At 41.6% G+C, this 288358-nt stretch overlaps 4 protein-coding genes across 15 annotated transcripts in view; 1 reads left to right on the forward strand and 3 right to left on the reverse strand.

Moving 5' to 3' along the window:
• Positions 1-9077: 9077 nt before the first annotated feature.
• LOC137322774 (inositol polyphosphate-4-phosphatase type I A) lies at positions 9078-188123 on the reverse strand. 10 transcript variants are annotated; one of them, XM_067985816.1, is made up of 27 exons: positions 183515-183790; positions 96777-96863; positions 93525-93696; positions 89774-89959; positions 87613-87793; positions 84167-84211; positions 78590-78708; positions 76811-76927; positions 73388-73467; positions 72657-72768; positions 71619-71709; positions 68602-68749; positions 66760-66890; positions 66106-66210; positions 64438-64546; positions 58429-58612; positions 55942-56157; positions 49991-50231; positions 45293-45325; positions 42699-42871; positions 40014-40137; positions 39030-39156; positions 33903-34043; positions 30226-30323; positions 24589-24701; positions 22051-22205; positions 9078-11764 (listed from the first exon to the last, which is right to left on the reverse strand). In XM_067985816.1, exons 5-27 carry the CDS (start codon positions 87716-87718, stop codon positions 11632-11634), a joined length of 2901 nt encoding a protein of 966 aa, XP_067841917.1. In that variant the 5' UTR covers positions 87719-87793; positions 89774-89959; positions 93525-93696; positions 96777-96863; positions 183515-183790; the 3' UTR covers positions 9078-11631. The 10 variants fall into 10 exon arrangements, with proteins under 10 accessions (XP_067841917.1, XP_067841920.1, XP_067841913.1 ...); XM_067985812.1 differs by lacking the exons at positions 9078-11764; positions 183515-183790 and adding exons at positions 13063-13764; positions 187835-188123; XM_067985809.1 differs by lacking the exon at positions 9078-11764 and adding an exon at positions 13063-13764 and having other exon boundaries at positions 183515-183796.
• A 3254-nt stretch (positions 188124-191377) lies between these two features.
• Positions 191378-204280, reverse strand: coa5 (cytochrome C oxidase assembly factor 5). The gene is made up of 3 exons (XM_067985820.1): positions 203958-204280; positions 198744-198827; positions 191378-192145 (listed from the first exon to the last, which is right to left on the reverse strand). Exons 1-3 carry the CDS (start codon positions 204057-204059, stop codon positions 192104-192106), a joined length of 228 nt encoding a protein of 75 aa, XP_067841921.1. The 5' UTR covers positions 204060-204280; the 3' UTR covers positions 191378-192103.
• A 150-nt stretch (positions 204281-204430) lies between these two features.
• On the forward strand, positions 204431-213705 carry unc50 (unc-50 homolog (C. elegans)). Of its 2 annotated transcripts, none has more exons than XM_067985821.1 (6): positions 204431-204590; positions 206740-207024; positions 208794-208914; positions 209948-210087; positions 211972-212073; positions 212722-213705. In XM_067985821.1, exons 2-6 carry the CDS (start codon positions 206745-206747, stop codon positions 212856-212858), a joined length of 780 nt encoding a protein of 259 aa, XP_067841922.1. In that variant the 5' UTR covers positions 204431-204590; positions 206740-206744; the 3' UTR covers positions 212859-213705. The 2 variants fall into 2 exon arrangements, with proteins under 2 accessions (XP_067841922.1, XP_067841923.1); XM_067985822.1 differs by lacking the exon at positions 204431-204590 and adding an exon at positions 204612-204823.
• A 4612-nt stretch (positions 213706-218317) lies between these two features.
• Positions 218318-288358, reverse strand: part of mgat4a (alpha-1,3-mannosyl-glycoprotein 4-beta-N-acetylglucosaminyltransferase A) — a 187264-nt gene continuing 117223 nt past the window's right edge. For both annotated transcript variants that reach the window (XM_067985825.1, XM_067985824.1), the window contains 12 exons: positions 279353-279486; positions 272048-272094; positions 271010-271123; positions 264706-264781; positions 258410-258524; positions 253331-253461; positions 248077-248184; positions 244466-244659; positions 231191-231269; positions 224631-224706; positions 222997-223109; positions 218318-221905 (listed from right to left, as the gene is read on the reverse strand). In XM_067985825.1, the coding sequence (XP_067841926.1) occupies positions 221879-221905; positions 222997-223109; positions 224631-224706; positions 231191-231269; positions 244466-244659; positions 248077-248184; positions 253331-253461; positions 258410-258524; positions 264706-264781; positions 271010-271123; positions 272048-272094; positions 279353-279486 (1214 nt within the window). In that variant the 3' untranslated portion in view covers positions 218318-221878. The remainder of the gene's footprint in view (positions 221906-222996; positions 223110-224630; positions 224707-231190; positions 231270-244465; positions 244660-248076; positions 248185-253330; positions 253462-258409; positions 258525-264705; positions 264782-271009; positions 271124-272047; positions 272095-279352; positions 279487-288358) is intronic.

A 288358-nucleotide genomic window follows, 5' to 3' on the forward strand; every position in this document is an offset into this window, starting at 1 on the left:
TCTATTTGGGGATTGGCCATCTCTAAGTTGGATAGACCCATTACATACAGATTCAGGAAATATGGAGGATCTGGGTGAATATATAGTTGCATACTCGGCCCGACATGGTGGGACATCTTTAAAGGTTGGTGATCTGTAGGGAAAGACAGATCCTTTGAGTCAATTAGCCCAGATCCTTCAAACTGACCATCTGCAGATCCTGAAGGAGGGCAAAACCGAAGCTACGGTACAAGGATTGTTCTTAGTGGCTGAGGTTGTATCCGAGGGTGTTCAGGATCTCAGAAAGGAGTGTAAAAGATTGAAGGAATTAAATAAACAGCAACAAGAGTTAAACGAAAAAGAAAACAAATGAGAAATTGATGCAGAAACAGTTAGAGATGGAAGCACAGGAGAATGAAATCCAGGACCTTAAAAGTAAGATTGTTGGAGCAGTAACTTGCTGTGAGACATTATGTAGTTTTAATGGTACAAATTAAACCGAGGGGTGTAACCTCAGGAATGTTTGCTAAATTTACAGCAGAAATTTAAGGTGCAGAAATTTTACTGCATCTCTTACTTATACCCGAGAGAAAAAGAGGCAGAGATAGGGCCACACTATAAAGTGCTAATTATTCAGCTGGCTTTAAAAACTGTACATACGAAAGCACTTTATCTGCCTGTACTTTCCAAAAAATATTCTGCAAATTGCATGCTTCCTTTGACTTTGTGACTCCGACCTTTGACATCCACCTATGTATATCTGTAACATCACCTGCCCAATGTTTTTCATTGCTCACTAGTCGATCTCTCATGGCGCTGCACGTGGTAAATCAAGACCTGTACAGTTTTAATATAATCGGCCCAGAATTTTCTGGTGCAGGGCATCTCGTGACAAGGGCCGTGAATTCGATTTTTTTTTCCTCATCCCTCTGGTCGCATTATTTTTGCGTGCAAATTGCTGGAAATGCAAATTGATAATTCGCGAGGTCAGCGGAGCATCTGGGACCTCCTGAACGTAGGGTCCAATGATCTATTTCCTTAACCAATGAAATTCAAGGATAGAGAAACAGAGGGAATGACAGAGAAGGAAATGGGATGAATTCGAGTCAAATTAGCTACAGAAAGAGAAAAGAGGGAAAGATTAGATTGAGAGAAAGCAAGAGAAAAAAAAGTACAAAAAAATTAAAAATTAAAAACTCTGTAGGAACAATGTACTACCTACAGGAATGAGACTCCAGAGTTTCAATTGTTCCGTTTCTGAGCCTCCAAGTTTGAGTTTCATGTCAGGACCATAAATCAAGTCATTAACAGGGTCCTTACGACATGAAATACCAGCCCTAGACGTCTGCGGCGAGATTCATTCATATTTACGGCAAAAATCCAGCCATTTCTTGACAGTCACAAGGAGGGAGACGGCGAGGTCCTGTTTGAGAGGCTAACGGTGGAGTGGTACAAATCGTCCAACAATTTGTGGCAATTCGCGACTCACGGCGTATCTCTTCCTCGCCACAAATTGCTATTTTTTTTTAACACACTAATAATACTGTGAACTTGCCATTATTTTTCCAGCAATTTCTGGTCCCTTCTCTTAATGTTCTTTTAGAATATGATGACATCACATGTTAAAGCAGTGGATGAAAGAAGCAAGACAGATTCAAAAAAGTAACAGAATAAATTGCAGAGATTTAAGTACAATAAAACGTGTTACTGTTTTTATTTGATTCTTTACAATCTCAGCAGGAAAACTCAACCCAGCCAAATCACCATTAACCAAGTGCAGCACCACTCACTCACCGATAAACGTTTGATCACAGTATTTCATACCAGAGAACACCAACATACAACTCCTCTCGCACCTAAAAGAACCGTTCCACAATAATACCCTATTCAAAAACTGTCAGCATGGTTCAGTGGTAGCACTCGCACCTCCAAGACAGATGATCAGGAGTTCAAGTCCCATTTTAGGCTGACATTTCATTGCAGTATGGAGGGAAAGCTGCATTGTCAGAGGTGCCTTCTTTCAGATGGGATGTTAAACGAGACCTTGTCTGCTTGTCGAAGTGGATGCAATAGATCCTGTGGCACTCTTTCAAAGAAGAATAGAGTTCTCCTGGTGCCCTGCCCAACATCATCAAAACAGGCAGAGTGTTGAACTGACAATGACAAGAGCTCAGAGGAAAACAAACTGATTGTCAAGACAGGGGAAGTAAAGCATAGAAACAGTAGTAATAGGGGATTCTATATTCAGGGAATAGACAGAGGCTTTTGTAGTCACAACCAAGAGTCCTGATGGTGTGTTGCCTTCCCAGTGTCAAGGCAAAAAATATTATGGAGTGGTTGCAACAGATTTTAGTGAGGGATGGGGAAGGGCATGCTGGAAAGGTTGACCAAATTCGAAAAGTGTTACGCAGACTGTCCGGAAGGCTACTGATAAGGAGGCCTTGAGAGACTCTGAGAAACCATCATGAAGACCAGTGCTGTTTGGTAGCATTATGCTGTGTAACCATGGGAGAGAGATAATGGAAAGTTACTGAAAAGTTTGTATTTTTTCAGCAAGAATGGTATAAGAACAGCCATTCTAAAGTGAAAAAGGGAGGCAGTCCAAGCAACCGACCGGAAACATAGTCCACGGGACAGACTAAAAGAACGCAGGATGTCGATGGATTATTAATATCTCAGTTTCCTGAAGCAGAGTTTTGAGGTGTACTACTGACTTACAGGTTGTATGAATCTCTATCTGTAAAACTTGTATTTTAATGTTAATAAAACCAAATGGTTAGAAAAGTTTAAAGTCTTGAATGATCTCACCTCTGATTACCCTAAACAGTAAAGAGTTAAAATATAACCCTACAGTACTGCAAACATAACCAACACCGAAAGTTGCTTTATCTGGCAGTACCACAGCTAAGAGTCTTCATAAAAATCCTGAATAACTTCTGGGAGTTAACATCTTATGAACCAAGTTTAAGTTCATTGCAACATAATGTACATTAGCCCCCGAATTCCTTCCAGGCCAAACTGTTAAAATCTTGAAACATGAAAGGAAAAGAGGAAAGCTAAAATATTCAGGGGGGAATAGAGTAGAAAAATGAAGGAGGGGTGATATAGACACCAGAAACAGGACAAAAAAAAACAAACACCAGGAGCAAGACTGGAAAAAACAAATAGAACAGGTATAGGATTTAAAAGTAGGTTTAGTACAGTCACAAAAAGTAGGTTGCATTAGCAACAATTTCTTCAACTGTTGTATTTACATTTGTTTATTTAAATAGATCAGCTGCTCAATATCAGAAACATGGAACAAAAATTGAAAAATCAAATCAGTGGGCACAGGTTATTACCTAATGCCAGGCGCACACTGACGTATTTCTTACCAGACACATTTCTTTTCATAAATTTTCCAATTGAGAGGGATGAAAAGACTACAGCTCACATTTGGCAAAGTCCAAAATGAGAAGAGGGTAGCATAGGAGAAGGACAGGGAATAAGATTATGGCTTGAGTTCTGATGTTTGCTTTGTTGCTGCTGAAAATTGAAAGACATTGTAACCTTGGTTACCAATTCTATCATGACCAAGTTACCATGGAATTTGATTTGCTTTTTCTACAGAAAAGGATGCTGCCCAGTAACTGTATCTTAGTTTTGTCAGGTTGCCAGATTTGACTGAGTCATTGTTCACAGCTTAAACTAATTGTAGATGAAGGGAGGTTGAGGCCAAGAAATTAGTTTGCCTACATCAGTGTTGTCCAGTAGGGATTGTGGATGCTTTGGTAATAATTTTCCAAAATTCTCTGGACTCGGCAAAGGTCCCGGCAGATTGGAAAGCTGCTAATGTAACACCCTTATTTAAAAAGGGTAGTAGGCAGAAGGCTGGAAATTATAGACCAGTTAGCCTAACATCTGTGGTGGGTAAAATCTTGGAGTCTATTATTAAGGAGACAGTAGCAGAACATTTGGATAAACATAATTTAATAGGACAAAGTCAGCATGGCTTTATGAAGGGGAAGTCATGTCTGACAAATTTGCTTGAGTTCTTTGAGGACATAACGTACAGGGTGGATAAAGGGGAACCAGTGGACGTAGTGTATTTAGACTTCCAGAAGGCATGCGACAAAGTGCCACATAAAAGATAATTGCTCAAGATAAAGAATCACTGGATTGGGGGTAATATTCTGGCATGGGTGGAGGATTGGTTATCTAACAGGAAGCAGAGAGTTGGGATAAATGGTTCATTCTCGGACTGGCAACCAGTAGCCAGTGGTGTTCCGCAGGGGTCGGTGCTGGGTCCCCAACTCTTTACAATCTATATTAACGATTTGGAGGAGGGGACCGAGTGTAACATATCAAAGTTTGCAGATGATACAAAGATGGGAGGGAAAGTAGAGAGTAAGGAGGACATAAAAAACCTACAAGGGGGTATAGACAGGCTGGGTGAGTGGGCGGAGATTTGGCAGATGCAATACAATATTGGAAAATGTGAGGTTATGCACTTTGGCAGGAAAAATCAGACAGCAAGTTATCATCTTAATGGCGAGAAACTGGAAAGTACTGCAGTACAAAGGGATCTGGGGGTCCTAGTGCAAGAAAATCAAAAAGTTAGTATGCAGGTGTAACAGGTGATCAAGAAGGCCAATGGAATGTTGGCTTTTATTGCTAGGGGGATAGAATATAAAAACAGGGAGATATTGCTGCAGTTATATAAGGTATTGGTGAGACCGCACCTGGAATACTGCATACAGTTTTGGTCTCCATACTTAAGAAAAGACATACTTGCTCTCGAGGCAGTACAAAGAAGGTTCACTCGGTTAATCCCGGGGATGAGGGGGCGGACATATGAGGAGAGGTTGAGTAGATTGGGACTCTACTCATTGGAGTTCAGAAGAATGAGAGGCGATCTTATTGAAACATATAAGATTGTGAAGGGGCTTGATCGGGTGGATGCGGTAAGGATGTTCCCAAGGATAGGTGAAACTAGAACTAGGGGGCATAATCTTAGAATAAGGGGCTGCTCTTTCAAAACTGAGATGAGAAACTTCTTCACTCAGAGGGTAGTAGGTCTGTGGAATTTGCTGCCCCAGGAAGCTGTGAAAGCTACATCATTAAATAAATTTAAAACAGAAATCGACAGTTTCCTAGAAGTAAAGGGAATTAGGGGTTACGGGGAGCGGGCAGGAAATTGGACATGAATTTAGATTTGAGGTTAGGATCAGATCAGCCATGATCTTATTGAATGGCGGAGCAGGCTCGAGGGGCCGATTGGCCTAATCCTGCTCCTATTTCTTATGTTCTTAAATCGCTGACTAGCTACAGGTGCAGCTACAGCGACACTGTTTTAGCCAGACAATAACAGAAAACGCCCAACACACAATACAGGTAAATGCATGTCACATGTATATTTAATTAACAATCATCCATCACTATTCAGTGTGAAACCTTGCAGTCTGTCTCTTTCACCAAACTTTGGAATTGCGGCACCAATTTATCAAATACAGCTCGCCTTAGTGCAGCTTCTAGGTTTCTGTCCAACATTTGCAAGCGATACTTTGATTTTATCAGAGAGCTGAGAACATTAACTCTCTCAATGCCAGACCCGCCCCTGCTTTCCATCTACAACACACTTGGATGCTGCTTGCCCTTTGCCATTGCGTGGCCTGTTGGAGCTGCTTGTTATTGGTTAGGCTTGCTTTCTTCTGCTGGCCTGGAGCAATTATTCTAATTGGTCATGTTGACGGCTCTCCTCTCCACGTTGCTGGTGTTTCCCATGTTGCTGAAGTCTGCTGTTTTCAGTGGTGTTACCGTTTTAGCAGATAACCAATAAGCAGTAGCCAAGTAAAGCGCACACAACGATCAAGAAACACTGCATACTGCATTTTGTCTTACCATTTTACCAACACACACACAAAAAGGTTAAAGTACAGATACATATGTCCTGTAAATATGAGTGTTGCGATCACATGCCCAACAAGTGTCTATTACTCATCTTTTACACAATTAGCCTATATAACTGCAACTACACTATAATAATTCAGTTTCTGTGAAGTGCTTTCAGACATCCTGAGGACATGAAAGGCACTATACAAATGCAAGTTCTTTCTTTTATGACAATTAAGTGCTGCAGTGGGCAGACAAAATCAAATGGGATTAAAAAGCCTTCTTCATCCATATCTCTCTTAAATTATGTGGGCTTCTGGAGTAACAGGACATAAATAATTTTGTACACTTAACTGATCCATCGAGGAGAGATTTAAAACTAAATGAGATCTGGACCCCATGATGAGGGCCTCATCACAAAGGACTACCGTAACCTCCTGTCGAGTCCCTGGATATTTTCACTCCCAGTGTTCCACCTTTTGCAATTTGTCGCTTGTTCTAGGAACACAGTAACAGGAGTAGGCCATTCAGCCCCTCGTGCCTGCTCCGCCATTTGATAAGATCATGGCTGATCTGTGATCTAGCTCCATATACCTGCCTTTGGCCCATATCCCTTAATACCTTTGGTTGCCAAAAAGCTATCTATCTCACATTTAAATTTAGCAATTGAGCTAGTATCAATTGCCATTTGCAGAAGAGAGCTCCAAACTTCTACCACCCTTTGTGTGTAGAAATGTTTTCTAATCTCACTCCTGAAAGGTCTGGCTCTAATTTTTAGACTGTGCCCCCTACTCCTAGAAGTCCGGGTATCATTCTAGTAAACCTACGCTGCACTCCCTCCAAGGCCAATACGTCCTTCCGAAGGTGCGGTGCCCAGAACTGCCTTTTGCAATTTGTCGCTTGTTCTTTGTTACATATTTTCATTTCTGTGGTTGCTTGCCACACACTTATTTCACTTCATTGTCATCATGTTCTTTTCTCTGAATCAGCTATCAGATGTGTTATTTTAAAAACAGTAAATTAGGGCCATTCCTGCTTAACCAGTCATAAGTGTACAAATGAGTTGTGGATGCATGTGTTGAGATTGGGAAGATTGGCAGACTTTCCAAATGGGGAAAAAAAATTGTAAAGCTGGGTTGGATTTTGCTATTTTAAACTATGAATGATGAAAGAAAATATACACAAGTAAAAATCAAGACTCTAAAATTATAGTGTAAGATGAAAGCGTTTGGCTTAACACACAAATTATTTTAGAGGATGTTTCACCTCTTTTAAATTAGATGTCTAAAATCACAGAGGGGAATTTTAGATGAACATGCTAACCAATTGCATGCTATCTCGTACTACAATTTTAGGGCCTAAGGATTTATTTTGGGCTCGGTAACAGCCTCAATGTAACTTGATGAGGTAGGCCAGATGCAATGCAGGTCTTTCCAAGGATAATCTTGCTGGTTGTCATATCGATTGGTAAATTAGAACAGAAACATCCTGTTGTAGCAGTATATTGGGAAGATAGCTAATGGAAAACACTATGCAGTGATGGGAAATATGCAACATTCCCTAGCAGATCAACATTTCCTAGAAACCACGTGATTCAAACGGCATTTACTGGAACCCAAATAAAGATGTTATTCAGGTCTTTGAGACTGGGCACGAAGCAATCGAACAATAAGGGAAACCTCAAGCAGATTCTGCGACACAATGTCTGGCTTGTACATAGCAACTCCCTACCTAACAGCACTGTGGGAGAACCTTCACCACATGGATTGCAATGGTTCAAGGCAGCGGCTCATCACCACCTTCTCAACAAGTGCAATTAGGGATGGGCAATAAATGCTGGCCTTGCTAGCGACACCCACATGCCGTGAACAAATAAAATAACTTTGCAACCAGACACGTCAATCAATTGATGCCTGCTTGCATCAGAAAGATATGAGAAGACCTTTACCCAGACTCTCGGGACTGCAGTCGGTCAGGAAGATAGAAGACCCCTCTTGGAGGACGTCCAAGACCTCAAGCACCACAGAGCTGATCACTCCACTGCCTTGACGCAGAACTCTCAAAGAAGCAGGTTGTATGTTTTGTTTGTGAAATAAAAACACTAGTTTAGTTTACCAATCTGTTGTATTGTATTGTTTGGCTCTCTATTGCTTGGGTCCATAAATCCTGGTGGAATAGTATTCTTACAGTAGTTTGTTTTGTATTAAGATAACTGCTTAACTCGCAAGTGACAAAGCCCCAAATGATTTGTAATGGATCATAAAAGCCACTTCATAAACATTCTGGCACATAAAGCAAGTAAAAAGTTATTTTTAAACATTTGGCAAAACTGATGGAAATTAAATTGATGATGCCAAAGGACAGCTTTCCCAGTGGCGGCACAAGTTTATCCAGTTAGCAGCTGAGTTATATAGACCAGGATGCACAAAGTTGATAGGGTCGCTACCACTGGCTTCAGCGCTCCTAGGTTAGGGAGGGAAGAAATGAAAGGTTTCTGTTTAGATTGCTGTCCAATGTCACCTGCTCACAAATACGCATTTGGTGTACGTCGGATAAGGACAGGGTTTGGCTAGGCTGTGACATCCCTCTCTGGAAAATAGTCAAACAACACTTAATGTTAAGGCTCACACACAAGTAATGCTTATATGGTGAGGTATCAGAGAATGCCCACTTCTCCTGGAATCATACTCCAGCAAGGAATCAAACCTTGAGGGAAAGAAAATTGGCAAAGGATACTGCAGTACCTGATTCTCAAATTTTGCAAGCCCTATTCTGGAATGCTTTCTATAAAGCCAGGAAGACTTCACTTAACATACAGCTACTCGTATGTGCAGACATAATGAGCCAATGCCATGGCTGTCTGAGCTGTTCCAATGTTGCTATTTCCTATGGAGCCATTCTGGGACAGGATGAGAGTCTTGCCTGTGTAGGTAACAAGACCAAACCCAATAATATTCTCAAAACCCAGTAATACTTTCAGACATGCACTTTCCATCAGGAGTCACTGGAGTGGGAACTTTGGCTGATTTTAGGCAGAAGCCAATTGCAGTACCTCATCTGTTGCCCCGACTGAGATCGGATAACTAGGCACAGACTCTGAATTGAACCCAGGGCTTCCTGTTTGGTTTAATTTACAGAAGATCAGAGTAGAACAAGTTTATCTGCAAATATTTTCAACTTATTATTGTACAGAACAAAGACTTACAGCACAATTGAACACAAGCAACTTCTTGTCAGTTTCCTTTTTAATATTTCATACCATAGGTGAGCACTTGGAGAAGCACATTATACAGCTTACTTGAATCTAACGTGATCAGAGGAAACAAAAATAATCCCACTGGTAAAAAGCTTACAACAGTTTGAATACTGCAAAACATAAATAAATAAAATTTGTAAAAAGATTACATGAAACGTGAACGGTTTCGGACCGAATTATATTTTCATATACATTATATACATTAAAAAATGTACGACTTAAACCATAACTGCATCCCTAAGTCAACATGGTTAAGATATGCATTACACATCTGTTAATTTACAGAATTGACAGGCTTTACCAGTATGATACAACATAATCGAAGGTGTACAAGTACAACAATTTTTTTTCTTCTATATTAATATTCTCAAGTATGGCCCTTTTAGTTTTGCAAGCAGACCATTTTCTACTCGAGTACAAACTTTTGATACATGCTTTTGAATTGAGACAAGACTCTAATGTTGCACAAATTTCCTTACTGAAAAAGATGCAAACTAAATAAAAAATGAGAATACTTATCCTTCAGAGCTATCTACATCTCCATTCCAACTGCATCGTCTTCTAGCGATGTTAGTGGTGGGTTTGGGTTTCTTAATCTTATATCCAGTATGGTATATGGAGAATCTTAATATGTAATGCAAGCAACACTTGGGCAGCAGAGTTAACAGAAAAAAAGTTTTACAATATCCTTCTGCAGTTTTTTTTAAAAATTACTTTGTGCCAACTTTCTCTTGCATCTTTTAATGCATCAATGAATACATTCCACATAAAAGGTTAAAAACTTTGTAAACCTTATACATAAAACTCGTGTAATTTCCTTAACAAAATTAAGTGAAATAAAAATGTATTTTACTGATTTATTTGGGACTTTATGTATAATAGCCCGTTATTTTTTTTTAGAGCAGTGCTTTGATGTAAGTATGTGCCTTTACATGTAAAAATCCATACATCTTTAATTCCTATTTTTGTCCAATTGCATATAACTGCACAGAAGCACTTGGAATGTGTACAATTGTTAGCAGCCTGGCAGATATGTACTGCATTCTGGGTGCCATAGATCAAACTGTATCTTTTTCAAACTGTACTTTAACAATTATACAATGCTCCTCAACAATCCATGTGAGCTGCATTTAGACAATCCCACATCCCTCTTTAAAGCAGTCAAGTATTTCAGAACTTCTTTTATACGAGGAAACAAAAAATGCTGTGCAATAACTACGCACGTTTGGTTAAAAAAAAAATCAAGCTGCATGGAAGTACAAATGGTCCGACCAAAATGATATGTTTAATCAATAGCTACTGATAGGTTCAGGCTGCATTCTTTTCTTGGCAGTTGCGATAAAATGATAGCTAAGCTCACAGTCATGAGAATACAATGTCATTACGAAGCAAAAAAAAAAGTCTTATTTAAAAAAGGCATACAAAATAAAAAAAAAGGACAAGAGATAAGGGGATTTATTATTGCAATATTAGGCAACACGGATTGTTGTATGATTATGAGTAACAGATAATTACTGAGCAGCAAGTATAAAGGGATCTGGTTGAAGAACTGGAATGGTAACAAAAATATTTGAAGCAAATCTGTATGTGCCTTAGGTGGGGCAAGCTGAGCTGGGGCAAAGGGATGAGCTTCAATGGGTCACATGGCTATTTTCCATCCTTGACTTTTATATTCTTAATGTATTCAAGATTCTACATCATCAGGGCAAACTCGTAAATAAAAAAACAACTTTCCTTTTCTCTTTCTGGAATCACAATGTTGTTTCTTGTATAAAGCCACTGCCCTTGGGACAAAACTCAGATCTAACAGTGACTAAACAGCACACATTTCCTACAAAACATGATCAGCCTGTGCTTTTACTGCTTTGAATAGGAAAGCAGGTAATTAGTAGATATTCTGTAAAGCAGGAGCTATTGTTACTGGCTTGGACTGTCTAATTGCGAATGCCACACATTTCGGTTTGTCTATATTGGTGGCTGTAAAAATGGGAATTTCAAGCAAATGTTTCTCTGCTGCCCGCAAAAGCAGCAAAGTAGTACATCTTCAGAACCTGTACAACCTGTTCTTTATAAACTACAAAGCCAAGTCTCTAATAAGCCATCTGAAATGTGCATGCAGTTGGAACCAATTACCCGTAACTCTACACAATGCCAACTGTCACTGTCTAGCTATAGTATACTGTTTTCTGAGTATTTGAGGGACCTCCCTTTCCCGTGTGCTTCTAATGTTTTTATGCAATTGTTTTTAAATGGTAACCCCACAATCTACTCTATCATGTACTATATTACATATTGACAAACTAGTCAAAAAGAGCATGCTCTACATATATAGAGGAAAAAGACCAAATTGTGTGAATCCGTGGAACATTTACATCTTCAAGAAACATTTAACTGTTCAAGCTACTTTTTTTTTGGTTGACAGCTATCTTCACTATACACGTTTCATTGTAAAAGCCCCACAACTATCACTACAAACGAGTAGTTATTCACAGAAGTCACATTTGGTTACGGTCTTTTTCCTATTTTTAAGTGTCAATTTTTCCAAAGGTTCCTTCTGGTGGCCTGTAATGCTTTGGAAAAGCCTTCAATTGTAGAGTGTTAAATGCGTACTTGCGACATCCAACATTCTTCATCGTGTTTTCTCGGCGACATCCCTCGCTGGGGAAGAAACAAGTACAGAGAATGATAGCAGCGAAGAAAAAAAATGATATTAAAAAAAAACACTCTTAAGACAATGACAAGATGAGTATTTGGTTAATATAAAAGGCAACTGAATGGTGAGCAGTGATTACATAATAACACGTGCTTCACAGACTTGGATTAGATTGCGGAGTTTGTACAGCCATGTAAAAAGACCAGCTTTAAGTCATATTTGAATCCAATTATAACACACCCAAAATCATTTCTGATTAGACCGTTCTACTCAGTCACATCTGTGGCCTTGATTGGCATCAAATGCTTGTGCCCACTGCACAACTTGCAGATTGGCAGTTAAAATATATAAAAATTATAAATACTACCAGTTTGCTGATTTGTGAATGTCACTGGAAATACTGGCAGCCCAACGCAAATACAATTGGAGCTGCCAGAAGAGAACAAGAGTTAACTTTCATGCAAGTAGTAGTTGATTGCGAAGATAAGTGCACTTTATGCTGAATGGGTAAATGTACTGACCAGTGTGGAAATGAACCACAGTCCAGGAGGGCTGCTGGGTTGATCTTCAGTTTGTGCTGAAATAAATATCAACCAGGGCAGCATTTGGGGGTGCTTAAAAATGGTCTTGGTGCCCAAAGGCTAGGAAGTGGAAAATCAGCAGGGTTCCTGCTCCTGATCACTATCCAGCAACCCCTGCTAGAAATACAGTTACATGGGGAACACGCGAGGGCAGGATTGACTCCACAGTCAAATATCTATCAACACTCCCTGTCTACATTAAGAATGGGCATGCAGGTGAGGTCTTGAAGGCTGCAGACATTTTTGTAACCATGAATCACTGCCTTCAGGAGAGGAGAGGATAAACGGGAAGAATACTAGAGAAAAGAGATTTTAATAAAGTACAAGTCACTGCACTGGGGCACTTGGTAATAATCATAGAATCATACAGCACAGGAGGTGGTTATTCGGCCCATCGTGCCAGCTCTTTGAAAGAGCTATCCACCTAGTCCCACTCCCCTGCTCCTTTCTTATAGTCCTGCATCAGATCTAAACCAAACTGAAAAAGTTAGTGATTTACTCACTTAAACAGACCAAATGGGTGTGCTATAAGGAAGACAGAAGCAGAATGCAGTACAATAGATGCATTTGTCTTTGCACAAGCAAGTTAGTTGTCATGTGATATCTGCCCAGCTGTCTGAACAGATCTTTCTTTACTAGCAAAGCATTTCGTATGATGCAAGAAGCAAGTTATCCCAAAAAGGCCAACGTACATTTTAAAAGGTTATTGTAATATTTCAAAATAATTTTAAATACAATTTTATTTTGTTAAATACAGACAAGCAGTTTTGAAGAGGATTTACCACTTATGCGGTTGCTTCCAAGAAAGTGCTGTGGTTTCAGAACTCAACACAAAAAGAACATTACAATAGAACAGTCACACAACAGCTAACAGAAAAGTTATGACTGCACTAGAATGTGTAGAAAGGGTTCAAATAAAATTCTTGAAAATACAGTATATGCGCTGTCCTTTTATTTTAGATATATTTCAAGAAACTCTGAGGTACTGGTCATATGTTTCTATTACAAGAGTTTTAATGTATACAGTAGATAGAATCTTTCATACATCCTCTATTTTAAGCTTTGATAAAATATATACATAAAGTACAGTATAAATTTCTGACATTTGTAAGGCATATTTTATGGTGGACAATTCTATTGCACATCCTTCCATTCAGTGGCTTCTGAGCAACAAGTAGTTAAGCTCGTTATTTTATTATTTTTTAAAACTTTTTTTTTTAAAGAATGGCTTTTAATCTTCTCTTCATTGGCATCGAAATCTGGCCAGCAGATACGCCAGACTCAGAAAGACCCATACAACCATTAAATTGGGGCTAAGAGCAAGTAAAGGGATGGAATAGAGAAGGCTCGGGTCGAGCCTGCAATCGCGGATGGGCACCAGGCCACTCAAGTTCTTCTGTGTGACTACCTCCCGTGTTCCAATGCTGTGAAAAGGGAAAATATAGGAAATGGCAGGGAGGGGGTGGGGGTGGGGAAGAAAGCAAAACAAGCATGCAGCAAACACAGCATAAAAAGAATAGGCAAGAATATTTAAAACAGGGGATGGGGAAGGGGGAAGGTGGAGTTGTGTTTTTTTTTAAAAAGTACAAAGATACAAAATACAAGAGAAATTACAAAGGAAAGCACCAAAACCAGCAAATGAAAAGAAGAGTGGCAAAATAACACATTAGAAAGAGAAAGAGTGAAAAAAGAGAAAAAAAGAGAAAAGTTGAAAATTCAGAAAGAATGACAATGGTTTCTCATGTTCAGTCTGTATGCGTCAAGTACATGCTGCACTACCATGCCTCACCATGCTTCAAACTGTACAAGCAAACTGAACGTGAAGAACCATCCTCGTATTTAACCCTTTCTCACCTTCGAAAGGCAAATAAATCATTATATAAATTTCCCACAGAAACAAAGCTGTTGTTTTAGTGCATCTAGGATTTCCTCTACAGGTCACAACATGGTGAACAGGTTTCTTTGGATTGTTATTTCTAGGATGCCATTTAAGATTTCATAGTGAATGTGGAAAATCTTCCCACGATGTTTACAATGGCACTAATGTAAACATCAGAGGAAATCTGTGAAGATTGGAGTCAAATTATAAATCTTAGCTTTATATAGAATTATGATGTTAAGAATGTTTCTTTAAACATTTTAGTTATCTAAATAAAGGGCAATCATTTGGATAGGGAAATTTAAATCACCAGCTAAAACCACCTCTGAAATATTTGGGTGAGACAGGGTTAAATAACAGGTAAACACAGAAAGGATAAGAAAACTACAAAAAACTTTGAGACAACGTACACAATAAAATTAACTTTAAAACTTTAGTGAGTGCAAACAGGGTTCGACCATGTTAGTGTAGGATCATTTACTGTGTCTTAAATTCTTATCCTTTCTTAGAGATGTACAGCAAATTAAGAACATGTCCTCAATTAGTGCTGAAACTTTTTCAATATTTGAGAGCGATTTAAAGGACTTCATGTTTATGACATTTGCAAAACATATAAAACAAAATATATGAACGATGCATAAATGAGGACTATAAAACAAAGAAAAACTCAGACAATTCCTTAATTTTAGTCACATTCATATAGTTCTGACGGACAAATAAGAAGCAACTTTACTGCTGCTGTGAACTGAGCGGTGGGAACCAGAGCAAACTGCAGAAGAGTTTCTTTGTACAGACTATGCCAGATAAATGAAGACTACATCTGAGCATTGCATTCCAGTTTACCAAACTACTTCCCATTGAGTTCAACCATACTGAGTTCCTAATCCAATTTAAATGCAAGATGCTCATAAAATAGCACGCTTCCCAGTTAGAATTTTAAAAGTTACTCCTCTGCCTTTCTACAGTAATTGAATTACTTTCTCGTTTAAGACACAGGATTTCTCTATTTTATCTCTTTTTCTTCCTGTAGTAGTTTCCCTGGACCGTGCGTACAGTGAGGGTGCAGAGTGGGTAATGTGAAGGCATGGCCTTTGTCAAGGTCTTTCTCGAGTCAGCCACCAGTAGGGCTGGGATAGAGGCCAAATGATTCTACCTTCCTATGGTGCTTCCCCAGAGTCAAAGCTGAGACTGGGAACCCAGCAGTGATTTTGTGGGAAAGAACCAAATGGAGAAAAGTGTTGGTTGACACCCCTCTATCTCTCTGCCACCATGCAGTGGTGCTTCCGATATGTGCTGCTGCACCACCCACATTCTCTTCCTTTCCATTCCTCTGCCATGACCTTACTAATTCCCTGTCAAGACAGCAGCCAGGCCATCCAATCCCAGACGTCTGGAAATATCCAACCTGATGATCACTCCTTTCCATGGGCACATGACTGATCTCTGATCCAAACCACCAACATATATCCTACCTAAGATTGTAAATTCACTCTATGGCAACTGTAGCTGGCCTAGCACTGCTCTGAATCAGGGGGCCTTTCAGTTGTTCAATTGAATCTTTTAGCTGTTTAATTGCTAATGGTATGTACTAATTCTGCAAAATAGAATCATATATCACAGAAGGCGGCCATTCAGCCCATCGTGCCTGCTCTTTGAAAGAGCTATTCAATTAGTCCCACTCCTTTGCTCTTTCCCTGTAGCCCTACAATTTGAAGTATAAAAATATGATCACATATTTACTGAATGCCCATTTTTTTTCCCCTTGCCTCTCAAAGGTTAGCATTCAGATGCATTTTTTCTGAGGTTAATTCCCACCTTCTTTAGATCAGTGGCATTCATAACTCTGCCTACTTCCACTTCACAGGGGCCTTTGGCAGACATGTAGCTTCATGAATCTGAGCTGCCAATGACCACCTCATGGCTGTGGGATGCTGACAAAACTGAGAATCAGGACTGGGACCTCTGCTTTTCTTGCTATCAGTGAGAAAAAAAAGGAATGATATTAGGAGGCTGGGTTCTCCTAGAATCCATAGATTAAGTGAAAAGGCTCTATTCAAATTGTAAATTTAAGAGAACAACCACCATCAGACCTTCTATTCCTATGGGGAAATGCCTGGCCTCCAGTAGGCAAATGGGTAAATGGCACATTTGAAATCAAAAGCATATGGTGAGTAATGTTTCAGTATCTTGCTGCATCTTTTGGCTTCTGTGTATTATTTAACCTGCAAATAAATCTGACCAAGTAGTTTTGCCTATGAATGTGTTATTTTCTACCTTTTGAAATGGATAAGAGAATATGGTGAACTTCCCATGCATTCTTCGGAGATCAATTTATCCTGATTAGAGTTCATTATTAAACCTGGGCACACTAACCCATACAAGTTATGAACAAAGGCAAAGATTCTGGCTCATAGGAGAATAGGTCTACCTATGGAAACTGCTTTCCAACCATGGATGCAAGACAAATGTGCAGGGAAAGAGCCAGCACTCTAACAGTCAATCCACAGCACTCTCAAACATCTCTCATCTCCTAGCAACCAATTACAGAGCAACATGTGTGGAGCATGGCTATTTTCTACAGGCACTTATGGGAATGGGTGGGGCAAAGTTAACGAGTAAACTGAATATGAACAGAAGGGAAAAGTACATCAATATTGAAACCAAAATGAACGTCTTCCTGAATGTTTGCAATCAATGTAACGTAAAACCAACTAAAATGGCTCATTACCTTACTGGCTTCCAAGCACTGGTTTGACTGCTTCTGAATGTATAACAATAGCCTTGTTATATAATTATTATTGCTTAAAATAAAGACACATGATAAATCTTTTAAAAGAAAAATGTCAAGAGATCATTTCACTTTTAAGAGCAACTGCGTCACAGTTTCCTTCCAGTTTGTAAGGCTGATCCCTAGCGTCACAGAATTGAGTTATAAGGAAGGACCAGAGAAAGATGTGCTCTGTAGCTGGATAGGTGGAGGCTGTGGGAGGAACTGGGTTTTTGTTTCTTGGATGAATGAGCTCAGACCTATCTTCTGATTTATATTCAGCAATAAGAGATAATGATATGTACAGCTCGTCAGTTCTTAGACAAGGACACTCAAGTCTTGGCTTCTTGCCAGGTTTTTGGTGGAGTTTGGTTGTTTACGTACAATATGTGCCTGGTCTGCAATTGAAACAGATTAAAAACAAAATACTGCAGGTTTTTGATCCGTAGAAATAAAGGTTTTGCTGAGCTGCCATTGTCAAAAAATGGAGTCAATTTTAAGTATATTAAAGTTATTACTTTTACAAAGAAATCACAACCTTAAAAGACAACCTAAATGATCAAAATGGGGTCACACTATTCTCCTGCAAACCAGTTAAAACTAAGGAAATATGTAGCAATTTCAGGCTATTCTTCAGGGCTGGCTGGAGAAAGCACCCAATGTGCACAATGGCTGCCACACATTGGGCCTGATTTTAGCAGGCCTGCGGGTTTCCGGCGGGTTGGGTTTCGGGAGCGTGGTCAACGCGCCCGGTGAAATTAGTGGGTTGCCCGCGCGATCGTAGCAGGCAATCCACTAATTGGAATCACTTACCTGCTCCTCCGGGCTCCGCGCTGCTGGTCTGCGCGTCGGGCGGGCTGTGCATGCGCAGTACGATCTGTCAGCTGGAGGCTCTCTAGTTAAAGGGGCAGTCCTCCACTGACAGATGCTGCAACCAATGGAACAAATTACAGCATGGAGCAGCCCAGGGGGAAGGCTGCTCCCAGTTTAATGATGCCTCACCCCAAGTATCATCAGATGGGGTGAGGAGGAGGGGGAGGACACAGATCTTCCACCCGGCGGGCGGGAGGAAGCGGCCTGCCTCTGCCACCAAGAAGGCCTGGCTCGAGGTGGCAGAGGGGGTCACCTGCACCACCAACATATCGCCCACCTGCATACATTGCAGGAGGCGCTCCAATGACATCAGTAGGCCAGCCACAATGAGAAAACGTAGTCTTTCCCCTACACTCCGTCTGCCACAACACTGCCCCCACCCCACATCTCCTTCGGCACCGCCAACACTACTCTGTCACATCACCCCTCATACCCACTCAAACCCCATCCTCATCTTACCTGCACCTACTCACCTCGCCAGTACTCACCCGCCACTAACACGCAACCCAATCCTCATATAATCTCATGGCTCTATCCCATACTCACCCTCTCGTGCATCTCTCTCACGGCCAGGCTCACTCAACCTGCCACCACCTGTGCTGCAGCCACAGGGCATGCATCACATATGTGCAGTAGGCAGCGTACGGCAAACGTGTCGTGAGCATGAAGGGGATGCACAAGGGTGTCTGAGGGTTTGCCATGGGTGTTACCTATATTGAATTTCAGAGCAACAAATATCACACATTATATTGGCACCACCACTGCCATGTCTCCGCGAATCCTGTCTGTTGTGTCCAATAATGCCCGCTCCTGGGTATCACTATGAGGACCCACCACTGATGGCACCCAGTGTGTTACTGCAGAGTAGGTGCAGGTGTATTTGCAGGGCTCGTCCGCGCAGACGACTGAGAGACATCGGCGGTGTACCCGGCTGCACCCTGGAAGGATGCGGAGGAGAAGTTGTGGAGGGCAGTGGTGACTTTGGCAGCGACAGGTAAGCAGATGGTGCTGGGGCCAGCCAGGAGCAGCTCGGCATGAAAGAGCCTGCAGATCTCCACGACTACATGTCGAGTGAATCTGTGCCTCCGTGTGCACTGCTGCTCGGAGAGGTCCGGGGAGCTGCGCCTCGGTCTGTGGACCCTGTGCGGAGGGTAGTGCCCTCTGCGACGCGTCTCTCTCTGCGGTAGCCCTCCCTCCTGCTGTACAGGTGGATGTGTCACAGCACTCTGTTGTGGAGCTCCACGTGTCAGAGGTGGACGGCGTGGACTGCGAGGCTGCTGGGGCTGGTCATGCTGTTCGTCCTCCGAGGATGTCAACGCACCACCCATCTGGCAGGTGTTGGTCTGAGGGGTTGTGCAGGGTAGGTAGGTGGTTCCTCGCACTGGGGCTGCGGTTTCACGTCGGTCTGTCCTCTGGCTTGGCGGGGGGTGGTGGAGGGCAGGGGTTGCCCTACGTGACGCGGTGGCCTCCTGCGTGGGTGAGGGCTCTCCCACCCGCTGTGGAGTGCACCTTGGCAGCTGCCACAGGCTGCTGGCTGGAACACGACCGGTTGAAGGGAGACTGTTTCCCCCAGTGTGTGAAACTCACTGCCTTGAAGCTAAAATCCCACACTTCCTGTTTTGACAGCTGCTTCAGCTCATTTAATGACCTCAACATGCAAGGTAAGTACACTCAAGTGGAACCCCGCTGGCTTTAATTGCCTGCGGGATTCCCACCAGCGGGGCCTGCGCACGCAGCCCCGCACGTCAGCGCGGCACCCGGAAGTGGCCGGGATCTCGGCGCGATCCGGTCACGTGACTGGATATCGGGATTTTCGGGGCCCCCCCGCTGGAAACCAGACGCTAAAATCGAGCTCATTATGTGGGTATACCCACATACTTTGCCAGTAGCATACTTTTCTGAGATCGGGCATGTACAGATCAGCTCCTGGGTTGCTGTGAAGTTGCTGTGCTGATGACGACGACAGGAACTGCTCCAGGACACAAATGGTTTCGCCCTGTCAGCTGTGTCACTGCAGCAGCAAGAAGGTTCTTCACTATTGTAGGAACATAGCAACAGGAGTATGCCATTCAGCCCCTCGAGCCTGTTCCGCCATTCAACGAGATCATAGCTGATCTGTACCTCATCTCCATTTACCCGTCGTTGCTCCATATTGTTTAAATACCCTTACCTAACAAAAATCTATATCTCAGTTCTGAAGTTTTCAACAGCTTTTTGAGGGACAGCGTTTCAGATTTCGACTACCTTTTGTGCCAAGTGCTTCCTGACATCATGAAATTTGATGTTTTTAAAAAATACACTCTTCAATTTTAATTTGCTTCTAGTCTCTTTATCCCCACAGCATTCTGAAACTTGAAACAGTTTTTTTTGTTTATAAAAAAGGTATATATTTATTTTGCAACTTTGCAATCTCCTTTTAGAAAAATATCCCATTGTTGATTTACAGTCCTACAGCTCGCTCACTCCTCATCTTTTAAAAAGATCTTACACAAGATAAAGGCTCATGGGGTTGGGGTAATATATTAGCATGGATAGAGGATTGGTTAACAGACAGAAAAAAAGAGCAGGAATAAACTGGTCATTTTCAGGTTGGCAGTCTGTAAATAGTGGGGTGCCGCAAGGATCAGTGCTTGGGCTTCAGCTATTTACGATCTAAATTAATGACTTAGATGATGGGATCGAGCGTAACGTATCCAAGTTTGCTGATGATACAAAGCTAGGTGGAAAAGTAAGCTGTGAGGAGGACAAAGAGTCTGCAAAGAGATATAGATAGGTTAAGTGAGTGGGCAAGAAGGTGGCAGATGGAGTATAGTGTGGGGAAATGTGAGGTTATTCACTTTGGTAGGAAGAATAGAAAAACAGAATATTTTTTAAAAAGGTAAGAAACTATTAAGTGTTGGTGTTCAGAGAGATTTGGATGTCCTTGTCCATGAAACACAAAGTTAGCAAGCAATTAGGAAGGCAAATGGTATGTTGGCCTTTATTGCAAGGGGGTTGGAGTACAAGAGTATGGAAGTCTTGCTACAATTGTACAGGACTTTGGTGAGACCACACCTTGAGTATTGTGTAGAGATTTGGTCTCCTTATCTAAGGAAGGGTATACTTGCCTTAGAGACGGTGCAACAAAGGTTCACCAAATTGACTCCTGGGATGAGGGGGTTGTCCTATGAGAAGAGGTTGAGAAGAATGGGCCTAAACGCTCTGGAGTTGAGAAGAATGAGAGGTGATCTTATTGAAACATATAAAATTCTTAGAGGGCTTGACAGGGTAGATGGAGAGGCTGGTTCCCCTGGCAGGAGAGTCTAGAACTAGGGGACATAGTCTCAGGATAAGGGGTGGGCGATTTAGGACTGAGATGAGAAGGAATTTCTTCACTCAGAGGGTTGTGAATCTTTGGAATTCTCTACACCAGAGGGCTGTGAATGCTCAGCTGTTGAGTTCATTCAAGACTGAGATTGATAGATTTTTGGACTCTAGGGAATCAAAGGATATGGGGGTCAGGCGGGCAAAGTGCAGTTGAGATTGAAGGTCAGCCATGGTATTATTAAATGGCAGAATAGGCTCAAGGGGATGTATGGCCTACTCCTGCTCCTATTCCTTATGTTCTTAAATCTGCCCTAGGCGGCAGGGGAGGGGGTGTAGGGAGAGGAGTGCGAAAAGTTCACCAAGGTGAGGTGGGTGGTCACATCCCAACAAGTCCTGAAGCAGGCAGTGTTTGATGAGGGACTGTGGGGGGAGGGGGGTGGGGAAGCGAAGGAAGACTGACAAGACGAGCAAAGGGGGAGGCACAAAAAACCTTTGGAAATTGATGCTTAGTCGGGGCCACCATTATATGAGGCAAGCAGGACAGTTAGTGAGGGAAGGTTAATACTCTAGTTGGAGGGGCAGATGAGCAGCAAACCTTTCCAAAGCAGAGTGTTGGTTCTATCCTCCCTTTCTTCTAACCTGTATAGTCTGTTGCACGAAGTTCCTTCTGAGATATGTTTTTTGCGGCCCCAGCACTGGATTAATTCATCTTACTGTGATAAACGTAATTGACAACATTTTGCTATATCCCATTCCCCGCTGGAATTCACTGGATCCCGATTTACAAATCGTTGCGTTACCGAAGTGTTACTTTTCTGCAGTTTGCATCTTTCCGCAATCAATGTGTGCAGTTTTGAATGACTTGCCAACAGATGAAAAGCTTACCTCCTCATGCAGTCCAGGGCCTGTGTGAAGACCTGAGGAGCCATGCCATGCTCATGCTGCAGGATCAGGCACTGTTCCAGAGTGATTGACATGGCTGTCCGGTCCTTGGCACTTTTACAGCTTGTAAATCTAACACCATTTAGTCTACGACAAATCTGAGAACATAAAATGAAAAGAAAAATCATATTAGATTAAAATTGATTTAATACTTCAGAATACCTAAATTTAGAAATGAAGTACAATTCTGAATGAAAATAAAGAGTGTAACAAGGTTACAGAAATGTATAAATGGATATAAGTGAAGGATAATGTTGCAGTCAATTGAGAGATTCTGATAGCTTTGCGATTGCCAAAAGAGCTTCAATTGTGGTAAAAGAAAACAAAAATTCTATCTAAAAAAATTTGTATCGCACCTTATCACGTCCCAAAAATGTCCCAAGGCGCTTCACACATCATTAATTACTTTGAAGTGCAGTGATTTATGTCATTAAATATAGTAGTCATTTTGTGCACAAGATCCCATACACAGAAATGAGCACTTGGTGGTATTGATTGAGAGAGAAATGTTAGCTATGGTACCAGGAGAATTCTGCACTCTTTTTGACTAGTGCCATTGGATCTTTAACTACCTAAACCAGTGGTACAGCCAACAGGACCTTAATGTAACATCTCATTCGAAGGACATCTTTGACAATGCAGCACTCCCTCTACTGCACTGGAATGTCACTTTAGAGTTCATGCTCAATTCCTGGAGTGGGACTTGAATCCATAACCTCCAGCAATGTAACTAATTGAGCAAGCTGACACTACTATAGCTTTAAGCTCACTTATGTATATACAGCCATCATGCAAAGCATTAAAAAGATACCTCGTAATTATATGGCATGTATACTAAATGTAGTTACTAAGTGGGGACACAGGTAATAAAATTAATTGTGATATTCAACCATAAAAGATTCCTGTAGTGTTGAGGCTCTATCAGTTACTGTTTATTAGGAGCATTTGCTATATACAAGTATGAAACATCCAGTAATATAATTATCAAACTGCTTTCACAAATGAAAAATCCAGTACATGTGCCTGATTATGCATATTTCCACTTTAAAAAAACACAAATTTTAAGCTTTTTTCATTTATGTAACTCGAATGTTCACAGTTATGATAACAAGGCTAAAGAATCTCTTCCTTTCAGGTGAGTCTTCATCCTTGTGCTCTGACGTAACTGTACTAGGCTTTATTAAGGGAGTTATTTACAGCTACCAATTCATAGAGTCACACAACACAAAAAGAGGCCATTTGGCTCATTGTGCCTGCTCTCTGAAAGAGCTACAAATTAGTCCCACTCCCCAGCTCTTTCCCATAGTCCTGCTAATTTTTCCATTTTAAGTATATACCCAATTCTCTTTTGAAAGTTACTATTGAATCTGCTTCCACCACTCTTTCATGCAGTGCATTCCAGATCATAACAACTCGCCGAGTAAAAAATGTTCTCATCTCCCCTTTGAATTTTTTGCCAATTATCTTAAATTTGTGTCCGCTGATACCTGGCAGTCGAACTTCAGATCTAACTAGCAACATGCTATGCCATTGTTTGCAGATAAAAAGTAAAATCTGCTATTCAGTTTACTATTGGCAGCAATAGATTCAATACAACTGATTTTGATGTACAGTATTGCAGCTGATTGTTGCTAATAATTGTTTTCTTAAATGGGTTTCCTCAATAAAATCTAACTTTCTCTTGGCTCCTGAGAATAGTTATATTAAAGGAGAGCTGTTGTAACAACACAAAGGGAACATGGGAATATATTGGACCAATCCCAAAGTCCAAGAAATGTCATGCACTGTTCTATATTTGATACCCATCGGTAACTTTCTGTTAAATATCTATCTAGTTCCTTTTTGAATTTGCTGGCAATAGGAAAAAATCTTCATGTATAATTTATTTAACAAGATGTTTCAGTTATGGATTTACTTAAAACTTATTACCACAGAAAATGAACAGTTGCCTAGCATTAGACTTCTTTAGTTGTATCAATGTACAGAGAAAGGGCCATATATTCTTCTCATACATATAGCAAGCTATGTTGACATGCATATTCAAGAAAATGGATTAGACAATATAATTCATATTGATATTTACATCTGCTGCCCAAAACAGAACTGATAGTAAAAATGACTTGCTAGAAAAACAACTAATTTTAAAACATTTCATGCTCTCCCCAAAACTACATTGCAACAATGCAGTCTTAACTAATGACCTGCCTTGCTAATTAGATGGATGCTGCCATATGAATACAGGCGCATGTGCGTACGCACAATCAGGTGACTAATTGGCCAACAATTAGAGCTGAGATAATAAAAACCATAAATACTGGAAATCCAGTTCTGATGAAGGCTCTCATCTGTAACGTTAGCCACTGTTGTTTCTTTCAAATGTTGATCGACTGTATGAGCAATTCCAGCATTTTTTGTTGTAACTACTTCCTGGAACCATAAAAATCATAGTATTTAAACTACTGCAAATAAGACTTTGTTTACCTCAGCAGCTTGCCAAAGGATATCTACATTCTTATTTTTCCTTGCATGGACATTTTGGCCAAGAAATCTCAACAGTTCAGGCAGACATGTCTGACTCCGGGATCGAGGTAGACCTAAAGAAATCAAACATTTTAAAGATATAAACAAAATGAAAGCAGGGCATCAATAACAATTGTATTTGTGGAATTTGTTTAACACTGCAGGTAGCTCATATTGTAGATTTACATCCATTGAACTAGTTATCACTTGAAAAGTTTGTGACCTAGGTATCAAGTGATACAAATAGCACATATTTCTATTACATCAGCCTTTTAGTGATATGCTATCTCTTCTTCTATATGTAGCATACATACAGAAGAAGAGATGGACTTGGTTCTATGGAATGAGGTGGGCTTGGTTCTATGGAATGAGGTGGGCCAGTGGAACAAGTGTCAGTGGTGGAGCAGCGATCATAGTATCATAAGGTTTAGAATAGCTATGGAAAAGGACATGGATAATGCTAAAGTAAAAATACTCAATTGGAGGGCCAATTTCAATGGGATGAGAACAGATCTGGCCTGGGTAAATTGGAATCAAAGATTGGCAAAACTGCAATTGAAGTGGGCGGCCTTTGAGGAGATGTTCAGGTACAGTCTAGGCACATTCCCACGAGGCAGAAAGGTAGGGCAACTAAAGCCAGAGCTCCCTGGATGACAAAAGAGATAGTGAAAAGATGAAATGGAAAAAAGGTTGATAACACAAGTGAGAACCAGGCAGAATATAGAAAGTTCAGAGGGGAAGTGAAAAAGGAAATAAGAAGGGCAAAGAGTATGAGATAGACTGGCGGCCAACATAAAAGGGAATCCAAAAGACTTCTACAGGCATGTAAACAGTAAACAGATAGTAAGAGGAGAGGTGGGGCTGATTAGAGGCCATGAAGGAGATCTACTCATGGAGGCAGAGGGGATGGCAGAAGTACTAAATGAGTACTTTGCATCTGTCTTTACCAAGGAAGATGCTGCTGCCAGAGTCTCAGTAAAGGAAGATATAATTGAGATTTGGATGGGCTAAAAATTGATAGAGGTACTTGAAAGGCTAGCTGTACTTAAAGTAGATAAGTTACCCGGTCGCGATGGGATGCATCCTAGGTTGCTGAGGGAAGTAAGGGTGGAAATTGAGGAGGTACTGGCCATAATCTTCCAAACATCCGTAGATACAGGGGTGGCGCCAGAGGACTGGCAAATAATATACCCTTATTCAAAAAAGGGTGTAAGGGTAAACCCAGCAACTATAGGCCAGTGAGTTTAACCTCAGTGGTGGGGAAACTTTTAGAAAAGTTAATTCTGTCCCGGATTATCGGTCACTTGGACGAGAGTGGATTGATTAGGGAAAGCGAGCACGGATTTGTTAAAGGCAAATAGTGTTTAACTAACTTGATTGAGTTTTTTGATGAGCTAACAGAGAGGGTAGATGAGGGCAATGCAGTTGATGTGGTGTATATGGACTTTCAAAAGGCATTTGATAAAGTGCTGCATGGTAGGCTTGTTATCAAGATTGCAGCCCATGGAATAAAGGAGGCAGTAGTAACATGGATACAGAATTGGATACGTGACAGTAGTGGTGAATGGTTGTTTTTCGGACTGGAGGGAGGAGCATGGTGGTGTTCCCCAGGGGTCGGTGCTGGGACCACTGCTTTTCTTGATGACTTGGACTTGGGTGTACAGAGCACAATTTCAAAATCTGCAGTTGACACAAAACTTGGAAGGGTAGTAAACAGTGAGGAGGATAGTGATAGACTTCAAGAGGATATAGACAGGCAGGTAACATGGGCAGACACGTGGCAGATGAAGTTTAACGCAGAAAAAAGTGAAGTGTTACTTTTCGGTAGGAAGAATGAGGAGAGGCAATATGAACTAGAGGGCACAATTCTAAAAGGGTTACAGGAACAGAGAGATCCGAGGGTACATGTGCACAAATCGTTGAAGGTGGCATGGCAGGATGAGAAAGCGGTTAAAAAAGCGTACGGGATCCTGGTCTTTATAAATAGAGGCATAGAGTACAAAAGTATGGAAGTCATGATGAACCTTTATAAAACACTGGTTCGCCACAACTAGAGCAGTGTGTCCAGTTCTGGGCACCGCACTTCAGGAAAGATGTGAAGGCCTTAGAGAGGGTGCAGAAGAGATTTACTAGAATGATTCTAGGGATGAGGGACTTTAGTTACATGGATAACGTATCCACGTTAGACTGGAGAAGCTGGGTTTGTTCTCCTTGGAACAGAGGCGGTTGCGAGGAGATTTGATAGAAGTATTCAAAATCATGAAGGGTCTAGACAGAGTAGATAGAAACTGTTCCCATTGGCGGAAGGGTCAGGAACCAGAGGACATAGATTTAAGGTGACTGGCAAAAGAACCAAAGGTGACATGAGGAAAATTTTTTAATTTTTTTTCTTACACAGCAACTGGTTAGGATCTGGAATGCACTGCCCGAGGGGGTGGTGGAGGCAGATTCAATCATGGCCTTCGAAAAGGGAACTGAATAAGTACTTGAAAGAAACAAATTTGCAGGGCTATGGGGTAAGGGCGGGGGAGTGGGACTAGCTGGATTGCTCTTGCATAGAGCTGGCGTGGACTCGATGGGCCGAATAGCCTCCTTCCATGCTGTAACCTTTATTATTCTATAACAAATTGAAAGAAAGTAAATCTTGCATTTATATAGCGCTTTTCAAAACCTCAGGATGTCCCAAAACACTTTACAGCCAATGAAGTTTTTTTTTGAAGTGTTACCACTGTTGTAATGTAGGAAACGCGGCAGTCAATTTGCACACAGCAAGCTCCCACAAACAGCAGTGTGATAATGACGAGATAATCTGTTTTTGGTAATGTTGGCTGAGGGATAAATATTGGCCAGGACACTGGGGATAGTTCCTCTGCTCCTCTTCAAAATAGTGCCATTGGATTTTTTACATCCATCTTAAAGGGCAAATGGGATCTTGGTTTAACGTCTCATCCGAGAGATTGCACCTCCAACAATGCAGCACTCCCTCAGTACTGTGCTGGAGTGTCACCCTAGATTTTGCGCTCAAGTCTCTGGAGTGGGACTTGAATCCACGACCTTCTGACTTAGAGGCAAGTGTGCTACCAACTGAGCCACAGCTGACACGCTACTTTAAATAACCACTAGTTTCAGTTTTTGTAGAACAATTATTATCTACTATCAATAATCGCCGCTTGGACAAAGTGCTAGAGAGCAACCATCACCCATGGAACCACAACTCTGAAGTAATCAGTGTACTTCCAAAAATGTAAATCAATGACATTAGATTTAACCCTCAGGTTTTGTGTGATGTAGCAGGTTTTATAAATCTACAGGATGCATTATACCACCATTAAATGCACAGTGAGAAAGAGTAAAGTTACAGGATTACATACAAATAACAGCACAGAAACAGGTCATTTGGCCCAACTGGTCCATGTCGGTGTTTATACTCCACACGAGCCTCCTCCCTTCTCCCTACTTCATCTCACACCAACAGCATATCCTTCTTTTCCTTTCTCCCTCATGTACTTATTTAGCTTCCCCTTAAATGCATCTATGCTATTCGCCTCAACTACTCCATGTGGTAGCAAGTTCCACATTCTTACCACTCTTTGGGTGAAGAAGTTTCTCCCGAATTCCTTATTGGATTTATTAGTGACTCCCTTATATTTCTGATCCCTGGTTTTGGACTCCCCCACAAGTGGAAACATTTTCTCTACATCTACCCTATCAAAGCCCTTCAAAATTTGGAAGACCTCTATTAGCTCATCGCTCAGCCTTCTCTTTTCTAGTAAAAAGAGCCCCAGCCTGTTCAGCCTTTCCTGATAAGTATATCCTCTCAGTTCTGGTATCATACATGTAAATCTTTTTTGCACCTTTTCCAGTGCCTCTATATCCTTTTTGTAATATGGAGACCAGAGCTGTGCACTGTACTCCAAGTGTGGCCTAACCAAGGTTCTATATAAGTTTAACATAACTTCTGTGCTTTTCAATTCTATCCCTCAAGAAATGAACCCCAGAACTTTGCATTTTTTACGGCTAATGGATAATGTCTTGTTTTATGCAGACGAGATCGGAAATTTAAATCAACTGGAACATTTCAAATCATTGCACTGCTTCTTGAAATTCACTTGCGTACAGCAAGCCTGAAAGTATGGGAATAGGACGGGGGAGTGGGACTAGCTGGAATGCTCTTGCAGAGAGCCGTTACAGACTTGATGGGCCGAATGGCCTCCTTCCGTGCTGCAACCATTCTACGGTTCTTACTGCTGTTGTGGTGACTGACTCCATCAAGCTTTCCCCCCCCACCCCAGCCCCCCAGATTTGCTCTGCTAAGAGAGTAATTAACCTTTTACTTCTATTCTCCCAAGTCATTAAAATGATAGCATTAATGAATTAATGCTATCATCATTTTAAAAAAAAACAAAATTGACAGGAATGTTGTAAGAAAAGCACTATACAAGCTTTCTTCATTATTGTAAACCTCGTGTTAAAGTAAAATATGTTAGTTTAGCTGTGAACAAAGGGGCTTGCTACATGTCCAAGACAAGCTTTTTACAACCATGTGAAAGAAAAGGCCTGAGTAATGAGCACCTGATACCATCCGCATGGCCTTTTGTGTCAGCTAGAGAAGGGGAGTTGTCTCTGGTTGTATTATGTTTCGCTTGAAGGTAAGAGTTAGTGGCATCTCGGAGGCAACTAATCATGAGGGAGCTAGTACGGCCAAATGTGGATGTAAGGGAGGAGGACTGACAATGATCCCAGCTGCAGCGAGAATATAAAGTTAACTGTCTCTAAAACAATAAAGTTGGATGCTTTTCGTTACTGATTAGAATATCCTCGGAGCAAGGCTGGACTGCTCAACTAATCAGGACCTTCGAAAGTGCACTTCGAAGTCTTGGACAGTGATCAACTTTGTATCAGGTTGTATTCATCTTGTATTATGTTAGATTGTACTTTTGTATCTTAACATCTTTGTTACTTATTATAACTTCTCAATAAAGCCATTATACTTTGGAACAAACCACCTTGCGACCTTTTGATTAAGGACTCGAACAGTAATAGTATATTACTTACAAATGTAAAGGTTTTTTTTTGTAAAAATGGAAATCAAATTAAGTAAAAATAAAAACCAGCAAAATGCAAAGCAACATGATGAGCTCTGATAGCATTGCATCAAGCACTCACAAAAAGAGTTCAAAATAAGTGTAGCATAAGCATAGAATACCAAATAAAACTTTAACCAACATATGTAAAGGTCATTTGTGACAGCAAATTCATGTACAGCTTATCTCATTTCAAATGCAAAGTAAAACAGACCCGTCTCAATATTCCACAACTGCTATTAGCTACAAACTCTGCAATTCATTTTCTTCAGAAACAAGAGAGAAACAAGTTGCATTCAAACTCATACACATGAATTAAACCAGACTCATTTCATTTCAAGTGTCAGCAACCTTTGAACCTCAAGCATTAAGGCAAGGCATTTTTAGATAATCATTCAGCTAAATAATTGCTAACTGCAGTGTTGCAGATGCAGCTCGACATACTGCGTTCACTTAATCAGAGGAAGGAACAATGTAGAAAAGAACAGTGCAGTTCATACCTACATATACTTACAATCATCAGGCAAAACCTCCTTGAACTGTTCATAGTAGGAATTCAGGCGGCCCAAACTTTCTGCATTAATTACTTCTTGTAAGGATGTGTCTCCAAACCTAACCCAGATAAAACATGAACATGAATATTCACTGCATGGCAATAAATCAATATGCTTATCAAAATTGGACTTTAAAAAAATATATATAGTTCAGCGTAAAGCTATCTGTGTTCTTATCATTACCCAGGCCACCCACTAACTGCGGACAAAAGGGCAACTTGCTTGTAAACCTCGTCGCTAATGCCACTCTCAAACGGCTCCTGGGGAATATGCGACAGTGGCTCAGAGATGGATCTCTCCCAGGTTTCCTCTCCTTTCCAGTTGCTTACACTTGTCCGCAGTGATGCAGCTGGAATTGGTAACTCAGGAGTGAGGGATCGAACCCACATCTCCCTACTCGATAATGCCTGAAAGTTGCCATTAAAACTGTGCTTGAAGCTGCAGATTTTTATCTTAATTCTAAGATAGTCATCAAGAGTAAGGGTTGTGAAAGAGGCTCAATAATTGTTAATCACAATAGTTTTACTGTGAGAATCACAGCAATTCCTCATTTTTCATACATACAGAATAACGAATGGCGGGCATAGAATTTTACTAGCAATACCATGCAGACAATACTCAAGTGTGACTTTGCTGTTACCCATTACAGAACAAGTCTGGAATTGTTGGTGCTGTACGGATGTTTAAGACAGCATCTAAAATACTGTAGTACTGAGAGAAGTGGTTCACCTCCCCCTTCCACTGGGCATGCCTTGAGTGTTCTCTTTCCTCACTTCATGACTGTGCCTCTGATCAACATTACTTCAAGTGCCAGTGAAGGAGTGTTAAAGGTAAGCTAAAAGAGATGGGCGACTAAATTGGGCCGCGTAGCACTCGTTGTGTAGGCGCTTTGGGGACGCTTAAGCACTGAAAATGGTGTCCGAGATGCGCGCGCATACTTCTGGCGTGATGTGCGCAGGATGCCATACTGGTAAAGGCGTTTGTGGACATGCACTTAACGAAAGCTGGCAGCATGTAAAGTAGTGAGATTATGCGGTAATCAGTGTGCAACGCTGATTTAAAGGGACAGATGCAATTTTGGAACTCCACGCTCCAGCCAACGCACTCTCTAAACCTCGCACAGCTGAATAGGTCTTAAATGGCCTGGAGGCCCCCCCCCCCACCAGCCCTATTTAAAGGGAGCATGCAGGAGTTAAAGGTTCGTTGCTGGATTATTGCTTCTGGCTGTTGATGCATTTGTACCTGTTTTTGGAGATCTCTTATACTTGAATACTAGGTCGAGGGGACATAGCCTAAAAATTAGAGCCAGTACTTTCAGGAGTGAAGTTAGGAAATGCTTCTACAAGTAAAGGATGGTAGAAGTTTGGAACGCTCTTCCGCAAATGGCAGGTGATGCTAGCTCAACTGTTAATTTTAAATCTGAGATTGATAGATTTTTGTTAATCAAAGGTATCAAGGGATATGGGACTAAGGTGGGTAGGTCACAGATCAGCCATGATCTCAATGGATGGCAGAACAGGTTTGAGGGGCTAAATGACCTATTCCTGTTCCTAAAATAAAGTTTCAATACACTACATGGAGTGGGCTGGCTAGCTGACAGGCAACAACAAGGGCACTGGTGGAGTGGCAGGGGTGGGACAGGAATGCTGTCATCTTGAGAGAGGACAGCAGGTTCATATTCCATGCAGCCACTGTCACTTGATGCCTCCTGTTATGTGCCACCTTCTCCTGCAAGAAAGCGGGACGTGTGTCGGTAAGCATCCTGCAAGATGTTTGGGGATGTGGCTGTTATGGTTGAATAGCTGCCAACGTGTGTGATCTGTAAGTTGTGGGTGTGCGGATTGCTACAGTGGTAATGTGTGAGGGTGAGATGAAGCATCTGATTGGAAAAGTTGAGTACTGATTGAAAGAGTGTATTGGTATGTGGGTGATGGGGGGTGTGTAGTGCATGGAGCAGTGGATGAGGCCAGTGGTGTAGTTGGTAGGATATGCCACTTGACAGTTGAACTCGCGCACCTTGACCACTCATGTCAAATCATTGCACTTCTTCCTGCGCTGCATCCATGCTCGTGGTGCTACGCTCCTGGCATTGACCTCGTCCCCTACTGCCTCGGGAGCATATGTCTGGAGGGCCTCTTGCCCTCCTGCGGATATGGAATGACCCTTCTTCTGTCCACCTCTTGCACCAAGGCCTCTAGTGCATCATCAGAGAATTTTGGTGCACGCTCTCTCACGGGCCTAGTACAAACTCAGCTCGACAGATTGGTGGGGTCTGGCATGCAGATTGGAGGATGTGGGATGTAGTTATGAGCAACCTTTATTCAATATTTTGAAAGAACTCAACAGTTTGTAAACATAAGGACGGGATCTGCATCTGTATTAAGTTTGTGATTCCTGATCTCCGTTCAGACCGTATCTTATATTTTGAAAATATAAGAGTCCCGCAAAGTTTGAGCAGCCAAGTTCTTGCTCATTAAAAATTCCAGAGTTCCAATCATCACCATACTTCAGAATACTGCATCATTGACTTCCACCACTTCCTGCAGGCACAATGTACCTTCCCTTTAAGTGGTGCTAGCCACTCCCGATATCTAGGCCCCCTGCTGATAAGCAGCCACTCAACAGGTTGGCCTGGCAGCTTGCAGCAATCATGTAAAACATCAGGCAGTGCGAATGTTACGTGCTGCCTGCATTTCAATGACTGGGGGGCGGGTTAATCATGCACCACGATCCCAGCACCTGTTTTTTGGGGGGTTAACCATTTAACCCCTGTAGAATTTTACCACCGCCCAAACTAGCTTTACTAAATTAAGGTAAAGCGAAGCAGGTAATCTATTAAAATGAGTAATTACACAAAAAATAAAATCAGTGTTGATGATTATTTTAGTTTTTAAGGAGGCCATGGACAGAGGGTTAGTGATTTCTTTGAAACCTTTGGCTAAGAACTTTTTTCTACTGAAGTAAACTCCCAGGCATTTTCATTTTGTAGGATTGATTGATTCAGGTTAAGTATATATTTTGCAGGATAAATCAATGAGATACAGAGAGTATAAAAGTATAAACAAATAATTAAATGCCTACAAATAAAATAGAAAATATTGCAAAAGCTGAGATGGTCCATCAGCATCTGAAAAGTTTAAAGACAGATTAATGTTTTGGGGTATTGATCCTGTGTCAGACACAGTTGATGCAAGGGTGTACATCCAAAATATTTTAAACAATTTTACAACACCAAGTTATAGTCCAGCAATTTTATTTGAAATTCACAAGCTTTCGGAGGCTTCCTCCTTCCTCAGGTGAATGTTGTGGAAATGACAACAACATTCACCTGAGGAAGGAGGAAGCCTCCGAAAGCTTGTGAATTTCAAATAAAATTGCTGGACTATAACTTGGTGTTGTAAAATTGTTTAAAATTGTTTAAAATTGTCAACCCCAGTCCATCACCGGCATCTCCACATCATCCAAAATATTAACCTACCTTTGAAGTGCTGATGGTCCTGCTGAATATTTCCAGCATTTTCTGCTTTTATTTCAGATTTCCAGTACTTGGGAGTTCTCTCCCTTCATATCATCTCTATTCTTGAAGATCTGTGATCACTGTGTAAAGTTGCTTAGATTGTTTGATGGTAGTACTTACTTTTCAGCGAGTGTTTGCTGCTCATTGATCCCCACATTAAATAGCACTGGTTGTACTCGAAGTAACATTCCACTCTGTATTTCCCTAGGTAAGGCATCGAACATAGCACTTGGCAGTGGGATTCGCACATTAAACCCATCTCTGTAAAGATGAATGCAGGTTAGGGTTTTTGCAAGCAAATTAAACCCCTGTGTACTTAAGAACTTTGGCATTCTTTCAGCACACAAATACAGCCTAGAAATGACCAATGACAGATGAACACTAAAATAAATGGATTAATGCCAGTAGTAAAATAGTGGGTAGAGGAATGTGATATGAATTTTAAGCTTTTATCTGTTAATAACAGCAATATGAACACTTGTTTTTATTAACTATACATCTGCAAAAGTGATAGCTTGCAAATAGAGTAGTGTTAAATGTGGGTGAGCACTTTGAGCGTATTGCCCGCCACAAACGCTATTCCCCAGTCAGGAATTGCATCCCCTCCTTGACCACGATCTCAGGCTGAACCAGACTGTTTGCAACCTCGGTGTCCCATTCGACGCTGAGCTGAGCTTCCGACCAGATATCCTCTCTATCACCAAGATTTCGCTACTTCTACCTTTGTAATATTACGTGTCTCAGTCCCTGCCTCAAACCATCTGCTGCTGAAATGCTCATCCATGCTTTGGTTATCTTCGGACTTGACTACTCCAACGATATCCTGGCCGGCCTCCCATCTTCTACCCTCCATAAACTTGAGCTCATCCAAAACTCTGCTGTCCCCATCCGAACTTGCACCAAGTCCTGTTCATCTGTCACCCCTGTGCTCGCTGACCTACAATAGCTTCCAGTCCACCAATGCCTCGAATTTAAAATTCTCATCCTTGTGTTCAAATCCCTCCATGGCCTCATCGCTCCCTATCTCTGAAACCTCCTCCAGCCCTACAATCCTCCAAGAACTCTGTGTTCCTCCAACTCTGGCCTCTTGTACATCCCTGACTTCCTTGGTCCCACCACTGGCGGCTGTGCCTTCAGCCATCTAGGCCCCAAGCTCTGGAATTCCCTCCCTAAACCCCTTTACCTCTTTTTCCTTCTTTAAGGCACTCCTTAAAACCTACCTCTTTGACCAAGCTTACAGTCATCTGTCCTAATATCTCCTTCTTTTGCTCAGTGTCAATTTTTGTCCGATTACGCTTTTGTGAAGCGCCTTGGGACATTTTACAATGTTAAAGGCACTATATAAATACAAGTTGTTGTTGCTGTTGTAAGGTCCAAACAGAAAAGGGAAGTTAGTACAAGAACAAGGGCACCAGATTGGGATAGGCCAGATGTTAGAAAGGTGAGTGAGCTAGCTGAGATGAGGTGGAAACACAAATTGGCACACTGGACTGCAAATCAATAATGGGTTATTTTTTCAAAAGGAGATTGCAAAGTTTCAGCATAAATATACACCTTTAAAACAGACTACTTTAAGTTTCAGATTGCTGTGATTAAACAAACTTGTTAGAAACAAATTAAACTTGAAGAAAGGGGCATATGGGGCCTATAGATAATAAAAATAACTGAGAAAATAAGCAAAGAGGTTAAGAAAAGGACAAGTAAAGCAAAGAGGAACTAAGGAGAGAATCTCAAAAAATATTAACAGTAAATGCGAAATGGAATCTCAATCTCCATTGCATCATAATTCAAGTTTAGTGACTACCTTAAGTTCCCAGTTTGTAATAGATTTTCTATAGAACACTGCAGTACAGAGACACACAAAAAAAACTTAGGATGAATGCTAACCATACAAGAAATATTTGCGCCAGACAAGTGCCAGGCAATGACCATCTCCAACAAGAGAATGTCCGTGCCTGCATGCAGCAAAACCTGGACAACATCCAGGCTTGGGCTGATAAGTGGAAAATAATATTTGCGCCAGACAATGACCATCTCCAACAAGAGAGCGTCTAACCACCTCCTCTTGACATTCAACAGCATTACCATCGCCGAATCCCCCACCATCAACATCCTGGGGGTCACCATTGACCAGAAACTTAACTAGACCAGCCACATAAATACTGTGGCTACAAGGGCAGGTCAGAGGCTGGGTATTCTGCAGCGAGTGACTCACCTCCTGACTCCACAAAGCCTTTCCACCATCTACAAGGCACAAGTCAGGAGTGTGATGGAATACTCTCCACTTGCCTGGATGAGTGCGGCTCCAACAACACTCAAGAAGCTTGACACCATCCAGGACAAAGCAGCCCGCTTGATTGGCACCCCATCCACCACCCTAAACGTTCATTCCCTTCACCACCGGCACACCATGGCTGCAGTGTGTACTATCTACAGGATGCACTGCAGCAATTCGCCAAGGCTTCTTCGACAGCACCTCCCAAACCCGCGACCTCTACCACTTAGAAGGACAGGGGCAGCAGGCACATTGGAACAGCACCACCTGCAAGTCAGGAAGTCACACACCATCCTGACTTGGAAATATATCACCGTTCCTTCATTGTCGCTGGGTCAAAATCCTGGAACTCCCTACCTAACAGCAGTGTGGGAGAACCTTCACCACACGGACTGCAGTAGTTCAAGAAGGCAGCTCACCACCACCTTCTCAAGGGCAATTAGGGATGGGCAATAAATGCTGGCCTTGCCAGTGACGCCTGCATCCCATGAACGAATAAAAAAAACCTTCTCTTGGTTGACTGAAGTGCCACTTGGTGATGACTAATTTTTTTTAAGACAGTAAATTCAATCCCATACTTCCTAACTATCCAGTTTATCTATCTATATCTATCTATCTATAAGATGAAATTTAATGCAGAGAAGTGCAAAGTGATGCATTTTGGTAGGAAGAATGAGAAAAGGTAATATAAACTAAATGGTGCAATTTTAAAGGAGGTGCAAGGAACAGAGAGACCTGAGGATACACATGCACAAATCTTCAAAGGTGGCAGGACAAGTTGAGAAGGCTGTTAAAAAAGCAGATGGGATCCTGGGCTATATTAATAGAGGCAAAGAGTACAATGGTAAACCTTTATAAAACATTAGTTAGGCCTCAGCTGGAGTATTGTGTTCAATTCTGGGCAACACACTTTAGGAAGGATGCCATGACCTTAGAGAGGGTGCAGAAGAGATTGACTAGAATGGTGCCAGGGATGCGGGACTTCAGTTATGTGGAGAGACTGGAGAAGCTGTGATTGTTCTCCTTAGAACAGAGAAGGTTAAGAGGAGATTCAATAAAGGTTTCCAAAATCATGAACGGTTTTGACAGAGTAAACAAGGAGAAACTGTTTCCAGTGGCAGAAGGGTCAGTAACCAGAGGACGCAGATTTAAGGTGATTGGCAAAAGAGCCACAAGCGACATGAGGAAATAGAAACATAGAAACTAGGAGCAGGAGTAGGCCATTCGAGCCTGTTCCGCCATTCAATATGATCATGGCTGATCCTCTATCTCAATACCATATTCCTGCTCTCTCCCCATATCCCTTGATGCCTTCTATGTCCAGAAATCTATTTAGCTCCTTCTTAAATATAGTCAGTGATTTGGCCTCCACAGCCTTCTGTGGTAGAGAATTCCACAGGTTCACCACCCTCTAGGTGAAGAAATTTCTCCTCATCTTAATCCTAAATGTCCTACCCGTATCCTGAGACTGTGACCCCTCATTCTGGACACCCCAGCTAGGGGGAACATCCTCCCTGCATCCAGTCTGTCTGGCAGTCAGGATTTTATACGTTTCAATGAGATATTTCTTTACGCAGCGAGTTGTAATGATCTGGAATGCACTGCAACTTTCAAAAGGGAATTGGATAAATACTTGAAGGGAAAAATTTACAAGGCTATGGGGAAAGAGCAAGGGAATGGGACTAATTGGATAGCTCTTTCAAAGAGCCGGCACAGGCATGTTGGGCCGAATGGCCTCTTCCTGTGCTGTAGCCACTATGAAGATATTGCTTGATATTTATGCACTGGATGATTTGGTATTATCCAACTTTCTCTCATGAAATATGTGATCAAAATGTCAACATTTTTAGATTTTTCCAGAACTTTTGACAGAAGCAGGATATAATCAGATAAATCACTGTGGTGTGGGTGGAGTCTCAAGGCATTTGAAGAAGTCACTGCAAACTAGTTGCACAAACTAAAGCAGAGCTGCCCTGTTTTAGATATGATGTGGAGATGCCGGTGATGGACTGGGGTTGACAATTGTAAACAATTTTACAACACCAAGTTATAGTCCAACAATTTTTATTTGAAATCTACAAGCTTTCGGAGGCTTCCTCCTTCCTCAGGTAAATGTTTACCTGAGGAAGGAGAAAGCCTCCGAAAGCTTGTAGATTTCAAATAAAAATTGTTGGACTATAACTTGGTGTTGTAAAATTGTTTACAACTGTTTTAGATAGATCAACATAAACGTCACCTATATTTCCCTTCTGTCGATGCAGTAGTCTAAGCAAACCTGCATGTAGTGATTGTGCTGACATAATGCACTAATCGCATTTTCCAACACACTAATATTTCTTTTGTGTATTTTTTATTGGTTGTACTAATCAGTACAAGTTGGCTGCACTGATCAATTTTATGCCAGAATCTCCATTCTTTTCACCTCATGACTACCTTGTATTGCTTTCTAACTTCTGACAGTGCCAATGAGCAGCGTTAGAGCAAGTTCGCGGCATTGAACAGCTGCTCTGCACCATTTGGCACTTTGAACAGCTGGGCCATTCCACTTAGACTGCTAGTGAGAGAATGAATGAATGCAATAAAAAGTTGCAATACTAACAGCTGATATTAAAGTGCTGATATTAAAAGGAGAAGCTGGGTAGCTGTTTAATGCTGGTCGGTGATGAGCAATAACAAACATGTGAAATCACCTGTAGTGATCAGTTATAGTAATCATTTGGGCAACTGATCAAATAACTAGATTCTACTCAAAATGATGGAGAAAAACCTCAATGTCCAATAATTCTGGGGCAGGATGTGAGTTACTGACCAATATATTTGCATATTTCAAGGAATTAACTGTAATGGCCTGCACGAATTTTAGTTTTTCGTGCCCATGTATGTGTGTTTACTTTTCACCTACCATTACTAAAAACATCTATGCATAATTTATCCAAAAGAAATACAACAATCCTTCACCGATCGCTACTTACCGATTTCCAGTAATGACTGGCAGCATGTCAATTGATGAAGTAGATGTAGCCTGGATTACTTTAAAAGTCACATTCCGTAAATCCATAATTCCTGTACTCATATCTTCAAGCATCGCAAGTTCCTCCCCTACACAAAGTACACGTTTATTAGTCGTGGCTTCCACATCATTTTTTGTTAACCTTTTACTTACCAAGGGAAGGATATCACTGCTGGCAAAGATACATTTTTCCACTTTTAGAACCATCACTAAATACTTCTAGCTTAGGTGAAAGACAGCCAGATTCAATTATAAAACTCCATTTACTTAGTCATAAAGATGTGCCTTAGCCCTAACCTCACAAATTCTTACTTGAAGAACAGTAAGTTCTCAAATTGTTTGTGCACGGAGAAAGATTAGTGCCATGAAAATGGAACCAGAGCCCATTATGGGAGGAGGGGAACAGTACAGAAGCTTTTTGCTAAGGCAGAAAACAGTAAGACAAAACTGACAGTACACTTGATTGAGGACAATAACAGTGCCAAGGAGTGAGAAAGTGAGTAACTGACTAGATACAAATTTGCCATTAGGTGAATTTTTGGAAAAGGCTTATTTCAGTTATGGTCAACTTTTTTAAGCAACTGTACATTAAACAAAAACTATTATTGAGATCAGGAGAAAGACTAAGGAACTGTCCGAAAGGTTGGGTTATACAAGATGTGGAAAGACAATGGATCACTTGATTTATGCAATGATGTTAAAATCTCTTACAGGGATAAAGTCCTCATGATTATGTATCAAAACAAGGTAGGCAATTTCTGCTGGTATATTTGACTTCTAACCCCCTGTTACAAAAGAAAACAGCTAATATCACAAAACATTATGGACAAGAATTCTTCATTTTAGTCATCAGCCTTTCCTAGGATATTTAGAATGTAACAAACATGGAAGGTAGAGTTGCTACAACAGAAATCTAATTACGCAAATAAACTTATGAATGTCTTACCATAAGTGCTTAAAAGACCTTCAAATTGTGCCAACAAGCCAATGGTATAAAGCTGGCGCAAATATCCATCATCACGAAGGCAGTTTCTTAGTTTGATAATGAAACCACAGATCAGGGCTGTCAGCTATATCGAAGACAAAGAATATAAAGCATATGATATTCAATAAAAAACATGAACATCATCAGAGGTTATTTTGCGACATTTAGGATTGTCATTTTGCCTTTTGTACATTATTTGCTTTTTTCAGGGCATTTCACTTAGGTTCTTTTTTGAACTACTCTGCAGTGAAAGCAAAGTAACAAGCAGTACTGACCAAAGCATCATGTAAAAAGCACAAGGTATCTTTAAATTCATTCATGGGATGTGGGCGTTGCTGGCAAGGCCAGCATTTATTGCTCATCCCTAATGGCCCTCGAGAAGGTGGTGGTGAGCCGCCTTCTTGAATCGTTGCAGTCCGTGTGGTGAAGGTTCTCCCACAGTGCTGTTAGGTGGGGAATTCCAGGATTTTGACCCAGCGACAATGAAGGAATGGCGATATATTTCAAGTCAGGATGGTGTGCGACTTGGAGGGGAACGTGCAGATGACGTGTTCCCATGTGCCTGCTGCCCTTGTCCTTCTAGGTGGTAGAGGTTTCGGGTTTGGGAGGTGCTGACGAAGAAGCCTTGTAGATGGTATACACTGCAGCCATGGTGCGCCGGTGGTGAAGGGAGTGAATGTTTAAGGTGGTAGATGGAGCGCCAATCAAGCGGGCTGCTTTGTCCTGGCTGGTGTTGAGCTTCTTGAGTGTTGTTGGAGCTGCACTCATCCAGGCAAATGGAGAGTATTCCATCACACTCCTGACTTGTGCCTTGTAGATGGTGGAATGGGAAATTTTCAGCAATAAAGACACAAAAAACATTCCACCTGTTAAGTTGCATAAAGGAAACAGAACAATATTTTTCTTATGAATGCTGACAAGTCATTCGTACAGAAGCACAATGGTGAAATGTTGCCACACGATACATAAAGCTCCTCAACCAGTGGGAAGATTTGTGCCACTGCCCATCAGGGGACTGACACAATTGCTCGCTGGGAAAGCTGCAGAAATGCTCTCTTGACTGGAGTTTTACAATATAGGTAAGAGGTTAATTAAGAAGATAAACCTTAAATGTTCAGAGTACAAATTAGAGCATAAAATATTCAAAATATTTGTACAGAAACCAACGGTCCCACAATGTGATAGGGTGAATTAAATGTCCATGAAACGGGGGTTGGTGAGAGGGGGGGGGGGGGGGGAGGGGAGGGGGAGAAAAGAAAAGAATTCCTCTGGTCACTGTGTACACTGAAATGCATTTGTGATGATGATTAGTAATTAATTGGCTGTGAAGTGCTTGGGGTTATCCTGAAACACAAAAAATTGGATAAATGCAAGTCCTTTCTTCATTAGAAATACCAATGCACTTGTGATCTTGCTACATGTAACAACTAGAGGAATTCTTCAAGGTTTTGACAATTGTCAAAAGATTCTTCTGATGTTCTGCTAACTTAACCAGTAGACGATTAGTTTATTTGTATTTTGATATGATGAATAAGCGACAGAGTCACGTGTGCGTTGAGGGGGTCACGTGCGTCAAAAGAGTCTGCTCAATAAATAAATATCATTACACTATGACAGATATATATTTAAAATTTTTTTTTACAGTAATTGTTTTTAAGTTGTGTTTTAGGTACCTGCTGCAGAGTGTGTAAGCATTTTTGTGTTTATGGTTTGGGCACCCTTTGGTCTATGCAAATGAGATGCTACACATCATCAATGAGATAGGTGGAAGTAGTTCATGTAACAGAGGATGAAATGACACACGAACTTCATTACACTATTCAGGGTATTTAAATTAATCTTGCAGTTGCACACCACATACTGAATTAAGACCGTATATAGTGCCTTTCACATTCTCAGGACGTCCCAAAGCTTTTAACAGCCAATTATGTACTTTTGAAATGTACTCAGTTGTAGGGAACCCGACAGCCAGGTCAGCAAGGTCCCACTAACTGCAATGAGATAAAGGACTAGATCATTCTGGCAACTGAAGGATAAATGTTGACCAGGACACCAGAAGAACTCCCTTGCTCTTCTTCGAATAGTGCCATGGGATTTTTTGCATCCATCTGAGACGGTTAATTGGTTTAATGTCTCATTTGAAAGACACCACCTCTGACAGTGCAGCACACCCTCAGTACTGCACTTGTAGCTCTAGAGACTGCAGCCAGGGCGTGAATGCCTTTATCAGGATATATTGTTGTGCATCAACATATGGAAATGTCTTCTGAAATTACTTCAGCCGTACTGTTCAAAATATTTTAGCAATAGAAACAGAAAATAATTTGAAGTTTTGTTTGAAAACTTTTTACCTCTTTTCTGATTCCCTGGAGCTAAATTTCTTTACTCTTGGGGGTACCAGAAAGCGGCTGCAATAACTATGAGTTTTCTGGTCTAAGTGGCAACAATTCAGGCAAGCTGAGGCCAAGTCAGACTGGGCCTCCAGAATCTGGTTATATAACAGCATTGGAGGAGGCCTCTTGAGCTTGGCTAGGCAATGTGCACGGTAGGAGAAATTTCAGAAAAGAGAAAGAGCAGAGAAAAGAAAAAAAATTATTGGCCTAATCTCAAAAGATAACAATAGCTGCATTTGCACACTAAACTTACAGTCTGACAAAAGACCACGTCTCTGCGGTACTGGATAATCAAGTCCATTGCTATAGTAGGAGCACTATCTTGCATTAGTAGAAAGACCATAGCTTTCTTTGCTTTGTCACTCATCATGGCTACACAGTCAGTGAGTGTGGTCAGCAGAGGATAAAGTGCTTCACTCCACTCACCTGTCAAACAGCAAAGGAATAATTACTTTCAATTCCAGGGTCTGAGGAAACAAAGAACTGTCACACAGGAGCAACAGGATCTAGTGACTGACACTTTTGACTCCCCACTGATAACATTGTCAGAATCCAGAAATGTGTAAAACCAAATTTAAAAAGTGGGAAAAAAAACTTTCAAATTAACAGTACAATTTTACATTTATGCAGGTCATCACAGGTCAGGTGTGGTTTCCAGTGCTACCTGTATTGTATGAAATGGTTTCCCAGTGCAACACTGTAAAATGTGGTACATTTTAGTATTTAGAAAAAAGTGACAAGTCATGCGAGATCCTGCATTTTACACTCAACTTATTTTCAATATAGTGGTATGATTAGTATATTTATTACAAACTACAGTCAGCATGCATTTTCATTCTTTAAGTTGGAACAGTGCTATATTTAATTTCAGATATTAAATCCAGTATTCTGTTGGTGCTTCAGCTAAAGAGTTAAAAGTTACTTCAGCTATGGCTAAAAAACAATTCAAAAGGTACTTCATAAGTTAGCTAGCCATATTCTCAGATCGTCTTCTCCTTAGTTCAATTTCCTTGTACTGTAGTTACATTATTTCCATTTAAGCTTTCTCCCTCCTGAACGGACAACAGCGTGAACAAGTTAACAAACAATTTTAAGCAATTAATTAATACTTTTAAATTTAAGCTATGACAAAATAAAAATCAGTGTCCTCTTAATAATGCCAACAATAGCAATGTTTTTAAAAAAGCATTTACTAAAACATTGTTATAGTAGCATAATTTGTGGGCATGAGTTGTTTTTAAGTACCAGTGTGAACATCATGCCATTTTATAAGGAATTTTACATATGCTCAAACAATAACATTTCCAGGCATCTTAAAAAGCATACTTATTTTCTGTTAATTTTGTAGCATCGGTACTGTCATAATTTAATCACATTTTTTTGTTTCAAGGTGTTATAAAGCAAATGTTGTTTAAAATTAGCCATTATAATTCAGTTCAGAGTGGAGGGGCCTACACATCGCTGGCTTTGTTTCTGACAGTACAACTGTTATGAAGCCTGCCTTTCTTTCCTATTTCCTTTGACAGTTGTTCTAAAAAGTGAGTCATTTTCACAAAAAGAATTGAAGATAGTCTCTTAGGTTTACTCTGCAGTTCTGGGCACGAATGCGAAAAAGTGAGTTTGAATCTCAGCCTTAACCGATGCTCACCTGTAGAACTCCAGCATGAGGGGTTTCAGCTAAGTCACTGGGGAAGAAGGGAAACTAGTGCAGAGAGACCTTTCTGAACTGCTTGCATGAACCTCAACAATCAACTGAGAAATACTGTTAATTACATTCTGATATTATGGACTGGCCAAATTTGGACAGCGGGATGCAAGAGAATAAACAAGCTACAACTGTCTTAAGGTTTTATGTAATTTGCTTTTTCAGAATTTTCAGGATTGTAAATTTACACAAGAATTCCAACAGATGCAGTGCAAAATAACAGACATTTGTATTCTGAAATAATAAAGGTCTTTTCAGCGCTTAAAAATGTCTTCATTCTTCTGTGAAAGATTATCAACTTCTTCTGACTCAATCACTATCAAGATGTGATATTCGTATTACTGTGCACATGTACATAAACATGTAGATGAACTGCTTCAAGCCCCAACAATTTTATCATCTTTCAATGTTTTTTTTTAAAAACTTGTTCTAGGGATGTAGGTGGCACTAGCAAGGCAGCATTTATTGCCCATCATAGTTGCCCTGAGGGCATTAAGAGTCAACCACATCGTGTGCGACTAGTCATGTGCAGGCCAGATCAAGTAGAGGTGGCAAGTTCCTTTCCCCGAACCAGTTTGGGTTTTTAAACAACAAAATGAGAGCAAGGTCATTTTTTTCTGGTGCGAGCCCTCAAATTTCAGGATTTATTGAATTAAATTTCACAACTTACTATGATGGGATTTCAACCTCTAGGTTGCCAGTTCATTAACATAGGCTACTGTACCTCTCAATGACACTTCCTCCCAAAAGGGACTGAAGGCCTTCCTCCCCCCACTCCATAGTATTTAACATTACAAAGAAAATCTGAGCCCTTTCTTCACCCTGCCCTATTATTCTGACTTTCAGAGATTTGCAGACAAGTGGAAAGAAAATCAATGAAGTCCATTACAAAACAGAATTAAAAAGGTAATTTTAAACAAAATTTGCTTCATAACACGGGACAGAAATTGTAATCAAATGTTAGTTGTGATGTTCCAAAAATAACATGTACAAACCAATATACTTTAAATAGGTCAGTTTTCCCATTGTAAAACGTACTAGCTGAAGCATCTATGTGCAAAAACATGATGCTTTATTGCAACCCAGGTCAGGTATGAAAAAGCAGAAACTGGCTGGTGAAAGGGCCTGGAAAACACACATACCTTCTGTAGGCTCCTCTGCAGTGGAGTGGCAATCTGCACAGAAATGGAGGTGCACATGCATGATTAGGAAGCAGCACTTTTTCTACTGACAAGCAGATCTACTTGCTTTTTTTTGAAGGATTTTACAATGAGGTACTTCGCACTCAGCTCTGTCAAAGCAGCAAGCAAAACTTAATTGAAGAGCAAGAGCATTTCAGTGCAACAATGACTACACCTGGGCATTTTGCAAACAAAACAGGTTTTAGGTTGTCTCTTTGAAGTGAAACCAACCTCCAAAATGTGCTAGATAGCATCAAAAGTCCTGTTACATCAGTACTCACAAATATTTTAAACAAAGGAATGGATGTTTTTTTTGGAACAGGTAGTTTTGATATTAGAAAACCATAATCACCCTGATTAAATATATTAAACCTCCTTTACATTACAATCAATAGTCTGAAATAGGACATTAAGATGTAACACGTTGTTACTTGACTGAAATACTGTACAGGTTTTATATTACTGCACCCAATCATGTAACTATATTATAAAAGAAATAATATCAATGGGTGTTGTCATCGCCACCATAAATTAACTTGACTAGGATTCCATTCCATATTCCTCCCAGGTTTGAAAATGTCAAAAACTAGGCATAAATTTGGACAGAAATTCCCTTGATCTGTATCTACAGGCAAATTTCTGATTTTCTAAACAGTACAGGTGGTCAAAATATCCAAATTTAATGAAAAAAATATTTTCTACTTTCCCCTGAAATCTACTCACATCTCCCAACTTCCCTAGCTGGGGGAACTGATCGGAGATCTGCTCCCAAGCCTCTGCCAGTGACTATCTTCAACCGGCTGTTAGGAGATGCAATAGAGCAGCATGCAATGAAGGGCCTTTCAATTCCCCTCCCTCTCTCTCTCTCCCCCAGAGGAATCCCTGGCTCTGCTGTTTACCCTATCACAAAATACAAACCAGGATTCCACTACTCTCTGAAGCAGTCCTACAGCTGGCCACAGGAAAGAGGTGTTTGCATTAAAGTGCCATAGAGGAAAAAGCAACCCCAAGGGTACACTTTTATATTATTTCTCAGCTAGAACCTGCAATTGTTGTTCTGCATCAATTGCTGAAACCAAAAACAAGTTTTGCATAAAAAAAAGAAATTACTGATAACAAGAAAATTAGAAATACTTCACAATTATCCACAACAAAAAAGTCAAAGTGGATAGTTATCCCCCAAAGATAATAAAATAATTGCAAGTTATGCATGGAGCTGAACATATAACTTGTAATTTAAGATAACTGCACAGACTACACTGTCCACTGGGGCACCAGTATACAGTGCCACGGATAGGAGGGATGCAGGCTTGATCACTCTTTCCGCACCATGTTTATGGAGAGATGCTGAGTGGACCCCAAAGACTTTCCCACAGCGTGAGGGAAAATTGGAGGTGTGTAGTTACTCCAGTCCTCTAGTGACTGGTTGACAAATGAACAGGCCAGCCATAGAAGGCTCATGCCCAAGCAAGACCTGCAGAAGAGAAAAAAGGAAGACAACAAGAGGGTTTTCATGACCTCAAAGCAACAAAAAAAGTGTATAATTGTGCGCTAATCATTTTAAACATCAGTAATTATTAATATATTTAGAGAATTGGTTTAGCCAGCCATGAAAAATAATATGGGGACAGAACTGGGACACAATAGCTTAAATTATATATTTAAAAAAATCTTCAAACAAAAACAGTCATCACTGTAGTGTTTTCGTAACTGAATAAAAATCCTGTCATTTCTTCCTAAAAATTTTTTTTTTTTAAATGCCCAGATGTGAGAGCAAATACCTAGAGTTCTTTAAGGCAGCAGCTCATCGCACAGCATGCAGTAGTCAATGCAACAGGACAGAAGTTGGACTTTAAAGCTGCTTTTCATATCAAGTGATAATGCTTGCTTTTGTGGTCATTTTTAAAGCCATTTAAACAGACAATAATGGACAGTGAGATTTCATAGAGAACATGATTTTTGATTTTAAATTAGGCTCAGCACTCCAGATTAAATTAACGTAGAATACAGGAATATTTACTTTTCACGTGAATTCAGACTTGCATAATAAACCCTGAACATAACACAAAACCAGGGTGGAAAGATAATGGTGTCACAAGGCATCAGTTATCAACAAAGTGCGTGCATTTGATTTATTTTGCATTTAATTAAGCAGGGTTACAACATCAACCCGTACAACATATTCGACTTGAGGTACTATTAATACTAATCAATAACTTTAACTATGCTGCAATCCCAATTTATTTTGAATGGATTTGTCTGTTACATTAATTTAAACAAGACAGAGTTTGCTGGTGACTGCCTGAGCTGGATACACTAATATACTGGTTTATTATTTTCTTATTGTATATTGTTATAATCTCAGTATCCACAAGTTCCAGGACTACCGTAGCATCAGCAAAACATATCAGTCCACCCTGTAAACAAACGTAAGCTATTGGCGCATACAAGTATCAGAAGCAAGCACACAGGCACACACACACAGGTAATGGGCATGAGACAGTAAGAAAGTCATGTTTTTAAGAATGGATTTAAAATAAAGCACAAGGACTGCTTGTAAAAATTGTTAGCAAGATTCTGTAAAACAGAACTTTTTTTTGTTGAAATTTAAATAGTTTGAAACCAGCACAGTCTTCAAGAAAAATGTGTTTTTTGAGGCAGGAGAAGAACCAGAAAAGTTGTGCATCATTTCAGGTACAACTTTACGCACACGTAACAAAATGATGCATAAGGGAATGATTGATGTTACATTATATGTTTATAAAAAGATTTTGTGAACAAAAAAAAAATCAAAACTAGTACTTCATCAAGTTGGTTATTCCTGGGTTTGTGCTTATCAATGTTGAAAGAAAATGCAAAGCACAAACTATGTGTAAGTCAATTCTGGAGCTGTTTGGGAAGTGGGGGGTGGTGGGAGCAGGATGAGGAAGGGTTGACATCCAGATTTCACATTTCAATTTTAGAGCTGGTATTTGACATGCACATTTCTACTTTAGAAGGGGATAGAAAAGGGGAAACAGGCCATCACATTTCTGAACAAACGGCAGAAGAAGAGCCTTCAGATTCACCTCATGTACAGAGGATTTTCTCTGGGTTGAGTAGTGAAACTAATTTGAGATCTGACCTCATACAATATTGTTACACGAGTCTCTGTACAGTACATTCAAGTTGTCTACCCTGTTGTCTGATGACTATGTGCATACGGTTCAATTTCTAGGGCAGTCTAAGGAGGCTCACTTTTTCCTCATCAGCCAACATCCCTCACAATGATTATCAGAATTCACATTTGGATCAAATTCCAGGAGTTGTGAGTGGATGTGTGAATTTGAAACAAGTGCTCATCCCTCATTTCTTCAAGTCATTTCTCCATCCAAGCCTGGCATGAGCACAGCATAATGGAAAAACATGGTGCGTTTCCAGGACTGGAGTCCAAAAACAAACTTTAACCTTTAAGATTTTTTTTTAAGTAAGCTGCAGTTGTCCATTAAACTACAGTAAAAGCAAAGACAGGTAGCAGAATGGGAAAGATCAAGCAAAGACAAAAGCGGACAGCGTGATGAACTAACTATTAAAAATGCCAAAATATGAAATTAAGAAAAAATGAAATGAAAACTAACCCTTGGTAAGCTCACTAAGAGGCCAAACTATTTGGAACATTTAGAAGACACAAAATATTACAATTAGATCCAGAGTTTTGTTTAAAACAATGATGGGCATTATCCCCAAAGTATTAGGATTGGCACTTCTTTATCAATGATTATATTGTGTCATGCACCAGGTAAATACAAGTTACAAAACTCTTGCTAGTATGCTATTTTAAATTGCTAATTTTCCTATCTGCTGTTTCAAAAAATTCCCACTGATCTCAATCAAACTAGAAAAATTAGCTTTATATGTTCAACAAGTGCTTTGATGCATTGCCCATTCAAGGAAGAGTTAAAAAAGCTATAACTCTCGTTAAAAACATGACTTTTATAAAGTCACCATTTAAGGATGGCCAGGAACAGTAGTAGGAGTCCTTGCCTCTTTATTCAGAGATCTTAGTTCAAGGCCATCTGGTAGCAGCACTTTGTGCGAGCAGGCCATGCCATCTTAGCCAGGGGTTGGGGGGCGGTGGGGAAAGAGGAGGAGGAAGGGCGGGATTGCAACAAGCATGTCTATTGTTGGTCATCTGGAATGGTTTTGGGTAACTCATCAGGCTAGGCAGTCTTAGCCCAGAAGCAGAAGCATGGACGGATGAGTGCCCATCTCTGGGAATCTCCCTAATTCGTATTTTTCCTTCCCACCCTATTGACCTTTCAACCAACCAAGGTGGCAGGCAGGTGACTTCTTCCAGATCTTTGTCAACGTTGCTATATAATTAGCAGCTAGAAAGAAAAGCAAGAATCCAAGTTGATTTACTTTCCAATTTCCCCACTCTGCCTCCTGAACTCAGCAGACATCAGAAATTTCATTGGTGAAGCAGGATAAAGTTACATCCTACTGTCTGTCAACAGATCACCTCGTGTCAATATTTAATTTGTTTCGTTTAACATAAAGTGAACATTTACAATAAATCTGGGTGCCTCCTCTGGGTGTTTTTTTTTTAACTCCCAAGAAAACTGTTTTACTTAACATACCAAGGGTTAGAAAGGATAGCAAATGGTAATGTTCACTCACACGCAGCTCTCTTATTGGAAGAACGACATGATGATGGAGATTGAGAATATTTCTCATCTATGGCTCCTGGATTTATCCAGTATGCGCGATGTTCTTGGTTACCTTTCTTGCTGGCAGAGGTAGCGTCACATTGAAAAACATCCTCACAGCTATCACTGCGTAACCGCTCCTTCTGGAGAAGTTTGTCTACTCTCTGAATAATACAGTCCAAACTTTTATCAACATTAAGCCACACTTTCTCCTAAAGGAGGAAAAAATGACAATGGTGAGAAAATAGATCATTTAATTCATGGTTTGCAGTAGAAAACAATCTTAATTCATTGATTATTATTTGAGGATAGGTATTTTTCTTGTTAATCTCCCTGGGCTATGTACCAACTGTGGCGGAGAAGGCAGCCTGTCAGTCTAATGACCGGCTCCTCTTCTTGGCCTGAAGAGCAACAATAGCAGGTCCTGGGAGCAGTCTTTTGACACTCCTATTTATTAAATGCAATGGTCTTGGCACAGGTCAACAGGCTAGACACCCTGATTGAGAGACAGGCTGGTTGTCAGGTGGGAAGGCCTGCAGCACCAGGCTGCAGCTGGGGAGTGGAGAGCATCAGGGGGAGGGAGCTGGAGAGGGCATCGCGGGCCAGGGGAGATCGGGGTGGGGGTGTCTGATCGCGGGGAGGGAAGCAAGTCAGCTTAGGGGGCCAGGGGAGTACTCCTGCTCCCCCTGGCCCACAAGCAGTGCTGGAAAGGCACTTACCTGCTGGATCCGGCAGTACTCGTCTCCCTTCAGCTGCCGGGTTTCCCGAGCCCTGGGAAACCTGGGCCGCAGCCGATAAACTTTAAAGCTGTCCTAAAATTTGAGGCACGCAGCCTCATTAAAATATTTAAATGACGAGACCGCCTCTGGAAAGGTTAGTCGCCCGCCCCTCAACCCACCTCCATTGAAACCGGAAGTGGGCGCGTTGGAGGCGGATTCTCCATTTTTAAATCCCCCCCCCCTCACTTCTTGGAGGGTTAAAATTCCCTCCAATGCTCTCCTGATCGGCCATCCATCCTCCACAACCATTAGCTCACACTACTTTGTGTATCCTATCCCACACCAAATTCCACTCGCTCATCACCCCCGTCCTTGCTACCTACATTGGAACATAGGTACTCAGGAACAGGAGTAGGCCATTCAGCCCCTCAAGCCTAATCTGCTAGTCATACTAGATTATGGCTGATCTTTGGCTTCAACTCCACTTTCCCGCCCGTAGTGTATTTGGATTTTCAAAAGGCATTCAATAAGATGCCACACAAAAGGTTGTTACACAAAATTAGAATTCATGGGGTTGGGGGTAATATATTAGCATGGATACAGAATTGGTTAACTGACAGAAAACAGAGAGTTGGAATAAACGGGTCATTTTCAGGTTGGCAGGCTGTAACTAGTAGGGTGCCGCAAGGATCAGTGCTGGTTTCTCAATTATTTACAATCTATATTAATGACTTAGATGAAGGGATCGAGTGTTGTTAAAACTGGACAGCTATGTGGTGTAGGAAAGAAAACTGGAGCCTGGTCTTTAGTTGCTGCCAAGCCTTCATTCACAGAGTCTCCTCTTGCACAACCCACACCCTTGCTAAGCTCTCCTATAAAAAAGATCCAAGTCCCCAATCGATACCCACCACCTAAATAAAATTAACCCTAATTGATACAAATCATACAATTAACAAGTGTAATGTATCCAAGTTTTCTGATGATACAAAGCTAGGTGGGAAAGTAAGCTGTGAGAAGGACACAAAGTCTGCAAAGGGATATAGACAGGTTATGTGAGTGGGCAAGAAGGTGGCAGAAGGAGTATAATGTGGGGAAATGTAAGGTAGGAAGAGTAGAAAAACAAAATATTTTTTAAAATGGTGAGAGACTATTAGCTGTTGGTGTTGAGGGATTTGGGTGTCCTTGTACATGAAACATAAAGTTAACACGCAGGTACAGCAAGCAATTAGGAAAGCAAATGGTATGTTGGCCTTTCTTGCAAGGGGGTTGATGTACAAGAGTAAGGAGGTCTTGCTGCAATTGTACAGGGCTTTGGTGAGACCACACCTAGAGTACTGTGTACAGTTTTGGGCTCCTTACCTAAGGAAGGATATACTTGCCGTAGAGGTGGTACAACAAAGGTTCGCTAGATTGATTCCTGGGATGAGAGGGTTGTCCTATGAGGAGAGATTGAGTAGAATGGGCCTATACTCTCTGGAGTTTAGAAGAATGAGAGGTGATCTCATTGAAACATATGAGATTCTGATCTGGCTTGACAGGGTAGATGTTGAGAGGCTGTTTCCCCTGGCTGGAGAGTCTAGAACTAGGGGGCATAGTCTCAGGATAAGGGGTCGGCCATTTAGAACTGATATGAGGAGAAACTTCTTCATTCAGAGGGTTGTGAATCTTTGGAATTCTCTACCCCAGAGGGCTGTGGATGCTCAGTTGTTGAATATATTCAAGGCTGAGACTGAAAGATTTTTGGACTCTAGGGGAATCAAGGGATATGGGGATCGGGCAGGAAAGTACAGTTGAGGCCAAAGATCAGCCATGATCTTAATGAATGGCAGAGCAGGCTTGAGGGCCTACTCCTGCTCCCATTTCTTATGTTCTTAATTACGTATAGTCGCCTTTTTGCTGTCCTCATTCATTTCTAGAAGCTAGTTTAAACTTTCAGAAGTAATTTTCTCCATAGTTCCAGGGTACAAATTGCCTAGTAATTTTGCCTCCTGTAAATTTGAATTATGACAGCAAGACGCATTAATGTCAGATCATAACACAGCTCTTTGCCTCCATACATGAAAATTTAGAATGAATTGCCAAATTCACCAGCTGACATACAAAGAACCCATTTTCTGTGAAATTGGAGGTCAATAATTTTACTAAAAATGGTGGTGTGAATACAAACCAGGTGATCTCATTTCGCACACACACCATTAACATTATCAGCAGGAATTTCACCCCTGTTCTCACAAAAAAAGTCCCAAAGGGATTGGCAATAGAAATACAGAAAACAAACGCATGGAGAAGGTGAGATCACTGTATGCAGGAGGGAAAATCCTGTCAGTCACTGCTTTGTTTCTTGTATTATTTCAATGTTACCTATTGAAAAACATTTAAAATATGATTGTGCAGTTTATTCTTTGAATTGAGGGACCATGACTTAGGTTGTGCATTGGTGACATCACTTTTTAAAAATTATTTTGTATCGAAATTACTGCCCTTTTATTGATGTAATTTAGAGAGTGATTGATAATAATGTAAAGAATGAAATTAACTCAGTTTGACGGAAGGTAAACAGTAGGTACATTGTAATTTAAAGCTTTGCTCAGTCACTTACTTCTGTGCTTTGCTTCTAATTGTGAAAGGCAAGCTTGCATTAAGTGCTCTTATAAAGTATGACAATATTTGAGCTTTGGGATCCTCAAAATAGACATGGTGTATTCTAGCATTCTGAGTAAGAACTTCAGCCCCAGAAATTACCAGAGTCACTGAATGGATCCTATTAAGATCAGGGCTGCAACACGATCCTGGATGGGATGGTGCTCCTGCATTCATTTCATCCCTCTCAGGCCATCTGCCGAAGCAGCAATGCACAACCACCGTGGACCGTACACAAGCGCAAACCGTGAATGTGAAGTACTTGTCTCCCGGGTTGCTAGCAGCAGTACCAGGGAGATCAATCCTCCAATCCAAGAGACTCCCAGACAAACAGAGAGGGTTGAAAACCCTAAACCACCTCCAAAGGCCACTATATTCTTTCCATGAGGTGCAGTGCCCAAAAACTGAATGCAGTACTCCAGAAGGGGTCTGACCAAGGCTCTGTACAACTGAAGCATCACTTTTGACTACTTTTTATACCTGCGCGCTAGCTTTTCATGATTTGTGTACATGGACACCCAAATCCCTATGCTCCTCCACAGTTCCTAATCTATTAAGAAAATAATCTTTCTCGGATCCAAACTGTTGACCTTGCACTTCACCACAATGAACTCCAACTACCAACATTTTGCCCACATAATCTGTCTATGTCCCTTTTTAACTTCCTGCTCCCATCTACACAACTTACTGTGCCTCCTAACTTACTTGCAACCTGCAAACTTGGTCCTCCAATTTAAAATTCCAATCTTTGTGTTTAAATCTCACCATGGCCTTGCCCCTCCCAATCTGTTACCTCCTCCAGACCTAAAACCCCCTCTTCCCCCAACTCTCCACTCCTCTAACTCCAGCTTCTTGTCCACGCCCACCTCCTTTTGCTCCACTGTTGGCTGTGCTTTCAGTCAACCTAAGCCCTACATTTCAATAACTTCCTTAAATCCTCCATTCAAAAAGGACCAACATAAATACAAGTTGTTGCTTACAGCAATAAGAATACTGGTTGTTTTTTTTCCTCCTTAATCTATGGCCACAATTTTAGTAATTTAAGAATTTTTTCCATCCAAAATACTGTAACATCGAGTTAAAACCAGCTGACTAGCTCCCAGTTATCACTTCACCTTCCAATACAGGTATCTCCATTGGAAGATTGAAGAAATAATGATCTAATCAGTCATAGAACTATGGTTGAGTGCCAAATATAGTAATGTCTTGCATTGAAATATCAAGATTTATTAAGACTGTTCCCCTCAAACTTATTCCGTCAACTATATCAACTGTAGCCACGGGCAGGTTGGCAACCTACTTGGAGGCTTCCATCAACGCAACTCATATTCAGCTGCTAGATGGTGCACGAGAGCAATCCAGCAACAACTTGTGCACTTCTTATTCCTTTCCATTGTGGGAGATGCTTGGCTTTCATCCAGACGCATTCACTACACAATGCATTGAAGACACAGCAATCATCAGAGTGGGGATTTAAAGCTATGTTTCTCCACCCCATAGTGCTGTGTGTTGGTGCTTGAATGCATAGTACCATCATGTTATCTCAATTCATTTGAAATCGAAGGTCAATTACCAAAAGCACAGAAGTGTAAGAAATTTAACATATCCTTGAAGTAGGGTATGGTACCATAGTGGTTATGGTATTAGACTAGCAACCTAGAGGCCAAGAGTTCAAATCCCATCATGGCAAATTGTGAATTCAATTGGTGTTAATTTGTGGGCACCAGAAAAAGACCATGCTGCCTTTTTCTTGTAAAGGCCAGCTGATTCACTTATGTTCTTCAGGGAAGGGAACCTGCCTATCCTACCCAATCTGGCTGAAATGTGCCTCCAGTCCCACAATATATGGTTGACTCTAAAATGCCCTCTGAAATGGCCCTCACATTTTCTCAGTCTTGCCAGTACAGCGCACATCCTGAGAATAAATAAAAAAATTAAAAAGCTCAGTCTTGGAAAAGCTTGAATTCTCAAAGCACTATGAGGAACTAGCAGCTCACTGGTTCATGTATTTCAATTGTCCCCATCAACTGGTATTGTCCCAACTAAACAGAAAATAACAAATGTTGCACCTATCCACAACCAGGGATCAAATTCTAACAGCACCAGAACAGCCAATTCTGTCCAAGTTCACGGGAACCAGAGTGAAATAGAAGCTTTTCTAAAATGTCAACTATAATCCCCAATTTGGCTTCAGAGCACATGAGCTGGATTGAGATACTTTCCAATTTAGGGGCCAGAAACACTGATTGTCAAGCTGAGGTCGAAGTCTTGAAAATTTCCTGTCTTAAGTAATTGCAATATGTGCATTATACACGCTGTTATTCAAAATGGCTGTTAAAAGAGAATCATTGTTTTTGACTTTAAAATAAAAATGATCTACCACCGAAAATAAACTATTACATTTTAGTACACATGGATACTTACCCATATAATTATCTTCCTCACTAAAAACTCTTACAGGGAAGCGGCTTCAGATGCTGTGTGAGGTACCGCAACTCCAACTGTGGTACAACCAATATCAAATGGACCTTAAACTCATTAGCAACCTTTTCGATAGACTTACCCATTCTTCCTCATGCCAACTAATGTGCAGGGAGGAGCGGCTGTTCCTGCCTGTCCACTTGGCCATGAGTGTATCCTGGTCATTCCTGAGCATCACTTGGTCTGTTTCTCCTGACGGGGATGATTTGGAGGCGATATAATTGGGTCTGGCAGCATTAAGGGCTTCAACTGCATTCGCCAGTAACTTACAGTCACAAACGGTAACAAGTTGCCTTGTCTATGTGAAGAAACAGGATGTCAAGTGAAAAAAAAACTCTCTGGAAAGTTAATATTTTTATACCTGAAGAACATGGTTAGAATTTGGATTGCTTTATTTTGTGCACTCTAATAATGTGTTATTTATATTTGCATTAGAATTTTTGAGATATTCATTGGCTATACATCGACAAACTACATCCTAGGTTTAAAATGAAAAAACACAAGCTTATATTTTGATTAATTATCTCCTATGAAGAAGATTGTAAGCGTCAATGATTAAATTGTACCATCATGCCTTTTATTTTAAAACATCAAGAGTATTCTGTGGTTACGTTTTCTTCCTTTTTTTCTTCTTCATTCTGATGTTTTCTGTTCAAGTAACCAGGTGCACAGCCTGCTCTAAGGCTGTAAACAAAACTCCCTGTAACGAGTCATTAGGATGCGTTGGGTATCACTAAGGTATGGCACTTCCATCCAATTTTCCCCGCTGAGAGACGTCATTGTCTCTCCTATGCTTCCCCCCTTGATCGACAGAGCTCTGCTCAGATCCGAGAAAAACAGGGCTTGGATCTTCATATATGGCACTGTTCATTGGCACAGCTCTACTGTGCCACATTTCACCATTGACCATGACTTTCTTCAGTGATCCAGAACTACAGACAATACCCAGAAATATCTGATTTTATGTACAATGATTATAACAAATTAAATATGAAATCAACTCAACTGCGTAGCTTCTAGATCTCCTAATGCACTGTAACATGTCCATGAGTGCCGACTCATCTGGGGGTACACAGGCAGCAGAGGTGAGGTAGAAATGAAGGTCTAATTGATTGTAATCAACAGGGGGAATCACTTATGGGTAGAACCAAAAACAGGAAGGGATCCAACACATTGGGGTACTTTATTGGTCTCCTGTCTGCGGTGACTTAACAGAGGATTGTATGTATATGCAGATCAGGGAGACCTGTAGAAAAATGTGATATGATGTTGCAGAGTACTTGATGATTAGTCTACATGGATCCCTATAACCTCCATTTTGTTCCCAGATATTGATCCAATGCCTTTTTGAAGAAGTTAATTGACTTAGCGTCAACTACTTCTGCTGGGAAATATTCAAGCCTCTCTCTTTATTGGGCAATGAAGCAGAACGGGGCTTAAAAATGGAGGGAAAATAACTGAGGCAACAAAAATTAAAATTAGAAAGTTTATCTGGGTCTAGAATTTAAGTCTCATCTAAAACAGTAAAATTTTTGTTTGTGTTTCTCTTTCCATAATGAAACCCCAAAACTTATATTTTTGAAAGCCCCTTTACTATACCATGTTTAACATCCTTCTGAAAGTTAAACATGGCATTGTAAAAGGACGTTTTTATTTTTATGGTTACCTTAACTACCAGTAAGGAGAATGGCAATGTCTTAGGTGACAGTGTTGGCTGCTTTGCCAAGGAACTCCTGTGGTAACAGGGGCTGCACTTAGACTATGTAGCTCATCAAGTGGTACTGCAGATGAAGCACCCTTTTCCCATCTCCTGTGGTCGAATAGTTGGTCAACGTTTTCTATCTAGGCTCACAAGTGAAGAATAGCCACTTGAGCAAGGTACCAGATAGTAACCAGCATTTGTGGCAGCATCGGTGGTGGGGGGCAGAGAAAGGAGAAAATAAGATATACTGTGCAATTATCACCAGATATTTGGTGGAAGAACTACCCAGCATTGTAAACACTCAGCAAAGCAGCACAATAATTAAGTTAATAAAGACTAGTGCAAAACATATGACATTACTTAGAGTGTCTGAGAATATCCTGGTTTCTAAATGTGGGGCTGTTAAACCTCGACAGCAACCTGCCTTTCTGTTCGTAGTAGAGCCAGAGATGCTCACCTGTGACCAGGTTTCTCATCCAAGACCCCTGTCGTGCTCAGCAGGTGAGTTTCTCTCGCTGTCTGTCCTGCCACTCAACTGTCTTTTCCAAAGCACTCAACTAGATTATTTCTCTCCTCACCCTTCCCACTGGGTTTATCTTCTTCACAACCCCCTGTTGAACACTCTCTTTTTCTCCCCTTGCTCCCCACCCCAAGCAGGCCATCTCTCCTTCTCTTTGTTCCCTCTTCAACTGGGTTGCAAAAAAAAAGGTTTATCTCTATACTCTAAGGAAGGAAGGAAGATTGATCAATCATTCAGAAGTTTGCCCATTAGAAATGGTTCTGGGATGTAATTGATTGCAGGGACTCTGCAATATTACAGCACCATCACACAGGTATAAAACTTATAATATAGAAAGCTTTATTTACCTTGTCTGCCAAAATTGCAAGTGTTCTTTCAAGGCCATTTGCAGATCTCTCCTTGGCTGCTCTTGATAGTCGTTCTGCATAGTAACTGACTTGTGTTTTAAGGGTATTAATGCTTGCTATAATCTCTTTAGCTCTTATTATGTCTTGTGGTATGTATATTATAGACTGGGAACTAGATGATGAACTGTAAGAAAGAAGATGAATACTGTTTAGGAAATTATCATTTAAATGTCAGGTATAAATGGTTATTCAGATGCACTTTCCTCCTCCCTGTATCCTCAGTGTGTTGAAATCAACGGTCATCACAAGTCTCCTAATCTAACTTATTCCTTCCCAGGACCACAAAATTGTGGAACTCTATGTCCCTCCCTTCCCCAACTCTACAAGCTTTTAATTTTGCGAGTCTTTTTCCACTCCTGCTGCATACCAGGAGCAACCTGGCGGCCAAGTGACCAATGCTAAACTTGGAGCGTAAATTGGGTATCAATGCTTGAACTAAATCCATAGCGAAGCAGAGAGAAACTCTTTTCCAAACACTCTCGCTCCTCTTTGCTCTGGTGTTAGGTCAAGCCTGACTTTGGATTCAGGCTATATTTATGCCATAAAACATAAGAGTTGGTGTGAAGCGAAACCGCCTTGCACTGATGCTACAGTTGTGCAACTGCACACGGACTGGCAGCAAAAGATGTGTCACACAAGCTGCTGCGTCCTTCTATCACCACAAGTTGCACTTCAAATATAAAAAGCAAAAAATAATTATCCAGAAATTCAAATTAATCGACTGAATTAAGGAAAGTAGACTGTACTCAAAGATATTTTGGTGGCTTTGTGGTTGGTAGAACAGTCAAACGTGAGTACAATTCAGCTCCAATATTAGAATATTTATGTCACTTGTCTAAATATAGTGTGAAAGCCCTAATATAACAAGGTTATTACTGCATTGAAAACCATTTATAAACCTTACAGCGAACTTGCATCTCTTGATCCTGGATTCAATACAGTCCAGAGCCATGAGGACCTGTAGACTTGATGAGGATAGTCTACACCATGACGCAGCGGCCATCTACAATCATGACTGGTGAACAGTTATTTGTATTGTAGCCAGACTTATGTCAGGAATACAAGAGCTGTTGCAATCCGACCTCAACATTCTGCATCACTCTAAAAATCCATACAGAGCACCACAACAACACTTGACACACTGCTTTATGTGAAACTCTCACCCTAACCCAAACACTCATCACCTGAAATTGGATCTCTTGTAACAGAATTAATCTCGAGTTACCTAAGTTAGTATGGTTGTTGAAGCAAGCACAATTTGTCCTAGTCTTGCTGTATCCACAATCACCTTCAGGGTCAAACTTAGGAGGTATCTATTTTTTGATTCCAATGCATTGTCTCCAGTATATCCTCTTTATGTCACGTAAAGGAAACCTCCCTTAAACATGTCATAGTACGGATCCCAAACAGTGTAACCAGTTGTGAAAATTATTGATGAGAGAGACTTATCAACAGTAACCACTTGAAATCAATCCAGACAATAAGCTAATCTCTCACATGCGAGGGCAACATTGGAGCCCCCACATTGAATCTGCATTCCACTGCTACACTCCTCCACTGCATTGAGTGCTCAAACTCATCCATGTGGTGCAGGGAGGCATTAGATTGAGACCAGGGGCCCGATTTTACCAGGCCTGCGGGTTTCCGGCGGGTTGGGTTTCGGGAGCGTGGTCAACATGCTCGGTGAAATTAGTGGGTTGCCCGCACGATCGTAGCAGGCAACACACTAATGGGATCCAATTACCTGCTCCTCCGGGCTCTGCGCTGCTGGTCTGCACGTCGGGCAGGCTGCGCATGCGCAGTACTATCTGTCAGCTGGAGGCTCTCAAGTTAAAGGGGCAGTCCTCCACTGACAGATGCTGCAACCAATAGAACACATTACAGCATGGAGCAGCCCAGGGGGAAGGCTGCTCCCAGTTTAATGATGCCTCACCCCAGGTATCATCAGATGGGGTGAGGAGGAGGGGGAGGACAGAGATCTTCCTCCCGGCGGGCGGGAGAAAGCGGCCTGCCTCTGCCACCAAGAAGGCCTGGCTCGAGGTGGCAGAGGAGGTCACCTGCACCACCAACATATCGTCCACCTGCATACAGTGCAGGAGGCGCTCCAATGACCGCAGTAGGTCAGCCACAGTGAGAACACATAGTCTTTCCCCTACACTCCGTCTGCCACAACACTGCCCCCACCCCACATCTCCTTCGGCACCGCCAACACCACTCTGTCACATCACCCCTCATACCCACTCAAACCCCATCCTCATCTTACCTGCACCTACTCACCTCGCCAGTACTCACCCGCCACTAACACGTAACCCAATCCTCATATAATCTCATGGCTCTATCCCATACGCACCCTCTCGTGCATCTCCCTCACGGCCAGCCTCACTCAACCTGCCACCACCTGTGCTGCAGCCACAGGGCATGCATCACATATGTGCAGTAGGCAGCGTAAGGCAAACGTGTCGTGAGCATGAAGGGGATGCACAAGGGTGTTTGAGGGTTTGTCATGGGTGTTACCTATATTGAATTTCAGAACAACTCACATCACACATTATATTGGCACCACCACTGCCATGTCTCCGTGAATCCTGTCTGTTTTGTGCAATAATGCCCGCTCCTGGGTATCACTATGAGGACCCACCACTGATGCCACCCATTGTGTCACTGCAGAGTAGGTGCAGGTGTATTTGCAGGGCTCTTCCGTGCAGACGACTGAGACATCGGCGGTGTACCCGGCTGCACCCTGGAAGGATGCGGAGGAGAAGTTGTGGAGGGCAGTGGTGACTTTGGCAGCGACAGGTAAGCAGATGGTGCTGGGGCCAGCCAGGAGCAGCTCGGCATGAAAGAGGCTGCAGATCTCCACGACTACATGTGCACTGCCTCCGTGTGCACTGCTGCTCGGAGGGGTCCGGGGAGCTGCGCCTCGGTCTGTGGACCCTGTGGCGAGGGTAGTGCCCTCTGCGACGCGTCTCTCTCTGTGGTTGCCCTCCCTCCTGCTGTACAGGTGGATGTGTCACAGCACTCTGTTGCGGAGCTCCACGTGTCAGAGGTGGACGGCGTGGATGGCGAGGCTGGTGATGCTGTTCGCCCTCCGAGGGGGTCATGACTGCAGCTACGGCGGCCCCCATCCGCAATATGTACATCTGAGGGGGTCCGCAAGGTAGGCACATGTCTCCGGACCCTGGGGTGAGTGTGCAGGTTGGTGACTTTGACCGTCAGGAGGAGGGTGGTGGAGGCCACACTTTGTCCCAAGTGACAGAGCGGCCTCCTGCAATGGGTGAGGGTCTCCCCCCCCCCCCCCCCTCAACCTGTTAAATGGACCTTTGCAGCTGCCACAGGCTGACGGCTGCAACACGTCCAGTTCAACTCGGACTGTTTCCCCCAGTGTGTGAAACAGTCCCATGTTTCTCCAAAATCACACACAGTCCCATAATCAGGTCAGTTAATGACCTGAACAAGCAAAATAAATACACTCAAGTGGCATCCCGCTGGCTTTAATTGCCTGCGGGATTCCCACCAGCGGTGGCTACGCACGCACCCCCGCACGTCACCGGGGAACCCGGAAGTGGGCGGGATCGTGGCGCGATCCGGTCACGTGCCTGGATATCGGGATTTTCGGGGCCCCCCCGCTGGAAACGCACACGAAACCCGCCGGTAAAATTGAGCCTCAGGAGTTTCTATCGCAGGAGGGGGATAAACCCAGAAAGAATATCTCGACTGGCTGCTGTTCCTTCTGGTAGCTGATTAAAAGCACAGGTGCAGGAACCGACGGAGACCTGACTGGGGAAGAAATTAACAAAAAAAGTTGAAAGTCTATTAAGAGACCACTTGCGGCAAGTCCTGCAAGTTACTTATGAGGTTACACACAGTTTTTTTTGGTATAACCCAATAAAGTCAATACCTCTTGATGCATGCATGATGGCTGGGTTCAAGCTTTTTTTTTTGAGTTAGGGGATGCAGCTATTTTGGACACGGTATGCTACAATACAATACTGAGACACACAGGTATTTTTGATTACATAGCAACATTATGTAACTCTTTGGTATTTTGAAAAAAAACATGATTCACAAATCTCTTTTTTTGGAAAATGGTTAAATGTGGAGTTCCAGACAAACCATGGTTAGTGCCCGAGTGAGGGGGTTATGGTATTTTCAATGAGGACACACATTTTGGTTTGGAAAGTAAATGAAACAGGAGGTAAAATGAATGTGGAAACCAAACAAATAATCTTAGCTGTCAACAGCTAGGAACTCACCAACCCTCCTCATAAACGCTGAGGGGAAAAAATAAAACAAACAGAACAAAAACAATTGCAGAAGAGTGTTACAAGCATTGTTGCTCAACATCAACAAATAATTAGCAAAGAAATAAAACAAACCGTACTTTTAAATTCAGGACAAGCAAAAACAATTTATTCACTTTCGGAAAATTTATGCAATAGTAATTTTTGCCCAAAACCAAATTAGCATTTAGGTTTCAGGTTTCAAAATGATCTGCGATCTTTATAAGGTGTAAGTAATTATTCATATTAGTTGACAAAAGTGAAGAGATGTTAGAATACAAAGACAGCAGGTTCATTGAGAGGTCAACAGCTAAACAATTTGAATATAGGTACACAAACTAAATTTTATCCTTTTTTGTAATGATGGCAATTTAAAATGTGTGTGTGATTGTGAATGGCAATATTCTATTTAAAACAAATTTTTCGTTCAACTCCAATTTCAACAAAATATTTGTTTTTCCTCTCAATTTTCTCCCCTCCTCTCCTGAAAGCAGACATCTCGCTGGGTTATAGTTCCACTGGTGAGGGTTGTCCTCTAAGTAGCTCAAGTGGCCATTATTCATGCATGAGCCACAATAGCCGGTGCCAGCAGGCTACCGCACATGCACATTTCCAGCAGGGGTCACTGAATAGCAATCAAGAGCAGGAACCCTGGTCAAATTTCCCTTTTCCAATAAAGGGGCCATGAAGCCAATTGTAGCCTACCACTGTCCCAACTAACTCACAGACCAGGGATCGAAACGGGAAGATTTATGGTCTGTATGGATCAGCTGTGCACCAAATAACATTTCCAATCCACCAGGGGGAGCTAATAATTGTAATTTTGTGTAGATTTATCACTGCAGTATTAGTGGTTTTACAGCATCACGATGGGCAAGTGGAAATCTTTCAGAACTGTTAAGGTGAGAGATGCAGAAGTTTCCCTGAATCTGGTACGAAGTGGCAAACAGGAGATGAATCAGCAAAATAAATGAATGGTTCAGCTCCTATTTATGTCGATGTGTGAATTTAGACCATTAACAAAACAAACTCCCAATAGTATAAAGACCAACTTGCTTCAGAGGTGCTTTAGCAGGTGGTGAGGATTCACAACTGGCACATACAACTGTCCTGCTGTCTTTTTTTAAAAAAATAATTTAAACCGGATGTACCCACAATCAAGTTCCTGTGCTCAGCACAGTAAAATGGAGATCAATGAACAGGGAAAAAAAAAGTTCTCTCTTCTGTTTAAAAGATACGGTTTTTAAAATGTTTTTCACCATTTCTAAACTGCAGTTTACTACAAGAGTAAAACTGCAATTGAACGTATGTCCCATTTAAACTGTTAAAAGGGAGATCAGTACAGCAGTGAAAGACAGGAAGGCTGTCAGTAGGTCTGATTTTCTCCCAGCCATACTACAGCCGAGGTGGTTTCACCAGGAGTCAAGGCTTTTCAGTGCCTAGAGCCACATACCAGCTGCAGCCTCTAAAAATAAACAAGGTATAAGAATAGATTGGATTCTTAAAGATAGATATTCCCTCCTTAATTTTGCTGAATTAAAAAAATGAAGCAAGGAACAGAAAAGCATCAACTAGTGAGCAACTGCATGCTACAACTCCTGATTCTCCAGGGGGAAATGCAAGACAAACTTTTCAAACAATTTGGATTTTTAAATTCTCCTGAACTTACTTTTTCTTGGCTTCCACAAATTTGACCAGAAGTTTCCGTAAGCCACCAGTTTTGAAAGCCTGGCAGTGCGCTGCCGGTGCTCCGATAGTAATAATGTCATAGGTCTGATCTGTGGCATAAAGAACATATAGAACTACCGGGTTAGTGAACGGATGCAGCCTAACAGGAACACCACTTGGATTTATAACAATTAAAATAAATGGCTCAAAATGGTCTACATTTCCCCACACATCAAATTTCTCATTTCAACTGTTCCACGATGAGTACGCTACCAAGGCAAGGTCAGACATTTCCATGCAGGGAAAGAAAAAGGTCGTGTCAGAGCCACCCGAGATGATTCACTCAGGTAACAACTGCCCAAAAAGACAGTATAGACCAGTGAACAGGTTATCTACTTATTTAAAGGAAATGTGTTTCAAAGCTGATGAACAGAAAGTTAAGGAATTTGATGAAAAAGTTGAAAAATCGACAAAGAGGAGGAAAATGAAAAAAAGAGGGCACCTTTGAATGAATTTTAAATTCTAAAAATATTACTTACTAATGGAAACATACGGTCTTGTCCAAGCTTTACATTCTGAAGCTCTGTCACTGGAAGACTTAGATGATTGTCAGTTGGTGGAAACATTCCACAACAGAGTAAGATGTTAGGATGGAGTATCCGCTAGACAGCTTTGGTTTTATCAGCGCAATCCACCCGCACCAGCGTAAAAGTTCATTGAAAATCAAGCGCAATTTACGTCCAGCGTAAATCAAGTTTCTGCGATCTTTTGCGCAGGTTCAAAAATCATCGTGCCCGAAGCCAGCCCTGCCCACGCTCCCAGACTGAAAAAACTATGATGGCGCGTTTGCGCCGATTTCTCCCGTTCGAGGAGGGTCTTCAAATTACCCTCGTTTTCTTAGGCGCACAGGCACTAGTAGGCACATTTTAACATATTAAAAAATATTTAACTTACTAAGAGACTGACTAGTGTACACCAATAAAAGTAGGAAATGGTTCAGTCCAGTTTTTTTTTTAAAAGTCATTTTCATTGATTTAAAATCAGGTTACTCACAGGGGGGAGGATTAGACATTTGTTAAAAATGCTTATTTTTTGTGATAAACCCATTTTCAGCTGTATTAATAAGAGTGCTAACCTGGTGCAGTTTTAAGTACATCAATGATTTTTTTTATTGCAAAAAAAATAAACGATTACGCTCTGTTAAGCTGCTGGATTGCACTGGTTCATGGAAAATTTTACTTTTGTGATTATGCAAATGCATTTTAGTGGAAATTTGAACCGTAACCTAACCAGCGCAATTTTTGGGCACAATTTCCACTCAATCACCGATTGCGCCCAAAGCGGAAACTCTACCCCGTTGTTTTCAACCAAAGAACAAACTCTCTAGTGTGAAAATAGATACATCAATTCCTAAAACTTTCCTGATTGCAAAAAACATAAAAAATAAACTTTCATGCTTCAATGATGGATCTGTCTTGAAGTATATGGAGGACCAACTAACAAGGAAGGAGGCTATTTCCTAAAACATAAAACTCATCAGGAAAAATAAAGTATAGGGAAGTAAAAATTGAAGTAAATATGCACTAAAGGTAGCAATAACTTTTTTAACTTCAAAATACAGTTGGTGACGATCAATAGTAAAATTGAAGTAACCTATCAAAGCAATTACCTGTCCCAGAGTCATCTTGAACCCGCATCCGCTGTATATGCAAGTTAGTGGGTACAAATTCTAATTTCTTCTCAGCTTTTAAACTGCTTGCTTTGAAAGATGGACCTACGGTGGACAATTTTAAACTAGTTAGATGGAGCTCTCAATTAAAACACAAAAGAAACCACCATAGTCATACATCGGTTAGATGCTATGCTTTTAAAGCTCTAATTATACACTCGCAACAGTTGGTTGTTTTGTGAAATGAACTTTAACAGCCTTCAGCAACAGCCCAGCATGAGTGGATAATTCATTTCCCAGTAGGTAGCTCTAATGGAAAATTAACACCCAAGCTAACATCAATTTTGCTCATAGAATGTCCGAGGAAGGAATTTGTAGAAAACAGAACTGTTATGCTGATATGAAAGGGATATGCTTCAGAGACTAGGCTGAGGCAATTTGTTGCAGCAATGTAGATGACCTTTGCATTGCATCCGCTCTATGCAATGGCCACAACCAGCCTTCCTGGGTGAGGCACCGACTGCAAACTGGACAATATTTCTTGTTCCTGAACACCCCACCTTGATGAGCACAAATAAGAATGAAAAGATTTACAAATATTATCTGGCACTAATCAGTCATTATTAAGATAAAGTTTCATAAGTTTAGGCCGACCTTTATACTGATGCAGTTCAGTTAAATTCTCCTGGTAATTTATTATGAGTGTTTGGTACTGAGTAACAATTTGTCGTCGAAGATTCTCCCAGCAGGGCGATAGCTCACCTAGATCATCCAGCTCACATATCCTGCAAAAGAGCCAAGAACAATTAGAAGCCCAAGAACCCATGTTGTTGACAATAAAGTGCTCATTAAACTCCAATTTCTTGATGCTAAGCACACAGAAATCTTCCGGATTGACCAACAGAATCATTAGACCTTTTAAAATATTTTCTAGCTTTGACAAATAGAAATCTTCCCAATTTACTGAAAGGTCACTTCAGTCAAGTTTGAAAATAAGATAATCCTGATTAAAATATTAAGCAGCCATCCAAATACTTCCTAGTTTTAGCAAAGTTTGGACCATTTTAAAAGGACTGGTTGGCCCAGTCAGTGCCCTTTTATCTCTGGGATCTAACAATCGATTTTAGCACTGCCTGCCCGACAGGAACAATGTGGATGGAAGGTTAAGATGGCGGGTGGAGTGATCACTCCACGTTCCTACTCCTCATCATCTTAACTCATCTCAGAACTGGCAAGGGAGAGCCACCTGCCGCAATACCATTTTAAGTGAAAAATTTGGGAGGCCTGCACAGAGACAAATCACTCATCGGCAGTCAGCAGAAAGGCCAAGGTAAATAGACACCTGGCCCTGCAAGGAGTCCATAGGCATCCCCAGCCCCAACCTTGCCTCTTCGGCCAAGCATCGACATTAGCTGTGGAAACCTTCCCCCTCTCCATGCACTAACCACGCCAGGGACCATTCCCTTGGATCCTTCGCATCCTCGGGCTCTGGTCCCAACGTCTGCTCCCAACTGCCAGCCCCGGTGTCACTCCTGCTAGTTCTGGGTGGGAGACAGTGCTGCAGTATTTAAATAAGGCCCAGGAGTTAAAACAGCCTGGGCCTCAGGCCAAAGTCTCTGCAGGGGATTCCCTCCCATCTGGGGTTTCCAACCTACCCTGCCTGCATCCAGAGTTAAAAATCGACCCTCTAGATTCAAATCAGCTATGACTGATGGGATGAAAGCTTCTCCTCTTTGATGGCTATAAGTATCCTATACAAAATGAATTTGATAGTCTCATTCATGTCAGTTATGGACGTTAAACTACAACACAAATCATGGGCCATAATTTAACATTAAATGTGCTAATATCATTGAGTATCCACAAGAATAGTTGATATGAGAAATGTAAAAATTCGCAATGGTACAGAGAGTTCTTCTGAATCACAGCAGGTGCGGCAGTTAAACGTATTGCCATGATATCAGTTAAAAACTTGGAGGAAGTAATTCCCAAATGAAAAGGTAAATGACCTTTGCCGGAAGGGGGAACTCTGTTCTTTACATAAAATGCAATCCGAATGTTCGTCGGGTGAACTGCAATCCAAACTGTGGTTTTTCTCAAATGGTTCAGCTCTCTGAAGTTCAGATAATCAGAAAACTTAAATTATCTGATTTTGGGACCTGAATTACCCCTGAAAGCTGAAGTTTCAAAGTAAAACCCTATTTTCCTGTAGGGGTTTAGGGTCTGACAGCAGAAATGCCTATTACAGCACATATATTACAGCTCAGAGCCTGCCTCAATATTGTTGAGGTGTAGTTTGCAGTACTGAAATCAAATTTGTTAACTGTTTTAGCCACTGAAAGCATTTTATTTCAGAGAAAAATACAGGATCAAAATGATAGGTTCAAGCTTTAGGATTTGGATCTGATTCAGAACAGTCAATTTGATTTGATCTATTCTGAACCGACCATAATTACAGCATTTGTTCATGTTAATTAAAAAAAATATGAATCTTACCTTGCTGCATCCTCTTCAATGACCAGTTTTACAAACTGCCTGGGGATATGAAGTGATAACATGCTCTCTGCCATCTGCTCCAGTATCCGTAGATGGTTCCCATCTGTTGTAGGGAAACGATACATCCGACAGATAACCCCCCCGAACACTGCAATAAACAGGTGGGACCTGTTAGATTTTGCTGACATTGTTATGAAAATATTGAACAAGTTTTTAAATCTGTACTGTCTAATTTCCTTAAAAATAACTGTTAAATGTTGAGAAAAGTTAATTAAACCTGGTACTTAAACATTACAAAATAGCCAAACATATTTCAAACCGGGGCAACCCTAGTTCATCGAGGAGTGGGTTCTTTTGGTGGCGGGAAGGGGATCTGCAGGGTGTACTCCCGTCTACCTTCTTGTATCAGTCTGCCAACTAATTCTAAATTTACATTTGCTCACATTCCATTTGAATATCTAGAAAATGGATTTAAAGTAGAAATGTTGCTTCTGCATGATTTAATGCAGCTTTAATTTACTGTTGTTAACAAGGTCTGACTCGTGGCAATAATGTCACTGTCTTCCGACCTGCTTTGAGGAAGATGAGAGTGGATTTTTTATATACGCAGATGACACGTCACATTTTAACAACTGTCATTCTCCAGTTGCCTCACAGGTAATTAAGTCTCCATGACTTTAGACTTTTCAGAAACTCATTAAATGTTGCTAAATTTAGCAACAATCTTCATTTTCTGATACCCATAACTGTGATGGTGAGGCGGATACGGATCTAGCCAAAGATGTCAAGACAAATCTCACATTTCAAACTTGGATAGTATGGCATGTCTTGGAAAATACTGTGTTGGTGCTGAGTAGAATTATTTTTTTTTAAAGACACAAGTCTTAATTAAGATGGAAGCTCACAGCTATGGCAAACAAAAACGATAAGCAAACTTAACACTAAGAAAGAAGCTTTTTTTAAATTGAGAAACCAAAGTGAAAGGTCAAGGGCCACGGGCCACAGTGTGGGGCAGCACCAAGGTAAATCAAGTCGTGCTGGTTAGGTGATGCCTAGCTAAGATTGTGAAAGGAAGAATAAAACAGAGATAAGTAGCTGCACGGTTTTACGGTCCGTGAAAGAATAAGTAATAGAGTCGGAGACTACATAATTTTGATTTCAACACAGTGAAGATGTAGGGAACAGAAAAATGTGTCAGACAGTATATTCAGCTTAGAAGGAACAAAATGTTGGTCCATCAATAAAGTAGACACGAGAAAGTCTGCAACAGAGAGATTGAAGCTGGAAGCTAAAATGAGAAATGAGGGATAGCAGCTTTTTCTTGTACCCTGTCCAATAGCGCGAGAGAAGTATATTCCTAGATATCGGACCAGTATTCTATGTCTTCATAGTATCATAGTAGGTACAGCACAGGAGGCGGCCATTCAGCCCATCGTGCCTGTGCTGGCTCTTTGAAAGAGCTTTCCAATTAGTCCCATTCCCCTGCTCTTTCCCCATAGCACTGTAAATTTTTTCCCTTCAAGTATTATCCAAATCCCTTTTGAAAGTTACTATTCAATCTGCTTCCAACACCTTTTCATTACAGATCGTTACGAACTTGCTGCGTAAAAAAATGTTTCCTCATGTCACTTCTGGCTCCTTTACCAATCGCCTACCCTTCTGCTACTGGAAACAGTTCCTCCTTATTTACTCTGTCAAAACCATTCATGATTTTGAACACCTCTATTAAATCTCCCCTTAACCTTCTCTATTCTAAGGAGAACAATCCCAGCTACTCTACATAACTGAAGTCCCTCATCCCTGGCACCATTCCAGTAAATCTCTTCTGCTCCCTCTCTGAGGCCTTGACATCCTTGGCCAACGTGGTGCCCAGAATTGAGCACAATACTCCGACTGAGGTTTAACCTCAGTCTTGGACAGGCTTGAGGGTTACAGACAGTTAAAACTTGTTGAGGGGAAAAGGATGGTTTGGGATAAAAGAGGAATCAGAGCCTGCAAGAAGCAGCCTTAATAATGGAGGACGTAGAAATTGCACTTGAGGTCAAGGAAGATAGTACAGCCATTAATAGGTGAAGTAGTACTAAGGATGCTGGTTAATAGTGACATTTGTGAGACATCTGAAGAAACTTTCTTTGAAGCAATAAAATAAACAAAGGCATGGAGGAAATCAAGATGTAAATGTCTAACCATTACACTAGGAGGACTGGAGGTTGTGTGTACTGAGGCAAATAGTCTGTTGAAAGTTAAGGAGTGCAAAGTGGAATCATTAACAGGGTTGATACAGTTGGATGATGAATGGAGGAGGTCACTGATATGAAGGAGAGTCTCAGACTAGACAATCTTCATACTTTAAGGTTGAAATGGTAAAAACATTATTCCTACTCAGAGTAGATAATTGATAAAGGTGAAATGACTATTAGCAGTTCCAACATAACCCCAGTGGTTAAGAGCTCACAGGAAAAATGCAGTGTTAGCTGTCTAGAGCTGAATCGACACAAATGAAATGGAGGAAAACTCATGATACAGTGGACATTTTGATCCCCTCACGAGGAACACTGGAGTTGCTGGCCCATGCCTACTTAGTATAAGAGATCGCCTGCTTCCTCCTCCAGAACACAGGCCTTTTCACCTCCCTCAACTAGAAAGCGACCATACTCCCACAGTTAGACTTCTCCTCGAGGGTGTGAATGAGCAACAAGAGCTGTATTTGTGCTAGGAGGAGAGAGCCATTAGTTCTCCAAGGTGGAATGTTCCATTACTACAAGGCAGTCCATCAAGTGGACAGGTTGAGAATTGGTGAGTAACATGCAGCCCTGAGAATGAAACCCTTGTTCAGCTGGGATAAAAAAAAACACAAATCATGGGTAAAAACTGGACTGACATCGAGCTCATTCTAGGTTTTGGAAACGAGGAGAACCACGTCACAGACGAGTCTAAACAGAGTACAACATCACAGAATTCAACTGGAAGGTGGAAGACTCGAAGTCTATAAATTTAGGCACTTTAACATGATTTACCTGATTTTAATAGTGCATCTTTCTTCAGTGAAGAGTGCTTTGAACGAATGCTCAAAGATTCTGTTAAACTTTCATCGACCGGCAAAACAGTCTAGAACGTTACATAGGAAAAAAAATTAAGCCATCAATACTCTTTCACAATTAAAACTTTATTCCAAATTTCTCCCCTCTTCTGCTGCAGACAGTGCCCCTTTCTAAGGGTACAGTACCATTAGTGCTGGCAGCCCTCCTGGAATACTGAGAGCACCTATATAGTATGCATTAGTAGGCTATTCAACTGAGGGGGTACATCACAGCCAAGTCTGATCCTGCCCTCCTCCAACGAACAGACATGTACACTTTGCAGGAGCGATAACAATTAGGACTGGAAAGTCTGGTTGATCCTTTCTCCTTGGAGCCCATGAAAACCATTACAAATTCAGGTCTGCCATAGATACCTTCTCAGCTTCAGTGGTGTCAGCCACACCCATAAGTGGTCTGAGCAGCTTACTTTTATGGGAGTGGGTTCCTGTTCCACTATATTTACTGGTACAACAGTGTAACTCAGGGACATGATAGCATCTCCTTGTAACCTGCACTGGAGATTTGTGGCTTTTGTACATGTGCATCTTTAATCTTTTTGAAGGCAGACCTAACAAACGCTTGAGTGAGTTGAGGCTTGTCATGAATCATTAAGTTGCTTTATTTCACAATATATGAAAGTTACAATTAGATTCACTTCTTTAAATCAAAGTTGCTGGTCTTTGAATAATATAAAATAAAGAACATGCTATGCTTTCCCACGAATGAATCATCTGATGTACATACAGATGTAGATTATCTGTCTGCAGACAGGAGCATGAGACAATCAAAGCTGTAGATTTCTTCATGCTGCAATCAATGCCACTTTAAATCAAGCAACAGAGAGCTTGGTTTGCAGGCAGGATAGTTTTCCTTTGACTGACTTGTCTTATCCTGGCTGATGAGCGAAATAATCTGAACTGACAAACTCAGTTGCATTGTTTTCAAATAATTGAGACACCGGGCTAGAATATTTACCCTTCCATTAATTGTGTCAGGTGATCTGCTCACAGGAATTTTGTTTTCGACTTTGTCTTCCATCTGCCACGCTATCACAGTGATATTACCCACACGTTCATTTTCAGCAGACCTGCAGTAAAATATATTGAAATTTAAAAGCAACGAAGTGAAGTGGTAGGGAGAAAGAAGGGAAGTAACAGAAAGCCTCACTAGGTTGAATTTTGGTTTGTCTAAATTTTCATCAAAACCGGTCATGTTTATGTATTTTTGATGGTTGCACTGGAAATGTTTCTACTGGCAGGAGGGTCGGTACCCAGAGGACATAGATTTAAGGTAATTGGCAAAAGAACCAGACAGGCGATGAGGAGATTTTTTTTAAAAAAACGCAGCGAGCTGTTATGATCTGAAATGCATTGCCTGAAATTGGGGTGGAAGCAGATTTAACAGTAACTTTCAGAAGGGAATTGGATATATATATATTGAGTTACATCGAAACCACAGCAGAGAAACAGACCATTCGGCCCAACTGGCGTATGCCAGCGTTTATGCTCCTTATGAGCCTCCTCCCTCTTGAACAGGAAAAATTTGCAGGGTTACAGGAAAAAAGCAGGGGAATGGGAGTAATTGGATAACTCTTTCGAAGAGCTGGCACAAGCATGTTGGGCCAAATGGCATCCTTCTGTGCTATATGATTCTATGAATCTGTACATCTATTTCATTACCATTCACATAGAAGGCAAATTACTGACCGCAGTGTTAGATGCAATCTGTGATTCTTTTCTTTCAGCAAATCCTTTACCGTGTACGTTGCAAAACCCAACAGATACATCTGGAAAATAACACGAAAAAAAATTCATTGAATAAATCAAGTCTCTTAGATTGTATATTTTTACCCTAAGTTGAGCATAATCCTGAACTAGCCTATACTATTCACCACTGGGGACGAGCATTTGGACTGTCAGCTTTGGAATGGTCAATGCCTTTATGGAGGGGGGGGGGACAGAGAGAAGCAATTCTGGTGGACCAAATGTCAGCTTCAGAAAGCAGAACAGAATGGAAACACACAGTCTTGTTTCAGAACACAAAAACCTCAATGAAGCAAAACCAGGAACTTGAACATGATTCTTAAAACTCCACTGGCCTTAATGGCTATCCATCTGAATTGGACACTGATTCGATTTCAAGAGTGAGCTGGAAGCTGATGTAGGAGACAGTGGGCTTAATTTTCTGGCATTCTGCCCAGAGGAAATGGATCGGCGGTGTGCCAAAAATGGTGGGGGAATGACCAGCTCCCTGTTCCTGCCGTCGCTGTGGCCACAGCAAATTTTCCCCTGACGCCTTGCATGTTCCAACCAGTATCAGCAGGCCGCCCAGCTGGAGAGGAGCCCAATGTTAAGTACCTCTATTTTTGTAGGGTCAGGGAGGAGCAGGAGTGCTTCTCCTAGCTCCACAGAGCCAGCCTACTGCTGCCACTCCGGCTACCCACCCCTTCCAGAGATCGGAACCCCCAACACAGACCTACTTTCTTCAGGCCCAGAGGCTGGCTGGGCCACCTTGATATCTTGGCAAATGGCGGCTGCCCTGGACTGCTCGATCTCTGGCCGTTCCGATGCTAACAAGGCATGGCCATTAAAGTGGATCGAGCCTCCCACCAGGACTATCCACCAGCCAGCCGCCTGAAGTCTGCTCCGGGGGAGGGAGTGTGGTGATCTGCCCCAGTAGGTACAGAATGAGACTCAAAGCTTGCAATCAATATTTCTGATGCTCTGCTGAAATTGAATAGTTTTGTACAAGGACATCACTAAAGCAAAGCAGCAATCTGATTGCAAGGTTAGCAGTAAGCTGAGCAAAGAGATGGATAAATCGTATGCACGTAAAATCCAACTCAAGATTCATAAAATGGTATTTCAGTTTTCAAAAAAATAGCTCTGCCTGAACTCCCTGATTGGTACTAATTAGAATTACCACCAATTACAGATACAGATCAACATAGAAAATAGGAGCAAGAGTCGGCCATTCGGCCCTGCTCCGCCATTCAAAACGTTCATGGCTGATCGTCTAACTCAGTACCCTGGTCCTGCTTTTTCCCCCATATCCCTTGATCCCTTTAGCATTAAGAAATATATCTAATCTCCTTCTTGAATACATCTAACGAGTTGGCCTCCACTGCCTTCTGTGGTAGAGAATTCCACAGGTGACACATTTATTACTCTGTGAATGGGCTTTAGAAATAAGGAGTTATGATAAATTATTAATTGAGCTAGTATCTATTGCATTTTGTGGGAGAGTGTTCCACACTTTGTGAAGAAGCGTTTCCTAACTTTTCTCCTGAATGGCCTGGCTCGGTTTTAACGTTATGTCCCCTTGTCCTAGGCTCCCCCACAGCGGAAAAAGTTTCTCTCTATCTACCCATGCGATCGACAGATTCTTTCCAGCCAAGGGTATTAAGGGATATGGAGGCAAGACGGGTAATGAAGGTAGGATACAAATCAGCCATGATCTCACTGAATGGCAGAACAGGCTCGAGGGGCTGAATAGCAGACTCCTGTTCCTATGTACCGTGTAAGGTGAAAACACAGATTTTATCTGGGAATATTGCACAGGTTATATTCTGTAAATTGGAGGCTGAGTACAAGACTGGATTGACAAGTGTTGAAGTTATGATACACTGTATCAAAGGCATTGCCACATTTCTAGACTTTTTGACCATTTTTCCACCGAAAGGATTTGGGAACAATAGGAGAGTAATTATCTTATCCCAGAGGCTCCCAAAAAAGATTCAGAACCAAAGGGGGATGGAATGTCCTTTCCCATTGAAACTAGCTTCATGCAAAGGGCAATGGGAGGGGGGCAGGAGAGGAGGTTTGATTAGCAGCTCTCTGGCCAACCCCTTGACAGGACGAGGGGTCATGAACCAAACTAACTTCCTGTGAGAATGGTACAAAAACTTCATGTAAGGGCCTTCACTGAAGTGACAAGGCCAGGAATGCTGGAGGATAGTTAGAAGACATCTCGTTTAAGTCAACGAAGATGCCAATTGGGGATGCATAGCGTATTCATTTTTTAAAAAATCATGATGTTAAAATAAGTTGAATTGATTGAAACAAGTTAATTTGATCATAAACTGTTGCTCTTTGTGTTCAAATGCTGAGAAATAAAGCAGCTTAATGATTCAAGTAAAGCCTTGCCTCACCAAGTGTTTGTTTGGTTTGCCTTTTGAGAGGTGTGAAAGAGATGACTATCTGATCCAGGCCACGGGAGAGTGTTATTGTTACACCCCTAGATTATAGATACACAAGAACTTTTAAAAGAAAGGAAGTAAGCCAGAGCTGGAGGAATGGAGGGTACAGGCTGGAATATAAGCCTGGAGATCACTCAGATAAGGTGGGATAAGACTATGGAGGGATGTGAAAATTACCTTGAAGTCAGTGGTACTGGAGAACAGGAAGGTGGTGAAGTTTGGTGGGTGATGCAAACGTGACAGTGTTTGTGAGAAAGGACCTGGGACAGAGTTCTGGATTAACTGGAGTTTGTGAAAGTTGAGGGGAGGTCGGCGAGGAGGATATTCCAGAAATTAATTCTAGAGGCGATAAAGGCATTAATGGTACAAACCCGTAGAGTTACCTTCCCCCAATCCAAAAGCACCATAGAAAAGAGAATGCTGACGGGTGACCTAATAGAGGTCTTTAAAATTATGAAGGGGTTGGATAGAGTAGACGTAGAGAAAATATTTCCATTGTGGGGAGTCCAAAACTAGGGGCCATAAATATATGATAGTCACCAATAAAACTAATAGGCAATTCAGGTGAAACTTCTTAACCCAAAGAGTGGTAAGAATGTGGGACTCACTGCCACAAGCAGTAGTTGAGGCGAATAGCATAGATGCATTTAAGGGGAAGCTAGATAAACACATGAGGGAGAAAGGATTAGAAGGATATGCTGATAGGGTTAGATGAAGCGTGGTTGGAAAAAGGTTCATGTGGAGCATAAATACCAGCATAGACCAATTGGGCCGAATTGCCTGATAATGTGCTGTAAACTCTATGTAATATACCAGAGGTAGAAAGGTGAGCTGAATTGCAATTATGTTCTAGTTGTTTGATCTGATTTTAGAAGCTTTTATATTAACAGCAGTTCTACGCATACAAAGAGTCAAATATTGTAGCACTTACAGTTCCCTGAGATCTGTCCTTGACATCATACACTGAAAGTTTAATTTGCGTCATTTGATTAATGAGAGAATCCTGGAAAAATGCAACGCTGCTTAGAAATATGGGATTGTTGGTACCCTGCAAGGAAAGGGGCTAACAGTTAATACATTAATTCTAAAGACAATGTCTTGCCTCTAGAACATAAATAGTAAAGCACTAGAAGAGGCCCATTCAGCTAATTAAAGCTCTGCTATGAATGATTTTGCCCTCCCCTAGCCCAGCTGTGCTCATCCCACTTGTACCTCAGCCTAACATCCTCTACCTTACCTGGTAGTTTTTAATAAACTACCATCATCCTCTGAATAAAGACATTTTTTTGTAATACATGTAATTGTTTTAAATTTACTTTCACCAACGTTAAATTTGTAATTCTCTTGTCCGTTTACCTAACTTATAACAACTTGCATTTAAATAGTGCTTTTAACGTAGAAAAACATCCAAAGGCATTTCAGAGGCGTAGTCAGACAAAAATGGATGCCAGCCAAAGGACAGATATTAGGAGTAACCAAAATCTCTATCAAAGAGGTGGGTTTCAAGGAGGGTCTTAAAGGAGGAGAGGCAAGTGGAGAGGTAGAGGCGTTTATGGAGGGAATTCCATAGCTTGGGACCTAGGCAGCTGAAAGCACTGCTGCCAATATGGGGCAAAGGAATGTGCAAGCCAGATTCAGAGGAAGGGAGAGATCTGAGGGTTCTGTAGAGCTGGAGGAGGTTAGAGAGATGGGGATGGGCAAGGCCATGAAGGGATTTGAACACAGGTATGAGAATTTTAAATTAGAGATGTTACTGGGAGCCAATATAGGTCAGCAAGACAGGACTGATGGATGAGCAGGATAGAATATAGGCAGCAGAGTTTTGGATAAGCTGAAGTTTATAGAGCGTGGGGGAGACCAGGGACAGCATTGGAATAGTTGAGTCTGGAGGTGACAAAGACACGGATGAAAGTTTCAGCAGCAGATGGGCTGAGGCAGGGGCGGAGGGTTACAGAGGTGGAAGTAGGTGGTCTTTGTGATGAAGAGGACATGTGTAATATAAGAAGTTTATTCTTCCTAGTTCATATCAGAATGCATTCAGCAATAGGCATGTTATACATCACTGATTGAAGGATTGAAGTCTGGTAGAATAAATGTGACTGTAGTAGTTTTTATTGCGAATGGAAATATCAATTTTTCTAACATGCGCAAGTGGGAAAAACGTGCAAACTTTAAAAAAACTACAAGCACTGGAGAAAGTGCAAAAAAGATATACAAAGATGATACCAGAACTAAGAGGGTACAACTATCAGGAAAGACTAAAGAGGCTGGGGCTCTTTTCTCCAGAAAAGAGAAGTCTGAGAGGTGACCTGATAGAGGTCTTTAAAATTATGAAGGGGTTTGATTGGGTAGACCGTAGAGAACATGTTGCCAAAATTGGGTACCATAAATATAAGACAGTCACTAATAAATCCAATAAGGAATTCAGGGAGAATCTTCTTTACTCAGACTGATGAGAATGTGGAACTCGTTGCCACATGGAGTGGTTGAGGTGACTATCATAGATACATTTAAGGGGAAGTTAGATAAGTACATTAGGGAGAAAAGAATAGGATATGTGGAAGAGGCGAGATGAAGTAAATAGAGTGGGAGGAGGCTTGTGTGGAACATAAACATCAGCCTGTTTCTGTACTATGAATTCTCTAACTCTGTGCATGTAAGTGAAAATCATATAAAAGATCAACACATCGTATCAGATGGCTGAACTCACCTCTATAATCTCAGTTTGTACATGTTTTGTCCAGAAGGCTTGTGGAGGGGTTGTCACGCTTACTGCTACAAAACTATTAGGCTTCCGATCCAAGGAGGGAGTGATCAATTCACTGCAAGCTATAGCAGCAGAAACAAACAAAGCCATTATTTTTTTCCATTAATATTCAAAACAGCAGTGTTTGGAATTTTTAATGATTTTTAAATTTTAATGTTGGCTTTATTAATGGAACAGTAGTCGACATGACTTCGAAAATACTATGGGAACTATTTAAAAAAAAAATTAAAATATGTCCATTATATGCCCTGTTTAAAATACATCTAGTATATCCTCTGGACAACAGAGATACCGGAAAGTAACTAATGAGGAACATCAGTAGGCCATTCAGCTGCTCAAGCCTGTACTGCTGTTCAATAACATCACGGCTAATTTGTACCTCAACTCCATTTAGACGCCGATGCGCCACATCCCTTGATACCCTTACCTAACAAAAATCTAAGGCTTGGTCTTGAAAATTTTAAATGACCTAGCATCTCTCTGATCAGCTCATACTTTTCCAAGTGCTCAGTCACTCTGTATCTGATGATAGATTCCAGTAACATCCCCACAACTGATTGATATGTAGTTACCTGGTTTCTCCCTCCCTCCATTCTTAAATAATGGAGTGACATTTGCAATTTTTCAATCCAAAGGCACAATTCCTGAATCTAGAGTACTTTGGTAAACACATCAGCAATTTCCTCACCTATTTCTTTTAATACACTAAGGTGGAAACAATCAGGTCCTAGATTTCTGTCTGTCTTAAGTCCCATTATTTTATCCATTACAATATTCTTTACTATATCACTAATGAGTTCCTCCCCTTAACATTTTTATATTTAGGTGCCCTTGCACCACTGGTATTTTTTTGCTCTGAAAACAGATTCAAAGCTCTCATTGAAAAAGTCTGCCATTTCCTTATTGTCTCGCCAGCACGTGTCTTCAATGAGCTCACATTCCCCCTTTATCACTCTTTTTCTCAATATATTTATAAAAACTTTGTTGATAGCCTTGATATCCCTTGCAAGTTTTTTTCATAGTCCCCTTTTACTCCTCATTACAAAGAATTACAAAGAACATGCAGCACAGAAACAGGCCATTCGGCCCAACATGTGCATGCCAGTGTTTATGCTCCACGTGAGCCTCCTGCCACCCTTCTTTATCCAACCTTATCAATATATCCTTTTATTCCCTTCTCCTTCACATGTTTATATAGCTTCTCCTTAAATGCATCTATGCCAGTCGCCTCAACTACTCCTCGTGGTAGCAAGTGCCACATTCTAACCACTGTCTGGATAAAGAAGTTTCTCCTGAATTCCCTATTGGATTTGTTAGTGACTACCTTATATTTATGGCCCTTAGTTCTGGTCTCCCCCACAAGTGGAAACATCTTCTCTACGTCTACCCTATCAAACCCTTTCATAATCTTAAAGACCTCTATCAAGTCACCCCTCAGTCTTCTCTTTTCTAGAGAAAAGAGGCCCCAGCCTGTTCAATCTTTCCCGATAGGTATAATCTCTCATTTCTGGTATCATCCTAGTAAATCTTTTTTGCACCTTCTCTAGTGCCTATATATCCTTTTCATAGTGTGGAGACCAGAACTGTTCGCAGTAGAACAAGTGTGGTCTAACCAAGGTTCATAGAATCATAGCAAGTTTCGGCCCAGGAGGCCGCCATTCAGCCCATCATGTCCATGCCAGCTGAAAAAGAGCTATCCAGCTTAATCCCATACCCAGCACTTGGTCCGTAGCCTTGTAGGTTACCGCACTTCAAGTGCACATCCAAGTACTTATTTAATGAGTTGAGGGTTTCTGCCTCTACCATCCTTTCAGGCAATGAGTTCCAGACCCCCACCACCCTCTGAGTGAAAAAATTTCTCCTCAGCTCCCCTCTAATCCTTCTACCAATTACTTTAAATCTATGCCCCCTGGTCACTGACCCCTCTGCTAAGGGAAATAGGACCTCTCTATCCACGCTATCGCGTCCCATCATAATTTTATATACCTCAATTAAATCTCCCCTTAGCCTCGTTTGTTCCAAAGAAAACAACCCCAGCCTATCCAATCTTTTCCTATAACTAAAATTCTCCAGCTCTGGCAACATCCTCTTAAATCTCCTCTGTAGTACCCTCTCTAGTGCAATCACATCTTTCCTGTAATGTGGTGACCAGAACTGTATGCAGTACTCAAGCTGTGGCCTAACCAATGTTTTATAGAGTTCCAGCATAACCTCCTTGCTATTATATTCTATGCCTCGGCTAATAAAGGAAAGCATCCCGTATGGCTTTTTAAAATACCTTATCTACCTGTCCTGCTACCTTCAGGGATCTGTGCACATGCATTCCAAGGTTCCTTTGTTCCTCTACACCTCTCAGTATCCCCTCATTTATTGTGTACTCCCTTACCTTGTTTGCCCTCCCCAAATGCATTACTTCACACTTCTCTGAAATGAATTCCATTTGCATCTTTTCTGCCTACCTGACCAGTCCATTGATATCTTCCTGCAGTCTACAGCTTTCCTCCTCACTATCAACCACACAGCCAATTTTTGTATCATCTGCAAACTACTTGATCAAACCCCCCACATTCAAGTCCAAATCATTACTATATACCGCAAAAAGCAAGGGTCCTAGTACTGAGCCTTGCGGAACCCCATTGGAAACAGCCTTCCAGTCGCAAAAGCACCCATCAATCATTACCCTTTGCTTTCTGCCACTTATCCAATTTTGGATCCAACTAGCCATTTTCCCTTGGATCCCATGGGTTTTTACTTTTAGACCAGTCTGCCATGTGGGACCTTGTCAAAAGCCTTGATAAAATCCACGTGCACTACATCAAATACGTTACCCTCATTGACCCTCCTTGTTACCTCCTCAAAAAATTCAATCAAGTTAGTAAATTTCTGTACAAGTTTAGCATAATTTCTCTGCTTTTCAATTCTATCCCTCTAGAAATGAACCCTAATGCTTGGTTTGCTTTTTTAAAGATGGTCTTATTAACCTGCGTCACTACTTTTAATGATTTGTGTATCTATATCCCTAATCCCTCTGCTCCTCTAGCCCGTTTACACACTTTGTTTCCCCATGAGTATGTGGCCTCATTATTCCTACCAAAATATACCACCTCACACTTATCTATATTGAAATTCATTTGCCAATTCCGTTACTTTCGCTTATTTCCTTTTTATAGCTATCCCAGTCTGCATGATTTCCACTTATCCTTGCATTTGTGTACGGCTTTTCTTTTAGCATGTACTGTCTCTTACCTCATTTGTTGACCATGGGTTGCTTAGCTACACAGGTGACTTTTTTTTGTCTTTCAGGGGTATGTACTAGGTTGGTATCGTAGCAAATACTTACTTGAATACTTCCCACTGTTTGTCTGTAGGTTCACCCATTAACAGTTCAGTCTAGTTTCAATCTAGCCTAGAAACTTGTATGCTCCTGCTCATTCTTTCGAAGTTTGCCGTACTTAAATTTAAAACCTTGGTTTGAAACTCTCCCTTCTCCCTCAAACCTAAAATCAAATTCAATTATATATGGTCATTGTTTGCAAGATGTTCCCTTACTGTCAGATTGGTAACTAATTCTGGTTCGTTACACATCATGAAATCTAATATGGCCTGTTCCTTTGTCGGTTCTGAAACATATTGCCCTAGAAAACTGTCCCAAATACATTCTAGAAAATCACTGCCGTTACTACTCGAGCTGTTCTGCTTCTCCAAGTCTATGAAAATTAAAATTTCCCATTATAACTGCACTGTTTTTGCTACATGCTTCTCTGATCTCCACACTTATGCATCCACCACTACATCACTATCAACATTCTATAAGCCATCAGTTCTTACATCATTTTCATATGGCATCCAGTTACCTCTCTGCCTTCCTCTTCACCCTGGTCTAGTTTAAATGCTTTACCTCTAGTTACCTCTATGTTCCTTGCTGGTCTCATGGTTCCTGCTCTGTTAAGGTGCAGACCTTCTTTTCTAAATCATTCCCTACTATCTGAAAACAGTAGTTACTTAGGAGACAGCTTCATTTTTGTTACATCAGTTGGCCAGCCATTGTTTATATCCTCTATTTTCCGAATGAACTGATATTTCTTTACCAAACACAATGTTCTCAGGCATACTTCATCTCCTGTTAGGTTTTGAGGTGATCCTCACATGTGCACATCTATATGACTGCTTTCTATGTTGTTAACTCCAAATGAACCACCACCACTGGTTCTGTTCCTATTCTCTACAGTAGTCCTTCTACCTGGTCCTCAAAGTGCAAAGCTCTAGCCGTGTGAGTTTTCTCTTTGTAGTACACACTGCCAGCCACTTTTAAAAAAAAAGTTCCTTATGACCCTGGGAAAATTGGATAAATATTTAAAAAGAGGATGGTGAGCACGTGGAGGCAATGAGTTTGGTATTAGATTGCTATAGCAAAGAACGGGCACAAACACAATGGGCCAAATAGCCTCCTTTCTGTGTTGCAAATTTCTGTGATTCTATGGACCACTATCTCCCAATCTTGTAGTGCATTCCCTTATCTCACTTTTCTCTGACCTCTTGCTAATCTCTTCCTGCCAGGTCTGTAGCAGCCTCCCGATTAACCAGTGTGGCCTTTGCTTCTCTGTTCAAACTTTATTTAATTTTCACCCACCCATTATCCTCATTTCTTTCATTTTTAATGTAATAGTTTGATCATGAATATGTTACACAAATAAAATCTATATCTAATCCGTATCAGTTTACTCCTTTCATCCTACAACATGCAAATCTTAGAGATCACATGCTTCCTCCTGCTATCCTTTGCATGAGTATGCTGAAAAGCACAAGCATAAACAATGATAACTCATTTGACACGCAGATAGTAAATCTCAGGAAACTTGTCAAAAATTACCATATTAATTGTTCGTCATTAAACAGACCCCAACAAAGGGTCGACACCCAAAATATTGGCTTGTCTTCTTTTCAGCTGCTGATGTACCTGCTGTGTATTTCCAATATTATCTATATTAACTTTAAATAGAGATTGCTAAATACTGCAAAGTGAATTAGAACAAATTAGATGTGCAATAATTCAAAAGATCACAAAACTCAATGTCAGATTTATATTCCACAAAGTTATAACAATGAATTGGTAAACATGCACACTTTTTAAGGAGAATTATTAAATGTGGCAATGTGGTAAAAGTGTACATTGGAGCACCAACTTTCAGTGCCATAGAATGAAGCAACCCAGCCTTTTTCTCTCGCTATGCTAAACTCCTGATTTTGATTGTGTTGCTGTGGGAAAGGAAGGAGGGCCTCTCGATGGGGAAAGGAAACCATCAGGCTTGCCTAATGCACCTCCAGCTTTTCATTAAAAGAGGCTTAAGAGCAGCTTGCACGTGTGTCCATCCACCCTCCTGTGCGTAGGACGTATATGCCTAACTAGACCTGAACAAAGAGAAACAGTGAGGGGAGAAGAGAGAAGTACAGAGATTTAATTGCTTTAAAAAGAAGCAAGTACATTTACTAGATAATGAAGGAAACTGGTCTCCTACCCACCTAAACTAAATTCCAAAATGGGTTCATCTGGATCCTGGCTGTTAGCTAGAAAAGAAGACAGATTCGTCAGTAGATTATTACTTCGTAATACCAAAGAATAATGCAAATCAAATCAAAGTTTTACATCCAGAATCTTCAAATTAATAATCATAATCACCAGGTTTAGAAGTATTCTGTATTATCAAAGTTTTTAAAATCTTAAATCGAATCACGAATACAATTTGTAGTTACGATAAGCCCAGCACCCAATGGGAGCAAATCACCGGGACAATGGTTTGGCAAGAATTTAATGCTAGAGTCTTGCCAGAGTCTTTGTGAAGTTCCTGCTGTCCTACAATGTGCAAGATTTGCATAACACAGACCAGACCTCTGTTCTTTCAATAAAGGCAGCTAGCAGTATTGCCAAAGCTTAATGTAAAGGCTCCAAATCAGCGGTTTAAGGAGGATAAGTGAGGTATATAGAGATAAATTACAGTCAGAAAAAATGGGGAAGGAGCAGAGGATTGGGACTAATTGGATAGCTCTTTCAAAGAGCCGGCAGAGGCACGATGGGCCGAATGGCCTCCTCCTATGCTGTATCATTTTGTGACATAATCCATCAAGCAATGTGATGGAGTTAGTTAAAGTTTTGTCCTCAAATGTGTAGATTTATAGAAATCTTCTATTATATTGATGCAGTAAGACAGAGCTCTGAAGATGCCAACACAATGAAATCTGTGTTTGAACTCTGGGATAAAAAGGGGAAAAAAAAAGTAGGACGTCGTAATTCCTTGGGAAAGAAATGAACTCAAAAGTTAATTTTTGATGAAAATCTCAAAGGAAGGCCAAGAATAGCCCAATCTAAATTAAATACAGTGGATTCAGTACAAGGGTTTGAAGCTCACTGAAGCTAAGCCCATGACTAACAATTTTAAAAGCAAGAAACACAAATGCACAAATTGATACTAATTCAAAAGAAGCACAGATACGTTTGTAGAGAACAAGATTAAGATCGTATATTGGTGTTGAGAGATCGAGACACGATCTGCTCTTCCAGGCCTCTTTCATAAGTCAACACCAAATACAGATTTCCCATCAACAAGGGGATAGCAGGTTTAAGCCATCAAATTAAACGTCATTGAGTTGTGAGGCTATAATTGAAAATGTGTTGCAAATGAAGCAAGTCTGTCAGAAAACCACAATTTACAGCTGCAATCTGATTGCGCCATTACAAAACAAATCTTATCCATTTGGCATTATATCTTAAGAGTGAAATAATTTACTGGGTGCAAAGTCTTCAGTCACCACCAAGGATCAAAAATCTTTAATTACTATGTTCGTCAAAAGACTTGAATCATTTGTTGTAGTGTGAGAGAAACTGTGCCAAGTTTAAGTCAAATGTAAGGAATCTTACAACACCAGGTTATAGTCCAACAAATTTATTTTAAAATCATAAGCTTTCGGAGATTATCCCCTTCGTCAGATGAATGAGTGAAAAGGTTCTCAAATCGCATATCTTATACTATGCTGGGACAGCATCACACCAATCAAAAGGTGTCGGTGTTATTCAAACAGGCCAGTCACGGAGAACAGCACGTCCCAGTACACTGGATATACATTGTGTCAATTACACAGGCAGGCAGAAAGAAACCCAAAATGGCAGAGAGAGAGCGAGAGAGAGAGAATATTAAAAAACATATAATTTTTTCCCCCTTTTTGCTGGTGGGGTTACGTGTACCGTGACATGAACCCAAGATCCCGGTTGAGGCCGGCCTTTAAACAGCCACCCAACCTCAAACAGACCATCGTTCGCAGCAAGTTACCCAGTTTTCAGGAGAACAGCGTCCACGACACCACACAACCCTGCCACGGCAACCTCTGCAAGACATATCAGATCATCGACACGGATACCACCATCACACGAGAGGACACCACCCACCAGGTACATGGTTCATACTCCTGTGACTCGGCCAACGTTGTCTACCTCATACGTTGCAGGAAAGGATGCCCCGGAGCATGGTACATTGGCGAGACCATGCAGACACTGCGACAACGGATGAACGGACACCGCGCAACAATCGCCAGACAGGAGGGTTCCCTCCCAGTCGGGGAACACTTTAGCAGTCAAGGACATTCAGCCACCGATCTTCGGGTAAGCGTTCTCCAAGGCGGCCTTCGAGACACACGACAACGCAAAATTGTCGAGCAGAAGTTGATAGCCAAGTTCCGCACCCATGAGGGCGGCCTCAACCGGGATCTTGGGTTCATGTCATGCTACACGTAACCCCACCAGCAAAAAGGGGGAAAAAAATTATATGTTTTTTAATATTCTCTCTCTCTCTCTGCCATTTTGGGTTTCTTTCTGCCTGCCTGTGTAATTGACACAATGTATATCCAGTGTACTGGGACGTGCTGTTCTCCGTGACTGGCCTGTTTGAATAACAACGACACCTTTTGATTGGTGTGATGCTGTCCCAGCATAGTATAAGATATACGATTTGAGAACCTTTTCACTCATTCATCTGACGAAGGGGATAATCTCCGAAAGCTTATGATTTTAAAATAAATTTGTTGGACTATAACCTGGTGTTGTAAGATTCCTTACATTTGTCCACCCCAGTCCATCACCGGCATCTCCACATCAAGTTAAGTCAGTAAGTTCAGCATCTTTAATTACGACAGGGCTTTTATTTTCCGTGCACAGCATTGCCATTGTGAGAGAAATTTTCAAGCCATACAGTCCTAGATGTGACAAACATCCCACAAGGAAAACTGCAGCAATCATTGATAAAATTATTAGACAGATAGCTTAACACTTCATTTATCAATTCTTTCACATGCAGTTTCTGGATAAGAAAACAGCCTCCATTCAACCACATCTAATATTAAAAATGCCCTGATTTTCAACCTATTCACCTTTACTGGATTAGTTAATCTAAGGAAACGCTGCGTTAAAACTGGGATTTTTTTTTGGAGGAGGGAGGAAAGGTCTTTCAAACTTAGGTTGCAGCGACCGGACAGCATCAATATCTCAAGATCAGATGTATTAAAAGACCAGATTAGTCATAAATGTCCTGACTAGGTTTTCAAAACTGTGACATGCAAGCTTTTAAAAGCCCAAATGTATTTCTATATTTAAAAAAAAGTGTTCTGATGTTAGAAGAGTGGGTTCAAACAAGAACACTAAATAGTCCCAGTAAAGTTTCATGGAATAGAAGCAACAAAGCCAGGACCATGCCATTCAAAGGAGAGCAAGCGGTCAGTTTTCAAAGGAGAGCAGGCAGTCAGCTAACCAACAACTACTAATTAGACAGGCTACTCTGATAGTATTTACAGGTCCCCACAAATGCTATTCCAACACACTGGTTTTATTGCCTCTAAGCTTTATCTGTGGCTTCAAAAAAGTGAGCTCAAAAAAATGTTTCCAGGCAACAGGTTTCAATACAAATGTATGCGAAATTCCTCACCTGCCAGAGATAAACTTAACATATCTGAAGACAGATCAAAAGTTGAAGCTCGCTGCATGGACCTGGCTTTAATACTGTGCCGAGGACTTTGTTCCTTTGTTGACATTTTTTCATGAGTAATATCTTTTTTCTTTTTGCCAGTCTTTTAATCTCTTCAAGAATTCAAGCTGCAATTCCCTTCCTTTATGTGAATAAGCAGACAGAAGATGTTTTTAGGGGTTTGGAATTCTGAAACAAAGTCAGACAGTGCAGGGTGAAGCTTTGCATTTCTGGGACTTGTTCCTTAAAGATCCTTTGATATCTGGTCTTTGGAGAGTGGCAATACCTTTATGCGCCGCTCTCCATAAGTCTGTTGGGACCAATGTGTAAAACTCAGTGGACTTTGCAAAGCACGCTGATGCATGGAAACAGCTCCACACAACAGTCTGGCAGTTCATGAAGCCCACAAAAAAAGTGTATCTCCAGTGCTGCCAGGATTCAAGAGATCACATCCTTTATATTTGAGATTCTGCTGATGGCAGGAGTAGCATACCTCCCTAAAGTAAAATTATCCTTGAAAAAGACAAACCTCCAACACTAGTCATTGATAAATGTGTAGGTTCAGCATTAAGAAGGAGGCAATTCAGCCCATTGTGCTTGTGTTGGCTCCTTGAAGGAGCTATCCAATTAATCCCACTCCACTGCTCTTTCCCCATAGCCCTGCAATTTTTTCCTTTTCAAGTATATATCCAATTCGCTTATGAAAGTTACTAATGAATCTGCTTCCGGATCATAGTAACTCACTGCCCTGCCAGTGGAAACAGTTTCCCTATATTTACTCATTGTTTCTTGTAAAATTGATAGGTGATTTATCTCAGTAATGGATTAACCATTAACAAAATTACTCTCAAATATGCCAAAAAAATTACTCGATTTGCATTTTCTATTCACTTTGGAGTAAACATTTGCTGGACTGGGAGAGAAATGGGAAAGCGGATGGGCTGAAAGTCTCTTCTAACAGGCTAATCAATGACTGGCAATGGTAAGGATGGCTGGCTGAACAGTTCCTTTCCTCTCCGAAAGGGCAGGGGTGTCTGCGTATGCATATGTAATGGGGAAGAGAAAAAAAGAAAGCAGCAGTGAGATTCTGCAATAATCTGTGGTCTTGTTTCTCTTATCCTTCCTGAGAAGAGGCAGAGAAGGTCTAAAAAGAGGAAAACTCAAATATTTCCGGCTTATTGTTTGAAGGGAGGCGTCAAATAGGGTGGTGGGGGTGGGTTAGAATCTTCCTCACACTTCAAAAAAGTATTAAATCCATCAATTTCATTATTATGACAAGATTTTAATATTGTTCAATGCTAAGCAATATATTCTTATTGCTTTATTAACTACGATTGACATTACAATCGTGATAAATTAGCAAAATTTAAATCCATTGAATGAAATTGTTTAACACCATTGCCACAAATTCTTCAATAATTCAGATGCTACTGGCACCTCCAGCATAAGTCCCAGGAATCTAATTTAATGAACAGAAAAAGAATGGCAATAATATCATCTTGAGATGTTAGTCTCTCTCTGTCTCTAAAAATATAAGAAATAGGAGTAGGCCATACGGCCCCTCGAGCCTGCTCCGCTATTCAATAAAATCTTGGCTGATCTTCAACCTCAACTCCACTTTCCTGCCCGATCCCCATATCCTTTGATTCCCTCGAGTCCAAAAATTTATCTATCTCAGCCTTGAACATACTCAACAATTCCCATCCATAGCCCTCTAGGGTGGAGAATACCACAGGTTCACAACCCTCTGAGTGAAGAAGTTTCTCCTCATCTCAGTCCTAAATGGCTGACCTCTTATCCTGCGACTACGCCCTCTAATTCCAGACTCTCCAGCCAGGGGAAAAAACCTCTCAGCATCTAACCTGTCAAGCCCCCTCAGAATCTTTATGTTTCAAGGATATCACCACTCATTCTTCTAAACGCCAGAGAGTATAGGCACATTCTACTCAACTTGTCTTCATAGGACAACTCTCTCATCTTAGGAATTAATCTAGTGAGTCTTCGTTGCACCACCTCCAAGGCAAGTATATCCTTCCTTAGATAAGGAGACCAAAACTGTACACAGTTCTCTCCCTCTGTTTCCCCCTCCGTCCCCATATAAAAAATATTTTGACTGGCGTACCCATGAATGGTGTCACAGAAGGACAAGAGGCAGGTTCACGCTAGCGAATATCCACACAGCAAACCACTGACTTCACCAAGCAGAGTCCAAGGAGAAAGGGAAATATCAACAGTTAGACATCACATCTAGTGTCCAGTTATGACATTGTACTGGTAGCTTGCCTGTGGTATGTTGCCAAACAGGAACCTAGAAGAGAAGGCATTTGGTTAAATTAGTTGGGAGGCATTACAAACAAAACATGTGAAAAAAAGTGCAAACAAAAAAACACCAAGAGGCCCTAGCAAAAAGTCAGATGCTGATAGACCATAAACAAACCAAGTAATTTCTGTTACAGACATGATAAAGCACAACACTTCATAAGCCTGACTGTACGATCCTAAAGCTCTCAGGTGCTGTTTTTCTGTGTAGGGAACACCACTAGCTAGAATATAAATGTATACTCAGATCTCCCCTGGCATTGCTCATAATGATTCAGAGATTACACTCTGATAACAAGGTTGTTATAAACAGTGTGATGGCGAAAGTGTTATACAAACTATCCTCTGTTGGTAGAAATCAATCCTATAGCTCTTCATATTACTTCAGGGCTGAATGTCTCAATTTTGTCTCAGTAACCAAAAGTGGACGCAGTACTTGAGATGTCATCTGATTAGTATATATTGTTTCAGAATGACATTCCCCAATCAGTATTCTACTGATTTGTCTCGATAGCCAGCACTCGTTCTGCTTTAACACGAACAGATAAAGCTGGAAACACACAGCAAGTCTGTGGAGAGAAAAGTCAATGCTTTGGGTGCATACCCTTCAAAACTGCACAGAATATTCGATCTAACATATTATTAATTTCTTAAACTTTACAACAAAATATTTTTCTCGAACATGTGTGGAGGTTTTAAATGCAGTCATACCGGATTATTAAGACATACAGAAGATGTTTTCACTTGTGGAGGAGTCCAAAACGAGAGGTCATAAATATAAAATAGTCACTAGTAAATCCAATAGGGAATTCAGGAGAAACTTCTTTACCCAAAGTGTGGTAAGAATGTGGAACATGGTGCCACAAGGAGAAGTTGAGGCAAATAGCATAGTTGTATTTAAGTGGAAGCTAGATAAGCACATGAGGGAGAAAGAAACAGACGGGTACATTCATAGAGTTAGAAGAGGGGTGGGAGGAGGCTCCTGTGAAGCATAAACACTGGCATAGACCAGTTGGGCCAAATGGACTGTTTCTGTGCTATAGACTCGATGTAACTCAAACATAACTAATCTTTAGAAGTGTTTCAAGGCAGTGACATTTCAAGAGTTCAGAAGACGTAAACCTATTATTATTATCACAACCACTTCCAGTGGAAGTAGCTCTATGAGATATGATCTGGCTCCTTGTGTTTTGAATTCAACCCATTTATACCATAGGTAGATTCAGAGACTAGTGGCAACACCAGAATAATTGCTCATATGTAGATACCACAAAGTTGCAAAACCATTATGAGCAATTACTTAAAAAATGTGGCTTTGCGTAAGTCGCAGCTTATCCTGTAACCAGTGGAAAGGTGAGCGAAAAGTTAGCCTTATAGTTACATTGAAAGTACAGCACAGGAACAGGCCATTCTTCCCAACTGGTCTATGCCGGCGTTTATGCTCCACAGGAGCCTCCTCCCTCCCACACTTCATCTAACCCGATCAGGATACCGTTCTATTTCTTTCTCCCTCATGTGCTTATCTAGCTTCCCCTTAAATGCAACTATTCTATTTGCCTCAACTACTCCTTGTGGCACATTCTTACCACTCTGGGTAAAGAAGTTTCTCCTGAATTCCCTATTGGATTTATTAGCGACTATTTTATATTTATGACCTCTAATTCTGGACTCCCCCACAAGTGGAAACATTTTCTCTATGTCTACCCTATCATTATCCTAAAGACCTCTATCAGGTAATGCCTTAGCCTTCTCTTTTCCAGAGAAAAAAGAGCCCCAGCTGATTCAGCCTTTCCTGGTAAGGATATCCTCTCAGTTCTGGTATCATCTTTGTGAATCTTTATTGCACCCTCTCCAATGTATCTATATCTTTTCTATAATATAGAGACCACAACTGTGCACAATACTCCAAAGTGTGGTCTAACCAAGGTTCTATACAAGTTTAACATAACTTGTTTGCTTTTCAGTTCTATCCCTCGAGAAATGAACCCTAGTGCTTGATTTGTCTTTATGGCCTTATTAACCTGCTTTGCTATTTCTAGTGATTTGTGTATCTGTACCCCTCCGACATCCCTTTGCTCCTCTATCCAGTTCAGACTCTTACGATCCAAGCAGTATGTGGCCTCCTTATTCTTCCTACCAAAATGCACCACCTCACACTTATCTATATTGAAATTCATTTGTCAATTACCCGGCCATTCTGCAAGTTTATTAATGTCCTCTTGTATTTTGACGAACCCTTCCTTTGTATTAACTACACCCACCAATTTGGTGTCATTTACAAATTTTGAAATTGTACTTCTGATTCCAGAATCCAAATTGTTAATGTAAATTGAACAGTGCCCTGTGGAACATTACTTCCCACTTTTGCCAGTCTGAGTAGCTACCCTTAACCCCTACTCTGTTTTCAGTTATGTAGTCAGCTTGCTATCCATTCTGCTACCTGTCCCTTGACTCCACATGCTCTGACCTTAGCCATGAGCCTACAATGTGGTACCTTATCGAAGGCCTTTTGAAAATCCAAATATATTACATCTACTGCATTACCCTTGCCTACTCTGTTACTTCTTAAAAGAATTCAATAAGGTTGGTCAAGCACGACTTTCCCTTCTGAAATCCCTGCTGACTATTCTTTATTATATTTTCGTTCTCTTGATGTCTTTCTATTACATCTTTGAGTAAAGATTCCATTATCTTTCCTACCAACAACATTAAGTTAATTGGTCTATAGTTCCCTGGACTTGTTATATCTCCCTTTTAAAATATAGGAATAATATTAGCTGTCCGCCAGCCCTCCGGCACTATTCCCTTTTCTAGTGAATTTTTATATATATGTAATAGTGCCTGATATCACCTCCCTGACTTCATTTAATATTCGTGGATGCAATACATCCGGACCAGTTTATTATCTTCCCCCTTTCTATCTTAAATGTTTCAATATCTTTTTCGATCTCTTCTTCTAATGTCCTGCCCATCCTGGTAAACACAGAGGCGAAGTAACTGGTCAATATTTCTGCCATTTCGCTGTCGTTACCTAGGAGTTCATCTTGTGCATCCCTTAATGGCCTTATCCCCATTCTGATTTTTCTTTTGTTATTTATGTGTCTGTAGAATACTTTACTATCTATTTTTATATCCCTTGATAATTTAATCTTGTAGTTCTTCCTTGCTTTCCTAATGGCTTTTTGGATTTCTTTCCTAGCCTCTGCGTATTCCCTTTTGTCATCCTCTCTTTTATTGACTACGTACTTAGAGTACGCCCTTTTCTTTAGTTTCAATTTTACCCGTATCTCTTTATTCATCCATGGTGTTTCATTATTGGCTAATTTGTTCCTGCTTTTTAGAGGGATATATTTCTCCTGAACTCTATTCATCACGTGCTGTTCTATTTCTTTGTCAAATTTTTTTTTCCACTTTATCTGCCCTTGTTCCATTCTCATTCCCATAAAATTAGCTTTTTTCCCAATCTATTGCTTTGGTCTTTATCTTATATCTTTCTCAATTATTTTAAACCTTATGTTATGATCGCTATTGCCTCGGTATTCCCCTACACTTACTTCTCTTATCTGTCCTGGTTCAGTTTCCATTACTAGATCCAGCAGTGATTCCTCTCTGCCTCAGATGCTGCATCACTTGCTGAGCTTTTCCAGCATTTTCTGTTTTTATTTCAGAATTCCAGCATCCGCAGTATTTTGCTTGTGATTCCTCTCTTGTTGGGCTTCTCACATACTGGGTAAGAAAGGAGTCATGTACATATTGTAAAAACTTCATTCCCGTTTCTCCTTTCCCCTTTATAACAGGTATCAAATCCCAAATTGGCACTGCTTCGACCACAGTTGAAACCACCTTTCAGTAACACAAAATGTGCTGCAATACTGAGCTATTATGAGTCTGAGTTTCAAAGACAAGGCCATTTATTATTTTTTTATGCCAGGTTCTGCACGAAAAAGTAAACGCAGCTGTGGCTTTTTTGGTGCAAGCTGCAAATAATGAATTTAGGCTTCCTCGTGTCCTCAGTACTATTACAGTATATACATCTGATCTGAGATCAATAGACTATGTATAAACACACTAGGAAAACAGAAAACGCTGGACACATACAGCAGGACCATCAGCAATAAAAAACTATCGTTAACGTTTCTGGTGCAGACACCTAGTTAGAACAGAGCTGTTGTGTACATCTAGCTTTTTCTGGTTTTATTTCAGATTTCCAGCATTTCCTTTTATTTCTCTAGGGTAAGTAAAAGGACAACTTTAAATTGAAGCCATTGGAGTTTCCTGATCATATGAGTAGCCTAGTATTATAGCACGTTAAGAGAATAATTTGTGAAAAGAAAAGGCAATTATGCCCAATAAGCCTTTCTATTTTTGATAGGTCAATCTCACTACCCACCTGCTCACCATATTCTTCAAACCTTCTCCAGAAACGCACCTAAATTGTCTTGAACCCATTTACACAGTTGGCTTCAGTAAGTGGTAACTTATTTCACAAGTCCGTTACTCTGAGTGAAAAGTTTCACCGCCGTTTCCTGCTTGCTCTTAATTTCCTAATTTTTAAAACTAGTGTCCCTTGGTATTTGAACTCCATCAATGTGAACAAATTGCCTGGATCAACTTAGTTAATTCCCCTCTTAATTTCGAAAACCTTAATTAGGTCACCTTGAAATATACTCTTTTCCAAAAAAAATGATTCCTGTTAGTTGTCTATGCTTCTGTCATTTCAAACTTTTAGCCCATGAGCATATTAATCCCATAGTGTGCACACATACCATTTATTAAATTACTGTAATTTTTCTTACGCTGTCTCAATGATGAGACTTCACTAAAAATATCTATTATTGAAATGATTTATCAGCCAGCAACTTAATACAAAACTGAGCAAAAATTGTGAAGTTCACAAAGTCAACCTAGTCCACTTCCCTAAATCACTTTCCAAGACCTATAACCTATTTCGCAGAGAGATCCGGATCGATTAGAGTGATTGGCCTGACAAATCCCAGATGTTTAAATCTAGACACACATAAGTTGAGACTGAGAAATACGAACAAACAGTGGGAATATAGGGTGATTGGTAACAGAATACAGAACACAACACAGAAGCAAGGAAGTTATGATGAACCTTTATAAAACACTGGTTCGGCCAGAACTGGAGTATTGCGTCCAGCTCCGGGCACCGCACTTTAGGAAGAATGTGAAGGCCGTAGAGAGGGTGCAGAAGAGATTTAATGGCATGGTTCCAGGGATGAAGGACTTCAGTTACGTGGACAGACTGGAGAAGCTTGGGTTGTTCTCCTTAGAGCAGAGAAGGTTGAAAGGAGATTTGATAGAGGTATTCAAAATCACAAAGGGTCTAGACAGAGTAAAGAGAAACTGTTCCCATTGGTGGAAGGCTCGAGAACCAGAGGACATAGATTTAATGTGATTGGCAAAGGAACCAAAGGCAACAAGAGGAATACTTCTTTTACACAGCAAGTGGTTAAGATCTGGAATGCACTGCCTGAGGGGGTGGTGGAGGCAGATTCAATCGTGGTTTTCAAAAGGGAATTGGATAAGTACTTGAAGGGAAAAAATTTACAGGGCTATGGGGAAAGAGTAGGGGAATGGGACTAACTGGATTGCTCTTTCAAAGAGCCGGCACAGGCACGATGGGCTGAATTGCCTCCTTCTGTGCTGTAACCATTCTATGATTCTACGATAGGACAGTGATCTGGGTTCATGGCGAGAAGCCCATTAAAACAAAACAGTGAAACAATCAGTAGTAGATAAGCAAGCAAGAAACTGTGATGTGTAGCTAGAAGTATGGAACAGAAGTCCTAGAAGACAATATGAACTCCTAAAGACAACTAGCTTGGCTCTACCTGGAATACAGTGTACAATTTTTGTGGACATACTAGTTTGGGAATGGGTACCAAGGAACGTTAGAAACTATTGGAGATTGTGCACCTGAGGCATGAGGAAAGACTGAGGATTGGAATTTTTAACTAGAAGAAAAGGTGACTTGAGAGAAGACCTCACTGAAGTTTTCAAGATTCTAAAATATCCTTGACCAACACAGGATGTAAACCAAAATTACACCCGGATGATTTCACTGCAACAGGCAGTTTAAGGTTTTTGCTTTCCAACCTGGAATTCAGGGAACAAATCTTCATGTAACTGCTGCATACAATAATTCACAGTAGTGTTAATTTTCATTTCAGAAATGGAGAAACACGATCATAAAATTCAGGTTGGTACAGTGTTGTACAAAACTGACAATTGTCTTTTCAGTAAAACAAGATAGTCTGGTAACTGTTCCAATGTCACAGCAGCTTTCTTGTTACATGATGAAACAATTCTCATTTATTTTGAAACATATCATCCATCAATTGTTTGGGTCACATTGGAGCATGCACCAAATGGGGGAGAGAAGACATAGATCACCTATGAGATTACCACTTATAAGCTTTTCAGTGAAATGTAAAAGTCAATTTTATTATTCTAATCTTGCAACAATTCTACTAACAATTGCGAAGTTAGCCGAGACACTCATATGTGAGCAAAGATGGGTCAAGGTAAATACTGTAGCAGAACGGGAAGGAAGAAAGAATCTACAAGTATCTATTTTAAAAGAGGAACTAAACTTGAACATACAGAGGCCTTTGTTCCCTCGAAAACACAGGCTATCAGCAGTATCTAAAACATATTAAACTGATAATCATCATCTGTAATGGAAAAATACAGAAAACTGCACACTGTTGAAAACGGTAAAGGTTTAACAAATTCACAAAATGGTCATGTACAAATCCTTAGAATACACTTTTGTTACTTACATATAGCAAGATCTGTTTGCTTGTGTTGTTAATTGTCGACTCTGCATTTCTTCATCTTAAAATAGTTTTGCTACTTCCAGGTTCCACCTTCGAAGAGGAAAGAAAATGAAACATTAAGAACCTGTAATCAATTTTCTTTTTGTTGAAACATTTTTTTGCTCCAGTACTAAGATGAGGGATGATTCACACTGTTCTGAATTATCTGGTTAGTCTCACTTCTTGAAGTATTCAGCATTTCTCACTGCTAGCCAGCATATTTCCTCTAAGTGTTGGTTCTGGGCTTATATGGTATTAAAACAGTACAGCAAAAAAATCATACTTTAGTGACTATGTTTGAGTGCTCTTGTGTGATTCTCTTGCACGTCATTTCCACTAAGCCTCCAAGAGCGACAGACCTGCAACTACCAGCACGCCACCCTCGTGTTTTGTAGCACAAAATGCGATCCTGCAGACAAAAATTGAGGAGCCCTATAACTGTACCGTTGGACATATTTCACAGTTCAACTGGATGCAGTATAGTCATTTCACACTCTCACCATTACACTTCACCAAAATCCTAGTGATACAGAAGGTCAACATCTTCGAACCAATTCCAATAGTACTGCAGTCTGTGTAAACCAGAAAATGTGTGAGTTAATTCGTAGGAATGCAAGGGAGTTTGTTACTGAAGCCACGGCTCACTGTTTATACTGTGAGCAGTGACTTGAAGGCAGCATGGAGGCAAAGCTTGAGGTATTTTTAGGTTTCCTAAAGGAGTTTAAATCGCAACACCGAGTTATTATAGTTCAATTTTACACTTCACATTCTCAGTACAGTTACAACACTGGCATCTACCTGCCAATGTGGAAAATTGCCCAGGTATGTCCTGTCCACAAAAAGCAGGACAAATCCAATCCGGCCAATTACCACCCCATCAGTCTACTCCCAATCATCAGCAAAGTGATGGAAGGTGTCGTCGACAGTGCTATCAAGCGGCACTTACTCACCAATAACCTGCTCACCGATGCTCAGTTTGGGCTCCGTCAGGACCACTCGGCTCCAGACCTCATTACAGCCTTGGTCCAAACATGGACAAAAGAGCTGAATTCCAGAGGTGAGGTGAGAGTGACTGCCCTTGACATCAAGGCAGCATTTGACCGAGTGTGGCACCAAGGAGCCCTAGTAAAATTGAAGTCAATGGGAATCAGGGGGAAAACTCTCCAGTGGCTGGAGTCATACCTAGCACAAAGGAACATAGTGGATTTTGGAGGCCAATCATCTCAGCCCCAGGGCATTGCTGCAGGAGTTCCTCAGGGCAGTGTCCTAGGCCCAACCATCTTCAGCTGCTTCATCAATGACCTTCCCTCCATCATAAGGTCAGAAATGGGGATGTTCGCTGATGATTGCACAGTGTTCAGTTCCATTCGCAACCCCTCAAATAATGAAGCAGTCCAAGCCCGCATGCAGCAAGACCTGGACAACATCCAGGCTTGGGCTCATAAGTGGCAAGTAACATTCGCGCCAGATAAGTGCCAGGCAATGACCATCTCCAACAAGAGAGAGTCTAACCACCTCCCCTTGACATTCAACGGCATTACCATCGCCGAATCCCCCACCATCAACATCCTGGGGGTCACCACTGACCAGAAACTTAACTGGACCAGCCATATAAATACTGTGGCTACAAGAGCAGGTCAGAGGCTGGGTATTCTGTGGCGAGTGACTCACCTCCTGACTCCCCAAAGCCTTTCCACCATCTACAAGGCACAAGTCAGGAGTGTGATGGAATACTCTCCACTTGCCTGAATGAGTGCAACTCCAACAACACTCAAGAAGCTCGACACCATCCAGGACAAAGCAGCCCGCTTGATTGGCACCCCATCCACCACCCTAAACATTCACTCCCTCCACCACCGGCGCACTGTGGCTGCAGTGTGTACCATCCACAGGATGCAGTGCAGCAACTCGCCAAGGCTTCTTCGACAGCTCCTCCCAAACCCACAACCTCTACCACCTAGAAGGACAAGAGCAGCAGGCACATGGGAACAACACCACCTGCATGTTCCCCTCCAAGTCACACACCATCCCGACTTGGAAATATATCGCCGTTCCATCATCGTCGCTGGGTCAAAATCCTGGAACTCCCTTCCTAACAGCACTGTGGGAGAACCGTCACCACAAAGACTGCAGCGGTTCAAGAAGGCGGCTCACCACCACCTTCTCAAGGGCAATTAGGGATGGGCAATAAATGCCGGCCTCGCCAGCCACACCCACATCCCATGAACGAATAAAAAAAAATTCATATCAGAAGAGTGTGTATGGCCTATGACTAAGGCTGGTCCGCAGTCTTCGGTTTATAAAGATTCAGTTCCAGAGTGCTGATCACAGTGACAGTATTAGAGTGGTTTACACAGGCAGCAGCGCAACCATCGGCATCAATTACTATGGGCTTTTTAAATTATAAATTTGGCCCATCTCAGTTCACCCATCCAGAATAACCTAAAATCCCACTACCACAACATCCAATTATATCTTAAATGATTCCAGGGAATTCGCCTCCACCATTGTTACCTGGAAGTCCATTGTATGAACAAAAACCTCCAGATACCAGGCCTAAATTTGCTATTTACTAGCTTAAACCTGTGACTCCTTGTCCTACCCTCACAATTTAAATTGATTTTACAGATTTACCTTTTCCACACCTCTATGAGAGGACTTTTTAAGACATCTCCTTTCAAGGATGAAGAGTCCAACTTTCTCCAGCTTTTCCTCATAACTAGGCCTCCCACCCCCGCACCAATATTGGGCTCTTCTTTGCACTGCCTTCAGCCCTTGACTGCCTCCCTTGTGTCTGAGAGAGTTAGAACTGGATACACCGCTCAAGTTATCTTTTATATCCACCTATGCTGGTAGATGAAGTTTTGGTTTAATATCTCATCTGAACGACAGCACCTCTGAATGCAGCACTCCCTTCGTACTGCAGTAAAATGACAGCCTAAATTGCGTGTTCAATTCCCACAAGGGAGCTTGAACCCACAAGCGTCGCAGAAGAATATATTCAAACATAAAACTAAGCTAGTAACAGCTCCCTAGTGACTCTTTTCCAACTCCTAATGTGTAAACAATTTCAATATTTGTTTCTGCACTATATTATTGCAGTATAGACACATCAGTAGAGTTCAAAGTTTATGAACTGGCTCACATAGGAGCTCATCACATTCCATCGGTGACTGACGTAATGATATTGTTTATCTTTGTTTGTTATTGAATATGTAGTCTTTTTATGTGATCTGCAATATTACGTTTAAGGCTGGAAATTACAGTGAGAAAGAAAAAAAACTTGCATTTAAATAGTGCCTTTCACGACCTCAGGGTGTCCCAAAGCGCTTCAGAGCCAATGAAGTACTTTTGAAGTGTAGCCACTGTTGTAATGTAGCAAACACAGCGGCAATTAGCGCACAGCAAGGTCACACAAACAGCAATGCGATGAACACCAGATAATCTGTTTTAGTGGTGTTGGTTGAGGGATAAGTATTGGCCAGAACACCGGGGAGCACTCCCCCTGCTCTTCTTCGAATAGTGCCATGGGATCTTTTACGTCCACCTGAGAGGGCAGACGGTTTAATGTCTCATCCGAAAGACGGCACCTCCAACAGCGCAGCACTCCCTCAGTACTGCATTGAAGTGGCAGCCTTGATTATGTGCTCAAGTATCTGGAGTGGGACTTGAACCCACAACCTTCTGACTCAGGCGCGAGCGCTACCACTGAGTCACGGCTGATACCCTGGAAATTACAGTGAGCAATGTTATATGAAATGTTATATGAAAGCTTAACGTACTTTGTTCAAATAGCAGAGGGCCGAATTTAACAGAGATATTATCCTATTTTGAATGGATTCATGCTCATTGTTAAAGTAGCAGAGAGAGGGATTTGATAGGAATGAGCTAAACATCACAAATTTCCAAGCTTAACTTTCCAAACAAATTTCCCACAAATTGGCAATTGAGTAAAATATGTAATGAGCTGCAACTGAACGGTATTTCACTGGCACAGGATAAAATATTGAAATTGGGTAATGACACTTTCTGATGGTAATGCCAGGAATGCACCTGTTGGGAGAAATGGTGCAGAACGGGGAAAGTTCATTTTCTCATTAGCCTAATTTGCGCATGAAAATTAGCATAATCCATTAGTAGATTATCTCCGAACCATAATGCTGAGGTATTTTGGTTTGAGTTGGAAGAAATCTATTTTCTAATTAACCTAATTTCATATTGAAATAAGGTCAAGTTAGCATAATCCATTGATAAGTTCTCAGTGATGGCTAAATGTTCATGCCCCCCCAACTATCATGAAAGCAGGACATTCAGTTTGAATTGTTAACTAAAAATAGATTTAAAATTTTGCATTCTAAGTCCAGTTTCCTCTCTCCAGGCATCCTGACCAACATTTTTCCCCCAACCAATGCTACCAAGAGAGATTAATTGATCATTCATTCATCATTATTTGTTGGGCCGTGCTGTGAGCAAAAAAGGCTACCGCATTTGCTTACATAGCAACAATGACTGCACTTCAAAATAATTAATTGTACATGAAAGGCCTCGAGAAATCTTGAGTGAGGTGATAAATCACTACATAAATGCAAACTCTTTCTTTTCTGTCTTTCAATTCATCCCATATAAAGAGAATCTGTATCATTAGGTACGGCATTACAACTGTAAAACCATGCGAGGATTCTGAACAATGCTGCAGTACAACTGCCCTACCTCATTTCAAAGACAGCTTTACTCGAGTCTAATGCATGCAATTCGCAACCTGCAGAAAAAGGTGTGTGTTTCATGATGGAGTACAGTTCTACAGGTATCATCAGCACTTCAGTACCTCACTTATTCACGATGATTGAGCCCAGGGAGTAAGTATCTACAAACTACTTGACAATGTTGGCCCTCCATATATTTTCCAGCAAGTCACTGAATAGCATTTAGGGGTTACACTAAGCTCAGTGAATTGCCCCCACTGCTGTACCAGTCAAGATGGCAGAACATAGGCTAGACTTGAAACTTGGGTCTGTATGGCTTAGTATTACACTGTGTGATGCACTTGCCCACTAAGCTATCAGGGGAGCTCATTCGGCATTGCATAAACTTGGTTTGTATTCCCATGGGGTGATCTAATCAAGGTCTTTTAAATGATAAAGGGATTCGATAGGGTATATACAGAGAAACTATTTCCTCTGAAGAGGGAAATCAAGAATGAGGAGGCATAATCTTAAAACTAACTAGGCCCTTCAGGAGTGAAATCAGCAAGCACTTTTTCACACAAAGGGTAGTGGGAACCGAACTTTGTCTCCCCAACAATTTTTGTTAACCAAAAGTATTGAAGAATATGGAGCTATGGTGGGTATATGGAGTTAGGTCATAGATCAGCCATGATTTCATTGAATGGCGGAACAGGCTCGAGGGGCTAAATGGCCTACTCCAGTTCCTATAGGCTGTGGAAGCTGGGTCAATTGAAATTTAAGATTGAGATCGATAGATTATTAGGTAAGGGTATCAAGGGATATGGAGCAACCATGATCAGCCATGATCTAACTGAATGGAGGAACGGTCTTGAGGGGTTGAATGGCTCACTCCTGTTCCTATATATTTGGAAAACTAAAACAACCAAAAGAGCCATGCGTCGTTTTCATGATGTTGCACTCTAGTGATGCAATGACTTATTTCAATGTATTTTATACCACGTGTATTTATAAACAAGTAAAAAAAGGTTTGTCAAATAATTTTGATGAAGATGGTACCTACTAGTACAAATTAGAACTATACTTTGTATCATATTTAGGGATTGAGAGTACATCCTGTGTGCTTGCGTACATATGTAAAACAGGAGAGTCTGGATGGTGCAGTGAGTTAAGAACCTTTTTCACATCTGGGGCCTGTTCTGGTTTCTTGTGCAGTGAAAAACGGTGGGAGGAAAGTCACCTGATAGCAATAAATTTCCAGTTTCACTTTGCAAGACTGTATGGTTAGTTGGTGTGGAAATGTGAATCATACGCTGGTAGGAGGTGCTCTCCTGGATTTAGGGCTAATCCCAGTTTCCAATGCTAAACAGTCAAGAGTGTCCAATGACAGATACTGCGACAGTGTAGTAAGCACTGTGTGCATGCAGTCTCCTATTGTCTCCTCATACTCCAAAGTGTTTATTCTATCCACCCTGAAAGGATGAATGAATCCTGGTGAGATTATGAATGCTGAAACTTCTGGTCCTGAGCCCAGTGCTCAACTGACTGAGATACTTATACATCACGTAAAACGTGCAGTGTTATGAGTACTGCACTACTTGTAAAATGTTTTAAGAGGCTATTGCTCATATTGGATCTGCTGTCCTGATTCAGTACTGAAAGTACTGTGGATCCCAGCTGTAATAATTCATAGAATTATATAGCGCAGAAGGTGGCCATTCGGTCCAATGAGTCTGTGCCAGCTCTTTGAAAGAGCTAACCAATTAGTCCCACTCCCCTGCTCTTTCCCCATAGCCCTGCAATAATGTGCTATATAAATGCTAGTCTTTCTTTACTGTTGAAAGTCTTCAAGTCTGAAGCACCCTTCCATTTACATACATGAAAACAATCAGCATTTCGTATTCATTAAATGCATTCTAATATTGTGGCCCAATCCATTACATGCTCCAGTAGTACTTCCAGTATTTTCTGTTTTTATTTCAGATTTTTATCATCCGCAGCATTTTGCTTTTGATCCAGATTATTCAGTAGCTTAAAAGAAAGTTTTTAAAAATTATTTTAAAACACAAATTCTCCACATAAAAACTGATATGAAAAAGAGCATAGGTTCTCAGTCATTGGTTAGGGATAGTTTTCATGTAGCACAGTTTAGGCCTGAAGAAGCTGCATTAAAATAAAAAATCATATTACAGCACTACTTAAAAAAAATTACAGTTCAGTGTCAGGTATTTCTAAGATTCAGTCCAACATCAAATACAAACTGGCATACAATTACATTTTTTTCAAAGGGAAAAGCGCTTCAAATTTTAAAACTGTGACAGATCCATCATGTCAAACTGCATCACCTACAGTACAAAAATCACTTAATAGCCTAACACGCTTCAAATAACAAGCAACCTTCACTTACAGTACAGCTAAACCGTCATCTTTCTGCCTTGGGCAATGGTGCGGTGCCACCTTTCAGATTAAAACATCTACATGGTCCAATACTTCAGTGCAATACATCCAAGAAGCAGGAACACTTAACCAGTGCACAGTCTTCCACAATGAAGCAGGAAACAGCTTTTGCTCATGTGACCAATGCTCGCTTCCTTCTGATCAACAGAATCACAGACAGACAGGCTGCCAAAACTATTTCAGGGGGAAGGTATTAATATTTACATGAATACTGATTGGAGCGGAGGCTGACAGTTTATTCATGCGATGGTGGCCTGAGCAATTTTACTGTTTCTTTCCCAGTCTTGGAGAGAGGGGGGCTGGCACAGTACATTATGTATCATCCACTGCTGCGATGGTAACCCTTAAAAAAACTGCAGTTTTAAAAAAGATATTTAGCTATAACAGATAGTAAAATTATTATAGCGGCAGGCATGCCAATTCTGATTTTTAATTTATTTATTTGTCTCAATTTCACTGAAAACTCACCTTTTCTTCATATATAAATTCATATCATACACTTTTTTTTACAACAGGCTGTGGATTAGTGTGTACATTTTGTATTTTCTACAGCAATTTTTTTAAACCGCACATTATTCAGCAATTTCACAGCAAAAAGAAAAATTACACAAGAACATAACATAAGAAACAGGAGTAGGCCATATGGCTGCTCGGCCATTCAATAAGATCATGGCTGATCATCTACCTCAATTCCACTTTACTGCCCTATCCCCATATCCCTTGATTCCCTTAGCGTCCAAAAATCTATCTATCTCAATTTTAAATATACTCAATGACTGAGTGTCCACAGTCCTCGAGAGTGGAGAATTGCAAAGATTCACAACCCTCTGAGTGAAGAAATCTTTCCTCGTCTCGGTCCTAAATGGTTGACCTCTTATCTTGAGACTATGACCCCTAGTTCTAGACTCTCCAGCCAGGGGAAACAGCCTCTCAGCATCTACCATGTCAAGCCCTCTAAGAATTTTATACATTGCAATGAGATCACCTCTCATTCTTCTAAACTTGAGAGTATAGGCCCATTCTACGCAATCTCTCCTCATAGGACAACCCACTTATCCCAGGAATCGATCTAGTGAACTTTTGTTGCACCCCCTCAAAGGCAAGTATATTCTTCCTTAGCTAAGGAGACCAAAACTGTACACAGTACTCCAGGTGTGGCCTCACCAGAGCCCTATATAACTGAAGCAAGACCTCCTTACTCTTACATGCCAGCCCCCTTGTAATAAAGGCTAACATACAATTTGCCTTCCTAATTGCTTGCTGTACCCACGTTAACTTTCTGTGATTTGTGTACAATTAATCATTTAACTTAGATCATTTGCGTCCCCTCCACCGTTGAACGTACAACTCTCGATAGGCTATGCTTCTAGATACGCTGCCAGCCTTCCTGTATCTTGCTCAAATGGCCAGTCTTCATGTGGTACTGTAGGCACTAAGTGTTGGCAGGCTATTCAACAGTGAAGGCCATCACAGCCAAGGCCAATCATACCCTCAGCCGTCATTTACACATGCACTTTCAAGTGGGGTCATTTTTTTCAAACTTTAACATTGAGAGCTTTCATGGGGCAAGGAGACAAATGGCTTTGGACATACATGTCCAACAATCTCAGAAATGTGTTTCCAGGCCTTATTAATTCTGCAATGTACCCCTCAACATCAACTTATTGTTCTGGGGAGGAGGGCAAAAAGTTTTGGGCTATTTTTGGGACATTCATACCCTGGCTTAGTTTAATTTATTTCCATACAAAACATTTTACTTGTTAAGCAGTTCGAATATATTCAAGAGGAGGTCAATAAGAATGAACATATATGAATGCATACATGAAGGAGAAGGGAATAGAGGGATTGGGGGGGTGCAGAGTGGGAAGAGATTCGTGTAGAGAATAAACACCCGCATAGACCAGTTGAGAGAAATTCTATGTAATATCTCTACATTAGGCTGGGGTCTGAGAACTTGTGTAACATCCTATAAGTTTAAGAACATGTGGCCAAATTAATATGTAGAAATTACATTAAGCAATTTCAATTTTGGCAATTAAAAAGGCAAGTAGTTTAGTGTGAGCAGACTGCTTGATGTGGATGATATCCAACCAGTAGATGGTGGTAATCAAATCCTATCGGTGACGGCGGAGTACTCCACACTAATACAAGAAAGTTACATCTTTGGAAGTTGATCAAGAAATAGCATATAGAGGTATCATGGTGGGGAGAGTATTAGGAGAACGCAGGGGGTGCAACACAATGAATACTAAAATCACCAATATTTTAAAAATAATTGTCAATTCCGAAGTGAATAGCAGTGTTCCATTTAATGTGAATTCAAGGATTCTCTCTATCTATGTAAAAAAAATCCCAGCATCTTCACTCCTTCCTTTGCTACCCCACAGCGAAAGTTATGGTTTGTACTGGCTGAACATTTTCTGACAGACTAAAAGGCACTACCGACCAAATGACCAGTGTGGGTTTTTAAACGAAATGCCACCCTTACTGGCCAACAATCCTATAGCGCACCTGATTGTGATGCCAGAGTATCACTGTATACATGGAAGGGTTAATACTACACAAATGACACGCACGATAAAGGGCCATTACAAAGGCTTTATGTTACAGGCTTTGTCATGTGACTCAGCAACAGACATCTGCTACAAGATACAGCATTATTCTCCTTTTCAAATGAGCTATTCAGATTTAGACAAAAAAAATATAATTGTTTCCAAGGACACACTAAGTGTATTCATGTACAAGTTACACTGATTTACAAACAACCATTCAGCACCATCCCTGCAGTACTACACAGCGTCAAGGTATAAACTATGTAATATGACAGATGTCACCAGAGATTAAAATAAATCTGAGCAAAAAAATTTAGGCCAGGAATATAGTAGGAAAAGCAAACCATGCACAGTACTATATCATCATCCAGAACATCATGACACTCAGCATGGTACACGTGAAATTATGGCTGTTTAATGGCTCACACAGCCCTGTTCAAAATTTACAATGATGTAGAGATGCCGGTGATGGACTGGGGTGGACAAATGTAAGGACTTGCACAACACCAGGTTATAGTCCAACAGTTTTAAAATGATTTAAAATAAAACTGTTGGACTATAACCTGGTGTTGTGCAAGTCCTTACAAAATTTACAAAAAATTAATACTTTAGTTAAAAGTACTACCACAAAATAATCTAATCAACCATCAAGTGAATTAACCTATCACCAACAGAATGGAACTTGTGTAAGGAATCTTACAGGTTACTGTTGAACTATAACCTGGTGTTGTAAGATTCCTTACATTTGTCCACCCCAGTCCATCACCGGCATCTCCACAGAATGGAACTTGGCACACCTCATGCCAAGTTTCATTTAGTACAACAAATCAAAATATTGAATGGGACTCAGTAATAATATTCCAATCAAAATTTTCAAAAACAATTCTCTAATGGAAACTGTATTCAAATGTAGTTTGTAGTTAAAAAAGGCATTAAAAAAAATGGATCTTTGTGCACTGATTTGTGAAAGAGTAAGAGGAGGCAAAGTAGTACTATCGTTTTTAATGAAAACACAAACTTTCAGGATCAACCGATCAAGTTGGCCCCTTCAACCAGTGAGATCACATTTTAACAGGTGGATCAATGTAGTTACATTACTCTCTGCATTTTGCCCATCCTGATTTCAAACATAGACTGTTGTGAAATTTATGTAAGTTCTAACATTATGAGATGTACTGTTGTATACATACGGCTCTGACCAAGTTGACACTGCAGATGACACCATGCGGAACAGCTTATCACTATGATAACAGATCTTTAGCCTTTCACGCATCATTCTATCAGTCTACCTCTTTCCTCTCCACTCCTAGCACCCACTGCACATACAAAACTCAATATACAAAAATACATTCTTGCTTGTTTAAAAATCATTGAAAGAGGCTAGATTCAAGAAAAAGAGCATAATTATTTTTATAAATTAAAAGTGTCATTTGGGGCCTCCAATGAACAGGATACATCAGGAAAATTAGATAAATGCAAGTCCTCCAGTTACCAAATCACCACCAGTGGAAGTAGTTTTTCTTCCCCCCCTTTATCAAAATCTTTCATAATTTTGAACATATCAGATCTCTTAACCTCTCTATTCTAATGAAAAGAGCCTTAGTTTATCCTCATAACTAAAGCCTCTCATCCTTGCATTATCTTAGTAAATATCTTCGGCACCCTATCCATGGCGTTGACATTTTTTTTAAAGCAGGGCACAAATATTCTGTTGCCTAACCAATGATTTGCATAGGTTTAGCATTACCTCTGTTTTTGTACTCAAGACCCGCTTTATAAAATCCAAGATCCCATCGTATTAAGATCTTAAGGTTTATGTATCCAACGTGTTGTGTGGCACTACTACCGTGCTAAATAAGATAGATTCAGAACCGATCTAGCAGCTCAAAACTGGGCATCCATGAGGCGCTGTGGGCCATCAGCAGCAGCAGAATTGTATTCCAGCACAATCTATAACCTTGTGGCCCGGCATATTCCTCACTCTACCATTACCAACAAGCCAGGGGATCAACCCTGGTTCAATGAGGAGTGTAGAAGAGCATGCCAGGAGCAGCAGCAGGCGTACCTAAAAATGAGGTGCCAACCTGGTGAAGCTACAACTCAGGACTACATGCATGCTAAACAGCGGAAGCAACATGCTATAGCGATTTCACAACCAACGGATCAGATCAAAGCTCTGCAGTCCTGCCACATCCAGTCGTGAATGGTGGTGGACAATTAAATAACTAACAGGAGGAGGAGGCTCTGTAAACATCCCCATCCGCAATGATGGCGGAGTCCAGCACGTGAATGCAAAAGACAAGGCTGAAGCGTTTGCAACCATCTTCAGCCAGAAGTGCCAAGTGGATGATCCATCTCGGCCTCCTCCCGATATCCCCACCATCACAGAAGCCAGTCTTCAGCCAATTCAATTCACTCCACGTGATATCTAGAAACAGCTGAGTGCACTGGATACAGCAAAGGCTATGGGCCCCGACAACATCCTGGCTGTAGTGCTGAAGACTTGTGCTCCAGAACTAGCTGCGCCTCTAGCCAAGCTGTTCCAGTATAGCTATAACACTAGCATCTACCCGACAATGTGGAAAATTGCCCAGATTTGTCCTGTCCACAAAAAGCAGGACAAATCCAATCCGGCCAATTAAAGCCCCATCAGTCTACTGTCAATCATCAGTAAAGTGATGAAAGGTGTCGTCGACAGTGCTATCAAGCGGCACTTACTCACCAATAACCTGCTCACCGATGCTCAGTTTGGGTCCCGCCAGGACCACTTGCGCTAGACCTCATTACAGCCTTTGTCCAAATATGGACAAAAGAACTGAATTCCAGAGGTGAGGTGAGAGTGACTGCCCTTGACATCAAGGGCAGTCACTCTCACCTCACCTCTGGAGCCCTCGTAAAATTGAAGTCAATGGAAATTGGGGGAAAACTCTCCTGTGGCTGGAGTCATACCTAGCACAAAGGATGATGGTACTGGTTGTTGGAGGCCAATCATCTCAACCCCAGCGCATGCTGCAGGAGTTCCTCAGGGAAGTGTCCTAGGCCCAACCATCTTCAGCTGCTTCATCAATGACCTTCCCCCCATCATAAGGTCAGAAATGGGGATGTTTGCTGATGATTGCACAGTGTTCAGTTCCATTCGCAACCCCTCAAATAATGAAGCAGTCCGAGCCTGCATGCAGCAAGACCTGGACAACATCCAGGCTCGGGCTCATAAGTGGCAAGTAACATTCGCGCCAGATAAGTGCCAGGCAATGACCATCTCCAACAAGAGAGAGTCTAACCACCTCCCCTTGACATTCAATGGCATTACCATTGCTGAATCCCCCACCATCAACATCCTGGGGGGTCACCATTGACCAGAAACTTAACTGGACCAGCCATATAAATACTGTGGCTACAAGAGCAGGTCAGAGGCTGGGTATTCTGCAGCGAGTGACTCACCTCCTGACTCCCCAAAGCCTTTCCACCATCTACAAGGCACAAGTCAGGAGTGTGATGGAATACTCTCCACTTGCCTGGATGAGTGCAACTCCCAACAACACTCAAGAAGCTCGACACCATCCAGGACAAAGCAGCCCGCTTGATTGGCACCCCATCCACCACCCTAAACATTCACTCCCTTCACCACCAACACAGTGTGTACCATCCACAGGATGCACTGCAGCAACTCGCCAAGGTTTCTTCAACAGCAACTCCCAAACCTGCGACCTCTACCACCTAGAAGGACAAGGGCAGCAGGCACATGGGAACAACACCACCTGCACGTTCCCCTCCAAGTCACACACCATCCTGACTTGGAAATATATCGCCGTTCCTTCATTGTCGCCGGGTCAAAATCCTGGAACTCCCTTCCTAACAGCACTGTGGGATAACCTTCACCACACGGACTGCAGCGGTTCAAGGCGGCGGCTCACCTCCACCTTCTCTAGGGCAATTAGGGATGAGCAATAAATGCCGGCCTCGCCAGTGACGCCCACATCCCATGAACGAATAAAAAAAACCCCTAAGCTGGTTCTCCATTACCTTAAAAGTTCGACCATTTAGTGTGAATTTCCTCTCATTCTTCCTCCCAAAATGTATCACCTCAGAGTGCTGCAAATTAAATTTCATCTGAATCTATCTGCCCAATGTGCTCTTCTCTCTAGGTCCTTCCTGAAGTTGTTTACAGTTGTTTTCATTGTTAACTGCCTATTTTTGTCATCTGCATATTTTATTACATCCCTATACCCAAGTTCAGATGGCATAATATCTATATCAATTATACTTATATCCCTCTACTCTGAAAAAATTAACTACTGCTCTGTTTTCTTTCTTTAACCAACTTATCTATATTTCCACATTCCCTTCAATGCCATGTGCCTCAATTTTAATAAAGCTCCTTATCAAACACTGTTTGAAAATCTATGTACACAGCAACCACTGTATTTCCATTATCATACACTTATTTCCTCAAAGACTTCAATTAGGTTGTCTTGCAGTTTCCTCACAACATTGTCGCAGATTGCAAAACCACTAAAATAGCTTTTTTTTGTTAGGAAATGAAGTACATAAAAAAAGCATACACTCCCCATCCCCCCCCCTCCAACCCAAGCAGTAACCAGTACAGGAAATAACAAATTCGAAGAGGACTAACTTGGCAGATAGAAGGCGTTACCCTGATCTATAAAAATGTACGACACTTGCTAACCGGTCTGTATTAAATTGCCTCTGTTACCATCAAAGGGGAACGTTCTTTATTAAAGAAGTTCACTAATACAAATGAAAAAAATTCAAGATGAAAACGACAGACAGCTATTGTGCTGGTCTCCATCCTGAGCATTAAAAAAAGTGTCCCTTTAAAATTGGTATAGGGTCAGTATTTTCCGACTTAGACACTGCCTGTTTAACTGAATAATGCTATGTACAGCTGAACATATTGGAAAGTGGTTGAACCCAGGAACAGGTTCTGCTCTGTTCAGTTACGATGCCAATGAACGTTCCTGACTTGTGCTAACCTGCCTTTGAAATGTAAAAAAAGTGAATCATAAGAGTTCATTGCATCAATATTCTTAGCCACGTCACTTCTAACTTTCCCAAATAAAAACTGTGAATTTCACTGGCTTGGTTGGCTGGTAACTTGGTGACTTTGAACACAAAACAGATGGGAGTTCTTTAATGGTAATGATGAAAGACAGAACTAGTGAATGTGGCACAAGATCAATGGAGAAAATTTCCTCCTTTTACTATTTATAGCAACGTTGTAAATGTGTTATAAAAACTAGGTTTACAATTTTACTACAACTAGTGAAGAATATTCTCCAAAAGGAATAGTCAATTAAAATGGGAATAAAAGATAGTCATTTTACAAGGCCTACAAAAGTGAGAATGAATAATTTATTTTGATTTCATTCTTTATGATTCCTTTGAATTTGGCCTTTTCAACAATAATACATTTATGTAGTACCTTTGATGTAGAAAAACATATGGCACTTTACAGAGGGAAAAATAAAAAGGAGTGGACACCAAGTTAGGAGAGGTGCCCAAAGGTTTGGTTGAAAAAAAAAGGAGTTTTAAGAAAATTTTTAAAAAGGTAAAGACAGAAAGAGGGTTTTAGGGAGGGAGTTCCAGAAAGAAGCACTAAAGTGGCTGAAGGATTTGCCACCAATGAAGTGGGAGGAGAAGGCAGGGGGAAAAAAAAAGTGGTGAAGATGCACAGATTGCAAGATTTGGAGAACCAAAAGGTTTGGGAGAGGATGCAAAGCTGGAAGAGATGCAGTGGAGTGAGGCTGTGAAGGAATTTCAGCGAAGTGTGATCAGTGAAGACAGAGATGAGCGGCAAGCAGAAAATGTCAGTTGAGTTTTGAGTGAGTTGAAATTTATGAATGAAGGAGAATGAGGCAAGCAAAGAGAATTGGGAGAAGTAATAGAACAGCAGCACAGAGGTGGTCATGGGATTGAAGGAAATGGTGGAGATGTAGATCTCAGTGTCCACAGTATATATGTGGAAGCTGACACCGTGCCTGAAAATTATGTCACCAAAGTGGGGGGAACCACTAAAAACAGATTAACTCCTCATTTCCCTCACTGCTGTTTGAGGGTCCTTTGTGTGTGCAAGATTTTTTGCCCCATTAACCTACGTGCTTTGAAATGTGATAAGTTGATAAGCAAATGCAAGTTCTTTTACTGGTGCTGAACAACAGATAATCTTAGATCTAATCATACTGTGGCCAAGAGTCTTGAGAGGTTCCATTACTGAGTATAGAAATTTACAGATGCTAATTAAAATAAAAATATGAGGAAGCAAAGAGGACTAAACATGAGTAAGCAGAATACTAAAAAGTTCTTCCAGTGTAACAGTAAAAACGTTAGAGAGCTAGATCGCAAAGATAAAAGTGGCAGTGAAGTTCAATAATTAAAATATTTAAACATTTTCCAAAAGCATGAGAATATTAATTTGCTATCCAAATTTCAGAAGTATACTCAGTAACCTAGAGGATTTTGAAATCAGCATGGCAGAGGTATTTGCTAATTCCCTTTAATTTAAGATTAAGAAAAACTTGTGAGGTATATACTCTAGGGTGCTGAAAGAGAACAGGGGCAGCATTTGCAGGTAATAATATCACTGAAGAGATTCCACATGGTTCAAAGCAGGCGAACCTAGCATTTACATTTAAAAATGGCTGATAAATTGTCCCAGGCATCCACAGATGAATTAATGCCACTTCAGTAACAGGTAAAATAAAGGCATTTATTCTAAGAGGCAGCTGGAAAAATATCTGTATAGCAATAACTTATCACCAAATGAGGATGTCACATAATAAAATTCCATGTACTTATTTTTAAACAGCATCTCCATCCTATATACATATTTAAATAGTAAATACCAACAGAAAGCCGTAAGTATTAAATCATGAATACAGTTTTTAATTAAAACTGCATATAGTATAATAATGAGTTTTCCCAAGTAGATTTTTAATATTTGTTTCCACAATTCAGGGGTTTGAAGTTTGATTAACTCCTGAGGAAGGGTCCATACTTGAAACGTCTTATCTGTTCTCTCCACAAACGCTGCCAGGCTCGAGTGTTTCCAGCATCTGCAGTATTTGGCTTTTTGTCCAAGTGTAAATGAGATGCATTTATGAGGAAAAGTTAGAGCTTAGGTTTTACAATTCAGAATAGTAGAACCCTGAAGGTATATAAAATATTCATGATATAAATAAAATAAACCCCAGTTATTAGATTGCCAGATTATAAGTGACTGAAATCCTTGATCTCAAATTTTAATATGAATGAAACATATTTCACTGACAACTATAGTGTAATGGGAAGGGGCTTGGATGATTGTACAGATATTAATGGAACTGTTATTCCCTGCTGCCTCCCCTCCAATCCCCATTGCAAGGAGGGGAAAAGGAACTTAATGTTCCTTAAAGGAGATGAACAGATGATGGTTCTAATGGAGAAATGGAGGATTCCATGACCGAATAATCAGATGTGGATGGAGTGGCCTTCAGGGGCCAAATGTTTACGTTCATAGCTTTAAAATACACCAAAGAAAGTAAGACCAGAAGAAATAAATGGAAATTAGTAAAATGTAATCTTAGAACAAGAATCAGGAAAAACTTTTTATTCAGGAGACAAATCTGTGGAATAATCTACCTAGGAAGGTGATAATGTAATTGAATTTACATGGAAAATATAATTAGGTGCCATGATGGGTGAGTTAATAATGGGCCAAATGGCCTTTTCTTTTCCTCAACTTTTTTCATGCTCCAATCTAAATAGAGATAATAGAGCTCATCTCCTTACATCATGAACAAATTAATTATTATTAAAACAGTTTGTTTTAAATTTTTGTTCTGTAGTTCCCTGATGGCTCAGCTATTAAAGGGAGTGTGAGACTGCAGCATACAGATCAGAAAATAATTACCGAAGTTTTGATATTGTGAAGTAAAACTTAGGCTATGATTTTTGCATCCAATAGAATTATTATTTTATACTTTAGTTTTCCATTTGATCCCATGGTCATACTAATACAGTGTCAGATTTATTTTCCACTGCAATTTTCAAGATCGCCAAGGCAGGCAATTAAACTGTGCGGCCCAATAGGCATCAGGATCTGACATGTGTTAGAAGTCTGTAGTAAAATCCATGCTTACGGTTTAGGTTTTCTTCCAAACTCTTTTGCTTTCTGGTCACGGCAGAAAAGCAGAGTCTAGAATTGGACTGAGTCCCCCATGAACCCAAATCTGTGCCCTTTTATGTGTCACGAGTGGCATAGCTTGCCACAAGACTTGCAATGATATCTTAGTTACAATATAATGTACCAGAGGCTACATGGGATGCTCACCACATTCTCCTGTCTACTCCAAAAGGCAGTAAATACCACACTGTTGCACTCATGCTAAAACAAAATCAGATTTGTTTACAAGTAAAATTGTAGATAAACAGAAAGACTCAGCAAGATACAAGTAGTACAATACTTACCTTGCACAACACAAACAGTTTCAAAACAATTTTACAACACCAAGTTATAGTCCAGCAATTTTATTTGAAATTCACAAGCTTTCGGAGGCTTCCTCCTTCCTCAGGTGAATGTGGAAATGAAACACTAAGAGATAGTCCAAACATCTGTGGTTCTTTTCAGTAGCTTTCAGCTGAGGTGATTCGCAGAAGCCTCTTCTTAGCCAGCTCACATTGTGCAGGCGGTGTGAAACAGGGGACCACACAGCAGTTCCCCACTTATATGTCTATTTACTTTGATATGATTCATTCTTCTCAAAGGTCAGGCAGTTAAGATATTCACCATTGCCAACACTTCTGTTGATAGATGGACTGCAATCTCTTGGCCATCCATTGGCCTGCTTGCTTTTGACATTCATCAGCAATTGAGATGACAACTTATTGCTTGATTGGCATGTGTGGGAGTTAACATAAAATACCCACGATCCTTCAAGAGACTTAATTTGACTGGCAGCAGGAACCAATGCTCTGCATTTTGGCTGATTTACATATCAAACTACTGGGCTTGTGGCTCACCAACATCACATCCCCAGTCTCCATTCTGAAAATTTATTAAGTAAAAATACAGCTTCCATATTAACAATGGGGAGGATAGTAATTGACTTCTGCTGAAATGGGCAGACACATGGCAGATGAAATTTAAAGCATAGAAGCATGAAGTGATTCATTTTGGTAGGAAGAATGAGGAGAGGCAATATAGACTAAATGGCACAATTTTAAAGGGAGTGCAGGAACAGAGAGGCCTGGGGGTGTACTCACACAAATCTTTGAAGGTGGCAGGACAAGTTCAGAAGGCTGATAATAAAGCATATGGGGGCCTGGGCTTTATTGATTAAGGCATAGAGTACAAAAGCAAGGAAGTTATGCTAAACTTTTAGAAAACACTGGTTAGGCCTCAACTGGAGTATTGTGTTCAATTCTGGGCACCTCCCTTTAGGAAAGATGTCAAGCCCTTAGAGAGGGTGCAGAAGATATTTACTAGAATGGCACCAGGGATGAGGGACTTCAGTTATGTAGAGAGACTGGAGAAGCTGGGGTTGTTCCTCCTTAGAACCTGAAAGTACTGATACCACTCATGTAATAAAAATTTAATTTCAATTATTCAATCACCATAAATCAGTGGCCCTGATAATGTCCCTTAAACAGCATATTCTCCAACTCATCATGAATAATATATTTTGCACACATGCAGTTTTATGAGGACAGGAGCGTCATACAATGTTATGCAGATTGGAAAGTGCTTGTAAGTTTCAGGATCATAAGAATCATAGAAATTTATGGCACAGAAGGAGGCCATTCGGCCCATTGTGTCTGTGCCGGCCAAAAGAGAGCTATCCAGCCTAATCTCACTCTTGGTCTGTAGCCTTGTAGGTTACGGCACTTCAAATGCATAGCCAAGTAACTTTTTAAATGCAAAGAGGATTTCTGCCTCTACCACCCTTTCAGGCATTGAGTTCTAGACCCTCACCACCCTCTGGGTGAAAAAATTTCTCAGCTCCCCTCTAATCCTTCTACCAATTATTTTAAATCTATGCCCCTGGTTTTTGACCTCTCTGCTAAGGGAAATAGGTCCTTCCTATCCACTCTATCTAGGCCCCTCATAATTTTATACACCTCAATTAAATCTCCCCTCAGCCTCCTTTGTTCCAAAGAAAACAACCCCAGCCTATCCAATCTTTTCTCATAGCTAAAATTCTCCAGCCCTGGCAACATCCTTGTAAATCTTCTCTGTAACCTCGCCAGTGCAATCACATCTTTCCTGTAACGTGGTAACCAGAATTGTACGCAGTACTCTAGCTGTGGGCCAAAAGCAAAATACTGTGGATGTTGGAAATCTGAAATAAAAACATAAAATGCTGGAAAAGCTCTGCAAGTGAGACGGTATCTCTGGAGAAACAGAGTTAACGTTTCAGGTCGAAGACCTTGCGTCAGAACTGGAAGATGTTAGAGTTAAAGTTTTTAAGCAAGTACAGAGCCAGGGAAAAGGGCGGGGGGTGGTGGGGTGGAGAGGAGGAAAGAACAAAAGGGGAGGTCTGTGATAGGGTAGAGGGCATGAGTGATTAAATGACAAAAGGGATTATGGCGCAAGGAAGGAGAGTGATAATGGGACAAGTAATGCAACAAAAAAAAGTCGAGAGGAGCTGTGAATGGCAAAAGCAGAATCATTACCAGCACTTACTGTCTGAAAAAAATGGGAGTAGTGGTTATGATCTGAAGTTATTGAAATTAATGTTGAAACCGGAAGGTTGTAACGTGCCTAAGCGGAAGATGAGGTGCTGTTCCACGAACTTACATTGAGCTTCATTGGAACAGTGTAAGGGGCCGAGGACAGAGCGGTCAGGGAGTGGGATGGGGAATTAAAATGGAAAGCAACCGGCAGGTCAGGGTCACGCTTGCGAACAGAGCGGAGGTGTTCAACAAACCAATCACCCAATCTGGGTTTGGTCTCCCCACTGTAGAGGTGACTGCATTGTGAGCAGCGAATACAGTATACTGAATTGAAAGAACAAGTAAGCCGCTGTTCCACCTGGAAGGAATGTTTGGGGCCCTGGACAGTGGGAAGGGAGGAGGTGAGGGGGCAGGTGTTGCATCTCCTGCGCTCGCACAGGAAGGTGCCGTGGGGAGGAGAGTGGGCGTTGGCGGTGATAGAAGAGTGGGCCAAGGTGTCATGGAGGGAGCGGTCCCTTTGGAATGCTGAAAGGGGAGGGGAGGAGAAGAGAAGATGTGTTCGGTGGTGGGATCGCGCTGGAGATGGCGGAAATGGCGGAAGATGATACGTTGAACGTGGAGGCTGATGGGGTGGAAGGTGAGGACAAGGGGGACCCTATCATGGTTCTGGGAGGGAAGGGAAGGGGTGGGGGCAGAAGTGCGGGAAATAGGACGGACACGGTCGAGGGCCCTGTCAACTACAGTGGAGGGAATTCTCGGTTGAGGAAAAAGGCATATCAGAAGCACTGGTGTGGAAGGATGCGGCGGAGACAGAGAAACTGGGAGAAGGGAAGCAGGGTGGGAGGAAGTGTAATCAAGATAGCTGTGGGGGTCGGGGGGCTTATAATAGATATTGGTTGACAGCCTATCCCCAGAAATGGTGATACTCAAGTCGGGGAAGGGAAGAGTCAGAGATGGACCATGTGAAGGTGAGGGAAGGGTGGAAATTGGAAGCAAAGTTGATGAATTTTTCCAGTTCGGGGAGAGAACAGCAAGCAGCACCGATACAGTCATCAATGTACCGGAGAAACAGGTGTAAGGAAGGGACCCTAGTAGGACTGCAGCAAGGAATGTTCCACATATCCCACAAAAAGGCAGGCATAGCTGGGACCCAACTAGTGGCCTAACTTGTGTTTTATACAGTTCGATCAAGGATGCAAGTCATGTTGCTCTGTAATCTGCAAATGTTTGCCTTTCTCTATTTATTTTTCTGAAATGTGACAGTAAAGACATTTGCAAAGACAGGTGTGATCAGCAAACCACACACTAGATGCAAAATATATATGATATAGCAAAGCTGTTCACAGTCTGAAACAAATGCTTCGAAAAAGCAATGTATTATGTTCTTCATTTTACCAAAGTCAACTGCAAATAGCCCTTTTCTGACACGATCCTGTAGTCCACACCGACAAGTACTACCTTTGTCACTATTGAACGATGGAAACAAAGCTTCTCTCAAATCATCAGGAATAGTCATTTGTTCACTCAAAAGCCTTTCCTTTGCAAATGATGTTATATTATCAATACTTCATTTGTAAACAAAATTTTAAAATATCACAGCATTAAAGTATCAGCAAAGAGCCCTTGCAACCAAGTAACGGCACCATAAGTATATATATTCAAACTTTCACAGTTATGATTTTCAAACATGCTCCTTTTCAAAAACATAACTTAAACCCTTTGTGGATGAGTATACATTTCAAATGGCTGTAACCATTCTATGATTCAAAGCATGCTAGCAACAGATCTACCAAATAGAAACTGAAAATTCTTTTATTGAAGGTGGAGGGTTAAACTATTCATAAACCCTTGGTTGTCTTTACTCTCGATCTATATACCAGAGTAAAATCTCTTTCTTCTCTTCCCTCCCTCCCCCCCCACAATTTTGTGTTTAGTCCTGTCATGCTCTTCCCAAAAGAGTCAGGTTCAAAGATTTGAATTAATGAATGCTATTTTTGGTGTTGGTTATTCATTTCATTAGGTGCCACAGAAGAAATCAAGTGTTATTTCCTTGTTAACTTAGGAGGTAGAACTGTTGTGTATTGGCAGGTTGTGCTGAATGCTGTTAAATCTGCTGACTGAAGATACTTGCAATAATTCCAATATATGCTGCAGTACAGCTCAAAGTGTCTTCTTGGTGATTCACAACAAATCTCTATAACTAACGTAACAGCAGTGAGTCTATAGAGAATGCAACTTTTCTGTGTAACAGTTGACAGCTTGCAACTCCTAACCTACATACCCCAGCACAAAACATATGAAACCAGACAGCTACTCAAGTGTGAATTATATTTCCTGTTGATGACCTTTACAGTTCCTACCTCTGGCATGAAGAATCACTACAAGCTCTTCATATGTTGTGAAGGACTCTTAAGGCTGGTGAGAAATACACAGTATTTTGCATTTAATAGCAATCAGTTTAATCGTATGGCAAATGACATGATCTTATAGCTGGTAGAACAGTTCACCCAATAGTCAGTGATCTCGACACGTTCTTCCTTCAAGACGAACAGACTTTGAAGTTCAAAACCAAGAACACTGCGATAATCAGAGAGAATGGATGACCCGAGCCCATTACTTCTATCTCCCTTTTTCTTTCTCTTCACCTCTATCGTGCCCTTCTCTCCTGTTTCTTCCCCTTCCTGTTACCCAGTCATGCCTCCTTTCATTTCTACCATCTCTGGTTCTTCGTCCCCATAAATCTCAACCCTTCACTATTCATCTAGCTTTCTACTCTCCTGCCACCATCCCAGGCTTGACTTCCCTCTTGGATAAGCCCACAGCTTCCCTCTGTGCCCCTCGACATTCTCCAAAGGGCTCTTCGAGGCACTCGTCACTGCCTCCTTACAAGCCATGATGTGGAGATGCCGGTGATGGACTGGGGTGTACAAATGTAAGGAATCTTACAACACCAGGTTATAGTCCAACAGTTTTATTTGAAAATCACAAGCTTTCGGAGGCTTTCTCCTTCGTCAGGTGAGTGACGAAGGAGAAAGCCTCCGAAAGCTTGTGATTTTCAAATAAAACTGTTGGACTATAACCTGGTGTTGTAAGATTCCTTACAAGCAGCAATCCCAACTGCTCCATTCTCCTCTCTCGCCGACATTCCCACCCAACATGTCCGCTGGGGGCTAACCTTGCTAAGCTCTTTCCTGTCGCACTCTCTTTAGACTCTGCCAGCGGATCAACAATCTGAGCTGAGTGTGCTAATTGGAGAATTCAGGCAGACATCCAATAATGCAGCTGGAGATATGTTAGATGTAACATTAGCCTGACTCTGGAGCAGCGATGGTTTGCATTAGATAGAACAAATCAGACAGTTTGACCTTTTTTCCCCAATCTAAATCTAAAACATCAAAATAGATGGCAAGATTGACACAAATCAAGTGCAAGCCACAATATTACAGGTTAGACACAATAAAAGGATTGGTTCTGTTGGAGCTCTTGGTCTTCAGAACACATCCTGTAATGTGCATTTTCTGTTCAGTGTATTATTCATATGTTTTCAACACAGCAAGCAGTTCTGCAAATGGCAGTGGCTTCTGGGTTTAAGTCAATATACACTAAACAGAGCTGTTCTCGTTTCCAAATGCTTTCAGTACATTAACTGTAGCACACTGCTATCTTTAATTATATTAACTTAAAACCAACACTGAAAGAATTTGGAAATTAGCTTCTAGTGAGCAGTACGCTATATAAGAAACATAAGAAATCGGAGCAAGAGTAGGCCATACAGCCCCCCGAGCCTGATCCGCCATTCAATAAGATCATGGCTGATCTTCGACCTCAACTCCACTTCCCGCCCGTTCAACATATGCCTTGATTCCCCTGGAGTCCAAAAATCTATCTCTGTTCTGAATACACTCAACGACTGAGCATCCACAGCCCTATGGGGTAGAGAATTCCAAAGATTCACAACCCGCTGAGTGAAAAAATTTCTCCTCATCTCAGTCCTAAATGGCTGACCCCTTATCCTGAGACTATGCCCCCTAGTTCTAGACTCTCCAGGCAGAGGAAACAACTCTCAGTATCTACCCTGTCAAGCCCCCTCAGAATCTTGTATAATTCAATGAGATCACCTCATTCTTCTAAACTCCAGAGGGTATAGGCCCATTCTACTCAATCTCTCCTCATAGGACAGCTCTCTCATCCCAGGAATCAATCTAGTAAACCTTTGTTACACCACCTCTAAGGCAAGTATATCCTTCCATATATCCATTTTTTTTTAAATGGTGAGAAATTATTAAATGTTGTGTTCAGAGGGATTTGGGTGTCCTTGTGCACGAAACACAGAAAGTTAACATGCAAGTACAGCAAGCAATTAGGAAGGCAAATGGTTGGAGTACAAAGTAAGGAAGTCTTACTGCAATTATATAGGGCTCTGGTGAGACCACACCTGGAGTACTGTGTGCAGTTTTAGTCTCTTTACTTAAGGATAGACTTGCCTTAGAGGCAGTGCCACGAAGGTTCCCTAAATTGATTCCTGGGATGAGAAGGTTGTCCTATGAGGAGAGGATGAGTAAAATGGGCCTATACTCTGGAGTTTAGAAGAATGAGAGGTGATCTCATTGAAGCATAAAAGATTACATAAGAACATAAGAAATAGGAGCAGGAGTAGGCCATACGGCCCCTCGAACCTGCTCCGCCATTCAATCAGATCATGGCTGATCTTCAACCTCAACTCCACTTTCCTGCCCGATCCCCATATCCCTCGATTCTAAAAGGGCTCGACAGGATAGATGTGGAGCGCATATTTTCCCTTGCTGGAGAATCTAGAACTAAGGAACATTTAGGACTGAGATGAGGAGGAATATCTTCACTCAGAGGGTTGTGAATCTTTGGAATTCTCTATCCCAGAGAGCTGTGGATGCTCGGTCGTTGAGTATATTCAAAACGGAGATCGATAGATTTTTGGACACTAGGGGAATCAAGGGATATGGGGATCAGACGGGAAAGTGGAGTTGAAGTCGAAGATCAGCCATGATCTTAATGAATGGCGAAGCAAGCTCGAGGGGCCGTATGGCCTACTCCTGCTCCTGTTTCTTATGTTTCCTTAGAAAACGAGACCAAAACTATACACAGTATTCCAGGTGTGGTCTCACCCAAAGTCCTGTACAATTGTAGCAATACTTCCTTATTCTTGTACTCCAACCCCCTTGCAATAAAGGCCAAAATGTCATTTGCCTTCCTAATTGCTTGCTGTGCCTGCATGCTAATTTTGTGTTTCTTTTATGAGGACACCCAAATCTCTCTGAACACCAACATTTAATAGTTTCTCACCATTTAAAACAGATTCTGTTTTTCTATTCTTCCTACCAAAGTGAGTAACCTCACATTTCCCCACACTATACTCCATCTGCCACCTTCTTGCTTACTCACTTAACCTTTTGCAGACTCGGTGTCCTCCTCACAACTTACTTTCAAACCTAGCATTGTATCATCAGCAAACTTGGATACATTACACTCGGTCCCTTCATCTAAATCATTAATATGAATTGTAAATAGCTGAGGCCCAAGCGCTGATGCTTGTGGCACACTACTAGTTACAGCCTGCCAACCTGAAAATGACCTGGTTATCCCTACTCTCAGTTTTCGGTCAGTTAACCAATTCTCTATCCATGCCAATATATTACCCCAACCCCATGAGCCCTTATCTTATGTAACAACCTTTTATGTGGCAGTTTATCGAATGTCTTTTGAAAATCCAAATACACTAAATCCACTGATTTCCCTTTATCCACCCTGCTAGTTACATCCTCAAAAATCTAATAAATTTGTCAAATGCGATTTCCCTTTCATAAAACCATGTTGGCTTTGCCTAATCATATTATGATTTTCTAAATGTTGCATTACCACTTCCTTAATAATGGATTCCAGCATTTTCCCGACGATTGATATCAGGCTAACATGCCTGTAGTTCCCTGTTTTCTCGCTCCCTCCTTTCTTGAAAGCAATATTACATTTGCTACCTTCCAATCCGCTGGGACCATTCTAGAATCTAGGGAATTTTGGAAGATCATAACCAATGCATCCACTATCTCTACAGCCACCACTTTTAGAACCCTAGGATGTAGGCCATCAGGTCCAGGGGATTTATCGGCTTTTAGTCCCATTAGTTTCTCTAATACTTTTTCTCTACTGATATTAATCACTTAGGTTCCCCACTCACATTAGCCCCTTGGTTCCTCACTATTTCTGATATGCTTTTTGTACATACTTATAGAAGCTCTTACAATCTATTTTTATATTTTTCGCTGGTTTACTCTCATTCTATTTTCTTCCTTATCAGTTATTTGGTCATCCTTTGCTGGTTTCTAAAACTTTCCCAATCCATAGACTTACTACTCTTCTTCGCAACATTATAAGCCTCTTCTTTTAATATAATACTATCCTTAACTTCTTTAGTTAACCACAGATGGATCACTTTTCCCATGGAGTTTTTATTTCTCAATGGAATATATATTCATTGAGAATAATGAAATATTTCTTTAAATGTTTGCCATTGCTTATCTACTGTCATACCTTTAAATCTAACTTCCCAATCTACCTTAGCCAACTCGCCCCTCATACCTACGTAATTGGCTTTATTTAAGTTCAAGACTCTAGTTTCGGACTTATGTATGTCACTCTCAAACTCAATGTGAAATTCTATCATATTATGATCACTCTTCCCCAGAGGATCTTTTACTATGAGATTACTAATTAACACTGTCTCAATACACAAGATCTAAAATAGCCTGTTCCCTGGTTGGTTCCATGACGTATTGTTCTAGGAAACTGTCTCGAATGCATTCCATAAATTTGTCTTCTGGACCACCTTTGCCAATTTGATTTGTCCAGTCTATATGAAGATTAAAGTTCCCCACGATCATTGCATTACCTTTGTTACAAGCTCCTATTATTTCTTGATTACTACGGAAACTATCATGCAAAAAATACTTAGAAAGTTTGCAAATTATTTCATATTTTCATTACACAGAAAATATTTAACCACACTGAACTGTTAGAACAGGAATGGAGTAATTTTATCCTATCCAGCACAAATTATCTATTTTCAGTCAAGATAACAGCAGTAGATCCCTGAACATTAATCTGCAAAGCTTCTGGTGATTGCTCAGGAATGTTGGGCTCGATTTTCGCGTCGGGTTTCCGGCGGGTTTCCAGCGGGGTGGCCCCGAAAATCCAGATATCCGGTCACGTGACCGGATCGCGACGAAATCCCGGCCACTTCCGGGTACCGCGCTGACGTGCGGGGCTGCGCGCGCAAGCCCCGCTGGTGGGAATCCCGCAGGCAATTAAAGCCAGCGGGGTTCCACTTGAGAGTATTTACCTTGCTTGTTGAGGTCATTTAATGAGCTGAATCAGCTGTCAAAAGAGGAAGTGTGGGATTTTAGGTTCAAGGCAGTGAGTTTCACACACTGGGGGAAACAGTCTCTCTCCAACCAGGCGTGTTGCAGCCAGCAGCCTGTGGCAGGTGCCAAGGTGCACTCCACGGGGGAGAGCCCTCACCCACACAGGAGGCCACCGCGTCACATAGGGCAACCCCTGCCCCCCACCACCCCCCGCCAAGCCAGAGGACAGACCGACACGAAACCGCAGCCCCAGTCCGAGGAACCACCCACCTACCCTGCACAACCCTTCAGACCAACACCTGCCAGATGGGTGGTGCGTGGACACCCTCGGAGGACGAACAGCATGACCAGCCCCAGCAGCCTCGCAGTCCACGCCGTCCGCCGCAGAGACGTGGAGCCCCCCAACACGGTGTTGTTGCACGCCCACCTGCACAGCAGGAGGGAGGGCTACCGCAGAGAGAGACGCATCGCAGAGGGCATTACCCTCGCCACAGGGTCCACAGACCGAGGCGCAGCTCCCAGGACCTCTCCGAGCAGCAGTGCACAGGGAGGCGCAGATTCGCTCGACATGTAGTCGTGGAGATCTGCAGCCTCTTTCATGCCGAGCTGCTCCTGGCTGGCCCCAGCACCAACTGCTTACCTGTCGCTGTCAAAGTCACCACTGCCCTCCACACCTTCTCCTCCGCATCCTTCCAGGGTGCAGCCGGCTACACCGCCGATGTCTCTCAGTCGTCTGCGTGGACGAGCCCTGCAAATACACCTGCACCTACTCTGCAGTAACACGATGGGTGGCATCAGTGGTGGGTCCTCATAGTGATACCCAGGAGCGGGCATTATTGGACACAACGGACAGGATTCGCGGAGACATGGCAGTGGTGGTGTCAATATAATGTGTGCTGTTTGTTGCTCTGAAATTCAATATAGGTAACACCCATGACAAACCCTCAGACACCCTTGTGCACCCACTTCATGCTCACGACACGTTTGCCTTACGCTGCCTACTGCACATATGTGATGCATGCCCTGTGGCTGCAGCACAGGTGGTGGCAGGTTGAGTGAGGCTGGCCGTGAGGGAGATGCACGAGAGGGTGAGTACGGGATGGAGCAATGAGATTGTATGAGGATTGGGTTGCGTGTTAGTGGCAGGATGAGTACTGGCGAGGTGAGTAGGTGGAGGTAAGATGAGGATGGGGTTTGAGTGGGTATGAAGGGTGATGTGACAGAGTAGTGTTGGCGGTGCCGAAGGAGATGTTGGGTGGGGGCAGTGTTGTGGCAGACGGAGTGTAGGGGAAAGACTTCGTGTTCTCACTGTGGCTGACCGACTGCGGTCATTGCAGCGCCTCCTGCACTGTATGCAGGTGGGCCATATGTTGGTGGCGCAGGTGACCCCCTCTGCCACCTCGAGCCAGGCCTTCTTGGTGGCAGAGGCAGGCCGCTTCCTCCCGCCCGCCGGGGGGAAGATCTGTGTCCTCCCCCTCCTCCTCACCCCATCTGATGATACCTGGGGTGAGGCATCATTAAACTGGGAGCAGCCTTCCCCCTGGGCTGCTCCATGCTGCAATTTGTTCCATTGGTTGCAGCATGTGTCAGTGGAGGACTGCCCCTTTAACTAGAGAGCCTCCAGCTGACAGATCGTACTGCGCATGCGCATCCCACCCGACGCGCAGGCCAGCGCCGTGGACCCCGGAGGAGCAGGTAATTGATTCCTATTAGTGTGTTGCCTGCTACAATCGCGCGGGCAACACACTAATTTCACCGAGCGTGTTGACCACGCTCCCGAAACCCAACCCGCCGGAAACCCGCAGGCCTGCTAAAATCAGGCCCGTTATGTCTTTCTTGGTATCTTTCAAAAAAAGACATTTTTACAAAGAAATTTTCACCCATCCATTTTATTAATCCAACTGAATTTGAAGCTTATTATTCACCTGCCTACTTTAGCTTTGCCAAGAAGTTGAGAGAAACTGTAAATGAGATCCTTGCTGGCATCCTGTTGATTTAATGATCATAAACGTATTATACGTTCTCCCTGAAAAACTGGCACTGAAATATTTGAGCAGTTTTAAAAAAAAACTTTTCAAACAAGACAGAAGATAATTGAAGTTCCAGCTACACTTTGCATTTCTAAATTTAAGATAGGAAACTGGCCAATTGCTAACATGAAGTGGGCAAAGAGGTTGGAGCATGACTTATTGCCAGTGCTTTTAACAAGAGACGAAGCAGAGGGTTAAAGGATGCAAAGTTGTCATCAGGCAAGGTTTTCAAATAAATTTTTATTAACACAATGTCATGTAGCATTTGGAACTCCACCCCCTTCCACTGAGCACGTGGCTGCACCCCCCCACCCCGAACAACTTCTTGGGCAGTTCGACCCTTCACTGAGTAGAATCTGCCACCCTCCCCCAACCAAACAATACTTCATCCCCAATTTCCTACTCCAACTCCACTGAGCTGCCTTTTGATTCCACCCCCCCACCCCCCCCCCAGCTTTGATAACTGTCTCCTTTCCTCCTATCACCAGTCTTGTAAGTTCAGCATTTTGCCTTACAATACCTTTTCAGGTTTAGTGGCGTTAGCCACTGCCACAAGCAGTCCGAGCATCTTCTTTTATGAGAGTTGACTCACATTGCCATAAATCTACTTGTAGCATAAGTGGCAGGTGTAATAACTGCGTCCCATTGTGACCTGAACCTTATAGAAATATCTTTCGGATATTTACTTCAACATCAGCAAAGGTGGACCAAGCAAACACTTGGTGAGACAAGGTCCGATAGGAATGGATAAGCTACTTTATTTGACCTTATTTCACAGTAAGGTTAACATACAGAACATCAGTTACGCTTGGACTTACTTCAATCAATCAGTAATAACAACTCCATGTAATAATACAAAATGAAGAACACACCAGTCTTCCCCACATCAGTGGGTCATCTTAAGTGACTTAAACAAGATGACTTCTAACTGACCTCCAACACTGTTAACCTCTTCAGCTCAGCAAAAGTCCTTGCAGCTTTTGCTTCAAAAACCTGATAACCTGTCTCTCTATTTTTTAATCTTACTCTGTTCATAGCTTGAAAGGACCAGTTACTATCCAACACTAGCCATGAGATGTTTTTTCATTGCCATGATAGGCTTACAATTTTTTTTATTTACAGTCTATGGGGAAATAACAAAGCTAGCTTATTAGCATTATTGCAGAGCCTTGTTTTAAAATGTGTATGAATACACTATGTTTAAAACACAACAATTAAAGATAAGTCTTTTTCCAAAATATTAGTGGCATAGTGGTGCAAAGATCCTGAAACGCGACAGGACTCTTCCCAAAACACTTAAGTCCAGTAAGTTAATAGCACTAACCAAGCAAGAGTCTTGCTCAATCATTCTGTAATCTTATCCTGCAACTGCTACTGATTTAGAGAGGAGAAACCAGGTGCACAGAGGACTGGGAGAGACAAATAGTACTAGTGTAAAGAAATGTTCAGAAAGAGCATGGATCAGAGAGGGGGCAAATGCAAGGCAGTCTAAGATGCGTTTGGAGTGCATGTGCATAAATGGACGTAGCATGGTAAATAAGGTTGGTGAGGCACAGGTTGCCTCATGGGACAGCAGTGTGTACCATCCACAGGATGCACTGCAGCAACTTGCCAGGGCTTCTTCGGCAGTACCTCCCAAACCCGCAACCCCTACCACCTAGAAGGACAAGGGCAGCAGGCACATGGGAACACCACCACCTGCACTTTCCCCTCCAAGTCACACACCATCCCGACTTGGAAATATATCGCTGTTCCTTCATCGTCGCTGGGTCAAAATCCTGGAACTCCTTACCTAACAGCACTGTGGGAGAACCTTCACCACACGGACTGCAGCAGTTCAAGAAGGCGGCTCACCACCACCTTCTCCAGGGCAATTAGGGCTGGGCAATAAATGCTGGCCTTGCCAGCGACGCCCACATCCCGTGAACAAATAAAAAAAAACTATAATATAGTAGCAATAACAGAGACCTGGCTCAAAGAAGGAGATGATTGGGTACTTAATATTCCTGGCTACAAGGTATTCAGGAAAGAAAGAAGGGGGGGGGGGGGTGGCCGTATTGATCAAGTAAACTATTATAGCAGTGGGAAGGGATGATGTAGTTTTGGGGTCAAAGACAGAATCTATTTGGTTAGAATGAAGGGACAATAGAGGAGCTATTATGCTACTGGATGTATACTATAGGCCACCAAATAGTGGGAAGGCGATAGGGGAGCAAATTTGCAGGCAAATTACAGAAAGATGCAAGAATTATAGAGTAGTGATAGAATAAAAATAGATAAAGAGGTTGGTAGGGCTCAAAGTTGAAAAGTCACCCAGTCCAGATGGGACTGGAGGGCGGCTAACCTACAGTGGCAATTAAAACAGTAACAGTAAATGAGCAATGGGAGGCCCTCAAAAACAGATAGTTCGGGTACAGTAGGGGGACTTCAAATATACCAATATAGACTGGGATAGTAACAGTGTGAAGGGCAAAGAATTCCTGAAATGTATACACGAGAACTTTCTTGATCAGTGAGTTTCCAGCCCAACAAGGAAGGAAGCAGTACTGGATCTGGTTTTGGGGAACAAAGTGAGGCAAATGAAGCATGTTTCATTGGGGAAGCATTTGGGGGTCAGTGATCGTATTATTAGGTTTAGAATAGTTAGGGAAAAGGACAAGGAACAATCAAGCCTAAAAATACTTAACTGGAGGAGAGCTAATTTCAGTGAATTAAAAAGGGATCTAGCCCAGGTGGATTGGAATCAAAAATTGGTAGGCAAAACAGTAATTGAACAATGGGAGACCTTCAAGGGCGAGATGGTTCGGGTACAGAATACACAGATTCCCATGAGGGGGAAAAGGGTGGGGCCGATTAGTGACAAGAAAGATCATCTCGTGGAGGCAGAGTGTATGGCTGAGGTACTAAATGAATACTTCACATCGGTATTCACTAGAGAAGAGGATGCTGCCAATGTAGCAGTAAAGAAGGAGGCAGTAGCGATATTTGATAGGATAAAAATAGATAAAGGAGGTGCTTAAATGGTTGGCAGGACTCAAAGTAGAAAAGTCACCCAGTCCAGATGGGACTGGAGGGCGGCTAACTACCGTGGCAATTAAAACAGTAACAGCAAATGAGCAATGGGAGGCCCTCAAAAACAGATAGTTCGGGTACAGACTAGACGCTTTCCCATGAGGGGGAAAGGAAGGGCAACAAAAGCTAGGGGCTCGATTTTAGGAGCATGTTTCCGGCGGGTTCCCAGCGGGGTGGCCCCGAAAATCCCGATCTCCGGTCACGTGACCGGATCGCGACGAAATCCCGGCCACTTCCGGGTACCGTGCTGACTTGCGGGGCTGCGCGCGCAAGCCCCGCTGGTGGGAATCCCGCAGGCAATTAAAGCCAGCGGGGTTCCACTTGAGAGTACTTACCTTGCTCGTTGTGGTCAGTTAATGAGCTGAAGCAGCTGTCAAAAGAGGAAGTGTGGGATTTTAGGTTCAAGGCAGTGAGTTTCCCACACTGGGGGAAACAGTCTCCCTCCAACCAGGCGTGTTGCAGCCAGCAGCCTGTGGCAGGTGCCAAGGTGCGCTCCACGGGGGAGAGCCCTCACCCACGCAGGAGGCCACCGCGTCACATAGGGCAACCCCTGCCCTCCACCACCCCCCGCCAAGCCAGAGGACAGACCGACACGAAACCGTAGCCCCAGTCCGAGGAACCACACACCTACCCTGCACAACCCCTCAGACCAACACCTGCCAGTTGGGTGGTGTGTGGAGACCCTCGGAGGACGAAGAGCATGACCAGCACCAGCAGCCTCGCAGTCCACGCCGTCCGCCGCAGGGACGTGGATCCCCCCAACACGGTGTTGTTGCATGCCCACCTGCACAGCAGGAGGGAGGGCTACCGCAGAGAGAGACGCGTCGCACAGGGCACTACCCTCGCCACAGGGTTCACAGACCGAGGCGCAGCTCCCCGGACCTCTCCGAGCAGCAGTGCACAGGGAGGTGCAGATTCGCTCGACATGTAGTCGTGGAGATCTGCAGCCTCTTTCATGCCGAGCTGCTCCTGGCTGGCCCCAGCACCAACTGCTTACCTGTCGCTGGCAAAGTCACCACTGCCCTCCACACCTTCTCCTCCGCATCCTTCCAGGGTGCAGCCGGCTACACCGCCGATGTCTCTCAGTCGTCTGCGCGGACGAGCTCTGCAAATACACCTGCACCTACTCTGCAGTAACACGATGGGTGGCATCAGTGGTGGGTCCTCATAGTGATACCCAGGAGCAGGCATTATTGGACACAACGGACAGGATTCGCGGAGACATGGCAGTGGTGGTGTCAATATAATGTGTGCTGTTTGTTGCTCTGAAATTCAATATGGGTAACACCCATGACAAACCCTCAGACACCCTTGTGCACCCCCTTCATGCTGACGAGACGTTTGCCGTACGCTGCCTACTGCACATATGTGATGCATGCCCTGTGGCTGCAGCACAGGTGGTGGCAGGTTGAGTGAGGCTGGCCGTGAGGGAGATGCACGAGAGGGTGAGTATGGGATGGAGCAATGAGATTGTATGAGGAGTGGGTTGCGTGTTAGTGGCAGGGTGAGTACTGGCGAGGTGAGTAGGTGGAGGTAAGATGAGGATGGGGTGTGAGTGGGTATGAAGGGTGATGTGACAGAATAGTGTTGGCGGTGCCGAAGGAGATGTGGGGTGGGGGCAGTGTTGTGGCAGACGGAGTGTAGGGGAAAGACTTCGTGTTCTCACTGCGGCTGACCTACTGCGGTCATTGCAGCGCCTCCTGCACTGTATGCAGGTGGGCGATATGTTGGTGGCGCAGGTGACCCCCTCTGCCACCTCGAGCCAGGCCTTCTTGGTGGCAGAGGCAGGCCGCTTCCTCCCGCCCGCCGGGGGGAAGATCTGTGTCCTCCCCCTCCTCCTCACCCCATCTGATGATACCTGGGGTGAGGCATCATTAAACTGGGAGCAGCCTTCCCCCTGGGCTGCTCCATGCTGCAATTTGTCCCATTGGTTGCAGCATCTGTCAGTGGAGGACTGCCCCTTTAACTAGAGAGCCTCCAGCTGACAGATCGTACTGCGCATGCGCAGCCCGACCGACGCGCAGGCCAGCGCCGTGGACCCCGGAGGAGCAGGTAATTGATTCCTATTAGTGGGTTGCCTGCTACGATCGCGTGGGCAACCCACTAATTTCGCCGAGCGTGTTGACCACGCTCCCGGAGGACCACCCGCTGGGAACCCGCAGGCCTGCTAAATTCGGGCCCTAGGTCTCTCTGGATGACTAAAGATATCAAGATTGAAATGAAACAGAAAAAGGAGGCTTATGAAAAGTGACAAGTTCATAATACTGTAGAGAACTAAGCTAAATACAGAAAGTACGGAGAACTGAAATCGGAAATAAGAGGAGCAAAGAGAGAGTATGAGAATAGATTAGCAGCTAACATAAAAGGAACATAAAAGTCTTTTATAAACACATAAATAGTTCAAGGGTCATCAAACAAAGGATGGGGTCAATTAGGGACCAAAAAGATCTACCCGTGGAGGCAGAGGGCATGGCTGAGGTACTAAATGAGTACTTTGCAGCTGTCTTCACTAAAGAGGGCTCTGCCAATGTCACAGTAAAGGAGGAGGTAGTAGAGAAATTGCACAGGATAAAAACAGATAGAGGAGGTACTAAAAAGGTTGGCAGCGCTCAAAGTAGAAAAGTCACCCGGTCGGGATGGGATGCATCCTAGATTATTGATAGAAGGGTGGAAATTGCGGAGGCTCTGGCCACAATCTTCCAATCCTCCTTAGATATGGGGGTGATGTCAGAGGACTGAAAGATTAAAAATGTTACACCCCTGCTCAAAAAAGGGGAGGAAGATAAATCCGGCAATTACAGGCCAGTCAGCCTAACGTCGGAGGTAGGAAATTTAGAGACAATAATCCAGGACAAAATTAATTAGCACTTGGCAAAGAATGGGCTAATAAATGAAAGTCAGCATGGATTTGTTAATGGAACTGGTGTTTGACTAATTTCTTTGATGAAGTAAGAGAGGGTAGTGCAGTTGATGTTGTGTACATGGACTTTCAAAAGGCATTTGATAAAGTATCACATAATAGAGTTCTAAGCAAAATTAAAGCCTATGGGATTAAAAGGGACAGTGGTAGCATGGATACAAAATCGGCTAAGGGACAGAACGCAGAGAATACTAGTGAACAGTTGTTTGTCAGACTGGAGGGAAGTATACAGTGGTGTTCCCCAGGGATTGGTATTAGGACCACTGCTCTTTTTGAAATATATTAATGGGCCTGGACTTGGGTATACAGAGTGTAATTTCAAAGTTTGCAGATGACACGAAACTCGGAAATGTAGCAAACAATATGGAGGATAGTAACAGACTTCGGGTGGACATATACAGACTGGTGAAATGGGCAGACACATGGCAGATGAAATTTAACAGAGAAGTGTGAAGTGGTGCATTTTGGTAGGAAGAATGAGGAGAAGCAATATAAGCTAAATGGTACAATTTTAAAGGGGATGCAGGAACAGAGAGACCTGGGGGTGTATGTACACAAATCTTTGAAGGACAAGTTGAGGAGACTGTTTAAAAAGTATATGGGATCCTCGGCTTTATTAAGAGGCATAGAATACAAAAGCAAGGAAGTTATGCTATACCTTTATAAATCACTGGTTAGGCCTCAGCTAGAGTATGGTGTCCAATTCTGGGGAACACACATTAGGAAGGATGTCAAGGCTTTGGAGAGGATACAAAGAATACAGATTTAAAATAATTGGCAAAAGAACCAGAGGGGGAAGACGAGAATTTTTTGTTTTGTTATGATCTGGAATGCACTGCCTGAAAGGATGGTGGAAGCAGATTCAATAGTAACTTTCAAAAAGGAATTAGATATATACTTGAAAAGGAAAAATTTGCAAGGCTATGGGGAAAGAGGAGGGAAATGGGACTAATTGTACAGCTCTTTTAAAGAGCCAGCATAGGCACAATGGGCTGAATGGCCTCCTTTTGTGCTATATGATTCTATGATTCATATAGATTTTAGTCTGCAATGTGTAACCCTTCCAAGCCCAAAGGCCTTCCCAAAACAAATCATCAAGATCTTCACAGACAGTAATACATTATATATATATATATATATATATATATATATACACACACACACACACACACACACACACACACATGGTAACAGTACATCAACATTTGTGCTATATAACAGACATGCTATACATCTTTAGTTAGATATTATGTACACTGTAAATTGTTTGAGTAATTTACAGGCTTGGAACTGGAATAAGCTGGGAGTTCTGAAAAGATGCACTGGATAAACAGAAGAAACAGCAGCCCATGTAGACTATTTCACTTCAAGAAACCCATCAAGAAACAAATGCTAACATGTGTAGGCACCATATAAATATGAAATCTCTAAATTATCATGCTCTAGGAGGATAAAGCAATTTTAAAAAAAATGTTATTTACAATGTGATGAGATAAACATTTGAAGAAGCATATTAAAATGTATGGGAAAATAGCAGGGCAATGGGATTACAGTATTCCAAAAGGGAGCTAGCATAGGCTCACTGGGCCAAACTGCCTTTCTATGAATACACAGAAGAAAATCATCAAATTAAGAAACATTGATAAATATATGAGTTCAGCCTGAAACATAATTCTGGTTCAGATTATTTACTTGGTTTCATTGTATTCCGGAGTCCATTTCAGCTAAAAATGGTTAAGTACTGTGAAGCCATGGTTACTGATTTACAGATCAGTCCATGAAAGCAGGCAATGTTATCAATAGCTATCATTAGTTTTATAAACCAAGATTGTTTAGCTTCCAAGCCTGGTTAAGACTGATGGTATGGAACCACAGGCAAAAAAAGTCCCAAAACTTGAAACACACACTGATTTCACAATATTTAGATCACCAGGATCAGTGTTATTACTGAACAGTCGATTTTCAAAGCAGATAGTTTTCACAGAAAACTAGAATATCAAGGAGAAGCAGTAAAAGGCTGCTCATCCTTTCATTTGAGGCAATGTATAAGGCCTACAGACCACTTTCAGCCCTGATCTCCTACCACAAGCAACAAAACACAAGAACAATGCACAGCCACATGTTCCTAGTAATGGTATGGAGCACTGAATAGGTTATATTCCTGCTACTTTGGAACACAGCACAGAAACATTACTGCAGTTCCAGATGTGAAACCTCACCATCCAGTTCCAACCCAAGCTGAGGTTCTTAGTCAATTGCCAAGACTACTTACCTCGAAGATTTAAAAACTCTAATTTTTTTTCCCCCTCGCTCTTAAATTTTGCTGAATTTCGAGGCTGACAATGCTGGGAAGTAGAATCCATTTCTACATTTTTGCTCAATGTCAGTTAGCATCCATCATCGGTTGGATACAGCACGTCTTCGATGCTGTGAAGCTCCTTCTATATTTTCCTAATGCTGCACCTTAATCCCAACCTCAGAACAGCATTTCCCCATTTCAATAATGTATTATTCCCATTTCACACAATAACTGTTCTTGTGGATTATGGATAGGGGCAAAGGTAAAAATTTGAAGTAAAAACAAAAAATGCCAGAAATACACAGCAGCTGTTCCGCATCTGAAAAGAAAATTGAGATATAAAAGAGTTTGACTCTGCTGTCAAATAAAACTCTCGAGATGATGCTAAATCCAAATGCCCACTTCTTGGCTCAAAACTGGGACATTTTTCTTAGTTAGGATAATGATTTTACCATCTGTATTACAACATGGAAAAATAATCCTAAACATATCAACTTCTCATTCCACAGTTAAAAACATGATTTCGGATTCACTCTAAGCTTGTTTTCAAGAAAATTATAGAGCAAATAAGATTCCACACATGTCTTAAAGAAATCTTTAGTGTAAAGTAAAATCTCTTTCCCATTTTCTCATCCAATCTTCTAACTTTTCTTCTCATTCTCTTATGTTCTCTCTCTTTTCCTCCCCATCCTATTTCTTTGCACCGTCTTTTTCTCTTACCCTCACTTTCCCCATCAGTTTCCTTCCAACTCATTCACATTTCCGTTTGCAAATTCCTTCTCTATCTCCTCCTGATTACCATCAGCAGTGTGAGCACATTATTGCATTGACTGGAGTGACATAAGAAAATATACCTGACCATAAATCAAATAATCCACTGATGACCAAAGGGGGAAAAAAAAGCAAATATGTCAGCATCCCTGATCGGTATGTGCTCGCAAGAAGGTAGCGCAGTGGCCAGTGAGATAAATGCTGAATGGTTGAGTGATTCACAAAATTCCATGCAAGATTAGAATTTCCATGAAAATCTGCAGACTCTATGCATTTCTCTACTTGTCTGACTTCTTAAAAACAAAGAAAAAAAAACTTTTTATCTGCCCCACCCCCAATTCATGTATCTCTTTGGATTTCCCATTCGCATTATTTCTACCCCACAATTTTTGTAGTTTTTCTTTGCCACCCTCCTATTTTTCTTCCTGGTTTTACACAAGAAAAAAAAATCAGGGATGAGAAAAGGCCATTCAGCCTTTACAGATCATCCCTTTAGTAGATTTAAGTCTCCCATTAAAGCATCACATTATATTTTGAATAAATACCCTGCTGGATAAGTTACTTACAATATTTATATCCTTTTCTTGTTATTTATTGTAAATTTATTTTTGACTCATTTCTATTTTGCTTTCTTTCACTGAGCTACTCGTCCCCTGGAATTAACTCCCAACAACTCACCATTCTCGATTTGAGAAATTCTGCCTATGAAAGCAAAACAATATCAAACAGCTAATCCAGGGATCATACTGTGCTTTAAAACTATTAAATCCAAGGATTTAATAGGGATTAATGTAATACTCAATCTAGGCTAATATGATCACTGTTGCTACAAGGTGAAGCACAAAAGCAGTGGGAAAAACCAAGAGAGATATCCAGCAAGAGTTAGCATCTGGAGAAGAAATGAGCCAAAAGGATTGAAAAACCCATCTTCCTGGAACTACCCAGAAATTACATATAATCAAAATTATCAATGTATTTTTCAATAAATATTTCAGTGTTAAAGTTAAACTTGTTGTTTGAATGGAATGCTCCGGGGAATAGTGGAATACAAATTTATTTTGCTCCTGGAGAAAACCTTCATAACTCACATTTCTGCAGCATTTGTGAACTCTGCTGCTTTGCCCATTTGGAGAAAGGAATGATATTCCAGTGACTGACGAAATATAAAATCAGCCAATTCAAAACAGCTAGCTGTTCAAGATATCTTGTCCCAACTCCATGGTGGACTTTGAACTAGTGAGTTACATGACAGAAACTCCTACACTGCTAGGCATACACTATAAAGTACTTTAACACTTCATATAATGTAAACAAGGAGCCACCTTCAAGAGCTCCACTGCCTTCCAAGCTGTATGCTCAAGCTGTCAGGAAATGCGTCTATGCCAGATTCATCAGCCGCACTCGGAAGACAGTCCAGAATGTCACCCGAGCACAACGCAACGCCATCAAAGCTCTCAAGACCAACCGCAACATCGTCATCAAACCAGCGGACAAAGGAGGAGCCATCGTCATACAGAACAGAACGGACTATTGCAAAGAAGCATACCGACAACTGGACAACCAGGAACACTACAGACGGTTACCCGCAGACCCGACCAAAGAACACACCCATCAGCTCAACAAACTGATCAAGACCTTCGATCCAGACCTTCAAAACATCCTACGCACTCTCATCCTACGCACTCTCATCCCGCGTGGGAGACTTTTACTGCCTCCCAAAGATACACAAAGCCAACACACCCGGACGTCCTATCGTATCAGGCAATGGAACCCTGTGTGAGAACCTCTCTGGATACATCGAGGGCATCCTGAAACCCATCGTGCAGGGAACCCCCAGCTTCTGTCGCGACAATACAGACTTTCTACAAAAACTCAGTACCCACGGACCTGTTGAACCAGGAACACTTCTCACCACGATGGACGTCTCGGCACTATACACCAGTATCCCCCACGATGACGGCATTGCTGCGACAGCATCAATACTCAACACCAACAACAGCCAATCTCCAGACGCCATCCTACAACTCATCCGCTTCATCCTGGATCACAATGTCTTCACCTTCAATAACCAGTTCTTTACCCAAACACACGGAACAGCCATGGGGACCAAATTCGCACCCCAATACGCCAACATTTTCATGCACAAGTTCGAGCAGGACTTCTTCACTGCACAGGACCTCCAACCAACACTATACACCAGATACATCGACGACATTTTCTTTCTATGGACCCACGGTGAGGAATCACTAAAGAGACTACACGATAACATCAACAAGTTCCATCCCACCATCAAGCTCACCATAGACTACTCCTCAGAATCAGTTTCTTTCTTGGACACACGAATCTCCATCAAAGACGGGCACCTCAGCACCTCACTCTACCGCAAGCCCACGGACAATCTCACAATGCTCCACTTTTCCAGCTTCCACCCTAACCACGTCAAAGAGGCCATCCCCTATGGACAGGCCCTGCGAATACACAGGGTCTGCTCAGACGAGGAGGAACGCGATGGACACCTACAGACGCTGAAAGACGCCCTAGTAAGAACGGGATATGATGCTCGACTCATCGATCGACAGTTCCGACGGGCCACAGCGAAAAATCGCGTGGACCTCCTCAGAAGACTAACACGGGACGCAACCAACAGAGTACCCTTCGTCGTCCAGTACTTCCCCGGAGCGGAGAAACGACGTCATGTTCTCCGCAGCCTTCAACATGTCATCAATGATGACGAACACCTCGCTATGGCCATCCCCACACCTCCACTACTCGCCTTTAAACAGCCACCCAACCTCAAACAAACCATCGTTCGCAGCAAATTACCCAGCCTTCAGGAGAACAGCGTCCACGACACCACACAACCCTGCCACGGGAACCTCTGCAAGACATGCCAGATCATCGACACAGATACCACCATCACACGAGAGGACACCACCCACCAGGTGCACGGTTCATACTCCTGTGACTCGGCCAACGTTGTCTAGCTCATACGTTGCAGGAAAGGATGCCCCAGAGCATGGTACATTGGCGAGACCATGCAGACGCTGCGACAACGGATGAACGGACACCGCGCAACAATCGCCAAACAGGAGGGTTCTCTCCCTGTCGGGGAACACTTCAGCAGTCATGGACATTCAGCCACCGACCTTCGGGTAAACATACTCCCCAAGGCGGCCTTCGAGACACACGACAACGCAAAATCGTTGAGCAGAAATTAATAGCCAAGTTCCGCACCCATGAGGACGGCCTCAACCGGGATCTTGGGTTCATGTCACACTACACGTAACCCCACCAGCGAACAAATGTTATCTGTTTTTAATATAACGGGTCATTGACTGTCTTCGTTCTGTCTCTCTCTCTTTTTTTTTCTTTTTTTTCCCTTTTTTTTCCTTTTTCTTTCCTTTTTTTTTGGGGGGTTGTATATTCAGTGGCCTTTTAGATGACACCTTTCTGTCTGCTCACTGTGATTGCCTTGGCAACGGGCAGTAATCACCAGGCTTTGTTATGTGATCTTAAAATGCGAAGGATTCGAAATTGTCACTTCCACACCGCCTGAGGAAGGGGAAAGCCCCCGAAAGCTTGTGGGATTAAAAATAAAATCGTTGGACTATAACTTGGTGTTGTAAAATTGTTTACAATTCCAAAACAAAGGCTCTCGATTTCCAACAGTCTCACAGTTGGCTTTCTGAAAAGGTACTAGAGTTATCTAAAGGATATATCACCTGTATTGTAAGATGTGATGTTCAGAAACACTTGATATTCTCAGTGTAATGTACTTTACTAACCCCTTGCGTCACAGTACATATGTCAGCTATTATCTAACTCTTCAATTAGCTAGATGCAGCTTAACTAGGGAAGTGAGGGGTTGGGGGTGGGATGAAGATTAGTGCACCCACCAAACCTACCTAATATTCCAGCTCTAACAGTTTGATCAATGCCAAACATGGTTAGAGATTGGAAAAAACAAATTAAGTATGAAGCCCGAGTTTGATGCTTTACATATGTACAACATGTAAGAAATTCATGAAACCACACTGGGACCAAAATGACAGTTAAACTAAGGTTACTGTGTGACAAAACAGAATGAGCAAAGCGGGGACTCAGTGATGATTTGTGCACTGTGTGTGAATTCATCATGACAAAGTCAAGTGATGTGATGATACACTTTGATGCAAGGGGAACTAACAAACCCATGAGTATTCTAGAAAAAATTCCTGAGGTTAACAAAGGAATGTACATAGCAGTAAATAAATTTTTGATCAACAACAACTTGCATTTATATATGATGTGGAGATGCCGGTGATGGACTGGGGTGGACAAATGTAAGAGATGAGAATATCAAGTGTTTCTGAACATCACATCTTACAATACAGGTGATATATCCTTTAGATAACTCTAGTACCTTTTCAGAAAGCCAACTGTGAGACTGTTGGAAATCGAGAGCCTTTGTTTTGGAAGGCAGTGGAGCTCTTGAAGGTGGCTTCTCGTTTACATTTGCATTTACATAGCGCTTTTAACATAGTAAAACATCCCACGGCGCTTCACAGGAGTGTTACCATACAAAATTTGACACCGAGCCACATGCGATATTAGGACAGGTGACCAAAAGCTTGGTCAAAGGTTTTAAGGAGCGTCTTAAAGGAGGAGAGGCGTTTTACAAAGAGCCTTAAGAAAAACAGGACGCAGAGCCAAAAGGAAAGTTTAGGAGGGGCGACCAAAGGCTTAGTCAAAAAAGATAGGTTTTAATATTGGACTTAGGCGAAAGAGGTGGACAGGTGAGGGATTCAGGAAGGAAATTCCAGTATGGGTCCTAGATGGTTGAAAACACAGCTGCCAACAGTGGGAGAAGGGAAATAGATGCACAAGAGGCCAGAGTCAATGTGAACAGAGAGCTCGGGCTGAGGAGTGAGGCCATGGAGGGATTTAAACACAAGCATTAGAATCTTAAAGTTCAGGTGTTAGGGGACTTAAAGCGACATAGGACAGACAGCAGAATTTTGGATGAACTTAAGTTTACAGAGGGTACAAGATGAGAGGCCACCCAGGAGAGCACTGGAATAATTGGGTCTGGAGGTGACACAAGCATGAATGAAGTTTTCAGCTGTAAATTGGCTGAGGGAGGGGCAGAGGCAGAGGCAGGCAATATTACAGAGATGGAACTAGGCAGTCTTTGTGATGGAAAAGATATAGGATTGGAAACTCAGTTCAAAGTGGAACATGACGCCAAGGTTGCAAACATTCTGGTTCAACCTGAGACAGTGGCCAGGGACAAGGTTGATGGTAAGGGTATGGAGTTGTGCTGGGGCCAAGGAGAATGACTTCGGCCTTCCCAAGACTTAGCTGGAGAAAATTAAGGATCATCCAAGACTGGATGTTGGACAAGCAGTCTGATAGCAGAGGCAATGCAGGGGTCAAGAGTAGTGGAGAAATAGAGTAGGCTGTCAACAGGGTACAAGTGAATGCTGACCCCCACGTCTGTAGACAATGTCGCCATGGGGCAGCATGTAGATGAGGAAGAGAAGGGGGCAGCAAAGGAAATGTATATATTAAATTTATTATGTATGTTGAACACTCCTTATTTGAGCATCAACAGTCTGTGATCCTGGGATCAGGGTGTACTGGGAGGGGAGTCCCCAAGGTCTAGGAGCACTTGGGGGATAGTTTGGGGGTTTATCAGCACTGGGAGATGTGCCTATAGCCTAGAAGGAATGGCGTGGAGAGGGCCAGCAGCATCATGGATTTTAATGGTTTGTAAAGCCATACCTACTTCTGGGTAAAGTGCCAAAAACAATTAATTCTCCAACTAAATTAGAACTCCCATTAATGCACAAAAACACCTGAGTCACTCACCTACAGTTATCAAAAACAGCATTACTACTGGTGATATTCTGTAAAAATACATTCTAAGCTATGTGTAGGAAAAAAAATAATATAAACAATTCTTTACCTCACATGGAGGAGAGACAGCAGCATCTGGGAGTTGTACATTGGATCTTCACTTTACATGATTTCTAAGATCAGGTTTTCTTCTTTTCAGCTTTTGCAACTTAGTCTCTTTCAGGACTGCCCACTTCATACTTGCTGCTACAGCTTGTTAAAGTTCAGCACTGTTTTTTGACATCTCCTGTTATTATTCACGCTTTGCTCATTCCCGTCAATGTTAATGCTTTGCATGTTATCTCATTACACTTGCTCAAATGTACTTTGTAACAAAAGTCAGTAATGAAACAGCATCTACCGTGGCTGCTGGAAAACTGCAGCCTACTTATTGCATGAACACTATTGTAGAAAAGCCAAAGAATTAGGCAGCACAGACCACAACCCGTGGGTGCTAAAGAATCAGGAAGCACATCAGAGCAGTTTGCAGAATTATAACTTTGCAAACTTTGAAAAATTAATTTGAGAGATTATTGGGTGAACTGTGCAATTAAATCACTAAATTCTGTGTTTTTAAACCAAAAAGCATCCAGTGCCAACTAAATTACACCCCAGCAAGAAACCAATGTCTTGGAAAGAATATTGCCAGGGGGTTCAAAAAAAGGGAAAAAAATATTTTTGAGCTAGGGCAAGTCGATTTATCATCACTCAGATCCAAGCAGAATTTTCACTGCCACGTCATCAAACAGCAAATTGCACAATTATGTGGCAAATGTAGAAATTTGCTTGATTTCATAATATGAGAATGAGGAAAGCCATTCGGCTCATTTTAATTCATCCAAGCGGAGAGATAGATCCTAATGTCCTACCACTGTTGCACACAATTGTTTCTTAAATGATTCCAGGGCTCTTGCTTCCATTACTATCTGGAAGTTTATTCCATAAGTGAAACATAGAAAATAGGAGCAGGAATAGGCTATTCGGCCCTTCAAGCCTGCTCCGCCATTCAATATGATCATGGCTGATCCTCTATCTCAATACCATATTCCCACTCTCTCCCCATACCCCTTGACGCCTTTTGTGTCTAGAAATCTATCTAGCTCCTTCTTAAATGTATTCAGTGACTTGGCCTCTGCAGCCTTCTATGGTAGAGAATTCCACAGGTTCACCACCCTCTGAGTGAAGAAATTTCTCCTCATCTCAGTCCTAAATGTCATTTCCCGCATCCTGAGACTGTGACCCCTCGTTCTGGATGTCCCAGCCAGGGGAAACATCCTCCCTACATCCAGTCTGTCTAGTCCAGTCAGAATTTTATATGTTTCAATGACATCTCCTCTCATTCATCTAAACTCGAGTGAATACAGGCCGAGTCGACCCAATCTCTCCTCATACGACAGTCCTGCCATCCCAGGAATCAGTATGGTGAACCTTCGGTGCACTCCCTCTATGGCAAGTATATCCCTTCTTAGGTAAGGAGACCAAAACTGCACGCAATACTCCAGCTGTGGTCTCACCAAGGCCCTGTATAACTGCAGTAAGACATCCTTGCTCCTTTACTCAAATCCTCTTGCAACGAAGGCCAACATACTATTTGCCTTCCTAACTGCTTGCTGCACCTGCATGTTTGCTTTCAGTGACTGGTGCACAAGGACATCCAGGTCCCTTTGTACATCAACATTTCCCAATCTATCACCATTTAAATAATACTCTGCCTTTCTGTTATTCCTTCCAAAGTGGATAACTTCATATTTATCCACATTATACTGCATCTGCCATGTATTTACCCACTCACTCAACTTGTCTAAATCGCCTTGAAGTCTCTTTGATCCTCCTCACAACTCAGAATTCCACCTAGTTTTGTGTCGTCAGCAAACTTGGAAATATTACATTTGGTTCCCTCATCCAAATCATTGATACATATCGTGAATAGCTGAGGCCCAAGTACTGATCCCTGCGGTACCCCACTAGTCACTGCCTGCCACCCTGAAAAAGACCCATTTATTCCTACTCTCTGTTTCCTGTCTGTTAACCAATTTTCAATCCATGCCAGTATATTACCACCAATCCCATGTGCTTTAATTTTGCACACTAACCTCTTATGTGGGACTTTATCAAAGGCCTTCTGAAAATCCAAATAAACCACATCCACCGGTTCTTCCTTATCTATTCTAACAGTTACATCCTCAAAAAAAAACTCCAGTAGGTTTGTCAAACATGATTTCCCTTTCATAAATCCATGTTGACTTTGTCTAATCCTGTTGATATTTTCTAAGTGTCCTGTTATCACATCCTTTATAATAGACTCTAGCATTTTCCCTACTGATGTTAGGCTAACCGGTCTGTAGTTCCGTTTTCTCTCTCCATCCTTTTTTAAATAGTGGGGTTACATTTGCCACGCTCCAATCTGCAGGAACTGTTCCATAATCTATAGAATTTTGGAAGATGACAACTAATGCATCCACTATTTCCATGGCTACCTCTTTTAGTACTCTGGGATGCAAATAGTCAGGCCCTGGGGATTTATCGGCTTTCAGTCCCATTAAATTTCTCTAGCATTTTTTTTTACTAATACTAATTTCCTTTAATTCCTCCTTCTCACTAATCCCTTGGTTCCTTAGCATTTCTGGGAAGTTATTTGTGTTCTCTTCCGTGAAGACAGAACCAAAGCATTTGTTTAACTGCTCTGCCATTTCCTTGTTCCCCATTATAAATTCTCCCATTTCTGACTGTAAGGGACCTACATTTGTCTTCAATAATTTTTTTTTAAAAAACATACTTGTAGAAGCTTTTACAGTCCGCTTTTATATTCCTTGCAAGTTTACTCTCACACCCTATTTTTCCCCTCAATCAATTTCTTGGTCCTTTTTTTGCTGAATTCTAAACTGCTCCCAACCATCAGGCTTGCTACTTTTCCTGGCAACTTTATATGACTCCTCTTTGGATCTAATACTACCCTTAATTTCTTTTGTTAGCCATGGTTGGGCCGCTTTTCCTTTTGTGTTTTTGCACCAGAAAGGAATGTATAATTGTTGCAATTCATGCATTTGTTAAATGTTAGCCATTGCCTGTCCACCTTCATGCCTTTTAATGAAGCTTCCTAATCTATCATAGCCAACTCACTCCTCATACCTTCGTAGTTTCCTTTGTTTAGATTTAGGACCCTAGTTTTGGATTGGACTACTTCACTTTCCATCTTAATGAAGAATTCTATCATGTTATGGACACTCTTCCCTAAAGGACCCCGCACAACAAGATTATTAATTAACCCCTTCTCATTGCACAATACCCAATCTGGGATAGCCTGTTCCCTGGTTGGCTCCTCAACGTACTGGTCTAAAAAACTGTCTCGTACACACTCCAGGATCATTCTTTATGTGAAGAAGAATTTCCTGATATCAGTGCTAAAATTTCCCTTTACTAATTTGAATCTGTATTCCTGGTTCTACTCCTACAGTTTAGTTTAAAGTAATATTCCAGATTAACTTTTTCTATGCATTTATCTCTATAAGATCAACTCTCAGGCAGCTCCTTTCCAGGCTGAAAAGCCCAAGTCCCTCCAGGCTTTTCTTGTAATTCAGACCCCTGCCACTGAGATGCCCTTGTTGCTCTTCTCTGCACTGCCCCCAGTGCTTGAATGTCTCTCTTGTTTCTTGGAGACCAATACTGGACACAGTATTCAAGTTACAGTCTACAGTTTGATCATTACCTCCTCTAACATATAGTACTGTTTTGGCTATTGTAATTTAACTTCCTGAATGTGCTCTTAATTTAATTTTTTCCATTTGTTTTTGGGACCTTAGCAACGCTGACAAGTTGGCATTTACTGCCTACTGTTAGTTACCGAGGGCTTTAAGAGTCAACAAAGTAGTGTACGGTATGTAGGCCAGGCCAGTTAGCAGCAACAGGTTTGCTTCCCTGAAAGACATTAGTCAACTAATCGGATTTTAATGACAATCTGGCAGTTTTCATGGTCATTTTTCAGTGCCAGCCCACAAATTCAGTTTCACCATTTACCATGGTGGGATTTTGGCTCTCCATTTCTGTGTCACTAGTCTAGTACCATAACCACAAGGTTACCATACCTAACATTGGTTGGACACGTTTAGTTGAGTCTACTAAGACTTCTAAGTCTCTTTCAGCTTCACCCTTAGCTAGTGGACATAAAAGGACCCTGGTGTGATATACCATAGGAACAGGTCATTGTTAGACCCATGGCCATGCATAAGGGTGCAGATTTCAATTCATAGGAAACTCAGACTGCTTATGGAAACTGCCTTTTTGCTTCGAATCCAAGTTTAAAATGCTGGGAGGGAGCCAGTCAATCACCACAGAGTCCTTTCTGAACAGTGCTGTTTATAACTAAATTCGGTAACATGAAATATCAATGCGGTGACATCACTGCACTGCTAACTCTAATGAGCCCATTTGGAGCTCTGTTCTTCAGGCTGTAGCCCTCTTTTACTGCAGGCAATGTGGAATGTTGCCATTTCATTAATACAAACAAATTACAACTGGCACTGAATTACCTAGAAGTACAATAAAGCTCTGGAAAGAGTGTTTATACTTCCTCTCAGCAAACAATGATAGTTCAAGATGGACTTACTCGTCATGGCAACCAGTTAATAACTGGCTTCGTACTATGTAAAGCACTGAATTAACTCAAAATTAATTTGAACAACATTCCAGGAAACACAACAGCCAAAGCTCATTTATTACACTAAACAATATGGTTATTTGAACAAAGATGCATTGAACAGCAAGTTGCAGAATTGCTTAAGTTAAAACTGGGGTAAGAATCAAGATCATTCTAAGATGTATTCTGTGACTGTGACCTTTAATCATTGGTTTTGGATGCAGTTGTATGAATATCTCAATCTTCGGCCTCTGATGTGGAATTCAGAAACAGGGAAAATTGAATTCTCACCATTAAGAATAGTGAGTAAAAATATGGCTAAGCTTGCAAGTGTTTAGTGCTTCTGAAGCACTACTCCCTGTAGATAACCAGTTTTGGGTTAATGAGAATAAAATGGTATATGCTGGAAACTTAAAATCAAAAATAGAAATGACTGGAAATGCATAACAAATTGATCAGAAATTGAAAAGAAAATTTAGTATTTTGGGTGTAACAGTCAAGATAATTTCTGATGAATGGTCCCACCCAAAATGTTAACCTCCTCTCTCAAATACTGACCAATCTGCTGTGCATTTCCAGCAATTTCTGTTTTTATTCTTTGGCTTTGTGTTATTTATATCAATTTGGATGAGTAATATTCTGTTTGCACATTTAAGCCATTTGGGTTGTGTTAAAATTAGATAGCCATGTAGTGAAGGATAAAATACTAGAGCCTGGTCTTTAGTTGCTTCCAAGCCTTTATTCACAGAGCTTCCCCTTACACACACACATCCTAGATAAGCGCTCCTATGAACAGGATACTAAAGAGTCCCCTCTTGATACCACTACCTGAATACAATTAACACTCACTGATATAAATCATATAATTAACAGGTTGCATCTGTCCCTTTTCATATTGCTATATTAAACTCCCACTGTAGCAGCGGTGTGGACATCCTTAATATAGGGGATGGAGGAGAGGGGAAGAGGAGGGAGGAGGAAAGGAGTAAGTTGAAAGGAGGGGGAAAGGGAAGAGAGTGAGAAGAATGGGCAAAGGGAGGGGTTAAGGGAGAGATGGGTGCAACATCTTGCTCAACTGGAGGGTGATGCCAACAGGGACTTAATCGGTTGGACAATACTTAGCTGACAGTGGTGTCAATAGACACTGCTTTTTTTTTTAGGATGTCTTTCACCCCTTCTTCCTTTGCTCTTTACTCTTCTTCATCTTCTTGCTGTTGACTTTTACCTTGCTCTTCTGCTGTGTTCCCTTTATGTTGCCTTTCTCTTTCTTTTTGATCAGCCAACGATTTGGTGTAGAGCAAAGGGAGTTCACAGAGAGTTAGAGTAGGCAACATGGCACTTTATACAGTGAAGGGAGAAGGCTATTGATTCTGCCACTGAATAAGAAATGGAACATATCCCACTGACTTAATGATGTGGAATAACAAGCATCAGAAAAGAGAAGGAGGACACTTTCAAAAGGATGCCCAGAGACATCGGAATTTGTTTATTTTAAGCTTGTAGTCTTCCTCTATTAGAATACTTTTTGGTCCAATAGCTAACTGAAATATTGTTAACAGTTTCCTTAGAGTTTTCAAAATAATTTAATTACTTCTTTCAAACTGCTTAAATCACCAAGATCTTCCTCAACTCCAGTGTGTGCAACAGATAAAGTGGAGTCTCCACAAATCTGAGCATGATGACCAAGTACCACAAAGTTAACATCTGCAGGCAAAACTTCATTTATGCATTCCTATGCATATTTAGTCATATTAGCAATTGTTATCCTGCCCATACTCTTATAACGGCAGCAGTTCATTCTTTTCACCAATATGCCTTAATGTTGCAGCTCAGTCCCAGGACATTCGAATCATAATTTAATAAACTGTCACTTAAAATCCATTTATAATATCAATGTTTAAAAACCTGGTGCTCTCTACTCCATGATTTCTACTCTGATTCATTTATATCCTATTTCATCCGAGTGACACTACTACAAGCCAACAGGGTGGTTCAATGGCTTGCTTCCAGGCTGTCATCAACATCTTCAAAACCCAGCCATCAGGGACTGCTCGGGTGCGGCCTCCCCATCGATTTTCTTTCTCTACTCAGGCATGGGAAGATGTGACAGGCTCCGCTTGTTATTCAATGGAGCTCTGATTGAGATATAACTGCGTTTATCTCCACTGGACACGTAGCTGCATCAGTAACATGGAGATGTGTGCTGATAAAGAAATAGTACAAATATAAGGTGGGGGAGGGGGGGTTGATTAATTTTGCTGGTATACTAATGCTCAGCACCAACAGGCTGCTTTTTAATTTATTTTCTGCTCTCTTGATTGTTCATGGCTACCTAATTTCCTCTCAAGCTGCTCCATCTATGCTGCAGTTGAGGACTCATCCTCTGAGTCCTCCTCCTCCTCCTCCTCCTCCACCGCCACCGCCCCCCCTCCCCCATCAACAGGTCTTATCCAGGGCTGTCCTCTCTCCCACTCTGTTCCTTCTTCAGATCATCAAAACTTGTCCACTTGTGTGCGAGCACATCTGTGTCATATGTTCCCTTCCCTCTTCCTTTTAGAATTATAGAATGGTAACATCACAGAAGGAGGCCATTCGGCTCATCGAGCCTGTGCCGGCTCTTTATAAGAGCAACCCAGTTAGTCCCATTCCCCCGTAGCCTTGCAAATTTTTATCCCCCCTTCAAGTATTTATCCAATTCCTTTTTGAAAGCCACGACTGAATCCGCTTCCACCATCCTTTCAGGCAGCGCATTCCAGATCATAACTACTCGCTGCGTAAAAAAGCTTTTCCTCATGTCGCCTTTGACTCTTTTGCCAATAACCTTAAGGGTTCTCGACCCTTCTGCCAATGGGAACAGTTTCTCTTTATTTACTTTCTCTAAACCCTTCATGATTTTGAACACAGGTCAAATTTCCTCTTAACCTTCTCACTCTAAGGAGAGCAACCCAGCTTCTCTAGTCTATCTCTGTAAGTTAAGTCCCACATCCCTGGAACCATTCTCGTATATCTTTTCTGTACCCTCTCTAAGGCCTTCACATCCTTCCTTAAGTGCAGTGCCCACAATTGGACACAATACTGCAGTTGTGGCCGAACCGGTATTTTATAAAGGTTCAACATAACTTCCTCGCTCTTGTACTCTATGCCTCTATTTATAAAGCCCAGGATCCCTTATGCTTTTTTAACTGCTTTCTCAACCTGTCCTGCCACCTTCAAAGATTTGTGCAGATAGGTCTCTGTTCCTGCACCCCCTTTAGAATTGTACCAAATAGTTTATATTGCCACTTCTCATTCTTCCTGCTAAAATGTATCACTTTACACTTCCCTGCGTTAAATTTCCTCTGCCATGTGTCCGTCCATTCCACCAGCCTGTCTATGTCCTCTTGAAGTCTATTGCTATCCTCTTCACTTCACCTCTTTTATTACGCTTCCAAGTTTTGTGTCATCTGCAAATTTTGAAATTGTGCCCTGTACACCCAAGTCCAAAGTTATTAATATATATCAAAAAAAGCAGTGGTCCTAGTAACAACCCCTGGGGAACACCACTATATACCTTCCTCCAGTCTGGAAAACAACCGTTGACCACTGCTCTGTTTCCTATCACTTAGCCAATTTTGTATCCATGCTGCCACTGCCCCTTTTATTCCATGGGCTTCAATTATGCTGACAAGCCTATTATGTGGCACTTTATCAAACACTTTTTGAAAGTCCATATACACATCAACCGTATTGCCCTCATCAACCCTCTCTGTTACCTCATCAAAAAAACTCAATCACGTTAGTTAAATGCGATTTGCATTTAGCAAATCTGTGCTGGCTTTCCTTTATTAATACACACTTGTCCAAGTGACTATTAATTTTGTCCCGGATTATCGTGTCTAAAAGCTTCCCCACCACTGGGGTTAAACTAACTGGCCTGTAGTTGCTGGGTTTATCCTTACACCCTTTTTTGAACAAGGGTATAACATTTGCAATTCTCCAGTCCACCCCTTTATCTAAGGAGGATTAGAAGATCATGGCTAGGATCTTTGCAATTTCCAACCTTACTTCCCTCAGCAACATAGGATGCATCCCATCCAAACTAGGTGACTTATCTACTTAAGTACAGCCAGTCTTTCTAGTACCTCCTCTATCCAGTATCTCAACTACCTCCTCTTTTACTGTGACTTTGGCAGCATCTTCTTCCTTGGTAAAGACAGATGGAAAATACTCATTTAGTACCTCAACCATGCCCTCTGCCTCCATGCGTAGATCTCCTTTTTGGTCCCTAATTGGCCCCATCCCTCCTTTACTACCCGTATACTATTTATGGGCTCGATATTAGCAGGGTGGCGGGTTCTCAGCAGGGGGTCGACTGGGCTCGTGGGCAACACGCCCAGTGAAATCAGTGTGCTCCGCACGGAATCGCAGGCTAATTGGAGCCACTTACCTTTGTTTCCGGGTTTCCCGCTGCTAAGCTGCGCGGTGGGCGGACTGCGCACGCGAAGCAAGGTTTGTCAGCTGGAGGAGCCCTATTTAAAGCAGCAGTCCCCCACTGACTGATGCTGCAGGAAATAGGAAGAATTACAGCATGGAGCAGCCCAGGGGGAAGGCTGCTCCCAGGTTTAATGATGCCTCACTCCAGGTATCATTGGATGGGGTGAGGAGGAGGGAGAGGACAGAGATCTTCCCCCCGGCGGGCGGGAGGAAGCGGCCTGCCTCTGCCACCAAGAAGGTCTGGCTCGAGGTGGCAGAGGCGGTCACCAGCACCACCAACATATCGCGCACCTGCATACAGTGCAGGAGGCGCTTCAATCACCTAAGTAGGTCAGCCGAAGTGAGTACACTTACTCATTCCCCTCCCCTCCGTCTGCCACGTCACCGCCCCCACCCCACATCTCCTTCTGCACTGCCAACACTACTCTATCACATCACTCCTCACACTCACTCAAAGGTCATCCTCATCTTACCTGCACTTACTCACCTCGCCAGTACTCATCCCGCCACTACCACTCAACCCAATCCTCATACAATCTCATGGCTCTATCTCATACTCACCCTCTCATGCATCTCTTTCACGGTCAGCCTCACTCAACCTGCCACTACCTGTGTTGCAGTCACAGGGCATGCATCACATATGTGCAGTAGGCAGCGTAAGGCAAACGTGTCGTGAGCATGAAGGGGATGCACAAGGGTGTTTGAGGCTTTGTCATGGTGTTTACCTATATTTAATTTCTGATCAACTCACATAACATTATATTGTCACCACTACTGCCACGTCTTTGCGAATCTTGTCTGGTTTGTGCAATAATGCCCTTTCTTGAGGATCACTATGAAGACCCACAACTGATGCCACCCATTGTGTCACTGCAGAGTGGGTGTAGGTGTATTTGCAGGGCTCTTTTGTGCAGATGACTGAGAGACATCGGCGATGTCCCCGGTGGCACCCTGGAAGGATGCGGAGGAGAAATTGTTGAGGGCAGTGGTGACTTTGACAGCGACAGATAAGAAGATGGTGCTCGGGTCAGCCGGGAGCAGCTCGGCATGAAGGAGGCTGCAGATCTCCACGACTACATGTCGAGTGACTCTGAGCCTCTGTGTGCACTGTTGCTCAGAGAGGTCCAGGAAGCTGAGCCTCGGTCTGTGGACCCTGTGGCGAGGGTAGTGCCATCTGCGACGCATCTCTCTCTGCGGTTGCCTTCCCTCCTGCTGTGCAGGTGGATGTGTCACAGCACTGTGTTGTGGAGCTCTACGTGTCACAGGTGGACGGCGTGGCCGGCGATGCGGTTAGCACTCCGAGGAGGTCATGACTGCAGCTACGGCGGCCCCCATCCGGAAGATGTACATTTGAGGGGGTCCGCAAGGTAGGTAAATGTGCCTGGACACCGGGGTAAGTGTGCAAGTTTGTGAATGTTATTGTTAGGGGGAGGGTGGTGGAGGCCAAACTTTGTCCAAAGTGACAGAGTGGCCTCCTGCAATGAGTGAGGGTCTCCCCTCCCCACCTGTCAAATGGACCTTTGCAGCTGCCACAGGCTGATGGCTGCAACACGTCCATTTCAACTGGGAGTGTTTCCCCCAGTACGGGAAACAGTCTCAGTTAATTTCAAAATCCCACCCCTCCTAAAATATCAGGTCAATCAGGTCTGTAAACAGCCTGAAGTACCTGTTCAAGTACTTTAAGTGGCACCCCGCCGGCTTTAATTGCCGACGGGAGTCCCACATGCGAATGCTGCGCACGCATGTGAGTGCGTCAGTGGGAAACCCGGACGTGGGTGGGGGTTGGAGCCGGGCTCCAGACCCGCCCTGGGAATCCCCGATTTTCGCCACGAATGCACTCAATTGCGGGTGCGAAAATCGAGCCCTATATGTCTATATGAGACTTTTGGATTCCCTTTTATGTTAGCCGCCAGTCTATTCTCATACTCTCTCTTTGCCCCTCTTATTTCCTTTATCACTTCTCTGTACTTTCTATATTCAGCCTGGTTCTCACTTATCAACCTGACGTGTCATATGCCCCTTTTTTCTGCTTCATTTTACTCTCTAACTCTTTTGTCATCCAGAGTGCTCTGGCTTTGGTTGCCCTACCTTTCCCCCTCATGGTAATGAACCTAGACTGTACCCAAACCATCGCCTCTTTAAAGGCTGCCCATTGTTCGATTACAGTTTTGCCTGCCAATCTTTGATTCCAATTTACCCAGGCCACCCATTGTTCTGTTCCTTTTCAAATGTTGTTCAGAACTGGAAGAAATGATCAATGAAGAAGGATCTATACCTGAAACATTTAGCATCTGTAGACAGATGCTAATTGACCTGCTGAGTGTTTCCAGCAATTTCTGTTTTTGTTCCTGTCTGCTTTTACTGACGAGTCCACTCCACATTTATCAATTTTCTTCAGATTGTATGCCCTGAGCTTACAAGCTCCTGGTCTTGCAGTGCAATGGCTGAATCACTGCACCTTGATTTCCTCCTTACCTTCAATGGTGCAATGAAAATCTTGTTTCATTCAATTCTTCAAAAGATACAATTCTCCCGTAAGTCCAAGAAACAGCTACCGCCATTTACCTTTGATGGCATCATCCCTGGTCCTTCTTCATCTATCGACATTCTTGGCATTATCATCTCCTCTGACCTTAAGTGGAATTCCCACAACTCCTCCGATATTGAAAGCCGTTTCCAAAAAGCTTGGTTTTCTCTGTTGTGGCAAATGCTGCTTCAGCTCTCAACAACTCTATAAACTTGTCCATAAACAGCCCAATTCTGATCAAGACTTGAATACTGTTCCCATATCTGGGAATGCTCTTCTCGCCCAATGCATCACTCCAATCACAAACTAACCTCTAATCTCTCTCTCTCACAAACTTTAAGATCTTTCTCTATTTTATTGATCCTAGCATGGTCAATACTCCTCTAAACTTACCTCTTCTTTGGGCTCCAAATATGCAGTTCTACACACTCTTCCTCCTCCCTCCTTTCCATGGTGGTGAAATCAAGAATCCAACTCATTCTTTCCCATGAACTCAAAACTATGAAATTGCTTACCTGCCTCACTCTTTCTTTCCATCTTCAGGACTTTTGAAAACCAAATTTGGTGTCACCTAATCACCACTTCCTGATTTACCTCTTGCACTTTTACTCTTTTTAACCTTGGTCACTCACCTTGGTTTCTCAATAAATGAGGGCCCTCCTGTGTGAAGCACTATTCCTTGGCAGACAGGTGATTTGTTCTTATGGCTCTACTGCTCTGTAACCATCTAGTAGGATGTTTCAATGATTAGGAGCACACAGAACTGTATCAGGTGTAAAATAATGTAAGAACATAAAAATTAGCAAGTAAGAACCTACTGAGGCTGCTCATTTCAGTGGTCCCTCCATAACCTGCAATTTTGTAGACTTTCCCTTGTGTAATTTCTTGAGTGAGGAAAGTAAAGCTTCCCCATCAGTAAACTCCTTGAAATTTCTCCCCGACTCTCAGAAAAGGTAAGAGTGAAAACGCCAGACTGTCAATACAAGCTACTTTAATTGAAGCCTCATGGATTATTTTGCAGGCATAAAGCTCCCTTGGTCCCATCAGGATTGGAATGACTGTGGTTTAAAGAAGCTGATTTTAGCAGCTTATTTTAATACCTTCTTTGGGTATAAACATTAAACATACCTGCACTATGACGTTCAGAAACATCCCCAAACCATCACACACTTTAGCCTCCTCTTTTCAACTTCAATGGTGTCCTGCAGAATGAGCTTGGGCCTTTATCTATGTTCCTCTATTGTAAAAAAGCAGTAATTACACATGTGGACATGAGCTGAGGGCCAGTGATCTGGCAAGCTGGTGTGCTTAGTACAGACAGTACATTTACCAAGCAGATAATCAAACAACAACATTTCAATAAAGGAAAATCTAGGCATACTTTAAACAAAAGTACTTCCTTTTTGTTCCCCAGAAGAACATAGCAGTATTGTTGTTCGGAATTTTACTTTTTTAAAAAAAGTCTATTTTATTGCAGCATGGAGTTCCTCCATACTAGACCACTCCGATGGTGTAATTATAAGGAGCAGTTATGTGCCTCGTGGAGTAGCTCTACTGCAAAGCTGGTGGTGGAAGAAAACCTCAATGACAAAGAAATCACAAGGAAAATTATTTTTTCCCATAAAGGTTTGGGGGGGTGGGGGCGGGGAAAGAATACTTTTAGCCAAATATCTCCCCCTAGATTCTCCTTCCCTGTCAATATATTTAAGAAGCTGGTTTTAAATTTAAACTGTACATCCAATTCTTTTTCCTCAACATGGTACAGATACTGTCAGTGTGGGAGGTTACACAGACAGGATGTGTTAAAGTCTTATGAGGGTATCCTCAGTTGAATATGAAAGCAGTGTTCACGTGGGCATGAGCAAATTTAATCTGGATCTTAAAAAAAACATTAAGGCCGCATATGGAGTGGCACTGATAACCAGTCTCTCTGTAGATTATTGCAAGACCAATGATAATTGAGCTATAAATGGCATCCTGCCCTAGATAAGTATCCTATGCTGCTCGTGCTGGAGAGCCATGTGCTACAGGCTGACACAAGGGACAATTCTGTAATTTAAACTGCAACAAGAGCAGCCGTTAAACAGAACGCTGCTTCACTTGTGCTGCTGTGAAATTGTAGATTTTATTCTATATATCATGCACAACTACTAGGGAAGATACTGAAATATGTCTATTGTCTTAAAAGATGTGGCTTTGCAGCTATCAAGCAGAATCAACAGATGTAATTATGCTTTAATAACCTGAAAGTGCTATATACTGTTTTGTTCCAATTATTAAGCCACATGATCCACTTCGTCCGAGTTTCCATGCATTACTGGTCAGTTAGCATTATGCTTCCATTAGAGGGCATCCATAATCAACACAAGCGCTCATCGTATATAAGGGCCGAGTCCCACGATCAGATGATCATTTTATAATAGATGCACTAAAATAAAACCTAATAAAATTAATGTTCAAATCAAAATTTAATCAGAAAAGTCTGACTTGTTACACATCATAACAACAAAAAAAACCTTGGAAACAGAATAAAACCAGCTCACGAAATCCAGTTCTGTATAACGTAAACACCACAAGCTAGAGATATCATCTGAATGCCTTGAAGTGTTAACTGCTTTGTATCTAGATGTTATCCTATATTTTACCTAATCACTCTTAGATAACCATTGTTCTTTATGAAAAATTGTTGATCTCAAACGTCTGAAAAACACAAAGTTGATGATATACTAAAATATTGGCGCTTCTGTTCCCCATCAGTTTATCTACCTCATCTGAGAAGGTTCATGTTCAGACATTATTATAAACCAAGAACCACTGTGCATGAGGGCAGTGTGGACATTTGAATAAGCTCCCTTGCAGGCGATCGTGTAGTGATTATAGAACTGAACTAGTAATCCAGAGGTTGTGAATTCAAGTCCCACCATGGAAAGTGCTGAAACTGAATTCAACTAGTCTGATAATTTGTGGGCTAGCTGTCCGACTGTTGTAAAATGCCAAGTGGTTCACTAATGTTCTTCGTGAAAGGGAACCTACCAACCCTACTCAGTCTGGCTTACGTGTGATTCTAGTCAACAACAACCTGCATTTATATAGCACCTTTAACGTAGTAAAAGGTCTCAAGGCGCTTCACAGGAATGTTATCAAACAAAATTTAACACCGAGCCACATAAGGAGATAATAGAACAGGTGACCAAAAGTTTGGTCAAAAGGGTAGGTCACTACATAGCTGATTCTTAAAGAGACCTCTGAAGTGGCCTCGCAAGCCACACAGTTGTCAATGCTGTGGCCGACAATCACCTTCTCAAGGCAACTTGGAATGGGCAATAAAGGCAGCCTTGCATGGCCCACAACCAAAGAACAAATTTTTTTTAAATCCCAATTGTTCAACTCTGTTCAATCTAGTCAGTCATTGTAACCACTATATTCTCTCAGTTTTAAAATATAATAACATTTATTGTTCTGTGGATGCCCATTAGTTTAAGTGCAGTCTGTGTTCTGAAACATACTAAGCTTTCAGTCTTGACCATGCTATTAGAGGGATTGGGGGGGGGGGGGGCGGGGAAAGAAAGCTTGGGTGCTTGTTCCTAATTAGTAATTTTAGGAGGCTAGAGAATTTTAGAGAAAGATAACTGATTTTCAGGCTAGCTTACATATCTCAGTTGAACTGTTTTGCACAGCACTGGTAGAGCCTTGAGAATAGGTTGCCTTCATGCTCTCTTGGCCAGGAATAGTGCACGACATGGGGAGAACAAAAACAACAAAAAGGAAAATACAAAGTTTTCAATTGTCTTAACACATAATAGTTATGGTAGTTTTCACTAAATGGTGTAGAAACCATACAATTTGTTGTACAATTAAGAGTGGAGTGCATTGCATATGCAATTGTCAGTCCCTTTTAATTTCATACTCTCACTTATACAAGCCTCCTCTTATTTCATCTCCTTCCAGCTTTTACTTTCTTCTATATTTGACTTACCATAACACTTTGGCAATTACTCAAAGCTAAAATTCACACTCATAAAAAACATTGCTTTGCAAGTGCATAACTATTCCCTAATCTTTTGATAATGAAAAAAATAATCCATGCAATATTATCACTGTACAATTGTCTTTTCAATTGTGTTCAAAACACTTTCAGGTTACCTTGGTAAATGCAGTGCATGCAATGGTAATAACCAGGAAAGTATCCAGTCAAATCCATGTTGAGCAAGTTGTTCTCAACAGGGGAGTGTTTTCCACTGCTGATTTGTTAGCCAATGATCCCTGCTGGAGAATGAATGGGCCAAATCGTGCTGGAACGGGATATCTCACAGTGTCCGTCGTCAGTCAGACTTTTTTCTGCAACCTATAGCTCAAAAAATTTTTGTGCTGTAATTTGCTGGAAGTTCGAGTTGATAATGGCGTGGCCAGGGCAAAGGGGCATCTAGGATCTTAGTGAACAACGGGACCAACAGTTTATCTCCTAACCAATGAGATGTAAAGATTGAGAAAGAAACAGGAACTACGGAGAAGGATGGCGAATTAGAGTCAAATCAAGTACATAAAGAGAAATAAAAGAGGGAAAGATTGGATAGAGAGAGAAAAAGAGACAAAGGAAAAGGAAAAAAAATTAAAATTTGACATTTTTAAAATTTCTACCATTTACTACATGCAGTAATGAGATTCAACAGTTTAAATTGTTCGCTTTTTGATCTGGAGAGATTGATTGGCATTGCATTAACAATTATCACGTAGTTAAAAGGGTGCTTAAGTTATTAATTCTGTGGTGAGTTTAATGGGCAATTAATGTGCAAATCCAGCAAGTTCTTAAAAATAACGGGGCGGCTAAGGGAGAGATGCCATTTGTGTGAAGTAAATGATGGAACGGTGTAAACCAACCAGCAAGGTCTGGAGATTCGCAACTCACGCTGTATCTCTTCATCCACTGAACTTGCTGGCCAACTTGTGCATTAATAAAGGCATGCGTCGTTAACATGCCGTTATTTTTCCAGGAAGATTTGGCCAATGTCAGGCGAGGACAGGTTAGATTTCAGGCATCCACATCCCCTCAACCAAACCAATTCAGCTGTGATGCTACCCACACGATGAAACGGCATAATCTGGGCTCAAATTTGGCAAAACCAGAGCCTGCCAGCCAGCAGTAGCAGAACCATACCCTAGCATGAGTCACTCCTAAAGTTGCCATCCATCAAATTTTGGACCATACATCAGTTTTTACATGTGAGGTTTGAAAATCTTTGCAATATATACTGGATACCAAAATACTGTTCTTTTAAAAAAGGATTTTTCTCGTTACTTTGTATCCTATGATATGGAACCACTATCTATTAAAGTTTTTAAAAAATGTCACCAGCTGAAAAGCAAACATCAGAACTCAAGCCATAAGCCCAACCTCCACCCTGCATTCTGTCCTATTTTGGACTTGGGCAAAGGGGACCAACCTAAATCATCGCCTTCAGAGGAGGAGAGAATACTGTGCATGGTGGGGCGGGGGGTGGTAGTGGGGGAGTATTTTCAAATTACAAAAGGCTACATATTAAGAGATCAGAAGCAACTGAGAATAGCTATAATACCAGAATTTGATTGTGTATTATCTTAATCAGTTGACTGTCTTCAAAGTTCCTCCTCCTCCATGCCTCTTTATTCATCATGCATGATGAGAATTTCTGCATCCTGTACAGGTTGAGTATTGCACTTAATTATAGGCCGACCCGTATCCACATTTTGGTTCCCGGAATAGTTCCGAAACCGGTTCCTCTTTTGAACTGAAGGAATGACCAGCAAGTTTCAGTTTTCTATTCTTTATTACTGTTGTTATTCTGTCTAAGTCTCGATATAGTATCTCATTGGGAATGTGATCTTTCCAGCTGACATCTAAGGCTTTTCTCAATAGTCTTGTGTAGGCACCATCTCATTTTTTGGGATCATGGATAAGCATAACTGAAAAGGATATCAACTCCAGGATAGGTGAGGCTTGGTTAGCTTACAATCAAATGAAGAGAGTCTAGAAGTGCAAAAAGTTGGGCAGGAAAGGTAAGATCATCCTTCACGTCCACTGATCTTGCAGCACTATTTCATATATTGCACTAAAAGGTAATACACGTAGGGTGAAATGTAAGATGCTGATCCATTCAGGAATGATGGTGACAACCGAGAATTGGGGCTAGCTGAGATTTCTCTTAAAGCTGCCATGGGATTGACAGAATTTTAATTCTGTATTTAAAATTTATAATTTGAAGTAACTTCGCACATATAACTTACTCCAGCGTTCATATGAAATTTATTTCCTGTTTTGAAAAATGTGTAATTGTCCCCCCACACCACCTTTTAGGGTTGTGATTTACTGTTCTTTCATAGATTCCGAAAATAAGTTTTTGATGGTGATTTATTATGCATCTCTTCTGCAAGTAGCTTTTCCTGGGACATTGATTCCTTGTGTAGAAAGAAAGTTGTTTTTGTTTTTCATATCATTGCCCAAACTAATAAATTACAGTGTATTTTAACTAAAAATTGGCAGATGGCTGGGAAGGGCAAAAAACTGTTGGTTCATATAAACAGAAGAGCTTACTGAATTTCAAAACTATATAAATTGACCAGCAGCAATCATATTGTTTTATGGTACCACAGATTAATAATGAAAGAAAACTGCTTCTGGCATTTAAAATTTGTGCAGCAGAAATATAATTCCCGAAGGCTGCTCTTTTTTTTTCTCTTGAATTAGTATATGAATTGTGATTTTAAATTCCCAACAACACAAATAAAAGATGAAGGATGTGAGGCAGATCATGCTGTCCTTCTGCTGATCACTTCCCTAATTGAGTATTCTGTTATGCAAGCTGTGAGATAACTAAAAGCTGAGCTTGACAATAAAACAATTCTGTTCAGTGTATTGCTCTGGTTAATTAACAGCATGGGTGACTTGTTCTTGTTACATAATTCAAACGGACTAATGGCAATACATTTTTGGTAAGGCTGAATGTAACTTAGTACTAAGACTTTTCTGTTTCTGCCTATGAATTAGTAGCTGAGTAATCATGTTTAATAATTAATTATCTTTAATTTTGTTTCCACTGATCATACAAAAATTTCTTAGTAAATGTCAAAGAGCTAGCACCATTTATTCCACCGTGCTTCAAAATGACTAGTGGAGTTCTGATTACCATTTGAGTCTCTGGGACGAAGAGCTCTATTAGTCAAAGAACTGGCACCATATCTTTAAACAGTAAAAGAATAGGTAATAGAAATTTGCAACCTTAGTGGTCATAATCTACTATCAAAGGCACTAACAGGGCACTCCCAATCTGAGGGGCTCATTGGTCAAATTTGCTCACCTGGTGTGATAGATGGTGGGTCTTATAACGAGGTGCTGCTCAACTTCTCAGAGAAAACAAACCATCCAAATCCCACCATGCCGCACAACTTCTGCCAGCCACTGATATTGGCCGTGGAGAAATCTACAGCCAAGACCATGCTATCAGTGGATTGGAATTGCATGGCAGCAGAGGCTAAAGACGAGAGTATAACTAGAAGGAAGTTACAATTAAAAAAGTACTATTTTTTCCACCTATAGTCAAAAATGTATAATAAAATCCAAAATTGTTTTGAGTTTCTTCACATAATTATAGACAAAAAAGATAACACTCTGGGTGAGATCATGTTACACCTCTAGCTTTAGGAAACTTCATCCTATGTAGCGATTTTATTGAAAGCAATTACAGAAATATAAAACATCAGCATATGCTTCCAGGAAGGCCTCAGTATTGATCCCAGATTTGTGCTGATATAGCTACCCTCAGCCAAGGCATCAGAATTGGCCTCAGCACCTTAAATTAGGAGGAAGAAATTAACAAGAGTTGTACCTCCTGATAACCACCAAATGTATCTGGGCATATGGGGAGGTGAATAGCCTGCCGACACACACCTTCTAGGTGTTTTTTTTAAACCTCATTATTTGTTCTCAGGACATAGGCAATGCTAGGAAGGCACATTTATTGCCCATCCCTGGGAGTGGTGGGATTTTTATGGGCTTATACAACTGAGTGGCTTGCGAGTTCACTATCAGAGGGCATCAAGAGTCAAGCACAGTGTGGACTAGAGTTATCTAGTCCAGACTGGATAAGGGGGTAGGTTTGCTGACCAGATTTATTGAATTCAACTTTACAACTTGCCATGGTGGGATGCGAACTCATGACCTCTCAGTTGCTAGTCCAGCACCATAACCACTACCCTACTATATGCATGTGAATCGTGACCAGGTGGGTGAGGTACCAGAGGAAGACCAGTGCCCATAGACTAAAAAAAGGAGTTCCATGGCTTTGGAAGAGAAGGGGAGAAAATTGGAAACATTTTAAAAACAGTACATTAGCATTTTGAAGAGAAAACAAACAAGGATTTAAAATGTTCATATACACAGATGATGCTATAGCTGTAAATGTGAATTTTGTGACACATTAGAAGTTATAAAAAAAGGATTAAATATCAGGCAGATGCACTAGCATTTGGATATGGCTGGTGAGTAAATGTGTTTCTTTGCTGTAGTAATTGCATTCACACATACTAACATTCCTTGATGCATCGCCAAGTCACTTTTACACTGCAGCGCTTTCTGAAACGAGCTGTGTATTGTCAAGGATAAGTACCCTTTTATTGCTCTGGCTGGACTAACCCTGCTTGATGCAAGATTGCAACTTCCAGCATGGCTGCTACATACAATGAAGGTATAATACCAAAATTGCTATTCACACTCACTTCATTGAAACGACCAAGTATCCTTCACTAAAACCATAATTTATGATCAAATGTTCCATGAATTCTATTCATGGACAATATTTCTTCAGGAAATTTGAAAAGAGACATTAAGCTGTTCCTTAATATCATTTAAAGCCATTCCAGTGCCATGTTGTGTTATGACACAGACCCTCCCTTTAGATGTCTGATTGTTTGACAAAAATATATTTGAAATTCTTACCTTGCTTTGAGAGAGACAAAATGGACACTGTAGTTCAAGATATTACAAGTCTATAATTGTTCTGAGACACTCCGCGTGAAGGAAGTGAAAGATGTTTTTGTAACCTAAAAGTGAACAGCAAATAATTTTGCTGCAGTACTGGGAGATCTATATCTTCCTGTAGTTTCTCCAGCCAATGCTGCTTGACTGATCTACTTAATATGTACCTGACTCTGATCTGAAACTGATGATTCAGTTGCACACACAAAAGGGGAGTTGCATCATTTCTTCAGGCAGAGCACAGCTAATTCGACTTGTTGAAGACTTGTGAATATCCACATCTCTGGAATTTGAAGATTCAAAGTAGGCTGAGCAGAACTCCACACTAAAATTTTCTGGACCCAAGTGTACAGTTCCCCACCACTGAACCCCTGGGGAACATATGAAGCTTCAAGACATAATTACCCTACATAACACACAACTATTCCAAGTTTTGACACTGGAGCTTTCCTAATTATCAGACTTAAAAAAGCGTCAGTGACCTTAAAAAGCTGAAATACAGATTCAAAGTCTTCAGTTAGAAAAGTAAGTCCAAGATTATTTTTTATGATATCTAATCTAGAAAGAAACAGACTTTTTTGGTCTTAAAATAATTTACTTTTTGTCCCTTGTTGTTTGCTCACCACCATGGAACAATACTCCAGCCAACACTAAAAGGTCAAAGTTGAGCTTTTGCCCAAATTTCAGTGCCACTCCATAAGCAGCCGGAGAGGCAATCATAGTAAGGGAAGAACTGGAGGTCAGTCCCTCTCTTTCCATCCCCACTCAATGGAATGGCATACCATAATGTGGCACTCCAGATAGAGACCCAGCTGAACATTGATTATTGTCCAAGTAAAACAAGACTCATTTACTTCCTGGTTACATGGGTCAGGTAAATCAGGTCAATGGAGCTGTCAAATCAAATTATGTTACAGTATTTTGCTCTTACTGCTGTGAAGTATTCAGGTAAAATACAGAATGTAAAATAGTGAGTTAATTATTTATACAAATGGAAAAGTGTTTTATGTTGCGTTATATAAACATGCACAACATAAAGCATTTTTCTATTTGTAAAAAATCTCGAACTATTTTGTTAAACTACGTGAACAAGAACCAGTCTGTAGGAGAATTATTTCCATCCTGGGATGGGAAATAAAATAAACTACGAAACTTCCTTCTTTCTCATTCTCTTCCTCTACCCCTATTCACACAGCCCCATTAGAGTTGGGAAGGATAGAAGCATGGACATTAGGACCCAGCGAACTGAGAAAGTTAGAGAGGTGTGGCACATACATGTGTGAGAGTACCTTGGAACCAGATTGTATATCCAAGACTAGGTGCTTTTTCTGGGCCTCTGTGGGAATCGCCCACATGGTTGTATGCGCAGTGCCTCTAGAATCAGTTTATGCGTCTTGATTGACGCACACACAATAAATATATATATTATGAATAGCTGGGTCTCAGTGTTTAATGGTCACAACATTGCACTCAATCAACAGGCTCACGGCCTGGTCAGTCACGAGACCTAAAAGTAACCTCTAATGTAGCGTAACTGTATGTTGACTTCGAATCTGTTAAAAGACAGACGAGAACAGGGTTCAGGTCTTTAGAATGCCCAGTCATAGGTGTAGATCTACGTGATCTATTTGGTTTGAGAATTTTTTTCTCTACACAGTTGTGAATATGTAGAACAGGGTCCCTATGAAAGCAACTGAGCCAGTGTTTATTAACTCCTTCACAAACTAGCTGCATAAATACCTGATTTAGAATGTATTGGAGGTTAAGAGGATAGGTATAAATTGATATAGTCTGATGCATCTGGAGTGTTATAGTGGTTTTAAAGAACAAAAACATCAAGAAAAACAGCACTCCTAAAACTTTCTATATGAACGCACATAAAAACTAGTTCCCCTAATTGCAACCAATCATGAGGTCTCTCTTATCCGTTCCGCCTCAAGATCAATTTTCATTATTAACAGATAACTGACTATCTCTACTTTACAACTCTGCACTTTGTGACACTCTGCAGATAGACAAAAAGAATGAACTTGCATTTATATAGTGCATTTCATGACCTCAGGATGTCCCAAAGTACTTTACAGCCAGTGAAGTACTGTTGAAGTGTAGTCAATGTTGCAATGTAGGAAACGTGGTAGCCAATTTGCACACCGCAAGGTCCCACAAACAGCAATGAGATAATGATCGGATAATCAAAAGCTGGAAATCTGAAATAAAAACAGAAAGTGCTGGAAATACTCAGCAAGTGAGGCAGCATCTGTGGAGAAAGAAACAGAGTTAACGTTTCAGGTTGAGGACCTTTTGTCAGAACTGGAAGATGTTAAAGTTTTCAAGCAAGTAGAGTCAGGGAAGGGAGGAAAGAACAAAAGGGGAGGTCTGTGCTAGGGTAGAGAGCAAGAGTGATTATGACAAAAGGGATGATGGTGCAAGGCAAGGAGAGTGGTAATGGGACAAGCTAAGAAACAAAAGATCAGTCTAAAGGAGCTGTAAATGGCAACAGCAGAACCATAACTAGCAGCTGCAGTCCAACAAAAAAGGATAAAAAAGAATGGGAACAGTGGTTATGGTCTGAAGTTCTTGAAATCAATGTTGAGTCTGGAAGGTTGTAAAGTGCCTAAACAAAAGATGCTGTTCCTTGAGCTTCATTGCATTGAAAGATGAGATGCTGTTCCGAGTTTCCTTTGAGCTTCATTAACCACTGATCCCATTTTATTTATTTATTTTTTATTCATTCATTGGATGTGTACGTCGCTGGCAAGGCCAGCATTTATTGCCCATCCGTAATTGCCCTTGAGCAGGTGGTGGTGAGCCACCTACTTGAACTGCTGCAGTCCGTGTGGTGAAGGTTCTCCCACAGTGCTGTTGTTAGGTAGGGAGTTCCAGGATTTTGATCCAGCGACGATGAAGGAACGGTGATATATTTCCAAGTCAGGATGGTGTGTGACTTAGAGAGGGACGTGCAAGTGGTGGTGTTCCCATGCACCTGCTGCCCTTGTTGGTGGTAGAGGTCGCGGGTTTAGGAGGTGCTGTCTAAGCCTTGGTGAGTTGCTGCAGTGCGTCTTGTAGATGGTACACACTGCAGCCACGGTGCGCCAGTGGTGAAGGGAGTGAACGTTTAAGGCAGTGGATGAGGTGCCAATCAAGTGGGCTGCTTTGTCTGGATGGTGTCGAGCTTCTTGAGTGTTGTTGGAGCTGCACTCATCCGGGCAAATGAAGAGTATTCCATCACACTCCTGACCTGTGCCTTGTAGACGGTGGAAAGGCTTTGGGGAGTCAGGAGGTGAGTCACTCACCACAGAATACCCAGCCTCTGATCTGTTCTTGTAGCCACAGTATTTATGTCATAGAGTCATAGAGTTATACAGCACGGATAGAGGCCCTTCGGCCCATCGTGTCCGTGCCGGCCATCAAGCTCTGTCTAATCTAATCCCATATTCCAGCATTTGGTCCGTAGCCTTGTATGCTATGGCATTTCAAGTGCTCATCCAAATGCTTCTTGAATGTTGTGAGGGTTCCTGCCTCCACAACCCTTTCAGGCAGTGAGTTCCAGACTCCAACCACCCTCTGGGTGAAAAAGTTCTTTCTCAAATCCCCTCTAAACCTCCCGCCTTTTACCTTGAATCTATGCCCCCTTGTTATAGAACCCTCAACGAAGGGAAAAAGCTCCTTAGTATCCATCCTATCTGTGCCCCTCATAATTTTGTACACAAAATTTATGTGGTTGGTCCAGTTTAGTTTCTGGTCAATGGTGATGCTGATGGTGGGGGATTCGGCGATGGTAATGCCATTGAATGTCAACGGGAGATGGTTAGACTCTCTCTTGTTGGAGATGGTCCTTGTCTGGCACAAATGTTACTTGCCACATCAGCCCAAGCCTGGATGTTGTGCAGGTCTTGCTACATGCAGGCATGGAGCATGGACAGCTTCATTATCTGAGGGGTTGTGAATGGAACTGTACACTGTGCAATCATCAGCAAACATCTCCACTTCTGACCTAATGATGGAGGGAAGGTCATTGATGAAGCAGCTGAAGATGGTTGGGCCTAGGACACTGCCCTGACGAACTCCTGCAGCAATGTCCTGGGGCTGAGATGATTGGCCTCCAACAACCACTACCATCTTCCTTTGTGCTAGGTATGACTCCAGCCACTGGAGAGTTTTCCCCCTGACTCCCATTGACTTCAATTTTACTAGGGCTCCTTGATGCCACACTCAGTCAAATGCTGCCTTGATGTAAAGGGCAGTCACTCTTACCTCACCTCTGGAATTCAGTTCTTTTGTCCATGTTTGGACCAAGGCTGTAATGAGGTCTGGAGCAGAGTGATCCTGGCGGAAACTAAACTGAGCATCGGCAAGCAGGTTATTGGTGAGTAAGTGCCGCTTGATGGAAAGTGTCATTGACAGTGCTATCACTTTGCTGATGATTGAGAGTAGATTGAATGGGCGGTAATTGGGTGGACTGGATGCGTCCTGCTTTTTGTGGACAGGACATGCTTGGGCAATTTTCCACATTGCTGGGTACATGCCAGTGTCGTACCTGTACTGGAACAGCTTGGCTAGAGGTGCAGCTAGTTCTGGAGCACAAGTCTTCAGCACTACAGCCAGGATGTTATCAGGGCCCATAGCCTTCCCTATATCCAGTGCACCCAGCCATTTCTTGATATCACGTGGAGTGAATCGAATTGGCTGAAGCCTGGCTTCTGTGATGGTAGGAATATCGGGAGGAGGCCGAGATGGATCATCCACTCGGCACTTCTGGCTGAAGATGGTTGCAAACGCTTCGGCCGTATCTTCTGCACTCACGTGCTGGGCACCGCCATCATTGAGGATGGGGATGTTTACAGAGCCTCCTCCTCCCGTTAGTTGTTTAATTGTCCACCACCATTCACGACTGGATGTGGCAGGACTGCAGAGCTTTGATCTGATCAGTTGGTTGTGGGATCTCTTAGCTGTATATAGCATGCGGCCTCCACTGTTTAGCATGCATATAGTCCTGTGTTGCAGCTTCACCAGGTTGGCACCTCATTTTTAGGTACACCTGGTGCTGCTCGTGGCCTGTTCTTCTACACTCCTCATTGAACCAGGGTTGATCCTCTGGCTTGTTGGTAATGGTAAAGTGAGGAATATGCCAGGCCATGAGGTTACAGATTGTGCTGGAATACAATTCTGCTGCTGCTGATGGCCCACAGCACCTCATGGATGCCCAGTCTTGAGCTGCTAGATCTGTTCTGAATCTATCCCATTTTGCACGGTGGTAGTGCTAAACACGGTGGACAGTGTCCTCAGTGCGAAGGCGGGACTTCGTCTCCACAAGAACTGTGCGGTGGTCGCTCCTACCAATGCCGTCGTGGACAGATGCATCTGCGATAGGTAGACTGGTGAGGACAAGGTCAAGTAGGTTCTTCCCTCGTATTGGTTCTCTCACCACCTGCCACTGGCCCCATCTGGCAGCAATGTCCTTCAGGACTCGGCCAGTAGTGGTGCTACCAGCCACTCTTGGTGACGGACATTGAAGTTCCCCCACCCAGAGTACATTCTATGCCCTCATTACCCTCAGTGCTTCCTCCAAGTGGTGCTTCCTCCAAGTGGTACTCAACATGGAGCAGTATTGATTCATGAGCAGAGGGTCATTTTTTTAAAAATCATTTATTTCCCTTTTTCTTTGTTGAACTGCAGCTGCTGGTTATGGTTCTGCTGTTGCCATTTACAGCTCCTCTGGACCAATCTTCTGTTTCTTAACCTATCCCATTACCGCCTTCCTTGCCGTGCACCATCATCCCTGTTGTCATTTAATCCCTCTTGCCCTCTACCCTATCACACTCCCTCCCCCCGCTTTCCCTGGTTCTGTACTTGCTTAAAAACTTTAACACCCTCCAGTTCTAACGAAAGGTCTTTGACCTGAAACGTTAACTGTTTCTTTCTCCATAGATGCTGCCTCACTTGTTGAGCTTTTCCAGCATTTTCTGTTTTTATTTCAGATTTCCAGCATCTGCAGTATTTTGCTTGTGAAGACCTTGATATGTGAAATATTTACTATTTCTAGAGAAAAAACAAAGTCATCTCAGACGGTTACATACGCTGACCGAGTTACTCTACATTTGTAAAACAAGTTTTCATGTAGATTATTACTTGTGTCATTTCTGATCATTAGAGTAACAAGTTCTTTGAGGGGGTAGGTTATGTAAATTCATAACATTTATTAGAAGCCTTTCATAAGTTTCTCAATTAAATGGGATTCTTCCTTCAGTGGTAAAATAATGGAAAAATCTAATTATGCTTCAGTTATCTGCACTTACACATTCACCACCAGAATCACAAGATGAAACAAGGGCTCTAATTCAACTGCACTCGGCCTAAAGGAAGGCAAATGCCACCCACTTTACACATTGTTCAAATGCGCTTTCTGAAGGCTCAATGAAAAATTGACATCAATGATGTCCACAGAAATGCCCATCAGACAGACTCTCCCAGACTATAGACTGGGAAAGACTGACAAATGTAGGAGTATGGTGACTTTAAACTGGGTTAAGAGCACATCTGTACATCTACTTTTCTTAGAATTACTTTAGTGACTCCGTGCCTTCAATTTTTAAAGCTGTAACAGTTTCTCTGATGGCTCAGTTGCTAAGGCACAGCATAATGTGGAACTGGGCCAAACCAGGAAAATCCTTAACTATACTTTTGCTGAATTAGCTTATTTCTACTGGGCCATCTGCCCTCAGTACTCCAGAGCTAAGGAGGGTGAAAAAAATCAGCCAGGATTTCAGCTCAGCTAATCGGTATCCAGTAAAGTAAGTGTGGATGTCCACTGAGGACGGGCTACAGTTTGGCTATGACATCCCTTAATAGGCAAGTTGCCTGCACCACTATATGGCCTCACTCATGTAGAAGGGTAACTTGGGTAAGGAACTGCAGAGCAGTAGCATCCACATAGCAGTCCGGGGTGGGGGTAGGCAAAAGAACGATGAAATGCTTCAATATCGTACAAACTTATTTAAGGGAAAAACTCAATACTTATACAAAATGAAGAGAATCAATCCTGAATAAGCGGAGGTGGTGGTGGGAGGAAGAGAAAGGGATCACAATCATTATGTTCTCTCTCCTTCATAGAGGAGATAGTTTGGCTACAGATTAAACACGTTCCCATGGTGGGGGGGGGGGGGGGGGCAGTGAGAAGGAAGGGCCAAGGCATTCAAAGCTAGAACTCCCTGGATGACTAAAGAAATTGAGATTAAAATGAAACAGAAACAGGAAGCATATGATAAATGTCAGCTTCATAATACGGTAGAGAATTGAAGAAGGAAATAAGAGGGGCAGAGAGTGCATGAGAAAAGATTAGATGACATTACTGTGTGAGGCAAAGGAGGAGATTGCAGGGGCTCTAACACATATATTCAGAACCTCTCTGGCCACAGGGGATGTGCCAGAGGACTGGAGAACCGCTAATGTAGTACCATTATTCAAGAAGGGGAGTAGGGAAAAACCGGGGAACTACAGGCCAGTGAGCCTAACATCAGTGGTAGGAAAATTATTGGAAAAAATTCTGAAGGACAAAATTAGTCTCCACTTGGAGAAGCAAGGATTAATCAGGGATAGTCAACATGGCTTTGTCAAGGGAAGATCATGTCTGACTAATTTGATTGAAATTTTTGAGGGGGTGACTAGGCGTGTGGATGAGGGTAACGCAGTGGATGTGGTATACATGGATTTCAGTAAGGCCTTCGATAAAGTCCCCCACAGGAGACTGGTCAAGAAGGTACGAGCCCATGGAGTCCAGGGTGCCTTGGCACTTTGGATACAAAACTGGCTTAGTGGCAGAAGGCAGAGGGTGATGGTCGAAGGTTGTTTTTGTGACTGGAAGCCTGTGGCCAGTGGGGTACCACAGGGATCGGTGCTGGGTCCCTTGCTATTTGTGGTCTACATTAATGACTTGGATATGAATGTAAAAGGTATGATCAGTAAGTTCGCTGATGATACAAAAATTGGTAGGGTGGTAAATAGCGAGGAGGATAGCCTCAGTCTGCAGGACGATATAGATGGGTTGGTCAGATGGGCGGAACAGTGGCAAATGGAATTTAACCCGGAAAAGTGCGAGGTGATGCACTTTGGAGGGACTAACAAGGCAAGGGAATACACAATGAATGGGAGGACCCTAGGCAAGACAGAGGGTCAGAGGGATCTTGGTGTGCAAGTTCACAGATCCCTGAAGGCGGCGGAACAGGTAGATAAGGTGGTAAAGAAGGCATATGGGATACTTGCCTTTATTAGCCGAGGCATAGAATATAAGAGCAAGGAGGTTATGATGGAGCTGTATAAAACACTGGTTAGGCCACAGCTGGAGTACTGTGTGCAGTTCTGGTCGCCACACTACAGGAAGGATGTGATCGCTTTGGAGAGGGTGCAGAGGAGATTCACCAGGATGTTACCAGGGCTGGAGCGCTTCAGCTATGAAGAGAGACTGGGAAGATTGGGTTTGTTTTCCTTGGAGCAGAGGAGGCTGAGGGGGGACATGATTGAGGTGTACAAAATTATGAGGGGCACAGATAGGATGGATACTAAGGAGCTTTTTCCCTTCGTTGAGGGTTCTATAACAAGGGGACATAGATTCAAGGTAAAAGGCGGGAGGTTTAGAGGGGATTTGAGAAGAACTTTTTCACCCAGAGGGTGGTTGGAGTCTGGAACTCACTGCCTGAAAGGGTTGTGGAGGCAGGAACCCTCACAACATTCAAGAAGCATTTGGATGAGCACTTGAAATGCCATAGCATACAAGTCTACAGACCAAATGCTGGAATATGGGATTAGAGTAGACAGGGCTTGATGGCCGGCACGGACACGATGGGCCGAAGGGCCTCTATCCGTGCCGTATAACTCTATGACTCTATGACATATAAAAATATCAAACAGAAGAGTGTAGCCAATTAGGGACCCAAAAAAGAAATCATCTTGTGCAGGCAGAGGTACTAAATGAGCACTTTGCATCAGTCTGAATTAAAGAAGAGGATGCTGACAATGTCACAGTAAAGGAGAAGGGGGGGGGGGGGGGAAAAAGAGAAATTGGATAGGATAAAAATAGATATAGGAGATACTTCAATGGTTGGCAGCGCTCAAAGTAGAAAAGTCACCCGGTCCAGGTGGGATGCATTCTAGGTTGCTGAGGGAAGTAAAGATGGAAATAGCAAAGGCTCTGGCCAAAATCTTTCAATCCTCCTTGGATATGGGAGTGGTGCCAGAGGATTGGAGAGTTGCAAATATTACATCCTTGTTCAAAAAAATGGAGGGATTAAACGCATTAGCTACAGGCCATATCAGCTTAACATCTGTGGTGCGGAAGCTTCCGGAGACCATAATCCAGGGCAATATTAATTAACCCATATTTTTCCAAGTGAAAATTAATGATAGCCAACATGGATTTGTTAAAGGCAAGTCGTGTCTGACAAACTCAATTGAGTTCTTCGATGAAATAATGGAGAAGGTTTAGAAGGCAGTGCAGTTGTTGCATATATGGACTTTCAAAAAGGCACTTGATAAAAGTGCCACATAATAGACGTTAGCAAAATTGAAGCCCATGGGATTAAAAGGGAAGTGACAGCATGGATACGAATTAGCTAGGAGATAGAAAGCAGAGAGTGGTGAACAATTGTTTTTCAGACTGGAGGGGAAGTATATACAATGGTGTCCCCAGGGGTCGGTATTAGGACCACTGCTCCTTTTGATATATATTAAATGACCTGGACTTGGGTATAAGGGCAAAACTTCAAGGTCTGCAGATGACATAAAACTTGGAAACAGTGAGGAAGATGGTAGGAGACTTCAGGAGAACAGACTGGTGAAATGGGAAGGCACGTGGCAGATAAAATTTAATGCTGAAGTGTGAAGTGATGCACTTTAGACGTAAGAATGAGAGGCAATATAAACTAATTGGTACAATTTTAACAGGTGCAGGAACAGAGACCTGGGAGTTCACATACGCAAATCTTTGAAGGTGACAGGACAAGTTGATAAAGCTGTTTAAAAAAAGCATACTGGATTCTTGGCTTTATAAATAGAGGCAGGGTACAAAAGCAAGGAAGATAGGCTAAACTTTTATAAATCACTGGTTAGGTCTCGGCTAGAGTATTGCACCCAATTCTGGGCACCACTCTTTAGGAAGGATGTCAAGGCCTCGGAAAGGGTGCAAAGGAGATTTATCATAAGACCAGAGATAAGGGACATCAGTTATTTGGAGAGACCAGAGAAGCTGGGATGGTCCTCCTTAGAGCAGAGAAGGTTAAAGAGAGATTTAATACAGGTGTTTAAAATTACGAAGGGTTTTGATAAAGTAAGGAGAAACTGTTTCCACTGGTAGGTGGGTCGGCAACCAGAAGACACAGATTTAAGATAATTGGCAAAAGAACCAGAGGGAAAGATGAAGATAATTTTTTTTACGTAGCGAGTTATGACCTGGAACGCACTGCCTGAAAGGATGATAGAAGCAGATTCACTAGTAACTTTCAAAAGGAAATTGGATATATACTTGAAAAGGATAAATTTGCAGTGCTATGGGGAAAGAGCAGGGGAGTGGGACTAATTGGATAGCTCTTTCAAAGAGCCGGCATAGTCATGATTGGTTGAATGGCTATTTCTGTGCTGCAAGATTCTATGCTTGAGGCTCACTATTATATCTGACACTACACTTGAACCTAAACGTCTTCAGAACTACAGCAGTGCCTCCACCAATACAGTCATTATATCTTTATATAAATTAGAGCCTGTGGGTATAGCAAGGTCCCACAAACAGCAAGTAAAATGAGATTACTAAGTATTCGGTTTTTGATGGTATTGATTGAGGCAGGAGGGTTGGCCAGGATGCTCAGGAAACTCCTTGCCTTTTCTTTGAATATTGCCATGGAATCTTTCACATCCAACTGAATAGGCAGGCAGTTTAAAATCTCATTCAAACCCAGCAAACTTTTTATCAACAGGTTGCAAATGACTGGAAGGAGGTCGCTTGTTCAAACACTCAGCAAGAGAATGGTGCAGATGGAAGTCAAATGGGGAGGAAAATAGCAGGGGACGAGCAAAATACAAAAGGAGGCTGGATCTGATACTCGCAGCAGTATAGGGCTAAAGTTTTAATCTCTGGATTGACTGCCCTCAAACAAATTGACAGTTCTCAGCCAAGCCACTAGGTAAGGCGTCCTGCAGTCATGTACTAGGGATAGAGAAAACTGCAGGACCAGCCTTGCCCCAGAGGTCTGGTGAGCACAGATCAATATGGAAGAGTCTATTCCCTTACCTGTTGTGCCTTACCAGGTAAGAGGATACAGCTATGAAGACACAAAAAGGAAAAATTTTGAAGGCTTTGCTGAAATCATATTAGGTTTATTGTTATAATTAGAAATTTAGCTTTATTGCATTTTTGTTAAAAGCATTTAAGAATGTATGGAGGAAGTGATATGGTACAGACCATTAAGGAGCTTTGTTACCAGATTGGATGTGAAACTACTTAGAAGAGACATGTCAGGAAAATGTAAGGTGCATGGAATTAATGATAAAGCTATCATTCAAATCTAAGTGACTATAAATTTGTTTCCACTTTTTTTTAAAAACCAACTTTAAAATAAAGCTTTTTTTTAAGTTAATGATTCTTACAAGCACCAATAAACTTAGGCTCCAAATTTCAATAATGATTCATATTCAAACATTTTATTGCAGGAAATCAGTATGTAAAACAATGCAAACAAAGTAAACCAGTCAACTTCCAGAAGAAATACAAGGATCCAACAAGACCAGCATTTATTTTCTTTTTAACATTGATAAATACAAGAGTAAAATATTACATTTTGTTTTTAAAAGCTGAACTCAACGGGAAATGCAATATGCTAGAGTGGAATAACTGCACCCTCATCTTTTTCTTTGCATAGAAGAATGCAAGCTGTCTGCTGATCCACTATAACAAGCCTATTCCTAAAGCACCTTACCCATGCACATCACAGAAGAAAAATGTCTTCATGATATTGATCTCCACTTTCTTCTTTTCCGTAACATACCCAATACAGAAATTATACATTGCATTGTGTTGCAGTAACCCCATGGAGCACAAGTTATGCATTCTCAGGCATATTAATGCACTTCTTGGAAAAAGGAAAGCATCAATTTATCAAATGTAATGCAGTCCCTGGTGCATGGTCTACTGCAGCAGGTTTTTTTTTCTTGTTTTCTTTCTCGTAAATACAGCTGGATAAGTTGCTATGGATTCCAGGATGTGTAGATAGAAAATAGGCTAAGGAGAAAGACAGTATTCATTTTTAAGAAATCTTCCATCCCTTCCAATGATCTTCTATCTTTTACAGACCTTAAAGCATATTCCATATGCACCCCAATCTCAGCAAGCGGAAGAGGGGGAAGAAAGAATGGAGGGAACGGTGAGGAAGAGGAATTCAGATCAGTGGGGGTAGGGCAATTGATGCATGAACAGCCAGCCAACAGGGAAGGAGAAATAAAGCTGGGGGAGGTGTTTACTGTAAAAGGGGTAACTGCAGTCTGGGGGGAGGGGGCTAGCAGGAAATTAGAAGCTACTGGATGGGTTGAAACAGGAAAGAGTTTTTTTGGGGGAGGCAGAGGAGGTTGGACGATTAACTATCTTAGTGTACTAAGCACACCATAAAGACGTGGCCAAGGTATCCCATTTTCAACAAAATTTTCAAGACTAAGATCAATACATTTCTATTAAGTAAGGGCATATAGGTATATGGAGCAAAGGTACACATCAGCCATGATCTAAATAGAATGGTGGAACAGGCTCAAGGGTCTGAAAGGGTCCTTCACCTATGTTACCTTGCTCGGTGCAGAGGGAGGGGGCGGGGTGGTTAAAAGAGGCCAAATCTTTCTCTGCAGGGGCGATTTTTACCTAGGAGGCTGATGTTTGAGTTTCTTGTGTGTTCAGTTAGGAGCTGCATGTAAAGCAGGATTCAGCATCTTTGTAATCATTTGGTCATGTAATATATTTACATCAAGCCCACTCACCATTTTAATGATAGATTAAAAATAGTGGTCTTACACAAGCCATGCGCCTATTGAAGTGGAGCATGATCTGAATGGACAATATTCAATTTCCTTCATTGTTAAACCCCTCCCAACTCTCCATAGCAGCCACATCCACCTAAAACTTTAATGCTGCTCCCATTTCTGAAGACACTATTTCAGAACTTTTCTTGAACTCCTGGGCAAGATATAAAAAAACTCTTCACCCAGTAACAAGTCTCTTGCTCTCTCTCCTCCAGCTCTTTTTCCTCAACCCCCACCCCACAATCACCTTTATTTTAATCGCTATTACTATGATCAGTGCCTCTGAATTTTCCTCCATTCATCCTTTCAAGTTCCAAATGCACCAGCCTACAGTTTTCCTCCTCCTTACATCCCCACTGTGTTGAAATTAAGATTCGTCATGCAGTCTCCAACTGTAGCTCATTCTCACAGAACCTAAAAACTATGGAGCTCTTTGGCCTCCCGAGAACTTTCTTCCCTTCTACAATTTTCAAGCTTTTAAAATCAAAAGCTTGATGTCAACTAATCACTACTACTTAACGTCATAATTTCTTTTACTTTTTGGTAGTATTCTGTACTGTAGCCATTAGCTCTTTACTTTTGAATACCTACATTTAAAAAAGTCAAATTAGATATTTTCATATCCACATTGATAAATTTGAAACGGGGGGAAAGATTAAGCCACCATTGACTGCCATATCCCTCAATCCCTTCTCGCTTCAGAAATGCACTCAATTGAATCTACAGCATAGAAACAGGCCATTCACCCCAAATGCTCCATGCCAGTGTTTGAGAGGGAGGAGAGATAGTTGATGGTATTTTTTGAACTTTGGAACCAGCTGATTGGCAACAATCGTCACTTTGTACATTCCTATGCAATTTATTCCTTTGGGTGAAAAAGTTTACCCAACTTCGCTTTTTACTCCTAACTTTCTCAATTGTAACATGCATTTCATCTAACTCATCAGGGTGCACCCATGAGCAGAACAAAGGCGGATGAAATATGTAGGAAGACACAATGGGCTGATTAAAGCCCATGAATTGTGGTAATAGTTATGGGTGAAATTGAAAGATGTGGAGTATTGATAGGCTCAGTGTTCAACATGACCAATTTTTGTGGAGCAACCAACAAAGTAGAAAACTGAACTACATAATCAAAGCAAGAGTACCAGAGAAAGCTAATGCTTAAACTGTACAATGCTCTGGTCAGACCAGACCTCGAGTACATTGTCGAATTCTGGTACGGAGACAAGGGAGACATTCAAATTCTGGAGAACGTGCCAAGAGCCACAAGACCGATCCCTACCAGATGGCTGAGTTATGAGGAAAGAGTGGAAAACTTAGGCTTGGGAGACTACAGAGAAGACTCAGAACTATATATGGTAAAATAGTATAGAAAGTCAATCTGGAACACTACTAAATTAAATTGTGATAGTGGCACAAGCGAACACAGGTTCAAACCAGCAAAAAACTAATTTATGACGTCAAGAATTCACACAAAGTCATCAACACACAGAGAATGGCCTCTAGGTAGGGTATGGAGGTAAAAACCTTGGAATCATTTAAGAATCTGCTGCTTGCTGTAACGGGGGAATTATAATTCTTTCTGGATGAATGAGCCAGGATGGGGTGAATGTCATTCCCCTTCCATATCTATTTTGTGACATTTGTCAGGTTAAAATTTTAATCATTTCCCTTTATAATCTTGAAAATTTAAACTGGATTATCTCAAAGTCTCCTCTTTTAGAAAGAAAAGCCTAATTTCCCTAATATATCCTAAAACTCGACAAACCTGGAATCAACTTTGTTGCTCGTCTCTGTAACCCAAGGTCAATAGTATTCCCGCTATGGATGGAAGGCCAGAACTGTACACATTACTTCATATGCGATCTCACAAACACTTCATAAAAACAGCCATACAAACTCTAAATTTATACTGTATTCCTCTGCAATGCAACCTAGTACTGTATTTGCCAAGTACTTCTTGCTCCCATACAAATTTTATGTCTGTTCACATTGAATTGCATCTGCCACTTATTGGCATCTGGTTGCCTTGTTGCTCATTATTTATCATCTTTCCATATCCTCTGCCTCTTGTTTATTCATTTACCTTCTGTAGGGTCTATACTCAGGCATGTTATCTCCCAGTGAACTTCCTGGTTATTCCTATTACCTCATGCCTTTCCTTTGACATGATTCCAAATCCACCTACTCATATGCTCCTACCAAATCATTTAAAAAAGCTATTCCCCCATTTTGTTATTTCTCTTGTTGTTTTTCACCCTCAACATTTACTTGTAAGCATTTTCCCTTGTAGTCCTGGTCTTTCACTTTAGTATTACTGTACCTTTCATAATCAAACTGTTTAACTGTGACTCAACTAGTTAACTTCAATTAGTATCAGTTCACTAACAAGCTATATGCTTGGCTCAAGATTTCTTTAGAGTTACCTTGTTTAAACACACATTTACAATTCTACTACAAATAGCAAATAAAGGAAATGTATCATTATTTGTGATTGACACCAGTTCACAGATATGCCATCATTTACTAATCAATTTTTTGAAGTTTTATAACTAAATTTGGGTTTTATTTTAATCAGTATGTGGTATTTCTTTTACTTACAATAGGCCACAAGTATCTGAAACCTTAAAAGGATCGGTCACTTTTCAGTAAAATGTATTTTACAAAGTTGTACAAAAATGATTTGACTTTTTTAGATGGAAACATATGCAATTATGAATTTATATCATTACTGTCTTTATTTTTGGCATTTAGATACTTTCCCACAGCAATGTGTTGTATTCTCCTCCCTTCTTAAAGGGCTAACTCTTACAGAAGTACATTTCCTAAGGCACTGGCAGCCCTCAGTCTCTACCCCAAGTCGCCATTCGTAACGTGCGAGCCCACTATGCATTCTCATGGAATAGGAAGAACAGCCACTTAGGTTTAGTGCCAGAGAACTGCCAGGTTCATGGAACGGTACCCAGCAAAAATCAGTTCCTGCAGGAGAGTAAGGGAGAAAGGGAGGGTGAACAGGGTATTCTATTAGTACATTAGCATGTTTGTAGTACAATTTTTTTTATACCCCCCACCCCAACCAATGTTCTGAAAAGTGCCAAAGCTTTTACTTATGCATTGAACGCATTCTTTTCATCACCACCCTTTTTCAGGATCCCCTGTGGATGCCTTACCAGAAGATAATGTTAAGGATGCTGCTGCAGTTCCAGCCACACAGAAGACTTCTGATGTTCTCCAGCAAGAGAGTGTATTATAAACATATAAGACAAACTTAAGACATTACATGCTTGGATAAGGTCTGATTATACAAAATGTGTGCATTTACCATTAAAAAAAGGGGTCCTGGAAGAATATCTTCTACTACTTTGTCTTTAATCCCAAAGGACTGAATGACAAAGTGGCCAGGGTAGTCACCCCAAACATGTCTGTGACACAGTTGACCAGATGTTCCTTCCCCCCCACGCCGAGTTGTGCACTTGCTCTTCTACTTCAGTGTTAGCATGCTGTCCTTTCTGTACCAGTACACCACCTGGGATGCAATTTGTTTTTAACCAAATGGCTTACATTTGTGATGTCAGCCTTGGCTCAGTGGTAGCACTCTCGCTTCTGAATCAGAAGGTTATGCATTCAAGTCCCATGCCACAGTCTTGAACACAAAATCCAGGCTGACACTCTCAGTTGCAGTATTCAGGGAGTGCTGCACTGTCGGAGGTGCCATCTTTCGAATGAGAGGTTAAACCAAGGCCCTATCTGCCCTCTCAGGTGGATGTAAAAGATCTCTCAGCACTATTTCAAAGAAGAGTAGGGGTGCTCTCCCCAGTATCCTGGCCAATATTTATCCCTCAACCAATATTAAAACAGATTAACTGGTCATTATCACATTGCTGTTTGTGGGACCTTGCTGTGTGCAAATTGACTGCTACATTTCCTAAATTACAACAGTGACTACATTTCAAAAAAGTATTTAATTTACTGTAAAGTGCTTTTGGACATCCAGAGGTTATGAAAGGCGCAATATAAATGCAAGTTCTCTTTTAAACCCACACTGTCCCCACAGATAAATAAATTCCTAAAAGAGTTCAAGGTATTATAATAATGTCCACATTAAAAACTCTTGCAGGCACATCTACTAGAAGATTCAGAAATTTCAACATCTTGGACACATTAGCCTGGATTTTCTTCTTACTGCATGACTTTTCAGGATGTGTACTAGTAGACAGGACTCCATTATGCTGGCGTCCCCCCTTCCCGTTTTTGCACCAACCTAATTTCCAGTGGACATCGGAAGTGCCCAGTCTAAAAGGGGTGGGCACATTCAAATAAGGCTGTAATGATATGGTCATGATACATGGTCCATTATCTGTCATTACTCCCTCATTAAAAAGCTCACCATCGATGGGCATTATAGAAATGGCAGGAGTTGCTTTAAAACGTGCAGCATCGACTTTAAAAGAATTCACAAAGCTTATTTCTCAGCCAATTTGGATTCTTCCCCCACAACTACTTTGCTATCGTCTGCTGTGGGCTTCCATTTCCCTCCCTTCCCCAATTCTAAAGAATACTTTTATAGAGGCACAACAGAGGGAGACTAGCCTTCACTTGCCAGTACCCTACACCAGAATATACGGACAGAGTTGCTCTTATCTTCAGCTGGCCCAGAAGCAGTGCTTGCAGAGGTTGCACTTAAAAGAACCAAGGAGCTATGCTGCAACAGGAACGACAGACCACCTCCACCATAGGCACTGCACCACCAATGGGTATAAGTGTTGCAGTCAACTTGAACTTTTAATATAACATGATCATTCCAGGGTGCCAATCAGCTATGCACGAATGCATGGAGCAAGTTAACATTGTACTGTATGCTACAGCAAGTCAGTTCATCCACTTCCCCGTGGATATCCAATGGCATAGGAAAAGCATTTCCACTTTACAGAGTGGCAGGACTCCCCAAGATCCAAGGAGTAATTGATTGCACCCACATGGCTGTACATTCTTCCTTGATCAATGCCATCACCCACGTCAACAGGAAAGGATTCCATGACCATGGTACATACAAACTGACTTTCCTTGGTTGAGGGGACATACATATACGATTAAATGTAAAAATTAGGATAGAGAGCAGGAGAAGCTTTACACACACACGCGGTTGTGAGGCTGTGGACTGCACTCGTTGGGTTAGTGATTGAAGCAGAGTCCATGTCAACATCCAAGAATATGTTAGATTGGTGGCTTAAGAAAAGGGGAGATAGAGATATGGGATCAAGGTGGGCACATGATTAGGACTACTCAGTACATCGGAGATAAATCTGTTACAAATTTATGCACATAGTAGTTCAATACTTGAAAGTGAACTTTGCTATATCATCACATATGCAGAATGAATCTATTTCAAAAAGAGCAATTTGATAGAGCTGGGCTCAATTTTTTTATATATGAAGTGTCACCATCTGCAGACAGCAAGTGCTAGTGGGAGAAAATTGAAGGGAAGAACAATCGGCTTCCCTGAATTCACATGGCAGAATTGGGCATATTTCGAAGAAAACCAAATTGTTTCAAGTTTCTGATCCTACATGAAAACTTAATTGTTCCTAAGTAGTCAACTGCATGAAACAAAGGGTTCAGTTGTAGTCATTTTTACATTGAATGAAGGTGGCAACATAACTAGAATCAAATTCAAATCCACTACATTTAATATACTACCACTTTTGCGTCAACCAAGTCGTTGCAGATGTGCACTGACTCAAAAGCAGCAGTATAACCTCGGAGTCAGGCTTGTAGTCGGACTCTCCGCGGAACACAATGAAGTCAGAAAGTAGTCTCATACCACTTGGGTTTTGCACTGGGTGTAGTTTAATTCAAATCTGATGCCAAACCATGTTTAAGAAATTTCTTAAGCAAAAACATTGACTTGTTTTAAATGAGCTAACTAGGCAGCTAACAGGTGCCATGCAAACATGCAGAGAGCTCCTTTGTTGTGAGATAGTGTGACACATGCAGAAGTGTAATTTGGGTTGGCTGATCATATTCTACAGGAACCAGTCTGCAATCAGTAGCTGCAATATGATGACACTCAAGAGAATCAAATATCTTGGGACTGCCCAGCATATCATACTATAAGTTGTTAGAATGTAAATTGACACTTCGCACCTGTCAATTTCCTAGTTTTATTTGACCACTTAGAAAAAAATTCCCCTTCCATCCTCCCCAAGCCAGTGCTTTCTTCTATCAGCCTGGGACTTAAGTTGGGTTTATTTGCCAATTTTCATATGCACAGAAATAACAAAAATTGGGCAATGAAGCAACATCCTCCAAAAATTCTAGCAGATAATAAGAGTGCAGGTAATGGGCATCCTGACGTACCTCCTTTTGCCAGCTCAAAAGTAGCAGAGAGCTAGAAGCAAGTCTTCTTCACATCCTCATTGATTCAGGAAAAATATAGATTAAAATATTAGCATAGCAACTCCCCACCCACACCCCACCTCTTCCTCTTCCTCCCCTCCAGTTCAAAAGAATCTGCAAAATAAGGTACTGCCATAGACAGCAACAGGAAACTTTACCAAATTGCAGTAACATATTGCTTGTACGTACCAGGGACTTGAGAGTTGAAGACTGATTTAAGATGAAGACTCCAGTCACCTTATTCACAGCATCATGATATGGTATAGTTACTTATTGATTAGTTTTTTTGGAATCCTAGTCAGATTGTAAAGACCCTCACAAACAAATAAAACTTTCATCCAAAATAAATCAGATAGTACTCATACAGGTAAAATAAAACATTGAAAATATAAAAAGTTACACTTTAAACAGTTTATTTTATCTTTCAGATCTTGATCAACATCCTGTGCATTTCAAGTATTTTATAGTACTGGTACTTCTCGAGAAATATAAAGAGAGATTGCACATGTAACAATTACAGGGCTGTATACTAATGGAGAGGCTCACATTACACAAAGTGCAAGCAAAGCTCGAGCAATTTATAACTAACACTCATATCATAGTCATGAACTACCATTATTGCTTATGCATACACTTTTGTTGATTATTCTGTGTTTGAGCCAATAACATCCAACATGGCATTCTTAATGTTTGGCAATATTCACAAAAGGATTTATCTATATCTAGGATTTGTCATATTCAGTACATTAAAATAAGCTGAAATAGCAAATTAAACTGTAGAATATAATTCCTCTGTGATCGATTTCATTGGTAACTAACTACCTATACTGTACCAAAGAGATGAAGTGAGGACAAATGCAGCTTTGAATTTAAAATCACCCTGACATTATAAAGGCAATTACTGATATTAAATAACATTTTCTACTACCATCTGAGCTACCACTTTGTTTTTCCGGTTCTTACCAGCGGGGCTGGGAGAAGCTACCACACTTAAACAGCAGCCGAGAACTTTCCATTCCACTACATAACAAAGCAAATAACTTGCCATCACATAACGGTATCTGCAGTTGAACCTCAATGAACTCAAATGAGTTTCACACAAATGTATTTTTTTTAAATCACTGATCTAATTTGAGTTAGTAATAACCAATGAAGAGTTCTAGCCATCATTCTTCCCTTAGTCAACGTCAAAAAACAGATTAACTAGAAATGTAATAACATAAGCTTGGTATTGCAGAAAAGAGGAATCAGCACCTCGGGTAGATTTCATTCCTGGAATAGCAAGCTTCACAAAAAAGGCTAACCAGCCACCTGGATAGTTGCTAACTGTTGCAACACATTTTTCCAATGCCGTTTTGATTTTCACGTCAATTTAATTGTTTGAATCAACACACAATGGTGCGGCGTGGCAATAATATCAAGTCACCAATCATGTTTTACTAACCTGGTAAATGGTACAATTTACTATTAACAAGTTGACTTGCAGTCAGCATTTAGTTGAAAGCAGATGCCTGCTGCATCTGATTTAAGTTTATGTCGATTGTTTTAATTATTAGACATAACGCGGGTATTAATTAGGAGAGGAGAGGGGTCTCACCCGCCTTTAAATTAGGGGTAACGGCGAATCATCCCGAAAAATAATGCTCCTGCGCTGCCCATAAACTGCAGCTCATGACTGCACCACTTCTGCAACAAACGGTTCTGCTGTTTTACCAGACAGGTTTCCTCCCAATAGCGGAGGCCTAATGCTTTCGTCCTGCCGCTGAAAGCTGAGGGGGTGACGGAGCTCACCACCCCCAATAAAACGGGTCACCCCATCTTCCATCGGCCCTTCCAGCATTAATTCCCCCTCCCGACACTATATAATAATCATTACTGACGGACCATCTCTTACCTGAGGCTGGGTTCTTTTTCCCCCCCACCACCAGAACGGATCGATCGATCACAGACAGCGTCTCCTCCGCCCCGCTTCCCGCCGGCCACAAAAATAAACAGGTAGCGGTGGCAGCTGCAGCAACGTCACTATCGAGAAGCCCGCCCCACGCGCTTGCGCCATTCCGGCGCGGGGAGCTCTGGGAGTTGTAGTTGTTTCACCCCAAAATTCGAATGCAGTTTCGTTTCGCTGCGAACAATAAAATTTTCTCCTTCCTTTTACCTGAGGAGATTTTACCTAAGGAGATTTTCTCCTTCCTTTTACCTGAGGAAGGAGAAAATCTCCGAAAGCTTGTGAATTTAAAATAAAATTGCTGGACTATAACTTGGTGTTGTAAAATTGTTTACAACAATAAAACTACTACTCCCAGGATTCATTGCGCTCTCCATACTCAACAGTTTTATGCAGGAGACAGTGCAAAGCAGTGACTGGCCTTCACTCAAAAGGAGTTGTAGCCAACCAGATGTTCAAATCACTGATCTAATTTGAGTTAGTAATAACCACTAAACTTGATATTGCAGATAAATGGGATTATCATCTCATTAAAGAGTATTCAGATAATGTTCCTGGAAAAGAAAGCTCCATAAAAACACAAGCTAGCCACCAGGTCAGGTGCTAACTGCTGCAACAAAAAACATTTTAATGAAGATGAGCAAATAAGAAACAATTATATATCGAGTTATTTCAACAAAAATTCGATGAATGTTTCCAGGGTTACCAATATTGAGTAAATGTTACAAGTGAGACACACTGTAAACCCATATAAATAAATATGTTTAAGAATGATATTCATTAAAATAAGTGATAGGATATTTGAATTTTATTCAAGTTTAAATTAAGATTTGGGGGTAGATTTTCAATTTATCACCCGTGAGTAAAACAGGCGTTACAGATCGGCTGCCCATTAGAGAAAATCAAGTGGTTTCTATGGCAGCTGCAAAGCCAGTGTCTTCGGTCCCTGCCAAAAACTCCATCCCACGCCCTGGCCACTGTCTGAGGCTGAACCAGACCGTTCACAACCTTGGCGTCCTATTTGACCTTGAGATGAGCTTCCAACCACATATTCGCTCCATCACCAAGATCACCTATTTCCACCTCCATAACATCACCCATCTCCACCCCTGCATCAGCCACCATGCTTCTGAAACCCTCATCCATGCCTGTGTTAGCTCTAGACTTGACTATTCCAATGCACTCCTGGCTGGCCTCCCATCTTCCACCCTCCATAAACTTGAGCTGAACCAAAACTCTGCTGCCCGTATTCTAACTCGCCCCAAGTCCCATTCACCCCTGCACTCACTGATCTACATGGGTTCCTAGTCCAGCAACACTTCAATTTTAAAATTCTTATCCTTGTTTTCAAATCAGTCTATGGTCTCGCCCCGCCCCATCTCTGTAACCTCCTCCAGCCCTACAACCCTCCAAGATCTCTGTGCTACTCCAATTCTGGCCTCTTGCGTATCCCTGATTTTAAATCGCTCCACCATTAGAGGCTGTGCCTTCAGCTGCCTTGGCCGTAAGCTCTGGAATTCCCCCCCAAACCTCTCACATCTTGCTACCTCTCTCCCCTCCTTTGAGGCCCCTAAAACCCTACATCTTTGACCAAACTCTTCTCGTAATATGGTGACTCGGTGTCAAATTTTGTTTGATAATGCTCCTGTGAAGTACCTTGAGACATTTTACATTAAAGCCACTATATAAATGCAAGTTGTTGTTGATTTGCAATGCCAATTTTATGCCAGATGGGAAAGTTGAAAATCTACCCCCATGGTCTTTTAATTAATTATTTATCATTAATGGTAGGGCAGAGGGTGAGGATCTAAGGGGAGGACACCTACAGCGGTGCAGGAATGTAATTCTGTTTCCGCCTATGAAAGATGTGACGTTATCCCAGAATTACCACTCACAATGATACTTTTGAGAATTATAAAATGCAAAATAAAAAGGCATATAGATTGAAATAAAGCAATTTGGCCAGCTGAGTGCTCCTCCTAACGGATTACTAATAGTCTACTTGTCATTGTATCAAACCAACTTTAAGCTGCTGAAGTAGATGAATACCCACCGATAAAACATCAGAGGCCTAGCTCAGTGAAATTTCTGCCGAACATCTGGAGCTAACAAAGTAGAAGTTCCCAGATATCAATGTAACATTTTTTTGGTCAGCTAGGTGTCCGACACACGCAGAAACCCATCATCTTGCTTAAGTGTCTCCCAATCAAACTACTGAGACATGTTCCACTTACCAAAGTACAGAGAGCTTAGGACAAGTTAGCAGCACCCAAGGTGGGGATGATCCCCAAGCATGTGCAAAGATACTGCTTGAGTTTAACCAGCTAAAAAGCACTGGTAAGCTTCCCACTGTTTCTCCTCCTGGGACCATCTTGCCTATTAGACATTGGCTTGAAGGGTTAGCTAGAGCAGAGCAAGAACCAGTGAAAATGGATTGAATAGGAACTACAAGTCAATCCCAACCCCTAGTAACAAGTCTACCCTTCCAGCTCCCATTAATGAGCCAAGCTAGCTGCTCAATTAAGTGATAGAGTACTGCCTATCTCAGGTGTCCAATTACCAGGCTATCATGGAGCAGTGACTCTTTTCCAGTCTTCCTTCACCAGACTTGTCCCGAAGCTAATCTAACCACAAAGAGACACTTATTTTATGATGTTTCAATGGCTCCAGCAGCATAGAAACTATGTTCCGTAGAATATCTGATTGGCTAATGACTACACATATGCTTCTATATCCCATTCTTGACATAACATTAATACTCTAATGCATTGTATTCTGCATATTTAATATTCTGTGGGGAAATAAAACATCTAATCTCTAAGCCTTATTTGAGGCTTATTAATGTTGTACTTGTGTCCTTTCATTCACAGTTATAAGTAAAATAAACTAATCTATATTGTCTATCCATTTTAAATCTTAAAAGACACGAGCCATCTTTCCAGGCAGTCTTAAATTGAGACCTCCATCCAAGTCTAGTTGCTTTTCTCTATTTACTCTCTACTGTAGAATGTCCTTTTGAAGGTAGTAGGCCCAAATTGTTGAGCATGTTCCAAATAAAAGATGTATAAAATTTTGATTCAATCTTCCTATAACTGAAGTTCTACCTCCTGCAATTAAGTAAAAATTTTAAATGTTATAAAAAGGGAGAACTGCTGAGTACCACGTTACAGCGTGTAAATTTTAAAGCCACTAGTTTAAAGCTGGTTGGAGAACCGACATTTTATGTAGAACTTTCCGAGTGGCTTAGCAGTGAGCATCTTGACCACGTCAGCATTTTTTTAAAATTACAAATTTACATTGAATTGAATGTTTTTCCATTTTAAAAAAAAGGGAGTACTGGAACAAAAACAATTTATCTGCCTGTTATGTTCCATGACAATGAATGGTGAGCACTGCCCACTACTGTTACTCATGTTATCTATGGAGTGGAACTTCATGCTGGCACTCTTCCAAGTTACGTCCAATTGCATTTTGAAACATTAAAATAGAATAAAAGGTACGTGACAGTATTCCTCCATAACATTTAGTATTACATGACTGTTCAGTAGTATATTTGTCCCCTTTAAGTCATTATATAGTTTCCAAGTCTCTTTCATTGCTGTAGCCCTAAACCATACTTTAGAACAGTATTTTACCAATAAAAGATTCTTTTTGCCATCACCAATGAATTTCTGCTGGGAAACCCATTAATTTATATTCAATTCAAAATTGTTTCTTGTGCTAGGAAAAACATATCTAATAATTTAAATTAAGTAATGTAACTAAAACAAGGTGGGAATTTACAATCAAAATTTAGAGTTATTTCATTCAAAATTTAAGAATAAACTGTATACTATTGTATTATAGGAAACCACTAGTAATTAAGACATTTTAAATGCAAATTGTGGCTCCAGCAAGTTCATTTCAGTTGTTAGATTCCAGGTACATACTTAAATCTACATTTTTAATCTTACATTAAAAATTGTCATAGAATTGTACTGCCCCACCCTTTTTGTAGAAGAATTCTACTCTTTTATCGCTCCACCATTACCAGCCAAATTATAAAAGGTCCTGTCCATACAGACTCCAGTAATAAACTTTCTGGACTTTACAGATCAAAGCAGCCTCAGAATTATTTATTTTTCCCCATTTGACTTGTATTTTTTCCCTCCTCCTTTATCATACTGGCCATAAACTGCCCGATACAAAAATGATACAATCCATTTTTCGCAAACCTTAGGTGGACAATCTATCCAGTCAAATGGAGTAAGGGATAAAGATTTGACATACCTCATAGCAAAAAGACAGCAGTATTGTATTAACTGTATTGTTGTCCCTTGCACTGTGTTTGGTATGACAGTTGTTTTTCTTTCCTTTTTCCCTTTGCTGATGTAAATTGCTGTGGACTTGGTATCCTCTTTACACAGGTGCAATGTGGCCCAGTGAGATGTTGGTGCCCGTTTGTGGAAATTTTCAATCTCCTGCAGTATTATTCCATCACATGCATCTTTTCTTGCCTTCAAATCCCGTTCTGTACTACGCCACTCCACCCACATTGATATTAGCAGGGGAACCTGTGCTGCTAACCATTTAGAAAGCAAACGATACCACACGCTTGCACAGGATGGGTAAGACTGTTTCTGTTATAAACATTCAAATTTACTCATTTACTGCCCTCTTGTGGCTAAGGAAGCAAGATCCCACTGAATATCTAAGCAGGTGAATGGAATTTGAACTCAATTTTGATTTTCAAAGTCAAACAGTACAGTAGTTGCATAAATAGATACTGATAACCTCAAACCGTAGGGAGGGGGAAACAGAGATGTAAAATTGCTGTGTCCACGTATAGTTAAAACCTAATGAAGGATGTGTGAAAAATTGTATTCCTTGCTCCAGGTGACAAAAGCCATTCGACCAATCATAGCTTACCTATGCAGAAAGACCCCGTAGTTCCCCATCACAACATTCAACAGTTATTTAAACAGGATTTTAGCCTCCACTACTCTGCCTGAAAGTCCATTCCACACCTGGGTCAATGTGCAAAGAGGACCTTTCTGACATCAGTCCTAAACTAGTCGTCACCAGTTTGAACCTATATCTCCTCGTCATACTATCATGGTTTCATTTGAAATAATATTTAGAATTTACTTTTTAATATTTTATTAGTCAATCTCCTATGATCAAGCACACAGAGTCATTTTCAGGTGAAACAGGGTTAGAGTTCAGGGGATAATTGGACCAGAACCCCTTTAAAGTCATACAATCCATCCTTACTTTTAATTTCCATTATAAATTCCTACCTCCATTTATGATCGAAACTACCTATGTAAACTTGTCATACTGTAATTAAACCCTCCTCCCAGTGATACTGCTGCAGCACCTTATCGCGGGGGGGGGGGGGGGGGGGGGGGGCAGTGTAATTGCAATGTGTCAAGTTTATGTAAAATTTCCACTACAAATGTGCATGTACAAATTTATAAATGGAAAAGTTACAAGGAAGTGCATGCAGATAAAAGATTAATAGTAGGATAGATATACCTCCATAAAGTAGCCTTACAATTACCTCTTTTGAAGGCTGAAAAGCCCAAATTTCTCTAGTCTTTCCTTCCACGTCAGACTTCCACCACTAGAGCTTAGTCTTGTAGCTCTTCTCTGCACTGCCTCCAGGACTTGAATGTGTCCCTCGTGTCTTTGTCACCAGAGCTGGACACAGTACACAAGGGCTTGTTTGACCTGCAGAAAAGTTTGACGGCATCTTGGCAGGTGCAGCCAATCAAGAAACATTGGCTCTTGATCAACCTACCACACCTTCTTTCATGCAGTATCACATAAAGCATGCAATTGTGATTAGTGTGCTTCTAAAAGAACCAAATATAATAAAGCCATAACAGGTCTACTGACAGATTCCTGTGGAAAAGGGATGCTCCCACAAAAACCGCCTACCAAAGCGAGGTTATTTTATCTTTCTCAGCAGGTGTAAGTAATGGCAGGAGGAAAAATAGCACTTCTCAGGCAGCCTGACCCGTCTGGCACCCTATACAAGTCCACCTCTTTGGAACGTCAGCAGAGAGGCTTCCTGTTGGGAAACCCATTGGTGTTAAAAAAAAAATGCAGCTGGAAAAAATATGAAGGGCAACTGGCACAAAAGCTCATGAGTGCACAAGGTGCAGCAGGAAAAATAACAAAAAGGGCCCAGAAATGGCCTAAAATCACTTACCAGAAGCACAATGGGCCTCTTCAATACCCTTCTAATGAAGGTCTCACCAAAGCCACCCTTATACTGAGAGATTGACCCAAGAATTCCTCTTAAGAAGTTGATTAAGCTCCCACCTACACTGGATCCAATCAGAAAGCAGGCCTAAAATTAGGTGGAACTAATTTCTGAAAATGGGCACATATTGGATACTAGTATTGGCCCCTGAATCTGAAACTTCATGCAGTCAGTTAAGTCAGAAAATATTTAATTCCACAGAAAATTAAAAAGAGGTAGTTCAAAAATAAACAAGACTCAAATTAGTTAAACTGGAATTCAAACTTCACCTCCTTAAGATTACAACATCAGAAGTTGTTTGTTGTCCCACATCAGAAGAAGAAGAATGCATAAGGGTGCTTCTAAATGAGGCATTATGCTGTTCAAGAAAAACTGTATGTTGCTGCAACATCACTTACACAAGGATCAGTTCACACAGACATTTGTTTCATTTCAGGTATGTTCATCTGCCCCTTGCATAAACATTTTAGAAAGGTTTTTTAAAAAAAAAAAGTCTGGTGTACTTTTCCTGGATACCAAAGGCTAAATGCAACCAAAGAAAATACAGAAACATTGTAATTGTGGTGCTGTTTGACTACAGCAGTGTTGTCTAATACGTTAGCCATTAGTCACATGGGTTAAACTGAATGTGGTGAATTGCAATTTTGATTAAAAAATGAGTAATAAGAGAGTCATTGGGCATATGATGTCAATACTCATGTGCATGGCCTATATGTGTGTACTTTAATCTTTTTGTGCATTTGTTGGTAAAATAGTAAGACAAAAGGCAGAGTGTGCAGGTGTTTTTTCATTTCTGTGTGTGCTTTACTTTGTTCATTACTGCTCATTGGTTATCTGCTAAAAACACCAGACTTCAGCACCATAGAAATACAAGCAGCACTGGGAGCAGAGCAGAAGGGAGCTGTCACTGTGGTCAGTTTGACCAGTCTGAATAACAGCTCCAGATCAGCAGGAGAAAGCAATTCCGACCAATAATGAGCAGCTTCAACAGGGCACGTCATGACAAATGGCAAGCAGCATCCAGCTCCATTTTGGATGGAAAGCAGGGGCAGGTCTGGCGGTGTGTGAGTCAACATTCTCAGCTATCATCCGATGAAGTTAAAGTATCACTCGTAACTGCTGGACAAAAACCTAGAAGCAGCACTAAGATGTGCTGTGTCTGATAAATTCATGCCACAATTCCAAACTTTGGTGAAAGAGAAATGGTAGATGTTTGTTAGGTAAATATACATTAAGTACATTTACCTTTTATTGTGTACAAGAAGTTTTCTACTAAAATTAGTGCATGTGGCTAGTCAGCAATTTCTATTGGACAACACTGGGCCACAGATGTCAATAGTCATCCCTCACGCAACACTACCAAAAATAAATTAACTCGTTATTTAGCTCATTTGCTTTTTGTTGGACTTGCTGTGTGTCAATTGGCTGCACTATTTGCAGACATAATAATGACTGCATTTCTAAAATAAATCATTGTCTGTGAAGGGCTTTGGGACGTCTATAGAACACAAAAGGCCATATATAAATGCAAGTTCTTTCTTTACATAATAAATACTATCAAATTTTCTCAGTGAAATTATATATTTACTTTGCACCATCAAAAAAGCCACATTACAGCAGAAAGCTAAGTGAAATAAAATCTGTAACAAAATAAAACTTAATAGTTGCCAACTTGATTCCTCCAAATTAAAATGTGGTGTTTGTATGCAATTAATTGTCTTAACTAATTATAAAGCAGTTCACAGTATTTTCCCTTTGCATAATGTTGAGAAATACATATTCATTTTTTTAACCAACACACCTAGAATTGTTTTTATTTAGTTAGAATATCAAAGTGAAACCTATCTAGCAAGCAATGAAGCCCTCCCAAATTGTTATATTCTGATTTCTAAAAGCTCTTCAGTAATTACACCTATCACTGCAACACAAGTACTGGGATTTCTTATACAGGAAATGAATACAGCTGTTGAAATTTATGTCAAAGATAGATTTTCTTTCTTCACTTGTGTCAATATAACCTTTCTTTACAAAATAATGTCTAACAGCAAAGGATCAAAACAGGCATCCAAAGAAAGCACTTTTGCACGAATCAAATTGAACATATATTCCTTTCACCCCCCTTTACTAATTTCTCACATATATATTGAGAACAGCCAAACATTCAATATAGCACTGATTTTCTAAATCAAATATAAGCATTGTTTTATTTATACATTATTAAAAAGTTAGTGGTCTGAAGCCATCAACATACATAAATTCTTCATCATTACTCCATTGTAGTTGAATTGCTAATATCCTTTTCTTCCTCTGAAGCGAGCTCTGTTATCCAGCTTTAAAACAAAATCCATAGGATATTAATGAAATGCAGTATCTAAATACTATTGTTACAATCTTGCTGCTGCAACTCTCATGCTTCTATTTTGAAACCCATATGACATTAGTACTGTCATAACTTTAAAATACACTGAAATGTTATGCACTGTATAATACATGTTTCCAATTATTCATTTCATTCCAAGATCCCAACTGTAACTGGAAAAATGTACTTATGAAATATGTTAATTGTATCAATGTGATTTATATTAGTGTTAATTGTATTCAGGTGGTGTGTATCAATTGGGAACTGGTATTCATTTATCAGAGCTGATCTAGGGTGTGGGGTGGATGTAATGTGGAGCTCTGTGAATAAAGGCTTGGAAGCAATTGAAGACTAGGCTCGAGTATTCTATCCTTCACCACCTGGCCATCCAATTTATAACAATATAGTAGCTTTTGTTTAATTGAAATTAATGAAGAAAATTGACAAGTGGAGCAAAACTGAAAAAAAATAACATGCTAGAAATGCTCAATCAACAGCATCTGAAGGAGAAAGTGAGAATTGCGACAGTTAGATAGGAAAGCCTCCTTATGGGACTGACTAAAACAAAGAACAGGGTAGAGGGCACGAGTTCAGATGTGATAATTACTTCCACAAAGAGGCAACTAATAACCCTTAAATTCATTTTTAAAAACTAGAAAAAGAGATCTAAAGTGTACTTTTTGAAGGTCACCTCAGTTAGGCATGTGAAGGTGCCTTCAGCTGCTTAGGCCCTAAGCTGTGGAATTCCCTCCCTAAATCTCTCTCTCCTCCAAGACACTCCTTAAAACCTACCTCTTCGACGGTCACCTGTCCTAATATCTCCTGATGAGGCTGGGTGTCAAATTTTATTTGATAACACTCCTGTGAAGCACCTTGGGACATTTTACTACGTTAAAGGCGCTATATAAATGCAAGTTGTTGTGAAAAGACACCAGCAAGAAAAAAAAGTAAGTGAACATGATTACAAACAGGAAAAAAAGCATTAGAATGTGAATGGGAGAATTCAGCAAGAAAATTAGGGAGACACCTATAGTTTATGCAGTAGTTGTTGAAATCAATGCTCAGACCAGAGGGCTAGAGAGTTCCCAGGAAGAAGAGAAAGTACTGTTCCTGAAGTGTGTGTTGAGCTTAGTTGGAACAGTACAAGAGGCCAATGATGGAAAAGTTAGGGTAAGGTGGCAGGCCACAGGGAGTCAGGATCATGCATAGGGATAAAATGGAGATATTCCTCAAAGCGATTACTCAATCTTCATTTGATCTCCAAATATTTAAGAAACATAGGGCTCGAATTTAGCAGGCCTGCGGGTTCCCAGCGGGTGGTCCTCCGGGAGCGTCGAAAACGCGGACGGGTAATTGTGTGCGTCCCCCACGCGATCGCGGGATAATTGGACCCATTAAGGCCTGCTTCCGGGTTCTGCGCTCCCCAGCTGCATGCCGGCCGGCTGCGCATGCGCAGTACCGTCGACGCGATGTAGGAGCTCCAGTTAAAGGGGCAGTCTCCCAAAGCCCCTCCTGCTGCAAGCAAGAGGTCTGGGAGAATGGCTCAACCAAGGGGAAAGGCTGCGCCCCGTTTTTCAGATCTGGCACTGCAGCTGATGCTGGAGGGCGTGAGGAGGAGGAGGGAAACACTCTTCCCTGAGGATGGGCGCAAGTTCCCTGCCGCCGCAACCAGGAAGGCATGGGCAGAGGTGGCGGCGGAGGTGAGCAGCAGGGGCAACACCCCAAGGACTTGGGAGCAGTGCCGCAAGCGCTTCAATGACCTGACTAGGTCTGGCAAGGTGAGTACACCAACGCACCCTCCCACATCCCGTCCCCACCATCACGCCAAGCAGATCACAACCCCCTCCTGCACAGCCACCACTGCGCTCCATCAGCAATCCTCACAGCCACTCATTCACCATCCTCGCCGTGCACGCAAGTACCCACCGTCCCTGACCCCACCCGAACACTACCACACACCCCAATCCCCATGCAATGGGATGGGCACGTGGCCCACACTTCCTCCCATCCGTTCCGCGCCACGCTCAACCCAACCACACCGATGCTCGATGCGTCTCACGATGCAAGACGCACCCACTCACACATCTGTGTTTTGCCTTCACAGGAGAAGAGGAGCAAGAACAACCGCGAAAGGGCACGCACCGGAGGTGGGCCGCCGCAAGTGGTGGAGCTCACCGACGCAGAGGTGGAGGCGCTCGACCTCGCCCGCACGCGACATTGCCTGTCGGTGGCCGATGGCGAGTGTGTCGCTGCCGAAACGGCCGGTAAGGGAAAGCTGACACTCAACACCCATGATCGCGAGTGACCGTATCATCACCTGCCATCAGGCGCACTGTCAAGTTGGTCCACATGCCTCAAAGTGCCCTCTGTTCTCTTGCAGGTGCGTCTTTGGATCAAGCGAGCATGGAGGGCGATTCCTCAGAGGACATGGCAGTCTCTGAGGGTGCATCGTCACATCAGAGCCAACCATCCACCAGCGCAGAGACACGCACCTCGGTGGGTCCCCCTCGCCAACTAGTTGGGGTAGCACTTGGTGAGTCACTGCGCACGAGTGAGCATGAGCAGACCCTGGTGGCAGGGGCAGCCGCGGAGGGTCCGCGACGGAGGGAGCACTCATCTCCAGGCTCTGCTCAGCCGGACCCAGATGCTGAACCCAGGGGGCCACCAGAGAAAAGGAGAGTCGTCGAGGGCCACCAGCTAATTGCTGAGGTGCTGGCAGAGGTGCCGCGCGCATTGTCCACAATAGCGCAGGCGATGGAGGAGTCCACCTCCTGCATGTGGGCATTGGTGGCGCAGGCACAGGAGGGTACCGGCGACACAGTGTCGCGGGTAGGTGCGGGACTGTCTGCGGTGGAGGACAGGCTGGCCTCCCTCGAGCGTCACGCACAGCTCCACTTCGAGTCCTTGCAGGCCCTCACAACGTCTGTACGGATTCAGGGTGAGCAACATTCCGACGCCACCAACAGGCTGAGGGATACACTAGGGGTGGCCTTGCAAGGCCTCACACATGCCATCCAAACTGCCGTCCAGCAGGGTGGAAGGGGTGATGTGGGCCGAGGCCAAGAGAGGGATGATGGTGACCGGGGACATGGAAGCGGGGACGCCTCTCAAGGCGTCCCCACGTCCCACCCGTCGCCCACCTCTCAACCAGCACCCGCAATGGTGCCTCCTCTCCAGGTGGCCGAGTCTGCCCCTGCCCCGGTGCAGGAGGAGCAGTCTGTGGAGGTGCCCTCACGGGCACCGAAACCCAGGGGCCGTCCGCCAAAAGCATCTACCCGGTCAAGGCAAGAAGACGAGCAACCTGCCACTACCTCTGCTGGAGCCACAGGGGTAGCACCACGTAGGGGTTCCCGGAGAAGAATTCCAAAGGCCTTATAATCACAAAGGGAATACACCAGGGTGTTTATTATTTTGTACTTTGTTTCTTAAATGATGTCACATTCCACATATTAAATAGTCTATTCTCACCACTCCTGCCACCTCTCGTCCATTCTTCCGCGGCTTGTGCAGTAGTTGCGTTCCGTGGAGGCCATCATGACGGCGAACACCTGCTGCCACCCATTGGGCACACTGCTGTGGGTGCAGGATTACTGGCAGCACTCTTCAGTGGAGGGGGCTGGTATGGCCGCTCGCATGTGCAGGTGAGGAGATGCGAGCGCCTCGCAGTGTCTGACTCTAGGAGAACCGTTGACGTATGAGTGCGTCCCTGGCCCGGCGACCATCCCGGTGAGTCGCGGCTCGGCGCATGGGTCGTCCAACATCCTCGGGCGCGTCCTCCTCCTCCGCCTCCGCCTCCTCCTCCTCGCCTTCCTCAATGTGGGTGGCGGGTGTGGATGGGGCCTCCTCCAGCGGCACCCCTCTCTGTTGGGCCATGTTGTGCAGGGCACAGCAGACAACTATGATTCGTCCCACTCTGAATGGTGTGTATTGGAGCGCTCCCCCAGAACGATCAAGGCACCTGAAGCGCATCTTGAGAAGCCCTATGGTCTGCTCAATTGTAGACCTGGTAGCAGTGTGGCTGTCATTGTACCGACGCTCCGGCTCGGTGATGGGGTTCCTCAGAGGTGTCATGAGCCACGTGTGGAGGGGATACCCCTTGTCGCCGAGGAGCCAGCCGTTGCCGGCGTTGGGTGCCTGCAGGATGGGCGGGACGGCGGACTCCCTGAGGACGAAGGCATCGTGGCAGCTGCCGGGGTATCTGGCGCACACGTGTAGGAATCTCTGGCGGTGGTCACAGATGAGCTGGGCGTTCATGGAGTGATACCCCTTCCTGTTGATGAACAGCCCTGGCTCATGCGGAGGTGCCCGTATTGCGATGTGGGTGCAGTCGATTACACCCTGCACCCGTGGGAAGCCGGCCATGGCATGGAATCCAACCGCCCTCTCCATCTGGCTGCGCTCGTCCATGGCGAAGTTGATGTAGTGGGAGGCCCTGCGGAACAACCCATCGGTGACCTGCCTTATGCACTTGTGTGCAGAGGACTGACAGACCCCGGTGGCACCCTGGAAGGAACCGGATGCGAAGAAGTTGAGGGCAGTGGTGACTTTGACGGCGACAGGTAAGAAGATGCTGCTTGGTCCATCAGGGAGCAGCTCGTCGTTAAGGAGGCTGCAGATGTCGGCGACTACCTGGCGATTGACTCTGAGCCTCCGTATGCACTGCTCCTCGGAGAGGTCCATGAAGCTGAGCCTCGCTCTGTACACCCTGTGCGGAGGGTAGTGCCTCCTGCGACGCATCTCTCTCTGCGGTTGCCCTCCCTCCTGCTGTGCAGGTGGGTGTGCCGCAGCACCGTGTTGGGGGGCCCCACCTCTCCGAGGCGGACGGCGTGGACTGCGAGGCTGCTGGGGCTGGTCATCCTGTTCGTCCTCCGACGATGTCAACGCACCACCCATCTGGCAGGTGTTGGTGTGAGGGGTTGTGCAGGGTAGGTGGGTGGGTCCTCGGACTGGGGCTGCGGTTTCGTGTCGGTCTGTCCTCTGGCTTGGCGGGGGTTGGTGGAGGGCAGGGGTTGCCCTATGTGACGCGGTGGCCTCCTGCGTGGGTGAGGGCGCTCCCCCGTGGAGCGCACCTTGGCACCTGGCACAGGCTGCTGGCTGCAACACGCCTGGTTTGAAGGGTCCTGTTTCCCCCAGTGTGGGAAACTGACTGCTTTGACCGTAAAATCCCACACTTCCTCTTTTGACAGCTGCTTCAGCTCATTAACTGACCACAACGAGCAAGTTAAGTGCTCTCAAGTGGAACCCCGCTGGCTTTAATTGCCTGCGGGATTCCCACCAGCGGGGCTTGCGCGCGCAGCCCCGCACGTCAGCGCGGTACCCGGAAGTGGCCGGGATTTCGTCCGAATCCGGTCACGTGATCGGAGATCGGGATTTTCGGGGCCCCCCCGCTGGAAACCCGCAGGTAACCCGACCCTAAAATCGAGCCCATAATGTAAGCAGCAAACTCAGAACACTGGACTGAAAGAGGTACATGTTAATCTGTCTCAAACAGAAAGAATGTTTAGGATTCTGGACAACATTGTGGGGAGAAATGACCAGACAAGTGTTTGTTGTGGTTGCAGAAAGTAACTCAGAAGAGCAGTAGTGAGGGTGATGGAGAATGAGTGTCAGGAAGCATACGATATCCCCACATGCAGAGAAAAATGTGTTCAGTATTGTGATCAAATTGCAGGCGGCAGAAAAAGCAGATGATGATCTGCCATATGTGGAGGCTGTTGGGAATGAGGACAATGATGTGAGAAGAACAGGAAGGACCGAGAGATGAGGCATAAGATACAAGTTGTACAGAATTAAGGGTCTTCTCAACCACAAATGAAGGGTAAACACAGCAGCTGCAAAAGCAGAACTCTACAAGCTTAGACACAAGTGCAGTCATCTGATGAGATACCAAAGAAAGCAGATGAGCCTTTTCAGGAACAGGAGGAAGAAACAAAACCCCAAGTGATCGTGAGAATCTGGGTTTTCAGTAGTTTTCTATGGTAAAACAACTAAAGGCTTTTTTAAAAATTTGAGAACATGTTCAAAACAGTAAGTTTCTCTGCATTAGAACTGCCGAGAAAATCACTTGGAGTGGGGGAATATTCCTCTGTGTGCTACAAGCATTTTACAATGTTGCTACACAGAAAAACTTTCCCATGGTTCATTCTTGAAATTTTGGATATCCCAATCTCTTTGCTATGCTATAACCTTTTTATGTAGTCATAGGTATTGTTTATTCCTTATGCAGTAAATTTAAAATAAAAAGCCATGAGAATGAAGTCGAAGCATTTTATAAAATCATCAACTCCATATTTGTCACAACTTCAGAGTTGCTAGTTGCTTTTGTGAGCAACAGTGGGAAACAGTCACCAAATCAAAAACAAGTTTCAGACATGAGATACAAGAGGGTTGGAAGATCTGCTATCCTTGTAAACACTCAATCAACTACTGTTTATAAGAAATGAAACTCAGTAATTTTGTGAAATCTAAATGGTTCACAGATTATCAATGGGATTTTTTTCTAAGTGCAGAACAAATATTGTGTATATAAAACAAACACTAAAAATTAACTATTTAAAATTGATACATACCATTGATCTTTTACATTCAAAGAAAGTAACCTGTAATGCCTTGCAATGTCCTTCTTTTAAGCATTGTTTCGGTGTCTTTCCTTCCTACTTGAAATACAGATGAGTCAAAATTTAGGTAAATTGGAGTACAAAGATATTTGACCCTATTATAGGTAAATAAGAAATTGAAACTGATGAGTGTTAATTAACTTGGCAACTGGCATATTGGGGATAATTTTGCAAAGTAGTGCTTCCAGCACAAAGGCGTGCTAGTATAGTTGCTAACCATCTGCTTTCAAAGCGGACATCTTGCTTTTTTGATCCCTTTCCACTCCATTTGCAGCAGTCTCTAACAGTGATTTGGCTGAGATGAGCTTCTGACCACATATCCGCTCCATCACCAAGACCGCCTATTTCAATCTCCATAACATCGCCCATCTCCGCCCCTGCCTCAGCTCATCTGCTGCTGAAACCCTCATCCATACCACTGTTCCCTCTAGACTCAACTATTCCAAAGCTCTCCTGGCTGGCCTCCCATCTTCCACCCTCCATAAACTTGAGCTCATCCAAAACTCTGCTGCCTGTATCCTAACTCGCACCAAGTCCCATTCACCCATCACCCCTGTGGTCGCTGACCTGCATTAGCTCCAGGTCCGGGAATGCCTCGATTTTAAAATTCTCACCCTTGTTTTCAAATCCCTCCATGGCCTCTCCCCTCCCCATCTCTAACTTCCTCCAGTCCTACAACCCTCAGATCTCTGCGCTCCAATTCTTGCCTCTTGCGCATCCCCAATTTTAATCGCTCCATCATTGGCAGTCGTGCCTAAGCCCCTGGAATTCCCTCCCTATACCTCTCTCCTCCTTTAATACGCTCCTTAAAACCTACTTCTTTGACCAAGCTCGTCCTAATATCTCCTATGCGGCTTGGTGTCAAATTTTGTTTGATAATGCTACGAAGAGTCTTGGGACATTTTACTACGTTAAAGGCGCTATATAAATGCAGGTTGTTATTGTTGTTGGTTGACTCCTTCCAGAAAGTAGAATAATTTGCCTCCTGTAGAATCTTACAGCACAGAAGGAGGCCATTCGGCCCATTGTGCTTATGCTGCTCTTTAAAAAAGATATCCAATTAGTCACACTTTCTCCATAGCCCGGCAAATTTTTCCTTTTCAAGTATACAGTGAAACCTGGATAAATGGACACTCCCAAAAAACAGATACTTAGAGAGACTCAAATAACTTACATCGTATAATATACAAGAGGCACTCTGAAACCACAGACACTCACAAATTATGAACGACGGATAGCCTTCAATACACCAAGCCCTTTTACAACTTAAAACATGGGACAAAGCCTGTTGCAAGGTTGCTGTATCTGGAACTTTCATGGAGTCGGGATCACCGATGCTTCCCCTTGCAGCTTGCTTCCTTTCTACCCCCAAATTCTCGTGAGGTCAGTTAATGCAGGTCAGCGTGAGGCAGCAGTGGTTTCGTAGAATGGGGAGCTCTTTACCCAGCATCCACAGCAGCAGAAAAACCGCTCTATTTCCGGGACTGAATGCTTGCACGGATCTATCCCACAGATAGAGTGGATTCCCTGCTGCTATGGATGCTGGGTAAAGAACTCTCCATTCTACTGAAAATTTTTGCCGTACATACAATGACCATTTTGAAAATATAGATACCTGCAAGAAAAGGACAGCTGATGCCAGTCCCTAAGGTGTCTGTAATTTACAGATTTCACTGCATATTCAATTCCCCATTGAAAGTTACGACTGAATCTGCTTCCACCACCCTTTCAGGCAATGCATTCCAGACAGGGCCCTGTGCCTGCTGTCCCGCAGCAATGCCTGGGCTTTCCCCATGACCCTGCTCCCAGTATCCCCGACATTCCAACAACCTCCCCCTCCCACTGGCTACGTCCGCTCCGAGTGCTCCAATGCAGATAGGTGCTGCTTTGCTAATTAGAAGCAGCGACAGAGCAGACAAATGGCAGCAAGAAACAGGCAAGGTTTCAGCAAGTTTTCAAACCAAATATTGGTGCTCTGCCAAGAGGCGAGTGAGACCAATCCATACATAGAAGTGAATCAATAAAGTGTGCTGGAAAATACTTTTAAAAAAAATCTATCAAAAGTGTACTCCTTCTTCCCCTTCTCCCTTTGCTCTTTCCTTTCCCTATAGTTCCTCCCTTCTCCACTCTGATTATCTCTCCTGATATAAATATTGCAAATCGGTGCAATGTCCATGTACAATGTCACAGGAAATCAACTAGTAAGACCATTCCAGAATAAGTTATTTTTGTCTTCAAATGCTGAATCACAATGTACTTCAAAATGCTGGAAAATGCACCTAAAGGTAAAAAGAATTAATTTTTCAGGAGGGCATGCCCCCATAAATTTTGCACCATTAGTGCTCGCTACCCATTTCAAAAATTTCTAAATCAACCAATGCAAAAACACACTCTGTATTTTACTTATTTCTCTGCAATGGAACATTGGGTATAACTATAACTTAATTCATGAAAAGTTGATGTCCCCATTGTAATTCCTGCTTTTCACGTCATACATGAGGCCATTGGATTTGAATTTTCACAAAACGAAAATAAAAATTAAATGGTAGATAGTGAAATGAAAAGGAATTTAGCTTATTCAGTCCCCTTGCGGCAGTGGCCCTGGTCATAAGCTTTTATTCAGGCTGTTTGCAACCATCTTCAGCCAGAAGTGCCGAGTGGATGATCCACCTCAGCCTCCTCCTGATATCCCCACCATCACAGAAGCCAGTCTTCAGCCAATTCGATTCACTCCACGTGATATCAAGAAACCGCTGAGTGCACTGGATACAGCAAAGGCTATGGATCTCGACAACATTCCGTCTGTAGTGCTGAAGACTTGTACTCCAGAACTAGAAGCACCTCTAGCCAAGCTGTTCCAGTACAGCTACAACACTAGCATCTCCCCAACAGTGTGGAAAATTGCCCAGGTATGTCCTGTCCACAAAAAGCAGGACAATTCCAATCTGGCCAATTACTGCCCCATCAGTCTACTCTCAATTGTTAGCAAAGTGATGGAAGGTGTCATCGACAGTGCTATCAAGCGGCACTTACTCACCAATAACCTGCTCATCGATGCTCAGTTTGGGTTCCACCAGGACCACTCGGCTCCAGACCTCATTACAGCCTTGGACAAACATGGATAAAAGAGCTGAATTCCAGAGGTGAGGTGAAAGTGACTGCCCTTGACATCAAGGCAGCATTTGACCGTGTGGGGGAACAAGGAGCCATAGTAAAATTGAAGTCAATGGGAATCAGGGGGAAAACTCTCCAGTGGCTGGAGTCATACCTAGCACAAAGGAAGATGGTAGTGGTTGTTGGAGGCCAATCATCTCAGCCCCAGGAGTTCCTCAGGGCAGTGTCCTAGGCCCAACCATCTTCAGCTGCTTCATCAATGACCTTCCCCCCATCATAAGGTCAGAAATGGGGATGTTCGCTGATGATTGCACAGTGTTCAGTTCCATTCGCAACCCCTCAGATAATGAAGCAGTCCGTGCCCGCATGCAGCAAGACCTGGACAACATCCAGGCTTGGGCTCATAAGTGGCAAGTAACATTCGCGCCAGGTAATAACCAACTCCAACAAGAGTCTAGCCACCTCCCCATGACATTCAACGGCATTACCATCGCCGAATCCCCCACTATCAACATCCTGGGGGGGGGGGGTCACCGTTGACCAGAAACTTAACTGGGTCAGCCACATAAATACTGTGGCTACAAGAGCAGGTCAGTGGCTGGGTATTCTGTGGCGAATGACTCACCTAAGCCTTTCCACCATCTACAAGGCACAAGTCAGGAGTGTGATGGAATACTCTCCACTTGCCTGCATGAGTGCAGCTCCAACAACACTGGAGAAGCTCGAAACCATCCAGGACAAAGCAGCCCGCTTGATTGGCACCCCATCCACCACGCTAAACATTCACTCCCTTCACCACAGGCACACTGTGGCTGCAGAGTGTACCATCTACAGGATGCACTGCAGCAACTCGCTGAGGCTTCTTTGACAGCACCTCCCAAACCCACGACCTCTACCACTTGGAAAGACAAGGACAGCAGGCACATGGGAGGAACACCATCTGCACGTTCCCCTCCGAGTTACACATCATCCTGACTTGGAAATATATCGCCGTTCCTTCATCGTCGCTGGGTCAAAATCCTGGAATTCCCTACCTAATAGCACTGTGGGAGAACCTTCACCACACAGACTGCAGCGGTTCAAGAAGGTCGTTCATCACCACCTTCTCAAGGGCAATTAGGGATGGGGAATAAATGCTGGCCTTGCCAGTGATGCCCACATCCCATGAACGAATAAAAAAAAATTGGTGAATTTTTGGTTTTTCTGGGGTTTTGCTAGCTTTTCTGAAGCTGTTTAGTTTTTCTATGTTTTGCACATTGGCATATTTTTTTAATTTTTTTTTATTCATGAGTGTAGGTTGTAAGATATGGCAAAAATATAGTAACCAACTCCACTACCATGCTTGTCGCTGATTAAACTATACACCTTAGAAAATTGCCTCCATTATGTAATGCAAAACCCAACCTTTAGAAATGTATTTAATCTCCTCTAAATCTAGGATCAACTCTTTTTTAAAAATTCAAAAAGGTGATCACAGCATAGCAGCATTACTTATACATTGTATTTTACATGAAATAGATGTCATGACACCTTAATAGTTTAACAGATGCAATTAATCAGTGTGGTATTTTGAAAATACTAATTAGGTGATAATCAGTAAATCAGAATAATTTGATCAATTTTATTATACACCAAGAAAAGGAAAGCTCCAATGCATTATGAACTTCAGCTAAACATCAAGATTAAATTGCAGCCTTACAATTAGCAACTGATATTTGTTACCCTTGAAATATATTGGTGAATGTCCCATGGTGGTCAGGAAGGTCTGCCATTCATGGAATCATGCAGCACAGGAAACCATTCAGCCCAGGTTGTCTTGTGCTGGCTCTTTGAAAGAGCTATCCAATTATTCCCACACCCCTCCACTTTCCCCCGTAGCCCTGCAAAAGTTTCCTTTTTATGTTTGAAAGTTACTATTGAATCTGCTTCCACCATCCTTTCAGGCAGTGCATTCCAGGTCATAACAACTCGCTACGTTTTAAAAAATAAAATCTAATGACCCCTCTTAATGAGTAAATGTTTGAACAAGTTTCATTTCACACCACACCACACCTTAAGCACGCAGTCGTGTTGCAGTAAGCAAGTCCTCAGGTCTTCCCTCACCCCGGAACAGGCTCTGTGATCTTCCTCCTTGTCTTCATAATATTTCGGCATCACTACGCGTCGGTGGAGTGAACACAAACCAGCGACCGACCGACCGACCGCAACACCTGGAGAACCGTCGGCCGAATTCTCCGAATATTCTAGAACAGGTTTGCCGCGTGCTCTTCAACAAACCTCCTCTTATTCACTACATTGAAATATTATCACGCGCGGGCCCCCCCCACCCCAACCCAAAAAAAAACACAACGCTGGCTGTCCCGCGCACTGAATTCTGGGATGACTGTTACGTGACGGGGCGCGCCCCCGCAGTGCACCCTGGGAATAATAGTTTTTCTTGTAACTCGTTTCCCCCTCTGCGCGACGCGAAGGACTGCAACTCCCAGGACGCACTGCGTCAGGTTGACGCATGCGCGCAAAGGATGAATGACGCTAGGCGTCGCTCGTTGCTACGTTTAAGCTCTTTTTTTCCCCTCCTGATCGGGGGTGAAGGGAGAAGAAGTGAAGAGAGGGGTCGTTGGGTGGGAGGCTGTAGTCGAACTGTTCCTTGCGGGTTATTGGCGGGGGAGGTAATAGCACCCGGAGGTAAGATGAAAAGCGGGGTTCAGGAATGGGAGCAGTTTCCGTCATCACACCCAGCTCGTCGGGCAGGAGGAGGAAGAAGGCATTGGGCCTCCGCTGATCAGAGGAATATGCTGCAGCAGCAGCGTTTATAGCACGGGCGGTGCGATAATGCGCTGCACTTTATGGGCCATGAGGATAGGAGACTCTGGCTGTTCCCCATGGTTACACATTAGTGTGCTGCATAGTTTAGGAAGGTACTTGGTTTCATCCTGTGCTGATTTAGTTGATCTCAGTTGTGGTAGAATTAGTCTCAGTGCCCTTGGCTGGGAAAGGAATCAGATATATTTTTGCACCGGTTGCTATCCAGTGATGGCTGCAGGAAACTGTGTGTCTGTGTGTGAGATTTGGGTGGGAACATGTTTGGCTCAGTTGTGATGCCACCTACCACCTTTGCCACTGTCTAATGCATGCATGGAACAGGGCTATTTTGCTGATGTATCAACATAAGTTGATGCCTTCAAGAGAGAAAATAAAATGAGACACTTTATCAGTTCTAATTTTTTTCTGAGGTATTTTTACGGATGATTCAATTGCAAAGTAATGAGAAGTTCATGTTATTTAACAACAATTTGTTTTAAATAAATGGGGGACATTGCTGATGATGTATTAATACTTGCAATTATTTAATGTATTTAATGTTGGCATTCTTCAAGGATTTCATGCAATGGCATGCTTTTGACGTATAGCATTGGTAATATGCTGACAAACTTGGGAATGTAGGACCATTTGTCTGACTACTAATAGAAGAGTGATTTCAGAGGATTTCTCCTGCTTCACGTTTTCTACCTGAGGGGTGACCATCTTCTGGATGGTACACTTAAGTCTTTCCTCTTTGTATGCCACAGAGGATCTCTAGCTTCATTTGCTCAAGCTTCATTTGAGCTTGAGCAAGTCTGCCTGGAGACATTCTGGTAATGACTACATTATTATTTAACTTTGCAGTGATTGCAAGTAATTCTTAATCTTTCAATGTAGGCTTTATGATAGAGAGCACTGGCTTTTGATGCCTGCTAAAAATACTAAATGGGAGTGAGTGTAAGGTAAGAGTCTCACTTCATTCAGATGATGTTTTATGATGTCATCTGACCCACTTCCTGACAGCCTAAACAAGATTGTGAGCTTGCTGTGTGAAGATTTGTGGGAAAGGACTCCACTAACTATTGTGTGATTGGTCCAATGAATGCACCATGGTGCTACTGTTTTGTACTGTCAGGCTGTACAAAGGCACAAGGAGTACATTTGTCACAATTGTTTTGGTAAACCAGTGAATTTTAAATGGAGTTAGTGAATTCTGTTGCCTGGTAATCCTGTAGTCATTATTTCAAATCTAGTTGCAATTTCTTGAAACTTTTTTTTATTCATTCATGGGATGTGGGTGTTGCTAGCAAAGCCAGCACTTATTGCCCATCCCTAATTGCCTTTGAGAAAGTGGTGGTGAGCCGCCGCCTTGAACTGAGTGGTTTGCTAGGCCATTTCAGAGGGCAGTTAAGAATCAACCACATTGCTGTGGGTCTGGAGTCATATATAGGCCAGACCTGGTAAGGATGGCAGGTTTTCTTCCCTAAAGGACATTAGTGAACCAGATGGGTTTTTATGATAATCTGGTAGTTTCATGGTCACCATTACTGATACTAGCTCTTTATTCTATTCCTGATTTCTTGAAACTGATTATAGAAATTGTAAGGCAGTAACTATTTGATGTGGAAAAAAACATTAAAACAATTGTTGATTTAGTGTTTGCAATGTTAGTATTTTAACTCATTTGTGGCATTTTTTTGTAACAGCCTTTTCTATGGTCACCATCCAGATTAGTGACTGCTGATTTAATCTAACTGTGCAAGAAACAAAATTCAGTTATCTTAACATACAGTGCCAGTCAAGGTATAACGGTCACTTCAGCCAGTCTCTTTTCCATCTAATTGAATACCTTAAATTCAAATATGGAAAAAAATGTAGGCTTGCATGATATTGCCAAGACACACAGAATTGGTTAACAGTTGGTGTGTGTGTGGATGGGAATCTGATGAAGAGTGCTCTATGAAAGTGATGTTTGGAAGTGTATTTTTTTTAAAAATCCTCATTTAAGTATTGTGCTTTTATTTTTTGACAGCAAAAATGTTACCAACGACAACATATAGTCCCACCAGTCAAGGGAATGGTGCGCTGAATTCCCGGGATGCTGCACGACACACAGCTGGAGCCAAGCGGCACAAGTACCTCAGACGGCTCTTTCGTGTTAAGCAGATGGATTTTGAATTTGCCATGTGGCAGATGTGGTACCTATTTACATCTCCACAGATGGTGTACAGAAATTTTCACTATAGAAAACAGACTAAGGATCAGTGGGCCAGAGACGACCCTGCCTTCCTAGTTTTGCTCAGTATCTGGTTATGTGGTAAGTGTCTTTTTGAAAAAATTTAGTTGCAAGAAGCCCTGTTATTTGACATGAATGCTGATGTGAAATAGAGTGTTACTGTCTGTTATGGGGTTATACAAGGATGCTGCCATTCTAAACTTTAGTCCTTTGAGTCTTAAAATAAAATTTTATTTTAAGATTGAGAGTAAAATATAGCAATTCTTTTAAGGTTTATTTAGAGACTGCTGTAAATTGAATTTTTATGCATTTCTGACTTATAGAATCCTCAGTGCAAATTAGAGCTATCTATCCACTGATTCCATTCCCTGCCCTTACTCTGTACCCTTTCCTGTTTTTTCTTCAAATGTCCTCTTAGGTCCTATAATTGATTCAGCTTCAATAGCCACTTGCAACAATGCATTTATTTCCTAATAATTCTTTGTGTGAAAATTCTTCTAATCTCTCCTTTTATGCTTCTAGTAGTAATTTGTGCCTCTTTGTTACCAATTCACCAGTGAATCTTCACTGTTTACTTTTATAAAACCTTTTAAACCGTTGATTCTGTTAGATTCCCCTTAGAATTCTTTGCTGCAGTAAATGCAACTCTAGTTTTTCAACACTGTAATCATAACTGCATTATTTCTTGCCTGGTATCATGCCAGTAAAACTATTATTACTCCTCTTCCACAGCCCCAATATCTAATATTGAGTTGTAACTTTGGCAGAAGTCTGGAACTTGTTAAATACTGGGTGTCCAATATTGCTGACTTGGAACCAGTCAGTGTACAGTTGTAATGGCCTGTCTTTAATCCCATCACTTAATGTGGTTGGCTATTAATGTGCTGCTTCTAAAGCATGTAACCCTTTAATTTAAAAAAATGGTTCAGTTTAAAGGACTGAAAGTACCATTATTCACCAGCACAGTATGAATTGGGTACCAACTGGTGTAATAAGTACTTAACTGGTGACTTGGGAGCTCGTGGATAATGAGAGTTACATGCTGAATAATAATACTCCCCCCTGTAGGTGCTTGAGGATATTCAGCTGCAGAAGTAGGTTGAAAATCCTGATTACAAATTGTGTGTGTTTTGCCCATCCAGAACAAACTATCATTACCAAACATTTTGTTAAGCAATTCCAGCATTTTTGCTTCCACCATCCCACTTGGAAGTTAATTTCATGTGTTGATCACTCTTTGTATGAAGAACAGTTCTGATCAGTCCTAAATTTGCTTTTAACCGGTTTGAATTTGTATCTTCTTGTCCAATTGTCCTGGTTTAGAAGTAATTTTCTGTATTTCCAATCATCCATTACTTTAAACATTGACGTAAATAGCTCTGTATGAATCCAACCCTTATGGCCTAAAGATATGTCATGTAATGTTATTCCACTTAAAGGAAAAAGCTTTTTCATAATAAATATTTCTTTCATCGCTACCTGTTCATTTGGAATATTGCAATTTTTAAAAACCCTAATAATGATTCTCCGATGGTGCGATGAGTTTCTTCAGTGAGTGGTACATACCAGAAGGTCCCTGACTTGATCCATGCCAGTGTTTGTGCTAAGTTACTTGTGTTCAGCCAGGGTGATTATAAACACAATAAAGGCTTCAGATAACACAAACCATAAAAGATTTCAGGACTACTGTAAGCGTATTGTGCATTCATAAAGTTGTATTGCTCTTGGATCAGTATTCTGACATCTTAAAAACTGGCATGAAGTTTGCTGTAAATGAGTCCTTGGGTTAAAAAGCACGTGGTGAAAATCTGGAAGAATTCAACATGAGAATGAATTTTTGTTGTTTGCAGTCTCTACCATAGGTTTTGGATTTGTATTAGAAATGGAATTTTTGGAAACAATAAAGCTTTTACTTTGGGTCGTTTTCATTGACTGTGTAGGAGTTGGACTACTGATCGCAACATTAATGTGGTAAGTTTTAAAAACACTTCATGTTAATACCTTGTACTGGCTGCTAGGTATACCAGGGCAGGGGGAGGGGATTTTAACCCCAAGAATGGGTGGTTTGGGGCCGGGTGGGAAGTAAAAATTGCAGAAATCTGAAGCGCAACCACAACTCGATTCCAACGCGTAACAGAGGCAGGTCGGGGAGCGGGCGACCAACCTGCTCTCAGGAGGCAGGTCGGTCAGTGAAATCTTTTAACGAGGCCGCGTGCCTCCATTTTATCTAAATTTTTATTTTTAACCCGTGGAGACCGGGTTTCCTGGGAGTGCTTCCCCTAGCCCACCAAGCTAACCTCTTTACGTACCTCGCGATCGGACCCCGCGATGTTCGACACACGGCCCCCCACGCAGTGTCGGACTGCTCAGGCCCCCCCATTCTGTGCCTTCACTAGGTTCCCCTTTCCCTGCTGATTGTCAGTCGGTCGCTCCACTACCTGTACCCGTATCTCCCTATGTAGTGTGACTTTGTTCTGCAATAAACTATGCAGATATTCCTCCCCCTTCCCTTATACGTCTGGTTATCTCTATCACGCACTCCCACTTACCCATCACCTCTTCTTGCTAACTGCTACTGGTTCTCCATCCACCAGTGCAGTGATTTCAAAATCCTCATCCTAACCAAAGAATCCCTACATGGCCTTGCCCTGCACACCTTGAACCTCTTCCATCCCTGTGTCCCAGCTTGTAACTCTGCTCCTTTGACTCCAGTCTATTGTGCCTCCTCTTTTTCCCCTGCCTCACTCCATTATTGGTGTTGGACCCTTAGGTTGTCTTGCCCTTAAACTATGGCACTGTCTTCCTATTCCCCTTTCATTTGCTCCATCATGCCCCATCTTCAAAAGTCCCCTCAAAACCTAACTCTTCAACCACAATTCTGTCCTTACTCTTGCTCATTGTTTGTTTACCCCTGTCAAGTACTGGGATCATCTATATGTTAAAATGTTGATATAAGTCCCAGTTGCTGTTCTGTAATGTGCGTGTTGTTCTATTTTGTTTCCAGGTTTATTACCAACAGATATTTGATGAAACCTCAAAGCAAAGGCTATGATGTGGAATGGGGATATGCCTTTGACATTCATCTAAATGCTTTCTATCCACTTCTTGTTATCTTGCATTTTATTCAACTGTTCTTTATTAACCGTAAGTCTCCTGTTTTCTTGTTTACAAACCTTTATGCTCCCAAGCACTGTAAAATCCTTCAGTTTTGTTCCAGACTAAATATTGCCATGATGTATTAAAACATACTAAAAATGTAATGTTTGTGGGGAAGAAATGGTTCGTGAAATTAATACTGGTCTGGTAGACTGTGTCTGGCACAATTAGTAACTGACCAGTGATAGTGGAAGTGTATTTTTTTTTTTATTCGTTCACGGGATGTGGGCGTCGCTGGCGAGGCCAGCATTTATTGCCCATCCCTATGCATACTGTTGCCAACATTTACTTGCAGTGCTGTGCTTTAGAAGCTGCTCACATGCCTCCTCTGGTGGCTCATTTGAATGTATCTTGTGAGAAGCTCAGCCATTCTGGTCCCAGGTTAGATTTCAACCAGAGCAGCATTAGAGGTGCTACGGTGAGGCTGAACAACACTGGCCAACTTTTCCCTTCTTAACCAGAGTTCTCACATGTGATCATTATCCAGCAATCCTAGCTGGAAGCGCACAAGTGTTGGCATTGGTTGACCCGATTGACCTCAGGAATATCACAACTGAGCCCAATTAGTCTGACTGATGCTTACCATCGGGGCTCACATGAATAATGGTCATTTGGGCAAGGTGCTGGAGAGTGCCTATAGAACTCTAGGCCAGCTAGCAGTCAAGTTTTTCAGGAGAGGAGCCAATTGGTGGGAAAAGAGCAAAAACATTTTGAAACAAGAAACTCCCCTGAACTCCCTCCCGATTAATGTCTTCTGTTTTTTGCAATATAATAACAACTTATCACCAGCGGTCTTGTCTAAATGTAGGCTCTGATGCCGTCACTAAATATATTCTCCATTTGCAATGCATATGTAATTCATTGCAGTGATGTAATTGACAGTGAACCTTGTATTGCATGGGAGGGAACAGCTCCATAACAGTCATCTCCAGATTTCACCAAAGCATCTTAAATGTTTATTACTGATCTTGCTACATCTCAGCTTATTTTTGCAAAACTAAGCCTTTATTTCAAATTTTGATGACCATTGGTTAATCTGGTAGTACAGTTGCACAAAAAAGGGCCTCAATTCTACTAATGCTGATAGAAAGATTGTTCCATAGCAGAATTCAAGAAGGCGGCCCACCATCATCTCAAGGCAACTAGGGATGGGCAATAAATACCTTGATAGTGATGCCCACGTCCCAAGAAGGAATGATTTTTTAAAAATGAAGCTTTTGTAAAGGGTGATTCTCTGATTGTGGGATAGGTTTCACTTTTGTAAATGTGAAAGAGGGAGGAAAAAAAATGACACTTGAAACATGTGACTGGTGCCAGCCATACTGAGAGAAGGAACTGTTCATTCTCAACACCTGTGTGCAGTGCTAGACCTATTAAATGTTACATTTTCAAATAAAAATTGTGTGATCTGCTTGTTCAGTCTGCCTGACAGTGATAGAACATTGCTATTGAATAGGAACAATGCATTTTCATTGGGGACCTTTGAATTCAGGCAGACAGGTAATAAAGGGGTCTTGTCTTGGTTTTGAGGTTGCTAAATGAAATGAGATTAACCAGTCTTAGGTCAGCTGATCCAAGTTCATGCCACAAAATTGCATCAACATTAATTCAGTACTGTTAAGGAATCAGCCAGAATTTATCTATAAAATAATTGGTTTAGCTAAATTAACAAGTTTAATAAAATAAACCAAAGTGCTCAGCTATCTGTACTGTATAATTTACTGGTGTTGCTGTTCCTGTTCAGATCTTTGTTCATGCAGCTATTGTAATGGAAACACTTGTGATGCAAAAGGGACTAAGATTAGATACTGTGCCAGTGGTGACAGGTATTTAAACATTTTATTTAATGAACCTGTAATATTTTCTTTACAGATATTATCATCAGAGATGGGTTTGTTGCTTCCTTTGTTGGTAACACCTTCTGGCTGGTTGGCATTGGATATTATATCTATGTTACTTTTCTTGGATACAGTGGTAAGTATAAATTTTAAATGCACTTTTTTTATATAAACAGAATGAAAGGAACTAAATTGCAGTTTTAATTTCTTCACACATTAATTTTTTAATTCTCTGAAGACAGTAACCACTTACTGCATTGTGGTTCCTTAAGCACCAATAGCCCCCATTGTGTGTGTGAGCCTAGGCACATGTGTGCTTTCCAGCAAAGGTCACAAATTTTCTTTTGTTCCTAGCATGAGGCTGCTTGTAGCATTCTCAATGTTCCCAACTAATTCAGCCCATACCTGCACCTTTCCTAGTCTGCATGGCTCAGTGTTGCACCTGGTGGAGCATGTACCCCATTGAGCTATCTGTGATACCCCAGAAACTGAGTTGTTTTTTTTACTATTGCCTGTGCCACAAATTTAATCCTTTGCAATTGGGGATGATGGTTCCTAAATTTTTTTCTCCTCCCTGTACTGCTCATCACCTGTACAGCTCAGCTGAAAATGGGAACTCAGTGTCTAGAATTAGAGCAACAGTGGACACAGCATTTTAGGCATGGATAGAGGGTATTAGCTGAATGCATAATTGGTTGCTGGTCCATATAGTGATCCACATGGTTAATGTTTCTTAGTCCAGTTTTCTTTGCTCTTGTTACGTTTAGTTTATTTCTTCCTTTAGCATTGGCATTTCTGAAGAACACTGTTGCCCTACTATATCCATTTACTCTCCTCATCCTTTTGTACTTGCTGTCACTGGGGCTGGGATGGAACTTCACCAAAGGACTGTGCTGGTTCTACAAGTACAGAGTGCAGTAAAAGACAGATAATCATCTAATAAAACATGTGCTCAATATTATGTTTGTTTTTGCTGTGTTGACAAGTGTAATGCAGCTTTGACATTGTATAAGTTGTAAATAAATTCTGTACATACTTACATCTTCAGAGTCATTTGAGAGATAATTTCAAGAGTAGAACAGCTTTGTTTTTAAACATTTGGTGAATTGTGGCAGAACTTTTTCTACAGCGTGAATGGTAGAACATTGAACCCAGCAACCAGACCAGATTGTACATTTTATATTTATCAAACCTTTCAATGAAGTACATTCCTTTAAAAGCAATAGTTCTGACAGCTTAAAAAAAATCATACTTTTTATTAGGATGCCTTAATAAACATTTCCTTTGGATCTTTCCCTACTTTGGCTATTAAGTCTTTGAATTTATTTATATAGTTTGGTTACTTCAATACATAAGTATGGGGAGGGTGGGAGGGAAAGAAAGGAGTGAGCAGCCCACGTGAGTGCGACTTGGCGGCACACATGCTGGGGGAAAGGGAGAAAGAGAAAGACAGTCAAAAAAGTTGTATTTTCATTTTCAAATTAAATTTCTTAGTTGCTGCCCTCTCCTTGCCAGCTGGTTTAAAACACATGATCGGCTAAACAAATACCTAATGAATTTCTAAACTCCAATAAGATCAGCACTATCGCTGTTGACCACACCTCTATGCAAGCTGCAAAAACGATCATAAATTCTAGATTTTTTTTGTGGGTGATCGGAAACAAATGTTCAGGCAGTATTATCTGACCGACGGTGTGTGTTAACATGTTTGACGGATTAACAAAAATTCTGCATTTTTAAAAAAAAATAAAGCAGTGATGTGAATAAATGGTCTTGCTTCCAATTTCTTTATGAACTTAATTATGGTATGAAATATTAGGGCTGCTAAGTGGCCTGTGCATTACAGAATTGACCTCACCGGGTAATATGAGGGCAGGTTATTTACATACTTTCCTTGTTTTGGGCCTGCAATGCACTAGGACATCAGAGCTGAAATGTTGGGCTTCAGGAACCAGTGATGGGCCCTGAAGTGCCTGCTTTACCCCAGGCAATTTTCTGACGGCAAGGGCAAGAGGGTGTTTACTTGCTTTCAACAGCAGCCTTCTCCAGCACCCACATTGCTACAGGAGTTCCTCAAGGCAGTGTCCTAGGCCCAACCATCTTCAGCTGCTTCATCAATGACCTTCCCTCCATCATAAGGTCAGAAATGGGGATGTTCACCGATGATTGCACAGTGTTCAGTTGCATTCGCAACCCCTCAAATAATGAAGCAGTCTGAGCCTGCATGCAGCAAGACCTGGACAACATCCAGGCTTGGGCTGATATGTGGCAAGTAACATTCGCACCAGAGAAGTGCCAGGCAATGACCATCTCCAACAAGAGAGAGTCTAACCACCTCCCCTTGACATTCAACGGCATTACCATCGCCGAATCCCCCACCATCAACATTTTGGGGGTCACCATTGACCAGAAACTTAACTGGACCAGCCATATAAATACTGTGGCTACGAGAGCAGGTCAGAGGCTGGGTATTCTGCGGTGAGTGACTCACCTCCTGACTCCCCAAAGCCTTTCCACCATCTACAAGGCACAAGTCAGGAGTATGATGGAATACTCTCCACTTGCCTGGATGAGTGCAGCTCCAACAACACTCAAGAAGCTCGACACCATCCAAGATAAAGCAGCCCGCTTGATTGGCACTCCATCCACCACCCTAAACATTCACTCCCTTCACCACCGGCGCATTGTGGCTGCAGTGTGTACCATTCATAGGATGCACTGCAGCAACTCACCAAGGCTTCTTCGACAGCACCTCCCAAACCCGCGACCTCTACCACCTAGAAGGACAAGAGCAGCAGGCACATGGGAACAACACCACCTGCACGTTCCCCTCCAAGTCACACACCATCCCGACTTGGAAATATATCGCCGTTCCTTCATCGTCGCTGGGTCAAAATCCTGGAACTCCCTTACAGCACTGTGGGAGAACAGTCACCATACGGACTGCACCAGTTCAAGAAGGCGGCTCACCACCACCTTCTCAAGGGCAATTAGTGATGGGCAATAAATGCCGGCCTCGCCAGCGACGCCCACATCCCATGAACGAATAAATAAACCCATTCCAAACAGACATTCATGTGGCTGAATTACTGCTCAGGTACTCCAGTTGCATTATGGAGCAGGGGCTTACTGAGCATAGTGTTCAAACTGTGTGCAGTTTCCCAGTCCCCATTGCACTCACTGCCTACATTAGGGCACACTGGGCACCTATGACCCTCAGGCCTCTGCATCTGATTTTCTGCATTGGGCACCTACCATTCCAATTATCATCCTATTGAGTTTAGGATCATTGCCAATGGCACAGGAAATCTGCCAGTATATTTAATACATTAAAAACCTTGCAGCTGTGTATACTTATCTACAATTGCCAATCGAAAGCATTGGGCTTGACAGGACAGGCTAGGTTAGCAGCTAATCAACACAACTGCTGCAAACAATGAGCAATGCAGGGGACATCTATTAGTGTTACAGCAAAAATACCTGATAATTATAATGGTGCCAATGTTTTTTCCACATTATAAACTTGTGGCATTGCTTTCCATTTTTGTTAATTCTATAGTGAGTTTCATCATTATTTCTATCCTTCTAACCCATACTTTGATTCATGGCCAAGGCAGTCTGAACAACACTGTTCACAAAATTCTTTGAAGTAAAAGGCCATTATTTAATGGGATGCATCACTGATTCATGCTGATGTCACCAATGTACTTGGACAAATGTTCTTGAGCCACTATTTCACAAGTTGTACTCATTTGCAAGAACAAAGTTTAAAAGCAGAACTAGTTAACTATAGAAAAAGTTAAGAGCTCATGAGAAAACATAAGCAGATTACTCACCTAAAGAGAAAAACCATAAGCAGTATGGTTTCAGAATCAGTAAATTGTGCCTTACAGATATAGATGATTTTTTAAAGAGGTAACTAAATTAGTAAATGAAGGCTCTTCAATATACAAAATGTATTGATCTGGAATTTTCAGATGGCTTATGAGACTTTTAAAGAAAATAATCCTGAAATTAAAAGCAAGTTACCCATGAAAACTGGTTTGACAATATTCTGTTGGGGGAAGGGAGTAACTATTGGAGTTTAACAGGAATCTATTTGAAGTACTGCTGTTCACACTACTCAAAATAATATTGATGAGAATCGTAATAAAAAAACATGTTGACGCCAAGCTGTAAAATCAGGTGAATTTAAGTAAATGATCAATTGCATTCTAAAGAAACCAAATAAATTTAGACGGGTAAAGAATAAGCAAATGGATTTCACTGTACATAATTCAAAGTCAAAATTGATTTTAACTCTTAACTCATTGCATTCTAAATTTGATCTTACCAAAGTTCAATTTTGGGCACTTTGTGTGTGTTGGAGAAGACAATTTCACAATTCTTGTGAAGAGACTCCCTAAACCTCACTGAAGAGATCAAGAGGAAATGTGATGCAACCAGTCACACACCATGCTGACTTGGACAGATCACTCGCTGTTCATTGTCATTGGGTTAAAATCCTAGAATTCCCTACTTAACACTATTGTGGGAGCACCATCACCGCAAGGAATGCAGCAGTTCAAGGCAGTGGTCCACCATTGCCTTTCAGGGCAGCTGGGGATAGGTAATAAATGCAGCCTTGCCAGTGTCACCCAGATCGCAAGAACAAATATAAAACTATTTTTTAAAAAACTAGTCAAGAGGACAGAAAGAGGTCACAGTACACAATGAAAGAGCCTCATTTGACAGGTTATGTTACATACTGTACATAGTCTTGCTCACTCTTTAAAAGGAGGCTCAACCTCCATATATGCAAATAGACAGCTCCTACATTGACAGTGCAAACTAAATTCAACAAAGTCCTCCAGACAGGGTGGATTAAAACAAAATCCAATTTTAAAATCTTAGGCCCAAACTAAACAAAAGTGCTTCTTTAAACAGGATCACCTTTTATTTACTTTTCAGCAAGCTTAAGGTTTAATCACTAGATTACAATTTCAGCTTCTGCACTCTGAACCTTTGGGATTCATGGGGCAGACAGGTGGTACAGAACATAATTTCCCCCAGGGCAAGTACACCAGTCCATCCAAGAAAGGAGTCAAGTGGAGGGAACAGGATTTTTAAAAATTAACAGACATACCATCCAGCAGTTGACTACAGTGAAATTGGGAAGAGTTGGGGACTAAGTTATCTGTTTACACCGTTGGCCCCCTCCGATTTCTCATCTACTTGTGTTTTTGGCTGATGTTGCCGAAGAGCAGAATCAGGTTCCACATGTACACTGATGACACCCAGCTCTACTTCACCACCACCTCTCTCGACCCCTCCACTGTCTCTGATTTGTCACACTGCTTGTTGGACATCCAGTACTGGATGAGCAAAAATTTCCTCCAAATAAATATTGGAAAGACTGAAGCCATTGTCTTCGGTTCCCGCGACAAACTCCGTTCCCTAGCCACCAACTCTATCCATCTCCCTGGCCACCGTCTAAGGCTGTACCAGACCATTTGCAACCTTGGCGTCCCATTTGACCATGAGATGAGCTTCCAATCACATATCCGCTCCATCACCAAGACCACCTACTTTCATCTCTAACATTGCCCGTCTCCACCCCTGCCTCAGCTCACCTGCTGCGGAAACCCTCATCCATGCCTTTGTTACCTCTAGATTTGACTATTCCAATGCTCTCCTGGCCGGACTCCCATCTTCCATCCTCCATAAACTGGAGCTCATCCAAAACTCTGCTGCCCATATCCTAACTTGCACCAAGTCCCGTTCACCCATCACCTCTGTGCTCGCTGACCTACATTGGTTCCCAGTCCGGGAACGCCTCAATTTTAAAATTCTCATCCTTGTTTTCAAATCCCACCACCATGGCCTCGTCCCTCCCTATCTCTGTGACCTTCTCCAGCCTGACAACCCTCCATGATCTCTGTGCTCCTCCAATTCTTGCCTCTTCCCATCCCCAATTTTAATTGCTCCAGTTGCCTAGGCCCTAAGGTCTGGAATTCCTTCCCTAAACCTCTCCGCCTCTCTACCTCTCTCTCCTTTAAGACGCTTCTTAAAACCTACCTCTTTGACCAAGCTTATCGTCATCTATCCTAATACCTCCTTATGTGGCTCAGTGTCAAATTTTGTTTGATAATCGCTCCTGTGAAGTGCCTTGGGACGTTTTACTACGTTAAAGGCTCTATATTAATGAAAGCTGTTATTGTTGTTTAGCAGCAGGGAGGAGGCAGTTGATTAAAAAGTACCAGGTTTTGCAAGCTGCAAAGAACATTCCATACTCAGACTTATTCAATGTCAAAGCTGACATTTAAAATGTAGCAATTTATTACACAATGGAAGGAAATTAAAGGAACCAATTATACAGAACATTCTACACTTCATTACAATTCAAAGTATAACAAGTTCAACTTTATTACAATTATGTTCATTGCAAAGTTATGGCACATTAATGAAAATAATGTAGACCAATGATGGAAGGCACATCGACATTAACAGAAGCAGGTGCATTGTGGCACTGTTACAAACACAAAGCATAAACATATCTATTCATAAAAATAAGCAAAAGCATCAAATTTCAAGGAGAGACTGATCTGTGGCACATTATGTAAAAGGGATCAATTTATACTTGATTCACAATAAATCTATATTTCATTACAAAAAAAATGTGCTACAGATAAGCCCTCTGATTTAGGTCAGTTCTTATTTCCTAGACAATAATTGATCTCAACATGTTCTGGCGGTTGCTTTACCAAGATTTAAAAAGTTAAATCACTGTGCAAATAGGGTTTTGGCAGCCAATCACCTCCAATAACTCACACATTAGTAAACGTCACCACTATTTTTCAAATTTTAAATGCAATGATTGAAGGGCTAGAGCATGATTTTCAATCAAATGTACTGTACAGACACACTTTGTATTTTTCCTTTAAAAAAGCATCCTATTTTTAATTTATGCTGTTGCAGAATTTGATGGAACTTTGTGAACAATGAATACAGATCTATGGAATAGTTCCTAGAAGCAACAAAAGTGCAAATAGAATGAACTTAGAATGGATCAGGCGCTATATATCCGAGGACATTCCAAGCTGTTTCACATCGAATGAATTACTTTTGATGTGCCCCCACTGTTATGTAGACTAACTACTCAGCAAGTTGTGGAGGTTGTGATTTGCAGATTTTTTAAAAATCATGTGCAGTGTTAAAGGAAAAGCATCCGAGGTTTTTTTCCCATCCTCAACTGACTTTTAATTACTTTGCAAGAAAAAAACTACAAGAAGAAAAATGTCACAAGGCAAAGACCACACTAGGTTTTTTTAAAAAAAAATCCTTTTTCTTGCCTTTGTTATGATCTAGCCCCTGGACAAAAGGCCAGCACACAGCAAACAGTGGAAATCATATAAATGCAATTTACAAAGAATGAAGGAGGGGGGGGGTGGGTGGAGGCTTCATAAATAGACCCACATAATCATATATTTTAAACAATTTAATTCTTGATTTGCATTCAGAAAGTTTCAATTTACAGTGACTTGATTAACACGTAATTGCATAAATTTGACTTCAGAAGCCTCTGCTCTAACTGTTGACTTTAAAAAGGGATTTAAATCCATCATTTGTCCTACCTTATCAGCTGATGAAAATGGATTTATAGAAAAGTTTAAAAACAAAATCAACTGATTTCATCTTGCATAGGCTTCAAGTTATAAATAATTGAAAGAATATATATTAAGTTTTCTTTTCAGTAATCACAATGCAATGGCCTGCTTATTCAATAACTACTTTATAAAACCAGTGCATCTAGTCATTAGCGAGCTTCTGATGAAGAGTCTACATCCGAATCATTAACGTGTCTTTTCACTTTACAGATACTGACTGGCCTGCTGTGGATTTCCAGCATTTCCTGCTTTCGTTTCAATATTTAGCCAGTTAATCTTATGACCATGAACTGTGCAAAGATAATGATTGTGACATTGGCACTACTAAATACACCTTTTGCAGCAAAACATTAGCTTGAACCATGGCATTTTGTTGCTTGTCTCTTCATAAAGGTAACTTTTTCTTAATACTGTCCGCTTTTCTATTTTTTTTCCCTCTCTTTCCCACCCCCCTCCCCACCAAACACATATCAAGACACAACTGAAAGTCTGTCATAAGCTTTTCAAAATTGTTATTTTTTCAAGAGTTTAAAATGTCAAGATTGTCAAATTTCAATAGTAAAAACTTTTCTTTTTAAAAAAAAGTATTGCTGAAAACTTGAACATTTTCATGAATCAACTCATCACAAACTCCACCACCAAAGAAATATCAAACATATCTGAAAAGTTTCAATGGTTATAAATATAAGAATATTTCTAAGGTGTCAAAAGGGCTGATACATACAGTCAGCCACCATATTTCATATTGCACTCATTGGTGGTAACAACTTTGGCTAGCCTAAGCAGTTGCCATAATTATTGATCCCCTCCCCCCAAAAAAACCCTCTTCCAGTAACTACATTTTAAATTGTTGTTGAAACGATACTTCCATTTTAATGTATGATTGAACATGATCAGAATCGTCTAGTTAAATTTGGGTCTTTCCATGCACATTGCCTGCATCAGCTGAAGTAGTTTTCCAGCAGAAAACTCAGAGGATCTGATTAGAACTGCTCATATCTTTATGACTGGCTACAGTTAAGTAAATATTTTGTCCAACGTTGACAGCCAACAACCAGCATTTAAAGAATCAATACAGTACACATGGAAAAACACCAGCGGTTAACCCTGTGGTGAGAAGCTTGTGAACTTCTCACCATATTTTATTGCAATATTTAAACCAGATTGATTTTAATCCAATTTCTCCATCTCATGATTCAAAAATCAAATCCACAGAAGTGTATTTTTGTTAAGAAAAATCATCCATGCTACCTGCAACATGTTATTGATACTTTAAGGTTTCTTTTAAATAGTGATAAGACAAAGCTGCAATAAAATTACTGCATACTTTTAGAAGGTTTTTTTTTTGCCTTGTGGGTGATGCATTTCAGTATTATAGAAGTGACATTTTTCTAAAAATGCTTTTAAAAGCATATGAAGAATATTTTCCAATAAACAAAATGCAAAGTAGTAAAAGAGATTTCCACTTCTTCTTGTGTGCAGAAGAATTGTTGCCAGCTATCAGCTCAATATTACCAATACTAACCAGCTGCAGTAACATGATACTTAAGGCACCTAAGTTCTTACGTGCCTCAATGCTGCTGGAATCACTGTGATGCAACTACATCTCAAGAAATTTGGCAAATTTCAATATTCACAAGTCAAGGCTTTGAAAGGCAATTTTTTTTCTTCATAAAATGAAGGATTTCTTCAGAAGTTAACACAAGTGTCTAGAAATTAAATACAATACTTCTCTGATCAAGAATCTACATCTACCTGGAATCCCTCAAAACGTGACACAAAATCTGCCCAGTGCACATTTACAATAAATTAAAGGTAACCAGCCCCTTCCCCGTCTCCCCTGTTTGTACAGTTTCTGTTCCCTGATACACAACTTAAGTTTGTAACTTATTTAACCTCTTTATACAGAAGTAGTCTCATTTGTTTGCTTATTTTTACTCAATATTTAAGTATATCGTACTGGTAAAATGGGTAACAAAAAATACATTTACACCTCAGTCAAACCCATGATAAGAAGAACAGTCCATTAGTTTCAGATTATTACCAAAAAGGTTCAGCTGATAACTCTTTAAAATTAGAATCATTACATAGAAAATTACAGTAGATTTCACAGGAGGTAGTGTTTGGGAACAATGAACATATCCACGGTGGTCAGACGATGAAGTGATATATCCATGAATTCTGTGATCAGCATCAACACTTTTCTTTATTAAAGAGAACTATTAAGATATTAAACTGCAGTGGGACAATTTTTTTTATAAAACGGATTCATTCTCAAACTTCTTTAAATACTGATTAACTGGCAGCTTTTTTAAGATGCATCTGAAATGGAAAACATATAAATTTATAAGCAAAGTATCAATAGTCATAGCAACAGTGAACTTATTGACAATTTGGTTAAATTTTTTGACACATTCAGAGCACATTTTGAAGCATTCAATGACACTTTAATTTAATGTAACCTCCTTCAGCCTTACGAGATCACTGCGCTCCTCCAATTCTGGCCTCATGCACATCCTCAATTTTCATCGCTCCACCATTGGCAGCCATGCCTTCAGCTGCCTAGGCCCTAAGCTCTGGAGTTCCATCCCTAAACCCCTCTCTTCTCCTATAAGTCGCTCCTTAAAACCTACTTCTTTGACCAAGCTTTTGGTCATCTGTCCTGGTATCTCTATGTGGCTCGGTGTCAAATTTTGTCTGATAACACCCGTGAAGTGCCTTGGGATGTTTTTAGTACATTAAAGTCCCTATATAAATGCAAGTTGTTGTTGTAATGTTAAAGACAAATTATTTAAAGTTTTTTTTAAAAAAAATAGGTTGCTTTATCCATTTTTAAAAATGTTTACCATTTCCCCGTAGATTTCCACTCCTGCACATTTTGTTTAGCCTAGCAGTTGAGAGATGCTCTCGAGGACCTATTCATATCTGAAATCAGTGATACTGTGTGTTGAGGCCGCAGGACTTATATTCCCCATTGGACAGCAACGTGCTGATTTACACTCTCCCTTACCAGCCCCCTCCCCTCCCCCACTGGCTGGCCTGGTTTTCTATGCAATTAACAGCTTAAACTTAATGGTGAAAGGCTGACAATTGGTCCTTGGCTTTTTCAACGTCAGTTTGTTATTTACAACTCTGATTATAAGAAGCACGTGGAAATAAAAGGACTGTGAATTTTAACTAAATACTCTAAGAGCATTACAGCATTTACTGATCCGGATGATAAATGCACAGCATTCTCTTAGCTAATTAAAGTGCTGAAGCTTTTTAAAACTAATCTGGGGATTGAACCATGATTTCAAATTTCAAAGAATGGCTCCCCACAAGACCTTTAAACCAGCTTACTAAAAAATAGTTTGCTCACAGTATCGCACAATTTTGAACATTAACACAGAACGCACTGTGTGACATCTTACCTCATCAAGAAGAGCCCACACAACGGAATCTTGTAAAACTGACAGCCTAATGGCAGTGATGGGATTCAATCTCAGGTCAATGGTACCTTCAGATACTCCATTTTCAAATTTACCTACAATAGAAAAAAAAAACATCAATTTCTTTTTCTTTATGCCTAAATGAAATGCTGAGAAGTACCCGTGGTCATGGTAATATACTGACTGTAAAATCATGTGCTTCTCGCCTTAAAAGCAATTAGATGCAGTTTTGATTTCCCAGTTGCATAGCTTATGTCTTGACACAGTAGGTGTAAATAAATAAATGTTACAATTTTCATTGTTTAGAAAAAAAAAATAGAAGTTTTAACAGTAGCAAATATTTTCTCCCTTTACCTTGTTATGACCAATAGTTATTGAAATAAGTTATTGTACACATTTATGGCACCCTATCACCTTTCTCACCCACCTAAGCTACAATACCCTTGCTGGATGCTCTGTAAATGCAGTCAATAATACATTTTAATTAGGCATTCTCTTGTGTACCATTATTTGGAGAATAAAATTTAGGTGTTAAAGCTTAAACTTATAATAGGTTTCTAGTGTAACTAGTTAAAATAATGCCCAATCAAGCCACTAGATGGGGGAATTCATGACAGTGGAATGCTGACCTGGTCTATCAATAGCACCTCCTCCAAACTAATCCAAAACTGCAGTGCTGCTTATAAAAGGTCAACTTATGGGGGGTGGCGGGGGAGGGGGGGGGGGGAGGGGAAAAGGCTTCAAAGCATTCTCCTGTGGTAATTTTTAGGATCCACTCTGAGATCCGTTATCCTGCTACAGACCTGTCACCGACCTGTCACCAGTTGAGTGCTGGTCACTTGTTATTAGCAGCTGTGTGTGACTCGGTTCTCCAGACAGGCAAAATATGTGAAAAAGACATTGGCTGACTTCTTGGGTCCTTCATGTGTTCATGTGCAGCCACTTAGACCCAGGGCTGCAAGGTGTTTCAGTGAGTACGTGGCAGCTGTAACTGCCTTTACCGTGCTGGCACGTCACAGAGTCGGACAGGAGTCAAGAATCTGGGGTGCTGGTTCAATTGGTTGTGCATAGCTGATATCAAATTGATGCTATCAGTAGGTGCATCATATTGTACAGAAGAACAATTTAACTTCTGTCTTGTCTAATTAACAGTAATATTTTACTTGCAGCAATCGAGGCCCAAGAAACTTCAACAAATCAGAACACCTTCAGAAGGATTCTGTGGGCTGAAGGAGGGTGTAAGAGGAAACTTATGTGGAAACTCTCTTGCTCCTTTGCCTCTCTCTCTCTCTCTCTCTCCCCCACCCTAAGATCAGATTAGATTGAAGTCTATAATGTGGAGGGGAAACAGCATTAACTTGCTGTAACTGAGGCATCTGCTGATAGAGAATACTGGACACTGATTAGCTCCTGCCCCCTCAATGTTGCACACAAGTTGGCACTATAATATTGCTTGGAAATGTCTACAACCAGGCCTCAACATAAAGGGGGCATTTAATGTACAGAATGGGCAACAAAATGGGTTTAAAAAAGACAAAAATCAAGTTATTTATGCGATTATTGAAACAAAGTAGAACTGATGGTGAAAGTCACCTGGCAAAAGTTTCAAACTATACCTATTCTGAAAAAACCATCATCAGTGCGCTTATATCTTGATTCTTTGGTCTCCTGAAGCATTTCAAATCCTGAATCCTAAATGAAAGTAGCAAACCAGATAAAACAACAATCAATGGCATTTGTCATCAGCAGCCGAAAAAACTGAACGGCTTTTGCAGCCACAAAATCAAACTACAAAAAATTAGCAAAATCTAGAAACTATTCTTAATGATTTAAAAAAAAAAAGTAAATTCTGGATTCTGACAGAGGCTATGTTTTAACAATTAGAAGATCCATTTAGCTATAGAAAATCGTCTTACCAACAGCTTCAGACACGTGGTCTAATACAGACAGTTTAACAAGTAGAAATCCCAGCAGGATTATAGATTTCTCTTCAGAGAACAATTAGAGACTTATTGCACTATTGATTAAAAATTCACCTTTACATCACAATCAAACAGTAAGGTACCAAACGGAGGTAAGAGGCCTCTTGTGCATCTCCTCATCTCTTCGCCCCTCCATCGGCAACTGTGCATTCAGCAGTCTAGACCCTATGCTCTGAAATTTCCTCCCTAAACTTCTCCATCACCCTCTCCTCCTTAAAGCCCACCTTCCTGACCAAGGTATTAGTCACCCCTCCCAATAGCTCCTTCTTTGGCACTGTCTGATTACACCTTTGTGAAGCACCTTGGGACATTTATTCAAGTTAAAGGCACTATGTTTGGTGTGTTGGTGGTGATGTTAGCATTGTTGATCACCATTGTACATGGTCAAGATGGTGCAAGCAATATTGTGCAACACTCGAGTAAAAATACACTGAGCAGCACACACACTGGGAAAAGAGCACAGCGAAAACATTTCCATAATTTTGCAGTTCTGTTGGGGTCTCTCTGCAGATTTAACCATAAGCATGTTTCAGCGAGGTTTTCCCTCGACATGTTATTGAACCCCATCTGAAAAATCAATATAAACTACATCTGCTGCATTCTCTTCATCTATCCAATTAGTCGCTTCTTCAAAAAACCATTAAATTTGTCAAATATAAATGCATACTAGGTGTCATTGATTAACCCATGCTTTTCTAAATGCTCACTAATTATATTCCAAAATATATTCGAAGCGTTTGCTTATAACTGACATTAGACTAATTGGTTTAATGTTACCCAATTTATCCTTCTTGATGTTATATTGGCTACTCTCCAGCCCATATTTAACAAGGATTGAAGAATTGTGACCAAAGTCTATCTGACTTCTTTCACTAGCCAGTGATTTATCTACCTTGAATTCTGCAAAATTTCAGATCCAATTCCTTTCCTACTTTTATCTCTTGACGATTGTTCATTACCCTCCTACATTCACACCTCCACCATCATTTATAAAAACTGATGCAAAATCTTTATTTCATATCTCTGCAATACCTTCTTCCTCTACAATGAGTAGATTTATTGTTTGTAGTCCAGCATTACCCCTACGATGTTCAATGAGCACAAGATAGATGTTAATTAAGCGTTCTGTATTGTGATTCTCGTTCCTTTTCACACCAATGCATTCAAAAACCAGTTTGGAATACAGCTTTAAACAGAGTACTAACAAATGATGTATACCTGATTATGCACAAAGAAGGCAGTAAAATGCACACCTAAATTATGGCACCATTACTAATTATTCACACAACTTCCTAGTCAAATCAAGCAATGAACTACAGACCATTTGTGTGTAATTTGACTGCATGCATCTCACATTTAAAAGACAATAAACATTTTAGGCTTTTCAATAAAAGATTTTTCCATTTCAGAAAAGAACGTTTTTGTCACTGTACTAGCAATCGCTCCCATAAGTTAGAACATAACAACTTGTATTCATAGTGTCTTTAATGTAAATAAAGGCACTTCACAGCGCATAATCATAAAAAGGGTCTTAAAGGAGGAGAGGGTGGTAGGGAGACAGAGGATTTCAGAGCAAACGGCTGAAGGTACACCCACAAATGGCGAGGTGGAGGAAGTCAGGAATTTTCAAGAGGCCAGAGTTGTAAGAACACAATAGTTCTTGGGGAGTTGTAAAGCTGGAGGAGGTTAGAGATAGAGAGGGGTGAGGCCAGCAAAGTTTTGGCTGCGCTAAAATTTATAGAGGGTGGTAGATGGGAGGCCGGTCGGGAGACCATTGGAATAGTCGAGCCTGGAGATAAAGGCATGGTGAGGGTTTCAGCAGCAGTTGAGCTGAGACAGAGGCAGGTGATGTTACATACATGGAAGTAGAGAGCATAAGGTGTAGGAAGCTCAGCTCAGGGTCAAATAGGACACGAGGTTACAAACAGTCTGGTTCAACCTGAAATGATGACTGGGGAGGGGAATTAAATTGGTGGGGAGAATATGGAGTACATGGCCAAAGATGATGGCTTTGGTCTTCCCAATGTTTAGTTGAAAGAAATTGCGGCTTATCCAATACTGGATATCGAACAAGCAGTCTGACAGCACAGAGTGGAGGGGTCGAGAGAGATGGTGCAGAGGTGAACTGGCTGTCCTCAGTGTACATGTGGAAGCAGACTTCATGTCTTTTGGTGATGCTGCTAAGTAGAGGGAGCCAAGGATAGATCATTGGAAGACTCCAGAGATAATGGTGAGAGGGAAGAAAAGAAAAGCCATTGCTGGAGATACTCTGGCTACTATTGGATAGGTAAGGTAAGGGTGGAAATAAGTGAAGACCATCTGACTGAACTGTACAATGGAAGAGGTACTGGAGGAACATGACATCAATTTGTCAAAGGCTACAGAGAGGTTGAGAAGAATGAAGATGAATAGGACACCACGATCAAAGTCACAGAGCATGTCATTTGTAACATTAATCAGGGCCATTTCATTGCTGTGCAAGGGGCAGGAATCCGATTTGGAGAGATTCAAATAAGGAGTTGTGGGAAAGATGGGCTCAGATTTAGGAAGCGACAGCACATGCAAGGACTTTGAAGAGGAAAGAAAGGTTGGAAATGGGGCAGTAGTTTCCAAGGACAACGGGGTCAAGGGTATTTTTTTTTTTTGAGGACGACAGTGATGACGATAGTTTTGAAAGGGAGGGCGGGGGATGGTTGGGGAACAGTATCTGAGGAAAGGGAACCATTTACAATGTCAGCTAGCATGGGGGCTAGGAAGGGAAGTTAGTTGGGTAGTCAGCAGTTTAGTTGGAATAAGTTCAACAGAGCAAGAGGGGAGTCTCAAACAAGATGAGCTGATAGACGGTATGAGGGGAGATAAGAGATAAACTAAAGAAAGATTCAGGTATAGGGTTGGTGCAGGAGGGAGTCCTGGAGGATGTTTAGCTTGGATGTGATCAAGGGGAGGGAGGGTTGCAGCCGAGGCAGCTGAACAGATTGTCTCAATCTTAGTGACAAAGAAGTCCATATGCTCCATGAATTTGTTGGAGGTGATAGCTGGGGCAGGAAACAGAGGAAAGGGTTTAAGGAGACAGTTGGTATTGAAGAAAAAAGTCAGAGGTTATCTTTATTCTCCAGGATGATCCTGGAGTGGTGAGTGGTTATGGCAGAAGAGTCTGAGCCCCAATAACACTTGATGTCATCCAGCCAGATTTGGTGATTGATCGCTAAATTAGTTGTGCACCAGATACGTTCAAGTCTGCGCCTCTTGGACTTGAGGGAGCGAAAGTGGGAGCCATACAGGAGGAACAACCAAGATGAGAGAGAGTAAACATTTTAATGAGTACAAGAGTATCAAAATGTGGAAGAGAATGAAGTGGCTGAGCAGTTCGACAGCTGCAGAAGTATTGTAGTGAATGGAGGACCTAAGGCTAGGCATTTTGAAGTTTGAAAGTGCAGTAGTAAGAGACATTGGGGAGAGTTTTTTTCCAGCTGCAGATGCGGAGAAAGAGGTGCTGAAAGATGGTAGGAGGTTGTCGGTGGTGTGGGATACAAGGAAGTAGTTAGTGATCAAGACAATGGGAGTAGAGAAACCATGGGAGATGGCAATGTCGAGGGGGTGGACATGAATATGGGTAGGAGAGTTTATAACGGAGGGAGAGGTTAAGGGAGGACAGGAGAGCAGTGAAATCAGAGAAGAGGACAAGGTTATTCAAGATGGAGTTTGAAATCACCACAGATGAAGTATTGCTCAGTGCAGAGGGAGGAAAGGAGGGACGATATCTCAGGGAGAAACTTGGCATCGGACTTGGGAGGAGATAGAGGACGAGGGTTTTAAAGGCAAGGCGAGAGGGGTGGAACAAAGTGAATTGCTCAAAGGAAGAGAAAGTTCCAAGGGAGTAAGGGGAAAGAGACCAAGGTATATTTTTGTAATAAGGGCCACACCACCATTGCAGCAGTTTGAGCAGGTGGATAGTGGAACGTATACTGAGGTTTATTCAAACATTGTTACTAAATTAATTAAATCAGAGAAACCAATTTCAACCTTTCATTTTTTGGCACAAGCCAAATAACCTTGTTATACAGATTGTTTACAAGCAGCATGTATTTATTCTTCTTCACAGAATGGGGGCTGCCTGCTTTTCATAGAATCATAGAAATTTATGGCACAGAAGGAGGCATTCAGCCCATTGTGTCTGTGCCGGCCAAAAAAGAGCTAGCACGCCTAATCCCACTTTCCAGCATTTGGTCCGTAGCCTTGTAGCTTACGGCACTTCAAGTGTATGTCCAAGTGCTTTTTAAATGTGATGAAGGTTTCTGCCTCTACCACTCTTTCAGGCAATGAGTTCCAGATCGCCACCAACCTCTGGGTGAAAAAAATTCTCCTCAGCTCCCCTCTAATCCTTCTACCACTTACTTTAAATCTATGCTCCCTGGTCGCTGACTCCTCTGCTAAGGGAAATAGGTCCTCCCTATCCACTCTATCTAGGCCCCACACAATTTTATATATATCAATTAAATCTCCCCTCAGCCTTCTTTCTTCCAGTGAAAACAACCCAGCCTATCCAATCTTTCCTCACAGCTAAAATTCTCCAGTCCTGGCAACATCCTTGTAAATCTCCTTTGTACCCTCTCTAGTGCAATCACATCTTTCCTGTAATGTGGTGACCAGAACTGTACGCAGTACTCCAGCTAGGGCCTAATTAGTGTTTTATACAGTTCTAGCATAACTACCCTGCTCTTATATTCTATGTCTCGGCTAATAAAGGAAAGTATCCCATATGTCTTCTTAACCACCTTATCTACCTGTCCTGCTACCTTCAGGGATTTGTGGACATGCACTGCAAGGTCCCTCTCTTCCTCTACACCTCTCAGTATCCTCCCATTTACTCTGTATTCCCTCGCCTTGTTTGCCCTCCCCAAATGCATTACCTCTCACTTCTCCGGGTTGAATTCCATTTGCCACTTTTCTGCCCACCTGACCAGTCCATTGATATCTTCTGCAGTCTACAGCTTTCTTCCTCACTATCAACCACACAGCCAATTTTTGTATCATCTGCAAACATCTTAATCACGCTCCCTACATTTAAGTCTGAATCATTAATATATATCACAAAAAGCAAGGGACCTAGTACTGAGCCCTGCGGAACCCCAATGGAAACAGCCTTCCAGTCACAAAACACCTCTCAACCATTACCCTTTGCTTCCTGCCACTGAGCCAATTTTGGATCCAACTTGCCACTTTCCCTTGGATCCCATCGGCTTTTGCTTTTTGACCAGTCTGCCATGTGGGGCCTTGTCAAAAGCCTTGCTAAAATCCATGTAGACGACATCAAACGCGCTGCCCTCATCGACCCTCCTTGTTACCTTAAAAAATTCAATCAAGTTAGTCAGACATGAGCTTCCCTTAACAAATCCATGTTGACTGTCCTTCATTAATCCGTGCCTTTCTAAATGACATTTAATACTGTCCCTCAGAATTGTTTCCAATAATTTGCCCGCCACCAAGGTTAGACTGACCGGCCTATAATTACTCGGTCTATCCCTTTCTCCCTTTTTAAACAATGTTCGCAGTCCTCCAATCCTCCGGCACCACGCCTGTAGCCAGGGAGGATTGGGAAATGATGGTCAGAGCCTCCGCTATTTCCTCCCTTGTTTCTCTTAACAGCCTGGGATACATCTCATCCGGGCCTGGCGACTTATCTACTTTCAAAGGGTGCTAAACCCTTAATACTTCCTCTCAGTATGCTTATCCCATCCAATATTTCACACTCCTCCTCCTCAACTACAATCTCTGCATCGTTCTCATTTATGAAGACAGATGCGAAGTATTCATCAAGAACCATACCCACATCTTCTGCCTCCATACACAGGTTACCTTTTTGGTCTCCAATAGGCCCTATTCTTTCCTTAGTTATCCTCTTGCTCTTTATGTATTTATAAAACATCTTTGGTTTTCCTTGATTTTACTTGCCAGTATTTTTTCATGCCCTCTCTTTGCTTTCATAATTTCCTTTTTAATTTCACCCCTGTACTTTTTATACTCCTCTAGACTTTCAGCAGTACTGAGCTCTCGGTCTCTGACATAAGCTTCCCTTTTTTGCCATATTCTACCCTGTATGTTCCTCGATATCCAGGGGGCTCTAGATTTGGCAGTCCCACCCTTTTAAACTTAACCTAATTATAATAATGTATCAGGAAACAGATGTTCCTTACCTTGTAAGGCAAAACCTCAACACTCGTATTCAACAGCAAGTCCCCTGGATGTTCTGTGTTCCCAGTGTGAAACAAGTATCTGAAACCATGATAGTAAATGTAGTGATTAAAATAGTTCAAGTCAACCTCAAGCTTACTGGCCATCTTTGTAACCACCATTACTAAAATTATAATGCCATCGTTCTCACCATGGCTGATTTACATATATTTTATGAAAAGATGGATGGATTTGCAGAATTAGATTCCCCAAAATAAAAAGATAAAAATCCCAGAATCCCATGTAATTAAATGGAATTTGACTTAGTCAGCCTAAGCCAATGGCTCAAACTATAAACAGATGGAATCACACAATGCAACCCCAACTCCAAGTCTCATAATCCTATCCAATATAAATTGAATTTGATTTAAGTCACCGTAAGTCAGTGGCCCTGCTCATAACCTGAAGTGAAAATGAGCAGACGGAGTGTGTGTGTGTGTGGATAAGAAATCGCAACTGCCACAAAAATCACACTTTTAACAAAAAAAATGTTGACAAAAGGTATTGGATAGTACTCAAAAAGCCATTTCAAAATGTAAATGGAAAATACTATAGTCACTTGGCTGTAAAATCAGAACTGGCAAATTCTCACCAGCTGTCGACTGCAAATAAACCTAAACAAGCAGCTGTCATGTAGAGAGTGAGTAGGAGGGCCCACAATGAAATCTGATATGTATGTTTCTTTATGAAATTCAGTGCAAATATTGTACTTTGGTATGGCAACTAGGAGTTAGTCTTGTGAAGCTGCAAGAATTCAAAAATGTTACAGGTGGGACCCTGAATAAGTGATTGAGGAATACCGTCATAACCCACACTTACGGAATAATTGCCTGTGGTACAGTCTCAGTTTATTCTATCTTTTTGTAATTAATATCTGCTGTCACTTTTTGTTTCTGTGAAGATTTAAAGAAAAACCCAGTATCTTTTGGACACATACCAACACCTAACTGAATACACTTTTAGAGCAGCACATTAAGCTGACCAGTTGACTTTACAGTGAGGAATAAATGATGGCAGAATTATACAAAGTAGCAATATTTACATATTGTTCTGCACCACTCAGTTTAATAAATCTCAGTACAATATTAGTGAAATCATATGGTACAACTTTAACTCATCAAATCATCCAATTCAATCACAGGGGCTTGCTGTCCATATTCCAGAAAAAAATGTCCAATTCCAGAAAAATGGACATGGCAACATTTCAATGTGTTACTGTTTATAATTACAAGTCACAATGCTAATTATGTGCGCTTCTCTTCAAGGCATTTCTAAAACTATATTTTTCCATATCTCTGTAAAAGTAACTTAATTTTCACTTGTTGTATTACAAAAGTAGCATGATATTTGGATTTCACTGCACATGAACTGAATCAGGATTACAGTTATTTGTATAGGCGTACAGTTTGGCAGCTGTCACTGGGTAGGATGCATGTTCCCTTCCATAATTTTCCACGGAGCAAAATTCCCAATCTGAGCTACATCACTATAACAAGTGGCAGCTAGGTGCTTCCTCATAGATGATGGGGAAGTAAAGCACATTGTTTGGCAGGACTTTTGTCTCAGGACTGAAAAGTTGTGGATTCAGCACCCATTTGAGGCACTTAAACTTGTACCCAATGCTGTATCAGAAGGTAATCCAGGATTGCTGAAAGTAATCCTTCAAATAAGATATTAAACCATATTCTAGTCCATCTCTTTCGATCAATGCTCAGTCACAAACCTGACTGCTGCAGTTAGAATAAGTTTGGTCAGTTTTTAGTTGGACTACCTTCTGATGGAAGAATACACCTCTAGAGGAGAGAAAAACTGGTATTGTCCTAGATCAGCCCACCAGTGCCACTCCCAGCGGACCAGAGTTGCAAACACAAATCTCCTAATGGCAGATTTCAAAGAAAATACTGGTGTAAGCCTAGGAACAAGTTGCATTCTTTCTATCAGAAGGCGATAATGTCTGAGAAAGGGGAAATAGCTTTATGAGCATTAAAGCCAAAAGGTATTTAAGGTAGTTTTTTTTGCATATGTGAGAAGGCACAGCACTGCAAGAATGCAACATTTAAACAGTATCAATTCAGACCCATTACTCATTTGCAATGTGTCATTGGTTTCAGTTCAAAACAACTCCATACATTTAAATGACTTTACAATCTGCCGCACTATTTTGGATTGCGAGTGTCACCGATGACATTTTTTTAAAAAATGCCAGCTTTGGCAACATTGACATTTTAAAAAAAAATTCAATGGCGATATTAGCAACTGTGTCTTTCGCTCTCCCTCCACCCCACCGAAGGAAAAATGTTCTGATGTTTTATGCAGCGAATGCCTTAATGAATAACTGGCATTTAAGACAGTATGACAATTTATACCAATGCCACATTTAAACACGATGTGGAGATGCCGGTGATGGACTGGGGTTGACAATTGTAAACAATTTTACAACACCAAGTTATAGTCCAGCAATTTCATTTCCACATTCACCTGAGGAAGGAGGAAGCCTCCGAAAGCTTGTGAATTTCAAATAAAATTGCTGGACTATAACTTGGTGTTGTAAAATTGTTTACAACATTTAAACACAAAATGGTAGGCATTTTTATTATCTACCACTTGATGGCAGTGCTTTACAAAGTTTGAAAGGACACACTGACCGAACACCCTCCCTTCAAGTCATTTTGAAAGATTAGCCATCACTAGTATGTAACGTGACCGTCTCTGGACATAGAATACTGAACATTAAAGAATGTAACACATTACAACTGTAGTAAAACTATGCTGCATTAACTAAGGTTACAAATATCAAGTGCTGTAATGAACACAAAAGGACGTCAATAGAGGGTTACTTCAACGGTTGATGTGTGTGGCTCCTTCCATTTAGAGATTTGATTTCAACTCACTCTGAATTAAACAGCGCTACATGTATAAAGCAGATTTAAATAAATCCACATGCCCATACTTGGCCTGAACCGGAATTCCATTCCATTTGCAATTTCGGAGCACAGATATCCTAAAGAAATCTCATTAAACTTGGAGCATAAACTAGGTCACCACTTACAATGCTTGCATAGCCTTTAAATCTGATGTTCTATTCTACATTCAAAGCTCTTTAAACAGAGAAGGTAATTGAACACAATTTCAAAACATTCTATTAGCACGACAGATTGCAGAGAGGTGCAGAAAATATTTTGTTTTCCACAACAGTTTACATCATCATTCCAAACACATGATTGTGAAGCAAGTGAAAGCATGCACTTAGTAAGAATGAAGCTTGGCTTAGCTGCCCATCAGAGTCATAAATTACACTTCAATATGAATGCAGAATTTTGAGGATCGCCTGCTGTGATCTATGCGAGATCCCGAGGATGGGATCTACTCTGGGCTGAGTTGCAGCAGTCAGTAACTCGAGGCTTTGTTTGGCTCTCATGTTAAAATGAGTCTGTGTATTTGGAGCTCTGGTCCAACAATGCACCGACAATCAGTCATTCCATTGCTCCACTGCTCAATTTACGTCCTAAGCAGAGATGATGCCTACGGGCTAATGGTCTGTTACAAACAGCTTTTATTTCATAATGTATATTTGAATACCTATTTTTTGACGTGACCTGGTAACAAAAAAGTTATTCTAGAATTGTATGAGCAAGTATGTTGGCAAAGATGAATATATTTTGCAAAACCAATATCGCAATGTTTCAAAAGCATCCATTACTCAAGAGTGGTAACTGGCAGACAGCTTTAAAGAATACCAAAATATTATTTTATCTTCAGCACATTTTGGTTCACAATACAATATTAAAGGATATTCCAAGACAAGATCCAATAGTAAGCATTATCCTCAAATACTGGTCTGAAATAGACCTTCATATGTGGAGTACCCCAAGGATCAGTGTTGGGACTAGTACTATTTCTAAATTTGCATCAATGACAGATTCAGAAAATCAATGCAAATTTACTGATAATACCAAAACAGGAGGTGCACTCAAATTGGAGGAGGCTGTTCAGATATTACAGACTGAATTGGTCAAAGTATGTAAGGGGGCAGAAAAACAGCACCATTAATGTGAAAGAAACCACCCCAGGCACTTCACAAATAGGACTAAGGAAAACGTGATGCAGAGCCAGAAAGGCAGAAATTAGGAGGGGTGACCAAAAGCTTGGTCAAAGAGATGGGTTTTGAGAAGGATTTTTAAAGTAAATAGAGGGGAGAAATGGTTGAGGGGTTTGAAGTGGCTGAAGGATTGGCCACCAATTGTGGGGTCACCATGCTAATAACTCCCTGCCTAGCTCAGCATCTATTTTTCTTACACCTATTAGGGGAAAACATTTGGACATTTCTTTACATTAAAGACATTATATAAAGTGCTAGTTGTTTTTTTTGTTCGTGTAAGGGAGATGAGGAAGTGGCCAGAGATGATCTTGTTGGTGAGCAAGATCTAGGGAGCAGAGAACAAATCAGTGTTATTTTTGATGCTCTTCCTCAGAGAGAAAGAATAAACATCAAATTACATAGAATGTACAGCACAGATACAGGCCATTCGGCCCAACTGGTCCATATTACAAAAAGGATATAGAAGTACTAGAGAAAGTACAAGATTTAGAAGGACGATACCAGAACTGAGAGGGTACAACTATCAGGAAAGACTGATCAGACTGGGGCTCTTTTCTCCAGAAAAAAAAGACTGAGGTAACCTCAGAGGTCTTTACAATTATGAAGGGTTTCAATAGGGTAGAAGTGGAGAAGATGTTTCCACTTGTGGGAGACACCAAAACTCGGGGTCATAAATACAAGATAGTCACTAATAAATCGAATAGGGAATTCAGGAGAAACTTCTTTACCCAGAGAATAGTTAGAATATGGAACTCCCTACCATAAGTAGTTGAGGCAAATAGCATAAATGCATTTAAGGGGAAGCTAGATAAACACGAGGGAGAAAGGAATAGAAGTTATGCTGATGGGGTCAGATGAAGAGGGATGGGAGGAGGCTCGTGTGGAGCATAAACACCAGAATAGACCTGTTGGGCCGAATGGCCTGTTTCTGTGCTATAAAATTTAATGCAATGAAGGATTTTTTTTTAAACCAATGCCAGCAAGAATTTGTAACTAAAAAAGTGGGTATTGTTACACTTTCTTTTATATAAAAAGAGGCAAAACAATAAACATCCCCTTGCTGAAACTTTATATAACCAGCCACTAAGTGCACAAAAGCAGCAGTGTTGAATGGCTCTCCCTCTCCGTGGAGAAATGCCCAACTTTTCACGATGGCTCTCAGACAACAAGATGGAGCAGAACTGCAAGTTTGAACCTACTAAATTGTTTCCATTAAATTAAAAAGCACACCCCTTAAAGGGGGGAGCGAAAGGAATGTGGCAGTGTTCGGGAATAGTATAGTCAGGGGGATAGATACTATTCTCTGCAGCCGTGATTAGAAGTCCTGAAGGCTGTGTGGCCTGCCCGGTGCCAGGGTTACGGACACCTCCTTGCGGCTGGAGAAGAACTTGAAGCAGGAGAGGGAGGATCCAGTTGTCGTGGTCCACGTAGGAACCAACATAGGTAGAACTAGGAATTAGGTTCTGCTGAGGGAGTTTGAGAAGCTAGGGTCCAAATTAAAAAGCAGAACCTCAAAGGTGATAATCTCTGGATTACTACCTGAACCATGTGCAAATTGACATAGGGTCAAATAGATTAGACGGTTAAATGTGTGGCTGAAAGAGTGGTGTGGGAAACAGGGGTTTCAATTCATGAGGCACTGACACCAGTACTGGAGAAAGAGGGAGCTGTTCTGTTGGGACTGGCTCCATTTAGACCGGGCTGGGATCAGTGTCCTGGCAAATCGAATAACTAGGGTGGTAGATAGGGCTTTAAACTAATAAGGGGGGGATTCAGGTAAGGGTAAATTTATAAGTCTAAAGAGAAAAGTCAAGGCTGTAGAGCAGATTAGCGATTTGGGTAAAAACAAGCAGAGTGTCAGGAAGGGACAGAGAGTTTATTAAGGGTAATAGGGCATTAATAACTAAGGTCACATCAGGGGAAAATAGTAAAACTTTAAAATTAAAGGCACTATATCTGAATGAACGAAGCATTCATAACAAGATTGATGAATTAATGGCACAAATAGAGATAAATGGGTTTAGCCATTAGAGACGTGATTGCAGGGTGACCTAGGTTGGGAACTAACTATTCCAGGGTACTTGACTTTTTGAAAAGATAAGCAAAAATGGGAAAGGATGAGATAACGGCAGTAGTGAGAAAGGGCCTTAGCTCAGATAATCAGGATGTAGAATCAGTATGGGTGGAGCTAAGAAATAACAAAAGGGCAGAAAACAGTGGTGGAAGTAATTTATAGGCCCCCCCTAACAGTAGTTGTAGTGCTGGGCAGAGTATAAATCAGGAAATTAGAGGAGCATTTAAAGGGTAAAGCAATAATCGTGGGGGACTTTAATCTTCATATAGGCTGGGCAAACCAAATTGGCAAAAGTAGTTTGGAGGACAAGTTCATGGAATGCATTCAAGACAGTATTCTAGAACAATATGTCGAGGAACCAACAAGGGAACAGGTTATTTTAGACCTAGTATTGTGTAATGAGACAGTGTTAATTAGAAATTTTATTGTTAAGGATCCTCGGGGTTGGGGGGGGGAGGTGGGGAAAAGTGATCATAATATGATGGAATTTCATATTGAGTTTGAGAGTGCTGTAATTAAGTCCGAAACTAGGGTCTTAATTTTAAACAAAGTTAATTACGTAGGTAGATTGGGAACTTAGATTAAAAGATATGACGGTAGTTAATTCTCAATGAATACACATTCCTTTGAGGAATAAAAACTCCACGGGAAAAGTGATCCAACCATGGCTAACTAGAGAAGTTAAGGGATAGTATTAGATTAAAAGAAGATGCTTACAATATTGACAAAAATAGTAAGCCTGAGGATTGGGAGGGTTTTAGAAATCAGCAAAGGATGACCAAGAAATTGACAAAGTGAGAAAATAGAATGAGTGTAAACTAGCAAGAAATATAAAAACAGATTGTAAAAACTTCTACAAGTATGTAAAAATGAAGAGATTAGCGAAAGTAAATTAGAGGCAGAGACAGGAGAAATTATAATGGGGAATAAAGAGATGCCACAGACATTAAACAAATTTGCTTATCTGTCTTCACAGTAGAAGACACAGAAAACATACTGGAAATAGTGGGGTACCAAGGGTCTAAAGAGAGTAAGGAACTTAAAGTTATTAAGATTTGGTAAAGAAAAAGTACTGGAGAAATGAATGGGACTAAAACCAGACAAATCCCCTGGATCTGATGGCATACATCCTCGGGTTTTAAAAGAAGTGGCTGCAGAGATAGTGGATGCATTGGTTTTCATCTTACAGAATTCCCTAGATTCTAGAATGGTCCCATGGATTGGAAGGTAGCAAATGTAACCCCGCTATTCAAGAAAGGAGGGAGAGAAAACAGGGAACCACAGGCCAGTTAGCCTGACATCAGTAGTAGGGAAAATGCTAGAATCTATTATTACAGACGTAGTAACAGGGCACTTAGAAAATTAATATGATTAGGCAGAATCAACACAGTTTTATGAAAGAGAAATCGTGTTTGACAAATCTATTAGAGAGTTTTTTTGAGGGTGTAACTAGCAGGATTGATAAGGGGAAACCAGTGGATGTAGTATATTTGGATTTTCAAAAGGCATTCAATAAGGTGCCCCACAAGAGGTTGTTACACAAGATTAGGGCTCATGGGATTGGGCTAATATATTAGCATGGATAGATGATGGTTGATGGACAGAAAACAGAGAGTAGGAATAAAGGGGTCATTATCACGTTGGCAGGTTGTAACTAGTGGGGTGCCGCAAGGATCAGTATTTGGGCTCAGCTGTTTACAATCTATATCAATGATTTAGATGAGGGGACCGAGTGCATTGTATCCAAGTTTGCTGATGATACAAAGCTGGGTGGGAAAGTAAGTTGTGAGGAGGATGTAAAGATGCTGCAAAGGGATATAGACAGGTTAAGTGATTAGGCAAGAAGGTGGCAGATAGAGTATAATGTGGGGAAATGTGAAATTATCCACTTTGGTAGGAAGAATAGAAAAGCAGAATATTTTTTAAAAGGAAAGAGGCTAGTAAATGTTGGTATCAGAGGGATTTTGGTGTCCTTGTACATGAATCACAGGAAGTTAACATGCAGGTATAGCAAGTGGCATGTTAGTCTTTATTGGAGTATAAGAGTAAGGAAGTCTTGCTGAAATTATATAGGGCCTTGGTGAGACCACATCTGGAGTAGTGTGTATAGTTTTGATCTCCTTACCTAAGGATATACTGGCCTTAGAGAGGGTGCAACGAAGGTTCACTAAATTGATTCCTGGGATGAGAGGGTTGTCCTATGAGGAGAGTTTAGAAGAGAGATGATCTCATTGAAATGTATAAAATTCTTAGAGGGCTTGACACAGAGGCTTTTCCCCTGCTAGAGAATCTAAAACTAGGGGTCATAGTCTCAAGCTAAGCGGTTGGCCATTTAGGACTGAGATGAGGAAAAATTTCTTCACTCAGAGGGTTGTGAATCTTTGGAATTCTCTAACCCAGAGTGCTGTGAATGCTGTTGAGTATATTCAAGACTGAGATCGATAGATTTTTGAACACTAAGGGAATCAAGGGATATGGGGATAGGGCGGGAAAGTGGAATTGAAGTAAAAGATCAGCCTTGATCTTATTGAATGGCGAAGCAGGCTCGAGGGGCAGTTTGGTCTACTCCTGCTCCTACTTTTTATGTTCTTATGTTCTTAAATGCACGTAACATAACGCTATGACGAACTCAACCTTTTATGAACTCAAGCCAGTAAACATCTATGCACTTTTCTTTTGGCTGTGTTTAGTAACACCGCCCAGTGTCATTAATATTATGTATTGGCATTGCCAGGAAGCAGAACAATAATCACCCAACACTTTGCCTGGAATGTGTAATTTGATCCAGTCAAGCTGTATACTCACAGCATTTCATTGCAGTTCTCTACATGGCTAGGTTCAATGTGTAATTTGATCCAGTCATTGTCTGGCAGGCTACAGAGTTCAGACAAGTGCTAACACTCCTAAGTTCACATAACACACAGTGCTGACACCCCCGAGTTCACATAATGTACAGTGCTGACACCCCCGAGTTCACATAATACAATGCCAACATCCCCGAGTTCACATAATGCACAGTGCTAACACCTCCGAGTTCACATAATGTACAGTGCTGACACCCCCGAGTTCACATAATAGTGCCAACATCCCCGAGTTCACATAATGCACAGTGCTAACACCCCAGAGTTCACATAACACACAGTGCTAACACTCCCGAGTTCACATAATGCACAGTGCTAACACCTCCGAGTTCACATAATACAGTGCTAACACCCCCGAGTTCACATAATGCACAGTGCTAACATTTTCCCCCATTAAATTTGAAGAAAAAAGACCACCAAACAAGGATCTTGGTATACCAGTGAACAACTACTGCGCAGGAAACAAGCCAAGGAGAGGCTGGCTACTGCAGAGATCCTGAACCCAGGCTTGATAGAAATGTCACTAGACAAAATCTGCTCTCATCAATTACAGTTCTGTATTGAAGTAACCAGTCATACAAAATAGAGTGACCATTATATGTACAAAGGTCGATTTTTTTCATTGACTACCTAAAATGATGTTCCATTCAATGTATTCAGAAATAATTAAAAAGTCCTAAAATACTCAGAAGCAAGCCAGACAAGAAAAAGCTGTTGCAGTGCTTGGCATGGGGTAATGGAACTTAATCAACAGTATGGCAGTTGGAAGATGGAGGACTGTGATTATAATGATGGGTTACACCTCAAAGACTCAATTAATATGTATTCTTATGCTGTGCATACTTGATTGGATTGCCTCATAAAATAAGATGTCTTGTCAAGATCTAGTAGATTATGCAGGGCTTCCTTGTAAGTATTGAAATAGTATTACATTGGGAAATCTTTTCTATGATATTTACATGCATATTTGCCATTTTAAAAATACTGTAAAATTCCTATGAAACAATGGTTCAAAAAAACATTCTTTTCAACCCAGCCAATTTTTTTTTATATGAGTTCAAGTTTTTGCAATTAATGCCAGTTTTAACCAACAGTACAGTTGTTATTTTCTTTTAATATTGTATCATGGATATCCATGCCCATAAATACACGCAATGAACATCTTATCACAATATCCCTCAATGGCCTCAGCAAGCTATTACTCATGAAACCTTCAACAAACCTATATCCTTCCTTGAATACCTGGTTCCTCTGACTCCTGCATCTTGTGCATCCCCTCCCTTTGCCTCACCATTGGTGGCAGGGCCTTCAGCTGCCTGGGTCCTAACTCTCTGGAATTCCCTCCCTCAACTTTTCCTTTCTCCACCTTTCTCTTCTCCTTTAAAAATAACCCTATCTCCTTCCCACTTTTTGATACATATCAATAACCTGGACTTGGGTATAGAGATTATAATTTCAAAGTTTGCAGATGACTTACTGGCTACAATCTTCCAGACCTTAGATACAATTACAAAGTTTGCAGATGATACGAAACTCGGAAATGTGGTAAACAACGTGAAGGATAGTAACAGACTTCCGGAGGATATAGACAGGCTGGTGAAGTGGGCAGACGCTTGGCAGATGAAATTTAACGCAGAGAAGTGTGAAGTGATGCATTTTGGTAGGAAGAATGAGGAGAGGCAGTATGAACTAAATGGTACAATTTTAAAGGGGGTGCAGGAACAGAGACCTAGGGGTGCACATACACAAATCTTGGAAGGTGGCAGGACAAGTTGAGAAGGCTGATAAAAAAGCATGAGAGATCCTGGGCTTTATTAATAAAGGCATTGAGTACAAAAGCAAGGAAGTTATGCTAAACCTTTATAAAACACTGGTTAGACCTCAGCTGGAGTATTGTGTTCAATTCTGGGCACCACACTTTAGGAAGGATGTCAAGGCCTTACAGAGGGTGCAGAAGAGATTTACAAGAATGGTGCCAGGGATGAGGGACTTCTGTTATGTGGAGAGACTGGAGAAGCCGGGGTTGTTCTCCTTAGAACAGAGAAGGTTATGGGGAGATTTGATTGAGGTGTTCAAAATCAAATGGTTTTGACAGAGTAAATAAGGACAAATTGTTTCCAGTGGCAGAAGAGTCAATAACCAGAGGATACAGATTTAAGGTGATTGGCAAAAGGGTGGTGGAAGCAGATTCAATAGTAACTTTCAAAAAGGAATTGGAAATAATACTTGAAGGGAAAAGATTTACAGGGCTATAGGGAAAGAGCTGGGGAATGGGACTAATTGGATAGCTCTTTCAAAGAGCTAGCACAGGCACATTGGGCCAAATAGCCTCCTCCTGTGCAGTAACTACTGATACTATGAACCTCTACAAAAGTCATTTCTTTGGTCATCCCTTTTTTTTTTCTTTCCGCTAACTAATAATTCACACAACTGACCATTTTTGACCTCACTTTTCCATACCCTTATTTTGTGAAGTTCTTGGGGATGGTTTTGTTATGTTAAAGGTTGTAATATATGGAATATACGGCTGAGTGCATTGGATACAGCAAAGGCTATGGGCCCCGACAACATCCTGGCTGTAGTGCTGAAGACTTGTGCTCCAGAACTTGTGCGCCTCTAGCCAAGCTGTTCCAGTACAGCTACAACACTGGCATCTACCCGACAATGTGGAAAATTGCCCAGGTATGTCCTGTCCACAAAAAGCAGGACAAATCCAATCCGGCCAATTACAGCCCCATCAGTCTACTCTCAATCATCAGCAAAGTGATGGAAGGTGTCATCGACAGTGCTATCAAGCGGCACTTACTCACCAAAAACATGCTCACCAATGCTCAGTTTAGGTTTCGCCAGGAACACTCAGCTCCAGACCTCATTACAGCCTTGGTCCAAACATGGATAAAAGAGCTGAATTCAAGAGGTGAGGTGAGAGTGACTGCCCTTGACATCAAGGCAGCATTTAACCGAGTGTGGCACCAAGGAGCCCTAGTAAAATTGAAGTCAATGGGAATCAGGGGGAAAACTCTCCAGTGGCTGGGGTCATACGTAGCACAAAGGAAGATGGTAATGGTTGTTGGAGGCCAATCATCACAGCCCCAGGGCATTGCTGCAGGAGTTCCTCAGGGCAGTGTCCTAGGCCCAACCATCTTCAGCTGCTTCATCAATGACCTTCCCCCCCCCATCATAAGGTCAGAAATGGGAATGTTCGCTGATGATTGCACAGTGTTCAGTTCCATTCGCAACCCCTCAAATAATGAAGCAGTCCGAGCCCGCATGCAGCAAGACCTGGACAACATCCAGGCTTGGGCTCATAAGTGGCAAGTAACATTCGCGCCAGACAAGTGCCAGGCAACGACCACCTCCCGTTGACATTCAACGGCATTACCATCTCCAAATCCCCCACCATCAACAATCTGGGGGTCACCATTGACCAGAAACTTAACTGGACCAGCCACATAAATATTGTGGCTACAAGAGCAGGTCAGAGGCTGGGTATTCTGTGGCGAGTGACTCACCTCCTGACTCCCCAAAGCCTTTCCACCATCTACAAGATACAAGTCAGGAGTGTGATGGAATATTCTCCACTTGCTTGCATGAGTGCAGCTCCAACAACACTCAAGAAGCTCGACACCATCCAGGACAAAGCAGCCCGCTTGATTGGCACCCCATCCATCACCCTAAACATTCACTCCCTTCACCACCGGCACACTGTGGCTGCAGTGTGTACCATCCACAGGATGCACTGCAGCAACTCGCCAAGGCTTCTTCGACAGCACCTACCAATCCCGCGACCTCTACCACCTAGAATGACAAGGGCAGCAGGCACATGGGAACAACACCACCTGCACGTTCCCCTCCAAGTCACACACCATCCCGACTTGGAAATATATCGCCGTTCCTTCATCATCGCTGGGTCAAAATCCTGGAACTCCCTACCTAACAGCACTGTGGGAGAACCTTCACCACACGGACTGCAGCGGTTCAAGAAGGCGGTTCACCACCACCTTCTCAAGGCAATTAGGGATGGGCAATAAATGCCGGCCTCGCCAGCGACGCCCACACCCCACGAACGAATACAAAAAAAAGTTGTTGCTGATCATGGAGCATTAACATACCCATCATTCTTCACCCCCTCACTACTTGAAAATTACACCAACAGATTGGCTAGAAGCAGGCTTCACAAACAGTTCTAAATTGGTGTCCTTACCTTTCTATATTCATCGGTTTGTCAAATTTGACGAGGATATAGTCACCAGCGAGAGGTGTAATGCCCCAGAAGAAGTCTTCTCCCAGGTACGCTTTATCCAATGAATGGCCTTGGTAAACTTTTAGCGAGGTTGAAACCTCTGCTGGCGGATTGACGTGCATTTTGTGAAGTAAAGGCTTCATAAAATCTTTATCCTTAGGAGAGGAAAAAAAGTCCCCCCCAAAATTTGAGTTGTTAAAATCAAACAAATCAATAAGCAGTTTTGCAATATATAAAGAAAAACTGGGTTCATTTTTTAAACTCATTTTACATGCTTAATAACATTAGAGTGTGCTATTTCTTAACTCTTAACTTGTTACAAAGAAGAAAATTAAATATTTTGAGAGTTGTCAGGAGATTTCCACAGTTAGAGAATAGTGGAGATTTGGGAGAAATTACAAGATGGTGACCACATAAGTTTCAAAGAACATCAAGGACAGAATGCAAAGCTCAAATGGTTTAATATTATCTGAGCAACAATCAATTAGCGTTTGGAATATGTAGCGTTTGTTATTGGTTGGCATTTTTATTAAGTTCTGGATTTGCTTGAATCCACTGATAGCTGCCAGAGTCTGTGGGGGGGGGGGGGGGGGGAGCATTCCTGGCCCACAAGCAGTGCTGGAAAGGAACTTACCTGCTGAAAGCATGCTGATATACAAGAACGTTTCATAGAAGGGAGAGATTATAATTTTAGCTCCGTTAGGACAAGTTTGAGGTGATTAAATACATTAAAGAATAAATGATGGTCTGGCTTGGAATAAGTTTTGAACATTTGAAGGTTTCTGATGAAATGCCATCTTTTATCTTCTCTCCGAATTTCTCTGCTCCTCCCCAAACTCATGTTGAGATATGTTGCCATGAGGGAAGCTAACCATCTAATAACTCAAACAGCTATTCTTCACGTGTGCCCGAACGAGTGTTCAACCTTGGTGGCGGCACTGCAGGTGGACTCCCATTTGTCCTCACCCGACATCCATAAAGGTGCACTTTCCAACAAAAGCCACTAGGCAGCAGTCAGGGCTGCAGTAGCACCTCCACTAACGCCCTTGCTGGGATCAACTAGCTCAGCACAGATCGAACCTGGGATCCTTCTGGTCAGACTGCTCAGTACCATTTCCATTCAGTGCATTTACCTACTGATCCATCATGGGACTCCAGCTTTCCTACTGGGACTTTACAGATAATTTGTTACTGCCACTAGCTACTGCCATTACAGCAGATTAATGCTATTTTTTAAACTCATACACTCTGCATTTGACTGGGGAAAGGGACAACATTGTGAAAGATCACCATGCTGGACCAGTGATATGGAGGTGTTGGGAGAAATAACAGTCTGCTGAAAGTGAAATAGGATTTGATTTAGAAATAATACAGTGGGAGGAATTTTAACCTCCCAGGATGGGCGGGAGATGGGGGGATAAAATTTCAAAAATGGGAAATCCGACCCAACCCGTCTCCATTGGTCCACTTCCGGTTTTAGCGGAGGCGGGTTGGGGGATCCGACAACTAACCTGCTTCTCAGGAGGCGGGTGCGTAATTTAAATATTTTAATGAGGCTGCATACCTCAAATCTTAACAGGCTTTTAGATTTAACACCTCAGGAAACCTGGCAGCTGGAGGGAGGAGAGAACTGCCGGATCCAGCAGGCGTGCCTTTCCAGCACTGCTTCCTCCCGGCCCACCAAACAAACCTGCTACTCCACCCCCCCTTACGATCTCTTTCTACCCCACCTTTCCGATCTCTCCCTCCCTCCCTCCTCTCCACTCCGGTCTGCTCCCCGGCTGCGGCCTGGTACCGCAGGTCTTCCCGCATGGCAGCTAGCCAGCCTCTCAGTCTGGTTGGCTGACAGCCAGGAAACAGAAACAAAAAATTAAACGAGGTCCTGCCGTTAAATTCGGCAGGACCTCCGTGTTACCCGCATTTCCAGACTGCTATGACCCCCCACCTCCCCGTAAATATCAGGGCCAGTACATCACATAGACGCAACAACTCACGTTATCTATTTGTGATCTACTGACTTTCAAAATTCTGTATAAAAGTTAGATTAATCCATAGAGACAAATGGGAATAAAGTATATTGCACCTACTGTAAATACCGCAGACAACAGTTTACTTTAATTTGGCTGTAAAAAACTAAGCTACATTTTTCTGTGAAACAAAGCAAAAATGAGATAAAAGAGAAAAATGCTTGTAGTACTAAGCATGCCCCCCCCACCCCCCCCCCCCCCTTATGCATCATATATATAATGTATTTCAAAACTCTTATCACTCTCCCAGAGGAATTATTCCAGTCAAGAGGTGCTAAGCAGTTAAAGGATGCTTACCAAAAGCAAAACACTGCAGATGCTGGAAATCTGAAATAAATACAGAAAATGCTCAGCAAGTCAGGCAGCATTTGTGGAGAAAGAGTTTGTGTTTCAGGTTGAAGACTTTTCTTCGACCTGAAACGTTAACTCTATTTCTTTCTCCACAGATGCTGCCGGACTTGTTGAGCTTCTCCAGCATTTTCTGTAATTATTATCGAAGGATTCTTATGTTCTATGCAACAGTAAAAGTGAAAAATGGCGAATGCTGAAAATACTGAACTACAAGATCTCTGTCAATGGGAACATTCTGATCCCCAAATAGATAATACTATTTCTTTGGAACCTGCGTGATGAGTAATTGTCAATGACATTGCCTTGTTTTCACTGGAAATGTGGGGACCTCAAAGTAACCTTTCAAAAGGTTTTTAAAGCTAAAAAGGGGTTTGATCAAACTGAGCTGGGAACTTAGGAGTAAATAAGAAATTCAGCCAAAATATTTTGTACAAAGGGGAATAGGCATATGGAATAAGTCAACATGAAAATGTTTTGGGAGTTTTTTGGGTCTGAAACATTATTTAAGAATTGCTACTGTTGTGTTTCTGCAGTAACAATTGGGCGTTCTGGAAAGAAACCAAAAACTGAAGACCCCAGCCTATGTTTTTGTTAAGTCCAATTTGCATGAATTTCTCCCTTTTTCCAACAAGTACCACTCACGGTTTAATTTTGATTTAAATTAAATTTAAATTCCTAATAACATCCTATTAGAAAATGAACTGTATATAAGGTCGATCATTTCCGATTAGACTAAATGTTATGTTTATGTTACACGAATCTGTCAGTACAATTGAAGCATGGTAATTAATATTTCCCAAATTGTGCCAGCCAGGCTACAACAAAGCGCACTGAGCCCCTCAAACTCAGAGCTCCCTTGCACAGACTGCCTTGCATAACCTGGCCATGCACGTTATACCAGTCTCCCGGTGTACTGTTAAAACAGCTCACCGTGTCAGTGCTGGCTTCAGTCGGCTCAAAAAAGCACTGCGGGCAAATACCTGGAGGCAGCATGGTTGGAGTGGATTGAGATTCAGCAGCACTATGCCGTGATTTTCTCACCACACTGAAGCCGCTGTATGAAAGCATTAATAAAAGATCATTCTTGAACTGTAAGGAAAACTCAAATGTAATTAACAGTTACATCACATTTCCCTTCAATTAGCCCAAACTTATAAATGTCACGCTGCGACAGTAGTTAAAAATGGTACTCACTGTCAACTTCTGAATCTTGCCTGCCAGGGAAGAGTGCAATCCAACGTGCTGGAAAAGGGATGGCCTGAATCGAATCCTGATGTTAGCTTTTTGCCGCTCGCAGTGTTTCTAACACAAGTAAAATAAAGGTTGTTAACCTTTTAAGGAGCGTTCCATATAATGTTAAGCAGCTGAGATTAAAAGCGGGCAGAAAGAAATATTGCCAAAGAACTGCATCTCATTCTTTCCCATTTTCAGGATTCAATTTTTAAATTGTATACAGGTGAAACAATTTGACCATTTTCTTTTAACATGTCCATGGATTTGTACAAAGAGTGATATAATTAATGCAATGCTTGTGTTACATGTTTAGACAAAGGAATCAGTACTACGTGGGAGCTTATTAGAGAAGATTAAGGGTTAAGTAATTTGGGGGCAGATAGCAAACGAATAAAAATTGGTTAGAAGGGAGAAAACAGTAAAAGTTAAGGACTGGGCGGGGCAGGACGGCAAGGGGTGTGGAGAGTTGAAAGTAGATAGCAAGAAAGGGGAGAGAGAGAGAAAGGGAGAGGGAGAAAACAGGGAAAGAGAGAAAAAAGGATAAAGAGAGAAAAAAAAGGGACAGCACGAGTAAGCGCAAGGCAGGAGAGAGATCACTTTTATAATTAAAATAAAGTAATAAAATGAAATGGTGCTGAATTCTCATAAGCCAAATCATATTATTACGCCAACACATGGCACCACAGGGTGACAGGATGTACGTTAATGGAAATTCACCATACACTGGTTTTAGGTAACCCTGGGTGTGTGAAGACAAAACAACAGAAAAGGAGATAAAGGAAACAAATAGAGATAATTTACGCTTCAAGTGCACAACTTTAGTACCTCACATGCTTCCCTAAGTAGGGCCAAGAGGGTTGGGGAGGGGAATCCTGATTTTGGGTAATTGTTATTGCCACCATGAGCTGTACAACAGAGACCTGATAAGTACATGTCACTCTTTTCTCAACAATGGAAATACATTGGCTGAAACTTGGAACTTAGTAAGGTGGGAGCTTGAACCTGCAAGGCTCCACTCTGCAGGTGCTGCACACTGACGCTCCAGTGCACAAGGCTGTTTTCAATATGCCGAGAAACCACAGGTTCTTGTGATCATCTTAATTTGAATAGAGGAATGAACTATTTTTGTGCGAGTGCATTTAAATTAGAACATAGGCACTGTTGAGCATTGCACATGCTGGCAATAGTTTTCAAACAATGACAGCAGTAGATCTATTACTCATAACATAGCTAACAGATCCATCTGCTATTGACTATGGTAAATCATTACATGCACGTTCTTCTCTCCACTACTACAGCACCGACATTTAATCTGTTTTAGGAACACCAATGAATATATATTTTTAAGCAGGCAATTTCATTATAATCCAACAAATTCAGCTGTCTAAATCTCCTAGCTTTACTTTTTGGTCGTAAACACCATTACTGTTGGCTGTCCAAATTAAGACCAAGAAATTGAATAAGCAAATATAACTTAAAAGCTTCCAATTACATGTAAAGTAAACACTTCTCCTTTTTGGTGCTGAGAGTCTAAGATGCCTATGGAGGCACCACTTCCACAGCTGGTTTCTATCATTTTAAATACAGAGATACAAATAATTATGTGATTTTTTTACATATATACATACACACAGATATATACATATATGGTTTTTTACAAGACGCATTGGGTATTCTATTACTCAAAAGATAAGTGAAAGTGCTTTATAATTTTACGACATTTTCAGTATTAAAGAATCATGCCACCTTCTCCACAAATGCACTTGACTAGATGGTAAGGCTAATAAATAAAATCTACATTGATTCTATCTTGCAGCAAGAAAACCTTCTGCTGGTTGTACATCGTAAATTTTAATTGCAGCATTAGATAACAAAATTCATACATATATATTCAACTCTAAATGAATCTTCATACTATTTTCAATCTGTTTTACTTCTTGGAGTGTCCGTGCTGCCACATTTTTCTCCAGCCTCAAGGATGGAACAGTCTGGACTACATATTCAGAGATGGACAGAACTCGCCAATTTCAACCCCCATAGGACCTAGGAAATCAATCTTCGGAAGGCACAGTTTCATAACTGGTACCCCATTTACAAGCCACTGATTTACAGTGGACACAGAAAAAAGGACAGAATTGTCCCCAAATCCTGAATCCCATGTAAAAAAAATGAAGCTCCTTCCACCAATGTAAACCCATAACCTTAAATATAAACGGATGGAGTTGCAGAAAGCAATCTCTAAACACCAGTAGAAGTAGAAGTCCAGGGAGATGATTTTAAAGTAGTGCCTAAAACAGGCGTGAAGTCAGCCTGTTTGTGCCAGCGCGAGGTTTGAGCCCCGGACCTCATTCATGTGCAGCTGGCGAACTGTGGAAACCAAGCGGGTATCCCACTGCGCCCACTGGTTCTGGGAGGGCGGCAAATTGGCTGGCTTCCATGTAGCTCGAGTCAGGTTTCCTGGGCTGTTTTGTCAGCGGCCTCCAGTGGTCCCTTTAAGCGTGCACGCTCTGCCCATTTGTACCTGGAAATTGCAATCGAGGTCAGAGAACGGGTGTAGCGCTTCAATTTGCATATTTATGTAGGGTGCCGTTTATTTCAAGTGGGCAGGCTGCTTGCCCATGTACAGACTCACCTAAAAATTGCATCAGGAAGGTGTTGAGTGTTGATGTGGCAGCAGAGATGTACCCCTACCTCACCCCCTGATTTACAATTGCTGGCTACCTGTTTCAGGTGAGAAACGGGCAGCCGACAGTTGAAAATCGCCCCCCTGGAATCCCTTTTTATTAAAAACAGAATTTAATTTATTCAGTCACCATAAACCTACAGCCCTACCCATTCATATTATAGCACTATCTCTGGGTGCAGTATTGTAATATACATGAAGTGTGTACATGTTTTGAATGCAAGCTGTATGCCTCCAGATACAATGCAGCAGTGACAAAAGTAAATAGTCACCACTGGCACCTGCAACTGGTCATCAGTGCGACCAGGTGAGCTGAACTCCCCGTATTCTAACTCGCACCAAGTCCTGTTCACCTATCACTTCTGTGCTTACTGAGCTACATTGGCTCCTGGTCCAGCAAAGCTTCAAATTTAAAATTCTCGTCCTTATGTTCAAATCCCTCCATGGCTTCGCCCCTCCCAATTTCTGTAGCCCTCCTCCAGCCCGACAACCCTCTCGAGGACTCTGCGTTCCTCCAATTCTGGCCTCTCGTGTATCCCCAACTTCCTTCGCCCCACCAATGATGGCCGTGCCTTCAGCTGTCTAGGCCCTAAGCTCTGGAATTCCATCTCTAAATCTCTCCGCCTCTCTACCTCTCTCTCCTCCTTTAAGACACTCCTTAAAACCTACATCTTTGACCAAGCTTTTGGTCGCCTGTCTTAATATCTCCTTATGTGGCTTGGTGGCAAATTTTGTTTGAAAAATCCCTCCTGTAAAGCGCCTTGGGACGTATTATTACGTTAAAGGTGCTATATAAGTGCAAGTTATTGTTGTTTCCAACAGGAGTCACTGAACAGCGATCAGAAGCGATCACTTGTCCTAATATCCCCTTATGTGGCTTGGTGTCAAATTTTGTCTGATAACGCCCCGGTGAAGCACTTTAGGATGTTTTACTATGTTAAAAGATGCTAAATGAATGCAAGCTGCTGTTATTGTACAGGCTATCAATGTAATTTTGACATTGCTAGCCATCATGGGAAGATCCCACGAGCAGCTGTTGCTATTGCTTGAATCCATCACAAAATATCAACGGGGTATTAGGCGAGCAGTTGCAAGGAGCAGGCAGGCAAAGGATTTAAACTTGTCTTACACCTTGTGACATATGGTAGTTTGAAACCATTATTATTACAATTGCATTAACATGGCGTAAACCACTTCTGTAAGCAAATCTTAACCCAAATTGAGATCATAGTTGCATAGATTCAGTTGCAATACTAACAAAGAACGAACTTGCAAATGCGCCTTTCACAACCTCAGGACATCCCAAAACGCCTTACAGCCAATGAAGTGCTTTTGAAGCATTGTCACTGTTGTAATATAGGAAATGTGGCAGCCAAATTGCACACAGCAAGGTCCTACAAACAGCAATGAGATAAATGATCAGGGAAAACTCACCTGCTCTTCTTCGAAATAGTGCCATGGGGTCTTTTACGTCCACCTGAGGGGGCCGACGGGACCTTGGATCCAGGGTTCAGTGAACTGGGTGCAGTACTTACCGATCCCGTTACTCAGGCCTTTCACCAGTTATAAGTGGCAAGAGACTTTGCTGTATTTTCATTGAGCAGGACACGTACATGTGGGTCAGCCTTTGACCCTCACAGCCGAAGCTAGTATAGGGGACTGGATTTGCGCTGTGGACTCCTGCCAATTGACAGCTAGGACAAGAATGCCAAACTTCATTTCACATTTTTCTCTTAAATGCCCTCAGCAGGATGAGACCTTCATCTTCTGACTCTGACCTGCATTCAATCAGACCTCCAGAAATTAAAAAAAAGTGGCTTCAGGGTGGGAAAAATTAATCTAATGCACTGTTCTGGTCATAGTGATGTAGTTATATGATGTGTACCAAATCAAAGCTATGCTGCTATTTTGAAACAAAATTTACAATCCTTCCAGTGGTGAAATATCTGTTTAGCATAAAAATAGAAAAATATAGGGATGAAATAGATGACCTATCTTGTGAAACATCAGAGGTCACTTTGACCTGTAACCTCCACTGAACTCATAGTACCCACCACTGAATGTAGAAGATTGGGGCCCACAGGGACTGGTCTCCCCAAGACCAGGCACAAGAAATCCTGACAATATAAAAGAATGTTAAAGGGCAGACAGCAACCTGTTCTCAGATATCCTTCCAGCCTCACCCACACTGTAACACAACTGTGGGAGATGCACGGGAATGGTGCAAATCGACTAAGCTCTTAGTTTGTTGCTCTCAAGAACCAGCTCAACCTCCACTTGGCACCTACCCCACAGTACAAAGACAAAATGTATCATGTGGGATAAAATCACAAAGCTAGAATGTGCTTCCAAATCACCTTGGCCATTAAGAAAAATATGTAAATAGCTCACAAAAGCAGTTATTTCAGGTTAATTCATTAGGCACTATTTCAGTACTTTTGTATTATTATAATAAAATATAATGAACAGGTTCTCATATTGCAAACCAGACTTTGAGCCCAAAACTTTTACTATACAATGTTCTGCACTTACTGCATCTTTTTCAGGATTGCAGACCTTCACCCACAAGATATGGTCTAACAGCCAATCAATCGGTTTCTCCTTGTGGAACATCAGTATGAACTCCACGATAAGATTCAAATCAGGAGACTGAAACATTTTACCTTAAAGAGATAAATGATAAAACATTAACAAATACAATTATTGAAAAATAATTTGATATGCACATTGTAAAATAACATTTTAAACTACATGAATTATATTTGCCAATATCACTAAGCCAGAATTTTTTTTTAAATTAAAAAGCCAAAATGTATGTAGCTGAATTGCTACATATTCCGAAATATTCATATTCGCATGGTGCTGCTCCTCATTACCACATCAGAGGGAGGTTCTGCACAATTTGTCTGCTCATAGACTGCCTCCAACCAGCAATGTTAAACACAGCAACAAGAGATCAATAGATACGAGGAAATCTCCAGTTATAACATTTGAAATACAATTCCACATTTTTTTTTAAAATCAACTCTTAAGGCTTCCAGCTCTAGGCACTTAATTTTCCAAAATTTTTTGGAACTGGGAATCGTGCCAAAATTGGAAAATGGCAAATGTTAAATTGCTGTTCAAGGAAGAGAAAAGAGATAACCAAGGAAATTATACACCACTTATTCTTGTCTCGGCTGTGGGTAAATTTGAAGAATCCATACTAGGGATAAAATTAGTGAGCCTTTAAATAAGATATAGGCTAATCAAAGATGGTCAGCATGTATTTGTGAAGGGTTGTTAATTTAATGGAAATTTATGAGGAGACCATGAAGGGAATGCAGTAGATTTTCAGAAGGTGCTTGGGTAAGGTGCCGCACAAGAGACTTTTGCAAAGGTTAAAGCATATGTTATTAAAAGGGAATTAAACTTCATGGATAAATGGCATGGGTAGAGAAAGTAGTTAATAGGAGTATACGGATTTACAGGATGTGGTTAATGATGTACACCAGGGATCGGTGCTGGGACCTCTTTTGTTTACCATTTATGTAAATAACTTGGACATTGGCACAAGAGGAATATCATTGATATCGAATTAGGGGCATAACAAACTATTAAGAGTGCAAGATGTTGCAGGAGGACAGACAAGAAACCAAGTAGGCAGATGTAGTTCAATACGGAGAAGTGTAAAGAAGTACACTTTGGGAAAAAGAGCAGTGAAAGATGGGAGTGCAGGTAGAAAAGCCTATAAAAAGGCAACTAGGATTCTGGGTTTTACTTATAGTGGCACTGAATACAAAAGCAAAATGTTGAATTTGTACAAGACATTCTTACTAAAGATTGTCACTAAAGATACATTTCCAATTACATTGGCAAAAAAGTGTTCTTTCTTTGTAGCTGAAATTCTGCTAGTTAGGATAATTGAATTTTTGCCTTGAACTAGTCTCTATAGGTTTCTGTGCAAGTCGCTGTCAGTGATCACTTGCTCCTAAATATAAGCTAACACACAGCTGGAATATTTTGTACACATTCTGGACACCTCATAATAGGAAGGATATTAGAGCCAATTTAAATCGGATTTTATTTTCTCCCACTCTTGAACATGGTGACTTATGCCAGTGGATAATAGCAGCCCTCTGACACCTTCCCCAATGGCCATTATCATGTGTGAGCCTAAGTGCTACACATCAGCAGTATTCTGCTATATTAGTGGTGCGGGAGAAGCAGTTGGAAAGACATTATATTAAAGGCTAATCCCAACCTCATACATGGGGACTTTCCATCAGGAGTCACCAATTAGTAACAAATTGCATTTAACACAGTAAACAGCCTAAGGTGCTTCCAGGAGGAGAAACAGACAGTGAGCAGTGGTAGAAGAATTAGGGGAGATGGCTTAGTGAGAGAAGTAGCCCCGCAGAGAGGCTTTGGAAGGAGTTCCAGAGAGTAGGGCCGAGACAGCTGAAGAAGTGCCACTGACAAGCACCGCGCTATACAATCATATACCCTCTGAGCCAAGAGGGATCCGCACCTCTCATTAGATTTAAAAGATACAGAAAGTGAGAAAAAAGAATGCTCTCTCAACAACACAATATCAAATCGCATTCCTGTGGTTATAATAGTTGATTTGTTAGATTTTATTTTAAAAGGGCAATTTTTACAATCCACAATGTGCCCATTCTATCCCGCAGTGACTGCAGGACATTAGCTAAACATATGTGAAGTATCATCTGCAAGATCAAGATGACATACCCTATTATTTTTTTTTAAACTTTGAAACAATGGACCAAGAACCCACTCCCATCTATCACACTGAAATTGCATGGGATTGGCTACTGGAAAATCTGCCTCATAAGTTGCCCAGGTCACGCTCAATTATCATTTTCAACAATCATTAGAAGGGACCAGGCACTGTCAACACTATTATGCATGTGCTCAGAAATTCTGTATCCTCCCAACTATTTGTATTCATTTTTTTATGACGTCTAATCATCCTTCAACATGATTTATTAGTTAATTTTCTACTACAACCAGATGACAACAAAGGCTTTGTTAATGCCCAACAGCTCAGTTATCATCCACTTATCTATATAAATTAACAGCAAAGAACCAGAGGCATAAAGAACCAGCCATACAGATGCCCTTTTATTTTGATGCAAATCAAAATGGACGCATGTCTGTGCAGGAATAAAAGCTTATAAAATAGCTCTTAATATGCAAACACTTGAAAGCTTAACCAAGTGAAAAAAGTATTCTGTATTTCCTAATTGCTGTACTTAGCATTTATAGTTCATGTGCTAAGTTGCAGGTCTCTCATCATTCATCATTTTTTAAAAAAAATTGACATATCACACGGGTGATGTGTTCCCATTGTTCTGCCAATTACACAGCCAAATCGAAGAGCCTACTAATAATAATACAGCATTAGCAGAGCAGAGACTTAATTTGCTATTCTCTGAAAGGACCAACCAGGCAACAGAGCTCACTATATGAGGAATACCAGTTATTTGGAAAGAAGTGATGCCTTCAAGTTGGCAGCTTTGAAGTTTGAATTTCTTTAGGCATTTGTGCCAAGATGCGTCCTACAATGGTAAATGAAATGGAAATGATAAGATTAAGGATTGATAGGATTATGGATAAATACAGAGAAGAAAAAAAAACTAAAGGATACAAATAAAATGAGATTATGAATAAATAAAATTAGATTAAACATATAGATTAGACCAATAGACACTTCCGACAGGCAGATACTGATCAGTGGAATATCACAAATGTTCTCACAAGGAAGCACTACTAAAGAGCATCCAATCCTCTACATGGTAAAGGAAACTCCTTAATAAAATAGATTATGGCTTGAATTCCAAATTCTGCTGGCATTCACAACTGGATTTCTCTTTTATAGCCAGCCTTCAAACAGCAGTGTGGCCTATCGGTTTAAGAACGCCATCAATGTCACTCCCAGTTTTATTGTTTGATAACATTGGCCTAGTTATTTGTTTCCACTGGGAGATGTGCCCAATGACCTGGCTGAGATCAGTAATTCACTGAGAGCTGAATGGTTTAAAATGAGTAGTCAAGAGAGCACAGAATCCTCTGGAGTTGCTGGAAATCGAAAGATTAATATTTATTCTTTCCATTTGGGATTTCTTTACGGCAGCAATATTATTTCACTGACATAAATACACCACACCATGTCCACCAGTATTTTCTACTTTTATTAAAAAAAACAATTTCATACAGGCTTTTTAAAAAAAATAGAATTTCTGTATATAATTTACAGGGATGAGAGAAAGATCAGGCTTATTTATATGTTCTAGCATAACATTACAAAACTAAATTGTCAAAGCATGGGAGCCATAAGGAGGTTATCGATATACTCAAGTCTCAACCAGGTGTAACTAGCTTGTTTCTTTATTATAAATCTACTGTCTCCATACATGGTGAAACAGAAAGCCCATGGCAGGCTTTCAAAAATTAGTTCCAGCATCATGGTAAGGAAATTGTTGGTAGTTTGGAAGAGTAGGTTAGATGGACCAATGGTCTTCAGCCCAAAACGTTACTAAGTTACTTTGTATCCAGTCTTGTGGATGGCCACAAGAAAACCATCAAGGAAACAGAGGGGAGAAAATGTGCAATGTGTACAGAAAATCCGATCATCTGGGATTGGTACATTTGTTTAAATGTGTAAAAGCACAAATGGAATTCCTGCAGCTTTTTATTTAAGACATTTGAATGAGATTGAGAAACACTCAATGATAATTTGCATTTATATAGCTCCCTTCTCATTTCAAAGTGCTTCACAGGGAGAGGAGAATGCCAATGAGCTGGACACAAGGCACAGCAATGGGGGTGGGCGCGGGGAAAAGAGAACCATAAGGACCATCGAACAGAGCAAAGTGCCAATGGAGGAGTGAGTTCCGAAGAGCAATGGACATAATGACTGAAGCAGTGGAGGGAGCGGGGTACAAGTGGTAGTCTTGAATCAAGAGGAGTAGTGTGCATGGGCTGGGACATACAGACAAGAGGCTGCTCAGGTGAATTGGGGCAACCCCGTGGAAGGATTTGTAAACAAGGCCAAGAACCATAAGTCAATGTGCTGAAGGACAGGGAGTCAGTGGAGCTTGGCAAGAACAGGGGTAAGGGGTGTACAGGACCTTGTGTGTGAGAATGTGGGCCACACATTTTTTTCCCCTTCTATTCCTTTGATTGTTTTCATGGGGATGCCCACAGAAAATTATGAACTAGGATTTACTGGAGTTTGAGAAGGATACAGGAGGAGAGGTGGGCGAGGAGAGAATTTGAGAATTTGCTTCTAGAGAAATGACGGCATGGATTAGGGTTCAGAGGCAGATGGAGAGGAGCAGCAGCACAAGCAGGCAGTGTTATGGAGGTGGGAAAATGTAGTTTGAAACAGCATTCAGCAAAATGACACTTTCTTTCAATTAAAATAATTATAAATGCTATCAAATTACACATTATGCAAATAGACTAAATTATGGTAGTTTTATTATTCATAACTACTAATCCAACATTTTTTTCCTGTGGTATTTGTGTTAGACTGACGTTAAAATGCATAGGCATTACCAGCTGTGTTTTCTCACTGATTTTCTGCAGCAAAGAGTTTTCTTTTACCTATAAATCCCAGCTGAGAGAATTCTAGAACCATCCAGTCTTCAGAAGAAAGTTGAAGTGCAAAATTTTTCATGGTGCTGAAGTAATGATCTTTGGCAACTATGTCGTCTTCAAGCTGTAGGAAAGCACAACATACAATGATTTTTTTTTTTGCCCAGAGCTCTGAATTCATCAAGCCTTAAAGAAATTAGAGGGCACAGGAAAACAGGGACAAAGTCAGGCAAAACAGTGAGTTTGTGATATTGCATTAATAAGCATGCTATGTGATGCTGTGAATAAACCTTTGATGTTTTATTCATACAGTATAAATGAGCTTCAGTAGAAATATTTAAACTTTTCTTTAGTATGACCAGAAGGCAGAAATGACGGAGAGAATAAGGAGAGCTGGACCAGCTTGGTGATGTGTTGGGGGTGCAAAATTTCCTACTGGGGAGCAGGTTGGGTGGGGGCAAAACTTGCTACCAAGGTTTTCAAGATGATCAACTATGCTATATTAATAGATTAGCTCCATGAATCTATACACAAGTCGACAATAGGTCATAATTCAGCCTATACTTAAACAGTTCTGCCTTTATTGAGATGGGCATTGTATTCATGAGAGAACATAACTGTTGTTTACCTGCAGAACATGTCAGCATTACACTGCAATTAGACTAATTTATGAGCCCAGGCTTGGAAGTCTATTAATAAATTGTAGTCACCCTCACGTCTAGTGCTTAACATTTTTCTACATTTTTTTTTTAAAAGCTCTGAATCAATGGCCATTGAATTTTTAGGATGTGACTACAAAGCTTGGTGGCACTGCTGTGTTCGTGTGCTCTGCTGTCTTAATAAAAATACCAAGAATACCATACAATAAAAACTAGATTTGGCTTATTCAATTACTATAAATCTGTAGCCCTGATAAAATATAATGTAATACATGGCATAACACTGCTATTGTTATAAAACCACATGACTTCTAACTCACCATGAGCAGTGCCATGGGTGATGTGCTAGTCTATTAATAACTGTACACCTGGGCTCACCTGACATCACAACTCATTACAGAAGCAAAACAATCTTTTTACTTAATATACTTCTGACCTGCAGCCAAAGCTGACAAGTACTTTACAACATTCTCTGACCAAACGATTAAATTCAAGCGAGCTGAGTTCAGAACATTTAGATTTTGTTGCCTTAAAGGGACACAGTTCTACCTCAGCAGAATAATATATTGGGCAAATGGCATTAAAACTACTGTCCATACAAAACAGTACATCATCCAACTTACTGTGAGCAACGACATAGGGCGATGTTCATACATACACAAATTTACGCAAGCCCGTGCACGCACACACTCTCACACCCGTGCACGCACACGCTCAAGGAAGAGAAGCGCTTTTAAGAGGATGCAATAGGCCTGTGCTGCTGTCTTCATTTTGGAGTTATAGTCGGAATGAAGTGTAATATAGAAGATGGTTAACTGGTCAATCCAGGGACGATGGGCTTACTGCTGAATGTTAACTAGCTGCGAAACCTCAAGAGTCCGTTTCCAGGAGTCATGCAATCAATAGCATGCATTTGTTCAAGTCACAGTGACCATTAAAAAGCAGAAGGACAGCTACTTTTCATCACATAATTTTACTTCGAGTTTTTAAAAGCTTTGAAAAAATTCTTGCAATTTGAATCATTTTAGAATTATCACACAATGGCCTGATCTTAGGGCAGAGACAACTGTTTTTCACAAGTCATCTCTCAACTACGACTGCATTTTATACTTTCAATCTTCTCTTTTCAGGGTTTTTTTTAAAAAAAAACTATATCAAATGAATTACAGAAGTAATAAAAATTTCAAACATGCACATTGCTGTACAAAAGCATCTCAGACATAAAGACACAAGGACCTGCTTTCAACTCAGACAGTCACCATGCACAACTATGGTGTTCTCAGCAACATTGTGTATCAATAAGGTAAGTCTACCATTTATTTCATTAGTCTTTATTTAAAGGTTTTAAACTTATTTTTAGGACATTATTTAGTCCCTGCATTATCATAATTCCACACAGGTTGTGGTGCAGTATGACCTTTAAAACAAGTGGGCCCAACCAACGTTAACAAATACTTAAACTAAAAACCAAGAAAAAAGCATATGTTGGAAATATGAAACAAAAACAGAAAATGCTGGAAACATTCAGCAGCTCAGTCAGCATCTGTGTGACGAAGGGACCACACATGAAAACTTGCATATTCTTCCCACAGATGCTGACTGAGCTGCTGAGTTTTTCCTGCATTTTCTGATTTTGTTGCTCACGATTAGTTGCATGGAATAGGGTCAAAGTTCACTTGTTGAAAAATCGTATGACATTATATCCAGAGCAGCGACCTCTGTTCTATACAGGAGAACAGAAGGAGGCCATTCAGCCCATCGTACCTGTGTCGGCTTTGAAAGAGCTATCCAATTAGTCCTACTCCTCTGCTCTTTTCCCATAACACTGCAAATTCTTCCTTTCCAAGTATATATCCAATTCCCTTTTGAAAATTACTATTCAATCTGCTTCTATCACCCTTGCAGGGAGAGCATTCCAGATCATAACTCGCTGCATTAAAAAATTCTCATCTTCCCTCTGGTTCTTATGCCAATTATCTTAAATCTGTGTCCTCTGGATACCGACTCTCCTGCCAGTGGAAACAGATTCTTCCTATTTGCTCTATCAAAACTCCTCATAATTTTGAGCACTTCTATTAAATCTCCCCTTCACCTTCTCTGCTCTAAGGAAAACAATCCCAGCTTCTCTAGTCTCTCCGTATAACTGAAGTCCCTCATCCCTGGTATCATTCTGGTAAATCTCCTCTGCACCCTCTCCTTTCCACTTCCCTTTTAACAAAGAAAAGCAAAGATAAAATAAGTAATGCTGTTTAAACATGCTAAGCTAAGCTCAAAACGAACAAAAATAATCTACATTTGTGTGAATCACTCATCCAATGGATAAGGCTATAAATGTAAAGTCCCTTACCTATCTTTTTGGACACACAATTGAATCTTACTTAATTGTTCATGGGGGTCGAGAGCAAACTCTGTCCATGCATGTTACACAAATATGCAGAACTTTGATCCTACATGGTTAAGTTTTAATGTCACAACAGCGCAGGTGGAACTGCTCGCTTTGTTGTCACATTAAAGATTGCACATTCAATTTATAAAGTTTTCTAAAGGACCTGGGCACTTTTAACATGTGGCTGGAGGTATACCTCACCCAGTGCAAAAATCCAAGTGGTCAGACCATCAATCTGACCCTGGAGTTACACTTTCATTTTTGTACCAACAAGCACTCAGACCCACTCCGCTTCAATGAAAGAGTGGTACAATAGACCATCCATCATCTATGCTCCTAATTTTCATGGATCATAGGAGAGCAAAGAGAATCAGATTTTTTCAGAATTCTTTTTTTTTGCTTCAGAACAGAGTTCCTGCCAGCAAGATTAACTGGTAATGCAACACTGATCAGTCTGCTGATCTTCCAGCTCACACCACCCCCTCACACCCACATGCAACTCAGCTGCTGGACTTTCCACAGACGCTGTTCATAGAACCCCAGCTATATGGAAGTGAGCAATAAAGCTATTATATGCTCATCTCAAAAGGATCCCATCGGCCACCCCCAGGGTGCCAAGTTCAGTGGAGCTACGAATCTTAAAATCAAAATAAAGTCTACCTGACTGAAGACACTCCTCACCTTCAGTCATGAACTATGACCTATACATAAGTCTCAAGATGACTAGGGTTATGGTTCAACAGCATGTCATTCACAGTACACATCACCATCTCTTGTTCATCGAGGGAACACATCTAAACTCAACCCAACAATTGAACTTAGCTGGGCAACATCTTATCTTCAGACACATCTCTGTGTAAAGGAGTATTTCATCTATTGTGGAAGGCCTGCTCAGCTCTCCTGAGAAAACATGTATGGGATAAACGCAGCTTCAAAATCAAGTAGAAGCTAAAGTGGATAAGGCGGTGGTCCTGTAATCTCTTCCAAACAGGTGAGAGACTTGGCAGGTCTACAGTGGCTACTGCACAGATCTTGAAAAATTCCTTTTCCACAGCCTCCTCACCATCATGAAATCTAATAGGTGACAAAATGCCAGACACTAAGTACCTGCTCATGCTGGCTTGTCAGCATAGTAATCAAGGCTCAGCTGAGATGATCTAGACACATTTTCAGATATCTAATGGCAGCTGAAAGAAAGTAAATGCTCCCATGGAGGATAGCTCCAAGTGTTATAAGGACACATTGGGGAATAAATGAAAAATACTAAGCAGCATAGAAGCCTGGGAGCAGCTTGCTACATGGAGTCAGGTAGCAGAATGTCATTCAGCTAGGCACATCCCTACTTTGAGGCTAAGCTTGTTGAAGCAAGAGGAGCAAAAAAAAATGAAAAAGAAAATTGTCAACCAGACTACAACAATCTCTGAATTCACCTGTACTAAGTGTAGTCATAATGGCTGCTTATATATCAGATTAGTGAACAATGAGAACTTTTTAGAAAAGAGACACCATCTCAATAACCCAAGTAATGACCTGACCAATTTATTGTCCTAATTCCAACAGACAGCCAACTTTACTCACTGTCGAGACGTTGCTATAATGGTTTGCTTATTGACAGTTATGGTAATTGGCATATTAATTAAATTGGCATTACTTCAATTTGTAGTATTTTGGCCTCCCTGATTTTGCAGACACAAGCTAATCATACCACAAGAGTTTTCAAATTTGTCTGTACTAGTTTTTAATGTACACAGAATCAACTGTACATGCACATTTTCAATTAAATGTACAATGATTGACAATTATTAATGCTCAAGTGAATATCATCACAAATCAAAGATAAGGTTTGCATAACTGCTACCAGCACAAAAACAAAGTATTTCATATAAAACTAACACAGTATATAGTACAGATAACTGATTCCCTTGAGTGATTCCAAGACTATGTTCTAATCTCAGTGTTAAAATTACTGGTGAAAAGTAATTAGAGTTTAGGCTATTTTAAACCCTCAATTAGATTATTACAATGTAATTGCTCACAGATATCCATTATTCTCAGCTTAAGAAACACATTCATCTGCCAAACCACAGTAACAAATAAACCCTCCATATTCTCCATCACAAAGACCACCTACTTCCACCTCCCATTACATCACCTTATCTGCCCTTACTTCAGCCCATCTGTGGTTGAAACCCTCATTCAGGTCTTTGTCACCTCCAGACTTGACTATTCCAATGATCTCCTGGTCAGTCTCCCATGCTCCACCCTCCATTAGCTTCAGCTGATCTTAAACTCTGGTACCCATATTCTATTCAGGACACTAATTCCCGCTCACCCACTACCCCTGTTCTCGCTGATCTACATTGGTTCCTAGTTCCCCCATGCATCAAATTTTAAATTCTCATCCTCGTATTTAAATCCTTTCATGGCTTCACCCTCTCTATATCTGTAACCTCCTCCAGCCCTGCAAACCCCTCCAAACTCTCCGCTCCTCTGCATCACCAAATTCCTTCACGCCATCGCTGGTGACTGTGCCTTTAGCTACTTAGGCTGCACTCTGGGAATCAATCCCTAATTTCCTCTGCCTCTACACCTCAATCGCCTCCTTTAAGACCCTCCTTAAAATCCACCTCATCAATCAAGCCTTTGGCCATCCCTCCTGGGCTCAGCATCTATTTATGATTACACTTCTGTGAAATGCCTTGGGACGTTTTTCTATATTAAAGGCGCTATATAAATGAAAGTTGCTGCAAGGAAAGCTCTTTGTTCAGGGTGTGCCTACCTACAAAATCAATGTCTATCTTGTTTCATGCATCAATACCCAAAAATGGGTGAAGAAATCCTAGATTTCCATCCATGCCGCTCCAAAACCAACTAGCAGGAGATGTGCAACAAACAACTTAGGACTACTGTCCCTCCTGGTGGGGAGTTACCCCAGCATCTGCTCAATACACCGAAGATTGGGAACTCTGAGGGGGGAAATTGGAGCTGCAAACCCAAGCATTGCTGCACTGTGAAGTGCATCCATTGTCTAACCTGTTGCTCCATCACACCAGCAGAAAAATCCACAACTCAAAACTTATCCTGCATTCTCCCCAGTAGCTGGACAAAGAGAAGTGTTGGCACCAGCCTGGGAGCAAATCTCCTACCCACTCTTTCAAACTGAGGGAAGACATGTGGCATCAGGAAACTGCAAAAAAGAGGGAAAATAAAGTGACTGTTAAAATCTATTAAAAGTGTAGGTGTACCACTCCGATAATTACCTGAACATAATAAATCCCCTTTTTTTGGGCATACATCATAAGGAAGCAATAATCCAAATTCTGTTTTGTTCGCCATCTGAAAAATAGCACACAAACAGCTTCTGAATGAATAAACAGATTTATAAACTGATAAAAGGTTTATTATGGCTACACCACAAAAATAAAATCAAGTGGAAAGAAACTAGCTGGTTTTTATTAAAACATTAATTTACTTGGTGTACATGGAAAATCATATTTGAAGGGCTTCCTCAGAGAAGTCAGCATCCACTGGTTGGTATGGCCAGAGTGCGTCATTCTTTTGATCTTTTGTGGATGCAATAGACATCAGAGGTACTATTGCAAGTCTCTTCTACTAGCACAGAGCCTTGTTAGGGCCAAGTGGGAGTCGAAGAACCAGGGCTGTGGTGTTATGCTCCATATCTGACCAGTGCTTATACAGCTCCATGCTGGCAATAAACCTTCTCAAATTAACCCCAAATCCTATGTACTCCACAGAAGAGCCCTACAAATAAATCTTCCCAAGTATATTACATAATTGAAAAGTCACCAAGTAGAAGCGTGAGCATAAGTACTTCACATTCAAATTGCTTTCAAGTTATTTTAAGGATCAATTTAACAGAATAAGGTTTCTTGCATTTCATTATAAATATGTGATATAGGTTTGCCACTGCCACAAGGAGTAGTGGAGGCAAATAGGATAGATGCATTTAAGGGGAAGCTAGATAAACATATGAGGGAGAAAGGAATAGAAGGATATGATGATAGGGTTAGATGAAGAAGAGGAGCGAGAGGGGGCTCGTGGGGAGCATAAACAACGGCATAGCCCAGTTGGGCTGAATCGCCTGTTTCTGGGCTGTACATTCTATGTAACAAATGGTCAGCCTTCATTATAACCAGCTTGATTGATATAAACCTTTTCTATGGTCCTGGTTGAAATTAAGGTTATGGAGGTCAATAAAATCAACTTGGTACTAATACCCATTCTGCAGATTAGCACTAATTTGTATAAATTTGAGATCCTAATCAATTGCACAGCAGTCATTATTTCTGTTCCTCAGGAGACATACTCCAGATATAATTTCCAGGATGCCATTCCAAACCAATCCCCCGCCCCACCTCTGCGAGGGATGGTAGTGGACGATAGTGGAGAATATGAACCCCAGATAATTGATTACCGTTAAACCTTGATTACTAACTGGTGGTGACCTGCAAATTAATTCTAATCGTGCAGTTATCTTATTGAGTTCCCTAGCCAACTACTGGTACACTCATCGTGTTGATGATTCCAAAGTTGGTTTACAGGTCTGGTGACATCATTACATCAGAGCAATAAGCATTGCTGCAATGTCCTGCAATACACCCAACCTCCAGGAAATTGGACTGAAATTGTACTAAGTGATTTCCATCTCTGGTGCGAAACCTCCAACTGTTGCAGGTTCCCAATCTTACCCCACAGTTATACAGTCACTTTAGCACTGCAGTGAAGCTGCTTTATGAATGCACTTTCATTGAGAAGCGAATCTTGTTCTTCGGGAAAAGAAGTTTATCAAAATCAAGTTTAAAAAATGAATTTAGAATACAAATCATTCTAAATCTAATACAATCTAAATAGATCAAAATAATACTAAATTAATTGAATTTGTGCAAATATATTAACAAAGTACACATAACAATTCCTGTAAAAACTTAAGATAATTTTCAGGACTGAATATTTGAATATTTTAAATTTTTGTTAAGATCATGGGCCTTTTTTTTAAAAACGAACAAAATTCATCATCCAACGTTCACTTGCATAACGGGAGAGAGCCATGATGTGCTTCTACTGGTTCAGTCTTACATAGCCCTGGGAATTTCCTTTGGACAGGACTGGGTGGCATTATCAATTAGATTTTATGATGCAAAAAGCTGAAGTCTTCCTCTGCTATGCTTTGTGCACACAAGGCAGGTTGAGGAAATAGTAATTCACCCTAGTTCACCTTTTCCCTGTGAAAAGTCTGACCAACCTAATGATCCTGCCACTGATGCATTTGATCCGATGGAAAGCTTTGTGCCACAAGTTAATCAAACAGTTTGCCCTGGATACAGTCCCATGCAGCTAACACTTTGAAACGTAATTCCTAACAGTTGGTGGCACAGCTATTCAAACACGTCACAAGAGCTCGATTATGCGGTTTTCATTACCAGGGTGATGTTTTCATTCCAGTTGCCATTTGAAGAATTAAATCTAGGCAATCAGACTTTCCAATCTCCAGAATTGTGCCCACACCTGTAAATTCCTTTGCTTTTGTTTTTTTTTTAAAAAAAGAGCAATACCAAAGTTCAACAGTAAAATAAAGCAACCTTTGTTTTTAAAATGATCAAAGTCGAGCAACCCCACTGGTATTTAAAAATGATTGCATAACATGAATAATCCAAATCTGACTGCATAACGCCATTAATTTAATAATGACCAAATCTGTTTTCAACAATTTTGAACAGAAGATTTAACGCAATTAATATTTCAATTCATATTTTAGAGGATTGAAAACTGTCACAATGCCCATGGCTTTAAATAAAACCATCCCGCATAGTTATTCATATCAAGCATGAAATAAAGTATTCTAAAATCGTTTTGTGGCTTTTTCTCTCTTCATTGTATGTTTTGCAAATACATCCACTGAGAAAGCAGCTGATTTGCAATTTTCACAATGGTAGGAATGTAAATAGAACACAAGATACTCTAGTTTCTATTACTGGTTTTGAAATGAGTTGGGAGAGCTAAAAGCATGTTATTGGTCTTCGGTGTTCATTTCATTCATTTTACTGTCAAGTTTGAGGACCACGGGAAAGAGACCCGAAACAGGTGTTAGGCCTACTATTTGCGTATGCAGATTTTCAGGCGTAGGCCCTGGACGCCTATACTTCAGCCTTTACCAATATGGCGGGTGGGGCACTTCCGGCACGCAACGTGCAAGTCCATGCCGCCTGCCATATTGGACGCTTAGGCGCCCGTTTTACGCCTGTAAAATGGGCACAGCATCAATGAATTTAGAGGACAAAATCTCTACTCACATAATCCATCCTACTCTGCTGCTGCCGCCACCCACCCACCCCCATCATTACCAAAGCAGGTCAATATAAAACGTATAAGGATCCCAGCTTCACTCTTGTAACAAATTTTTCATGTCAAGAATCGACTACTTAACAATTCAGACCAACAAATGATCTCATCTGATACAATTGTTCCAATGCACACAGTGTGTGAAATCTATTATTCTAACCACCAATAAGACGATGGCACTGATACTGCAAGGGCTGTGATCCCGCAGTTATGCTGGATGTGTCCTGTTCCATCCCCATATAAATGATGTCTTCACCCCTTCATAAGGGGGATAAGTAAGTTTAAGAAAATATATTTTCTTAAATTTACTTGACCTTCAGAGATCCAGGCCTCTTCCCTAGCCTGGACTTGCTATTGGGACCCACTTGCACACTTCCAGAGGCTGGTACATCTCATCTAACTAGGTATGCCAGCCTCCAATCTTATGCCAGTTCCTACTAAAGTTTGGGAAGTGGAAACTCCCAATGTAAGGAGTCCCTGCCCTTGCTTCTGCTTTCTGTCTTTGCATCACTGGCAGCAGAGGCTTCTCCCTCTTAGAAAGGCCAAGTAGCAAAGCCCAGCATAGGCCAGGCCCCAGCAGATCCAGGTCAAGACCTGTTTCCGGGCCCTTTTACTCCAATCCTGCCAAAGTTGGAGCAGGAGGACTAAGCAATTTCGGCCTCTATTTTTTCTTCATCCGCCATTTTCTCCCCTCATTACCAGCAAGCATACGGGACCATATTTCCATGGGCACAAGATCTACGATATCTCTCTAAAGCAGCCACTGTTAATTTGGAGAATAAGTATCGGCCATCTATTTACCACGAGGGGCACCACATCGAAGCCCAACCCTGTCCTAACCTGAAACTCATACACATCACTTTCCGCAAATCAGGTTTCCGCCCCTGCCATAGTACTGAAACGGTGCTTATCAAAGTTACAAATGACTTTCTGTGACTGTGGTAAACTATCCCTGCTCATCCTTCTAGACCTGTCTGAAGCCTTTGACATGGTTGGCCACACCATCCTCCTCCGACGTTTCTCCTCCATCGTCCAGCTAGTGGGACTGAACTCGCCTTGTTCCATTCTTATCCATCCAGTCGTAGCCAGAGAATCACCTGCAATGGCTTCTCTTCCCGGTCCATTACCTCCCGAGTCCCCCAAAGATCGATCCTTGGCCCCCTCCTATTTCTCATCTGCATGCTGCCCCTCGGAGACATCATCCGTAAACACGTCAGGTTCCACATGGACGCTGACGACACCCAGCTCTACCTCACCACCGCCTCCCTTGACCCTTCCACTGTCTCTGATTTGTCACACTGCTTGTCAGACATCCAAGTACTTGTTGAGCAAAAATTTCCTCCAACTAAATATTGGGAAGACCAAAGCCATTGTCTTCGGTCTCTGCCACAAACTCTGTTCCCTAGCCACTGACTCCATCCCTCTCCCTGGCCACTGTCTGAGGCTGAACCAGACCATTTGCAACCTTGGCGTCCTATTTGACCTGAGATGAGCTTCCGACCACATATCCGCTCCATCACCAAGACCGCCTACTTCCACCTCTGTAACATCGTCCATCTCCACCCCTGCCTCAGCTCATCTGCTGCTGAAACCCTCATCCACGCCTTTGTTACCTCTAGACTTGACTATTCCAATGCTCTCCCGGCCAGCTTCTCATCTTCAACCCTCCATAAACTTGAGCTCACTGAAAACTCTGCTGTCCGTATCCTAATTGGCACCAAGTCCCGTTCATCCATCACCCCTGTGCTCGCTGACCTACATTGGATCCCAGTCCGGGAACACCTCTATTTTAAAGTTCTCGTCCTCGTTTTCAAATCCCTCATGGCCTCGCCCCTCCCTATCTCTGCAACCTCTTCCAGCCCTATAACACTCCGAGATCTCTCCGCTCGTCCAATTCTTGCCTTTTGCACATCCCCGATTTTAATCACTCCACCATTGGCGGCATTGCCTTCAGCTGCCTAGGCCCTAAGCTCTGGAATTCCTTCCCTAAACCTCTCTGCCTCTCTACCTTTCTCTCCTCCTTTAAGATGCTCCTTAAAACCTACCTCTTTGACCAAGCTTTTGGTCACCTGTCCTAATATCTCCTTATGGGGCTCGGTGTGACATTTTGTGTGAAAATCACTCCTGTGAAGTGCCTTGGGACATTTTACTATGTTAAAGGCATTAGATAAGTGCAAGTTGCTGTTGTTGTTGTTTCTAATAGGAGACACTGGACAGCGATCAGAAGCAGATACCCTGCCTGATTTCTACCGTCATAAGCTGGAAATAACAGACCTCCGATTCAAAAGCTGAGACATAATAACTGGATTACAAAATTCAGCTCTTGGTCACAAGGTTGTTGTGTCTTTGACAAACAATTTGTACAAGCGAAATGGAAAGAGAATCTTGAACAGCAATTTCCTAAAAATGGGCTTGAAAAGCAGATTTACAGTTCTGCTGGAGCAGATTTGTGAAGTCTAGCTACAAAGCTAGACCCCACAATCTTGATTTCATTTGACCAAATGCCTCCAGGTTTTTTATTAATCTATACTGTGTTAAGCTGGCAGGTTTGATTTTCTTTGTACATCCATTTTTAATCTTTGTTGCAGAGTACTTGATATTGAAAGAATGCTGCAAAATATTTCAACAGGAAAAAATATATACATGTACGCTATTAAACAAACAGTTACAGAGCTGCTAGAATTTCAAGGTTGTTTTAAAAAAAAACATACAATTGCAGCCATTCAAAGCTGATATGTCCAAGAATGCTACTCTGGCAAACATATATTTGGTTTGGCTTCTTAGAATGTAGACATTCACTGTGGAAATGCAGCACTGATTAGATTAATAAAGGAGCACCATACCTAATATATACCTAAGCACATTAACTAAAGCTGCTGGTCTGCAATGTGACAGTAACAACTCTGATGCGATGAGCTCAAGTATAACTTTTTAAGACCATGTCAACTGCTTACAATTACATTAAAATAATGCACCAGAACTTTCAGATGGCACTTCCACTTTCTCATGCAAAAAAAAATCTTTATTGGCCAACACAAACACTCAACTGTTTCTAACAAAGGAGCATCATTTTGCATCAGTACCCTAGAGCCTTGATGCACTGATCAATATTTATCGGTCATTGTGGCTACTTAGGACTCGTCAATTCACTGAAGAACAGGAACGTGTTTGTACGGTATCCTCGCATTCCAAAGCAGGGCTTACCTGACTCGCTCTTTTGAATCTCCAAAGGTTTCTTTCAGGTTTGTCAAGTCAGGGTAGTAAGCAGGCGGAGGAGATATGACTTCTATTAAACCTGAATTGATTTCTGTGGAAAATCTGTCAACAAACCAAAATAATGTTAGCCTTTATTGCAAGGGGGTAGGGGTATAAGAGTAAGGAAGTCTTGCTGCAATTGTACAGGGCTCTGGTGAGACCACACCTGGAGTACTATGTACAGTTTTTGTCTCCTTACCTAAGGAAGGATATACTTGCCTTAGAGGGGGTACAATGAAGGTTCACACAATAACGATATGCTGATAGAGTTAAATGAAGTAGGGAGGGAGGAAGCTCAACTCCCTCCCTCTCTTGTGGAGCATAAACACAGACATGGACCTGTTGGGCCGAATGGCCTGTTTCTGTGCTACATTCTATGTAATTTTATGTAACGTTTGCAAATCTTAAAAATCCAACACAAAGGTCAACTTTTACATCGAATTTTACTGTAAATTAAGAAACTGCGCTTTCCAATAATTACCAAAAAAATCATTAGCTATCGCTACTTTAATAAGAATGTTGAATACGAGAAATTTGATTATGAAGTCGCTTTAACCAAGTCCACACTCTTTCGGTAGATAATGTCTCCATTTTCAATTAAAATCTACAGCACTGATTGTACCCATAACTTCCTCTCTTCCCTCCCAAAGTGGCTGGCCAGAAAAAAATGGTCAATTCAATTCTTGCATTGTGTATTAAAGTAATTTTTCAAAATAGAATATATGCTGTTTGATATGCAATGTACATCCAACTGAAAGGAGATGCCTTTGAATGTATCCATATTTAACAACAGACCTAAGACTGTGCCCTCATTCTCTATTTGCTTAAACAGTAATAAGTATTGAGAAACGTCAATACGAACTGTGAACCTTCCATTTATTCACAAGCGAAATAAGTTAGCAGCTGTCAATAGCTATTCAGGCATATTTGATTATAAACTGAACATATGCTTCCAAGATACGACATTGGGAATCTAGTCCTACTTACTCTTTTTCCAGGCTATCCAGCACACTATGAACATGATCGAGATCAATCTGTTGAAACAAAAAAAAAGCAATATCTATTGCGATGAAAACTTACGGTTGCAAGGCCTACTTGTTTTTATTCCAGTGCTGACTATACCCTCCTAATTTTCAATCGCCTCATTAGGTTCCATATGCAAGTTCGCTGCACAATAGGAAAGCAGCTTGTTCTCAGCTTTCCACAACACTTGAATCAGTCGCCATGAGGTATGCGAAAGGTTGATCGGCCTTTAAAAAGTAGTTCCCCTTAAAAGGGACCACTACCACAGAATGAGAACACTTGGCATGGTAAAGGACCAAGAGGAACCAGTATGTTGCATTACAAGAGACTGCACATCTGTGCATCATTCCATCACCTATGCTAGTTCCATTCTCACCTCACATTCTTAAATTGCAAACACATTGAGATATAAATATACTGTAAAATGGCCCCTGCAAGTCACAGAAGTTTGGTTTGCTTCTTGATTAAGCAGGACTGGAACCATTTTCAAGGGTTTTTTTTCTCTAAAGTAAAGAAGTACATTTACAAAAATATAATACTTCTGTACCAATTCTCAAGTGACATTTGGAGTATCTGGAAGCAACTACATTTCAATTACAATGGCTTCATTTGTTACAGTAAACAATCAGAAACAGAGCAGCTTAAGTTTCAGTGGGTCAGCTTTGTATTTTGCAGAAACTTTAAACACACAGTAAATATCAGCAACAAACCACAAAACACATTCTTAGAACAATTTCCCTTCTCATCATATGGAGACCTAATGTCAACAATCTTGCCTGGCATACAGATCTCCCTCTGTGGCAGGTGCAGCAGCATCCAGTGACTGGTTTAAAAATAACTCTGCATATTCTATAAAACTCATCTCAGAGTCTGCATGAAAGCTGGTTTCAAAGAGCATTAATAAACTGCTCACGACTCTGCTCATGGTTCAGGAAGTCTATCTGAACTCCTGAGCAGAATTATATCTGTCATGCCACGAACAAAGCCTTGTAGTTTGCAGCTCTCTGTTACAAGCGCTTCTTGCTTATGCTCATCACCACCTCTGCGTTTACAGTGAGCTAACTATCTCTACTGGTCTCCCTATATTCTGTCTTTCTTTTCCCAATGGTTTTATTTTGATTTGCCTTAGCTTTGCTGTTCATCTTTCCTTCCCTCTGGCATTGTCACGGATTACTATGCCTTCCAACCGCTTTTTCCTGCTCCCAACTTATTTTTTGTCACTCACCCAGTTTCTCCATCTCTCCATCAATATTCCTATTTGTCTTTATCATGTGGCGCCTTTTCTACGATTCCCCTTCTGTACAAAGCTTTGCAACCACAGCTGGGTGGTAGTGGTGTCATAGTGGAGATACAGCAGGGCTCCAGTGGGAGAGTCAGCACTGTCAATCTGGGAGAAGAGCTGAGGGGGTTGTGGAACGGAGCAGTTTGATCAGGAAAAGGAATATGGGGACAGGGAGAGAACAGCAACATGCAAGGCTGGTGTCCTGTCATCTCGCAATCAGGGCTAGTGAAGTCCTGGGTGGAGATGTCAGTGAGGGTGAGACTGACAGAAAGCACTGAAAAACTAGCACATTTCTCTATTAAGGTAGTTGCAACTGTGACAGTTAGTCCACCTTGAGACATTCAGTGGATTTAAATACTTCTAAATTCCCTACATTAAGCTGCGAGAGGACAAAATTGGGACAGTAACCAAGTATGGATTTAGCAAGAAAGCTGGGTCATGTGGAGTTGGTGCTAAGTGAGGTTTAGTTACATTTTATAACCAGAAGAGAACAAAATTCAAGGATGGCAGGGCATCCTTTGCGTTGCATTGACTTGGTATCGACAGTCCTTGTTGTGGGATTCCTACACAAGCTCACTGCAACAAGAAAATATAAATCACAGATCTAATTCCAATTGCCCTTCAAGATATGTGGCCAAAGCAGTGAAAAATAAAAAAAGTGGAAGGCAAGGGAAGCTGCAAGACAGGCTTACAAACAGAGGAAGGGAGCAGTACAGATTGTGGTCACAGGAGGGATGAGGAGCTTCAACTACTGTCTCACCAGAGCAGTTGGTGAATATCATATCGAACAAAACTAAACTGAGGTCGTGGCTATGAAACTTTCGAGCACAAAGGAGATTCCAGTATCAGGCAAAAGGGGGAAGGGATGGCGAAGGAAGAGCAGAACATTAACGGTAGCAGGCAATTCCATTCTTAGATTCGTTGACAGGATGATATGCAAACCTGGTCATGAGAACCGCCAAGTATGTTGTCACCCTGGTGCAAGGGGGTCTCAACTCATTGGTGGATGATCTGAAGGGATGCATGGTGGGAAAAAAAACCTTTTGTCACGTGGTCCACACTGGAGCCAATGACATTGACCAGATGCAGTGCTTCAACATCATTTCAGGGAGCGAGAAAGGGGAAAGAGAAGGACTGCACAGTAGCATTCTTTGAAATACTATCAGTGCTATTTGCAGCAGTAAGACAGGCTAGGATAAGACACGTGCAGGCTAAAGGGTATAATGTAGGGAGCAAGGATTTACGTTGCTAGGGAACTGGGGTGCTTTCTGGGAAAAGGGAAGCCTGCACCAACCGAACAGGTTTCACTTAAACAGAAGAGGGACTGAGTATTGTCAGTAAGGATAGATAAACTAATATAGGGGTATTTAAACCAGAATCATAAAGGATTAAGGTTAATGTACAATTGTACAACGTAGCCAGGAAGGTTCTGATAGGAGGCAAATTATTCAGCTGAGCACCACTGTATAAAAAGGCAATGCAGAATCAAAAAGAATCACAAGCAAGATAAGTAACAACCAGCACAAGAATGAATCCAAACACAAATGGGTCAAAGATAGTGTAATGGAAGGGTTGTACACAAATGCTAGGAGTTCAGAAAATTAGCAGATATTGTATTAGCAGTAGTGTGCTGAGATGGATTGAATTGTGGCTAGATGATGCGAGTTTGATGGTCTGTGTGAATGGGAAATATTCAGAATTGAGGAGTGTGACGAGTGGAGTCTCATAGGACTCAATTTTGGGACCGATAAGTGATCTTAAGAGGTTACTGGTAGCTTCATCTCAGTTTGCAAATGACACCAAAGTAACAGGCTTTAATACAGGGGAGGGAAAGGGACAAACAACAGGAGGACTCAGACTGCGGAGGGAGTAAGGCAGACAATGGGCAGATCTCATATACAGGTAGTTAAGTATAAAGTCATATACTTAGGGATAAGTAACAGGCAGAGGAATTACAAGATTAATGGGAAAATACTGGTCAGGAAAGGGATCAGGGAGTCATATCAAATAAGTCACTCATCAAGCAAATGTCTAGCTGCTGTCAAAAAAAGCTATTGGGATGTTGGGTTGAAGGAATGGAGCATCAATCAAAAGGAAGTAATTCTACCATCATAGACAGCATAGGTCAGGTCCCATCTAGAGTATTGCATTCAGTTATGGAACTCACTACAGAAAGGATGTAGCTGAGTTGTAAAAGATACAAAGAAAAGCTACTAAGATGATAAGGGGGCTAGAGAATAAAATATGAGAGGATAAGCTAAAAGAACCAGGGCTCCTCTTAGGAGAGAAGGTGGCTGATTGAAGCTTTCAAAATTAATAAGGCTCAGGTATGGAGAGGATCAGTCAGGGCTATCATAGAAATTTATGACACAGAAGGAGGCCATTCGGCCCATCGTGTCTGTGCCTGCTGAAAAAGAGTTATCTAGCCGAATCCCACTTTCCAGCTCTTGGTCTGTAGCCTTGTAGGTTGTGGCATTTCAACTGCATATCCAAGTGCTTTTTAAATGTGGTAAGGGTTTCTGCCTCTACCACCCTTTCAGGCAGTGAGTTCCAGACCCCCACCACCCTCGGTGAAAAAAATTCTCCTCAGCTCCCCTCTAATCCTTCTATCAATTACCTTAAATCTATGCCCCCTGCTAATTGACCTCTCTGCTAAGGGAAATAGGTCCTTCCTATCCACTCTATCTAGGCCCCTCATAATTTTATACACCTCAATTAAATCTCCCTCTGTTCCAAAGAAAACAACCCCAGCCTATCCAATCTTTCCTCATAGCTAAAATTCTCAAGTCCTGGCAATGTCCTTGTAAATCTGCTTTGTACCCTCTCTAGTGCAATCACATCTTTCCTGTAATGTGGTGACCAGAACTGTAAGCAGTACTCAAGCTGTGGCCTAACCAGTGTTTCATACAGTTCTAGCATAACCTCCCCGCTTTTATATTCTATGCCTCGGCTAAAAAAGAAAGTATCCTGTAATGCCTTCTTAACCACCTTATCTACCTGTCCTGCTACCTTCAGGGATCTGTGGACATGCACTCCAAGGTCCCTCTGTATTGACCAGAGACAGCAAAACAAGGGAACACGTGTACAAGCTAAGATGATTATTTTTTTAGCACCTTACCAAGGGAGGCTGTAGAGGCAAATAGCACTTCTAGGTAAAATTGAACAAGTATTTTGAAGAGACATTTTTTAATACAACTACTACGACAAAAGGAAGGCACACTAGAAACGTTTTATGTTTCTAAGATCATCAGGTCATTAATCAGCCAGAGCTTTGTTGAAGGGGGGGGGGGGGGGGGGGGGAAGGGGGAGTGGGGGGAAAGAGTGGAGAGGGGAAGAGCATGAATAAATGAATCTGGTATGGAGCCTGAGGATTTGGGGCAGCTGTGTCGCCAAGACTGGCATCTGAAGCTGCTTCGGAAAGAAAGGGAGGGCTTGACTGGGAGGCTGGTCTTGGAGAGAATTAGCCAAAGTACATAGGTAACAGAGAGCACAAGTAGTCAAATTCCCATCCCTTTGGAGCTTGCACCAGATGATTGGAGCTGAACATTGTATTCAAGATGCACTGAAGCTAAGAGAGCAAGAAAGGCCAATGCCCAAAGTCAGGGTAGATGGCAGCACTCTGAGCGAGCAAGAGGTCAGCTGATTGAGACCAAAGGTCTGAGTACACCACCTGCAGCCCAAGCTGGTGATGTTGAGACTGGATTGTGGCCAGGAATGGGCAAGACAGAACAGCAGTTGTCATTACTGTAAAACAAAAATCTGACAAGTCCCCATTCTTCTTGTCATGGTTCTCATGGACTAGAGGGTAATGGAGGTAACTGCAGAGTTCCCGTGGACCATAGAAGGACAGGATCACTTGATGCCCATGCACCAATTAGATTGGTAAAATCAGACACCACCTCACTGCATAGTTCTCACAGGCCAATCAAATACAGTTTCTAAGATTCAATGCTATATACATATATAGATATAAATATTAATAGCCTTAGCTGCAGGCACAATTACGTGATAGTTCCTACATGTAGGTAATATAATTTTTCATAAAATTGCATGCACCCCCATGCCTCTATTTGTAAATGACCTACACCTATGTCTCCATAAACATATTACTTGCCCAAAGCAAGTTGCCAAGTTGTTAGCGTGGATAAGGTCACGGCATTTCAGATGGTCATTCATTACCAAGAGGCTGTGCTATCAATTCACACTTAGTTATTTTATGCTGTGCGTGTTTTAAAAGATTAAAAACTTCCCTGGTCGGTCATTAACAACACCAACATAATAATACCAGGAAAATAAAGCACGAAAAAAAATTGGTAACGGTTGAAAAAAAATGCCTACCAAAATAAACAAGTATTATGAGACGATTGAGGAAGTCCTAGAAGTAGTAATCAAATCTGACTATAGACAGTTTCAGTGCTGAGGACAGGGCAGAGGACAGACTGGAGGGTTTTAAACTGGGAGAAGTGGAACAGCAAGTTCCAGATTTTAGAAAGAGTGACAACTTATTTCATAGCAATGCTAGAGGAAGAACTAGCATAAACTTTTAGTACGGTGCTCCTTTTAAGACCTGATCACTTTATAAAAAAAACATGTTATGTATTCAGTCATTTTTTAAAAATTAGCTTCATTCACTTTATTGTGACTTTTATTATAACAACATGTAAATCACAGACACATTGTTTAATGTTCCATTTAGTATCAGGAAGAATAGATGTCCAGTCTCCCTACTAACTAGGAGGCATTTCTGCAAACTCAAGCACAACCTTTACAAGGATGATACCAGAACTGAGAGATTTTAATCATCAGGAAAGACTGAACAGGCTGGAGCCCTTTTCTCTGGAAAAGTGAAAGCTGAGGGAAGACCTGATAGAGGGCTTCAAAATTCTGAAAGGGTTTGATAGGGTAGAACTATAGAAAATGTTTCCACTTGTGGGGTAATCCAAAACTAGGGGTCATAAATATAAGATAGTCATTAATAAATCCAATAAGGAAATCAGGAGTAACTCCTTTACCCAGAGAGTGGTAAGAATGTGGAACTCGCTACCACGTGGAGTAGTTGAGGTGAATAGCATGGATGCATTTGAGGGGAAGCTAGATAAGTACATGAGGGAGAAAGCAATAGAAGGATATACTGACGGGATTAGATGAAGTAGGGAGGGAGGAGGCTCGTGTAGAGCATAAACACCAGCATAGACCAGTTAGGCCGAATGGCCTGTTTCTGTGCTGTAAATTCTATGTAATTCTATGTAACACAAAGGCAAATTTTGCACGGTGAGGCACCTGGAATGACGTATTACTCAATAGGAGAGCTGCTAATTGGGGATGCTGACCTCCACACCTGATTCCCAATCCATGCTCCCTTCCAATGAGGCTCCATGTTGGGAACTTCGTTTTGCAAAATTCTCCCTGAAATATTTAATTTAATTCAATTCCTTCTCAGGATGTGGGCGTCACTGCCAAGGACTGCATTTATTGCCCATCCATGGTTGTCCTGATGTGGATTGGAGTCACATATAGGCCAGACTGGGTAAGGAAGGCAGGTTTCCTTCCCTAAAGGACATTAGTGAATCAGTTGGGTTTTTATGACAATCTGACAGCTTCATGGCCACTTTTACTGGTCATTGTAAAATAAATTTCAAAATAACCCAAGTATGAAGAATAAAGAACCTCAAATCCCATTTCATTTCTGACCAACCTTGTTATGCACGCCTAGGACAATCAGCTGATTTGACCGCAGCCAGTATATCTATATTTCATTCAAGAACTCTAGAAAGTGACAGGGGCAACCAAGGAGTATTTGAAATCTGATAAAGCAGAAGTATGGATATTGCCAGAAGATGAAACAAAAATGAAGAAATGGTTTCATTCTCAGCCACTGCTATCGCATACCATCACAGTTAGAATCACCAACAAACTCAAAAAAATATATTTTTTTAAAAAGCCAAATGAAACACTTAATTAAGCAACCAAACAAGCAGTATTCTTACCTCTCCTATAAATACCACTATAACACAATCTAACTTCTCTTCAGGAGACAGCTTATCCATTAGTGAGTGAAGTGTCTCGGCAAGATAGGACTTAACTTTCCTCTTCACGGTAGGAATCCCCAACACTAAGGACACTAGAGACAAAAAAAATTCACAAGGCAATTAGACAAAAACAGACAATACTAGTTTGCACCACATCATAAAAGGAACATAACTGCAGGAAGAAACAAAAACATTTATGCTGTAACAGAGAGGACAAAACCTGCCAGATATGAGAGGTTTTATTGGAATGCACTTGAGCTTTCCTTTGCCACAAATAAGGAAATAATAAAGGGCCACCCTTAGAAGATTTCAGGTTGCAAACACAATCCTTCATTAAGTAGAAAACTACTGGCAAAACAATTGGTCTGCAAAAGTTCTGTTGCCCATCAAGAAAAAAAAGATTATCTGATAACAACATAAGAAATAGGAGCACGAGTAGGCCATACGGCCCCTCAAGCTTGCTCCTCCATTCAATAAGATCATGGCTGATCTTCGACCTCAACTCCACTTTCCCATCCAATCCCCATATCCCTTGATTCCTCCAGAATCCAAAAATCTATCTATCTTAGCCTTGAATATACTCAACGACTCAGCATCCACAGCCCTCTGGGGTAGAGAATTCCAAAGATTCACAACCCTCCAAGTGAAGAAATTCCTCCTCATTTTGGTCTTAAATGCCCTTATCCTGAGATTATGCCCCCTAGTTCTAGACTCTCCAGCCAGGCGAAAACTGCCCCTCAGCATCCACCCTGCCAAGCCCCCTCAGAATCTTATATATTTCAATGAGATCACCTTTCATTCTTCTAAACTCCAGACAGCATAGTTCCATCCTACTCAATCTATCCGCATAGGACAATCCTCTCATCCCAGGAATCAATCTTGTAAACCTTCATTGCACTGCCTCTATGGCAGGTATATCCTTCCTTAGATAAGGAGACCAAAACTGTACACGGTATTCCAGGTGTGGTCTCACCAAAGCCCTGGACAATTGTAGCAAGACTTCCTTACTCTTGTACTCCAATCCCCTTGCAATAAAGGCCAACATGCTATTAGCCTTCCTAATTGCTTGCTGTACCTGCATGTTAGCTTTCTGTGTTTCTTGTATGAGGGCACCCAAATCTCTCTGAACACCAACATTTAATAGTTTCTCACCATTGAAAAAATATAGTTTTTCTATCCTTCCTACCAAAGTGAATAGCCTCACATTATACTCCATCTGCCACCTCCTTGCTCACTCACTTAATCTGTCTATATCCCTTTGTAGGCTCTGTGTCCTCCTCACAGCTTACTTTCCCAACTAGCTTTGTATTGTCAGCAAACCTGGATACATTACACTGGTCCCTTCATCCAAGTCATTAATATAGATTGTAAATAGCTGAAGCCCAAGCACTGATCCTTGTAGCACCCCACTAGTTACAGCCTGCCAACCTCAAAATGACCTATTTATCCCTACTTTCTGTTTTCTGTCCGTTAACCAATCCTCTATCCATGCTAATATATCACCCCAACCCCATGAGCCCTTATCTTGCAAAACAACCTCTTATGTGGCACCATATCGAATGCCTTTTGAAAATTCAAATATACTACATCCATTGGTTCCCCTTTATCTACCCTGCTAGTTACATCCTCAAAAAACTAATAGATTTGTCAAACATGATTTCCCTTGCATAAAATCATGTCGACTCTGCCTAATCATCATATGATTTTCTAAATGCCCTGTTACCACTTTCTTAATAATGGATTCCAGCATTTTCCTGATGACTGATGTCAGGCTAACTGGCCTGTAGTTCCCTGTTTTCGCTCTCCCTCCTTCTTGAATAGCAGTGTTATATTTGCTACCTTCCAATCCGCTGGGACCGTTCGAGAATCTAGGGAATTTTGGAAGATCACAACCAATGCATCCACTATCTCTGCAGCCACCTCTTAGATCTCTAGGATGTAGGCCATCAGGTCCAGGGGACTTGTCAGCTTTTAGTCCCATTAGTTTCTCTAGTACTTTTTCTCTACTGATATTAATTACTTTAAGTTCCTCACTCTCATTAACCCCTTGGTTTCCCACTATTTCTGATACGCTTTTTGTGTCTTCTACTGTGAAAACAGATACAAAATATTTAACGTCTCTGCCATTTCCTTATTTCCCATTATAATTTCTCCTGTCTCAGCCTCTAAGGGACATATGTTTACTTTTGCTACTCTCTTCCTTTTTACATACTTGTAGAAGCTCTTACAATTTGTTTTTATATTTCTTGCTAGTTTACTCTAATATTCTGTTTTCTCTCTTTTGATCAATCTTTTGGTCATCCTTTGCTGGTTTCTAAAACTCTCCCAATCCTCAGGCTTACTACTCTTCTTCACAAGATTATAGGTCTCTTCTTTCAATCCTTAACTTCCTTAGTTAGCCACGGAGGGATCACTTTTCCCCATGGAGTTTTTATTTCTCAATGGATTGTATATTTGTTGAGAATTTTGAAATATTTCTTTAAATGTTTGCTATTGCTTATCTACAGTCATACATTTTAATCTAATTTCCCAATCTACCTTAACCAACTTGCACCTCAAACTTAGATAATGCCAATTACATAGGTATAAGATTCTAGTTTCAGACTTATGTTACTCTCAAATTCAATGTGAAATTCTATCATATTATGATCACTCTTCCCTATTGGATCCTTTACTATGAGATTACTAATTAACCCTGTCTCATTACACAACACAAGATCTAAAATAGCTTGTTCCCCAGTTGGTTCCACAATGTATTGTTCTAGGAAACTGTCTCAATTGCATTCTATGAACTCGTCCACCAGATTACCTTAGCCAATTTGATTTGCCCAGTCTATATGAAGATTAAAGTCCCCCAGGATTATTGCATTAGCTTTGTTACAAGCTCCTATTATTCCTTGATTAATACTCTGCCCAACGGTATAACTACTGTTAGAGGGCCTATAAACTACTCCCACCAGTGTTTTCTGTCCCTTCTTATTTCTCATCTCCACCCATACTGATTCTGCTTCTTGATTTTACTAACAAGTTAATGGAAGATTGAGAGGAATATATGGATGCAGTTGCCATCACAGACTCAGTGGGGCAGGGCTCAGGATAGTAAATGTTGAAGATTCAGTAGCAGCTAGCTAATAGCCATAAAATGTAGTTAGAAATGCAGCATTTAAAAACATTTGACCTTCCCGCCCACCCAGGTTTTACAGCTGTGTGACAAGTCATTGAACATTAGTTCCCAAAGCTTTTAGCACTGTTCTAATATGACAGCACTAAGACATAGGTCAAGCAAAGGAAGCAGAAATGGCAGCAATAGAAGAAAAAAATACTCCAGTTGTAACCTTGAAATTATCATCATCACATGCTTGTTGTTATAGAATCATAGAATGTTACAGCACAGAAACAGGCCATTCAAGTCTGTGCCAATGTTTTTCTTCTTGTGACACCTAGTCTACACCCACTTTCCTGCTCATTTCCAACTACCTAGGAGTGGAGCTGTTCGCTGGCGATTCCACACTGTGAAACTCCATTCAGAATTCCTCTGGTAATGCAGCAGCCCAGGTCAGCCTAACCCTGGATGTTATTCCAGGACCTGCTGTTGGCTGGCAAGTGGCAGGTATCGGCATTCCAAAAGAGAAAGCCCAGGCATCTCCCCTAGACCTTGACAGCACCACTATTGCCGAGTCCCCCACTGTCATCATCTTGGAGGTCACTGCTGACCAGAAGCTTAACTGAACTAGCAATACCAACGCTGTAGCTACAAGAACAAGGCAGAGGCTGGGTACACTGCGCCGAATGGCTCACCCCTCAGCCTCGCCATCATTTACAAAGCTCAAGTCAGGTTTGCGATGGAATACTTGCCACTCACCTGAATAGGGCAGCCGCAACAACATTGAAGAAGCTCGACTCCATACAAGGTAGAGCAGTTCACTTGATTGGAATCAGTTACCAGGCCCAATATTCACCCCTCCATCCCTGGTGCACTGTGGCTGTAGTACAGATCATCTATAGGATTCACTACACCAACTAACAAGGTTACTTGAACAATACTTCCCTCCCCTGCAACCTTTATGATCAAGACAGACAAGAGCATCATTGTCATGGGATCACCCTCAGTTCCAAATTCCCCTCCAAGCAACACACCACCCTCATTTGAACATATATCAGCATTCCTTCATCGTTACTGGGTCAATAATCTAGAATTGCCTACCGAATGCCATTGTAAAGAGCACCATCCACAGCAGTTCATGGAGAAGACCCCTCACCACCTTCTCAGGGAGAACTATGGATAGGCAATTAACACAGCGTTGCCAGTGTCAGCCCCATCTCAAGAGGAAACAAAAAATTCCTTTTTTAAGCAACTATCTAATTCCCTTTTAAAAAGAACTTATGGCTCTGCCACAAACTGTTGTTGAAGCAGAGAACTGCACATTTTACTCGCCCTCTTTCCAAAGGGATTTTTTTTTCTAACTTCCCCTTTAATTCTTTGTGATAATCTTAAATTTGTGGCCTCCCATTAAGAGCAATTGGCCAGAGGTTTAAAAAAATGTGAAGTCCAGTCATGACACTTCTGGGTTACATGACAATATATTAATGGAAAAAATTCAGCAATGAAGCATTGCCAACTTATCACTATTGTACCACCAAAAACACTGTCATCTTACAAATTGTACTACATTGCATAGGTCAGTTACAGTTTTTCTTTCTTTTGTTTGAACAGCCTGTACACTCAAAGACATCACGTGGCTTGCACGGCAAAAAAAGCCCAACATATTGTTTCTCAATTAGGACAAAAAATAACTTGGAGGACATGTTACTGTTTTGATTCTTTCCACCAGGCCATGCATTTCCTATCCAACCAGCTACATAATTGCCCATCATCTACTTCTGAAGTAGATGCTCAGCTTTTCTTGCCCTCATTCATGCTGTTCACATAGAAACATCTCTTCTGGTCCTGGCTGAACTCACCCCATAATGCACAGTTGAGTCGTCCCTTCTGCACATGCATGACATTTCAGCGCATGCACAGAGAGGCAAGTCAATATACATTATGAGGCAAGTTGCTATACATTATGGGGCGAGTTCCAGAAAAATAATTTTCCTGACCCTATAAACAGGGGTTGGAAGATATGTTGGTAGATTAGTATCCCTGTGTAAAAGAATCTATACTGTGAAGACAATGGGGCCTAAATTCCCTGGGTGCGCTCAGAGTGCCAAGGCACACCAGAATGGAGAGGCACGAGGATTGTCCTAAATTGGTCCTCGGACCTGATCATCATAATTGCAGCAAGCTGCAGGCACCAATCGGACAACCCAATGCAGCTCAGCAGTTGGAGCCTGACCAATTTCAGCCGGCTCAGACCTACAGGCGAGTCCGGGGGGAGGAGGCGGCGGCGATCGGGCGAAGGGCAAGCGCGGACCAGCAGCAGTTGCGGTCTTAATGTGGAGGCAGGCGATGCACTCCTGCTCCTCCTGGCTCCACGTTTAAAAAAAAACTTACCTGCTGTCGTCTTCAGCAGTCTCCAACGGTCCCTTTAAGGACTGTTGGTTAGGCCACCATACAGCCTGAAAAATTATTCGGAGCTCCGATGCCTTTTAACCAATTTTGCCAACTTGTCTGGAAATATGTTGAGTCGTCCGGGAATTCTACCACAAACCCCAAGATTTCAGCAGCGAACCCAATGAGACAATCGACGATCCGGAACAGCAGACAGAGGGATCCGCGGTACAGCAACCGAAGAGGAAAGAGTCAAACTGGACTCCTCCGGAGGGTCGCTGCCCTCAGCTGGACATGTATGCTCAAGCTGTCAGGAAATGCGTCAATGCCAGATTCATCAGCCGCACTCAGAAGACAGTCCAGAATGTCACCCGAGCACAACGCAACGCCATCAACGCTCTCAAGACCAACCGCAACATCGTCATCAAACCAGCGGACAAAGGAGGAGCCATAGTCATACAGAACAGAACAGACTATTGCAAAGAAGCATACCGACAACTGGACAACCAGGAACACTACAGACGGTTACCCGCAGATCCGACCAAAGAACACACCCACCAGCTCAACAAACTGATCAAGACCTTCGATCCAGACCTTCAAAGCATCCTACGCATTCTCATCCCACGTAATCCCCGCGTGGGAGACTTCTACTGCCTCCCAAAGATACACAAAGCCAACACACCCGGACGTCCCATCGTATCAGGCAACGGAACCCTGTGTGAGAACCTCTCTGGATACATCGAGGGCATCCTGAAACCCATCGTACAGGGAACCCCCAGCTTCTGTCGTGACACTACAGACTTCCTACAAAAACTCAGTACCCACGGACCAGTTGAACCAGGAACACTTCTCACCACGATGGACGTCTCGGCACTATACACCAGTATCCCCCACGATGACGGCATCGCTGCGACAGCATCAATACTCAACACCAACAACAGCCAATCTCCGGAAGCCATCCTACAACTCATCCGCTTCATCCTGGATCACAATGTCTTCACCTTCGATAACCAGTTCTTTACCCAAACACACGGAACAGCCATGGGGACCAAATTCGCACCCCAATACGCCAACATTTTCATGCACAAGTTCGAGCAGGACTTCTTCACTGCACAAGACCTCCAACCAACACTATACACCAGATACATCGACGACATTTTCTTTCTATGGACCCACGGCAAGGAATCACTAAAGAGACTACACGATAACATCAACAAGTTCCATCCCACCATCAAGCTCACCATGGACTACTCCTCAGAATCAGTTTCTTTCTTGGACACACGAATCTCCATCAAAGACGGGCACCTCAGCACCTCACTCTACCGCAAGCCCACGGACAACCTCACGATGCTCCACTTTTCCAGCTTCCACCCTAACCACGTCAAAGAGGCCATCCCCTATGGACAGGCCCTGCGAATACACAGGGTCTGCTCAGACGAGGAGGAACGCGATGGACACCTACAGACGCTGAAAGACGCCCTAGTAAGAACGGGATATGACGCTCGACTCATCGATCGACAGTTCCGACGGGCCACAGCAAAAAATCGCATAGACCTCCTCAGGAGACTAACACGGGACGCAACCAACAGAGTACCCTTTGTCGTCCAGTACTTCCCCGGAGCGGAGAAACTACGCCATGTTCTCCGCAGCCTTCAACATGTCATCAATGAGGACAAACACCTCGCTATGGCCATCCCCACACCTCCACTACTCGCCTTTAAACAGCCACCCAACCTCAAACAGACCATCGTTCGCAGCAAACTACCTAGCTTTCAAGAGAACAGCGTCCACGACGCCACACAACCCTGCCACGGTAACCTCTGCAAGACATGCCAGATCATCGACACAGATACCACCATCACACGAGATGACACCACCCACCAGGTGCATGGTTCATACTCCTGTGACTCAGCCAACGTTGTCTACCTCATACGTTGCAGGAAAGGATGCCCCAGAGCATGGTACATTGGCGAGACCATGCAGACGCTGCGACAACGGATGAACGGACACCGCGCAACAATCGCCAAACAGGAGGGTTCCCTCCCAGTCGGGGAACACTTCAGCAGTCATGGACATTCATCCACCGACCTTCGGGTAAGCGTACTCCAAGGCGGCCTTCGAGACACACGACAACGCAAAATCGTCGAGCAGAAATTGATAGCCAAGTTCCGCACCCATGAGGACGGCCTCAACCGGGATCTTGGGTTCATGTCACGCTACACGTTACCCCACCAGCGAACAAATGTTATCTGTTTTTAATATAATGGGTCATTTGCTGGCTCTCTCTGCCTTCCGGATGTTTCTGCCTCTCTCTGTGTTTTTTTTCTCTGTTTTTTTTCCCTGTTTGTTTTTTTGTTGAATGTGTATTCGGAGGTTCTGCAGGTAACACCTCTCTGTCTGAACACGGTGATTGCCTTGGCAACGGGCAGTTGCAGGGGCAGTCTGTAAACACCATGTATTATTGTTCAATATGTATAAATGCGTAGGCTTCAAGGAGATCTTGAAACATTTGCCTGAGGAAGGAGAAAATCTCCGAAAGCTTGTGAATTTAAAATAAAATTGCTGGACTATAACTTGGTGTTGTAAAATTGTTTACAATTGTCTGGAAATAGGCACAGGAGCGTCGTTTCAATATTGAAATGAGATCTCTGCTCATTTCAGGCAGTAGCCATGGCTGCCTAAAGAAAGGCCTTGCTGAATTTAGCAGCGGCTTGGACACAAGCGATGTTGAATTTAGGCCCCTTTGTTCTCATTAATGCATCAGCAGGGACCTGGGTAATGATGCCACACTCTAGATAATCAAGTAGACCAGAAGAAAGACTATTAAAGTGTTGGAGGGGTGCCAATTTCAGCAGTAGATTTATGCTGTTAATGTTTTCCCCTGGCAGTCTTCAGATGAGCACTCCCACTCCAAATACAGCAAGAAAATTGCTGCTTTATAGCTATGTTAATAGTAATCAGCATGCTAATGAGTACCTGAAGGTCATTATGGTTCAAAGAAGTATAACCTGGGGACAAGAAAGGACTAATTCTTTTGGGTATAATAGCATCTTGTTTATGGGGCATAGGTTATTTGTTTTGTTTGTTGTTATCTGTTGTTCTGATATTCATTTAGGTGTTTCAAAATGCCTTGATTCCTGCCATTTATTTGTACTTATTTTCCCCAATTGTGACTCTTCTCCCTTTCATCCACACATTGATTTAGTTTTTTCATCGTCCTTCACACGGTAGGTTGGAGTATCATCACTCCAATCCTCCAGGTTTATTCACCAGCAATACTCCGTGCTCAGTGTAAGATGAGCTAGACAAAGTTTTCTCTCTGTAGTTCAACTTCAGGAACTCCCAAGATCTAATCCGAATGTCAGCCCCCCACTATGGTTCAACTACAAACCAAAGTGAGCATTTTAAACTCTAACCTGCCTCACTGTATTCAGTTTTTAAATTGAACAAAAATTACAGTTAAAAAACAAACA

This window comes from Heptranchias perlo, chromosome 6 (genome assembly GCF_035084215.1).
Source record: "Heptranchias perlo isolate sHepPer1 chromosome 6, sHepPer1.hap1, whole genome shotgun sequence".
Lineage (NCBI taxonomy): Eukaryota > Metazoa > Chordata > Chondrichthyes > Hexanchiformes > Hexanchidae > Heptranchias > Heptranchias perlo.

What these genes read in the sequence shown, in the direction of transcription:
- LOC137322774 (XM_067985812.1), bottom strand. Translation starts at nt 87,718, where the DNA reads ATGTCAACAAAGGAACAAAGTCCTCGGCACAGTATTAAAGCCAGGTCC. An exon ending in TCAAGATGACTCTGGGACAG is followed by an intron (nt 64,547 to 66,105) that starts GTAATTGCTTTG and finishes TTTATGCCACAG; the next exon opens with ATCAGACCTATGACATTATT. An exon ending in GTTGGCATGAGGAAGAATGG is followed by an intron (nt 50,232 to 55,941) that starts GTAAGTCTATCG and finishes TTCCTCCTTTAG; the next exon opens with GAGAAAGTGTGGCTTAATGT.
- coa5 (XM_067985820.1), bottom strand. Translation starts at nt 204,059, where the DNA reads ATGCCGAAATATTATGAAGACAAGGAGGAAGATCACAGAGCCTGTTCC. An exon ending in AACACGACTGCGTGCTTAAG is followed by an intron (nt 198,828 to 203,957) that starts GTGTGGTGTGGT and finishes TATTTCAAGTAG; the next exon opens with GAAGGAAAGACACCGAAACA. An exon ending in TTGAATGTAAAAGATCAATG is followed by an intron (nt 192,146 to 198,743) that starts GTATGTATCAAT and finishes TTTGTTTTAAAG; the next exon opens with CTGGATAACAGAGCTCGCTT.
- unc50 (XM_067985821.1), top strand. Translation starts at nt 206,745, where the DNA reads ATGTTACCAACGACAACATATAGTCCCACCAGTCAAGGGAATGGTGCG. An exon ending in GCTCAGTATCTGGTTATGTG is followed by an intron (nt 207,025 to 208,793) that starts GTAAGTGTCTTT and finishes TGTTGTTTGCAG; the next exon opens with TCTCTACCATAGGTTTTGGA. An exon ending in TCAACTGTTCTTTATTAACC is followed by an intron (nt 210,088 to 211,971) that starts GTAAGTCTCCTG and finishes TTTTCTTTACAG; the next exon opens with ATATTATCATCAGAGATGGG.